At 28.8% G+C, this 288,358-nt stretch overlaps 8 protein-coding genes across 8 annotated transcripts in view; 4 read left to right on the top strand and 4 right to left on the bottom strand.

Annotated features, from left to right (window-relative positions):
* The window catches only part of LOC123300518, an 88,786-nt gene extending 10,676 nt beyond the window's left edge, over positions 1-78,110 (bottom strand). The window contains exons 1-5 of the mRNA XM_044883102.1: positions 77,987-78,110; positions 75,668-76,103; positions 74,644-74,890; positions 1,512-1,740; positions 1,323-1,451 (exon numbers count right to left, since the gene is read on the bottom strand). Coding sequence (XP_044739037.1) covers positions 1,323-1,451; positions 1,512-1,740; positions 74,644-74,890; positions 75,668-75,877 — 815 coding nt within the window. The 5' untranslated portion in view covers positions 75,878-76,103; positions 77,987-78,110. The remainder of the gene's footprint in view (positions 1-1,322; positions 1,452-1,511; positions 1,741-74,643; positions 74,891-75,667; positions 76,104-77,986) is intronic.
* On the top strand, positions 46,666-73,922 carry LOC123299849 (cuticle collagen sqt-1-like). The gene is made up of 5 exons (XM_044882241.1): positions 46,666-46,868; positions 71,638-71,812; positions 72,217-72,592; positions 72,677-73,004; positions 73,069-73,922. The coding sequence occupies exons 1-5, from the start codon at positions 46,853-46,855 to the stop codon at positions 73,218-73,220; spliced, it is 1,047 nt and encodes a 348-aa protein (XP_044738176.1). The 5' UTR covers positions 46,666-46,852; the 3' UTR covers positions 73,221-73,922.
* Positions 78,111-79,793: 1,683 nt separating the features above from the next.
* Positions 79,794-82,933, top strand: LOC123299787 (vacuolar protein sorting-associated protein 53 homolog). The gene is made up of 5 exons (XM_044882141.1): positions 79,794-80,010; positions 80,070-81,507; positions 81,593-81,851; positions 81,920-81,998; positions 82,125-82,933. Exons 1-5 carry the CDS (start codon positions 79,909-79,911, stop codon positions 82,761-82,763), a joined length of 2,517 nt encoding a protein of 838 aa, XP_044738076.1. The 5' UTR covers positions 79,794-79,908; the 3' UTR covers positions 82,764-82,933.
* Positions 82,934-83,676: 743 nt separating this feature from the next.
* LOC123300390 (probable ATP-dependent RNA helicase kurz) lies at positions 83,677-87,839 on the bottom strand. Its single transcript, XM_044882960.1, has 4 exons — positions 87,626-87,839; positions 87,383-87,562; positions 84,118-87,313; positions 83,677-83,776 (listed from the first exon to the last, which is right to left on the bottom strand). Exons 1-4 carry the CDS (start codon positions 87,698-87,700, stop codon positions 83,697-83,699), a joined length of 3,531 nt encoding a protein of 1,176 aa, XP_044738895.1. The 5' UTR covers positions 87,701-87,839; the 3' UTR covers positions 83,677-83,696.
* Positions 87,840-88,803: 964 nt separating this feature from the next.
* On the bottom strand, positions 88,804-91,697 carry LOC123300517 (cell cycle checkpoint control protein RAD9A-like). Its single transcript, XM_044883101.1, has 4 exons — positions 91,546-91,697; positions 91,073-91,326; positions 89,816-90,261; positions 88,804-89,230 (listed from the first exon to the last, which is right to left on the bottom strand). Exons 1-4 carry the CDS (start codon positions 91,577-91,579, stop codon positions 88,804-88,806), a joined length of 1,161 nt encoding a protein of 386 aa, XP_044739036.1. The 5' UTR covers positions 91,580-91,697.
* LOC123299863 (vacuolar protein sorting-associated protein 29) lies at positions 91,694-93,155 on the top strand. The gene is made up of 4 exons (XM_044882259.1): positions 91,694-91,831; positions 91,909-92,100; positions 92,165-92,400; positions 92,893-93,155. Exons 1-4 carry the CDS (start codon positions 91,829-91,831, stop codon positions 93,008-93,010), a joined length of 549 nt encoding a protein of 182 aa, XP_044738194.1. The 5' UTR covers positions 91,694-91,828; the 3' UTR covers positions 93,011-93,155.
* A 7,913-nt stretch (positions 93,156-101,068) lies between these two features.
* On the top strand, positions 101,069-104,216 carry LOC123300739 (sarcoplasmic calcium-binding protein). Its single transcript, XM_044883380.1, has 3 exons — positions 101,069-101,282; positions 102,924-103,487; positions 103,935-104,216. Exons 1-3 carry the CDS (start codon positions 101,202-101,204, stop codon positions 104,163-104,165), a joined length of 876 nt encoding a protein of 291 aa, XP_044739315.1. The 5' UTR covers positions 101,069-101,201; the 3' UTR covers positions 104,166-104,216.
* A 682-nt stretch (positions 104,217-104,898) lies between these two features.
* Positions 104,899-267,173, bottom strand: LOC123300516 (nuclear pore complex protein Nup88). The gene is made up of 11 exons (XM_044883100.1): positions 266,913-267,173; positions 160,537-160,706; positions 107,586-107,711; positions 107,236-107,508; positions 106,993-107,173; positions 106,561-106,795; positions 106,249-106,502; positions 105,627-105,967; positions 105,410-105,569; positions 105,258-105,346; positions 104,899-104,965 (listed from the first exon to the last, which is right to left on the bottom strand). The coding sequence occupies exons 1-11, from the start codon at positions 267,120-267,122 to the stop codon at positions 104,899-104,901; spliced, it is 2,106 nt and encodes a 701-aa protein (XP_044739035.1). The 5' UTR covers positions 267,123-267,173.
* Between the last annotated feature and the right edge of the window lie 21,185 nt (positions 267,174-288,358).

Genomic DNA, 288,358 nt, shown 5'->3' with positions numbered 1-288,358 from the left:
AAATGTTGGTGATTGTAAACCTACAGTATTGTAAAAAAGTTTTGGTTTATTGCACGGTACATATTTATAAACCAAGTATAATATAGATATTGTTCTTCAATCATCAAATGATGGATCTTCGATGTACTGAATGAATTAAATTAAAATTTTGTTTTTTAATCATTGACAACCTTATATTTTTATGGTATTTTTATAAACTACAAGATTGTATAAATATTTTAGATAGTTTTTGTATCACACTCTCTAGATTTTTCATTTAGAAATTTCCAATTGAAAAGGATAACCTATATGATTCATGATTTTTCCGGCAACTTTGTACGATAAAATAATAATAAAAATTCCGATGACCTAGGAATGTTTTGTGATTTTTGGAAAATTTGTTAATCAAAAAATGTATTTATAAAGTTTTATTGAAATTCCTAGTAGTATTATTCAATCCTTGCATATCTCATTAAGCACACAAAATTTTACGCTTTTCGAAATTCTATTTTTCTACTGTAGAATATTTCTAAAAATTATATCTAGTGTGTCAAATATATTTTAACAATAGTAATATAGAAATTTTTCAGAAAAATAAAAAAGAGAAAAAATACTAGCGAACTTCAGGAGAACTATCTGATTTTTGTCAAATATTTCCAAGAATTTGCGTTAAATTGAGAGATAATACAAAATTCAAACTTTTAGTGGAAATAGTTCAGGTTTTTGTCTCATTCTGTAATAGAATAAATATCATTCGCCAACTATTTGTCGGCATCCTATACTGCGGTTATTTAGACGTTTATTTAACGTTTATTCAGTATATTATAAAATTATGTTTGGTTTATTAAAGCTATGCTAAATTTTATTGATAGTTATTCTTTGTGCATTATGTTCTAGCTCAATTAAATGTTACTGTAGCATGTCAGTCATATTTGTTATTAATTTCAAAGTGATTGATTGTAATTAGTTAAATAAATTCAGTTGTGATGAATTGAGAAATCTAAATCGAATAAATTTGTTCTATCGAATGCTCATTCATTATAATATAAATTAAATTCTAAAATATAACTTGATATTTCTAAAAAAAAAAAAAAAAAACAGTACGTAAAAAAGATCCAGTAGTGTCGTAGGACACTCGGTAGGAACTATATTTATTTTCGTTCCTTGGTACATTATAAATGTATAAATGTAGCGCTTTTAAAACTAGGTATGCTTAGACTTTTAAGATAGCAACATTGAGTTAAAGAATCTTATGCTAGTTGGAAAGGTTCTTTTCGGGTGGGTATTGATCCATTATGACACTGCCCAAAACTATTTCAATTTACGATTTTATAGTACAATACCTGCATTCCGTATCAGAATATGATGACTTATTATCAGAATATAATCCACTATCAGCCGATCGTTGAGAAATTCTTGCTGAACGACGAATGGACGCATTTTTACCCCTTGCTGCATTGTACGAAGCACTTCTAAACAAACAAACAAAACCTCAAAATCTAACAACCAGCACATCAAAATTATTTATTTACCTGGACATACGCACTGAACTACGGCCTGATCGTAAACCACGTCTTGAATGACGTTTTGGCTTTTTTGTGCAAACATAACAACATACCCGCCAGTATAAAAATCGAAATGATGTTGCCATTATATCACCGATATTTGATAGACATAAGAGCATTAGCGGTATACCTAAGATGGCATAAAATATGGTGACCACTTTACCCCAATGTGTTTTGGGTGCAATATGTCCATAACCTGAAATAAACATAAATAAATTAATAATTAACTCAATTTCTACTCCTCCAGAAATTTGAATACAGTAACAAGGAATGACTGAACTCTTTACGAGAATTGAAACAAAGCATTAACAGACCATAAATCTTTGGTCCCAGTTTGGTAACTGCTCTGTTTCACTGGAAACCCCGATGTCTAAAGTAAAGTAAAAATAAGAGACCCCACCAGAACGTAAACGATAAGAAATTTTTTGTGGATATCACTATGTCTGTATCGGTGTGAATGCCATATTGATTTGATCATAAAAGGAGTAGAAACATAAGCAATAGTTATGGCAAACGAGTCAAAGCAGTATGGTGGTCAGGATCATACTGGTTGGCAATATCCACAATACTTCTGATGGATAGCTCTATTCAATACTGTAATATTAATTATACTATCATGTCTCTATACCATACCAACATTGTATTAAACGCCATATATTTCTGTTAGCTGCACATATTTATCATGAGTATAAGATACCGTATATTTCTCGGACTTCAAAAGAAGTAAAAAATTTGTTGACATAGGGTTCAGCTAGACTAGCAGCTCAAAGGCGCCCACTCATAGTTAAAAATTTGTACATTTTTGCTTCTGACGATATAAAGTCTCCAATAAAATTTTAGGCGATTAGCTATTATGAGATGGGTATAAGAGCTATAAACATTCTTCCAAGTAAAAGTCTTCCAAGTATACAATTTCCGAACTTGCTACTCCCTAAAGCTGCTATTGACAATTTAACGGAACCAATATTTTATAAAAATAGTTTAAATTTTCACACACAATTGAGCCTTAATGCTTACGTACGCCATTTTGAAAGCCACAATTAATTATTAATTAAAATTATAAATATATTTCCTGCTAATTTAAATTAGTTTAAATAAAATATTTCAATATGTGCATTTATTCTAGTTAAAACATTCTAGTTTGTATTTCTGTGAATCATTTGAATAAACAAAGTTGGTAATTCATTTAATACACGTTACTCTGGTTGGTTATTTCATTTAATATAGGTAGAGGTACGTTATATGTGTTTATTTATAGAATTAAAATATAACTCTCAAAATTAATAATAATCAATCATTCATTATCGAATAATACCAATTTATTGCATAATATATGTGTATAGGTACAAATTACCTAGAATTATATGTTGAAATAATATTTCGATATATTTATCAACTTAATATTGTATATGTTACTGATAAAGTATATAATTCTATAAAATTCGTGGTCAATTAAAACAATATTGTATTCCTTTAGATTTAGAGTATAATATAATTGTTAGCGAATTGTCGAAGAGAAAATGGAGCTATTGCTTTTGTACTGATGATGGAATTTTGAAAAAGTTTTTCAATCCTACCTAACTTTAATTTTTTGGTGGCGAACTATTTTTTTGGAAAATTCGCTGACATTGTAACTTTCTATAGGCCTAATTATTTCTATTAATCCGATTTTGATACTTTTTGGGTCAAAATTACCCTATAAACCAAGTTTTATCAAAATCCAAAATAAAATTTTTTTTTTATTTTCTCGATTTTTTCGAAGGGGTACCCCTTAAAAAAATTGCAAAATTTCGAAAAATTTTTTTTATCTCCAATTTCGATAAAACTCAGTATATAAGGTAATTTTGACCCAAAAAGTACAAAAATTGGGTGCATTTGATGACTGAGTGTTTAGTTTTTGAGATACGGACAAAAATCGATCCAAATATTGCATATCTCAGAAACTCTGCATCCAATCATTAAATTAACACGATTTTGATACTTTTTGGGTCAAAATTACCCTATAAACCAAGTTTTATCAAAATCCAAAACAAAAAATTTTTTTGCAAATTTCTCGATTTTTTCGAAGGGGTACCCCTTAAAAAAATTGCAAAATATCGAAAAAAAAAATTTTTCTCCAATTTCGATTAAACTCAGTATATTAGGTAATTTTGACCCAAAAATTACAAAAATCGGGTGCATTTGATGACTGGTCGAATAGTTTTTGAGATAAGGACTAAAATCGGACCAAACATTTTTTTGGAATAGCTCTTCCATTATAATCTATGAAATACATACGATATCATATACATATATTTCCAGTTACATATATACGAATTAAGTTAACATATGAAGTACTATTGTAATCTAGTTATTTCATATTTGCGGTTTATTCATAATTAAATATCCTGGATAATGTCATTAAAACATGATTCATTCATTATGTGAGAACTTATCGAGTTCAGATTTTTTGAGTTTTGTTCCTAACCAGATAGCTTTCCTAACCAGAGAAAATATGCAAAAATTAGGGAAATTCAAAGCTTTCCTAGGTCTAGGTGTTGTCCCATTTCGTTTTGACAACGACTATAAGAGTCTTAAATTTGCAGCAAGTATGCACGACAAGAAGACGAATAACTCAATATCAAGCCAACCAATTTCCATTTTTCTTTTTTTTGTGAAAAATTAGTTAGTGTACTTCAAATTCACTAAAAATCACAAAAAAAAAAAACTTTTAACAAAAAGAAAACCGACTTCAAAAGAAAAACTTTTCCAAAACAAATTAAAGTTAGTTAGTTAAAATTATTGTTATTTTTGGAGTCGGTGTCAGCCAAGCTAATGTAGCAAACTGTTCTGTCAGAGTTGTTTCCTTGGCTGACACACACTCCAAAAAAAACAATAATTTTAATTACATTATATTATCGTTATTTTTTTACTTTTTAGTGCATATTAATTTGTTTTGGAAAAGTTCTTCTTTTGAAGTCGGTTTTCTTTTTGTTAAAAGTTTTTTTTTTTAAATTATAAATTTTTTTTTATTAATAAACCTGTACCATAACTTTTATGTATATTTATTATTTAATTAATTATTTATAATTTAACACTAATGACAAAATAGTGACTAGAAACATGTTTTTAATAATATAACACATACGTTACTTGTAATTTGTAGTTTGTTTTTTCTGTTTTTATTTATTTATTTATTTTTTGTTTTTTGGAAAATTTAAACATGTCACATAATTTATTAAATACATCAACAAAATTAATATATTTTCAACATTATAACTGGGCTTATATAAAAAAATATATATATTTAGAGTTTGTAAGCTTTTGATCGCATCTGGATTAATGAATTAGCAACTTCTTGAGCACTGAAACTTCATTAATCTGTTTCAAAAATTATACATCAAGTTAAATAAACTGATGCAGTCTCTTGAATATTTTAATGTCTAAATTCACCTAGAATATTGTAAAAAGTACAGTAGAAAGTTACTTGGAACAATTACGTTTTGAGTCGTAAGGTTAAAAAATTAATTGTACCTGAATTCGTAGATTTTTTGTTTTGAATTTCATCATTCTCATTTTATTGTCATTTAGTGTCATAATTATTTTTTCTTATAGATTTCTTCTTAATTTTTGATTGGAATGGGGGACACTTGTGAAGGTTTTTATTCTGTGTAACTATCATATCTAAATATTTGATTCGTTCTTTCGAAAAAAACTACGTTTTTGTCGGGTTTCCTATGTTGACTTTACTTTAGACATCAGGATTCTATTCAAGCATGGCAATTTGGAGGATCATCGCCAATTTTTAGTTTTTTTCGGGTACGTAACCCTAAATTCGCACATGACAGCTTAAAACACTCTCCATTAAATTACCTTTCAAACAAAACCAAAAAAGTCAAAATCGGTTAATCCGTTTAGGCACTACGATACCACAGACAGACAGACACACACACACATAGCGGCCAAACTCATAACACCCCTTTTTTTTTAGTTCGGGGGTTAAAAATTAGCGAAAGACATGTTCATAATAATGTATCAAAAACTCCTTGTACAAAAATAACAAAATATAAATATATTATAAAACATCACATTATCCAGAATGTCTGCTGTTGTTTGAATACATCTATAGTGCTATAAATTTTAATGAATACCGTAAAAAAAGGCAGCATAACAAATAAAACAACAACAAATAAATCAACAATTTTTATACATTCATCCCAAAAAAAAAAATTCGAACACGAAAAAAAAATTTTAATATTCTATTGTTTTTTCGATATACATGAAAATGTCAAGGAATCATTTAAAAAATAATTTATTATCAAATATTTCCTTAACTGACAAAATATATTATTAATTTATTAGAAATTAATCATTAAATTATTTTTTGTATGGGAGAAACATCGTTTTTTAATCGGTTATTATACGTCTAATGAAAAAACCAAAATATATATTTAATTTTGTAGTTTATTCGATGTTCAAGATACAGTGTCTCAAATCCCTAAAACTAGAATGAAAATTTATTTTAATATGACAAATGAAGTATTTTCTATTTTAATCAAATATAATAATCTGGATGCCAGTGTGGCTAAAAATTTATTCTAGTTAAAAATTTCCTTTGGGAAAAAATGATATCTCTGATCAATTTGTCAGACAGGATTAAACATACTAAACACACATATACACTCAAAATTGTGCAAACTTGTAACACCAAAAGGATTATTCAAGAATTGATTAAAATAAGGGAGAATTTTCAAGTAAAAACGGTGGTTGCCCGACTTCGAATTTGCCATATTACGCATAATAATGTAGAACTGGATACCATGACAAAATTTGATGAAATCAAAACTCATTAAAAAATGAAAAGAATATATATTTACTTTCATACAAACTACTGTCAAAAAGTTCTAAATTGAGCAAAATTACTAAATTTCCTTACAAAATCAGGTCCTTATTTTATCCTCTTTGGCTTTTGAAAACGTGCTAAATATTTTCATTCAGAGAGGCTATATTCATTCAGTTAAGGGAGCTGAAACGACAAAAATAGTTAGGTTTATCAAAAAATGACAAGTTAATTTTTCCATTTCCAAAGAAGAAAAGAGAATATGAACCTCTTATGATTTTATAGTCCATCAAAATTTGGATAAAGCAATACCATTAATTTTTTAACTGGATATCCGTATCGTAATACTACAGCATCCCTACATCCTTTTTCATAGATTGAACGAACCACATTATTGTTATTGTTATCAGCATAAACTGTTGATAATTTTTTGGACGAAGATACTATGAAAAAGAATTCAAGGATAATACATAAATTGAATACTTATTAATGATTTTTTTCTTTTCTTTTTTAAAGGGATCTAATTTTTTTTTATAAGATTGATGTTTAGTTTATGGATTGTGAAAATTATTAATTATTTTAAGCGAATAATAGAGTAATGCTAAAAAATTACTTTCAAATTTAATGAAATTTTCGATAAATTATTTAAAATAACAGTCCATTCAAAAAACCTTAATGTGGACATCAAGTGACTCAAGCCAGGGATAATCAAAGTAGATATTTCTATTAAAATAGAAAAAATTGCAATATTGATTGTATGCTGTTCAATATTATTATCATTTTTTTGTACAAGAAAATAAAAATAGATAACTTAATAGCTCAAAAAGTGTGAATTTGTCAGTATTTCGAATTTCGATGTTTAAGTTTATCTTACAAACTTATTTTGAATTGAATTAACTCAAAAGCAATATTTTCAACTTATTAAATTTTATATTAACATTTTTCTACAAAATATGAATCATATATTAGAAGAATGTGAGTACAAATTCATATTTGTTCCATGTGATTGGTTAATGATGAGTTTCCTTCACAATAATGTAACAAAATTAGGTATGAACCTCAAGGTACTTCCATATATAGAGTGTTTTTTTAACATGGCATGTAAAGAGAATAAAAACATGTATGACAGAAATTTAACAAAATTCTAAATGATTTTGTTTTTAAATAAGAAACACTTCATACAATCTAAGAATTTTCTTAAAAAACAATACTGCTCGCATAAGAAATCAGTTAAAATATCTGATATTTGTTGCCTCGATCACAAGCAAAATACAATTTTTTTTTTTAATAAAATAATTTTTTTCAAATAAAAGCTTTCTTTTCCTAAAAATATAGGATTTTATTTTAAAAATGAAGTTATCATTTTAACTAGATCCTACTCGCCTAAAAAAAAAACATGCATTTGGATTTGTTCGAGACTTTCAAATAATCAAACTTTTGTTAGAACCATTTTTTTGTATTTGATTTTTTTAGTAATGTCATATACTGAATTAATAATATACTGAAAAAAGGGCCTACTGCTTTTAGGTTTTGTTTATTTAAACAATAACGTCAAATTAATATTTAATTTTTGGATCAAATATTACCCAACCAAGGTAAATTTAAAAGCCAAGCCTTTTCCAGGATGAAAATTATTTTAGATGTAGTCGACAAAAAAGAGTATCCGTCATTCGACAAACTAATAATTGAAACTAGGATATCCGACAGCAAATATTTTCTTACTTTGAATTTTGAACAAATTGATTTTTACATTTAACTTGAAAGATTCAATGAAGTTTCGTCACCATTATCTTAAATAAACCATTTTGTATGGAGGTAAAAAATTAAAACAACTTCAAACATATTCGAACAAACGATCATCATATTTTCAATGGTTGCAATGCAGTGACGAGAACACCGAGCAGCTACATGAATGAAATGAATGGTGGAAAGATTTGTACATATTCAAAAAGAAAATTCCACCTCGAGACATGTAATATTAAACTTTAGTTGTGCATAGACAGACGTTCTTGGTGTTACTATGTATAATTATGTATGTAGAAGTTGCAACCAAACTATCAAAGCCAATATTTCGTCGAGAGTCTGAAAAAGCCGTAAGATCATAAAGCCGTAAAACTTGATTGATTAGTAGTTTCGTATTTAACACTAATCTTGCCTTGTGTTTAGCTTGGTTTGCCATTTCCTAATGAAATGACTCACGCCAGAGCAATGCTTGCAAGTTGTTAAAATTTTTATATCCAAATGATGGTTCTGTTCGGCAAAATGGCCGAGATTATATTCAATCATGAATGGCATAAAATTTTATCATTCCATTAAAGCTGTTACATTAAAGTTGCATTGATATTAAAATATGTTTCGTTGTTTTAATTTAAATTTAAGTTGTTAACATCTAAAAAAAACACCCAATTAGGCAGTGTCCCTAAGTCATTATTTTCGATAACTTAATTCTCAATCTCCAAGATTATTTCTTAATACAAAATACTTGAAAAGTTTTCTGAGAAATTTTATCAATCGCAAATAATACGTCTTTGCATAATTTTGCTAGAATTATCATAATAATACCGTTTTAACCAAATATCGACGTCCAAGCACTATATGGACTAACACTATACTGATTATTATTACCTAACTACTTGAAAACATTACTACTACTCTGTACACGGGAATGATGGTTGGTATTCGAGTTGAAGTTTTTTATGTTTAAGAGAAATTTTCATATACGTATTAGGTTTTGACTGACGCGACTATTACTCTAGCATCATGGTGCTACTCTCATAACACAAATTCAATGTATGAGATTTATACCCGAATATGATGTGAGTTTTCGTGCAAGCAAGTATATATTATGTAATGCCTTTCTGTTCACTGTGGTATGTTCTATGGTAATTGTCTGGGGTACAAGGTAATTGATTAGTAATTTTGATGATATTGTTACGAGTCTGATGTCATGAGTGGCTGTGATGGTCGTTTCTATAAGAATACAATTAAGTTTAATGTCTAAACACGGTTATGTTCACTGCAGGGCTCTCTACCCTTAAACCAGCGGATGATCAAGAAGCTTCCAATGATACCTCAATTGTCAAATTATGATAAGTAGCTTAGAAGTAATGAGAGGACAGATGACCATACATACAACATTTTATTAATGTGAAGCTTCATGTATAATCTGTATATGTGTAAATACGATGTATAAGTATTATGTATAGTTACACGTCTTTCGCCAGAAATAGTGTTCGTAAACATGAAAATGGTTTTAAAACTTTTAAAAACATTTAAAACTTGACTATAATGGATATTCTAACTTAAAGAGAAAGGGGCAATAGCGAATAAATATGATTTAGTTTGAGTAACAAAAATGAGATGAGTCAGCGAATTAAATTAAACAAATTTCCTTAAAAAAGTGGGTGTTTTTCTAATAACATGTTGTATAAAGTTCTTAATTTATTATGTATTAGCAATTATTCACGTTTACATTGTACTGAATTATTAATAGTGAGCTTTGAACATGCTGCCATAAAAGTTAAACGTATACGTCAGCTTGAGTAAGAGTGTGAGCTTGAAAAGCATTTTTCATGAAATGCGATGATTCATTCATTTATAATAAATATTGTTTATCTATAGGGTAAGACCAATGCTGATAATAAAGGTGTGATGATATTAAACAGAAGGTAAAAAACTGAAATTCACGAATGGATTTCGACATCTGATGATTTGTCAGATGATATTTAAGGTAGTTGATCCGTGATTTTAATATATTAAGAAATTTACCAACCTTGGAAAATAAATAATTAAATATAGGTATAATCACACCTTGATAAAATTTGAAGGTGATTTACCACACCGACACGCACAGAATGAGAGAAGTGTTAGAAAATGTAGGGAAGTGTATAAACATCTTTCTTAAGAATATTAAAAAATAGAAAGTTATTCGCCAAATAGTTTCATTGAACAATAAGGGATAATCGTGATGTCGAATTGGTCATATTATCCATGAAAATGTAAAACTAGAATTGTTTCCATGACAAAATTTGAAAGTTAAATGAAAATTGATTTCATTCAGAGGTTGCCCATCTTCTTGTAGCAAAACAAAGTTTTATTTGTAATCTCTATGGCGATACCCATGTATGACATCACTAGTGGGTATCTTCGTTTTTGTTTAATTAGGAACGTTCATATCTTGCATACCAGTAAAGATTTTTAAAAACCAACTTCATTTTTCTGCACGTCCAGTGAGGATTCTTCACCTGAAGTGATAAAAAAATCACACATTTACAGGACAACTATAGTAGAAGTATTGTGTCTAAGACTGTCATTGTTATATGAAAATAATAATCATCTATAATGTATAGATTTTTTTTTCTCCTTTTCTTTCGTGCAACCAGACCTTACACATTAACATTTTTAATTTTCTTGTACTTTATACTACATCACACACAATAAAATGAATAAAATAGTGCTATCGTTTTACATTTTTAATTTAATATTAAAAATAATATAATCTTATTATTTCATTTGCTCTTAAATAAATATCTAGTTTTTTCACTTTTATACAAAAATTTGCATTCTTACATGGATTTGAAAGAATAAATTTTCATATGATATTTTTTAATTAAAAATATTTAAGTTATTTACGGATTGTTTTAAAACTTTAACACTCAGTTAAAGCTGCTTTTTCACTTTAAAATTCTTCGATATTTTCCTGGTCATATGAAACTGTTCTCGTATTCAAAGTTGAAAAGTATGCGAGCCTTGTTTCATATAAAAATTGCTCATGAAATATAGTGAAAAATAACGAAATTTTGTTTTTAAAAGTGTGTGGAAATTGGACATCCAAAAAATTATCTTTCCAATAAAGCCAGTTTTAGATATTTAAAATATTTTTCTTTGTTTTATTTCAATTTAAAATTACGAACTTCTAAAATTCCAACGCTTATAATATTATTTATTGTGTTGAGATTTACTTTTGTGGAATTCCATATTCAAATTAAAATAACAAATGTTATATTTTTATTATTTTTATTTATTTTTGTAGTACATGTAATTCCATCTATTTGATCATCTTCAAAACATAAAATTAACATTAAAAATTTTACAAGTTTATACACTGTTTGCTTATTATGTAATTACAGCTAATAAAAAAACAAGTTAACAACTTGTTCAATATTTTGTTACAAAAACATATTATTTTACTAAAATTATTTCTATTTACATTCAAGGTCAAGTGGATAAAAATTATTCTAAATATTTAATAAATTTTTTTTTTTTTTTTCAAAAATTTGTAAATATATAATTTTATAATTTTATTAGGCATATAGATAATTTCTGATTTTATTTTTTGAACATTTTTTGACTAACTCTGGGAAACCATAAGCATTTAAATATAATTATATATTAATTTATTGATATAATCAACAATCAATATTAGTAAAATATTCAATATTAGTCAACAAATAGCTAAATTATATTCTCTTCAACCCTAAAACATTGTTATACAAATGTAATATTTACCAAAATTTACACAAATTTAAACAAATTTCTATTTCTCTTTAAACCTATAACATTCGTTTAAAATTACTATTTATTATTACGGAATTCACATTCTCAGCAATTATGTAAGTCGTATACCTCCTTATAGGATAAGCCCCATTAAGGATGTACGAGCTCCAGGGAAATTTTGGACAAAACGCTTGATTTTTTTTTATATGAAGTTGGACTAAGTCTCAATCAATTCTGAAAATTTTAGATGGGGTTGCCCGATTATTTAATTAAATAAGTGACTTCAAAATCAGACATATTTAACATTGGTCTTATGGGAAAACGGTAGATGGGTGATATGTTTTCATAGATTACTTGACGTAATTACTTGACAATATAAGACGAAAAGTTAGAATAAAATTTTTCGATTTCTGGAGTAATTTTCACAATACCGAAAATTGAAAACTTTGTTTAATTATTTAGCTTTCGATATTTCGTAAACCGAGGCATATAACGAAAATTTTATTCATATTTTTCGTCTACATTCATGAAGTTATAACAAAATTCATAATCAAAGTTGAAAATAAGATACAAATAATTTCAACCATAAGTCTTAACTCGCCTTGGCGCTCGTAATACCCTAAGTAATCCTTTGAATTTAAGATATTCTGGCATAGTAAGAAATAATGCGACATTTAAAAATGAGAGAAAATATATTTCTCTAAATAGTAGTTGTATTAGGGCAGTAAATCTGGTAGCACTACAACGCACACTACTAAAAAAATGGGTGTTATAAGTTTGACCTATATGTGTGTGTGTCTGCCTGTCTGTGGCATCGTAGCGCCTAAACGAATGAATCGAGTACGAAATTAGGGTTCTGACTCGAATCGGTGAATAAAGGCGAGTATTCTTAGATATGTTTCAAATGCGAGTTAAGAATTCCATAGCCGAAAAGTTTGTCGGGGGTTTGTTTAATTTTGTAAATTTCACTTGTCTTTATATAATATGTTTAATTAGGAATCTCATTGTACCATTGTATGTAACAAATACATTAATGTGTAAATATTAAATACGACAAATAATAATATAATAATAATAATATGAAGTGTGGTATGTAGCAATAATATTTATAAAATATATTTTATTTATTGTTTTATTAATTATATTATAATTAATATATAATATTAACGTAAACACATCATCATCATCAACAGTACCTAATATTCAATTTTCATATTTATTTATTTGAATATTAATTATAATTTAATAAATAAAATGTATAATATTATTCATAATATGACAACAATTTATATATCCATATTATACACATATTTTATAAATTCATAATAATATAAACAACAATATTTTGTATTCGGCAAATAATAACACGTTAAAAAACCCAAACAATAGCAACACGTTAATTTCCTAACTTTGGATTATTTTGGGTATTAAGGCGCAAATAAATATGAGCAAAAAATAAATAAAATTCGCTAAATCACTTCGAACTAAAGGCTATTCTTACATTATTGGAATGATATTTTGCAAAACTACTTCTGCAATCGTTAAATGAACCTTTTTTTCACCTTGAGAAACGAACCTTACCAAAATTCAACATTTTTTTAGCTCTGATTCGTGTAAGAATCATTTAACGATCGGGTGTTTACTTTCTAACATATAGCCGGAAATTGTAAACAGAGGTGATATCTCGAAGCTTATTTCATCCGTTTGTACATTTGTTACTTGTCTTCCAATCTTAAAATCAACCAAATTTTCCTGTTTTTCGATAATTCCAGATAATTTAGACCCAAACAGCAAAAAACCTCCCTCTAGTAGAATCTACCCCTTGTAATCCGAATCGAACTGAATCGTTTCGAAATTATAACTTTTCTCATATAATTTTGGGCTGTATTTCAAAAACAATTCCCTCAAACGTCAAATGAACATGATTTTTGCATTTTTTGGGTCAAAATTACCCTTTAAACCAAGTTTTACCAAATTCCGAAACAGAAAATACTTTGCAATTTTCTCTATTTTTTCTAAGGGGTAGCCCCTTAGGAAAATTGTAAAAAAAAATCGAGAAAATTTTTTGAATCCTATGTGGGTAAAAATCTTTGTTTAGAGTTATTTTGACCCATTCAACACATAAATCGAGTCCATTAGATGACTGGACGTTATCTTTCTAAGATATAAAAGGAAATTGTTTACGAAAAACGAAAAGCCGGAGCAATTTTGGTAAGGATAAAATTAATTAAAAACTGACTTTCTCCTTATGACAAGAGCCAGAGGGCAAAGAACATTCAACCTTTATCATAAATATTTGTTATTACAATAATCAAAATTTTAATATATAATTTAAAAGCTTCCAAATATTAATCATATTTTGAAAATACGGATATGAAAATCACAGCTTTGACATTTGATGATATGATGATGAAATTAATTAACATAATATCTATTATTATCATTTTCCAATTTTTACTAACTTTGCATAATGGTGTAAAAGAGTGCGAAAATTTTATACCAAATCTTTTTGGGGAAGTCAATACAGAAATTGTTTTTTTGTTCCTATAGATAGACTGATCACAATATTTGTCGACGTTGATTATCCTCTTGACACTCAAAAAGACACTTTTTCGTGATAAATATTTCAAAATCTTGAGCTTGCACCTTTAGTATGCTACGGAACCGTTACGATTTTCTTGAGTGAATGTAGAAAAAGTAAACTAAATAAATTATATTTCTTAGAAACAAAGTAAGACAATATTTAAAGTTGAAACGTTATTTTTCCGATCGTTTCCAATGATTATGAATTTCTATCGAATTCAGACAATATAAAATAAAATTTATATTTAATTCATATGCATTATGTTTTATAAATAAAATAATATATACAATTTTTCTAATACTGTTGTGTTTATCTCGAATACACTCGAATTATTATTATACTAACAAGCGAAGACGAAAACGATCATAATATAATTATATGCTACGTTTAAGAACAGCACAAGATAAAAAAAATATACACGATGTTCAATGTGGATAAAAATCTCTCCGTAGCTCTAACGAGTTATTTGGATGATTGTACGTGTAGTTTTTAAGATATCGAATACGCGAGTTGATGTCTCGAACAAATTTTTTAGTAACTTATTCTCTCTCTCAAAGTCATTCTTCGGTAACTTATTGATCAATCGCAAAGTCAACAAGATTTATATATCTATGTACTATTTACAGTAATTAGGAAAAAACTTAAAAATTGTATTCCATTGTCGACTGGGCAAATAGGTTTTGGGACATCGACGTAACTCGTGTAAGAGATGCTATATCCCGGAGTTATTTTTTTGGTTAATATCTCAGAAATTAATCGTTTAATCAACCATATTCGGTATTCAAATGAATTCGGGGCAGCACAAAAAGAATATTATATTTGATGCTGTAATAGCATAGATAAATATTCATCTTTCATTCAATTTCAAAGAAACAATGTTTCGCTTTCATGGCTCACAAAATTTGAAGCTAATTAAACCCAAACCTCGAACCCAAACATCGATGAAATCGAACACCGTGTATACATTATTAGATCTATTTATTCCAATTCATTTCTTATCTAACAAATTGAATTTAAATTCAATACCAATTTCATTTCGTTACAGTTTTTTTTTTTTTTTTTTTTCGTTCGCAAATACTTTGTATTCTCGATACGTTATGTTTTCCATTTATTAAAATGGGTATTTATAATGGTATATACACACAAAGAAGGCAGAAAAAAATTTTATTTAATTTATTTATAAGAGTCGTATTTTTATATACAACTTGAGACAGATTCGAAAACTGACTTTATGAATGTAAGTACCGAGTCATTTAAACTGGCTTCAGAAAAAAAAGAAAACTAGGTTTAATGCGATACACCGGACTCAAGCACACCTACGAAGAAACTCAGATCATTATTATTGGTTATATAATCTACCAGGGCTCTCTCCAAATGGGCATGTTTACTAAATTTTTGGTGAATAATTTTCACCTGAATTTGCACGGGCAGAAAAGTGAAGTTGGTTATTGAGTTATTAAAGTTAAGGTAGTACCAGCATGAAATCACTTTTCGACAGATTTGGCCGAATTTTTTTTCTCGGGTTTATAATAGCTTTATTTATGAATTCCTAAAATTTCATAATTTTTGACCGTTTAGATCGCGAGATATTTAAAGACAAAGTTCGCGATTTTGAGGGTCATGTCCCATTTAAAGCATGTAAAATTTCCGGTCTCTCCAACTATTTTTTATGATATTATTATATATTGAAGAAAAAGTAGAAAAAAATGTTTATACAATACAATTCTAAAAAAAAAAATTTAGAAATTAATTTTCACTTTCGAGATATTAATTTTGACGTAAATTGATCGAAATTGGGACGTTGGCATAATTATTTCCCATTTTAAACGGTCAAAATTTCTGAAACTTTGGGAATTAATAGTAAGCATTATTAAATTCTTAAATTTAATTTTTCGTTAAATTCTGTCGAAAAAAAAATTGTACCATTGCTTTAACATAGAAACTGCAAATACCATGCTGGAACATCCTTAAGTACGAAAAAATGAACGTTTGAAATTCCTAATTAAGCAAAAAGGAAGATATAGATTAGTAACGTCATTGACCAATATCATCAAAGATATACAAATAAAAAAACTTTGTTTTGCTGAAAGGAGATGGATAAACAATCTTTGAATGCTTTATAACTTCTTCGTTTTTTAATCAATTTTAATTTCACTTTCAAATTTTATCATGATATCAAGTCAAGTTTTACATCAAGTTTTATGCGTAATATCGGAAATTCGACATCGGACAACTACCGCATTATACTTCTTCCAGCCAGCTACCTCCACCATAATTATTTTTATTTATTTTGTATAGTGCTTTCGATTTCTTTTGTTATATCGGGGGTAGATGGTTTTATACTTCTTTCTTATCATGTTAGTTACAAACTAAAGTTAATGAGTAGTTCATAGATTGCAATTTTCAGCAACTTTCATTATCGAACACCGGACACTCTAATTTATCAGGATTTTGAGATTCAAAAAAATGCTTTTCTCAAATAATATTCTTCCTATAAAAGTAAAAAAAATGCGCAATCAAAAATGGATTATATAAAATGAAAAAAGAACGCCTTTCCTACGAGAAGCAAAAATTTTCATAAAGTGTTCAGTCACATAAGCACTCGTAAAGCTCGTAAAGCAGAGTATTGAAAATCTGTACGAAAATTTAAGAATTACAGCATCACCTTTATAAAATTTGACAAAGAAAAAGTTTTTTTACTATGAATAACCCTGTAATTTTGAATCAAATTCAACTATAGTTTCAAAATAGATTCAACTAAGCATAGAGCTTTGAAAATTTTCTCATTTTAATAATATATAGATATGAGGCAATTTAAAATTATTGTTAGTATCAACTTTACACGATATGTTTACCCATTATATTTTATATACAAAATAAATACTTTTGTTTTAATAATCAGTATGTTTACTTTAGCCACCCAGCCAGTCAACCAAGCCACAATCACCTTGATCAAGGACTTTATTGTTTGATTGTGTCTGCGTATCTGATTAAGACAAATTATATTATACTCAAATAATATTATAACGATTACTTTGTGTCGTATCAATGGTTATCGATTTGTACACAAATATTTACTATTTATGTGTTATATTTAATTCTAGCTGTGTTTGATTTGGAATTTCACTCAACCCCCCCACCCAACCTGACTCTCTTTGTTTAGGTGACTGATTTGTTGACGATTGAGTGGGATGAATCTACTCAACCTTCCAGTTGAACCTACAAAAAATCTTAGTGCGTGGACACATGAGGTAATTTCGCAATTGCATATATAGATATCGAAACAGAATAAATTCTTCCTTCCATATTCAATAGGTATAATTTACTCTCCTTACAGAAAATTTTCTTATTATCGCAGAATGTTTAGTGTTGCTAAAGCAATACCAATATAGCCGCCTGTATATGTTAAACATATAAAAAATCCTGGAAAGAGCTTTACAACTTTATCCTCTACGAAAGTTTACGTGATTTAAAGGGTGTTGAGTAATGTGTCCTAATTAAATAATAAATGGTTCCATCATTGCTAATGTCTCGATATCAAAATCGTTCTCGAATCGGTAGAGAATGAATCATAGGAAATAATTCTTGGGCTATAGAAATATTTACCACTCCCATCATGTGCTGACAGACGTCGAATATACTTCAAATAAAAGCTATTATTGCGATAAAAAGATTAGCTATAATAAAAAGTATATTTAATACTTAAAATCCTATTTACATAATATACCACTCCTGAAATCGAATATGAATGGCTGTTTTGTTTATTTTCAAGCCTAAATAAACTGTTTAAAATAATAACAATTGTAAATATTCAATATTTTACAAACAAACTATGTCTGTATAATATTATAATAATATTTAATACATTGCCATTTAGTGAGTCCAACATAACTAAACAAAATATAAACACCCCTTATTATATACCGTATGTCAATCATAATATTTTTTATCAGGAACAGTTTTCTTCTTTAGAGTGTTCTTCTCTTTCTTATCAATGACAAGCTCGGGTTGTCGTGTAGATGACTCTGAAGGTCAACATCCAATTCAGGGTGTATAAAACATTATTTTACCTCCCCTTTTAGTTAAAAATTTTCCTGTTTTTTAGCTACTATATATTATATATAAGATGTTTCAACTTATCCACTAAAATGGCCCTTATATGGTGATTTAAATGGGATGAAGTGAATAAACTACATCAAAATATATTTCTAACGATATAAAATACACTGTACATATTTACAGACTATTATGGCAGCTTACCTACTCTCATGATAGCATTAATTTCATTAAACAATATTTTAATTTTATATTTTGTATGTATAGGATAATAAAATACAATTAATCTCACGTTATTGTTTGCATTGTGGTGATCATTTTACAGAGTGTTTAATAAATATTTGATAATTTTAATAAAACATTACTTTTAATTAGTTTATTTTTATAGGGTGGACGTATTTTATTAGGGTATCGCAAGCAATTCCATTAACTTTATATTTCACGAATAAAATAGGTATACGTTTGTGAATTTTGAGTTATCGCATGTATTTTTCGGAACATTTGTGTCACATACGTAATGGAACATATCTCTGGAATGAAGTTTTATATTAATCTGAAAAAGGTACTGCATGACCTGAAAATCCATTTTACTCACACTGATCGTGGAAAAGTGCCATTATTCAAATCGATTTATCTAAAAATAATGATTGACTTGTGGGAACTGACTATACCCAATGTTGTTGCTTAACTTCAGTGATCGGTCTAGAGCCGGTTTTTTTGAACATAGTATGTAAGTCACTTGGTATGCATGCCGTTCTTGAGTTGACGACCAAACCATGATAACCACCAAACTAAAATTTTTACCCCATTCTAAAAAATTATTATAATAAAATCGCTCAACGTGGCTAAAGAAGTTTTAACTTCAAAAATTAAAAAGCAATAGTATTTTGTAGTACTTTAAACTTGAGATATCTCAAATTATTTTTTTCAATTACAAGTTTGGTTTAACAGCGAAGAATTACATTTGTCGGTTCTATTAACCAAATTACTATATCGTAAGTACATTAGAAACTTTTCGACTAGACTGAAATCCTTTACGTTCTTGAAGTCAAAGTTCACATAAACATAAATAGTTTTTGCTTTTCTAACATTTAACACAAATAGTTTGTATAAATATTAAAGTTATAATATTTAGTTTTCTACAGAAACCTGAAACATTGTTATGTATAATAAGCAGTGTTGGATTTAGGTTTCCCGATGTTCTAGTCTACTCTTTTGAAGATTCAGAAGAAATCCCATTTTCTGAAATTCAATTTGAAATATGTCATTTCTTCTTCGTTCTGGCAACGTTTTCGAGATTTTATTTAAAGACAAATGAATTTCAGTTATTTCCAAGCGTTGGAATACATCTCGCACCTGAAAGGGTTTAACTGACGCTGAATGCACGCCAATAATGCAACCGAATTTCTGCCTGTCTTAAAATTATTCCTCATTAAAACTCCTCCTCAGCTTCATTGAAAACTCCTCCCAAATTCCATGTAGCCTATCGTAGCCTTTACTGCACCTATCGTACTTTTTCTATCCTCCTTCCTTCAGTTGGAAAGTACTTTTTTTATTACCAAGTCCTAAAAATGTAAAATTAGACTTGATACCATGATAACATTTGAAAATGGTCTTAAAATTAATTCAAAATCAGCAATTTTTACAGCTTTTTCGTAAATGCTTTACGGGTAAACCCAGTTAGCGTAACCTTTTTCAGGTGCTAGATATACTTCATCCGTACCCTTTTTCAATGAGACATATCCAAAATTTTGATAATTTAAAACAATAGTTTACTTTGACTATCATCAAATCCGGCACTGATCACGATATAGAAAAGTTATTAAACATATTAACTTATAATAAAACCGTGTAAATGGGAATGGGTGTTGGTTCTTTTGTTGCATAATTTTATTGTTGGAAAACAATTTTTGGTTACGGTTATATATTTACATAAGTGATATTAATTAACCAATATGAATAATTTCATATATGAAAGGGTTTAACAATATGTATATATGTTCGTATTCAATGTGATACATAGGTAATAACCTGTTTAATTAACTGTTTACATTATGTAAAATAGCTTATGGATACATTAAAGATATGTATACATATGTAGTAGGTATCAGGATATCAAGTGACGGACATAGATGGTCATCAATTCAGGGGCCTTCACTTCAGGTACCTTTATTAATAAACAAGTTTATTAATAACCAATCTTATATTTTATTCCTCTAACCTGTTTTTTCCTGTGTACGCGATATCTTCCTCATTCCTTTATTTCATTAATTATCAATCATTTTAAAGCTTTTCGTGCTGGCAAGTAGACGTACGATCTACAAATGTAACCGATTAGGAAACAAAATGCTACGGAAATTATATTCAGGTTTAATGTTGATAATTATGTAATTTGTATATCATATCTGTAATAAAACTGCTTATAAATAAAAAGCAAGTAAATTACTATTGATATTTTATGTCACTTATATATTATCTCAACCTTTTTTTATCCTCAAGTATCGCACTATGGAATCTCCCACGGATCGGGCTAGTATTTTCTTTATAGGTATATTTGATATCTAGGCTTTGGTCAATAATTCAATATATCTCTGTAAGTAGAACGTTGTAAAAAATTTAAACTAGCTGCTTATGTGAGTTCAACCCTTATGATCCATACATCAACTTCCTAGGTGTGGAAAAAACCTTTCTACTACATAAAATACTTCTTGGGATAGAGCTGTGAGGCTTGGAGGTGGAGTTGTGTGGCTTCCTATAAAAGAGGTACTGAAATCAAAACCAGGCAATTGGTGAAAATTTTTAAAAATTCGTCTGTCTATTTTTTGTGTTTGGAAAAACTAACCGAGGAATATAATAACTGTTGAAGTGATTTACTACAACTTTACTTTCATTTTTTACTCAAAATTTCGAGTTTCTTAATATATATTTGCCAGCAGCCTGTATTAGTGAAATGGAATCAACATAGTAACTGTTGTTAATGTTTAGTTGTTTGGAGTTCATGTTTGAATGCATGTCAAAGTGGTAATTCAAGCCTGTGAAGTTTTCTGCTTGCGATATAAGAATAGGAGACAACACCTTTTGTTATTAAGGTCGAACAATTTGTACAATCATGAAATCTAAGCAAAATATCGAGCCATAAAAGTGGTCAGCACCGCGCTAAGGTCGTGAAGCCTACAATTATAAATTTTGTCGAAATTTGGGAAACATTTCTTAATGTAAAATAACCATAATACCAAATTCATTTTAAGAATACACTTGGCGTCACGATTATCATAGATTCGACTTTGATTCCCACCAGTTGGTATTGTTATTCCTATTAACATTTATTCCTTAAAAATAAACTTTCTCACTTGTAATAAAAATAGTAAAGACTTCTTTAAGGAATTCAGATAAATCACGAATAAAGTAATTTCATTTTTTTGAAGACTATTAAATAAATATTTCATGCTAATAAAATCATATTTTTATGTTCAATGATATAAATCTATCATAATAAAAACGTAAGTATATACTAAAAAGAGTGCTTTCGGTTCGTTCATTCAGGAAAATCATGTTATATAACTCAACACTCATTAGTATAATAATAATAATATTTGTATGTCATTAAACAGTTTTTTATTTTTATTTTTTTTTGAGAAAGTGACTCTAGGTAAATATGAAATAATATAAAGGGCTTGTCATTTAAAATGATAGAACCCTAAGCTTATATATAAGAGATCATATAATTTTGTTTAATGAAATGAAAACTTCTTTATCTGCGTTGAGCAATTTTATCATAATATTTTTTAGAAGGGGGTAAAAATTCTAGTTTGATGGTAACCATAGTTGAGAAACTCTTGAACTTATGTATAAGAGAGATCATACAATTTTTTTAATGAAATGAGAACTACTTTAAAAGCGTTGAGCGATTTTATTAAAGTATTCTTTGAAGGAGGTAAGAATTCTAGTTTGATGGCTACCATGGTTAGAACCGTCACCTCGAAAGCGACATTCATACCATGTTGAAAATAACATCATAATTTTTATTATCTGTATAATTTTTTTAATTTATTTTGAATAAAGTTTATTTTAAAATTAAGGTGCACGATTGATCACTGAAAAAAGCAACATAGGGCACAGTCAGTAGGTACTTGGGTGTGTAACTTCATGAAATCATTGTGTGCTATTGCCTTTTTATTGTTTATAATAGTTTTTTATACCCTTTTGATATGTTAAATATAAAAAATTTTAATTTATAACAACCCTCGTTGTTTTCGGGGGTTAAAAAAAGAAATAAATATTATAAAAACTTAATAATCATATTTATATGCAAAGAACTACGTCGAAAAAAATAGAACCTACCACATTTATAGTTTAGTCTATGGTAATGCTGAATTGAAGTTAATAATATGAAATGTATGAAACGGAACGATTCATATATATAACTCAAACCATTTGTATATATGGAAAACCATCAATAGAATTTTATTATACCACTCAACTTCCTCTTTTTTTTTATACAATCTAACAGACATAGATGTTCTACGGCCAGTGTAATTTCTATTCCTCGAAAACTTTCAAAGCCGAAGGCTTCATTTTCAGAGAGCAAGGAAAATCCGGTCAAAATTATCTTATATACTGAGTTTTAATGAAATTGGAGATTAAAAAATTTATAAAATTTTTGCAATTTTTTTAAGGGGTACCCTTTGAAAAAATCGAGAAAATTGCAAAAAAAAATTTTGTTTTGGATTTTGATAAAACTTGGTTTATAGGGTAATTTTGACCCAAAAAGTATCAAAATCGGGTTAATTTAATGATTGGATGCAGAGTTTCTGAGATATCGCAATATTTGGATCGATTTTAGCTCGTATCTCAAAAACTATTCGACCAGTCAGCAAATACACCCGATTTTTGTACTTTTTGGGTCAAAATTACCTTATATACTGAGTTTTATCGAAATTGGAGATAACAAAAAATTCTCGAATTTTTGCAATTTTTTTAAGGGGTACCCCTTTGAAAAAATCGAGAAAATTGCAAAAAAAATTTTTGTTTTGGATTTTGATAAAACTTGGTTTATAGGGTAATTTTGACCCAAAAAGTATCAAAATCGGGTTAATTTAATGATTGGATGCAGAGTTTCTGAGATATCGCAATATTTGGTTCGATTTTAGCTCGTATCTCAAAAACTATTCGGCCAGTCAGCAAATACACCCGATTTTTGTACTTTTTGGGTCAAAATTACCTTATATACTGAGTTTTATCGAAATTGGAGATAAAAATTTTTTTTCGATATTTTGAAATTTTTTTAAGGGAAAAAATATGAAAAAATCGAGAAAATTGCAAAAAAATTTTTTGTCTTGAAATTTGATGAAACTCGGTGGATGGGATAATTTTGATCCAAAAAGTATAAATAACAGGTTAATTTAATGATTGGACGTATAGAAAGCTACAATGTCGCTAAAAATTACAATTTCCAAGGTACCAAATGCAAAACACCCAGCCTGTTTTGTTGAATCGAAGAAAATTATATTCAATCACCTTATTTGAATAATTTTCTATCCCTCAACAAAGAGAGACCTTGAGACCTACAAGTCTTTAAATTTACAGCCATTCTGAAATATTGCTTGTCAAATACTACACCTGGCCTTAGCCCTATGCTTACAATTCAACTGACTGTAACTTCACGCCAGTATAAAGTGACGGACTCTCATTGGCGTGAATATATGAATTTGTATATACATTGTACAATGGTAGTATACAGAATGTTTGATTTACATCTAGGCATATAAATATCACGAGTAAGGTAGAAAACATGCGTTAAGCAATGAAGTGAGAGTGTGGAAGCTTCGATATGCATTGAGATAGTTGTGAGACGCTTGAAAAGTGGTACTTTCTTAGTTGAATAGATGAACTACAGCAGATAAGCCACGATACAAGTAACTTTTGCAATTTCATATAACACCTATAATATCTTTTACTTAGATGCATGGCTTAACATATGTACTCTATCATACTCGTGATATTTATATGCCTAGATGTAAATCGAACATTCTGTATATGTGTATGTTTCTACTTTTTACGTATACCTACCTACTATAGATAATAAATTGTTTTTTCTTCGTGTATATTTAATTAAACGTCAACTTCAATTTTGAAATTTTTCTTTGTTGTATACTTTTTCTGTTATTCTAGAACATATTATTTAATGTATAATTAAAATCAACTACCTATTACACTAGCAGAAAATTAAAATTATATAATATAATTAATATTGGCCATCTATTATGTTATTATACTAGCGACCCGCCCCCGCTTCGCACGGGTGCAATGCTGATACTAAATACACTACAGAAAAACTGTGAGCGTTGTATATAAAAACATAGCGGCCCGCTCTGGCTTCGCACGGGTATAAATTTGGAGTAAAACAATCCCCCTTTCCCTTCACCATGAAGATTTTCTGCTATCTTTGGAATATCTAAATACATACACTACATTTTTACTTATTTACTTTTTACATTTTTAACTATTAACCTCAAAAATAGCAGTACTTCTCCACTATTTAATGGATCTTATTATACATATAAACTTTCCTCTTGAATCACTCTATCTATTAAAAAAAACCGCATCAAAATCCGTTACGTAGTTTCAAAGATTTAAGCATACAAAGAACATAGGGACATAGGGACAGAGAAAGCGACTTTGTTTTATACTATGTAGTGATGCCACGGGACTAGTTTTGCCTCATTAAATAGTTTATCCGTTTAGGCGCTACCATGCCACAGACCAACACACACACACGCAGACACGCACACTTAGCGGTCAAGCTTATAACATCCCCTTTTTTTTAGTTCGAGGGTTAAAAATGACACACTTTAGATTCTTTGGAGCTCGCTTTGATTTCGACGTAATATGAAGATTGGTATCTCCTGATCCTCAAAAGTATAAAGCCTCCAAATATTATAACTAAGAAAATAATGAGTTTTCCCAGATTAAGTGTCTCTAAGATTATTTTCAAACGGAATTGGTTGATGGTCTGATAAGAAGAAAAAATTTATAATATTAGTATGAAGGCAGGAGGAGTCTATATATAAAAGTAATAAGTAATTATTTTTATTTGATTTGTTATTATAAATTTTAACAAATGTTTTTTAATGACTTAACACAATTTTCAAGTGTAATAAATTTTCCAGATAGAAAACACTAGTAAAATGTAAATATAATGATGGATATGATCCTTTATAAGTAATAAAATTTTCTAAATGAATCCTATATTACTATACTTGTTAGATACTAGTAACCTATATATTTACAGAGTGAGCCATTTTAATTTATACATCTAAATATATCGTTTTGTAGCTAACCAATTAAAAAATAACAAACAAAAATTGAACATGAAATCTTTGACATTATGTTCTGATATCAGATTGGCCCTAGTTCTTCGAGTTTCTTTAATAGCCAAGATCATTAGATCCTAAATGATAAAAGAAAGAATAGTTGATCCTCATAAAAAACTTACAATTTTTGTTGAAACCTTTTTTTCACAAGGAGTTAGCTTTCGGAGGAAATGCGACTTAAAAGTATCTCTTTCTTGTATTTAATCGAAAGAAAACACCCTAACTACGAAAAAATGCTTTTACCAAAATTTTTCAAGAGCAATAAAGTGCATTCGGTTGTGTCCATGACTTTAACCTACAATTATCGATAAACTTTAAGCGTATTTTTAGGGTGCATTTCTTCCAAAAGCTAACGTTTTTCGAAAGAATGTTTAACTTTCAACTTTCTATTTAAAAATTTTATTCTATCTCTTACCGTCCAGTATCTAAATTCGCTATTAAAGAAATCCAAAGAACTAGGTCCAATCTGATGTCGGAACATGATGTACCCATCACATTCTGCAACTTTTCTTTAACTTATTATTAGATTGGTTAGCAATTAAACGAGGTACTTTAGGTGTATAGATTAAAATGACCCATCCTGTATATATGTATACTAGTAACCTATTCAACCATCCGAGATCCATTCATTCAAATATTCATATTAAGGAATATTGTGTATCTGTGGTTTTGTATAATATATACCACATACAATTTATAACATAATGGATACGAGATTGTACAGACCGTTTCGAAAAATCTTTGCTGAATTCCTGATCTTATATCAGATATCTGCCATAGAAAAGTGTACAGTAAAGGCAATATGCTACCCGCACGACTTTTTGATGACTTTAAGTCAAAAAGAATGTTAGAGCCAGTTCTGCGCTAGGTCTTTACGCAGAAGTTTACGCTCTACTATTAAGTCTCTCATTCGCTGAACCAAAGTAGTTTTTCTCTTGAGAAAATAAAAAGAGTAAAATATATTACCTTGGCGTGGGTGTCAGGACACTGCCATGTCTAGTAACATAACGAATTAATCTTGTTCATGAAGAAGTCGTACTCGTTTTTCATTAGGCGTCACCATTTCTGGGTGCTACTACTTTCACTCTTAAATATTTAAATTTAATAGGTAACGTCAAGAAACTGAAAAATAACCTATCATTTAAGATCTGGCGCATATATCTCTCGAGCGTGGGGAAAATGAAATCTGCCAAGATTGTGACGGAGAGACCGATACAATTATTCACCCTCCGGCAGAATGTTCTTGCAAAGTTAGAATGACATACATAGCCTTCGACCCGAAATGGTGAAGCTTGAATTGAAATAAATGTGGCTTGTTAAAAGAACAGCTGGTTCGTCAGGGAGTGTAGGGCTAGAGATAACGACACAAACTTGAAAGTGAGGAAAGGAGGTTGAAATGACCAATTACTGCTACTTACCTCTTCCCCATTACTACCACTTACATGTGTCTCACTCAGATCGACATCATTTTTTATGTTTCAATTCTTTGTTCTCATAGTTCATTACGATAAGTGCATTATGAAATGCTTGACTATTAGCTTCGAAGTTTTCGTACACTGTCCCCATACTTTCTTGATCAACGATTAAAGCATATTGGCGTGAATTACACATACCTTTACCACCTTCACATAATTTGAAACTCTCAATTCGTATTAGAACAGATACTCAGAAAATAATTCATGCATAACTTCATAACATTTACAATTCAAATAATAATATATAGTTTATAGACATCACAGATTGAGAGTTGAGTCAAGTGTAGTCAGTTATTTGGTTCAACTACAAAATACTGGTCCAATTAAATATCACTTAAAATATTGGTGGTAGAGATAGATAGATGTATTATAGTAAATAATAATTTCAATTTGATTTTCAAGTTCATAAATTATCTTACACTAATTATAATTATAAGATTAATTATATTATTTTACATAAAATATTTTGATTGATTTGATTTTATTAGAGATCAAATAATTTACTATGTTTGTGTATTTGGTTTTTGGGTTGATATAATTATTAAGATTGTTTGTCTATCATTTAATTGTATTAATTGTGGTGTCTTAATATAATAATTATTGTATTGTCTGATATTTTGCTGATTAATTAATGGTCTCGTAGATACAAAGGATTTATTGAGCATATATGGTCATTAATTTTCAATACAATACACACCCAAGTAAAATTTGAAGGAGATCTACCCTACCGTTTCTGAGATAATTACGATTAAAATTAACCTGTTTTAGTGAAGCGTGGGAAAATACATATAACTAAGCAGTGTAATAGAAATATCACCATTTTTATGAAAAACTGATATCTTTTAGAATTATATGTTTAAAACAAGTCTACAATGATTGAAAATTATTGGCAACATAGTTTCAATGAAAAATTTAAAATAATCACACATTTAGAGGTGGTTTTTAGTGGAGGAGATACGGAAATAATTATGTGGACAAGATTGTGATTGTGGCTGTAACAGAAACAGTTAAAGAAGAACAACTGATCACACACTGAGTATTGTGTGTGTCAAGCCTTCGTTGGTACAGTATCAGACAAAAATTGTACTTTGTTTTACTACGCGATCATATTCCCTTACCGTGCATATAATCCAAAACTTTTGACAATATTGTAGGGAAGGAACACCCTTAATTATACTTAGCCTAAATTTTTTTTCCTACGAAAGTTTCTGCAAGAAGGGTGTTCTCTAGTAATAGTGCATCTTCAGAAGGCAGGGAAGTATGCAAAATATCAGAAAATGGAAAGTATGAAAAATATCACCAATGTTACCCAATTTTTGCATAATCTGTGTCATTCAAATGTTGCCAAATCATTTAACTATCAATTATAATAATCAAATATAATATCGTTATTACATCGTTTTCGAGGTATTCCAACTCATAGTTAGATCAAACGCATGTCCAACTCCTGTCATTGTCCAAGACAATGATTGGTAGTAAAGATCTTAAGATAATATCAAATATCCTTTTCTTGGAAATTTAAGACAAAACGTTTTGTAGTCTTTTCTTTAAGTAGATGAGGAAGGTATATCCAATTATATTAACAATATAAATTTATATGAATATTTGAATTCTTAGAATCAATTACTGCAACAACAATACAAAAACATTAAAAAGCTTGAAGAAAAACACAACAATGCATTAATCAAAATAGTATTAACTAAAAAAATTTAAAAAACTCGACACGTAAAATCAAGTTTGATTGATTCGTTATGCCCACGTAGCTCCTATACGGATGAACCGTTTTTTATTTTTTTGAACACAACAAACATTTGAAATGAAGAAAAAACAGCAGGAAGAAAAAAATTATAGGAAATTCAAACCATCATGTTCAATTTTCTATATTTTATCATCAAGTAAACGGTATAAAACAATTTATTCTCATCTGATTTTTATAATGTATGCATTTCTGACGTAGCAAATCCCAATCGTGTTGATTTGTTTATTAAATTATCATAATCAGCAATAAATAGTAAATAAATTATATTCCCACATTTTCTTAGTTGTTCAATTTTTTATATTTCTGGAAAAAAATCTGTAATACATTATTTAAAGGTACTCTCACATGATACATTATAAATTTCCGCACTAGAGCAAAATATTGTTGTCCAATGAGTGCACAAAACTGCGAAAAGTATACTAAAAACAATACTAACCCCGTATTCTGGGTATTAAAGCGGGAACAAGCATATCCCTACTGGCTCGAATGAAATTCTATCTTATATATTATATCTCTAGGATCGCGAGATAATTCTAATTATTTTATCAAATTCCCTTTTTAAACCTTACCTTTGTTCAGTTTGCAATTTGTACATCATATATGTAATAAAATTGCCTATACACAACAAAATACCATTGATGTTTTGTATAACTTATAATTCAAACCTGTTTTTAGCCACGGGTACCGTACTGGAAAATTCCGTCGACTAGTTATTTCCACAATGGCTTTTATGTTTTAGTCTTATAATAATATTATGCTATTTTAACATAACCATGTTTCTAACAGTATTTCATTGATTAATATCAGTTGAGATGTTTGAGTCGCAGAGTGAACATTTTGCTAATTTTTTAGGTTGAGTTGGTAAACTAAAGTTGTATATTTTCAGAATCTCTGTGAAAAGAGCTTGATATATAAAATGTTAAGACTGTCAAACAAGTTTATTTTCGGAACTTTTGGTTTTGGCGGCTAACGTATTGGTTATTTTGTATTAACAAGTATTCATTATCTCCTGGACTGTCATTAATGATACCATGGTTCTTCAAATCAATTGAAGCTATTATACTGTGAAAAACTAAAAGGCCATCTTTTGAAACACATAATATTCTCCGTTGCATAAAAACTGCCAATACTGTGTTCAAAACCGTAAACAGTCAGTTTCGAGCAAGCAATCGCAATGATCTTACCACGGATACCAAACTTTGTTTGGCTGTAGAGAATAAAATACTACTTGTGTGGTCAAACCCTTACCATATAATATAGGCATTAAATTTTCTTTTCTGGGAAAGTAAGTAATATATTTACAGTAATCGGATAAAAACAACGACTCTAGGTACATAGAACGGATTTTATAAATGAAATGTTATAGAGTAATATACAGAAGTAAAAGAACATATCCGGCATTTTCTTTTACTTCCGATATGAAACGTCATTTTAAATTATATGTTATAGCATATACTATAACTATATTATTATATTGTATTTATCCCATTTCTTCTTATAGCAACATAATTTTATAATATATTTTTTATATTCATAATATTCTAATCCGTCTATATTCGTATTGTACATAAATGATCGCATATTATGCCTATGTAGGGGTGTTTACTAGGCAAAACGATTTAATAAAAGTGACGGTTGATTTAACAAATTAAGAGTTAATTCCTTGGAAAGAACCTAGGCTTTTTCCGATGTTTTAAAAAAAAAAGTTGACGCATCTCTATAACTACTCCAAATATAGCTAAAGGCATATGTGTAGGTTCTGTATGTATCAACAACCTAGGCTTTTTCCGGTGTTTAAAAAAAAAGATTTTCTCATCCCTATAACTCCTCCAAATTTAGCTAAATGTTTATATTTAGGTTCTGTATCTATCAAAAAAGGTGGCTTTTTGGACTATAAACTTATCACCACGCCTGCTCAAGCTATACTTCAAGTGCGAGTTTATGATTCCGTACCCGAAAAATTGAAAAAAAAGGCGATGATCTTCAATATCGGTTCAGTTTTGAGAAGGCTCTAAGAAAAACGGTAATTTAATGGAAAGTGTTCCTAAATAGGTGTCGGGGGTTTTTAAATTTTGTTAATTTTACTTGTAAGCGATACTTGTAATGTACATACTATTAAGAGAGGAATTTCATAAATATAAAAATTAAGCTACAAATAATATATTTCTGTATGTAAATTATCATAAAAATTATATAATATACTAAGTAGCTATTTTATTTATTTTATAACTTCATTTTGCAAATATTTTCAATTTATTTTAAATTATTACAACTGTTATGGTTTATTTTTATGTTTTAGAAAGTAAACATAGGTATTAATAAACTATTTGCATCTTATCCAAAAAAAAAAAAAAAAACTTTAACAGTAAAAATTGAGGGTCCATGGTTACAACATAAAAAACTATAAATTAGAAATGATTACAAATATGAAAATAGGTCGAAATACTGTCCGAACTCCAAACCAGATACAGATCGAGCTATATAGCCAAAATTTTAAAATTTTCTGCGTACATTTTGACAGGTTTTTAGAAGTTCATACTTTCGCTTTGATTGGTTACACTCTCCGTATTTTCGATAAAGCTAATGTAGTAAGATGAATATATTAATATACTCTTGTGCAAGTCATTTATAGAATTTTTATCATTTTATTAATTTTATTTTAACGTTATAAAATATTATAATTTAATTTATAAATATAAAAAATAGATCGAAGATAATGTGATTTATACATTTAAATGCACTTAATTCACAGAAAAAATGTTTTTTTTTTTTTTTGCTAAAGAATATTAACAAGAAAGAGAAGATTTTTTCTTGAGACAAGAAATAAAATTTCTTACGCCAAGAGATACGTTATGTTGTGTTCTTCAACCGTGAAATGATATAAGCAAGAATAACTGTTCGAATATGTACAAAATTGTACCTTTTTGGAGCTATGTATACCTTATCACCCATCAATGAGGTCATGGTATTGTGATTAAGATAAAAAATCACAAAATTTTTTTTTTGCTTAAAACTGATTAATTTTCAAAATTCATCATTACAAAAGCAATAGTTCCATTTCCATCGGAAATTCGCTAACTTTCCAACAATCCCAGTATCCTGGCAATTATTTTTATGGATTCAATTTTAGTTAAAATATAAAGTTAATGATAACAATTTATTTAATTAGTTTCTATAAAATAAAATATATAATAAAAAATAAATAATAAAATACGTTTTGAATTGTTTGCTGTTGTTAACAAATGACAAGCTATCTGTCAACATACATTTCAACACAAAATTACAGCAACATGACGCGACGCGACGTTGCATTCGCGCGTGATGACAAACGAATTGCTAGAGGACCGTGGAGTAGATGAAACGTTATATTATGCATAGAGTAAAACATAATTTGTTAAAAAAACATATATATAAAAAAAAATACTGTGGATGCCGAACAACCTCCATGCATAGCTATATCATTCATAGAACCAGTATTCCTTAGATATCGCAATATTTGGATCGATTTTAGTCCGTATCTGAATTAATATTCGACCAGTCAGCAAATACACTCGATTTTTGTATTTTTTGGGTCAAATTTACCTTATATACAGAGTTTTATCGAAATTGGAGGAAACAAAAATTTCTCGATTTTTTTAAGGGGGTAAATCGAGAAAATCGCAAAAAAATTTTTATTTTGGAATTTGATGAAACTTGATGGATGGAGTAATTTTGATCCAAAAAGTATAAAAATTAGGTTCATTTACTGATCATTTATATGGAGGTAAAAAAAAATACAAAAATAAAAAACTCAGCGCACGTATACCTTAAGTGAGTTGAATATATATATTATTCATTTCTATAATTTTTATGAAAAATTAATTAAACAAGAGTATATCAAATATGTGTTTACGTATAAATACGTATTGCAGATCAAAGTCTATTTTTTGTTGGTCTAAATTTGGAAAATGCGAAAAATAAGTGTATTATTTTGATCACATTCTTTAGCAGTGAATTTTTCTATATTTTTATTTTTCAAATCACGTTCGAACAGTAATGAACTTTAAAAACGAGGTTTCTGTTTAATGAAAAACCTTTCTTCGAAATATACCTTATAATAATTTAAAATTTAAACAATTTAAAACAAAAATTTCTCGGAAATAAGGTATTCAACAGATTCAACAGTAAAAGTACCTAGATAAAGACACCCAATTGTATATTTACCGAAAAATTTATAAATAACAACAAAAAAAAACCTTAAACACACTTTTGTATTATTATAAAAGCCGCAAATAAAACTGTAATGTTTGTTTGGTGAAAATGAATGCTGTTACATTTCTCTGTTGGAAAATTATGTTTATTATGCACACAAAATAATATATACACCTGAGATTAATATAAAAATTTTATTATAAATTATATTTAATAATATCTCTGTGGTCTATGAATGCGAAATTGGTTCATACAGCGAAATCGAAAATACTTACACGATTTTTAACTTATTCATCTAAGTATTGCTAAGTGTATTACTATTTTCAATCAAATTCAATCTTCAAGGGGGTGAAAGTTTATACAAAACTCTGTAATTTTTGTGGTAAAAAGGTGATGATAGTTTGTATGAAAATTCGTCATTTTTGAATTAACTACTTCACAGATTTTAAAAATTATTTCACCTGTAAAAAGTTACAATGCAGAGTTTCTGAGATATCGCAATATTTGGATCGATTTTATTCCGCAACTCAAGAACTATTCGGTCAGTCATCAAATTCACCCGATTTTTGTACTTTTTGGGTCAAAATTACCTTATATACTAAGTTTTATCGAAATTGGAGATTAAAAAAATTTCTCAATTTTTTTAAGGGGTGAAAAAATCGAGGAAAACGCAAAAAAAATTTTTTGGTTGAAATTTGATGAAACTCAGTGGATGGGGTAATTTTGATCCAAAAAGTATAAAAATCAGTTTAATTTAATGATTGGATGCAGAGTTTCTGAGATATCGCCATATTTGGATCGATTTTAGTGCGTATCTCAAAAACTATTCGACCATTCATTAAATGCACCCGATTATTGTATTTTTTGGGTCAAAATGATCTTATATACTGGGTTTTATCGAAATTGGAGATTACAAAAATTTCTGATAGTAGATAGTTTGTACAGTTTTATTGCAGATAATTTATTAAAAATGAAAATATCCATCAGTAAAAAAAAGGATAATTCCTCACTCGTACCGAATCGAGTAGAAGCTTTAAACATATTTTTACTCAAAAATATGTACAACTTTCTTTTACATTACATTTTAAACTTATAAATTGTTCACAATATAATAATAACACACTCACACAAAAAAATATTTTATTATTATTTATATTAATTAAAAGTTAAGAGTAAAATAATTTTACTAATTAAAAAACTTTTTAAAATGATGAGATAATTTTTGTATGGGCAATAATAAATATACATTCACATAACATTACAAAGAAGTCTATACTATATAGTACATATAAAGTTATATAATAATATACTTCACCTACTATTTAGTACTTCTGAGTAACACCAGAGTAAAAAAAAAAATATAATATAAACTTTTTTCATACAATATGTTCAGATTACGATGTGTGCCAAGAACTATCAGGGGTAAGAAATTCCTGGGATGAAATGTCTGATAGTAAAAACATACTCTGGATGAAGATATACCCGCCAGAGTTAGTCATTTGATCACTGTCGAATACCTGCATTATTTACAAAAGGCAGAATAAAGAAAGATCTCCCAGAGCTGCTTTGCCTCGAGTGCTATGACACCATGGCTTTGCGTCGACATCCTGGCAGAAAAAAAGGGTGTATCATCCACTACTGTACAATCTAGATCAGGCAAAGGCAAATGAGACTTACAAAAGTCCCTCAAACTTAACTATACGAGTAAGTTCTAACTTAAAATACGAGTAAGACAATGACAACCTAACCAGCGACAACTTAAAATACGAGTAAGACAAAGAAACAGCATTTTTTTCTGCCTATCTCATTACAATTAGAGAAACTGAGATAAGTAGAAGAGTCTTATACCCGTCTCGCTCCCTCCTCCATGAGCAATACGGACTTGGATAAAGAGACACACAATAAAGTTTATGACACACAATAAAGTTATAACAGTGGTGACTTCGACTTAAAATAACTCCACTAGAAAGCCTTTTACCTTTACTTGTGGTATGTCTTTCTGATTTTGCTGATGAGCCCATAGTAAATCTTGCTGTATTGTACTCAGCTGTTATTTATTTAGCCTTCCTTCAGCTTACTCTAAGTTACTTCTTGAATATTTTTAGTAATTCCCAACTATGCCAACTTCTATTATTCATAAAAATTGATACATTATTAGTCAGATTGATTCTCTTTTGATGTCACAAAAGCTTCAACAACGCCTTTGATCACTCTGTATAGACAATACATTTCATGATTAATTACAGAAATTATTTTTTTGTTTGTTTTTATTTATTAATGGAAAAAAATGTAAATTCTTGAATGACACCCAAACAAATTTTTAACGATAAAACAACGTAAAACCAGGAAGGAAGTATTTTCTTGTTATAATTATATGGAGATTATTATAGCCATATAGTCGGATTTTATTTGGTTGGCTTAACATCATCAAATAAGTCCTCCATATCGCTGTATGTGTGTGTTATTATTATAAAACTTCCTTGTACGAGGTTATGAAACTATTGCAATCTCCAAAAAAATCGGGTTTTCTAACCCGAAAATAAGTTTTCGGAAGTATATTCAATTTTACCAAACCTACAAGCATTTTGATTAGTTTTGACTTCGAATAGATCAAAACTTCTGTTCCACAGAATGTTGAAATTTTGGAATTAATATCGTTATGTTAATTTTCTTGAGTACTGCCCTGTACATAACGATATCGAAAATTTCGCTGTATCTAGTACAACTTCAAATCCATAAGCCATTCAAAGATGAAATTTTTTGATTTAGAGCTGTTGAATGCATCTAGTTTCGCACCCCCTCCCTTTGTGACTCCTTCTACCTTATTCATACAGAATATTTTCAATTTTCTGACTTCATAATAAATATTCATGAATCTTTTTTTAACCCCCGACTAACAAAAGAAGATTTTAAACTTAAACGTGTACATGTATCTATGTGTCTGTCTGTGGCATCGTAGCTTCTAAACAGATAAACCCATTTTGATTTTATTATTTTTGTTGAAGATAATTTTATCGAGTGTTCTAGGCTATGTTTCAAGTTTTTAAGAGTTCTGTGCCCCATAACAACTAGAAAAGAGGTGTCACCCTCGATCAAATAACTTTTCAAAAAAAAAATCAGCATCAGGTCATCCGTTTAGCAGCTACGATGCCACAAACGAATCAATCAGACCTGATTTTGTGCCGGAAATTTCTTTAAATTTTTAATTTCATATTATTATTAGATTAAAATCGTACAAGGAAGTGATATGGCATCCTTATCAGATTTTTATCTTTTTGTTTTAAATAATTTTAAAACAATGAGTTAGAAGAATTAAAAAATATGCAACACGCAAGGCTATCAATTATTCATTGTACAAAATTTCAAGTATAAAAATTATATTAACAAACAAAAAATTTTTGTTTAAAATAAAGGAAATTCTTTAAATTGTTTTATATAAAATTTATAGGTTGATATTAATTCATGCGAATTAATTATTAAATTTTACATATTTGATTGTATTTTTTGTTACCTTGTGTTTAATAAATGTTTGGGTTTTTTGGATTTGTTGTATATTTAACAACTTTCAATTTTGGTCCATTTTATCAAGTTCCGTTTTATAATGTCTAGACAAAACTATCATCCTTATTCTGGAACACATTGTAAATAATGATAAAAAAGTCAAGATAACAACCGAAGTTAATTATTTAAATACTCTGCATATTTTTGAGCATATACTTTCAATATTTCACTACATAAAGTGCATCCAAAGAAACTACAGACTTATGAACAGATTTCAAAGATGTGAGCATTTTTCGCGAGCTGCAGATTCCCTCGATCGTAACTCATAATAACATCCATGCACATCTAGGGTTAAAGTTTAAACTTCAATTTTCTTATTTTATGCAACTTACCTAGTTTTTCAAGTTTTCAAAAGGCAGGTAAAAAGAATCATAGCATATTTCACTTTATTGGATATTGATTGGCTCAAAGTTCAATAGTCTGATAAGGGAATACAAAACATTATTCATTAATAAATCAAAAAAAATGAAGTATTTGATTATATAAAATTATGGAGGAGAAAACTGCTTTTTATAGAAAATGACTGTCAAAAAAAAAAACCACAATAATGTTAAGTAATCAACAAATTAATTGAAAAATCATTCATTAAACAAATACAATATCCAAATGTATTTAAATTAACAATATTTATTTAAACAACAGAATGTAAACAATACCCATAAAATATTTACAAAAAAAAAAAAACAACAACAACAATATTAATAATAGATTCGTACAATTGAATAGTTGAAAAAAAAAATTGTACCTACTTAATCGAAACAAAAAACAAAATTACAATTGAATTAACCGCCATAATATAAAATGGATACATATGTAATTATGTTACAGTCAAATGTCTATGACAGACCAGAGATCAGACCAGATCAGATTAGGCAACGAGATCTTTCCTGAAAAATCAACCGTAACGGCTTTCAAAGTAAGCTGAGGTTTCCGGCAGCCTTACGATTATCATTCCAATTGCTAGATCATTACAGTGGTGTATATCAAACACCGTAAACTAACAAAGTATCGGAATAGTTAAAATTATCCAACATGCAAAAATATTGCTGTCTGGTATGACAGCCAAGTAACGACAAAATTCTTCGGGCCTGTCTTCAATGGCACAGAAGTGCAAACGTTGTCTGAATGAGTTTTGGATACGATACAATTTAAACCTGATATTAATGCCTATCCACAGGCACATTCTGTCCTTAAAATGCTCAAAAAATTTCATTAGCGAACTGAATAAAACCTTCTTAAGAAAGACGAAGACAAAATGGAGAAATTGCCTTGTGATAGGTACTTCAAGACCTATAAGCTCAAACGGGAATCAATTCCGCTCAGAATTCAGAATTCTTTCTATAATTGTTTTTATATTCGATTATACTCAATTAAATTTGGCGAATTGATTAGCGATGGTTTGTCGGTCAAAAAAACTAGAAGTCAGTTGCATAAACGAACAAGTCGCCGAATAAAAAATAAATTCAGATCTGGGTTTTGAATCTTCAGCGGACTTCTAGTAACACAAGTGTTGATGTTTGAATCGAGTTAGTATATGCCAGATTAGTCACGTCGAGATTGGAGTTGGAATTTAGACCATGTATAAAGATGAACGAAGCAATAAACCCTTCGCGAAGAGGTTCCGCTGTACATGATTAATATGGTTGTTTGATCAAAAATAATGATATATAAACATGAATTTATTATGTGTGTTGTGTATTTTTTGTACAAAATTATGATAAAAATCAAGAATTGAATGACAACTCAGTTGAACATTGTTAATGTTATGCCAACAACAAGATATCGTTTTTGTGGACAGTTGATTGGTTTGATTGTTATTGTCTATTATTATTACACAGGAATATTATAATTTTATAATTATGGAATATTGTTTAACAAAAATACACTTTCGTAATATCTAGATGTTTTGTTATAAATCGGTGACACTACTTTCATTGAAAAAATAATAATTGAACGGAAGTAACTATTTGTAAACTATTAACTAATCTTATATAATAATCTAATGAAAAATACACGAAGAAAATTGAATATTAAACGTTGAAAGTAAATATATCTCCAACACGCACCAATTCAGATCCAAATTGAATCTGGATGGGGAAAAATCAGGACTCTGATCTACACACGATTCATATCAATGGTCAGGATTTCTTGAAATAAAGTTCTAAAACTCTAGCCTACTTTAATAATTATTTTCTTTTAAATCTACTTCGAAAATTTTTTTTTCGTTATTTATTAGCGATTTTGTTGAAAGTTTATCGTTTTTCACTATAAAGTCGGATTTGACAAAAAACTCGAACTCGATGGGTTTTAGACCGAGTGATAAACGCGTAAGCTCAATTCACGTATGTCGAGTTATATGCGTTCTATACACCGTTGTATAAGAAAACAGGAATACTTAAAAATCGTTTAAAAATCGTAAAAATTTTCTTAAATCGGCGTAAGTAGATGTATTTAATGTTATAGAAAAGAGCATTAAACAGAGTTTTATTTAATCGATGCTCAGAAAATTGCAATTTGCAAGGTGAGAACATGTGATAAACTTTTTTGTCGAAATCTTACCATATTAATTCTTAAATTTTATAAAAAGTAGTAGTTCATGAAACTTATGCTATTCTTTCTTTAATCAAAGTCGTATCACTGTAGTAAACATGTTATTAAAAGTTTTTATTAAAGCACAAAACTACAGTAAAAAGGAAACACTTTTTTACTTTCATTATGTGTGAGATGAAAATAATGTAATTGAAGAAATTTTAACAAAACTGTTTTATGAAAAGTATTCAGGTTGATCGGACAATAAACTACAATTTTATAGTACAATTCAAATTTATTTTTAACAGAAATTTAGATAACCAGCATCACTAGTAATCGAATTTATGCAATTATTTACTTTAGTCCATTTTCGGTTGTCCGTCCGCCTGTCTGTGAACACGATAACTCAAAACGAAAAAAGTTATCAAGCTGAAATTTACAGCGTACTCAGGACGTAAAAAGTGAGGTCTAGTTCGTAAATGAGCAACATAGGTCAATTGAGTCTTGGGTCCGTAGGACCCATCTTGTAAACCGTTAGAGATAGAACAAAAGTTTAAATGTAAAAAATGTTTCTTATAAAAAATAAACAACTTTTTCGTAAACATCACTGTTTACCTGTGGAGGCGCAAATTGAATAGTGTATATTATATGGTTTTTCGACAATTAACTCAGTCAATTGTTTGTTTTCACTTGTTTTATATATACAATGACTTAATGTCCAATCAGCCTTACAACAAAACTTATGAAAAATTTTTATTTAAAAAAAAAAAACTATTATAACAATCAAAAAACACTTTCTACTGGTGTCTTTATTTTGAAAATTAGTTTAATAACAAGTCCCAAATGATATTATTTTGTGCTGCTGTTGTCATTTAGATTATTATTAAAAGTAATTTGTAACATTTACAAAAGAATTTCGGTATTATCTGTTCGTTCTTGGTGAAATTATAAACATTAGAAACATATGATACCACAGTAAGAAATACAATATAAATAGAATAGTAGAGAAAAAAATTGGTTTTGTTCTAGAAATAAACAAGGTGCTTTCTGTTGTATCACGTAATTCTAATGAAAAACCATGGACGTACCGTGGAGCAGGAAATATCAACTGTTTTCTCGACCGAGATTTGGCTAAATAAGTGTTTGTACAAAAATACTATTAGTATATAAAATTTTTAAGTGAAAGATTTATGGTTTTCAATAAGGCAAAAAGATCCTATTTTGACCGTCTTTATACTTAAATCTAGGTACATCTAAGTACAAAGTAATCCTTTTTAGGGCTAAATAGACTATCTGAAAATACCGTTACACTATACCATAACAAAAGCACACCCTTTTTTGGCTTTTGAATGGCTCCCTTGACTTTTTTTTATCCAAAAACCTTGCTGCCATGCTGAAATTGTTCCTCGATTTGTATTGTAATCTTTCGTATACGATTTGAGTAGATATCTTACAAACTACTCGCCCAAACATCAGGGACACGCGATTTATGTATTTTTTGGGTCAAAGTTACTCTAGAAAATGATTTTTACCGTAATTGGAAACAAAAAAAATTTTTCCGATATTTTTGGAATTTTAAAGGGTATATCCCTTTTAAAAATCGAGAAAATCACCAAAAAAAAAGTTTTTTCGGAAATTAATGAAACTTGATATTTAGGGTAATTTTGGCCCAAATATATCTGAATTCGTCAGACTATTAAGTGACTTGTTTTAATTGCCTAAGCGATTCTAGACATATCTTGAAAAATTTTCTCAAATGAACTAGATTTTGTTAATTTTTTAGTTCTTTCGCATCTTAAATAATCTTAAGATACCAAAATCTTGTTGATTATGTGGTTGATTGACAAACAGTCCTTTTAATCGTCAAAGTATTTTTCAGTTATTTCTACGATAAATTTCTTATTGTTCCTTTTGAGCCAAATGGGAGACAAAAAATTTCTCCGAATTCTTACTTCTCAGAATTCTTCCCAGCAAGTTATTGACAAAATACGATTGCAATTGCTGCGCAAATTGAACATATCTGAAATCATATTTGAACATGAATGAAATAAAATTGTTTTTAAAATAAAATCAGTTATATTGATATTAACATTTTTTTTCTTTGTTTTATTTTAATTAAAAGTTGCGAACCTCTAAAAAACACCCGTTTTTCCACACCCGTTACATAATTACTTATAATGATTCATTTTTCATTAGGATAGAACATTTTTCTATGAAACAAAGTGTATTATTATTACATTCTCTTTTATATTATGAAAGATGAAAGTTGATTTAACTTTTTGATAAAAAAAAAAAGGCTGTTAGTCAGGATAATGAATATTATAAATTATTTTAATGTTTTTGTACAACAAAAGAATATTTTTTGTTGTATTATTTTGGTAGACATTAGTGAAAATAGTACTACTCATTCATATACTCATCTCAACTCAACTCACATGTGAGTAGAAAACAGACAAAAAAAATTAAATTAAGAGTTGAACAAATTAAAATTACATATTAGTAGTATTTTTGAAGTAAGGTTGTTGTTAGATAATAACCTGCTTAAAACCTTTGTGTTTGTATGGTTTTTTTTATTTTATTTTATTTATTTATATAAAAATGTGTAGAGATGAAACAAGGACCTACAATTTTAAATTGGAAAAATTACTAATGTCATCTACCAGTCTATATAGGAGGCTTCAATCTTACAAAAGGAAGCTATCTCACTAAAAGAGAGGGCTATTTTTGAAGTGAAAGCTTCTTTTCCACGTTGACTACTTTTGGGTAAACTGGCGTCACCGACACTAACGCTCACCTAACACTTCAATATACATACCACATTGAAAACTACGGCTCTCGCTCTATCACATTTATAATAGTTTTTTCATGCCTTCATAATTTCAATATATAAATTATGAAAATTTAATTATTTATACTATAACTTATAGTTATTCCAAAGTCTTAAGTTTTCACTTCCGTCACAGTCCCCACGACAGTTTCCATCTTTTTAATTAGACATTTCATTCATAAATTTGAACTGTATTATTGTAAACTACTATAGTTTCTTAATATGTTATTTCATCTATTTATTCAACAAAGGAGAATTTGCCAAAAGTTTCGTAGCATTCCAAGGTAATGACGTCGCATTTTTTTACCGATTCACTCTCTGTATTTCTTTTTTGACTTATGCGCGTAAAGAAGTATAACTTCATAAATATTTTCCGAGCTCCCTGTGAGAGAATTCCCACAATGTTTTTCCTTGTTAAAATGAGTTCAAACCCGAGCCTTGTCTGAACAAACTTTATATTATATCGTTAAATTTCAGTAAAAGCTACAGACTCTCTTTTAAAAGTGGTTTTCGCACTTCATGTTTTAAGTACAGTTTTTCCTCTACACCATAGGTATATCATATGGGTGTGATATGTATGTGAGCTCAGTTCATATGTTAAATGAAACAAAAAAAAGGGTTCATTTACTTGATTAAATGGCACTAGGTATATTCTGTTTGTGAGTGTTTTTCTCTATAAATACGTACCATATCGTCTGCTAATGCTTTTGTATTAAAATACGAGACATAATATCTATTGTGTGTTATTTCTCATCGTGTCCCTTTAATATGCATTTTAGAAGACAAAGTGAGTGTGGGCATTGATTACATAGCTATAAGAACAAAAATTTTATAATGTAAAAGTGCCTCTGGGACCAGTGTGTTTCTGGCTTGATAAAATAAATCACCAAATTATTCACCCAAATGTATTCAGTGTCGTTTTGAAAATAGTCTATTAAAAGAGATGCACTCTCTCGAACATAAAAACCAATACTTTTTACAAAAGCGAATCCAGCTTTTGATCCAAGGGAACTAAAACCGGAATTGTAGGTCTAGAGTGGGGAAAATTCGAAATTTTTTCCCGAAAAATTTCATAGATTCTACAGTATTTTCGGAATAAATACATACTAAAACCAACTAAATCAATTTTGTATACTAAGGGGAGAGAGCTGCCTTGACCTATCCTCCCCTTGGTAGTTCCTTTACTCCTTGCGCTGGAAATGTGAAAATTAACCAGCTGGTCTTCGAATTATAGAGGCATTATAATTTTGACTTATAAACAGATCATTGTATCTAAACTTATATTCAAGATAAATTGATTCGCGTATTTCTGTTGAATTAATCTATAATTATCTGTCACTAAACGTGAATTTCATTTTATAGATATTCAATCCTCCAGTGTCATATGAAAACAAAATTATAAAATTACATTTGAACCCAGGAATACCTTTTTCCAATAATATTATAATTTTTCATTAATTCAATGTTTTTTAGTAAATAATAAATAATTACACTAATTCTAGCTAACAAACCAATAAATTATTTATTATAATATTTTGTTTGTTTCAAAAATATATTTATTAGTAATTTTGTTTATAAATCATTTGGGAATTTTTATTTTTTGATCAAACATACACACACACAAAAAACATATAAATAATAATAACGACCTTATGGGAAATACCATACAATCAATTAAATTATTATTATTATCAAGGCTTATTAATAAAGTAAATATATATATTTATAACATGTACCAAGTGTAGTAGAGCTGTAACTAGATCCAAAAAAATTTGGAGTAAATACCAGAAGAGAATTATTAATGATTCTCGAGATATAATAGAAATAAAAACAGGAAAGGTCATATCTTGAAGTACACAAACAATTCGCTCAAATAAATTCAACTTTCGGAAGTTTTGGATTAAATTTACATTAAAAAAATGGTATTCATTAAAATTAAAAACAAAAATTCATTAATTGTTTTTACAATTTTTAATTATCATGTCCTCAGCGCTCACGAAAACTTCTTACTTCCTCTTCAGAAAAATGATTCTTAAGAAATCAGTTTTTCTAGCAACCTTATCCAACTAGTGGATCAAAACTTAAAAGTTTTTTAATAAAAACTACTTTTGATTGTACTAAAACGTGCAAAATAATTTTCCCTATGAGTCAATCATACTTGGCTATTTGTAAAAGGTGAAAGCGCTCAATTTAAAATACCAAGGAAGATTCGTGGTCCTTATATTTTTAGCGTTGCTCCTATTCGGAAAAACGGTTCTCGCGGTACTAGAAATTTTAAAAAATGGCGCATCAATTCTATGTCATCCTGTTTGCCTATTTTAGTAATAGTAATGATAATTACCAATAATAAGTAATTATTAAAATAAAACATCCAAATATATTATTGAAAAATAATTAGTTAATTAAAACAAATTATATTAATTTTATGTAATTAAATTAATTTTCAAAATGGGAGTAAATTTTATTAAAAACTCACTGAATAATGTTTTTTTAAACAAATGTAATCATATGGAAAATCAGCGGCAATGTATGAAAAATTGAAAAACAAACAAACACATTCAGTTTTGACAAACCCATGCAGCTCATGATAATTTAAAAATATGATGTGAATACCGCATTAAGCTGTAAGCATGCAGCAAAACTAGTCAACATGGATTTAGAGAAATTCACGCTCGAAATCGTTGCCAACGTTCGTACCATTAAATAATTTTTTTTAAACTTTTTGTCCCAAACCACCTTAGTATAAAAATCCTTTTAAAATAATTCAAAGTGCATAATAATTAAAAACAATTAATTAATGTATCTAGATACATAATCTACAAACAAAACAAAGTTCATATGAACTTGAAAAATTAACAGTATCTGACAGTAGCTACTAATATGTTATGCATACTAAACTGATTTTAATAAAGAATCATAAAATATGTGCAAAAATTTATATTTACTCATAATATTTATTAATATACACATGTTTAGTGGGTCAAATTTAGGTCAATGTCGTTATGGTACAACAATAATAGCCAATCACTTGCACTTTCATTAGTTGGCTGGCTAGCTAGCTATTTAATATATTATAATACCCCCCAAAATTATTTTACATGCATGGTTTGTAATAGGTATTACCAACAATGGTATTGGTATCAATACAACAGGTATATTTTAATTAATATATTTGTTTTATTTTTTAAAGCAGTACTAAAACAATGGGTACTTTATATTTTCTGCTGGGCTCCAGTTTCTCCTTCAATAACCTCCATTTGCCACTGTTTCTAAGCTTTCTCAACCATGAACCACTAACACACCTTAAAAGCTCATTCTAATCGGATCAGTTTTTTTTCTTCGACGAAGTTGACGCTGTCGCCAAAAAGTAGCCCACTCTATTGTAGTTCTAGACATTTCATAAACCATTTCTGTTTTATTTTATGATTGACTGCCATTGCTTATGACTGCAATTTTTCGATTTTCACAATACTCGTCAAACGTAATTTTTTCAGTTTTGGCTAAAAGAGTACCATATTTTCATCGTGGGTTGAACATCAGCATATCCGGATTTTCACCATAAGTTTCAGATTCTCACGAAGAGGAGAGTGTCTTCGGTATAAACTTCCCAAAGGTGTTTCATTATACCTTTCATCTCTATAATAAAGTAATGAGAAGTGAGAATAAATTTTAAAAATCCATTGCATATAGGTGAATAGATTTCGAGCTGACAACCTTCAACATGAAGAGTGGGCAACGTAATCACAACACCACGACCTTGTTGAGAATACTATTAATATTTCAAAAAGTGTCGGTATCGAACATTTTTTTCGTCTACTCCCATCCGCCGAATAATGAACATGGTCTCACGAATATAGAAACAGAATAAATATAAAAAAGAGTTTTTAGATTTGGGTAGGTACACAACGTAGAAAAGGTTAGTATGTTTGACAGCGTAGAAAAATAGCTATCTTTATAAACCACTTTAATCTAGAAATCCCTTTGTTCAAAATTATGGGAAAATTATGTATAGCACCGACGTGAAGTTTATAGCGAAACTCAGGTTGTATATCCTTTTGTTTCAAATAATTGTTTCAAGAGCTTGAAAATATCGTTATACGGGTCATAGAAAATATCCAAATTTCCATGGGTTAATGTTTTTATGAATATATAATTCTGATGTAAAATCAGCGACGATCAATCAAATTTTAAAAAAAATATTTAACACCACTGATTTATTAAAACAATAAAAATATTTTAAGCGCCTCCTATTTTTCATTAAAAATATGTATATTTAAAAAATCAGTTGATATTTTTTTATAATTAATAAAATTAATAAGATCAATTGATAATCTTAAATCGTACTACGATTATATCATTAAAATAAAGTGAGTCATGGAGGCGGCGATTTATATTCAAAAGTAAAATAATTTATATAAGAAGGCATACAAAAAATCATTTTTTTCAATTCACTTGCTGCAAGTAATACTGTTCACTTTCATTTTTCAAATATCTCGCATATAATAATACAGTGTTCAATTTAATGCGGTAATAATAAGTACGTTACACCTGTGCAATAAGAAATTTAAAAAAAAACGTGTTTATTTAATTTGTTTAAATTTGTGAGATAAATGTGGTTTTTTGGATTAATTTAAAACGATGAAGATTCAAAAAGGTAATGTGTGTATTGTGGCTTCAATAAATAAATTCTTTTACAAATTTTATTTTTAAGGCTGTTTGTACAAATTTTAAACATTGATTGGCGCGAAACTTTATAATTTTTTCTAAGAATTCTCTTAAATATTCATTGGTGAAAAAACAATTTATAAAGAAAAGTAGTTTTCCAGATTAGAATAGTTATTTACAATTAAATTTCTAGCACAGCAGCGATTATACCCTTTACTCTGTCGATTTGAAATACTATATTATTTTTCTAAAATGGTGGTCATTTACCCAACTTTCATTTTATCCAATTTTAAATTATTTCTTTCATCTTCTTTTAATGGGAGGGTACCTGGGTGTGAAAATGAAAATTGGAAAAATTAACAGGAAGGAGAATAAACACCCAGGGTAGGTAGAATATGAATACTCGTAACATATCCAAATTTCAAATCGATAGAATTGAAATTCAACTGTAACTTTAATCATTCTTATCTGGAAAACTGCTTTTCTTTATAAATTTTTTTTTCCACCTATGAATCATTCTTAAAAAAATGATAAAGTTTCACGACAATCAAAAAGAATGTTTCACACCAATCAAAGATGAAAGGTCCTGTTGGGGAAAAAATAATTCAATATATGGTTCTCTAAATATCGTCTCCAAAAATAATAATTCTCTTAATTGTCTAAATATCATAGCCCAAAGTCCAAAACCCAACGCACTGATGACCTGATACTTTCTGATGATGGTCATAGATTGTATTGTCCGAATGTCCGAATTGCCACACACAAAGATACTTAAATGGCATGATTTTCGATATAATGAAAGTTATAATCGAAAAAGGTAAAAAAACTAATATATTCGCGAAAAACTGTTGATTCTTAAAATTTATATTCAAAAAACATTTTATTTGAAAAACTTAAAGGAAAAACAAATTAATGCAATTTGAATTCGATTTACAGAAAACAAGCAACAAGATGGTTATTTTTTTACAAGAAATAAAAAAACTTTTTCCTTTTTTTCCACAAAAGGGAAAAGAAAATAATATATATTGTTATACAATGCCTTTAGTAGTAGTTAAATATATGTTATATATAACATTTTCCGGTGATAATTTGCATTTGACACCAAAGGGAACTTCTTTTTGACATTAAAGTCAAGGGAATAGTTTGAATTGTATGTTTGAGTGTTTGAGTGTGTTATACCACCGAAAAGTTTAAGGAAATTGTATTTAATATAATATTATAAAAACACAAGTGTGTGGTTGTTGTATTTAATATAAGTAACTAGGTTCCTTCCGTTATAATTACAGATTTAAGCAGAATGAAATTTTAAAAATATGCACTTTTTCTTGTTTTTGTCGAAATATAAACAAAAAATAATAATAACTTTTACATGAATGCCTAAAAACTTGAGGGAAATATATGAAGCTTTTTTTTCAATATTCGATTCGTCTTGCGTAAAGAATTTTGGGTTCTGCCTGAACTAAAATTTCTATCAGTTTTTACTAAAACGGATATCAGTTTCTAGGTTTCCGCGTGGAGAAAATATTAAGAAATTCGTCTTTTATTTTTCGAAAAGGATTTGTTCGTTTCTATTATGCTTACTGAATGAATTCTATTTGACCAGACTTTAGTGTCAATTATAAAAGATAAAAAGTTAAAAATTTGCAGCTTCAACTAATGGTTTTGTAAATGATTTCAAAAATTCAAGCCGCAAACAATTGCCGTCATAATTGTGTTGATTTTTTAAACTTTTCTAATTTACAACAAATAATGAAAGCACTGACCTTCAACACTTTCGTTGTATTTCAACAACTAACTCAGTCAATTGTTTGTTTTCACTTGTTATTCTATAAAATGTGTCTTACAAACTTTGAACCTTGAAATTAAAACACCTTTGCAAATACAAAATATAAAAATAAAAATATTATTATTTGCTATCACTAAGTCGAAGTGGTTTTTTTAATGAAAAAGTTTTTCTAAATGAAAAATAATAATTTTAAAATAATTTGTTCTGTTATACATCCAACCAGACAAAACATCATACCTTAGTTAGTTTATCATTAGTTTGTTAGCTTAGTTCTAATGATAATGAGATACTTGTATATTTATTTTAAAAATAATTATATAAATAAAAACTTATATTATTAGTTAGTTATTAAATATACTTTAAAATTTAAATAATATATGAAACCCATTTCAAAACAAGAGCAAGTAACAAGATAGTTTTAAAAAAAATTAAAAAAACTCGCTCTATTCCACTAAAAAGTGGATTATAATTCTAATTGTTGTGTAAAATTTAAAGCGTGGAGTGTTCGATATCTGTCAAATCTGCTATTGTAAAGAATAAATGTAGAGAGCACGCTTTAAAGTACATATTAAAATTTTTTTTATCTAAAATTTATGCTATACTATAAATCTAGAATCAGTAAATAGAATTAATTTAGATTTATCTACATAATATAATCATATCTCAAACTTGATAATGATTAACTGTATAGAGATGTGCTAAAAATATTGAGTGTCTCAAAATTTATATCAATATTTTATTTTTATTTACTAAAGCTCTCATACTGACATTTCATTTCACGTTTTCACTACACGTATTTTTGCGAGTTTGAGTTCAGTATTTATGAAAAACCACTAAACGTCTTCAACCGTGTATAACGGAAATATTCTGTAAAACAACACGACAGTAAGAAATGCATGATGTTTACTACAATGCTGATATGGTATAAAGACAGATACATATAGTATCTAAAGTAATATTACAGTATTGACAAGGGCTATTCACCAGAAGTATTGTGGGATTCGCCAATCAGTATGGGCCTGACGCTGATACTGCATTAAACCGCTGGAACTATAATTGCTAATGTTACGATTCCCTCAATACAGTGTACAGTATGGCGTACACGTTGATATTGGCATAGTGATATCCACAAATAATTTTTCCCGTGTAATAGTTTTGCAAAACAGCTGATTCGGCAATCCATCTGCGACATATACAGGAGCTTATTCTGTAGGCCCACGATCTGCAGTTAATAACAGAACGCTCTGTACATACATATATAAAGATTAAGGATAAACTATAATTTTTATACACCCGATGCATAGGTATATGATGACTACAGTAAGTTGGTTAGCAATGAGATTCACTTTACGCAGTGATGCTTATATTCAATAGTTTATTAGTTTATTATTATTCAATACTAAATACTAAATATGTGATATAAATAACTTCTGCATACCACATTCATACATGTTTCATACACAGCATGAGTCAGGACATTACAAAAAATATTCTTTAGATCAAAAATAAGAGGATTGTAGTCCAGCCTACAAGCCAGCCACTGGCAACAAATAACGTGTCTAGAATTATTATGGTACTGACAACGTTTTTACAAAAAAAAATTCTTTAAATGATTAGTAATTCTGAAAGGGACAGTTATCCTATACATTTACACAAAATATGGGATAATTCTGATGTCGAATTGGTCTTTTACATTCTTATTGTCCATAAAAATGTAAAACTAGACTTCATACCATGACAAAGTTAGAAAGTGAAATTAAATTAATGAAAACAAACAATTAACTGAGTTAATTGTTTAAATACCATGTATAGAGAGTGTTGATTACTCTGTCACATTACACACACATACATGTCACACATATATAATTGATATAGCCATAACATATATACTATACAATTTGCGCATATTGCGCTCTCATGGGTAACCAGTGATGTTTACGAAAAAATGTTTCAAACAAAAGTTGTTTATTTTTTTCAGACGACAGACGACAGACAGACAACCGAAAATGGACTAATTAGGTGATTTTATGACCACCTATACCAAAATTTTGTTCATGGTATCAATATTTTTAAGCGTTACAAACTTGGGACTAAACTTAATATACCTTCGTATATTTCATATACATGGTATAAAATGATTAAAAAACGAAGAAGTTATAAGCAATCAAAGATTGCATTCAAAGGATGTCCATGTCTTTTTAGCAAAACAAAGTTTTATATGTAATCTTTATGGCAATAGCCACGTATGACATCACTAGTGGGTATCTTCCTCTTTGTTTAGTTAGGAATTTTAAACGTTCATATCTTGCATGCTAGTATAGATTTTTAAAAATCAATTTCAATTTTCTATTCGTGAAGTGAGAATTCTTCATCTGAAGTGATAAAAACAATTTTGTCCGGTCCCCTATTTTATTTCATTCTGTAAAAAATTGTCTTTACGGACATTTTAGTACATTTCTTCCTACAGACTTTGTAAAGGTATATAGGTCTGGTATATAGAGTTACTTGTCGGATATGATATTAGTACCTACATACTCTAACATGCATTACATTGTCTATTAATTGTGTATATTGATGAAAAGTGGATGTAATCTAGTTAGATGGATGGGTAGATACAGTAGAATCTCGATAACTTAAACCTCGGTAACATAAAAACCTCTGTTACTTCAAAAAATACTATGTTCCCTTCCCATCAGAGCCCGAAACCTCTATAACTTAAAATACGCAACCTCTATAACTTAAATAAATAATCTCTGTATAGGCCCTCAGTAACTACATAGAAACATGTACATACCTCTATATTAACTAGGGTACATAGAAACATGTACATACCTCTATATTAACCTTTACCTAACATAGACCCTTGATAACTTAAAACCTCTATAACTTAAAATATTTTGTGTTTCCCTTGGACTTTAACTTATCGAGGTTCTACTGTATTTGAAATTATTAGGTACAATACAATATGAATAGGTTTTATTTAATGAGCTATTTTAATTATTTAATATTACTAATAAAGTAAAGTCACACTACATACTACTAGATATCAATTCAATTAATTTGTATGGAGTATTGAATAGCTGTATATAATCAATTAAAACTTATTAATGTAAATTTATAACACCTACATACTTATATTAATTATAATATTTATAATTGTATTAAGGTATTTCGATACCACAAAAAACCAATTTTATTTCTAATTGTCTTTTGTGAAAAATTCATATCGATTCTCTGAACGGTTTACGAGAAATTAACTATCAGAGTCAGTTATTTTACCAAAAAAAGGGCACATTACTCATAAATCGTATAGGGAATCGATATGAATTTTCAGAAAATTTAAAAAAAAAACTGTATGTGATGGTGAGGTTATCAACATCAGACAGTCGCTTAAACGGCTTTCGTCAATTGTTCTTCAATACAGCTGTTCAATCTGGCCACAGAATGATCTGATGCGGGTTATTCTTAGCGTACTTGTACTACCGTCGAGACGAATCGGAACTGTGCCATCAGTGCCCTTAGTAATGCGTTCCTCAGATAACCACTTCCAGATCAACGTTGTGTATTGATTGAACAATTGAAAGTGACCGACTTGCATGAGCTTTGATCCCTAAATCTATGGATTAGAAGTCCAATGCTCTACCAAGCGTGCCACAACCACCGTTGGAAATGACAACAAAAAAATATAATGTAAATTTGATTAATGGTTTATCTTATTTTTAAATAAGATAAATCATTGGGATAAATCGGAAACATAAGTTTTTAATTATGGTTTTGATGAAAATCAAATAACACTTTAATTTCAAGAATTCTTTTTATTTACTTTTTCCGCTTATGACATTTGTAACATGTCGTGACATGTTTCGAGCTCCAAATCCATTTTAAAACTGTGACGGATACTAAAATTTTTGTTTCGCATATATAATAAATTTAATTCAGACAGAAATTTTGGTTCTTATCAATTATATTAAAAAATAATTATGTAATGTGTATTATTGTAAGTAGGGATTTTTTGATTTCAAGGGTGGAATGAATCACAAGAGGTAGTGTCTAAAATAGTGGGTTTGCGAAAAATATTATACTAAAGTTTATGGTTATTTCGAGTTAGTTTTAAATTCAAGAAAATAAAGATATATTAATAAAATCAGTTTTTAATTGCTTAAATAATCTCTCTCTAAAAAAGCTTCCATGTTAACATGTGTCGGAAACATTTTTAAAACAGGTTCGTCACATTTTCAAAATGTGACATCATCACATGGTTGATTTGAAATGAACTATAAATGAAATGAATGATTTTGTTTTATCCATAACATATTAATTAAAACGAAGGTAATAAAATAATTTATACACCAAAATTCAATTTTAAATCACATAATTATTAATAAATTTTATTATTTAATGTGTAATTCGACCTCAAATTTGTGTCAATATTTTCCACTTCTGTTTTTGATTTAATAATTTTAATTTGTGGGTGGATAAATAATTAATATATATAATGCGCATCTTTTAAAAAGATATACCACTAATTACCAATTACTAATTTATGGAAAATTGTATTTTAAAGTCGAAATTACATCAATTAACATGAAAGATTGCCTTGAAAAGACTTTTTTTGCTTTAATTTTTTGAAACAAAAATCAATTCAAGTTTGACAACATTTTTTTTTAAATTCCTTATCTTCAGATCAGGAACAATTTTGTTTTTCTTAAATTTTGAGTTGAATATTGTAGCATCCGATAGTTTGAAAGTTAAAAAATAAAGTTAATTTAATCGTTTTTCAAAACTTCCCGTACATGGCACATAAAATATCATTGTTTGTGATTTTTCGTCATTTAAAATAAAAGATGAATGTCCCATATTTGGGACAAAAGTTATCAAGTGATGTAAAAAATGATCTAAGTGGCTGGTTATCATGAGGTTAAGATACTTTTAATTATGATATTTAAATGATTTGGAGAATGAAATATTTCAATATCGGAATGTTAATAAACATTTAATCTTAGAAGTACCAAATATTTTCTATTCAATGGAAATGATCCATGGATAATCTAGATTACGTACTCTTATTTTTATCGTCCGAGCTACACGTTCAAAAAATAAACATGCGTTTATGAAACTGAAAATTATATATGATGTTCATTTATTTTAACTGTCATATATTAATCACTATATCGTGTGCGTACGAATTTTAAAGACACACTTTAATTGTAGTCGCTTAATACGTTTTTGTATTGCCTTCAAACTAAATAACCCGTAGGCTAAATTTTGTATATGGAACGAGAAATCTATATAGAAAAATAAAAACAGTAAATTTAGATTTTAAAGTTGTATTTGATAAGCAACTTACGAAATATCGATCTAATTAGGATAATACCATTCAAAATTTATTAATTTAAAGAAAACCCTGACATGAAATCAGGTCTTATTAATTCGTTTGTGTGGCATTGTGGCTCTTAAGAGGGTGAATCTTTTTAAGTAGATTGATCGAGAATGTTGTTTGAGGAAAATCTACTTATTCGTTAGAGGATCATCACCAGTTTTCATGAGCCCTAAACTCGCACTTGAAACATACCTTCGACCACTCTCAATCAAATGATCTTTCAAATAAACCAAAAATCGGTTCGTCCTTTTAGGATCTACGATGCCACAGAGAGATATACAGATACACAGAAAAGTTTTACTTACAACACCCTTCTTGTTAGTCAGGGGTTAATAAATGGAATTAGTTGGAAATCAAAAACTAGGTTTACGTTAACACGACACTTTGGTCTTGTGTAAAACCTCAAATTCCTTAACTAAAAACTTTTAAGGTTAATGAATAATCCAAATTGCAAGTAAAAAGAATGGTATAGAGTTTTTATTTATTACAAAGGAGAAAGTATATGTTTCGAAAATGTAGAATTTTTATTTTTTTTATTTTTATTTATAGATGTATGCACGCGTTATTCGAGTAATTGATAAATTATACGATGAAAATTAAAAAACGAATAAATTTTGTATTTATACATATATACTGTTTTGATTATATGTATTTTCATGAAATTAATCATAATATTTTTTTTATTTATATTTTAAACATTTTACTTGAATTTTAATCATTCATTCTCACATTATATACAGTGAGAGTTGAAAATAATGTCTTGGAAGGAAAAACTTCGATAGATCTGAACACGTTCAAGTCGACCTGGGCAAGTCGATTATTTCCTCGATTTTATTTTGAGGTGGGAGGAGATGAAAAGTATTCCAGTTTTGACAAAACTGAGGAAAAAACAGCTACAATTTTCTTAACTCTGCCTTGTTGAATAAATTCTAATCATCATAAAATGGCAAGTGTAAGTGATCGGTTTGAAATAAGCACGCTTGGAAAATATTCCGAGATAGAAACATGACAATACTGTGCATTTTCCAAGTCTCTGACATCGAACCTATTAAAATAGATATCGCGAGGCATACAAAACATAGTTATACTTGCCAAGTCAGAATAAGAACCAGAAAAATAAGAAACAAGTTTTCAATATACTCTATAACAAGTGTTTACAAAATTTAAAAAAAAACCCCGGCAAATTTTTCGGGTACAGAACGCTAATCTCGCACCTGAAACATATCAAAGAACACTATTCATTAAATAACCTTTTTGCTTAAAGTCTTTTCCAAGCTGAGCCGATTCTGAAGATCATCGCCAAATTTTTAGCTTTTTCGGGTACGGAACCCTAAGCTCGTACTGGAATCATAGTTAAGAACACTCTTCATTAAATTATCTTTCAAACGAAACCAAAGAAATAAAAATCGGTTCATCCGTTTAGGCGCTAACATGCCACAGACAGATAGACACACACATATAGCGGTCAAACTTATAACACCCCGTTTTTTTTAGGCCGGGGTTAAAAATACACAACATTTTCAGGCACATAACTTTGATATTATTGGTCCTTTTAAGCCTTCTCTAACAAGACTCATTTTAAGGGTAAAAAAGTGAGCTTGGAGACACGTCACTTGAATACTGTTAGTTTCAAAAATTTTGCTATGGCAATCGAAAATTCAAGACTATTTGAGACAAAAGAAGTTCAATGTTTAGCTTGAATATATTTTTATTTCCCTTCAGATCGGAAATAACTGTACACAGCTTTGTACAAACGTGAATAACCTGGGAGTGAAAGATCAACAACAGTGGGATCAAGAAAAGATTGATTAGCATTATCAGGTTGACTTAACTGAAAATATGACTCTCACTATATAGATTAAAATATACCAAACAGTCAAAATAAATGTTTATGTTTGCTGAAAAATAGCTCTAATTTTTTTGTTTGTTTTTTTTCGTTAAATAATGATAACTTCACCCCTTTTTTATTATGTAACGAGAGTAACACACTTGGTACTGCTGTTACAACTGTGAATACAACAAACATTACATATAGAACAAACAACAACCAACAACAACCATGATTGAATCAAACAAAACGATTTGTCACACATTTGCATAAATAATATTGCAAAAACAAAATACTATACGGAAAAAATAAAAATAAATATCTGATAGGGACACCACATCATTTCCTTGTATACTCGTAAACTATCAATTCTAGGACCAGGTGCAAAGTTGGATCCATCATTCACATTCTCGCGGATTATCACCGCGAAACACCGAAATGAAACACCTACTACCACGATTTTGTCTTACTTTGCAAGTATTTAATTGCTATGGATGACATCGAAGTGGCAACAGCTGTTTTGGTAGCTCTTTCTGCGGATAGCTAATACAATTATCTTCTTATCTAGTACAGTAAAAAACTTTAATTTTTTTCGTAAAATTAATGGCAACAATTATTTTGTTTGTTGAAAAGCATGTAAACCTTTTAAGCCTAGGGCAAGACAATGCGAGAACAGGTGGTACACCAGAATTATCACCTCCACATTCTCATTTCTTGTCCGATTTTTGCTTCTTCGCGAGAATGTGCACGGTAATAAATTTTTTGTAGACATCACTATGGCAGTACCATGGTGAACATCATACTAATTTGACTATTGGAATAGTAGTTTTAATAATATGGCGGACGAGTCAGTGTAGTGTGGACGTACGGCTCATACTGGTTTGCAATATCATAATATCCTGGTGGATATTCTTATACAATTCTGTCTCTATACCATACAAGCAATATAGTAAACGTCATACGTTTCTTACCGTGAAAAGAAGGCTTGAAAATCATTCCGAAACGGCTGGAAATGTGAGAAAGTAGTTGTGTTTGTCTAAAAATGTTTACCTTTACCAAGATTTACATAGCCAAGATCTTCTCTTTCAAGGGGTCTGGAAAATTTATAATTCCATGGAAATCTTAAAAATAATAAATGTACCTGTTAATTTGCTGCTAAGATCGTGCGATCTAACCCCATTAGATTATTTTCTTTGAGTATATAAAGTCTACGCTGAAAGACCAGAGACATTTTAACACTTGGAATACAACATTTTGACGAGTTACTGTCGAAATTCTACCACAATTTCCGCGAAATTGTGTGGAAATTGGACACCTAGATTGCGCCATATATGCTCCAGCCGGAGTGACCATATGATCGAAATCATATTTAAAATTAATGGTATAAAATTGTCCTTCCAAAAAAAGGGGAGTTATAAAATTGTTCTTCCAAAAAAAGGGCTGTTTGAAAGCTATATGTGTGAGTGTGTGTCTGTCTATCTGCCTGTCTGTCTATGGCATCGTAGGTACAATACTTCCTTTAATTAGTACAAGGAAGTTAACAACACAGTTATGACTGAAAAAATAATGAATATTATCTAGAAAATTTTTTTGGATATGAATGTATAGATTATAGATTTATGTATGCATGTTTTTTTGTGGCATAAATTATTAACTGATATATTTTATTTATCAGTGTGAATATTTTAAATACAAAATACATAACGCGATTAACTTGTTTCAAAACATATTTTACGCATATCAGTTTTTAAAATAAAAATTATTGATACACAAATATAGTAGTTGAAGGTTCATTTTGGTGCGAATTATTTAAATTATTTTAGTCATGTGAAAAGCGTAGGTACTCTATCGTGCGATAAAAAGCTAATTGTCTATTGAGTGCGCAAATTTTTAATGATTAATTTACACCCAAATTTTTTTACCATGTATATATGAAATATACATAGTTTAGTCCCAAGTTTGTAACGCTTAAAAATATTGATGCTATGAACAATATTTTGGTATAAGTGTTTGGTATAGGTACCTAATTAGTTCATTTCCGGTTGTCTATCTGTCGTCTGTCGTCTGTCCATCTGTCATCACGATTACTCAAAAAGGCGTAAAAGGTGAGGTCAAGTTCGTAAATGAGCAACATAGTTCGATTGAGTCTTGGGTCTGTAGGACCCATCTTGTAAACCGTTAGAGATAGAACAAAAGTTTAAACGTAAAGAATGTTGCTTATAAAAAAATAAACAACTTTTGTTTGAAATATTTTTTCGTAAGCATCACTGTTTACCCGTAAGAGCTCATATTATGCGCAAATTGTAGTATTATATGAGTATATCAGTTATATGTGTGTGACATGTATGTATGTGTAATGTGATAGAGTAATCAATACTGTCTATACATGGTATTTCAACAATTAACTCAGTCAATTGTTTGTTTTCACTTGTTTTTCAAAAAATTACTTTATACGTATGAGTTAGCAATTAATAACAAGTTCAAATTTCAAATTTTTCTCTATTCATTGCCTCAATGTCCGATCAACCATAAGAAAATTAAAATAATCTCTCAAAAAATCATGATATATCTCTTTTAGATTAAATTTTCGATAACACCACAAATTTTTCAGTCACCAATTCTTTCTTCCCTTCTCGAATTTCTATTCTAAACTCATGGCATGATTATCTACCTTTTGTCTTTATATATAAAACAACGAATATAATTAAAAACAAATATTTGTGAAAAATTTATTGTTTATATAAATTTTATTAATGTCAAAAATTCATTTTTTTTTTCATTCTGCTGCTGCTGTTGTTGTTTTTGTTGTTGTTTATGTTGTGAAAATGTGAAAAATTGAAAAAGAAAATATAGAAACATCAAGGGAAATTTAAAAATGTATATAAATTGTATATATACGGAATGGTTCAAGTTTTAACAGCAGTAGTTCATCTATTCCTGGGCAACAATAAAATAATGATAATTTTTCAAAGCATTTACTTTTACAAAACATTTTGCAAAAAAAAAGAATATTCTTGTAAACTTTACCAAAACGTTTGCGTGAAAAATCGGAAATTTGACCGTTTGAGATAACGATCCTTGATAATTTAAATCTTATAGTGATAAATTACAGAAAACAACAGCCCAAGAGATATAGGTGTGCCATCAGCCCGTCTCGAGAAAAATATTTTTTCAAAATCTCCAATGTCACCATTTTGAAAATATTTACAATACCATCCTTTTTTCTAAAATTTCAACAGCATGTATGAACTTGCAGTTCCTATGCTAAAACTATGGTACCACTTTTTGTTAGAATTTAACGATTTTTTTTTCACGGACTAAGTATAGGCCTTACTATTAAATTCCAAAGTTTCCGAAATTTTGACCGTTTAAATCACGAGATAATTAATGCCCAAATTCCTAATTTTGGCTAATTTACGTCAAAATTAATATCTCGGAAACAAAACGACGTTGTGCAATTTTTTGTTATTTTAAAAACATTTCTTCATACTAATTTTTTCAATTCTACCGCGATAATTTTTTAATATCATAAAAAATAGCTGAGAAAACAGTGAGTTTTACATGATTTAACCCTCGAAATCGCGAATTTTGCATCTGATTATTTTCGATCTAAATGATCAAAAGTTTGAAACTTGAGATCTCACAGCTAACTGTGTAAAAATAGGCCAAATCTGTCGACTAATGCTTCATGCTGAATATACCTCAAGAAGTGGTCATGATTTGAATGTTATCTACCATTTTTAATGAAGTCCTACTGTTATCACTTGAAACAGCCTGTATATAATCTAGTAATTTTTATATTGCTTTGAAAAATGAAAGGAAGTTTTCATATATTTTTGTTTGGTTTTGTTGTTTTTTTTTTTTGAAAAATGTATCATAAATTAAATTTTTTAAATAAAATAATAAAAATGTCTATGAAATTGAATAAAAATTTTCATTTGTTTGTTGTATCGTTCGTATCATCAGTTTTTTTTTCTCTCAACATGATATACTTTTTGATTTATCAAAATTTTGGCACACTTGCATATTTCTTTATAATTTAATTTTCAAATTTTAATTATTTTATTTAAATTGGAAAACATAGTTCAATCAATTTAAAGTTTGTATTAGTGTTTTAGCGGGTGATTTTTTTGTAGAGGTTGACACCTCTTTGATGAACATCATATTATTTGATAATCAACACACATCTTTCTTTATTTGTATATATTGGTCAAGGTTGTTTTAAACATAGATCATAGACCACTACAATAACTAGGACAGATCAGACGAGACCACAAAAAAACAATACTATACCACCTGTATGGAGACTATTATGTAGTATTATATCTTGTGAATATAAAATAACTAGTCCCGGTGCACGCCAGTATATACATTGTCATTGATAAAACACCTTTAGAAATGAGACGTGAGACTTAAGGATGTATGAGCATGGTAGTGGGGGCACAAATTTAAAAATAGATATTTTCAATTTTGATGATAAATTTCTATTATTACTTGACGATATAAAACGAAAAGTAAGAATAAAATTTTTCGATATCTGGCTTAATTTTCAAAATATCGAAAATTTTGTTTAATTATTTAGCTTTCGATATTTCGAAAACCAAGACACATATCGAAAAATTTTATTCTTATTTTTCGTCTACATTCATGAAGTTATAACAAAATTCATCATCAAAGTTGAAAATAAGATAAAAATAATTTCAACCCTTAATCTACCCTGCTTTTACATCCCTTATATGGACGGTGACACTTAGTTTTTTTCTTTTCTAATTCTTTGCTAATATGTTTACTTTCTATTAAAAAGTTTTTTTTTTATTTGTTTTCATTCATTCCAAATGAAAATTATCAAAAACTTCCAAAATATGTCGTTTTTTGAGATTCCTCCATAAGAGCCAATGTATTTTATATCGATTTTTAATGACTTTTTTCTGAAAAATTTGCACGGTTACCTAAGCTGAAATTTTAACCACATATTCTTTGAGTAAAAGACTACCTACAAACAAATTTTGAGCCTTTAAATCAAACATTGTTGTCATGCTCATACATCCTTAAAATACTAAACCCTACAACTTTTTCAACTATAAAATTTATATTAAATGAGGAATTCTCTTTCACGTGTCTCGGAAAGTCTCCGTTTGCCACCGCAGGTTCAATTTGGCGAACACCTGTTGGTTTCTTTTAGAAAGATGGGCCCCCAGACTAAAGTTGATTAAGATTTATAAAGTGTAGGACGGATATATGACAAACCTTACATACAAATACCTTTAGTATTAATATAATTAACATATACTTACTATTAGTTATATTTATTATTATGTAATAAAATAACTTTCTTAAAGTGGATATTTTTATATTATTGAGAGATAATTATTTATGTATATCATACAAGACATATGTTTTGCATTTATTTTAATTTAATTTTATTGATAATTAAATTATTATGGTAATTTTTATATTTCAAAGATGCATACAAATATGATTCATTATTTTTTTTAATTCCTAAATAAATATTGTGTATAAATATTACCCAAAAATTACTGGAATGCGGTTTTTTAATTTCTTTGTAATTACGCAAAAAGTTACTGAGATCATCCTGTCTTTTTTATCAGCAATCTCGGAAACGGCTCCAACGACTCATGAAAATAAGTATGCAGGGGATTTTTCGGGCGGAAAATCGATCTAGTTAGGTTTCATTTTTAGAATGTTTCGTTTAATGCGTGTTTTCAGAGAAAACTGAAACAAACTGCACAATACGATTCTTCCTGACATCTCCAACGACTCATGAAAATAAGTATGCAGGGGATTTTTAGGGCGGAAAATCGATCTAGCTAGGTTTCATTTTTAGAATGTCTCGTTTAATCCGTGTTTTCAGAGAAAACTGAAACAAACTGCACAATACGATTCTTCCTGACATCTGTTGGTGTTTATTGTAGTTAACGAAATAAAATACATTACCGGTACATTCAAATTGGTATTTGTGTGGAGACATTTGAAACGGTTATTATTTTAGTGTTAAAATTTGTATCTTTTTAACTCAAAAATTATCGAGCAAAGATATGGCTTTATGAGCAAAGCTCGGTCATCCAGGTACTATTAAAATCAATCCCGATGGACCATCGGTAAAAAAACGTACTGTAAATATACAATTGCATATACATACTCTACAGATATACAATATCAAGATACATATATATATAATAATTTATATAACCCATATTAACAACATATAATACATTCATATACAAAACATATTATATTAATAAATTAATTATATTCATTGAACTGTATTTGATGTTATAATATAGGTATTATATATTATATTACATTCATATATATATATGACCAAATGAATGAATACTGAATTGAACTGAAATACTATAATATAATAACAAATATAATAAGAAATATTATGACATTTGTATGTATAGTATATTAACTATATATATAGTGAAATAGGTCACTATTATTTTATTACTATTACTATACCTATCTCTATTATATTATATTCAAATTGAATATAATGTAGTTCTATATTATATTAAGGTAGTTGTCGTGCTATGGGCATAGTGTAAGAAAATTGTCAGTGTTTGTATACTTATTAAGGATATAATAATACAATCACCATCAAAATTTGACCTCGATTAACCGTCTCTAACTAAAAAGAGCATTAGAGATCAACTTAATTAAGAAGAGCATTGTAGAGGTTGTATTTTTAAATTCTGAAAAGAAATTTCCAGAAGATATTTCGCTTATGTAACTAGCTGAACTAAAAGGTAGAAGGTAGAAATTTAGTATAAATATGGTGGGAGCGCAAATAAATCTATATATGTCCAGATATAGAAATTGTGAATCCTGACCAGGATAATCATATAAACTTATTAAATTATTGTATTGCCATCGGTCCTTGATAACTATGCCAAATTTCGAGTTAATTCGACGTTTTAAACGGGGTCTAATTCATGTTCAAAGATTTCGTTACATAATAACATACTAACATACGCACAAAGCTAATAAAAGCGTGTTAAAAACTAAATGCGAAATTTATGTAAAAACATACAAACCAAGTTTAACAGAAGTTAAGTTTTCTGTGTTCAACAGAAACAGTTTTGTATTATGTGTATGAAGCCACCGCGGCTACAGCCTTAGCCTATACAGACTTTATCAAAAACTTTTTGAAAATATTGTTGCACGACAACTACCTTAATTGTATTTGTATGGTAATTGATCTTGACAATTTACTAATTACAATTTCCTAGGAGTCAGTTAAAAAACACCCTATTATGTTGAAAATCGCAATGAAAAATTTTCCGAGCCGCATGAAAAAACGTCCTACTATTGAGAACAATTTATGATAAGATGATGACCGCAAGGACATAAAAAACACTTATACAAAGTGGTATCAACAGTTTTTGATTTTCAGCTTTCAATAGACATATCTTTTTGTACAATCCCAAAACCTATTTTTCCTAGGTTATGAAAGCACATGGAACTCACGTAGTATCCACGGTACATTTTTGTATTATGTAAATTCCCATTTTAATTCAAAAAAAAATGTATTAATTAATGAACAAATAACGAAATCTTGCCTTTAATTTTATTTTCAAACAAAAAGAAATTAACTTTTTTATGTACTTTTTTTCACCTCAATAATAAATTTCATTGTTCGTACCGAAAAAAAAAAAAAAATTAAAACATTTCTTTTTTTCTTCTTCTATCACGTAATCCACGTCTCACAATATTCCACCAATCCAATACAATGAAATAATAGCGTAAAGCACCATCACACATTGTATAAAAAAAGATAAATAGATTGTTCATTTCAACTTGTTTCAAATACATTGTTAATACTAATAACAGTTATATCCAAATACAATGTGATATCATTCGAAATTATCCAGACAAATACCTAGTGAATACAGAAGGTGCAAAAAATATTGAGAGAGGAGACTTAATTTTCAGCTCAAGTAGCTACACCATCTCTGAATCTCCTTCGACTATTTTAAGCTGATTAGAATTAGAAGTACCAGGCCTTATTTACCACTATTTTTAGATTTATTGTCTACATTTCTCTAGGAAGTGATCCTTATGTGTCTAGAGCCTCCGAAAGGTTTAAAACGGCCCTGGGAGTGAGATTATAATATTAATAAATTTCAAAACCTGGCAGAAATCAATCAAAAAGTTGCAGAAATGATACAAAAAATGACAATAGCAGCCACTACCAATAAGCTTCTTTATTTAGAAGGAAACTAAAAGTCTTAAGATGACTTCTTACATTAACACAGAATCAAAATTCGTGATTGATAGCTTCAAAGCATCCAGGCCGAGTGCAAAGTTGGCTTCAAAGTTTGTTTTGAACTGCCATTCTCCCGATTCAGCGTTGTGATAAACTTCACCTATGAACTTCTTACATTAACACAGAATCAAAACTTTTGATTGATAGCTTCAAAGCATCCAGACCGAGTACAAAGTTGGCTTCAAAGTTTGTTTTGAACTTCCATTCTTCCGATTCAGCCTTGTGATAAACTTCACCTATGCACGGTATCTAACACTGTTTGGATCTGAAATTAACTTGAGACTTGATAAAAAATCATCTATACTTTTTAAGGGTCGCCGGTACTTTTGGAATAGTTGCAAGTAAATTCAATCTTCTCAGGTCAATGTCAAGTTGAAAGTTTCGAAAATAAACATTGGACGTTCCAAATTGCTTGCGGAGTCATCGAGAAACATTTCTGCCTCGCAGAAATTTGAAATCTTAAAAAATCATGAACTAATGCCCCGCTGGAAAGATTTCGGCAGAATAAATTGAAACTTTTGATTGCAAGATACGTGCTCGAGGAAGTATCTACCATGAATATTCAGCAAACTTTTTTCACCACCATTGCAGGTATCAAGTAGAATTGGTTTTCGAACTATCTACTAAAGTATATAATGTTCTTTTACATATATACAGATATATATTTTTTTGTTTTAAAAACTTCACTCTTGTGATTTTTCCATTCACAATAATAATATAATTTAAAAAGATTACCCATTATTGTGATTTTCTTCTTCAATTCTTTATACTATTCACTATACATCCATACTTATATACTTTTATACTTTATACTTGTTTCTAAATAATTTATAGATTGTAATTCTCTCTTTTCTCATGTCATTGATTCGAATTTATAGTTTTTTACTGTTATTGACATATCCTATAGCATAATACCATACATGCAGGACAGTTAGAAATGGGAAGAATGTTTAAGAATAGTGACAAAAACAAAATTGCGAAAAAAAGTCAGTTAAACTGTATAGGATTCTTTATTTCGTTCAATGAATATAATTTTAAAATCATAATATCTGGTATCGGTAGAAGACGGGACCTTAGCCGCTACATCTTCTTCAAAAACGTTTGTATGTATCGCCGATCGAATTGAATTCATTTTGATAACCATAATCGAAAATAACCAAAGAATTTAAAAACAAAATTACTGGTTTTTTCCCCGAAGTTAACATTTAAACCATTTATTTCAATAATATTCTAAAAAATTGAAAAAAGAATTTCAGAAATCCAGAGTACATTTTTGCATAAGTCAAAAATTTTTGTAGAAGTAATCCTAAGATTACCGGACAACACTGACAAGGACATTATTGAGAAAGATGCGTTTTATAAACATAGAACTCGGCAAGTTCACCACCACCTTATATAATTGACTACCATCCATCTTTTATGCTGTTCTAAGCAGAAAGTAAATCAAAATCAAGTGCCCAAATTAATTTAGCTGACACACAACAAAACAGTTCGTAGCCAGGCTCTTAGAAAATGGCAATGGGATGTCAGATATCGAACACATCTCGACGTTTTCTGAGTAACTGAGGATTTTTTTTAGTTTATCTTCTTATTATAATAACAATCAACACAGACAATTTTAAAACACAATAACATATTCGACAATTTTAAGCTAACAGGACTGCTTAATAAAGTGTTCAAATCCTGCATTTCATAAACACTGCTTCCGCAATAGCAAGATTCTGAAGAATTCTACAAAAAGACGATTGAGACTTAACTCCTCTCTATATCGGCCTTGTCTCTTTGTCCAATATTACAACCAAACACGTTATGTAATTGAGCATATTTTCAAACAAGATTTCACTATGCATTCATAATACTTACCACGATGAAAAAAAAGAAATCTGAAATAATTCTAAAAAAAATGTAATCTAAAATGTCAGAAAGAAACTTGAAAATTGTCTGGTTTCGGTTTTAAAATAACTTACCTACATTAAAATTTTTAATAATTTGAAAATTAATTAAATTATTTCATTTTGTTGTTAATTAATGACGATATATTTATTTTTATTGCAATTATATTAAAATTTTTTTAAATGTTTTTTGTTTTAATTTAATAAAATTATTTTGTGAAAAACAATAAAAAATAAAAAAACTAATTGTGAAATAATAAATTTTATTTCATTTTAATAAAATACCAAAAAGTTTCCCAACAATGATAAATAATGTACATATATATATATATATTCTATTCATTTTATATAGTATTTTATTTTATACATTATATATTATTTATATTTTGTTTTTATAGAACAATATAATAGAAACTCATTGAAAAATACACACTACAAGCCTGTTCTTCTGTCTTAGATACTATTAAGAGAAGAAATTGTTGGGAAATTAATGCTTTTCAAAAAAATATATCTCTTAATTTTTCATTATGTTGACTGCAAATTCATAACACACCAAGTGTTTCCGTCCATAAAAGGGTTAGATTTACGGTTGAAATTATTTTTATCATATTTTTAACTTTGATGATGATGAATTTTGTTATAACTTCTTCATAAATATAGACAAAAAATAAAAATAAATTTTTTCGATATCTACTTTGGTTTTCGATATATAAAAAGTTGAATATTTAACAAATTTTTCAATTTTCATTACACTCGCGCGCTAACTTCCAGATTTTAAAAGATTTCGAAAAACACATAATATTTAATACATTTCATTACGTACCTACTCAATATTAACGAAATGATGACGAAACAATTATAGCTCTTTGCTAAACGATTGAGACTTAATTTCACTTTGAATAAAATTCCTCGTGCGCTAAGCAGAAACGCACGTTGAAACGGTGAGTGCTCATACAACTTATATCAGATACGAGTAAAAACGCCAGACATGTGAAATATACTGGGCCACACGAAAGAATCGAAGATTGCTGAGAGTATCCAGGATATGACAAAATTCGACGGCTGGCAGGCGCCAACTGCTTTTTTTGTTTACAACATTTCATAAAGTATAAAATGAATACCGCATTTTAGAAGTTTTTGACAGTTAAAAGTATGAAACTAAAACGGCAAAAACACAAAAAATATTGGCTAAATGTTTTCGAGCGACCAAGTACGATTAGGAGACTGAAAAAACATGTTTTCAAGTTATCCATAAAGTATACTCTAATATAATTTCCATTCATTATTGTCAACAATAAAATTCAACTTCTTCCGAAGCAGGCGTGAGAAAAAGTAACATCTACGTAAACGTAAACATCGTACATACACGATATATGTATTCGTTATAGAAAATGTTTTAACTATTTTCGAGAGATAATATTAATTGTTATAATAAATTAACAAATTGAAATATTCACTTGTGAATTTTATTTCAAATGATAAAATACTCTCTCTCTGTAACACTGTACAATTGTAATTGTAATAACCAAATATTGTATTATTTTGTTGTGAAACTATATACAGGGTGTGCCAGGTATAATTGTTTCCTAAGAGTGAATTTAGGCAGTTTGTTGTCTTATATTAAATATATTATATACTTTCAACGACATAGAAGCGAGGAAATCTTCATCTTCATCAACAAATTTAGATCTGTTCAGGGCTGTCTTTAACCTTCTGGAGGCGCTGGGGCTCCTTTTTTTTTAAAAACTCATTTGACAGCTAGATTGGGAACGATCTGTCCTATCGGGAACGACGTTTGCTAATTATTCAATGTCATTGAATGTACTTTGATAGTTGGAAAATCGAATTTTGTTCAGTGTTTTAATTAAACCTAAATAACTTCATAAATTTGGGACTAGAAACTTTGATATTGGATTGCAAATCAAATTATTATTTTGTCATTAAATCATGTACTCAATGCATAGACTGGAACAATGGTATTTTTGAGACCAAGCCGATGTTAACGTCGATTGTGGGGCCCTGGATACTTGCTCAGAGTGCACAGTGGAAAAACGGTCCTGGATTAGTCAATGCATATGATTTTTCTTCAGTTTTTCATTAGTACATTCTGTACTTACAGGAAATATAAACACATTTTGCCTTAATATTTTATGGTAAAAGTGGTTAGTTATTATTTTAATAAAAGTATAACAATTACTAGTTAAGTAATATTAAAATAATATTATTAAAAATTAATGAATAACTAGTGAATGTTTATTTTCACTAAAAACAATGTACATTTACTAAAACTAACATAACACACTAAAGCTCTTACATTCATCACCCAGAATAAAATATAAATACATAGGTATATATAAGGCCTGGTTAGAGTTAGAAGCTGGTGGAAGGTAGTGCTTTATCCCTAGACAATCAACTCTTAACCCGATGAACGATGCTCGTTGTAGAAATATAGAAACAAGTAGAAATAGCTCACTACTCAAATGAACTAACTGGGTATACATTTATTGCATATATGAGGTCTTACAGAATGTGTCATATAAAATAATCCAAGAACTAAGAACGTCATGGAAAAGTTGATTCCAAGCGGGTGCGCTTAAAACATTTATTAGTTTGAATTTTCGAAAAAAACTGCGGAAATCAACTATTTTTTAAATCATGTTTCATATTCCTTAAAGTGTTTCGATACCAAAACGAAAATGTTACCAAAAAACTGAAATTTTGTGTGTCAATTAATGAGTATTTGATACACCTTCTGTATAAATTTCAAGTCGATTATGTGTACGGTTTACGATAAATTAATTATGAAAAACAGCCCTTTTTACATGGTGGTATATGAAGAAGTCGTATTTAATGTTGGTTTTTTAGCCAATATGTGATTTTAAAAGTTTTACTATTACATAAAAAAACTTTTATCAATATTCCTCAAGTTTTAAGCTTTAAAAATGAAAAACTTTTTTCGGTACAAACACTGACTTTGATAGTTAATTTCTCCTAAACCGTACAAAAAATCGATATGAATTTATCCCAAAAGACGAATAAAAGAATTAAAAATTGATAAATATAATTTTTTGGATCATTCTCATTGATTTTTTGAGTTAAGGATCCCGTCGATTACGAGACCCTAGGCATTTGCTGAAAGTTCCCAGTGGAAAAACGAACCTGACTGAAACTGACATTGTTAAGAATTACTATCTTGTTCTTTAGTTTTTCCTTAAATAGAAAGCTTTCTTAGCTTTTTAAAAGTGAGAAAAGGAGAAAGTTAATTTACCACATTTAACTGAAAACATACAATACCTCCAGACATAGCTAGAGCTGCTACATATGAGATATAAAATTGCTTGTTCGTTAAAATGTAGTTTCTATATTGTACGCTCGCTTTTTAGTATCTCATATATACTCATAGATATGTAGTAAGCAATTATTATAGTTACTTGCATGAAATGTAGGTGTTTTCCAAGAGACAAATTGCATTAAACTACCATACATTATTTATTATTGTATGAATGTTTGAATCTGCTACACGAATTTAGTTTTATATATATGTGCACATATAAAACTGTTTACTAGTTCACAGAAGGGCTTTTTTAAAGATGGTAGAAGTTGAATAAGACGGGATTTTTAACTTTCTAGAGTGAAGTTTTTATAATAGTGGATCGGACTAAATTTTTTTAACACTTCAGATGAAGAATTCTCACTTCACGAATAGAAAATTGAAGTTAGTTTATAAAAATCTTTACTAAACGTTTAAAATTTTTAATTAAACAAAGAGGAAGATACCCACTAGTGACGACATACGTGGGTATCGCCATAGAGATTACATATAAAACTTTGTTTTTCTAAAAGGGACCTTTGAATGCAAAATTTGATTGCTTATAACTTCTTCATTTTTTAATCAATTTTAATTTCACTTTCAAATTTTGTCATGGTATCAAGTCTAGTTTTACATTTTTATAAGTAATATCGCCAATTCGATATCGGGATTATCCCCTATCGGTACAGCAATCCAAATGGAATTTTCAACATATCGCTACGTTTCGTAGCCAAGACCATTCACAGATTGTTCAAAATGCATCGACAAGGAACCGATATGTATGAAAACTTTTCAAACTTGTTATGAGCTACTAGCATTCAAATTTTGAATTACTCGTTTTAAGTTACGGGGCCGGAAAATTTTTAATTGCTCTTTCATATGCCACTTTTAAAAATAGTAAAAAAACATTTTCAAAAAACAGCAAATCGAAAAAGTAATTATAAAAAATTACACTTTTTATTTGAATAATTTCAATATCCATCATTTTAATAAAAATGAAATAAAATTTTTCGTTTAAAAATGATGATAATAATAGGTTTTTTGTAAATTAAAGAAAAATTAATATACCTAATAATAAAAAAATAATAAAATTTCAAACAACATATAAACATTTTAATTATTATTATACTCTTCGATAAAAATTGCTAACATTTAATATTCCCTTTTTCTATAAATAGTAACAAAAAAAAAAAGAAAAATAAATTCCCAAAATAAAACAACCAATCATAAATTATTTAATATATAATAAGACGTTGTTTAGGGATAACAAATATTTCCTGTTACCGTTCAGGTATCTGGATAGTTAAGTCCCAACACAATTTATTTTTGAATCAAACTCAAATGAATATTTGAACTTTAACGCACACATAAGACCTGAGTTTCTTAGAAAATTGCCTTATTTTTTTGATTCTGCCTCCTAGGGAGCTGAAAGTTATTTTAAATGTTGGCTTAAAGTCATTTTCTATTTTTAAGTCCTTGATTTTTTGCAAATCTTGGATTAATATTTTTTCGGCAAATGGAAAACTTCAATTAGTTATATTTCACAAATTAATCAAGACCGATTTACTGGTACAATACGTCATTTTATTCTTTCGATAGTCGAAAATAGTTTACTAGTATTAATTTTTTTTTCACAGTTTCACAGTGGCGATTTTTGAACAAAATGATAAACTATATTATATATTCTCACAAATTGTTGCCATTTTGGTCGAAATATGACTTCATGTAGATTTGTATGATTACAATTTCAAAAAAGTTTCAATTCTAAATACGATGCTTTTTAACGCTTAGTTCATTTTATCTCTGTTTTTGCTTGTTTTACTTAATTTTCTTAATATAAATATATTATCGAAGATAATAAATGAGAACTCTAAGATATGTCGAAATAAATTTCGATTTTTGCCCCAATTTCCTAGATCAGTTTTTTGTATTTTTAAAATACGTATTTTCGACTACCAAGTAGTCATCATCAGTAAGAATTAGCTAGTGAATGTTACTCTTTGCTAATTTGGTGGCGGACTGCGGTGTGAAATTTATTTCTTAATTTTCTTGATTAAATTCTGGGATTGACGATAAATACAAAAACTAATAATATTCTCTAGGAGAACCAGGTGATAACTTTTCATATTTCCGATTTTTTAAACTATAATGTATATATATACTTTGTAATTCGTTTGATGTTTTTTATTTTCCTTGTAGAACAAAAAAATAATAATAAAAGCTATTGCTAATTTAATTTAATTTACCATTTTCGTTTTTTCTTTTACAGATTTTTATTACAATTATTATTATCTTGTAAATTTATTTGTAATAATATTTACAATCGTAACAATTGGAAATTGTGAAGAAAAATGGAAATGGCAATCAAATTCACGACGGTCTGGAGGAAGTGCAGCAGAATTACGTCAACCTGGATTCAAGCCACAATATGATTATTTACAACAGTAATACCTAAAGATTATATAAACCAATAATTAATCAATAAAATATAAAAATCCCACGCAACCAAAACACTGATAACAATTCGTTCGATAAGTTAATGATTAAATTTGCCATTTGTTGTTAATTTTATAAAAATCGCAAACGGCATATTCTTGTAAGAAATCAAATGTTTTGAACTGAATGTGCTATTTTCGATCTCGTAGAGTACGTGGGTCCTACTAGAAACTAAAGCTGTGTCCTACGATTAATTAAGGAAAGCATTTTTATCAAAGTGACAAATATTCAACCCTTTTACAATCTCAATCTCCGTAAAATGCTTTTCCGGTCGTATATTTTAAATATCATTTCTACTTCTAATTATTCTAATATTTTTAAGCGTTATATATAATTTTCTTTTTCTAACTAGCCGTCCAGGAGGTCGTCCACATTATGAAGTATCTGAAATTCAAGATGGTTTACCATCTCGCCCATTCTTAAAACCTCAAGATTTTCGTCCACCAGCAGATTATAGGCCGGACTACGAAGAACAACGTCCACCCTACAATGAATATCCACCATTGAATAACAGACCTAATAGACCGTACAGACCAAATAGACCACCTGCACGTCCTAATCCAGCATTCACAGGTGATGAATATCCACCAAATAATGGTGGTGGAACACAAGATGTTCTTACTGGACCCGTTCCGTCATGGGATCAAAATAAAGAACCAGTTATCAAGAATTACGACCGTTGCAAGTGTGCCGCCAAATTTAATTGCAATACACCTGGAATTTCATTCGTAAGTGCTTGAATAGCGAAGTTGGATAAGTGACAGTTTGAAGGAGGCTTTTTCTCAAATATATATCTCTGGAATAATTTTCAGGGTCATTGTGATGTTGGAAAACAATACTGCTGTTATAACAGTAAAGGCGATGCTCTCGATGGAATAGATATTCCAAATCGCCCAAATCATCGTCCTCAAAACAACAACGATCGTGATCCCGGTATATTAGTTGGGCCAGGCGGGCCAACGGGTATAATTGGACGACCTCCACAAAATAACGGACCAAATGGTATTATTGGACGACCTCCTCAAAATAATAACCATCACAACGACTATCGTCCACCACATCAAAATGAAGATAATCCGGGTATCTTAGTTGGACCTGGAGGTCCGACTGGTATTATTGGACGTCCACCAAAACATCAACGTAAAATATTTTATTTTAAATTGGATAAAATGGTACATTTTATATGATTTCGATTTATTTCTAGGTCCATTACCATATCCTGGTGGTCCAAATACACCATTACATTCAGCGGAAAATGGTATTTTAGTGGGTCCAGGTGGACCTTTTGATCATCACGAACAACAGAATAATGGTCCATATCAACAACGACCGTATAGAGAAACAAAAACGAATTAGTTTTAAATTCTTAAGTCTAATATTTTTTATTACTAGTCCAATAAAACGATCCTTTAATTCGTAGTATGATCTAAGCGACTGAATTTTTGATTCAAGTTATCAGTTTTCTACCCTTTGCAAGTAAAATTAAAAACCAGTAGTTTCTTCAAACCAGAAAATTCAAAGTTTCTTTTAGAATTGCTCGAAAACAGTAACAGTTGGAAAAGGTTTCAAAAAATAGTTTTAAAAAAACCTAATATAAAACTTTTCATACATATTCAAAAATTTGCAAAAAACCTTTTAGTCTATTTTAATTCTAAATCATGCCGAAGGTAAAATAATTGTTCAGGATTACACAAAATGTCGATTTTATTTCAATAGCTTTATTTTATTGGACTATTATTTAATGTTTTTGCTATTAATTTTAAGTCATAATCTAAACGTAATTTACTCCAGTGGCGGGTAAATAGAAAAATTTTAATTTATTATTTGTAAAATACTTTATTAAAGCTAGAGGTGACACAGGCGTGATAAAGAATTTTATTCGACTACGAAGATTTTTCTACAGTGGCTGCCATTATATAAAATCTTTTGAAAATTAAATTCTACGACTTTGTTGAAATTATACAGACTAGAAAGGTTCAATTGTTGTGAAAAAGTTCATTCATGGAGACGTTTATTGAAGAATGCAAAACCAATATAAGTTCAACATTGACCAAGGACTGTCAAAGACTGGAAGAATATAAATCTTTAAATAAATCCTTCATGTGTAATCCACCACTGACTAGACTTAAGGGATAAAAAATTTAATAAAACATGAAACACATATTGTTTTAAAATGTACAGTTGAATAATTTAGATCAAAAACAATATAATACCTAAATATATTTTCGGGAAAACTTTGTTATTATAAAATGGATTATTAAAAGTTATGACTAATATTTAGTCAAAAATTTATAAAAAATTTTGTTTTAAATGGTTGAATAATAAATGATTTTTTATTCGCAAAAAATAATAATGAATATTTAAAAAATTTTAATAAGGATTTTTATTTATTTTAGGATAATTTAGTTTTTAAATAGTAAAGATTGAATTTGGAGCAAGGAGATTTAAATTTTGTGAATTTGATGCTGTATTTAGTGACATGAAAATTATTCAGTTCGGAACTGTGTAGCCTACGGGTGATAGATATCTTAAATATTTATTAAATGATCAATAGTGTCCGACAAATTCCTTGCTGTGGTTTTTCAGGCCGATAACTTTAAGTAGAACTCAAAAGGAAGCCACTCACGAAATTTCAAGTATTTATTAATCATTCAACAAAAAGAGAGTGTCTCGCGATCTACTTGAAATTATACCGGAATTATTTTCATGCCTACAAGAAAATACTGTGACAAGGCTTAGAAAAGGCTCTTATAGATTGTAATAAAATAGTATCACTTACCAATAGTTGTAATCACAATAATAGAATAAAATAATGCTCCAGAAAATGTCCATTGTATGGCATTCTCATCTTCATTACCATCCCAACCGTCTTTTTTTATCGCTTTTAAAATATCCTTTTCAAAAATGGATAAGCGTTTAATGACAAAGTCTGTCCAATTTTCCATTCTTAAAAAATCTCCATTAATTGTCATGTTCCAAATATCCTCCGTAACATTGTTACGTATTTTTGAGATACTTCTCTTCACCTGAAAGAAATAGAAATAGTTGACATTTCTTTTCTTTTATCATTAAAATTAAAAAAATAGACAGAGATAAACGCAACAACAGACAAAATACTCCCCGAGAGCCTTTAGTCAGAGCTTTTAGCCAACAAATCGATCGAAATCAAGAAAACAAACTTCTAATTGGATGTGTCCACGCGAGATCCTTTATCAAATTCCATGATATACCCCTCATTTTCAAGCTTATCGGGCTGCCTACTGACGAAAAATAGACTCGCGATCTAAAAATTCACCGCCTAGGAAAAAACAGGCTAGGAAAATAATATTAAGGTTCAATTTTGTTCATTCTGTAATTTGTATACCATATTTGTAAAAAAATTGCCTATAAATAAAAACAAAGTAAATTTTTGTATCAGTTATATTATTTTCCTGGGTTGTTTTTAGCCACGGATACCGGACTGCAAAATTCTTCACGGGTCGAGCTAGTTTAAAATAATATAACTAATGATATTTTAGAGACACAAGAGGTTTTGGAGAATTCTCAGACTTCCTTTAAAAAACAGGTTCTCAACCTCCTTTTCTCGCTTGTATTTTCATATAGAATAAGTAGACATACACCAGCTAATTAAAATTCGCACGATCAAAATTTAGCAAGTCTAGTTTTTAATTAAAATTAAAAAAACATTTTAAAAAACACAAAACAATTTGTCCATAATAGTTGTGTAATAATTAAGTCCTTTTAAACGATAAATTGTTAATAATAAAACATGCATTAAAAAAAACATAAAAATGCAAATTTACTTTTTTCTCATTATCAGCTTCCAATCGACCAAATGTATATGCACCAAAAATACAATAAGCCACAACCATTGAAATAAGTAACGTATGTGAAAATATACACGTGGTTAATTTCCATGTATAATATAAAAATCTAGAACAACGACTCGGTTGTTGTATAATATCCTCTGCACCATACATTCCTAATTCCAGTTGACGTGATCGATTCGACATTTTCACAAATAATTAAATGATTAACAAACACAGCACCATTCATTTATTATTATTTTATGTATTATTTAAGCACATGTTTCAATCATGTTCTTCTTTCGTTGTATGTTTCTTTTGTTTCATTCTTTTTGTTTCAATTTATTTCTTGTTTTTATGTAATTTGTTCATAATTCATTACTTAACTGTTATACAAGTTGTCTAACCCTATACACAAAATAAAGTGCTTTTTCTCATATTGATAAAAAAAAAGGTTTGTTAAAATATTTAAAGAAATTACTTGACTTTCAAGAGAAGAAAATGTTTTTTTTACGATTCTATGTACAGAAAATGGAGGAATGAGTTTAAGGCGTGAGAAAATCTGCTTTCCGCTATGCTACAAAATTTTATCTGAATGTTAATATTCAACATCAAATTCTTTTTGGATGTGGCCACTAAAAAAAATCTAATGAAAAGTGAAACACACGCAATTTATGCGAAAAGTGTGTGAAAATTGGATATCTAGTTTGCATCAGATTCCAATAAAGAAAAGTTTTGGTAACATGTCGATGAGAAAGATGTTAGATAACTAAAATTTTTTTGTTATATTTTTCCCAAATGTTTTCTACTGAAAATTTTTATTATTAAATATTAATTAAATTGTTTAATTATTGAACCATAATTAATAATTTATGTTCAAATAATAATTTAATTACAGATTTGTATATAAAATAATTTTAATTCTCGGACGACACATCAAATCAAAATTCATAAACACTAATGAATATGACGAAATCACCAAAATATAGGTAGGTAGAAAGAGAACTAGAACAAAGATAATTAAAAAGCAGGAAATAATAAATTATATGGAGCAATAGAGCGCATACAACAACAATGTATAACAATCATCGTCATTGTTTAATTAACGTAATATAAATCGAATTGGTGAACTTGATTAGTTCAACAACTGTTTTAAGCGTGACACAATCAAAATATCTGTACCTATATGCGCTAACCATTATTACATATTGTTAGTATTGTAGAGGTTGCACTTAAATTTGGATACTAACTTGAAAAAAATTATTTGAACTAGTAATGGGCAAATAATCTAGTTTCAACTTCAGATTCTTTTTTATCTGTTTGATGCATAGCGGATTTCACACTCTAGTACAGTAAAAGATGTTAATGAAACCGCTCAATTTTTTGCTAAAACCTGTTGGAATACATAAGTTTCAAATATCATTCGTAAACTGTGAGTTAGTTACACAAATGTTTCTATTTGTTAATAAACAATAGCATATTATAAAACGATGATTTAAAAAATTAATATTTAGGCAACTTGTATTGCGTATGCATCATACATGTATAATATACGAAATACAAGTTGCCTATTTGTTAATTTTTTAAGCCATCTTTGTATGGAAAATTTATTGTTTATTACACAAATAGGGCCATTTGCGCAACTAACTCTTGATTTATTTCATTTTCCTTAATCTGTTACATCTTCGACTGTACTACATTCTGATATTATAGAATAATTTCATTTGAAAGACTTTGATTGTTCATGAAGATAAATTTTAGTATAGACGGCCTAGGGAACGTCATTGTCTTAAGAAAGATATTGTAGATCTTTTTTACAGAACATTTACGATTGTACAACTAGACATTTTTTTTTTTGCCTTTAGAAGGATTGATAATAATAAGTTTATTTACAAAAAAATTGAGATTTAAATCGTGGTTCAAGAGTGGAATTAATCGAAAACGAATTTATCCTATTTCCTATTCTATGCCATTTTTGGTCTTCTTTAGGCCTGTAAGCTGGATCAAGCGATAAGAAATAGTCCATAAAAGAGTGGAGATGACAGATTTACATGGTTGTTCAATAAGATGTTACCATGTAAATGGGATAGACTGAGAGAGACAAGATATTAAGTTCTTAAAATACACGTCTCACCCATTTAACTGATAAGACTATAATAAATAAAATGTCTTCTATTTACATGTTAACATCGTGTTGAACAACCCTGTATCGTTAGATCCACATCAACAACTGCTAATAAAAAACTGCAACTCGAATAACTTGGAAACATGTAGATTTTTAAATGTGCCATGTTTGGAACTTCATAAAATACCTACTTCTCCTTACAATCACCCTTCCGCAAAATCCTTTCACTACCTAACACTGGGAATTTTTTTTGCAAAAGGTATCCAAATTTCGTATATGATCGCTCAAACATTACACTGCAATTTAAATTTACAATAAAATAATAGCATTTGTATAAAAATATTTCTTTATATGTTTGGAAAATTATTATGGTAAATTTTTTTAATGTGTTATTCACAAATGTTCACGATTTTTTACATAGATTTTTTTTATATAAAAAAAAAACATTCACGAACACAAAAAAACTGAATATTTAAATTGTTGCAAATAACAATCATATACACAAACACAGCAGTGATGGAATTTAAAAAATATTAAAGTTTTTTTATTATTTTTATCAAAAACATTTTTATTGTTATATGTAGAAATCAACAAACACTCTAGAGATTAGTATTTTGAACTATTGGTGAATTCAGAAAACTGTTATAACTATAAGTTTTTATAAGTTCTAAGAATGTGAATAATAAGTTTTATTTCGAGACTGTCTTTTTAATAAGGTGTCTTGAAAATGGTTTAAATGAAAAAAAATAACATAATTCTATCAAAACTTGATGTTTTTTTCCTTGGAAAGTTTGTACAAAAATTTTTCAAACTTAATCGAATTCATAGCTGCAGAAATATTTCTTACAAATTTCTATATTGCTTCATTATATTATTATTTATTTAATTTTCACGCAATGTTTGTGTCATTCATGTAATGTAATTGTCTGTATTTTTAAATAATTGTTTTATTTATTTATAGATATAGGCAATATTATTACATAAGTTTTGAAATCATTGTATGAAAATTATAATTAACAAGTGAACAAGTAATGGAGTGAGTAAATTGTTGAAATGCTTTTGACAATTTACTCACTCAATTACTTGAAACTCTTCTCAAAGAAGTGACTGACTTAATATTTACAAGACCTCATTGACCTATGTTACTCATTTAAGAAGTCAAACTCACTTTTTACGTCCTGATCACGCAATAAAAATTTCAACTTGATATCTCTTTTCGTTTTTGATATCTGTTATCGTGTTGACGGACGGACAAACGGACAAACGGATGGGCAAAAGAAAATGAGCTAATTAAGTGATTTTATGAACACCTTTACCAAAAGTTTGTTCGTATCATTAAAATTTTTAGCCGTGTGAAAATAAGGAAATATTTGTTTCGTTTTATGATAATTTGAACCTAGTAAAACCGATGCCACTAGCTAAACCATTCCGAATAAATAATAATGATTCTAAATATACGAGTTTCCCAGATCTCAGATTTATGTTTTTTGTCACGAAGTTTATGTACAAGTTAGAAACAGTTTTTTCATTTAATATTCCAGAAAATGAAAAAGAAGCGTTTCTTATTGACTCATCCTATAAAATAATATGTATAAATTCTCTGTTCTTAATAAAAAGTTATTATGTTATACGTCAAGTCGTTTCCAAAATAACTTGATTTAAATATAGCACATTAAAAACGCCCGCAATCGCTTTGAATATATATTATTTCGGTAAGAAATAATAAATATGTTAAATAAACTAAACAGAAATAACTATACATATCACGTGTGTAAATAAATATGTTTCGAATCAATAAATTGTTAACCTTTTATTCATTTATTATCATTCTGGTATTACATTATTATTTTCTCTCAATAGTATTCTCCTAATTAAACAATTGTTTAGAGAATATATTAAAAGTATTTATTTTAAAATATCATTTGAATTTAACGCTGTTTTTTTTTTTTGTTGAATAAAAAAAAGATAGATGGCAATCAGAGCTAGATGTAACTGCTGCTATCTATTGACAAGTTTGAGAAACTATAAGATCTCCCTAGTTACCGACAAAATATGACACATAGTGCAAGTGTCAACAACTTGACAAGTGTAAACGTCAAAACTATTTTCATCAATGGATATATCCACCATGGATGATGAGGAATACTTAGAAGAAGATGATGGCCCAGAATTACTTATAAATTTTCCTCCCGAAGTACAAGCAGCAATTGAACAAGTAAGTTAAAATATTTCTAATTTCTAACCTCAATGTCTAAATTCATGAAATCTTTACAGGTGTTACCATCAAATGATCCACTTGATCAACCAAATTTTAACGCTGTAGATTATATAAATACATTATTTCCCACAGAACAGTCTTTATCAAACATTGATGATGTAATTTCGAAAATGGAATTAAAAATTCGTTCGATTGATGATGAAATTAGTACAGTAGTCCGTGGTCAAACAACGTCTCATCAAGATGGTAGATTAGCGTTAGAGCAAGCACAACGAGTTATACGTCAATTATTTGTACAAGTTAAAGATATTAAAACCAAAGCTGAAAAGTCTGAAGAAATGGTTCGTGAAATCACACGAGATATTAAGCAATTAGATTGTGCTAAACGAAATTTAACTGCAGCTATTACAACCCTGAATCATTTACATATGCTTGTAGGTGGTTTGGATAGCTTGAAATCGTTAACACAAAAACGATTATATGGGGAAATTGTTCTTCCTTTACAAGCTATTAGTGAAGTTATGGCTCATTTTCAAAATTATAATGACATTCCTCAAATACAAGACTTATCACAGCAAGTTGCAAAAATTCATGTAGAATTAGCTGAACAAATTACGAAAGATTTCCATGAAGCATTTGCTGGACCAAATGCTAAAAGTTTTGTTCCTAATAAACAATTAGCCGAAGCTTGTAATATTGTCTCGATACTTGATCCAAAAGTGAAACGAGATTTATTAAAATGGTTTATCAATCTACAACTACAAGAGTATATCCATTTGTTCCAAGAAAATCAAGATACCGCTTGGCTAGATAAAATCGATAAACGTTATGCTTGGATAAAACGACATTTACTGGAATTCGAAGATAAATTTGGTGCAATGTTTCCCGTAAATTGGGAAGTATCTGAACGAATAACAGTCGAATTTTGTCGAATAACACGAGATGAATTATCAAAAATCATGCAGAAACGAAAAACTGAGATTGATATTAAATTATTATTATACGCAATACAACGAACGAGTAATTTTGAAAATTTACTAGGTCGACGATTTACCGGTGTAACTTTGGAAGAAAGCTCGGATAAAGTTCGAAAGACTTCACAGATTCAAGAATCTGCAGCATCTAACGTGCCTAACGATAATAAAATTATTTCACCTTTTGATGGTTTAATTGGACAATGTTTTGAGCCATATTTGTATATTTATGTAGAAAGTATTAATAGAAATTTAGCGGATTTAATTGATCGATTCGTTCAAGATGCAAAACAAGTTCCACCTGGACAAATTGAATCGAGTGATGGTAGTTCGATGGTGTTACCATCTTGTGCTGATCTTTTTGTATTTTATAAGAAATGTATGGTGCAATGTACGCAATTGAGTTGTGGACAATCAATGTTAGATTTAGCAGCGATTTTTCAGAAATATTTAAAAGAATACGCAATTAAATTACTTCAAAATAATTTACCTAAAATTGGAAACAATTCTCAAACTATAGGTGAGAATCAAATGGATATAATTGTAAAAAAGTCGTGAATTAGTAAATAATTTGAGATAATTAAATCTTGGTATGTTTTTTGTAGGAAGTAGTGTTTCGTCTATAACCAGAGACTTACAAAATTTATCAACATCAGGTCTAATACAAAATTTTAGTAGTTTATTAAAAGAAGGTGATATTACACGATTTACGAAAGAGGAGCAAACTCGAATATGTTGTATTTTACAAACAGCGGAATATTGTTTGGAAACTACACAACAATTAGAAGAAAAATTAAAAGAAAAAATTGATTCTGCTTACAAAGATCAAATTAATTTATCACAAGAGCAAGATATTTTTCATACGTATGTCCATATTCATTTTTATAACTTTTTATCTTATATTTGGTCTTATATTTTGTAAATATTTTCAGAGTTATATCAAATTGTATACAAATATTAGTGCAAGATTTGGAATCAGCATGTGAGCCAGCATTAATTGCCATGATTAAGGTATTTTATTGTTTGCTGATTAAATCGTAAATGACTTAGTATAGATAAATTGTACAAATCAAACAAATTTTATCTTATTATCTCAATTTTAACCAAATCAATAAAGACCTTCTTATTATTTGACAGATTCAGTGGCAAAACATCGAATGTGTTGGTGATCAAAGTACTTACGTGAATGCAATTACATCACATCTCAAACAAACGATACCAATTCTACGCGATAATTTATCATCATCACGAAAATATTTCACACAATTTTGTATCAAATTTGCAAGTTCATTTATACCAAAATTTACACAAAACATTTACAAATGTAAGCCAATAAATACGGTGGGCGCTGAACAATTATTATTGGATACACATATGTTAAAAACTGTACTTATCGATTTACCATCAATTGGATCACAAGTGGATCGCAAAGCGCCACCACCCTACACAAAAGTTGTCATAAAAGGGATGACCAAAGCTGAAATGATTTTAAAAGTTGTGATGTCACCAACAGATCCAATTGATTCGTTTGTCAATCAATATCTAAAATTATTACCAGAATCTCAATTAAGTGAATTTCAGAAGATTTTAGATATGAAAGGATTGAAGAAAAGTGAACAAATCATTTTAATCGAAACTTATAAATCCAAACATCCGGGTAATTCCTTATCGGATAATCATACGAATAATATTGATCTATCATTCCAAAGTCCTGAACATGAGGCAGGACGTATTAGAAAATTAGAGAAGTTAATTAAAAAACGTTTACCGAATTAAAATTAAAGTCCCAAAAAGTAGTTTTTATATTTATTTCATATTGGTCTAATTTGTAGGCCGTTTTAGGAAATATATTTCTATCTCCTATTTCCTTGTTGTTGTCCTATTTTCTTTGCCATATCAGCAACATAATTTAGATTTTTTTGAAAGTTTAGAAAATTTAATTTCAAAATTCCATACCAGTTTTTTTAATCACAATACCTTAAAACAGTACTTTTTAAATTAAATTTGTCTATTTCGAAAAGACAAAATAGATTTATATTTATCGCATGATTTTTATCTGATTTCTTGAAAACAAATTTTAAAATATAAGAAAAATATTAGCTATAAAAGTAAGCGAAAAAACTTTACAAGAGAAAACCTTCAACAAGCATTTTTTGATTAAAAATTTATTGTTATATAATATTTTATCTTAAAAACCTTTCTAATTTCTTGTTTAAGGATTTTTCGTGCTACAGTATTGTTAAAAAGTTTTGGATTATATGCTATATATGATCCGAATTTAATTAATTTTAACTCGAGTTAGAGGCGGTAAATCAACTTCATTTTTTAATGGTAATTTTATTGTTAATTTCCTTGATAAACATTTAAAAAAATGTATAATTTTCTGATACTATGTCCATAGCAAGACAACAACTTTAAACTTTTAGAGTTTATACAAATTCAAATTCGGTACGAAATAGTTTTCTAATATATCAGAAAAATTAAAATCAGTTTCAACAAATTCAGATAAAAATTTTGTATTTTACTTATTTTAGTCATTCATAATTTATGAATTGTATTATATTGAAGAAAAAAGAATATTATTTTATCGTTAACACCTTTTTACAGAAACATGAAAGACACAATAATATTGTATTAAACGTATTTTTATTTTATTTATTAAATTTATTAATAAAAAATTACAATATGTACAGCTATTTACAAACAAATCTAATCTAGTGGAGGCCATATTAATGCAATTTCATTATGAGCAGATTCTGGCAACCATTTTTGATACGCATCCAATAAAACTGAAAACAAAATATACAAATCTTATTAATAATAATAATAATGCATAAGAGAGGTGCCGCAAACGAGTGGGCGGCTTCATCATACTCCATATACGCCTTACAAGTGGGCGTCTTCAAAAATCTACATGTTATGAAAGTGGTAGTTCAATCGACAGTCAAAAGTCTTATCCTTCTCAATCGGACTCTAGTGAGTTTCAGGCAAGCACAGTCGAATGGCTTGCTATGGTTAAACACTTACACAGTTTGACCTGTTACATACCCTGCACAAATTTGCAGTAATCAAGATGGGTAGGATAACCAACATATAAATGAAAAGAATAAAATATAATTTTCTAACTTACAATCAGGTTCAGTTTTCCAAATTGCTTTTAACTGCTCTCTGGAACCTGCTTTCCTTGACATTAATGTTTTCAAAAGAACATTAGTACGCGGTTGTAAATTTGCCCATGTTTTCACCATTGTACTAGGAGCATTCAATAATGATTTCTTAAACCGTTCTAATTTCTTGAACACTTGACCCTCGAGTATACATTTTGCAAACCACTTATATTTTGCATAACTTTCAGGAAATGGTATTTCCACTTGTGGTAATAACCAATTTTGGTTACCAAAACTACCAGTAACAGAGCAATACATTTTACCATTTTTGGGTTCATATCTGGGTTCAGGATCTTTTAAAGGTTCACCTAAGTTACAAACAGCCGAAGCGTATGTTGGCAACCATTCAGGTTCGATGGCGGTAACTCCTCGCATAAACATTTTATTATTTTCATAAATTTCTTGATAGACAACCCATTCGGGGGCAGTTTTTCGTAAGACTGAACTAGAATGCATAAAAATAGGTTCTTCTAATTCAGGAGCTTGATAAGCGTATTTGAACTTCGCTTTATCGACAATCTCTTTCACTTCAGTTACATCTAACTTCTTAGCCACTTGATCCGACATTCCACTTAATAAAATTTGGCGTAATAATTTGGCTTGAATATCTGTTGGAGGTGCCATTTTTGGATCAACTATTAAATCTAATTCCGGCATATTAGCTTTAATTTCATTAGTTAATTGTACTCGTAATTTTCGAATTTCAACAACAGCTTTATGTCGTAGACCATTATCATTACAAAATTTCTCCAAGGAACCTTGTGAATTTGCATATTCTGCAGCCCCAACAGCTCGTAACAAAACCATTGGATCTCCTAATAATAACGAATTGCCTACACCAGCCCATGCTCGTCTAGTTTGTTGCCATTTTTGTCGGATATTTTTTGCAGACATTTCATCAGTGTGGAATATTGGTACCTCTAATAGTACTTCGGGTACTGAAAGTGCAGCTACCATACATATTGTAAAAGGCAATAAATTCTGTTGATGACTTAAAGCCAACATTTTTCCAAAACGAGGTAATACAGGAAACTTACTAATGGCTCGTCCTAATGGCGTTACAGTCGAAGGTTTGTTGGTATCTTGTTCATTTGGTTGCAATGCTCCAATCTGTATCAATCGTTTTTCCGCTGACTTTAATTGAATCAAATCAGGAGCTGACGGGAATGGAAAATTGACAATTTTATCTATGTTCATACATTTCATTTGTAAATACAAATCGTCAACTGGTTTTTGTTGAATTTCTGGTTCAGAAAATTCTTTGAAGGTGTCATTAAACACTGCACTTGAATATAATCTGTAACAATGACCTGGTGCCGTACGTCCAGCACGTCCAGCTCGTTGGTTTGCAGCTGCTTGACTTGCCCATGTGACCTGATGTGTACTCACTCCTGTTAATTTATCATATAATCTAACTTTCGCTTTCCCTGTATCAATAACGTATTTGATGTTCGGAATTGTTAAAGATGTTTCTGCTACATTCGTTGAAACTACACATAATCGAGTACCTTCCGGTGGAGCCTCAAACACCTTGGCCTGTTTATACGATGGTAATAACGAATACAATGGTAGTGCCCATAATGGTTGTGAAGTGTTTTTCGTCACAATTTCGTCTTCCAATTCATCTTCACTTTCAATATCAGTTCCATCAGCAGAATCAACATCTTCGGTATCCGCAGGTAAACTATAATCATCTAAATTGATTTCTGGAAGTTTAATTTGTTTTTTCGTACGTTTTTTCTTCAACTTTCTCGAACAAAAATCATCATCCGAATCATTATCTGACACTTCTTCTTTTTCTTGATCGTTTTCGGATTCTTTCGATTTTTTCAATCTATAAGGGAAAGTTTTGCGTAATTTTCTAACTAACCAATTTACTTCTCTTTGTCCAGTAAGGAAAATTAAAATACCTCCTGCTGGTAATTGATTATGGATTTTAACAGCTTTTTTATAAGCTTCAAGTAAATAATTTTCATTTGTACGTTTATTAAAATGAATTGTAACAGGAAACTGACGAGAATCTATCTTTAAAACTGGTGGAGTTTGCTTGAATAACCTTGGATTTTCCGTAAAGTCTTCAATTCGTAATGTAGCAGACATAACTATTAACTTTAAGGGGTTTCCACGTTTATATCGTAAGGGGACAATTCTCGATAGTAAACCAATTAATATGTCAGTGTAAACACTTCTCTCGTGAGCTTCGTCTAAAATAATGACTGAATATTTACTTAAAATAAAATCACTTTCAATTTCTTTTAATAAAACACCATCGGTCATAAATTTAATTTTTGTTTTTGGTGTAACATTACCCTCAAATCGAATTAAATATGAAACTTCTTCTGATGTTAAATTCATTTCTTCGCAAACACGTTTCGACATGGAAATGGCTGCAACACGTCTTGGTTCTGTTATACCAATCATTTTTTCTTTAGCATAACCGGCTTCATACAAAAATTGTGGAACTTGAGTTGTTTTTCCACTACCGGTTTCTCCAGCTATAATAATGATTTGATTTTCATTGATTTTTTCCATAACAACTTGTTCTTCAGCTAAAATAGGTAACTTTAATCGGGCGGCTTGAATTTCTGGTTTTCTATTAACACTCACAAATGTAGCAGGTTTAGATTCAATTTTAATTTTAGGACTTGGGTTTTCTTTTGAATTTTCTTGCAGTTTCCCTTCTTCTGAAGTTTTATGAGTGATTTGTTCTTTAGACCTTTTTTCATTTTTCTGTGGTATTTCTGATACCTTAGAATTTTTATCTTCATTGTCATCTTCCTCAGACTTAATTTCGGGTTCAGGTACTGATACTTCAGCTTTGTCATTGTCTATTTCACTTAATTCACCATCTGAATCGCTAGAATCTTCACTGTTTTCTGATTCGGAGTCAAAACCTACAACATTTAGGTCACTAATTTTCTTCTTTTTATTAGTTTCATCAACTTCCGATTGCAATTTCCGTTTAAAACTTCCTTTAATTCCATTTAATTTAACTTCTTTAACAGGTTCATCATCAAATTTATTAAAATTACTTTGTAAGTTCAATTGCTGTTTAAAATTTCGAAGTCCTTTTGTCTGGATTGCAGCGATTGGTGTAAATTGTTTTAATTCCTCTTCACTAACTTGAACTTGCTTTAAGGCTTCTAGTAAAGACCCACGCTAATAAAAAAATAATAATAATTTCAATAAGTAAACAAAGCTCATTGAGGATATGCGAAAAAAACGAACCTTTTCCTTTTTCTTCTTACGTTCTACAATCTTCTCTAATACTTTTCGTTTTGATTTCGACAATAATTTAGTTTGAATAACTGCTTGTTGTTTTATTTTAGTTTTACGCTTCTTCGAGGGCAAAACTAAAGTATTACATGAATCATAACTGCTATTCTTGAACGAATCGTCTAATTGAATCTAAAAATTTCAAAATTATGGTTTATAGAAAATGGTTTTTATGAAAACAATTCCCAATATTACTTGTTTTGTTTTTGTATTATCGATGATAGTATCAACCACTTGTCGAGATTTCCAATTAAAGCCCTTTTTTCCCATTTTATTTTATTTTAAATTGTTTTCAAAACATAAAATATCAACACCACAGCAAAACGAATTCGCATTTAAGGTTATGTTTTTGTGTCAAATTTTTTAAGCACATGGTTTTGTAGCGCATATTTGAGAACTTTTTGAGAATAATGCAGTGGACCAGCACTACCAGCAGTGTGGAACAGCGCTACGAGATTGTAATTGTAAATAAGTAAGAAATTTTATGAAGTTAGCGTGGGATATTAATAAAATTTATGAAATCATAAATCAAAAAATTGCTCTCTAAATGCTCCTTCGGATTCCACAATTGCTCCAATTATTAAATAATTATTTAATTAAAAATTTCAATTCCAAATACAAAATTTGTATTTCTAATATCTCAGTAAATTGATAGTTTTTTCAAACGATTTTGCTATCAATAAATTGCTCCCGTTAAGTTTTTTCGGGATTTAACGATATCGATTTATAAATATTAAGTTATAATTTTTTGCTGAAAATCACTCCAATCACCGAGTTTCATCAAAACCAAAACAAAATTTTTTTTCGATTATCTCTATTTTATACCACTAATAAGTGGTACTTAGTACCATCTATGAATAATCACTCAAACTAACCATAATTCATTAAGTGACCTAGAGTGCCATCTATGACTACCCACTCAAACTAATAATATTTCATTAAGTGGTACATAGTGCCATCTATGAATTTTCACTCAAACTAATAGCATTTCATTAAGTGGTATATAGTGCCATCTATAAGTATCCACTCAAACTAATAATATTTCATTTAGTGTTAGTTCAAGTGATTATTCATAGATGGCACTATATGCAATTTGGTAAAATTTTAATAGTTTGGATGGATATTCATAGATGGCAACATACGACACTTAATAAAATCATAAGAGTTCGAGCGGATTTTCATAGATGGCACTACATACCACTTAAGAATTCAGGATTTTCATTCAAATTGGATACGAATTTTTTTTCTAAATGGCAATCGGACAAACAAATTAAATAATAAATATTTAAAAATCAAATTAGATAAAATTTATTTATAAAAAAATATCTAATTTCAATTAATTAACATAATAAATATAAATAAAATAAATAATATCAGCTCTCTTCATCAGAATCTTCTGCCAAAACATCTTGACTTAATTCCGTAGGGCACAGAGTCATTTCAAAGCATCGTTTAAATACAGTATGTACAATTTCAGGATCAGATTCTTTTACACCGTTCTCTACAGACTTTCTTCGTTTAGCATCATTTTCTATTACTTCTGGAAAATCTTCATCATTTAATAGCATATTTGTTATTTCTAACATATTTTCTTCGGTGTCAATTTGTGTTTCATTGTTGTTTGTGGGAGTAGGTATTTTACGTTTTACGGATTCTCTTGAACTTGATGTTCGTATTTTTATTTGTTTTGAAGTATTTTTATCTGAGACAGTTGATTGCGTTTCATCGTCAAGTCTCAATGTTGAAAGTACAAATGCTGCCTCAAAAGTTTGGTCATTTTTAGTTGAAACGATAAGTGGTCTGAAAAATTACAAAAATTAATTTTTAAGTTATAAAAATCAAAAAAAAAATTATTGTCTTAGTTTTTTAACTTTCATGAGTAGTTAGGAGCAAAAAAACTATGAAAATCTAGTTAATTTAGTTAGTAGACAAATAATTTCCAAGGGCTTGTTTGAAATCAATCCGAGAAATTGCCCTGAGTATGGGATTTTTGTCAATATCTCAGAAACTATTTTTTCGGAATTTGATAAAAATAGGATTATAGGATAATTTTGATCAAAATTGCAAAAATCGGATTCATTTGGTGATTGATCGAATATTTTCAATCGTATAATTCGAAAACACATGTAAAACAATATGGGATTTTAAATATAAAGCCTAGATCTTGAATGACTAAGAGGTACCTTGAAATTCACTAGCATTAACTATGCCACCGACTTAAATCTATTTGGAATAATGTTTCTAGAAATACCAGCTTCAAAGGATTCAAATTTGCCAACGCCATTTCTTGAAATATAGTTTCAAATAAATAAAATTTTACCGGCATGGCGGAGAAAAATTTCTTAACTCCCCTTTTCTGTATGAAAAAAATATATATATACTTACTTTCCACTTGTATCAAAATTAACTGAAACATTCAAATGAAAAGTTTCTGCAAATCCAATAGCAGCTCGAAACAACTTCAATGAAAATCGTATATCCGTTTCAGCTCCAATATCACATTTACTAAAATCCGTACTATGTATCGTAATTTGCGATCGTAGCATTTTAATACACATATCATTTTGCATATAATTACGTAACGTAATTTTATTTTTAAAAACATCAAATGAGATCTCATTATCTGTTGTTTGAAAATTTTGTAAGGCATGTTGAAATATCGAACTAGGTGTTGCAATCATATTTGAGTATTTATCAGCAAGATTTAGTTCCTCTAAAGTTTCACCATCTAATAAGTAAATTATGTGTGTTTTAATAATTTCATGTTTAAATCGAAATTTTAATGTTAGACTTTCACTATCCACAGAGTATTTCATTTTACACGTTAAAACCTAAAAATGAATTTGAAAATTTGTTAAAAAATTTTAATTTTGAATAAAGGTCTGCACCCAGGGGTAATATTTGACAGTCATTTCAAAACGGCTGGAAATTGAGCAGTTTTTGTCAGTGTCATGTCTAACCACTTCTGTTTCAAGGTGCCTGGAAATTTTTGGTTCACAATCTGAGGATAATAGATGTTAGGATGACTAAAGTAATTTTCTGATTTTTTTGTCGGTCATTTTAAATAGATCAATGAGAAATAAGAATCACCAGGCCAAAAAAAATTCTATGATAGAGCTTAACATCCGAAAAAAATGGATCTTAGGCTTGCAAGTTCTCACCAACTCACATTTCATTTAGACCTTAAAATTCTGGGAGAGGTTATTCGGACAATATCGTATGTTTAGCTTGAGTATCATGTTAAGATAATTGGGAGTAAATGATTAGCGTGAACAGAATATTATTTAAGTTTTTTGAGCTTTTCTCAAACCTTGTTAGGATCAGTGAATGAACACAATCACTGGGCTAACCAAAAAAGCCCAAAAAACCCGTAGACCCGTGCCAATTTGATTCATTAAAGGCACGGCCAAACCGTTAATCAGTGAATAAACGTAATTACAGGAAAGCCTATTAGTTTTCACTAGCTCCGATAACGAATTTGTAATCTACGTAAAAAAAGCTATAATTTGGTTTCTACCTAACGGTGTAGGAGCTTTTTTAAGACAATTCGCTAAGGATTGCGTTGACGTTATATAGCCCTTTAGATACAAGATAATATCCGAATATCCTTGTCGTAAAATAAAATTATAATGAAATAATTACATTTTTTTCTAAATTTGAGGTATTTTTAAAAGCATTCAACATTGCTTTCATCGGTAATTTACATTTCAAACAATCCGTTTGTTCCTCTTCAACATCTTGTACTTCATAAAACTGAAAAAATGCTGGCGTAAAATCGACCACAGCATATGCAGTTTTGGTCATATTTACAGTTCTAATTGATAATTTACTTTCCGATGGTTCTATATGAAGTGCATCTCCGAATCGGCATAGAGCGTGCAATGATTTTCCAAAAACTAAAATCAAAAATGTATTTTATATAAATTTGGGGGAGCCATAAATTGATTTGTCATGTTTAGCGTAAAATATTTGTGAGAAAATAAATTTTATAAAACTTAAGTTGGAATATACTATGGAAGAAAATGTGCCTCCTTGGCATGTTTCGTGGATTATTCTTGGGAAGGATAAGGTTTATAGAATGAAAACATGGAAATTTTATGTAAAAAAATTCGTACTTTTTAGATTACCACCAGGTATAACACAATTCATGATGAAAATATCTTCAATTATCCTAAATGAAATTAAAATTCACGATTATTTCTTAAAACCATTTTGAAAATCAGCACTTCTTTGCTGTCAACTCCATGCGCAATCATTGAGCGCAGTACTTTGACGGATTGATTATTAACATATTTTTATAATTAAAAAAAGTGTAAATTTATCCTACAAAAAGGATTCAGAAGTCTTTATAAACGTTTTTAAATATTTTAATTATACTAAGAATTAATCGTTTTAAAAATGGTAAGCATACTTTTTTAGTTTTCGTAAAGTTTTCGTAAAATTACAAATAAAAATTGTATTTTAACCTCCCACTTTAGTTAGTTTTAGTTTTGGGAGATTTACATATACCACATCGATGTAGCAGTTTACCGGCAAAGTTTAAGAAATTACTTGTTCCTGGAAGGATACAACATATATTATGTACAGGAAATCTATGTACCAAAGAATCCTATGATTATTTAAAGACATTAGCAAGCGATGTTCATGTTGTTAGAGGAGATTTCGATGAGGTAGTTTTTATAAAAATTCTTCCTTTTACAATTAACTTATTGTATCTTATGTTTATGTTTTTAGAATTTAAATTATCCTGAACAGAAAGTGGTTACTGTTGGCCAATTTCGGATAGGTTTAACACATGGACATCAAGTTGTACCTTGGGGTGATCCAGACGCGTTAGCACTTGTACAAAGACAATTAGATGTTGATATTTTAATATCTGGCCATACACATAAGTTTGAAGCGTATGAACATGAAAATAAATTTTATATTAATCCAGGATCAGCTACTGGTGCTTATAATCCTTTAGATACGTAAGTATTTTTGTACAATCTAATGCTTTTAGATGTAAAATAGATGACTCAAGCCCGTGTACAGGAAGCTTTTGTTCATAAAAACAAGAAAGTCTTTTTTTTGAGTAAGAGAACATTTTATTATGTCAAAATGTTCAAAATTAACTCTGCGAGGTACAGAAAAACACTTTTCCAAAACTCATTGCGTGTCCATCTCCATATCGCGATGTATATTGAGCGAGACTAAACCGTTTAGTCAATTTTAGACATAATCGATCTAGGGTATGTTTTGAGACGACCGTTTCAGCGTTTGAATTCTTTATCTGCTTGAAAAGCTAACTATTCAGTGGAAATGCGTTTCATAAATGGGTGCATTTATAGGAATATATTGTTCCCTCCCTCAATGGGAAGATTCAACCTTTTCCCTCCCCGCACACGGTCCTAAAATAACCAAATAATAATTGAATAATATTGTAAGCAAATATTAAATTTATATTCAATTTTCTTTTCCAGAACAATCATTCCATCTTTCGTTTTAATGGATATCCAAAGTACAACAGTCGTAACGTACGTGTACCAATTGGTCGGTGACGAAGTGAAAGTAGAACGAATTGAATATAAAAAAAGTTAGACAGAAATAGTTTTATTTAATATATCGCTTATTTCTTCAGTTGAGATTTTTTTAAACGATTAAAGTTTTTTTTTAATCGGACCAGAAACGACGAATGATTACGGTTAATGTAAAAAAAAAATTATACATATATATAAAATTTATTGAATATAATTCTCGTTTATTATATTATTTATACTAAAAAAATATATTTTATGATACTTATTTCGAAGAATCTTAAATTCTCTCATTTTTCTAAGTTGGAAAACTGATCGGGACGAAAATTTCTATCACTTAATATTCTGTAAACAAATTCACTTCAAAACCTTTACCATTGTTAATGGCTGTATATCTCTATATTGTGAAAAATATTGTTCTCTAAAACTATCGGTGGGCAAGTTTGTAAACTCGATGATTTTCTTTTGAGTAAAACAGAATCTCCATAAAGTTTCTTGATTATATAGGGTGTCCCCGGATAGAGGTAACTATGGTTAGAGGTTTCGATGGTCATTTCCATTTTAAATCTTGTCTCCATTTTTTCTTTGTAGCTTTTACTTGAAACATAGCTAAGAACACTCTGTTTATTTTTTTTATACATTCATCCATTTTTTAAATAGAGGGATACCTTTATAGAATTTTTTTTATAGAAGGGAAAAATCCTTTTTTGATTTTACCCTCATTATTGCAGTAGTAGAAAATTTTCTAAGCCTAATTTTTTAATTTCAATAATACAAATGATGATACAATTTATGATAAGTTTACAATTCTTACATTTAGTTGAACGGAATTTTTTTTTTTAAGAAAAAAATTTGTAAATAAATGTTATAATTTTATTATTAAAAAATAAATAAATAGTAGAATTTATATGAAATTGTAAAATAAATTCATAAATAAATATATGAAATTTATTTGCTAATTAAATTGTTTTATTCAAAATAAATATTTTAGACTTGTCATCTATAGGGAACCATTATTTTAGTAATTAATACCTTTTTAATTACTTAAAATTAATTAATATAAGTAGTAGACAATTCATGCCAGATGAGTTCTTTATTAATCCTTTTCCGTACAATGACAAATAAGTAAGAAATTCTCTACTTGCCCATTGAGTGTGGAAAATTAAACAAATTTTGCTCAACCAATGTGCAATTCAACTAGCGATTTATCTTCCGGGAAGAATATTTTTCGTACAAAGCTGCACTATATTAGTTTCATTTGTTTTTTCAAACTTTTTGAAGTTAGTGTATTTTTAAGACAGACATTATTTCCGGTATCCGGTAACACTAGCTAATCGGGTGTTGCATATATGATACAACATTTGAACGTTTTTTAATTGAATCATTTTTATAAATAAAAGTTTAGCAAGATGTTGTTGCGAAATTCTCACATAACTTTCATATGATAGACATAAAAGCTTATAAAAACTAAATTATTCAATTTACATATGAATAATATGTATTTACATATGAATAATATGTAATAAGGTAGTTTTTGGCTTCCGTCTGTATTTAAGTTTATAATTGGACAGCATGGCGCCGGTTAAAATATTAATTTGGATATTAATGTTTTTTTTTCCGATTTAGGTGTAAAACAGTAATAAAAATCTTTGTTAATCATTTATTTATAAATGCAATGTGCGACTATGATTTCACTAAACACGGAGAATGAATTTTTTACAGATATTTTCGAAAGAGGTTCTAATTGGCACGGCATTTCTCAGATAATACTAGTTGAAATTTTAAAAGTCTGTTTTTATTCGCTAGTTCTTAGCAGCTCAAAGATTCATCTTTTTTGTTTTATGATCAAAAATTGTGTTTGTACGGCAGACAAAAAAACGTCTTATCTTTCTGTGAGTTTTCCATTTTAATCCATTATCTATCTCTTATTAACTACAGAAAAAATATATAACGAGTGCCAAATAACCGGAATACGAGGACGCTTTTTTGTCTGCTGTACAAACTCAATCTTGGGTCATAAAACTAAAAAGTTCAACCTTTTAAAATTACATCTAGTACCAATATCTGAGAAATAGCAAAATCTCGTTCGATATCTATAAAAAGTTCGTCTCCGTTTCGAAGAAAACAAATCCATCGCAGTTACTTTTTATTAATTATATTTATCAATAATTTAAAATAGAACTGTTGAAAAAAAATCGATACTGAAAAATAAACCAATTATTGATAATTTGCTTATCAATTCCAAAAATTAATGTAATCTCTACCAAGTTTTCTTAATACAAGAAATAATGAAAAAACATTTTTTTTATGATTTACATGTCGCGTTTCACGTTCAGTGTCCTTGATTTTAGGACAATAAACTGAAGTAGCTTTATAAATACAATATTCATACTTAGATGTACATATTAAGACATGGCTGGAATAAGTCAAAAGTTTTCTTGCTTCCTACTTATCTCTGAGGTATAAGCAAGTTTGTGATAATTGCTAGTATCATTAAAGAATGCATACGACACTTTCGAAGCGTATTGCATTCTTTATATTTACCTTACACCCACAGGACGCCCAAAATTGAGAAGGTGATAATATTTGAAGAAACATAATTCGAAACAGTGGAGTAGATAGACCTCTCAAAATTTCTACCGTCGTTTTTGCTGCGACAGTTCGGCGGCTTATTTGAAAGATCTTCAATTAAAATAACTTAGCGAATATCCTAAGCTAAACTAACTCTGAAGAGTTAAGTTATAGACCCCGTGTAAATTTTTGATCATATCGATTATGAGTTTAATAAGCTATGTACGCGTTCCTTAATAATATTTTTGTTTATGCAATTATGCATACAATAGTGTGCATATGTAATCATCAACAGCCATTCAGCCAGCAAGCTATAGTAATTTGGCCCCCTACAAAATTTTTTTTGTGTTAATTAATTATATATCTTTTTTAATCCATTTTTAGTCGTTTGTTCTTCATTGTTTGATCATAAATTTATTTGTTCGATCGTTGTTAATTTCTTATTTATTAAACAATTATTTGTTATTAAGTTAGCTCCCCATACCTACTATTGATTTCCACTTTTTACTTCCTTAGCCAATGTATTTTAAGGACAATTATTGTTTGTTCGTTTATTATTAGCAATTGTATTATGAAAATATACAAAATGATTTTTCATGAAAATTTAAAACATATTTGTTCGTATGTTGTAAATAAATAAAAATCGTTACATATTTTAAATTTTGTTTTATTTTTTAAATTCCTATCCTATTTTTTTTTTTCAGAACAAAATTATCAATTAATTAATTATTTAGTGAAGGTAAGGATCAATATAATTATATGATTATACATAACCCAGGTAGCTGTGTGGATATAGCATTTGCCTTTGAAACTAAGGTACGTTGGTACGTATCCTGTTGTGGGTAATATTTTTACTTTTAAATAAAAGAATTTTTCCTGTTGTTTAATTAAAGTTTCCACTCTTTTTACAGTTAAATTATCTATATAACCCACCCTCCTGCGTAAAGGTAAGTATTAAGATAATTATCTAATTATACATATCCCATGTAGCTGTGTGGATATAGCACTTGCCTATGAAAATAAGATACGCTGGTTCGTATTCTGTTGTGGGTAATATTTTTACTTTTAAATAAAAGAATTTTTCCTGTTGTTTAATTAAATTATCCACTCTTTTTACAGTTAACTTATCTATATAACCCGCCCTCCTGCGTAAAGGTAAGTATTATTTCAGTTAAAAATAGGTAAGTATTTCGAACTTCACGATAGGTAAGTATTTCAAACTTCGTTTGCCATTTTTTTTGTAATAATACTACTCAAAATTTTCCGAAAATGAGTTTTACTTTTTGTTATAATTTAAGAAAGACGAAAATATGAATATAATTATTTATTAATACGAATAACAGAGCCCTAATGGTATAATGGTTAGCGTATCTGACTTCGAATAAATAGTCCCTTGGTTCGAAACTAGGTAAGGACATATATTAAAAAAAAGTTCATTAAATCTTTTAAGCAAAATCTGATTTTTATTTTCATTTTTTTTCAAATTTCCACCACAGCATGTTTGCCTAGTAAATGATGAAAAAATTAGTTTTTTTTGTTCAAAAACTTCAATTTTTTTCACATTTCTACTAGGAGAACATCATAGACGGACGGAATAAGTAGTACCTGATAGCAAGGTAATTGTTGTCACCTCGTAAGTCAGAAAGTTAGTGGTCTGCACACCCGTGTTTGGTGAGTGTGACCTCTAGTGGGCAGACCAATAACTTTCTGCCAAAATAAAATTTTAGACTTTCGGGGTGAAAACACTTACTCATATTTCTCCTTATCAGGAACTACTAATTCCCACTTATGTTCTCCTAGTACAAATGTTGAAAAAATTGAAAATTTTTTCGAAATTATATTATTTTTTGAATATAAAAAATTAAACTGACCAATTATTTATATTAGCTGACCAATTATCAGCGAATGCTTCCCGATCGCGCATAGGTGGAGTTTTTTCAATCTTTAATAAAAAATTTTCTGATGCTGACCAATTAATGAGACCAACTGACCTTTTATGACCAATTTCTGACCTTTCAGATGGTATAATTGGTCAATCGAAATTCCGCACATGAGGTGCTAAGATCGCGGAGCTTTTGCTTACTTTTTTGTTGTACACACTAAAATTTATTCTTGTTAAAGAAATTCTATAAGATTTTGTAATAGAAGAACATGTTATTTCACAAGAAAATTAATTATGTTAATCCCACTTTCCTACTTATGCCATAAATCACTCTTCTGCCAGGAAGTGGGATATGATTTAAAGATTGAGATATGTTTATGATTATTTAAGTTAACACCCCCTGACAGAATAGTGATTTATGACATATGTATAATTGACATTATTTATGGCAGGAGGGCGGGTTATAAAGATAATTTTAACTGTAAAAAGAGTGGAAAATTTAATTAAGCAATAGGAAAAATTCTTTTATTTAAAAGTAAAAATATTACCCACAACAGGATACGAACCAGCGTACCTTGGTTTCAAAGCCAAGTGCTATATCCACACAGCTACATGGGCTATATATAATAACTTACCTTTACTAAATAATTAATTAATTGATAATTTTGTTCTGAAAAAAATAGGATAGGAAATTTAAAAAATAAAACTAAATTTAAAATATATAACGATTTTTATTTATTTATAACAATATAATAATGATAATAATAATAATAATAAAAATAATAATAAAGGGTGTCCCAAGATTTACGTCTGATTCGAACTTCTTGCGTTAATTTTGGAACACTTCTATATAAAACACAATATATACTTTCTTATAAATACTATTAATTATATATTTACCTTAATACTTACCTTTACTAAATAATTAATTAATTGATAATTTTGTTCTGAAAAAAAATAGGATAGGAAATTTAAAAAATAAAACAAAATTTAAAATAAATAACGATTTTTATTTATTTATAACAATATAATAATGATAATAATAATAAAGGGTGTCCCAAGATTTACGTCTGATTCGAACTTCTTGCGTTAATTTTGGAACACTTCTTTATTGAGATATGAAGATAGCGAATACTAGCCTGTAAGTGGATGCGATATGCGAAGCAAGGGAGAAGACCTCCAGTAAGTTCTCCCGTGTCCTTGTATAATAACATATACTTATATAATTATGAAAGGACACAGGGGAACTCGCTGACAGTCTTCTCTCTCATTCATCATATCGCATCCAGTTAAAGACTATCAGATCCATCGCGTTCTCTAAGTATAATTAATATTCTATGAACTAAATAGGTAAGGCAGAAGAGGTTAATTATTATTTATTATGATGTTACAAGTTATTTTTGGCTTTCTTTCTTTGATATTATATTTTTAAAACATTTTTAATTATTTGTTATTAAGTTAGCCCCCCATAATATTGATTTCTCCTTTATTCAATATATTTTAAGGAGTTGTTAATTGTTCGTTTATTATTAGTAATTGTTGGATTATATATGGAGAGCTAACTTAATGACAAATAATTGTTTAATAAATAACAAATAATCAACGATCGAACAAATTATTTTAATGATCAAAGAATGAAGAACAAACGACAGACAATGGATTAAAAAAGATTTATAATTAATGAACTCGAAAAAAATTTTGTGGGGGGCTAAATTACCTTAGCTCAGCCAACAACTAGGTACAAAGTATATGATTGCGATACCACGCTTTGTTTCTATTTTTTATATGTATTCTTTCCTACCAATAATATTTTTAATAATCATTCAACTGTTATACTCGAGGTCATTGATAAAATGGTAAACATTTATTAACTGGAGCTAAAAAATGTAAATTGTTAATCACGATAAGCGAATTCAGCTCGTGTCTAATTGTTTGATCCATGACGCGTTGCAAATACTTTTTAAATGTTGAATGAAAATCATTGCCTAAATTAATTTCAACCCAAAATTCTCAACCCGTTTTAACATAAGATCGTGTAAATTTGTAGAGAATTTTATACGTATAGGCAAAGATTAGCAAGAAATTATCAAAAACTTATAATGCGTTGTGGGTAAAATAAGACAATTTTTTCTGTATTCGTTCATTGCGAATAACATGTGCATCCTAGCATTTATTCTGTACGCACATTGTTTAGAATTGTTTAAAACACAGTTAGTTAATATCTATGATCGGCATTTTGTTTTTATTAATATTATTAAAATGGGAACGAACCACCTTTTCAATCTTAATAAAGTTGTTACAATTTTTATAATCTATGACTCGCAGCTTGATACACGTTATACACAAACAGGTACACAGCCATAGTAATTCTGGCCATGAAACCTAGAATATTTAACGCAAAATAACGATAATTTATCAAAATTGTAGCTGGTTTACTGAGAGCCCCAATTGATAGGTCCTAACTCCGGTTTTTTTGACATTGAAAAATGTAATTACAACTTTTCCTAATAATTACCCCCCATCCAAGGAAGTACTTATTAAATTTATACTTCAGAGTTTCCTTTTTCCGAACTTGGAGATAGAGGGGAGTATGAAGTGAAAAATTCGTCTTTAGGCATGGGTTTCTTAAGTTTCAAAATGTTTCAAAGTGGGTGGCAAAAATGTTAATAACACAATTTTCTAAAAAAATGTAGAGCCTACCCGGACAACGCCAGACAATACGGTAAATTCTGTGTATTTAAAACAATTTAATTCGATCAAAAATGATTTAAAAGAAATGCATATGGTTATTGCAAATTTAAGTAAAGAAGATTAAATTAACAACAAAACAGGCTAAAGGCTATCCCATAAACCAATTGACCTTAATAAATAAATCACCAAATCATTTAATTTTAATTTTGTGATATAAATTAATGGTTTAATAATTAAAAAATATATTGCATATTATTCAATATTAACAATATTAAATAATAAATTTATTAATAGAAGAGGAACAAAATTATATTTCCTTAAAAATGTCTACGTGCATCCTTCCAAATAATATTTGTTTACAAAAATTAAGGTCAGGGCGAATTAAAAGTTATATTTATAAAAAAAAAATAAAAACATAGTGGTGTCTACGTGCCACAATTGACATCACCTATAAATATGCTTTCCATAGTACAAGTTGGACCCTCCAAATTAAAACCAATTAAGGATTGTTAAAACTATTTATAGCATTATCAATTTTACATATATTTATTTATAACAAATATTATTAAATAATATTTTGAAAATTATTACTTTTATTTACAGAAAAAGATGCCCTAATTGATAATTACTTTTTTTGTATATTTTATAAGAAATTCTTACCATCAAGAAGTCTGTTGTTTGTTTGTACAGTCGAGTACAAAAAATATGATAACAAGTTGACTGAACCATTGTTTCATAAGTAGTATTTCAAATTTTATAAGGATCCGAATAAAAAAAGAAGAGTACAATACAAAATACAAAGTGCGTAAAGGATAAACAGTATACTTAAGTCTGGGCGATAGACCTGTTTGTTGCATTTGTTGGCGTCTCCCACCACTTGCATATAAAGAACAAAACTTATTGTACTTGTTTATAAACATTTCTGTTTCCAAAAATTTATTGTTGATTTTCTCCGGTTAACGATAGGAACAAACAAAAAAATATTCTATTGTTGCTGCGAAGAAAAATTTTTTCTTTTGATTTCCCAAAGAAAAAGTGTGTGATTTTTAATTGCATTTAAATAGTGAGAATTATAAAGTGATATATATTTTTGTGATATTTTTTTTCAAAAATGGCTTTTTCATTATTAAGGCGATTTAGTTGCCGATTATATTCTGCTAGTGAATTTAATTTAAATCATATTCGAAATAAGGTAATTTAAAAAAATAATAATTAATTAATTTTTTTTCTAGATAAAAAACCATAAAAATTCATTAAAATTATCAAAAAATATTTTTAATAAAATTTTTTAAAGATTTTATTTCGGCCTTGACCGAATTACAAATTTTGGTTTACGCATTATATCAAAAAAGTGCGTGTGTTATAAAAATTAATATACTCAACGCACTTATCTAAAATGTGAAAGTCCGTTTCAATCTATAATTTACACGTCGTCAATTATTCTCTAATAAATTAAAAATTTAGTACAGATAAATCTAAGTTCCATATTTTGAAAAGAAAAATTCGAGGTGGAAGATAAGATTGTTTTTGTTAATAATTATTCATAAATCAACCCCCACTGTAAATTTATTTTTAGAAGTATTTCCACTTTCACTGATGGAGGCAATAATTTAAATAAAATAATAAAACCATTGACCTCAAGTATTTGTTAAAACATTTTATAAATTGAACTAGGTTTTATGTTTTTTCCATAATGCGTTTAAACAACGCCCTAAATAGCCAAATGTTAAATGTAAAAATAACAGTTATCTGCCAGCGTCTCTGCAATTTCAACTTCAAAAACAAAGGATACCATATTACAATCTTTACTTTCCACTTATCTCCCCTTTTGTTCAAAATTTTTATTTGGTGATAAATATATCATTCTATAGATGAAAGAATTTTGAAAATCGCTTAAGTGCCTTTTTTACCACCTAAGAAGTTAAATTTCAAAAAATCCGTTCTTAATGAGCGTCTACATCGCGAAATGAGTAACTGTGATAAATTTCAAGACAATCGGGTGTTTAGTTTTAGAGATCTCATGATTAGCCAGTCAGTGATATTGCGCTTATAAAAATTTTACTCGGAACAGTTGTCGTGAGTAACAAACACATTGAATTGGACAATAATGAATAAACACAAAAAAATATAAATCTTAAATCAACCCTCACTTAAAATCTGATAAAAAACCATACATCTACATTCTACCTTAAACATTTGTAAACACGAGCAGGTAGATTAGGATAGATCAGGTATGAAACCGACCAAGTTGTCTTAAATTAAGTTACTTTGAACAACTTAGGTTGACTACGAAAGAATCATAAAAACACGAGAAAGGGAATAATTTTCTTTTTGAATCTAAATGAGCAGATTAAAAACTATTAATAAGTAATCAAAAATGAATATCCTGTGGAAATGACGTATTTCTACAGTAAACGTAAAATATGGAACGGTTAAAAATAAAATTGGAGCTTCCACTTTTTGGGAAATAGTGTGTCAATTTTTTTACAAAAAATTTTTGCTACTTTAACGTTTACGCCAAAATTTATGAAAATTTTTATCCTTTGATTCATGAATGACGTTAAATAATTATACCCATTTAAGCATATTTAGGTGTAATACGCAGGTCAGTCTTTCTTTGTATGAATTCGTAGACTTTTTTGAATTACCAAATATTTTCCCCATAGGATCATTTTCATTTCCGGGTAATTTTTCACAGAAAAATTATTATTTTTACTGTATTATTATTTATATAAATCGATAGATCATTGCCCTTTATGACCTGATTTACTGTTCTTTGATAAAATGCTTGCATAAAAACAATTGATTAATAGTACGAACAATTTAATTACAGCAAACATGGAACTTCAATTTAAAATGCGAAGGAAAATATTGTAAAATTGAATGGTATAATCAAAGATCAAAAATACCAGTAAAATTCGAACAAAAACCGTTAGCAATTATGTATGTAAATATGTTGTCGTTACGAGAATATGGAACAAAACGTGATAGACCAGAGAAAAAAATCGACTATAATTCCGATAGTGATTCAGACGATGAAAGTCATCACCATCACCATAAACGACACCACCACCATCATCATAAAAGAGGTGAATCTAGCTTTTGGCGACGAAAAATGCGTACAATTCATCGAATTTTGGATGTAAATAAAGATGGTGTGATTTCATACGATGATTTTAAATTAATGGCTGATCGTTTTGTTGAACTTGGCCATCTGTCACCAGAATGTGAAGTTGAATTTTATAAAACAATTCAAGCATTGTGGGAAGAACAATGGGGTGAAATAAATCCTTATAATTTAGTTACTGTCGAACAATATTTAGAAGATATGTATCATGTGGTGAATGATGAAGATAGGCGAAATAGAGTTCATTTGTTTTTGCCATACTTGTTTAAGGTAAGTTCATAGTTTTAAGAGATCCCTGGTGGAAATATTTATTTCTGAAAAAGTCTTCAAAGCTCTAAATAAGACTTTCCAAAAGTCTCTTTTTCATACATATCTTTATTGAAAGGAGCACAGAAAAATTGAGATAAAATTATGTTGAAGTCTTTTGTATATTATATCATTGAATTTGTCCATTCTTTACTTTGGTGTCTTTTGAATAAATATGTCTTCAAAAATTTATCTACTTTATTTTCATGAACTTCTCCACTCAGTTTTCGTGCTATGACATTCTTAAGTTCAGCCCTTTGAAGAGACGTGTGAAGTATTTAACACGTCAAAGTATTTACTTTTAATTCGGCTGTAAAAATAAATAATTTGAATTTCCATTCTTGAGAAAATGACTATTTTGATTTGAGAACTATTATAAAATAAATATTAAAATTATTTTATTTGTTCTAGGCTGTGGATAAAGATCAATCAGGAAAAATTTCCGTTGAAGAATTTAAATTATTTTTCCAATGTTTAGGATTAAGTCCCGAATCAGCAGTTGCAACATTTTCAATAATTGATAAGAATACTGATGGTTTTCTAAGTCTTGATGAATTTGTTTTACTTGGTCGTGAATTTTTAATAAGTGAAGATGAAACTAAAGTCAGTCAAATGTTTTGGGGACCATTAATTGAAAAATAATATTTTTTATGATCTCCATTCCGTTATTATTAAAAATAAACGATTTTCCAAATGACAAATTCATATTACAAACAATACTTAGTCTATATTAGACTTCATTTTATTAATAATAATAAATTTTAATCATATATTTTTTTATACAATATTACTCAGATAACGTGTTATTGTTTATATTTTATAAATTCCAAATAACGACGATATGTATTCATCTTGTACAGTAAACAATAATAATAAAAAAAGATATTTTCAAGAACAAAGTGTATTTTTATTTATTAGGAACGGTTAATTTGTAAACTTGTTTCTCATTTCTGATTGGATGCATTCTAAATATATATCGCCCAATACTCCATAGGAAGATCAATTTATCGAATCGATTTCTGGCATCAGCCTTGAAACTATTTGTATTCTTGGCCCAATTCATTTAGGATGATCCTAAAAATACAAGAAAACAATTGATTTGATGAATAAATGAGTGGTTCTAGATATATGGCTACAAATATCTCCAAATTTTAGGGATTTATACATGTTTTTTAATGATACCATTGAAAATATTCGCTTATTCGCCAGTTGAGTTTGATTTTTGTATACGATATACTTACTTCAATTAACTCTTCCATTTTAATACAATGACAAAACTTTATTGAATAATAATAAAAAATTACAAAGTTATTTAAAAAAATTATTACATAATGATAACATTATAAAAATACAATATGTTAAATTAATTAAGTAATTAATGTAATCCAAGATCTTGTTTACAAATTAATATATCCTTGGTCATTTCAGCAATTTGTTTCGTCCTAAAACATCAATTCAAATTGAATTACAGATATTCAAAATTATTTTTAAGGAATTTCTATCGGAGCTATTTCTCTGAATAGCAGTTGTATACGCGCAGAGTAAATCTAGCAACGCACACTCTCACATATTGAGACAATTAATGCTTCTACAATTTTTCTTATCACTTTATGTCGTTAAAAACTACCTTTTTGCAATATTTCGTTCAAAATTACTTTTCTAATGTCGTTAGAAATACCTTAAGATTTACACTTAAATGTATTCTTATTAAAAATTATCCTTAATCATGCTTACGTCATTTCTAAAGTTGATTTAATGGTATTTGTTTGAATTTTTCCTAAATGTTTTGAATTAGTAGATTGTTGATTTCGCCATTCTCGAATCTAAAAGGTACGGAAAAAATTTTATTTTGGATAAAAAACAATGAACCTATATTTAAAAATTACCTTCTCAGCTTGATATTTTTGTTTATTACGAATTTGATCGAACATTTTCATAAAGAATTTCAATTTTTCCAAATCTTGTTTTAATTGTTTTGCTAATTCTTTTTCAGCTTTCGTTTGTATGGGTTGTTTTTGATTAACTAATCGTAACAAATCTTCAGAACTACAGAAAAAATTCAAATAAGTGATTTGTTATTAATGCCAAAAACAAAAAATTTACCGTTTCGTTAATAATTCTTGTTTATCCTTAATATCTTCATATTTCTCAGCTAATTTTTCAGCAAATGCTTGTGTTTTTTCTTTCTCCTGTTCCAAACGACTTAATTCACCTTCTTGATACTTGCGTAACATTTGTAAAGCTTTAACACGTTTTTCAATTTCTTCTCGTACACGTTCCAATTTTTTAAAATGCTCTTCGCGAAATGTTTGTGTTGCACGAACTAAAAGTTCTAAATTTTCTTTCGGTTCAGAAATACTTTTTTCAGCTAATTTCAAAATTGGTTGAGTTAAAGTTGGTTTCAAAAATGTTTTAATGTATTCATCAAATGGTTGTTTTAAAATCTAAAAATTAAATTTTTTAATTAATTTTGGCTTATAACTTTGATTTATTAGAATTGAAAAAGATTTGTCTTTTTATTTTACCACTTTCCGTATAAAGTGGAAAGTCTAATAAGGCTTTGCGACTAATTTTAAATCTTAATTTGCTTTCTCTGTTAAATGTCAATTTTGAAATCACTCTTGGAAATCTCTCCCAATGCTACTTGCTAGACCTTCCAAAGGTCGTGAATTTTTCAGTTTTTAAAGATTCTGACAAAGACTAAGTTCTTAAAATATAGGCATACCTTTTTAGTTGGTGAAATAATTGTATCACCATTAACATTAGTATCCTCCGACTGCACCAATGGTAAAAGTACACTCACGAGCGGTAATGATAAAAATTGACCCGAACCAAGGAGGGCAATCAATGTTCCTGGATTGTACAACATTGCAATACCCAAAACGGGATTAATATCTGTGGCGCCAACTGTATGCGTGCAAAGGATATATTCGGCTGTACTTGATTCTAACATTGATGGCATATCGTTATCAAAATTATCTGCAAAGAAAGAATATTTAGTTAAAAAATGTCTGAAAAATTCTTATTACGTAATTACCATTTGGTACGTTGCATAATTGATCTAATTCTCCAATTAGAGGTACGGTAATTGTATGAATTCCAGTATCATGTGTACAAAAATATCGCATTTTATTGACTTCATCGTGATGGAAAAATATTGGACATGTATGACCCAAATCGACATCGTTTAATGATAAACCCAATTCTAATTCGATACATTCAAATACATACAAAGATTTATCCGGTAAACGGGATTCTTCTGATTTCCATTCCTGCAAAAATTTTTAATTAAAATATGAAAAAAATAGATAAATTTAGTATTTGACTGAAGAAATATTATTTGTAGAATTTATTTGAGTTAGTTAACCCAAGACCTGAATTTGTAAAGACGTACAACCACTTATACTACGGAACACTAATTGTGTTTACTAAAATCATTTTTGTACCAAAAAAACTTCATAGCTCTTACCGTTACAATATCATCATTTTCAGTCAAAATAACCGCATGGTAAATAGTTCCGGTGCATGTGGATATTGCAAGAATTGGTGGATTCGATTGTAAACAAATGATCGCACATGCATCTACGCCATAATTATCATCGGCAGCTGGATGCATACGTAATGGTCCACATAAGATCGTATCATCAAGTCTGAAATAAATACACGGTATTAGTGTTCAGTCATATTAGATTCCTTCACAAGAAATAGTTACCTATCGTTGGAAAATTCCGTGGTAATTGTATAAATATCTCCATTACCACGTAAAATATAAATTGGCCATTCCAAATATCCAACTGTTTTATTTGGCAACGTGTATTTTGTATTGTTTTTTGGTATTTTTGGTGGACCAAAATCAAAATCAACACCTGTTTCACCTAATGCCACTAATATTGGTACTTTTGATGTACCCATAGTTCCAGCGGGTTTTTTACCAACAGTCCAAACACGTTCATTTACTGGACCATTATTTTCCATTTTGTAAGTTCTGAATCAGAAAAAAATAATGTGTAAAAAAATCTTATTTTATTGGAAAATTCAAATGATATATTAAAGTTTGTGTACCTTATTAGGTTTTCTGAAGTAAGTACCAATAAATGGTTGTCGGATGGTGATCCGGGATGCCATTTAACTTGTTTACATTCCACGAATTTCGAGCAAGAAAACAAACGTTCATCCAAAAAATAGTTTCTGTAACAAATTAGAAACAAATTAAATATGAAAGTTAATAATAGCAGCCAAGTAATAGTTAAAAAGTTGTTAGGAATAAAACCAATAGTATTTTCGAAATTTTATTTTTGTATCATAATTGAAATAAAATTTATACTCTTCGCTAAAGATAATGAATAATGCAAGATTGGTGGATCCCAATTTGGGGCCTAGTTCTTGAAGAAAGAGTATGACTATTTCTAATAAATTCTTGGAAAAAAATTAATGTAGGTGATTTTAATATATCTAGTTAAATGAATTAGAATCCTGTGAAGTTGATATCTCGAGGACCATAATTCAAAACAAATTTTAGCAAGGGGCATACGACGCCCGTTTCAACATATTTTTTAATAGGAAATAAGAACAAAACTGCTGTACAATTTCCAAACATAAAAAATGCATTTAACGCTAGTATCAAACAGCAATGAATTTTGATCATAAATTTAATGACGCAATCAAATACTTTTTTTAAAATAATATCCATGTAATCAAAGAAAGAGGTTTTTAATTAATGTGTGGGAAAATGGGTGAATGGGAAATGGAGGCAAATATTCAAACAAACATTAATTTTCAAAAATTTATCTATATAGGTGCTATATTTTGTTTTAATGATGAGTGTAATTTTATGATGCTATACCCATAAACAAAAAAAAATCATTTATATGCGTAAATAGTACACTTCAATTAGATTTATAACCACTCACATTATATGATTTGGTCGCAAATAATTTATTTGTTAATATGTATTCAAAAAGATTGAATCAATTTCTAATTATATTTGTGGCTAAAAGTTCCAATATTTTCTCCATAAACGTTTTAAGTTAAACAATTTATCATACAAGAGGTGCGTAGACTTGACGAGTTTCTTAGATGAAGTAGTTTTTTCTGAAGTTTATACTCTAGCAATTCAATATTTTGAATATCGACTTGGATTATCTCAAAGAAGTGAATAAGAACTTCGTGATTCGTTTGTACATCATTTATTCACATTTGCCTATCCAAAATTATGTTGTCAAACGAATGACATCTGCGTTTTATGAAAATTTGAAACTAGGGGGCTCATAATTTTTAATTATATCCCTAAACATAGGAAAAGTCCGACTTTAGAAGAGGGTCTTCTACTCAGAAGGAACCAATATGCCTGCTTTTGATTGGCTGACACGTTGTAATTACACATTCGTATAATACATTTGTATAATATTCTCTCACTCTCTGGGACTCTTACAAAAATAAGGTGCCTGCTTTTGATTGGCTGACATGTTGTTATTATATATTTGTATAATACACTCTCACTCTCGGGTACCCCTGGTGAAATGATGCCCTGCTTCTCGCCCCTGAGTGAGACTCATTCCGCGCGGTTACACTTCGTTCCTTCTTTTTCTTTGTCCATGATTAAACCATAACTTTCAATTAGACAGATTCAATTTTTATAAAAATTAACTTTTAGGGGTGCTATTTTCACGGGTCCTGAGACTGCAAAGAGTTTTAAAAGAATATGCACATTGAGAAATACTTTATTTCAATTTTGTATTCGAATAAGATCGAATTTTTTTTAACAAGAGTGTAAAATTAACCAATGTTTTAGAACCCAGTTTCATAATATTGATATATGTTAAGGGTTGAAGGAGTGCGTTTATTATCAGCTCTCAAAATTGATATGTGGGTGAATTTGTTATGTGTGGTTGATTTGTTAATATTAGCAAACAAACACATAAAAAAAAAACTGTTATATATTGCAATTTTATAATGTGTCCTCGTTTTGATGTTTGCCGGATTCTGTATGTATTTTTAGTGTAAATGAAAAAAAAAAATTGTATATATTTTTTTTCGGGGGGTGAAAAATGGCCACCCCCCTACTCTCTACCTATTCGATATCAACAACAAACAAACAGTTACCCCCTTCTACACTCTCTGATGTTGATAACCACCAAAGTATTAATATTTATTATTTAATGTAAACAGATCATTTTTTTTGCAATGTATCACCATTAAATATCAGAGTTTGGTTTGTGCTTTTTGTGTGTATAATATTTTGTCATCATCAACTGAAATGGACTCTTGGGGTCATCACCTCTATTGGGGTTCGAATATTATTTCCATATATAGTTTGATTTTAAAATTTATTAATTCGTTAAATTTTTTGAGACTAAGAGACGGTATAAGGTCTATCTGATAACCAGATTGGATATAGTTTTTATGAAATTTTATTGATTTTTAAACACTTCTATCATAGTTTGTCTATCGAAAAGTGTTCATGCCTATTTTTAATTAAATTAATTTTAATCAATTTTTTCCATGGACGGTTTTATTTTCAGGCAAGAAATAATTAAATTACCTTTCTCCTGATACCAATTCGATTGGTTAGTTTCGATTGATCGGTGTAGATCTACTCATATCATATGAACAGGTAAGTCAATATAGGTAAGAACATCGATCTTCTTTACCACTTCTCTATCTTATACTCTTTGGTTCAAACCAACTTTAAAGGAAGCTTTCATGAAAAGTTGATGAAAAAAGTCTCCTACTCAACTGCTCGTACAATAGCATGTGTGTTAATTTGTTCCTCCTTATAAAAATGAAATATAAGGATTAACGAATCGTCCTGTTTATAAATTCCATATTTTAAATAGGTAATAACGATACACCCATCATATAATGTATTATTTGTAAATAACCAGTCAGTATTTTGTTCCCATAACTAAAATTCATGAAATATTCGACACAATTTTTTTTGCGGTTTATACATTTTTTCCTCTATGTGTATATAGGTAAGCGGTGTGTATTAGACCGTCAGATGATGACTCATCAAGATTTCCTATTATTCTGATTCTTCCTCAGATGTGTATCCAAAACCTCGGAGATGTTCTACATTTTTCGAAACAATCACGATTTGGCAACAACCACGAGGGTGACAATGAAGTCAAGCTACGTAATTTTCTTGATATATTTTTTTTGGTAGAATGAAAATAATTTGCAGTTTAAGTCGCGGTCTATGGATAATTATTTTCAATCACTGAGTACTTTTATATTGTATGAACGTCATATTCTTACAATGCCCCAGTGTATCAGAAAATACAAAATGTCTTTTAGACTTGATAATAAATAAAACTACGCTCCATCCCAGGGAGAGGTCATAGTAAAGGCTACGACAGGCGACATGGAGGGATGGAGGGGTTCTAAAGAGGTTGAAATTGACCCACTTAGTTTAAGGACGTTCCCTCATTGAATGCATTCTCAAATAGAATCATACCGTGCAATATTCTTTGCTTTAGTCACTATTGAATTTAGTCACTTTGCTTTAGCCACTTTTTTATCCTCTTCGAGGTAGAATTAAGAAAATGAAGCACCTACTTGTATCACTATTTTACGGTCTACACATACACACGTTAGCCTAAAAATAATAATGACCATACATAATATTTGTTTTATATGATGTGATCATGATCTGATGATGTGTTTTTTGCCTTTTTGATAATAAATTTGTGATGTTTGGAGTTTGATACATACCAACATTTTTTTTTCGGTGAAAAACAATTTTTATTATGAAATATTGAATATATTATTTTTATGTCAACATAGCATTAATTTAAATTCATTTTATTAATTACTACATATTTTTATATTAAAACCAGTGAAAAAAAAACAACTAACAAGATTAAATTTTAATATCCTGCATATACCGAGTTAATGGATTGATTAGAACTGCAGTATTTGGGGTGTTAGGCTAAAGATACGTTGTTTTCTCGAGCATAAGACAAAGAAGAAGTAAAGAATGTCCAGAATATAAAGCTCTCGTGGTGTGTATACTCTTATTCCACTCAATGGAGACGGAAAATGGTAATTTCGTTTAGCATAGGGGGACGAAAGTTGACCCTTTTCACTCGGAGGGAAACTTTTCATGAAGTTTCAGCTGGCGAATGGTTAAAATTTTTTAGTGCTCTGTTCTTCAAAAGCATGATTTACGTTTTTGCTCAGACTTTGTTATCGCAATATCTAAGGACTATATTTGCATAAAGTTTTGACTTATTACAAATAATTTCCAATAAAACACGCTGTCTTTATACTTACAATAGCACTTATGCAGGAAATTTGAACTAAAAATGGAGACCGTTGACTTTTCAGTTACATCTCGTTTACAAATAAATTGTGTATTATAATTAGTTAAAATAATTTGTAAAATATAATATACACACGTTTACTATACATTTGTTCTTAAATTAAAATAATTAAATTAAAATTTTCTATTCAGAATACTAAAAAAAATTAATTTTCATGAAATATATTACATATACACAGATATACAAGCGAACCGGATAAAAATGATTACTTATACAAATGTAAAACTAGAGAAATTATATAAAAAAAAATTATGGATCAAGTGTGGATCAAACAATACACAAATGATATGAGAGTTTGTTTTTCTTGGACGGAGAATGGAAGATTTTACAATTTGAAGTTCAAGTGACGAAAATGATTTAATGTAACTTTTCACCTAGTATTTCATTTCTGTGTCAGTTTCTGCTTTTATGTTTTATAATTTTCAATAAATTTTCATATAAATAAGTGATTAGTACAAAAATTACTCTTTTGCAATATTTAATAACAATAAACAATACCTGTCAACCTCTTAAAGAGTCCTGGAAATCTTGGCATGATGATTTTGTAATTTTTTCCATTATTATAAACAAATATGACCATGATAAGATTAGTTTAATTAACCCCCGAAACAAAACAAGGCGTGTTATAAGTTGTGTGTGTCTGTCTGTGAGTAGCATCGTAGCGTCTAAACGGATGAACCGATTTTAATTTTTTTGGTTTCTTTTGAAAGGTGAATTCTTAGCTATGTTTCAAGAGCAAATGTTTAGGGTGACGTACCAAAAAAACTAGAGGAAAGCTTTAAGGAAAAATGTATTTTGATGGAGAGTGTTCTTATATATATGTTTCAAGTGCGAGTTTAGGGTTCCGTATCCGAAAAATTTGCCGGGAGTTTTTTAAATTTTGTAAATTTCACTTGTTTTTGGTATAAAACCCTAAATGAAAGTAGTATTATATACAATAAAAATTGTAAAAATAAAACTAATGACACTTTGATACCTTGAAAATAATATAGCATTTTCTTTTTATACATATTAATATAAAGCGAAATTAAAAATTCTAGTCAGAAATATATATACATATATTACATATAAATTGTATATACATTGTTAGTATATACTACATAATACCTACCTACCATAAGTATAAGAGAAAGACAAGTAATACTACTGGCCGTAATGGATTTAATCTTTACGGGTTAGACATACAACTTCCTGATAGACTAAATATTGCATTAGATCCGAAATCATTGTGGAATTTATCATAGTTAGGAAGAATTTGATCACAAATTTGAAAAATATGACCCAATTTTGGTATAATTCCATACTTGGTTTATCTAAATTGGATATAATTTAGATGTGATAGAGTAAAATAAATTTTTTTGGATTTTTATGACGTCATTAAGTACAAAAATTATGTTTTTTGATAATTTTGATAATAAATTTTTGAGTCAAACTTTTTAGTTTTGATGTAAGTTTTTCGCTATCGTTTACCTTTGAACCTAAATGTCGGGACCACGACCCGACAATTATGGAATCTATCATAGTTAGAAAGAATTTGACCACAAATTTGAAAAGAATTACTCAAATTTAGTAGAATTCCATACTTGGTTTATCAAAATTGGATACAATTTAGATGTGATAGAGCAAAATTAAATTTTGGGGACTTTTATGACGTCATTAAGTACAAAAAAAAACATGTTTTTTTTTATAATTTGACACAATTTTACCCCATTGGGTGCCACTTTTCTGGAGTTTAAATTTTTTTGAAACCCAATAATTTTGATCCTAAGGTTATTAATATATCATAGAATTATTTATTTTATTTTCGGGGTGAAACCAATCACTTTCTATTAGAAAGTGAATAATATATAGAGCTATATATAAATGAATTTTCTACTCTTAATTATAAAAAAGTATAACAAATGACCAATACTTGTCACTGCTTTGTAGAGATGATGGTAGAATAAATGGTTTTACTTGTAACAAAAATTCTCTTTAGTTGAAACAATCTGCTTCAACACTACTAATCAAGCCAGATGGGGACACACTTTTTTTTCAAATATTTTTATAACGTTTTTCTACTAATAATACATATTTTATGTATGAGAGCATAATGCTAGTTACTAGTCAGTACTTACTACTTACTAGTGGTGTTACTTTCTAATTACTACTCATTTTTTTGTTATTTTTCTTTTTGAGTGAATATTTTTATTATATAGTTTATTTTATTTAGTAAAGACATTATATTTAATATAAAACAGTGATTGTCAAAATAGTATTTACACAACATCTTTAAACACTAAGATTAATGTCTTTTGACCAAACTTTAAGGACGCCACCTTTGTGCCTATTAAAAAAAACTATATTTATACCACGAACGAAACTTGCCAAGAATTGATCGTGGATTAATGTCATTTTTTCGATTTAAGAAGTTCGATTTATTCAAGCACTCTTTTATAACTTTTTCTATAACTTGTAGAAAAAATTTCTGGACATACTATTACAAAAAGCAGTCAAGATGCCGAAGTATAATTTTCAAAGAAATTTCGATTATATTTCGCCAAAAACTTGTCGAATGTTGTATTACTACGCCGAAAGTGTTCAACCCTCTCTGGTTTATCGGCATTGATGAGTGACTTTACATATCTCCAAAGAAAATGGGGTTGGATCGCACGGTTTTAGAAGCCAATTAATAGATCCATTACGTGAAATAATAATTAAAAAATTCGTAAATCTATTTATAATAAAATGACAAATAAAATATAAAATTAACTGTCAAATCGGTTATTAAGCGAAAGAGTGATTCCAACTCAAAGATTAATTAACAACGAATATTTTTTTGCATAATTTATTTCATCGAGAAAAAACATCTTAGCACAAGTTTTCTCGCTTTAAGTAATTTTTTTTCTTACTGTAAAAATTTTCTGGTAGCAAAAACTTCTTTTTTCTTCTTTGTATTTGAGTCATTTGAGAAAACATATGAGAAAATTAAATTAATTTTAAGCTAACTAGAACAATAAAGAAATAGTTAGAAAAATAATAGCAGGCGAAATAAACTAAACATCCTTTGACATTTTGTTACTACAAAATAAAACTTCAAAACAGAATGATCTTTTTAATTAAAATAATCCCGAAGCAATATTATGTTTCTATATCTAGCAAAATGACTTCAAATCTACAAAAAATAGACAACAAAAAATTTTCAAATTTTTCCTTTTTATAAAATACTGTGATTTCGAAAACAGACGTGAATAGGTGGTAGTTTTTAAATCACAATAATGTAAATATATATAATGAAAGTATTCAAAGTGTAACCAGGTGACAAGGAGGCAAAAAATACTAGAAAATAAAGAGTTCTGTATAGGGTTAATCAAGAAAAATTTATATTTTACCTTTTTGTTTTTAAAATTATATTATTTAGTTTTGTGTTTGTTTGTTGAAATAAATAAGAAAGGGTTGAACTTTATGTGACATCATAATTTTAGGGTTTGTTTTTGCTATCGAAATAGTTTGTCCAATCAAAATTATCTGTACAGAAATATATCGAACTGTTAGTATGGCGTCAAAAAAAAATTTTTTAAAATCTTTAAACAATTGACTATTGAAATTTTTTGAAAATCCTCTTCTAAAATTAGAATTAGCGGGTCAGGGTTGTTTAGTTAAGTTAAAGGGCTCGTAATTTATGCTGTGTGTGTGCTAACACACACGGATTTCACGGAGTTCGGAGTTTCGAGGCCCATTGTGTTGTTCTATATTTAAAACTCATTAACCTATTTTAAACATTCATTTTGAAGTATTTTTAGCCTTTTTAAATATGCCCGTTCACCTTGCCTCTTCCAGATAATTTAGAAACTCTTGCTACTAGATTTAAGGACAGTGTGATTTTCTAGTATCAGACATCGATGAAGCTGATATTCCATCCTTTCATCTTCCTGATCGCATTTCCTACAACAGTTTTCATTCGTGATCTCCCATTTTTTGAGAGCGCATCAAAAGAATAAGAAATTATTTGAGGATTCAGATTAAGCAAAATTCGACGCCAATCAATATATTGTTAATTTTTAGCTAGAATTGATGGATCATTTTCTCTGGAGCTAAACTTAAGTAATTATTTCAATTCAAATCTGGTTTAATGCAAAGAGAACGGTAGAGAAGATAATTATCCGATCCTTTAATTTAAAAATATGGATTCTATTTCTAAATTAAAATCAAAACATCTAAAAACAAATTTGATTAGTTTGAAAAGACAAAACAAATTTATCTCAACTCTATTTCTGTTTTTGTTTTGTATATATTTTTTACCTAAACCACTCTTCCCTTCCATTTCTCATTCTCCCAATATTTTTATTCTATTTTGCTATACATACACTTTTATATCAAACAGAAATCTCATTCTTCCTTAATGAATATATATTTTTTACAAACCGACACATTTCATGATAGCCTTACCTCGCCAGCAGCCATGGTTTGTTGTTATATATATCTACTTGCTGCATATTAATAAGTTTAAAACTGTCACATTACTGTCGTCTAATTTTTATAATGAAAGGCACTAACTAAATACAATTAAGAAAATTTGTTGTATTTCATTATTAAACCTTTTTTATGAAAAGGTAGAAAAATATTTATCACATTATCATATAAATCTTTTATTTTATTTTATAAAATTATACTCGATATGAATATTGTTAAGAATTTCGTTAAAAATTTTGAAATTTCCACAAATACTTCTCAGAATTCGAGCACTTTCTTTATAAAAAATAAAAGTGCTTGTGTATTTATCACTGTCTTGAGATCTTAAAGTGCAATATATTCTTTATTTCAAACTTACACACTTAATTCCGTCATTTGTAAGACTATAAGCAATTGAAGTAAGTAAATCAGGATTAGCGGTTCTTGAATTATATCCTCCTGGAATTAAAAGACAGCTAGAAATAGCTAGAAACTCATACGATCAAGTTTTATATAGAATCTGAAATTCATAGATCTTCAAAACACTGAATTACCGAAAGATAGATTTGATAATTTAACTTTTACTCCCAAACTGTTTAGAAAATTATTGCTTTTAAGTGTTTTAAAAAGTTATATATTGGCTTTTAAAAAATTGTTTACCAGTTTTACCTTCTTTCCTTTGTTAGTTATTTTACAAATGAAATGCTAAATTGTAATTTTAAAGAATGCAGTAAATAAATGGTGGAAACGCAGATAAGTTAGGGAGTATATAATAGTTATTTATATAATTTACATTTATTTGCTCTTCCACCAAATTTTATTAAATTGACTTGTTTAAAAAAATTCAATTTTGAAATTAATTGAAAGTTTGGCAAAGTATTTTGAACTATTACCTTTCGTGAATATGGAAAATTACATGAAAACCCTTCGACAGATTTTTTTCAAAAAATTATTTTATACCCTTCTTTTTTTTTTTCAATTTTTTTCACCTTCTTAAGTAAAAACTAAAAGATTAAGAACCCAAATATGTCACGGTCTATTAACAAATCATTGTATTTCAATTGAGTTACTTGGGAAAGTAAAAAATAATCAGTTGTATTAAACTTTATCGCGATACAATTTAATTTTTCCTGGTCGATAAAACAATTTTCCTTATATACAACTGTAGTTTGTAATTAATAACATAAAAAAACAAATTTCTATCTGTAAATTGCATTAATTCCCGATCAAGTTTAATGAGAAATAGGTTTTTAATAACACCTTTTTGGTTATTAATTTTAACAATCAATTATGAACTTTTCTACTTTTATTCGATAATAGTAATAATGATGAAGTATTTTATTTAAATATAGAATAGAATAATAAAAACGTTTCTGTTTTTCATTGTTTAATACATTCATGAAATTATTCTTATTGTAGTATACAAGCGATAGATGAATAACATAAAGTCTAAATTTCTATCTTATCATACATTACTTATCTAAATGGTTTATACCTTGGAGAATATTGACTGAAAGGTAAAAACAGTATAGTTTAGTTGTCTTGTATGTACATGATGTGATGACAGGTGAAGAAAGTCAATTCTATTTCATTATTTTGATGAAATACATACAAACATATATTGTGTATTATTCACATTGATACTGAGTGTACTAAATCTAAGTGGCAGATACGTCTAATGCCGGGTTTTCACCTTTGCCTAGAAGTCCTTGGCCTAGGGTACCCAGAGGCGGAACTTTTATATAGCTCAAAAGCTTGGCTTGTCTTATCAAAAAGTTTCATAGGAAATACTAACTTAAAAGTCTTGAAACGATATTATTCGAGCTTTTTAAAAGTTGACAGTACTTTTGGACTTGTCAACCATAATGTCAATCATATAAAGGCCATCCACTTGAACGCAGGTAGATAATTATGTCATAAGAAACAGATAGGATACGGTCGATAACTCCGTTCACACGTGCGGGTTCTAACCTGGCTTGCACCTAGTACACATATCTTTCTGTCTGATGTATGAACTCGTTATATTGATCTTGTATGAATACGCGGAATATGTGCATTATAAATTATGTGCTTGGATGCATTTAATTCGCTAAAGTTTCAAAATGCCTTCGAGATGACGGGGGGCCAAATATCAAGTGCCTACTAGCCCTAAGTCTCTAGGTAAAAGCCTGAGCACGTCTAAAATAGAGACGTCAAAGCAGATTAAGATATTGCCAAGAGAGTTGAGTGTGCAAAATATGTTTTTGATTGATTCCTATTCTTGTCACTATCATGAAACTAAAAATTTACGTTTTCAGAGCTTATAAGGATTATAATCATTCGATACCAAAGTTAGAACAAGCAAGTAAAAAATCGTTACAAAATTAGCCAAGCTCTTGCTATACGACACATTTAGTGGAAAAGAAGCAGCTATAAGTTGGAAAGCTCTTACAGTAAATTATACTTTAAGCATATCAAAAAATTGTTTATTTACGATTATCGTTTGTTTACTTGATATGATAGTGACTCAACGTAACGTATTTTATAAAGCCAAAGTACGTTTATGTTGTACATATCAATTTATAAATAAGTAATAGCTATTCTATTCTATTCTATTCTAGAAAATAGGAAAAAACACATCATCTTCTTGTGTATTTCACTCAACAAATATTTTTCCTTATAGAAGTATATAGTTCCTGCGCATGAGGAAAGCGGCTAGTTAAGCTCCTTTCATATTTTTAATTTTATTTTCTGAATTCACACTTTAAAGGACGAAGATTAAAAACTAAAAATAATTTTTCGAAATTTTGCAAGGAATTTAATGATTTGAAAAATTTGTGTCGATTCTTTGGCTAACTTCCAGCAAAGAAAATGCGCTACAACTTTTAGTTTTCGCGCAATGCAAATTTGAAAAATGTTACTTTTTTTCGTTAGAAAAATGTTACTTTTGACCTAATAAAGTCAATGTCATAATTTTCTCGATGTCCCCCGGTCTTTCCTTCTCGCCTTCTCCGCAGAAGTTGTCATTTGTCTTCATCAATGATTCAATAAACCCTCTACACAACTGGAATAAATCTTCAGCTACAAACTTCTAACTAAACTTTGGGTTGTTTGTAATTTTATCAATAGTATCTTTTGATAGAGATTGATGATCACGCAACCTCAAGACATTTCGAACCCCAAGCCTTGAAAATCTGTCTCTTTTCATGGTTCCAATCACATTGCTGTGGTTGAGAACCCAACATAAATAGACTTTGCCGTTTTGCATTCAATACAGAAGCTCTCGACAACGTTATTTTCTAACTTGTCACCTTAAATGCAATACACTTAACTTCAGATTGGATTCCTAGGTATATTATGACATCCCTGAAGAGTCTGTTAATGTTACTACAGCGCTGGAAGTCCGTAAAAGGCATTAAAAACCTGAGTGGAGCAATAGATAAAATTTCTTTTTCTCGTATCAATAATTGGAATCCCTCTAGCGCTCGAACTAATATAAGGTAAAATAGCAAACAGTCAGTCACCAACATCTATATTTTACTATAATAATAGTTGATGTATTATTATAGTTAGATGTGGAACAGAACTAGTATACAGACATATTGTGTTTTACGATCCAATTACATCAATTTAGATTCAAAGACATTTTGACATGACATCTCAACATATATATAACATCAATGGTATTTCATCTAACATCGAATATTATAAAAATGTCACGTATCTTTTAAGAATAAGAAGAAAAAAATATTCTTTTTTTTTTGTTATCAAGCAAGCACTAACAACAAATTATTTATATACAGTATTATTCAAAAATTGATGAACCACTTTTATATATTAGTTTTGATCGTTGGGTGAATCTTTAAGGGGATATTTCAGACGAGAAATCGACGTTTTTTTAAAAAAATTTAAAACGAATTATAATAATAATGCATTGAATTTATAACACCTGGTCATCAAATTAAGTTAATTTTACAATAAAATTAATTTGTAAAATTCGTTTTATATTAATTCAAAATTAATTATCTCTAAACAATTCATTTTATTTCAAAAATAGAATCCCTCAAGTACGATTGAAGAACTAATTATATTAAGCACATATTCAAATGATTAACATTAAATTAAATGAATAAAAATTCGTATATTTCTTATGGGTGCAATTATTGAAAATTTTATTAATCTTATTTTTTTTTTCGAGGTTGGTTCGAGCAACTAAGTAATATTATTATTATTAATAGCAATGGCCTTATACACAAATGTACAATTATATATAAAAAAATTATAATTATTATTTCAAATGTATATATTTTTTTCTTCATAGCTTGTACTCCTGGTGCCCGTAACATTGTCATTGGTGAATCGATTTTTGGAAATTTGTGCGTGCTTTAATTATGCTCAATCAAAATTTCCCTATGTAAAAATGTTTGTAAATGGGTTCGATTCTCTTATATGATGTTGATGACAAATTGTTGATTACGCAAAGAAGTTTAAAATCAATGGATATCCGGTTTATTGTTATTCTTACAGGATAATCATCCAATAAGTGGAAAAATGATTTTATCCAACGCTTGACAAAGTAAAAATGTCCGTTGTCTGAAAGTATAAAAGTCAGACTTATCGTTTCATCAAGCGTCTTACAAAATAATTTATCCACGAGTAAGGGGCAAAAATCGATATAGGTTCATCAATTTTAAGCTTGCTCTCACAGTAAAAAATTTGTCACGCTCCGCAAAAGAGAACTACACTTTCAAGAATTTTCTTAGAGAATTTATGGGACTCAGCATAAACACACGAGAATTTCGATAGGTGTATTTATCAATGGGTATGCAATTGTTTCTCATTAAAATTAACTTATGACAAAACGGGGTTCCGTTGCCCGAAAGTTAAAAATTGTAGAAAATATTATTCTTAACGCCCTTTACTTGTGATAATTTTCGTAGAAGAGTTGTTATCCACATAATAATTTTTATAGGTGTATTTATCAATGGAAATTTTCGTATCTCATTATTTTTATGCTTTTATAAATCAAGAATGACAAAGCATGTTGCCGGGCAACCAGACCAACGAAAAACAATTGCTGTTATGACGTATGGTATCCTCACTTCAACCATTATTATTTGTATTTAAATAAATAAATATAATATTTTTTTTAGAATGTACGTGTGAGTGTCCAAACCGGGCCGTTACCAGTTACCATCCAGAATATAATTATTATTATTGTATTAGTACTAAACATTAACCTTAATAAAAATGGGAATCAGTTGAATTATATTTAAAATGGTACCTTATAGAATAATATGTAATTCGTTTCTTTTTTTATGAAAAAAATTATATATTTTTGTTAAATATTTTTATTATTGTTCAGAAAGGCTTACGAGTAATTACACGTCATTGGATAGTTTTTTTTTTTATGAATGCATTGTTTTCTTGGTGAAGTTTAAAATATTAATAGAAGTTCGATATAAGATGGATTTTCATTTATCTGATAACTAGATGGGAGAATAAAATTTTATAGATTTTTGAACTCTCCTATCATCGTTTTCCTATCAAAAAAGGTTCATGGCTATTTTTAAATAAATTAATTGTAATCCATTTTTTCCATGAACGGTTTTCTTCAAGTCTAAATCACTATTTTTGGTAATTAAATTATCTTTCTTTTGAAATTTCGATTGGTTAACGGATCGGTGTAGGTCTGTTCTTACCATGTGAACAGGTAAAATAGGAAACTACACCGATCTGCTATCCAAACGAAATTGGTATTATAAGAAAGATATATAATTACGAAAATAAAGGTACAAGCTTGCCTAAAAAAACCGTTCACGGAAAATATTCATGAAAACTTTTCGACAGAAAAAACTATGATAAGATTCTCTAAAATTCAATAAAATTGCATAAAATATATGTTTCTTCTGGTAACCAGATAGGTGAAAATCGAAATATATCGTCTCTTAGACCATATGCTCTAATGAGAGGATTAAAAATACAATTTGGAAAAGATAGAATTTTATTTGAAATGGTGCTCTTAAAAAAATAGTAGAATCAAAAGATAAACATCAAAAAATGTCAAAAATTAGATTGCCTCATGAAACAAATCGATATTTTTGAACTTGATGAGATCAAACTTAGTTGCTTCAAAAGAAATTGATTTTTTGTACATAGTGACGTCATCCAAATCCTAAATAATCAATTTTACTGTACTAAACGTAAATTTTATCCAATTTTAATAAACCTGGTATGTAATTTCACTATTTTTGGGTCATATTTGTTGAATTTTTTGTTAGATTTTGAGTAGCTAATCAAATTTGGCAACTACATTCAACGTTACATTTGGCTACTACATTTCAGTTTCGAGTAAGTACACAATATAATTCTTGATAATAATAATAATAACAAAACTATATAACGAAACATAATTTATAAATAAATTTTGGTTGAGAATATACAATATTTTGAGAGTTGCTTATATATTTTTTATGTATTTTTCTATCCAAAACATTCATACAAACGTATTAAAAAATTATGCGAACAGAGTAGTTAGAATTATATTTAAAAAACGTATATTTTTTTTTAGAATTTATTATATCAAAATGTTTTGTATGTTGTTTGTACAATAAAATTTTGTATGCAAGTCATATAAGATATACTTATCATATGTGTGATATGTAATTATTCACAACCCTTTTGTTTTACACATAAAAATATTATTATATTCGAATTCGGGAGATAGATGAATGAATAGAATAATTTATATTATATGCGAATGCATAATAAATAATATGTGATGTTTTTTTATTTTTTTTGGTAGAATAAAATTATACAAATTTTTAATATATTTAATTTTTTTTTATTATGTTATACAGTCGAATCAAATTAAATTGTTCGTTACTAATTATGTTATCTTAATTTTAACCGGAAGAGTATTTTAAATTGCGGGGAATTAGGGGCTGAAGGTCAAAACGAAAGTATTAATACCTACAAACTGAAATTTTATGTATAAATTAATGAGTATTTAATACAACTTCTGTATAAATTTCAAGTCGATTCTCTGTACGGTTTACGATGAATTAATGATTAAAAACAGCCCTTTTTACATGGTCGTAATAAATATTGTTTTTTTAATCAGTAAGTGCTCTTAAAAATATTTCCATTTGCGTAAAAAATTTTTACTAATAAAATTCCGCAAGTTTTAAGCTTTAAACTCATATCAAAATTTAGATCTGTGCATAAAAATGAAAAACTTTTTTCGGTAAAAACACTTACTTTGATAGTTAATTTCTCCTAAACTATACAGAGAATCGATATGAATTTTTCACAAAAGACGTATAAAAGGATGATTAATTGATAAATAAAATCTTTGGTATTATTATTTTCAATATTACGGGATCGAAATACTTTAAGAAGTTGAAATGAAATTATCACCTTTCATTCTATCATCCTTTATCACGGAAAGATGTGCGTTACAAGGTCTTTTGTAACGATTAGATAAAATTTATAACGATTTCCTGCACGGTTTATGAGAAATGTACCTTTCTTGATAAAAACCGCGACTTTAACAAAAAAAAAGATAATTTTTTAAATTTTTTGGATCATTTTCATTTTTTCGTTATTGAAATACCGTAAATAAAAATTTCTGTTTAAAATATTGTACTAATTAAGCTATTGTAAGCCCTTCTTCCTGATTTTATTTCTGTTTTTAAGCTTTTTAGTATTTTTGGTTTTGTAATTTTTCTTAATTTTGTCTTATAATTCTTGGAGTGTATTCTGAACACATTAAATAATGCAAAAAAGTCAATTTCTATCTACTATTGTAAACTTTTTGATGGAAGTGTAACAAACCACAAATTTTAAGTATAGTAATTTAACTAAAAAGAATAGCATACATATTATCCGGAAATATTATAAAAATTAATATTTAATTTGCCATTTTCATTTCGTTTTGTATGCTTTGCGTATTCTCATATGTGAATATATTTTTGTATTTTTAAATTTATATCATTTTTTATTATCATTTTTATGTGTCATAACTTTTAAAAATCAAACATCTGTTTTAAGATCTTACAGAAGAACAATTTTTCTGCATATTATACATATAGATATCGAATATACATAATTTTCAGAAATCTTATTCTTGTGATTAATACCTGGGGAAATATCTAAGAAGATTGTATACAAATTCAAAAAACCGATAGGTTATGCCGTTTCGGAGAAATCTTGCCCACCGATTTTGAAAATGTTGTTTCGAGAAAAACTTGTTTAAAGTTTCAAAAGACGTTTACACTCAATTAAAATTTTTTATTTTTGATGCGTTTATCTTCGTGAAAATTTATGGAATCAACTTGACATTTTCAAAGAATATACTTAAATATATTAAATATAGAAACTGATAAGGGATGATATTCCAAACTACTGCGTTTTAATGTACTTCTAATTTTCAAACCAGCAGATACCATTATTTTTTAAAATATTTTTACTAACTTTATTCATAAAAATAAAATCATTTAAACTTATCTCAACAATATGTGTGACTCAAACTTTAATGACAATTTAAAATAGAATTAAAAAAATATTCGCTTGTGAAAGAAAGCGTATAATAATTTTCTATTAGCATACGCCAGCCAAGAAAGTGTCTGTACAAAGTTTTTGTACAAAAGATTACCTTTAGCTAAGGCTCGTAAGTCGTAACAAGTACACACATCCAACACATATATTACACATAAATAAAACCAAGAATAATAATAATAATAATATTAAAATTAAGATGAATATTGTAATTTGTATATAATTTTAAGTTTTAAGTGCAATTTCATAAAATTTATGTTAAAATATAATGTAAAGTTTTGTACGACTAAGGTATGACTTAGGATAGCTAGCATATACAACAGCATTATGTAATAACAGCCTGTTGGTATTATAAGTCAAACTAAATGACATTTATATGAGGTAGAAAAGATGATATTAATTATTGGTACATATTACAAGATGTTTCAGAAAAAAATGTGCATAAATATTCACATAAATAAATGTAAAAGATAGATAAATGTATAAAGATAGAATGGAGGTTGAGAAATCCAGCCTTGATATGCCAGTTACTTCTCCAAGCTCGGTTAAAGGTAATAAATCTTCTGACTTCTCGAGAAATCAGAAGAAGAAACTTTTCGTGAAAATTAACTTAAATTTTAATTGATTCTCATTGATTTCAATTAAAAATTGTAATACATTCCAATGGAAATAAATTTGAAACGAAAAACATTTGTTTCGATGAAAAAAGGAATCTACGATTTGTAATTGCTCTCAAAGTTAGTGATGAATGAGACCAAAAGATCAAAACCAAGACTGTATTTGACTACCTTTGTTTAATGAATTTAGTGTGATGGGTTTAGCATCTTTATCTTCTTCTCCAATCTTTATCTTTGACAGCTTCTGTTAGACAGAAGCAATTAATTATAAAATGACCAAAACTAATGGGTAATACACAGAGTAAAGTTCAAACCTAAATGTGTAATATAAAGACAGTCAAATTAGTCTTCTTTGGTCTTGATGCTCATAATTACTCCAAATCAAGTTAAAAGAAAATCAATTGGAATTTTTGCAAAACTGAAAATTATTTAATATTAACTACAATGATGAAAATGTGATCTAAATTGATCAGACCATCAAAAATATGATTCTGTAACTTAATATAAAATAACTTTTGACTAACCGGCTTCCAACTCTAAGTACATTGTGAATGGATGAAATATATCTGGAAATATTTCGGAAAGTACACATCATATCGAAATTTGGTAAAGACTTTTTCGTTTGTCTTAATGAGCTTTATCTCGTAGAATAGTTTTCCAGTATCAATTAAAGAACACCCTGTATAGATTAATCTATGTTCGTCTAAAGCAAATGAATTTTTTGGTGCTTGATTCTTGAAACATTCTGTATTGCACGTGTTTGGATAGAATAAATTTAGAATATGATTATAATAAGTCAGCTAGATGGTTGTTTATATATTTGTATCATCCTGTATTTTAAATAATTTATATTTTAACACACAATAATAATATAACTATCTTACTTTTAAATATATGGTTTTATTTATTAAATGTATAATAATGTAAGGTATAACAAAATTAATTAGAATTTATTATCAAGCTAACAACTAATGTACAAAAATTTCTTTTATTTTAAAAAACAAAAAGGGGTTATTTTATTTTTTTAATTTTCTTTCTGAACATGGGATAATTCTAAATTAGAATATCGGGTGTACTTTTAGAGAAAAAGTCATTTCATATAAGTAAGATAAGAGTATGTACTAATATGGGTCTGAGCGCTGTTAAACAAAACTTATTGATTTCTTTAAAGTATGGTAGTTAAGTTTTATCAGAGTGTATAAAACTGGAGAGAGTTCTTAGCTGTTTGTTTCAAGTGACAATTTAGGGTTCCGTATCCGAAAAAACTAAAAATTGGCGATGATCTTCCCAATCGACTCAGTTTGGAAAAGGCATTAAGGAAAAAGGCAATTTAATGGAGAGTGTTCTTATTTAGCTTTAACTGTACAAAATTATGCGCAATTTCAGTAATTTTAATCTATTGGTGAGGTCAGTATCAGTGTGAACGCGTGTATAATGATTTCACAAGTGAAAGAATAATATTAGCAATAGTTCTGACGGACGAGTCAATGCACTATTGGCATCAGGCCCATACTGTTTGGTGATATCATAATACTTCTACCCGTGAATAGCCCTATTCAATCCTGTAATATTACAGGATTTTTTGTTTGATATTTTAGAATTTGGACTCATTCCAGAAATTGTAATTCATAATTGCATAAGCAAACATTCTCATGGAAATCCACGGTAAATAAGTCAACGAATAACTGCTAATTTATTAATAAAATATAAATAATTGAGAAACTTTTGAAAAACATTTAAAACAATTTATGTAAAATAAGGTATATACCATTTTCGTAATTAAATTAAATTTCTAATAAAATATATCATATCTATTGTAATAATATACATATGTTTTATTATAATAATTCTTATTGCTAACATACACATAATAAATATGTATAGATACGTAGAACGCATACAGTATGACTACTTTACGTTTTACACCTAAAATAAATAATGTAAACACCTACTTTTATCTAACCCTTAATATCATATATTATTTGTATAAAATACAGTAATAACTAATTACAAATACAGTGCAACCTGGTTTCAGTAAGACATCAACGGATCTGCAAATTTGTCTCACTTATACAGGTATTCCACTTACCCAGTGTCTTAGATATCCAGGTAGAAGTAAATATCTGTCTCATTTACAGAGGGTTCCATTAATAGAGGTCTGAATACAGATTATTTCAGATATAGAGGTGCAATTATTAAATAAAATAACGTATTATCGAATCACGCCTACTTACCGGAAAGTTTTTGTAACGAAGTTGCTTGACCCATGTTAGCAAACACTGTTCAAGTTCAGGATATTCTGATAAACCTACACGTTGTAGTTTTCCTGGTCATTCAGAAAATTGTGATTGAATTCATCTATATTCTGAATTATTATACAAAGAGTAGATTTTGGCCATTAAATTCGATACATCCCGTGTCTTCCCACTTTCATAACCGAATATTAACTATGAGCATTCGTTTCGAAAGTTTTCAAATAAACATCCGTATGCTAGTAAAACAAAACTAAAAGTGACCGTCATTGCGGCTCAAAATTAGTTAAGTGCGGAATTTGAGAGTAGAATTAGAATAAGTAAGTACAGAGGTTAATGCATGTAAAATTCACTCGCTGTCTCAGTTATAGAGGTAGCTACGACCATAAAATCGAAAGTCGAATCCCAGATATATAAGTTTGCTTCGCCCTAATAATAGAAGTAATTCATTGCCAAAGTGTTGGGACTTCATCATGAGTTCCAGTTATGGAGATTTCTAACTTATCCAGGTCCGACTTAACCAAGTTCCACTGTATAAGATAAAATTATGTGAGAAAGAAAATGGAATATATGATTTGTACTGAGTAAAATAAGGATAATGTTATGTATGATGCATGTTTGTTTACTAATTATACAAGATTCTAAGGTACTTCAGAACACCTGGATAGGTATATATTTATGCGTTCGAAATTTCCGAAGAAAAATTTGAAGCATCGTTATTTGAATCGTTGTTTTTGAAGCAAACTGAGGAGATACAAGGTAAACAGGAAATCAAAAAGTGAGGTGTGTAAGTGCTACAAAACATCCTACAGCATTCGATATTTTGAACAAGGATTTAAAAAAGGCCTTGGGGAAATATTTCAGACAAAAGACGTAGTCTTACTAATACAAAAGAAGAATTTTTAAGAAAACTTTTTAAACCTTTCGTTATTTTCACAAGGTAGGCATTTATTTGCCAAGCGAACTACTATATCGTCTTAATTTTCGAATATATTTTAACTTGTAATTTTTCCATAAATCATTTTTGAAGGAAAATCATACCGTTTCAGTAAGGGATGAGATAATATAACATGTATTCAAATTTCATAGACAATAATTATGATGAATTTCGATGCCAATTAAAATTTGAATAAAAATTGAACATAAATAAAATATATGTGCTTACATGCGGTAAAAAGTAATTAAAATCCTCTTCAGGTTGATACAAAAACTACAATCTCACATACCCAATTAATGTAGATATTCTCTATTCTCCGCTAGATAATAGTCATGAATAGAATATGATTTTCTCTTTATATTGTATAAGTGATGTTTATTGAAAAACTCTTCCAAAATAGGTAAAATTTAATTCTAAAGGAATCTTAAAATGAATTTGTCGAATTTTTATATTAGTTTTAGTTTTGCGACGGCTTATTTTTTATCATCTTAAATACATAAAACTCAAATTCTGAATATATTTGCTTAAATTTTCTGTACAGGTCTGAATTTACCTGAACTACCTGTATATTTTATAAGTTGTAATTGGTGATTCTGACGTTTTAAAATGCGTCTGTATTATCGTATTTGTTGAAATTCGATATATTTTATAATTTTTGAACACAAGTAAAAAAGCTTAGCCATTAATTGAAATTTTAGGGATTTCGGGTGCGCTATAGACACAACAGTTTAGTGACCAATAAATATTTACCACGCTAGAATTATTTTGATTTATAAGTATAAATTAAAATTTTTCCCGAAACATCCATAATGAAGCCATACTCAAAATTTCTATCCGGATTCTAGACACTTTAAAAACTTTCTAGATGTGGTTTTCATGGCAACGATTTTGAGTGAAATTTAAGAGTAAAGAGACCCCACTTAATGCTTTTATATGTCTTTTGGAAGTTTTATAAATACGAATTGTTCGGGGCTATGACTTTCTTTAAAATCTCTTTAAAACAAATCTATTCACAATACTACTTGCGATAATGTTGGAAATAACGGATTCGTTGAGTATTAAAGTATAGTCGTTGAGTATGATTTTTTAGTACCTATTTTCAATATTTTAAAGAAATATATTCCATATTTGAAAAATCATAAAACGGAAAAAATAATTAATTCAAAAATATTCATGAAAAATAAAAAAAATTGCTTTATATATAAAATATATAAAACAAATGAATATAATTGAAAATTTAGTTCAACTGTTAATGATTTATTTTTCTTTTGTGCATTCATAAAATAAAAAAAAAAACAAAAAAAAGCGTGTGTATGTAGAGGAAAAGAGAGTAATACCAACAGAAAACAAAGATAAAAAATAATTATACACACATATAATAAGTATAGGAGGTGTATAGATGATAAAACTGCATTTATATTACATATGCAATAAAACAAAACAAAAAACTTGTGGCCAAACCGCTTTATGCAACATTTTCCGATTCGAAAAAGCTGAGAGAAATATTATGTACAGTTTCAAGGAAAATTGTTGTATCGACCAGGGAAAGTTAAATTGTTTGGGAAACAATCATCGGATTGAAGTTTAATAAAAATGATATTTTTTACTTTTCCAAGTAATTGAATCGAAATGCAATGTTCTGGTAATAGACTGTAACATATTTGGGTTCCCACCTTTTTTGTTTTGGACTGGGTTAGGGTGAAAAATATCGATTAAAATGAAAGATATATAATAAATTTTTGAAAAAATTTGACGAAGGGTTTTTATGTAATTAATCATTAAAAATTGGAATCTTAACATTTTATAAATAGCGAATGTAAAATGTACGCATATATTTTCGATAGTGTTGCTCCGCTGGTTGCCTTTTATAGATTAAAAAGTAAAATACTTCTACTTTCATAAATTAAATTTCAAAAAAAATGAAAATGATGATGATGCAATGAACTTGAAATTTTATTTATCAATTAAGCATCCTTTTATAAATTCATATTCACTCGGTTCACTGAAAGGTTTAGGAGAAACAAGCTGTCAAAGTCATTTATTTAATCAAAAAAGGACACATTTCTCATAAACCGTACAGAGAATCGATATGAATTTTCCAAAAGACCTAATAAACGGGTGAATAATTGATAAATAAAATTTTAAATTTTTGTTATCATTTTCATTTACACTTTTTAAGGTATTTAAATTGAAAACGATACCAAACATTTGAAATTTTATTTATCAATTAATTATCATTTTATACGACTTTTGTGAAAAATTCATATCGATTCTCTGTGCGGTTTAGGAGAAATTAATTATCAAAGTCACTGTTTTTACCTAAAAAAGTTTTTCATTTTTATGAACAGTACTCAATTTTGGGGTGATTTTGAAGCTTAAAACCTGAGGAATATCGATAAAAGTTGTTTATGGAAATGGTAAAAATTTTTTAAAAGCACTTACTTTAAAAGCACGCAGAAAATCGACTTGAAATTTATACAGAAGGAGTATTAAATAATCATTAATTGATACTCTTATTCGAATGCTTATAATGAAAATATGTTCCTTATAAATCCACTACAGAGTTTCGATTTAAATTTTTTAACATAAATCCTCAACGTTTTTGAATGTGAGTGTGCTACGAATTACAAAAAAAAAAAAAAAAAAACCTTAATAAAAAACGCCTGTAACGAAAGAAGAAACGTTTGCTTTATGTTACACACACCATTTACTCTTTGTATAAAAATGTATAATATATTTGTAATTACTTTTCGACATATTCCTTTTTGATTTTTTTTAGTCAAGTAATATATACAATTTTTTTTTTCGCGCTATATAAATTTTTATAAATATATAAACCAACCCAGCAATGAATGCATGTAAACACAGGATGGTATGCTAAAAATTAAACAAATGAAATTATTATAGAAGCTTTGAAAAAGAGAATTCAAAAGTTTATATTGTAAGATTGCAAAATTTTAAAAATCGATCGAAGAATTAAACATTAGTATACAAAATCTTTGTTACCAGAAGTGTAGTGCTTTTGTTAGAGGTTCATAACCTTAAAAGAAAAATATTTTTGATAGCAATGAAACTGGCTTTTATTGGAAGGATAATTTTACGCCATTAATGTTTGAATACGATTTCGATCATGTTGTCATCGTGGCTTGCAATTTGGATGTCCAATTTTTATAGACATTTCGCAATAATTTCTGGTTTATCGCCGTAGACAAGCAACTTTACATATCCCCAAAGAAAATAATATAAGGAGGTTAGATCGCATGATTTTGGAGGTCAATTAACAGGTCTAGTAAGTGGAATAAACAAAGAGTTGCATTATGAAATGGGAAACCAAACTAAATACAAAGCAACTGTCTGATGTCAAATCGATAATTAAACAAAAAGGTTGTCAACTCAAATATGTTAACCTCTAAAAAGACACAGTTAATTTGAAAATTGAAAGACTTGAAAATTGAAAGAGTTCAATTTTTTCATTTTGTAATGTAAATATGATAAACTCAGAAGTTGTACTGGAATGAAATTTCAAAGTTTGTTCTGCTAAGAACGGACTAGTGAAGTTTTTACCTATGGATTGAAATTTCTTAAAATTGGGTCTTGATAATATTCGCAAAAATTGCTAAAGTGCCACCCACCAAAGAGTTCTTTGGATTTCTTAATTGGAATAGATTACGTATACAAATCCTTAGGCTAAACAGCTGAAGTTCCCCCTGTCTGTGGTGAGAGTAAATTTCATGCCAATTTGGTAACAGGGATTTTCCTTAAGCATCTCAGATATGCGAAAGAGTATCTTAACACCCTTGAAGTTAAAAAGAAAAGTTGGTAGTCCACCCTACCTATTGTATATTATATTACACAATTTTCTTATATTACTAATGGAAAATTACCGTGGAAATAAAAATATATATCACTGAAAATGATGTATAATTTTTTCATTGAACGTAATAATCCTTTGTGATATAAAAAGTTTTCAATTACGTATTTCATACGATGGATGAAAATAGAATTTTATTTTTATTTGTAAAATGAAATATTTTATATACTTGAATTTATATGAAACTGGTTTTAATAAAAGAGTTTATGAAACTGAAATCTTCTGAAAGTTCGACTTAGATACAAATACTGGAAGATTAGTTTATGAAAAACAAAAGCTTTGGTTTAAGCTTGCATAAATTCACTAATTTGCAAAACTGGATGTAACAAATAAGGATAAATGTAAAGAGATTCTAAATCTGTGAGAACTTCCGAAAAAATTTATGGTAATTACAGTAACTTTAAAGATAAAGTGTGACCATTAAAGATTAAAAATGTGACCATATACTACAAAATATCCTTAAGATATAAGAAAGTTAAAGAAAGACAAAGTTCAACTAGATTAATCAAGGAACTAGAAATTTAGGAACAATTTTTTTATCAATACTAGGACCGTTGCGCAATTTTTGATTTTCAATTTTAAAACGTACAATACGAACTATAAACAAGAAACAGTAAAATTTATATAAATAAAACTCCCAACTATTATTATGATAATATGTAGATGGGGGTTACTTTCTACCTAGATGCTAGATAAAAATATTATTGTGTCTGGATTTTTTAATTTATACATGAATGTTTTTTAAATATTTAATATTGTATTTATGCAAAAAAATATAAATAAATTTCTAGGTTACATTTTCCAGTTATTCTGAGGTTTTTTGAATTAAAATATGAATGCTTGGACTAGCACACTATTCTTAATGATATTAAATGATTTTTATTCATTTATATTTTACAAAAAACAAATTCATAAGATATAAAATTATTATATGTGTTCAGTTAAAATAAAAACAATAGTCCAGTTTAAATAATTTATGAAGCAACCTTATATGATTGATAGTGATAGTTATCAAAGAAAAACCAGTTTTTATAAACTGTATGTCATCACAAGTAAAACCCGAAGCTCGCATTTAAAACAGAACACTCTCCATTAAGTTGCCTTTTTCCTTAAAACATTTCCAAACTGAGCTAATTTGGAAGATCATTGCCAATTTTTAGTTTTTTTCCGGTTACGGAACCCTAAAATCGCACTTGAAATAGCTAAGAACACTCTCCATTAAATTATATTTCAAACAAAAACAAAAAAATCAAAATTGGTTCATCCGTTTAGGCGCTAAGATGCCACAGACAGACGCACACACACATAGCAGTCAAATTTATCACACCCCTTTTTTTAGTTCGGGGGTTTAAAACCAAAATAAAGTTTATATTTTTGATATTTTGCTCTATCGCCCACAAATATTATCTAAGCATAAAAAGAAAGTAAAAAGAAAAATGAACACCATGCTCTTGCTCTGTCGGAGCTGCTTTCTCTATGAATGAATTAAGTTATTTTAAACTTCTAACTGAAAAAAAAAATTCTAGGATATGGTAAGTAGTTAAATATCTATTCAATAAAATTATCCTGAATCATCCTGTCCTTGTATTTGTCCTGTTTATGTCCATATAATAATATTATATAACTTAAAAATAAAATAATATAAATAAATATAAATATATACAAAAACATACACATATCTATATTTTTGTTATTATTACAATATTTTCTTTTATTTTCCTATTGTTTTCCACTGAATGAATATATATAATAATCATCTACATACATACATACATACGTACCTACCTACCTATCTACATACATATGTGTAAAAAACTATGTATACAATTTTCCAGTATATACTATTACATATACTTGGTGATGGTCGGTAAGTGGGTAGGTACCTCTAGTATAGTTGTAGGTATATACCTACTATATAAGTAATACAAACCAACAAACCATGTTACTTCCACTGATAATGTCAGTTTGTGTAAAGAATTATTAAAATTTACTATGAACCTTTTAACCTCATCTCTATAAATATATTGTGTCTCCTCTATGTTTTCTATATGGATATGTTACACTATACATTATTCAAAAATACCAGGAATAAATCTCAAGAAAACTATGACAAACACATTGACATTTTTTTTACGGTAATTCGCGCTTCCAAGAAACTATGAGTGGCGCTAATAGCGATTGAAGAGGGTATAAACATTTATTTCCATGGTATAAACAAGAAAAATTTATCATAATTTAAAGAAAATAGAGATAATTTGAAGTAAGTTCAAGAAAATTTTATGTAATGTGATAATAAATATCCTGATCTAATCAAAAATAATATAAGCACATATTAGGTTGACTACTAAATCAGAAGTATGTCTTTTTTAAACTAATATTAAAATTAATTCGTACAGTAAAAAGTAAAAGTAACAAGAAAATGAAATTCTTTAAAGAATAAATCAAGTATTTAATTTCTAAAATTAAGACCATGAATTTTCAGCAAAATATCTTGTAAATAAAATAGGGAGCGCTACATTTATAATGTACGAAGGTACGAAAGGAACATACTTCCTACCGGACACCCATGACACCCCTCGTTCTTTTTTCTTCTAATTTTTGAACTATATAATTTAAACAATTATCCATCAATAATTCGAATGGTTGAAAAATTTAATTGTAGATTATTCTAAAGCAACTATATGGTATGGTATTCTGTATATAGTAATGTATCGAACAAACTGAATGTTAAGGCAGAGGAAAAAGGATGTTGCCGAGTTCTTTTTCTCTTACTTGTAGTTACTCTAACATATATACAAAATAGATATTATAATAAACACACAAATCTAAAACCTCTTTTTAAACTCTATATCTCGCATTGTATATGCATTCACCGTGTCGTTTGCTGTTTTGTTTGTATGGTGGAGTACAGCGTGTGAATAAAAGTGAGTGCTTGTAATATCCAAGCAAAAGATACGCGGTCCCTGTCTAATCCGAATCCCCTTGTATTCCGACATGCCTGTAATAGGAAATACAATACAGATTTATTATAAATAATCTTCAGCATGTTTCAACAGGTTTAAAAATCACTTTGATACGTAATATGTCAGGCAACAAGGGTTCTGTGGCAGTATTATACAGTCCGATCTACGACACCACCTTGAAAAACGATTGCCGGAGCGTCGATTACCAGTGGCTCATTCTAGACTTTTATTAATCATTTTCAATATTGACCAAATTTGCTGTTTTTCAAAGAAGAAAATCTGGAGGCACATTCAGACATTTCCCTAGAGAACGGAAAATAATTTTAAATCCTTGTCCACCTCGCAATATATTCTAATCAGCCATTCGCAGTGTAATGTGTTCCCTTTTTTCTAATTGGACACACATTTCTTGGAGCACTCAGTCTAGTAGTAGTAGTCTGTAATATGTTATAGATAGACGATACCTATACAACATACCCATATAACCTACAACCTAGAGAAGTAAATAGTAGTAACCAAAGCATAAAAGTTACAAGTAAAGTAGGTGTAGAATAAATTTTGTTATGAGTAAGAGTGTATTACGATTACGATGTTGTTTAGATGTATCCATAGACTATGAACTTTAAATATAGATGTTAAGAATGATATTTGAGTGGATACTCTTCACAAAATGTTTCTTAGTTTATTTCTTTAATTTTAGATTATAGGAAGCAGACACGTTGAACATTTGGGCCTACCAGAGCTTCACGACAATTTCAGGAGCTGTCACAGTGTGGAAAAGGAGAAAACGATTCCCCATCTTCTCTGGCACTGTCCATTTCTTGGCATGAGAAGAATGACTCACTCGAGCTAGCTTTTATTTTGACGACCTCTCAGATTTGATCCGAGGACATAAAAGCATCCCAGGACAGCCATTCTAACTTAGCCATACCTAGATCAATCTCCATTTACTTGATTTTTGTGTTTGCGCTCTTGGTGACAGTTTTGAAATAATAAGTTGTTTTTTTGACAAACTCAGCTAATGCAGATGTAAGTGATCAAAATGACAGATAGTCTGTCTTATAGACATGCTGCTTGTCGAAGTTTTAAAAAGTTTTCTATACTTAAATTAATGTATCTATGATCACTTACGAGATAATACATGATATGGTGGTTGATACTAAGTATCACATCTCTTGTTTGTATGCCGTCATATTTATACTTATTTTCAACGTTTATAGTGTCTTCCAACTAGGAAAATGTTCAAATAAGACACTTAATTAAAGTCAAATTGGAAACTTATTTTATGATTATCTTCGAAAGTGATTATTATTTTCTTTGTGAAGTGCCTTTGAAAAAAAGTTTTTATTATCTTGTTTGAGCCAATCATTAGAAAAAAGCACAAAAATGCTCTTTGATTTATGAATTGAGATTATTTAAGCAAACTTATCAAGTTTTTATTCTACTAAATTTTTTTTTTTCAATAAAAGCTTGTGCCTTTTATTCATTAAAAAAAAAATGTTTCACAGAATACTACATTCCCCTTGAGTATACTTTCTTAACTTTCACCTATTCACGAAATGTGTGATAAACCACGGAATAAAAAAAGAGTCTCAATTTTTTTTTCGATTTTAAACTAGTATTGGCATTCTAAAAATAAAGTTTATATCCAAATATAAAATAATGTTAAAATTTACAAACCCCACTTTAAAAAAGTTTATTGATACAGAAGAATCACGTTAATTTAAGGTGATACGCCATTTTTCCTCTGATATTATTAATATTACTAAATAAAACTAGAATGATAGCCACTGTAATATTAAATAGTATTTACGTTACACACAGAATAAGTTGTAAGTATTACAGTTACGTTTTTAATAGATAGGTATAGTAATATATGTATATTTTCTACATACATAAATATTACAACAATTTTACATTGTATTTTAATACAAAAACCAACTAGAACCCCCATCTTTAAATCTGTTATCATCATATTTATATAAAATGCTAATACAATTTTACCTTAATATTTTTTGGTGATATTTATATCAGTATTTTATATGGAGAGAGATATTATACAGAAACAGATATTTAGGAGTTTAGGAGTAAATAATAATAAAATATATAATCTACTACCCTTTAATTTTTGTACAATTGAACAGAAACAATGAATGAAAATATTATAACCATTTTATTTTCACCGATTCGTTTTTTGTATAAAATTATCTGGTTCAAATCATAATGGACAGTCAAATCTGTACGATTTTACATTGTAAAGACACAAAAATAAATATAACTTATCCCGAATTATTAGATTATCAAGGTATTTAAACTATGAAGATAGTTAGATTTAATCCTCCTAAAAATATTTTTGAAGGTTCCGCACCAAAAAATTAAAATCCATAAAATAAATGGTGGAAACGCATATAAATAATTATAATTCACTACATCTTACTATTCAAATGCATTTATTTGCGCTCCCACCATATTTTTATAAAATTTTGAATAGCTATTTGAATAGTATTGAGGCAATATTTATTATTATTCAGGTATTGTGAATAGGTTTTTATTAGAGCTATATTCGAGCGCAGTGGGCTTTACTGTCGAAGACTCCAATCAGGCCAAAGGCCAGTTATTCCAAAGTTTAAAGATTTTTACTTCCGTTGACAGTCCCCATGACTGTCTTTTTTTCTGTGTACATTGCTGTTGAAGGCAAATATTTGACGCCAACTATAGATAGCAAATAATGCGATGAATTTTTCTAATTTATACTTCTTATTTAATTGTTTTATTTGATTTTTAAACAAAATTAGTTTTTTACAAACCATAAAATTTAAATAAATCCTAATTTAGAAAAATAGTCGCTATTTTCTTAATGTTAAGTAAATCCACGAAACTTTTGAATCAAATTGTGTGTTCACAAAACTTCGAAACAATGTGTTCCCGCGTCCTCTTTTAAACAGTAAAATGAAACGAAATAGAATTGTTTAAGATCAAACTGTATGAAAAATAAAATATAAAAAGTGATTTCTTAATTAACAGTAAAAATATAAATTACAATTATCATTTAAACCTCTGACATAAATCTTTTTCTAGATTTAACAGAATGACAAGTAAGCAGCAGAAAGAAAAGTCACATAATTTATTTCAGTAACAGAAAAAAATATAAAACAATTCATTCATTAATTAAAACCGAACTTTAAATTAATATAACCCCGTTGTTGGTCGTCAACGTATAAATATATATTAATATATAGGGTGGAATTACATTAAATGTATGTATGTCTTAGATTTCTTTAGACAATTACTTCGAAAATTTTAGTATAAAAAAAAGACATACTTCTGATTTAGTAGTCAACCTAATATATGAGTACATTACCCATAACTTAATTGATCAGGATATTTAATATGACATAACATAAAATTTCCTTGTATTTAGATTAAAATATCTCGATTATGTTTAACTTCTGATAAATCACGATCCATTTTGAATGAAGGATAAAACATTAATTTTTGGACAAAAACTTGAAAAAGATTTTTAAATCAGCAATGAATCTGAATCGATTAAAAAAGTTTCAGTTTTCTAGCCAACCTACATGTTGGATTTTGGGATCTGTTGGACTTTTTGTGCTTTTACCTCCCAACCAGCAATCAAATCATAACATGCGATAAGGAATATAGTTGTATATAACATAAGTGAACTATCGCCCTGTATTTAATGTACACTTATATATGAATTTTATTAAAAATATATATGACATTTAAAATACAAAACACATTTATTCATTCAAACAAACACAAACATTCAGAAAACCTTTTTAAATAAGTAAGTTTTTTGGTGAGTTGAGTTGGTTTTCATCACCAACAACTCTCAGGTAGGTTTTGTTGTAAGGTTTATATTCATGAGAAATAGTAATAATAATAATAACTTAAATTTATTACAATTTACTTTTGATAATCTAATTAAAACAAATGACTGTGTTTTAAAAAACCGTGTGGTTTTCTATGTTTCTATGTTAATATTATTATTACTCATATAGTGGTTTTTCGAGAAAAGCGTAAAAGGATAATGTTATTTATTTTAAACTCGTGTGTGTATTTACTGTATAAACAAATACATGTTGGTAAAATGTAGGTAAGCGTCGTTACAGCAAGCACACAGCGTAGCCCCTAATTAAGAACAAAAATTATAAAATATAGTTTTCGTTGGTGGTAATAAGTAATATTATGCGCGCGGGTAACATACAAAAAGTAGTCCCTTGTCCTCAGAAACGTATACCACCCTCACATACAAGGCATCTACGACGACAGAAAACTCTTTTAATACAAATAATAGAGTAACCACGTACAGAAATGATGATGAACGTGTCCTGTGAGCAATTTGAATCAATAAAATTGAACCAAGTTGAGTTTAAAATAATAAAAACATTTAATGTTTGAAAAGTAAGCAACACAGTTCAATTATTTTTGAATGACCATTTCCGTAGATCAGTAGATACCTTCCCCTTCCTTGCTCTCACTTCCATAACACTCGAAATAGGGATAGGAATTCTATCTATCATTCAAACCAAGAAAAACGATAGAAACATTGTTCCTACCGAGTATTCCACGACAGCTCTTATTTTTTTCAATTGTTCAAAATGATACTGATAGATTGCGCAGTGAAATGTATGAGCTATATTATTTTAGAATTTCAATAGTTTTTCATGTAGTTTTTTCAAGTCCATTCAGTGAAAGCGTCACAAACAAACAAACAACCTTACTTTCACATTTATAATATACAGGGAAGGGATGATAGTGAGTGCTGCACTTCACGTTTTTAGGACTTCTCATATGGTGAGCAACTTATGACTTGTGTGGCCATCTCATATGGTGAGCAATTTATGACGTAATCGTCTTAAGATTTTTTATTACTCGAAAGAAAACATATATCAAATGAGTACAAATGTTTTGACTCCTAATCAAAATATGTTTTTAGCTTGATCATTTTCACTGATTCCTTGCATGAAGTATATGTGTTTACTTATACTTTTTAGAGGTGTTACGTTGTCTTTTACAGTGAGAGTCATCATCAACACCAACCTCACTACACCAACGTTACCTTACACCATCACTGAGGAGAGAATATTAAATATGAAATAATAATCATAATAATTATATAAATATTATACATTTGAGGGAACTTCAATAATCATAATATGACAACCCTTTTAAGCAAAACAACCCTTTCGTTTTAACACATTTACCACACACATCTTCTACTCTTGGAATCAGTATAGTATTCCTTGGATAGATTCTCGAATATGATGGTCGTAGAATGTGCTTCGAGATAGATATATGAATGTTCATTTCTATATGATGATGGTATTGAGAGATGTGGTTGATGGTTTTTGATGCATTTTAATAATTTTCAATAATAATTTCATTTAATAGATACAGAAAATTCCAAAAGTTGTTTAAATTGAAATTGGTTAAATTAAAAAGTTTTTTAAATAAGTTGCTTTTATTTAAAATTATTTTGATTCTTTTTAAGCTGCTTTTATTGGGTTCGCATAAAGTCGATTGATTCTAAACATCGTAAAAACTTACTGTTAATTATTTTTTTGTAAAATTTAAAAGAATTGTTGAGAAAAATGAGAATCTTTTAGATAACTAATAATAGATACAACTCGATGTTATTGATATGTGAACTACAAGGTAGAAAACATGTAAAACCGACTACAAAGTAAAAGTGAAATGACAGTAGCAGACCTTTATGCAGTGAAAGGTCTTGTGACACATTTTGTCACACTGAAAAAAGTAATAATATAAAAAGATTACAATTACACAATCAAAATAATATTAAAATATCAGAGTCTATAATTTCTTTTTGATATTTTTCTTCATGGAAAACCTTTTATTACTAACTCTTGCAATGGAAAAAAGTTCGGATTTTAATTTGTTTCTATTGAGAGTAAATCCAAATCATCCGTTTAGGCGCTACGATGACACAGACAGACACATATAGCGGTCAAACTTATTGTACCTCTTTTTTTTGTTTCGGGGGTTAAAAATAATATTGTAATTAAAACTTTTGAATAAACCTGTATGGTTTTCTACAAAGCTTCTTCAGTATATATATTCTTTAAATATAATTATATTTATATTATATAATATATAGGTATATATCATTATATAATCATCATACAAGAATATATTCGACAATACCATTATATTATTATTATATTATCCATGTCTAATTTTATATATACAATCATTATCACATAACCAAAGTTTCTAATTTGTTGACAGTTTATCAGTGGCGTAACAAACATACCGCTACACATCTTTATACAAACCAATATTAATATTATATTATTATTAAGTATATAATGCCTAATAATATAAGGTATAGGGATTGGTATCCATTTTATGATAACTATTATTGGTATAATTAAATATTATATGTGCGTATTATATTATTATTATTATTTGCTTGCTGTTATATAACATATATTTCTTATCAAAATTTCAAATCTTATGTTTATTGTTATTTTTAGTTTTTCATGAGAAGTAATGAATATTCTTCGTTTACTTAAATATAATCGTTATTTTATAGTTTGTATAAGCTGAACCTCAATATATGGACTTCTTTATTGTCAAAGTATTCGCATACAGTCGTTAAGAGGAGAAAAACTGGTAAAGTATGACGCATCCATGGTTACCAATAGTTCGAAAGTCAATGGTCAATCATCGTTCTGTTATTGGCTTTTCAAATGATTTAAAGTAATGGGACTTTCATATAAGCCAATGCTCGCCATGAATCGTCCACACTAGGCGTAAACTTTGACAAATATTGATTGTGGAAAAAAAAGGAAAAAGAGAACTTCCCGGGTTGATATTTCGATGAAAATTTGTGAGAAAATCACATGGTATAAATTTTTATACTATGCGGGAAGCGAGTCCCGCTGTCTGCCTGTCTCAATGTTTGCTTAGATCTTTAAAACTACGCAACGAATTTTGATGCGGTTTTTAAATAGAGTCAGTCACGAGGATGGTTTGAATACCATGAATAATATGAAAATTGATAATTTAAGAGGTATCTAACGTGATGTCGTAAATAAACACATTCCGTATTATATTTAGTAGCAGCGTTGCAACCGTGCGAAGCCGGGTCGGTAGTAAAATATTTTAAAAATATTGGTCTTTTTCATAGCCGTAGGGCAGATATCTCGAAAACGATAAATCTAATCGTATTTTAACAGACGGGATTGTTTTCGCAGGGTTAAAATTAGCTTAAAAACAGGTTTTTATCCAAATTGAAGACAAATAATTTTTTTCCATTTTTTTCGATTTTTTTAAGGGGTACCCCTTTGTAAAAATTCGAAAAAATCGAAAATTTTGATCGTTTCGGATTTGAGTGAAAATCATCTTCTAAGGTCATTTTGACCCAAAATTAACGAAAATCGTATTTATTTTATCATCTGACAAATGGTTTGCAAAATATTGGTCTTTTTTATGGCCGTGGGGTAGATATCTCGAAAACGATAAATCTAATCGTATTTTAACAGACGGGATTGTTTTCGCAGGGTTAAAATTAGCTTAAAAACAGGTTTTTATCCAAATCGAAGACAAATAATTTTTTTCGATTTTTTACGATTTTTTTAAGGGGTACCCCTTTTTTTTTAAAATTCGAAAAAATCGAAAATTTTGATCGTTTCGGATTTGAGTGAAAATCATCTTCTAAGATCATTTTGACCCAAAATTAACGAAAATCGAAAATTAATTTATTTTATCATCTGACAAATGGTTTGCAAAATATTGGTCGTTTTCATAGCCGTTGAAGTTTTGGATAATAAATAACTTATTTCTTAAGGCTCGTTTTTTGGGAAACTAATGAGTGCTTAAACTATCGCTAGTATCCAAACTTGACCCCAACTCTTCAAAAATTCGATTATCTCCTTGATAAAAATAAAAGTTGCATTTGTTTTATTGGTGCACTCTATATTAAAAATAACCATGAAGAAATATGTTGAAGATTAATTTTAGTAGTTTTAATTACAATGTGTTATATCGTAAGGCGCTCTGCTATAGGGGTGGTAAATTATTAAGATATGGGTGCTTACTCTAATAATTTAGCATAATAATACTTTTCAAAAATCTATTCTCCCGTGGGAATATATAAACATAAACATATACAACAACAGTTAAAACAATAAAAAACAACTTTAAATTTTATGGAAATATAAAATCTATTCCCACACAAACGAGTATTTCGGAAACTTCCGGGAAATTATGATGCGTAAGAGAGGTTTCTATTAAAATTATATTAGTCCTATCAGGATCACTGATAAATACACATATTTAGAAATTATTGAGTAAATCAATTATGTTTATTAAGCCTCAAAAAAGCTATTTCCTTCGACATATGTTATTATTGAAAAATTCATAATACACAGGACATAAAATTACTGCATGGAAGTAACCGTGTTTTCTTGGCTGCTGAGGTTCTTCTTGCAAGTAAATATTCCTTGAGCCAATAAAATAAGTTTTTTGACTGCTTCCTATCATTTTAAGATCATATTTTCATGAAACAAGTACATATATTTATTTTTCTTAAAGTGTAATAATACTTAGTTTACCAACTTTTTTCTTTCAGAACATGAAAAAAACATTGTGTTAGTTATCCAAGAAAACAGAATGCTCGGCGTCCAATGTTTTTACAGATTCGGTCGTCACAAAAAATTTTTGTCGATTACACATCCAGGAAGAATTAATTAGATCGAAATTTGTATAAGTCCTTAATTACTGATCCCAATTGAAATATATAATATTCCTTTATAAACAATTTTCCCATACCTTCGTTTATGTAGAATAAAACTCAACATTTCATGTAATATGTTTGTTGTATATAAATTTATAGACACGTCAAATCGGTTGATATAAATAAATGGAAAACAGCGGTCTCTTTGGCGAAATAGCGAGAGTAGAAAGGGCGTAAAATAATTCTAATCAAATATTTAAAGACAAAGAAGGCCAATAATATATACATATACATACACATATTTATTTATTCTGAATATATATCCTTCTTTTAATGTACAAGATGAGTCGAAAGGATTGTATCTGATTAAATGCGAGTTTATATAACACTAGCCGTTAGTTTTCAGACCAATTTCTCCTTCTTAACGCCTCTTTGGATTACCCTTAGTTCCACTTCTTAACAATATCCATACCCTCCAGGAAAACAAAGAAAGCTTCATTTTTGGGCATCAAAGTTTGCAATATTTATTGATACCAATGAAGAATATGCACAAACAACGTATTATGTATAAAATATGTTTTATTTTGGCAATCTACTTCAAATTTTGATGGTAATTGAATTACAATATTCATAAAAAACAAACAAAAATCATCCTATCGCTTGATGTGCTCCTGATTCACCCAATACTCTCAATATATAGTACTATACCAATGCTCTTTATATATACAAATAACCAAAATCTGTTGTATTACTCAAGTTCATTCATTATTCAGTAATTAATTTCCTTTAGGAATCCTTAGAGAGATCTCTTGACTTACCTTATAGCTTATAGGTTACGTTTTATACATTTCTATCTATATATTATATAATCAGGAGTAAATGAATGGGTATCATACTATCATACTTCTCATTGCAACAACGTAGTTACTTCCATGTTATTTTTGTTTTTTTACAAATTATCAAATCAATAGAACGGTAAATTTTTCTATAATTCATATGATTGGTTCATATTAGATTTTAATAGACTTCAAGAGAAACAGAAGCGAATATGTTTTTTTTCGAAATACCAAATTTCGACTAAAGACTTTTAAAATTCGTATAAATCGATAAATAAAATAAAAAAAAACATATCGCACACGTGAGTGCGGATAAATTTATACTGAAACAAGCAAGAAAAACCATGAATAAAATTCGAAAACTCGGTGCTCGCGGATGAAAATTCTTCGATTCTGATATTACAATACAAATATCAACGTCCGATTTTTTATCATTTCGACTGATTCAAGAACTTCTGTATAAACCAAATTAGTTCATCCGCGTAGAAGCTACGATGCCACCTGCCACAGAGAGACACATAGTCACACAGACACGTTATACATATAATAAATCTACTTTTCAGCCGGAGTTTAAAAACAAATTTGTTGCCTTAGGTATTTAAGTTCTCTTAAAGTTCTCTTGGCGCACCTTGGTATAAAAGTTTTTATCGTATTTTGCCAAAAGACTCAGAGAATGAGATAATATTATAAACTCGTCAGCACTCGTGTCAACTATTCGGTAATCTTTCGTCGCGTAATGAGAGATAGCTCACGCGTTGTAAGCGTACTTCAAATATTTCGCACGTTAAATATTTTTTTAACTTTGTAAATGATATCATCATCTCTATATACATTGATTACGTGATTATTGAATGATTTACTCTCGTGATGAGAGAAATTCTCACAATTCCTCAAGGACGATAAAAGTTATTTATGTTTTAAATCGATCGTGAGCAAAATACTTATAACGCGAGTGCTGATGGGTTAAGTCAAAGAAAACAAATTATCCAAATCAACAAAAATTTATGAAAAGTTTTGAAACGAAATAAAAAAGATTATTTCTTACAGTTAGCCATTCTTATTTAAATATTACTGTTGTTATTTTTCGCTAAGCACATATAATAAATAAATAGGTGGTAAAAAGTATATATATATATATAAGTAAAGTAAGTAAGTTGGTATAAGATAGGATAGGATAGGAACTCATCAGCTATTAACCATAATTTTATTTCAAAAGTTTTATAATAGCTTTACATTATTGTTATAAATACTTTGACAAATTGTATATATTATAAAATATTGTAAGAAAGTAATAACAATATTGTACAGATAACAAGTGCAATAAAGATGTCTTCATCGTCTCATCGTTATAATATGTTGATTCACTGATATATTGTATATGTGTATTGTATATTATTGTCTATAGAGAGACAATACCTATGTATGTATAACATTAGTGATGGTATGTAATATGTTACTATTATATTCATAGAAATTCTAGAAAAATCTAGAATAAAAAAACTGGTCTTCGTTTTTGATACAGACAGGGTGGCCGTAAATTTAAGTTTTTCCTGATTTTTCATACATAAAACCACGCTTGAGTTTAACGTCATAAGAAGGTAGAATTAAGAGCCAAGTGGTCAAACTAGAAAACATTTTAATAAATAATAAAATAATTTCTTGCATTGAGTTAATTTGATGAAATCGGTCCGAGAAATTGCAGTTTGTACAGGATTTGGACGACATTTCTGAAACTACGCATCCAATCACAAATGAAATCAAATTTAAAATTTGTTGGGTGAAAATTACTTTCTAGTGAGTTTTATTTTTTCTCAAGAATTGGATAAATCTCTTGGATTGGATAAGTATTCTTTACCCAAAAAATTCAAAAATCGGGTTTATTTTATGATCGAACAAATAAATCCGAGAATATCGCCCGAAATCCTACATCGATTCGAGGAATCGTTTTCTGCAACAGGACTTTAGTCGTTATTTCAGAAACTACGAACTCAAGAATGAAATAAACCCGATTTTTGTTCTTCCTGGGTCAAAATAACCTTATGTTTTAAGTTTTATCAGAATTATAGACGGGAAATTTTTCTCGATTTTTTGCAATTTTCTTAAGGGGTACCCCTTAGAAAAAACCGAAAAAATTACAAAATATTTTTTGTTTCAGAATTTGATAAAACTCTGTTTAATAAGTAATTTTTACCCAAAAAATTCAAAAATCGGGTTTATTTTACGACTGATCAACTAGTTTCGACGATATCACCCGAAACCCCATGCCAATTTGATAAATTATACTCTGTTATTGACCCTTGATCGATATTTCACAAACTATGCATGCAAGCAACAAATGAACTTGATTTTTGTACTTTTTGGGTTAATTTTACTTGATTCACTGAGTTTTATCGAAAATGGAGAGCGCTATTTTTGTGACCTCAATAAATGACACACAAATTTTTGTTCCAGAATTGAATAAAATTGGTCTTTACACAGTAATTTTGAGCCAAAAAATACAATATCGAAATATTTTTTTAGACAATTCGTCGAATATTTTCTTATCGACAGAAAGAAATCCTTCGAAACTTTTAAAATTCATCGTTCTAGATTATGTGAAACAATTCAAAAATAGATCCAAACACATTAAATGCTATTATTTAGCATGGTAGTAAATTGTTGTTTCGTTAAGTTTGTAAGGAATTGGTGAAACATGTACCAACCAACATGAATAGAACCAACCGTATACTACTTTCATATAGACATGCTTGAAAATTTCATACGAGCCGTGGTGAATTTGATCTTAAAGAACAAAACTAATTTCTGATTTAAACAAATTATTTTATTGATTTACAGAAGCAAATTTTTAAAAACGGTAGGCAATAGTGTTGCAAGACAAAAAAAGTGTTAATATTGGTAGACCAGAACTTGTAAGGAAAATAAGTCTTTTCTCACGTTTTAGAAATTTCTGCCAATCAAAGTATGAAAATAGATATCGTGCCAGGCGGATAAATAGTAGTGACCAAAGTTCTGAAAATGATGAAGAAAACGACCAAATATATATATTTTTCCATATTTCTTCCTATTCCTGTTTCAACACTGAACCTTAGCTACTCCTGTCAACATCTAAAATGTTAGGAATTCTGATCAAGAAAGTTGAAAAAAAATTTTGTATTCTTGAAATTTCAATAAACATCATATGACAAAATGGCTACAAAAATGTTTTTTATTTCTTTTTTCTGTATGTTCAAAAAATGCTTAAAATTTAGGCTTTTAGACCAGAAAACGGACTTAAAAGGTTTTAAACAAGGAAAGAAAAATAAAGTTTTTCTTTTCGATTTTCGAGTAGATAACAATAACTTTCAATTAGAAAGTTAATAATATATGGATGAATAGATGTGTTGTACTTCTAAGGTAGTTAAATTACTTGTACCAAAGTAACATTAATGCACCATACATACACAGAAGAAGACAGGATAGAAGAAGTCAAAAACAATATTGGAATGAGTTAGTGAAGTAGATACGAGTGGATGCTGTTGTTTATGTTTTAAAGTCAACACACTGCTCACTATTTCTTTCATAACATACATATATATAACGCGATGCGGATGATATAACTAAAGCGACGACATTGAGGACAACCCAACGCGAACATCTCAAGAAGGTAACACAACAGAAACTTTAGTGTTTGGGATAATATATGTTAAAAGTTTGGCCATCACGACGGGGCTATAATGGCTTAAGATATGATACACCTAATCAGTATGTTAAAAAGCTCATAAAATACATACGGTGCACATATTTTAAGATGGAATATACCTCGCCACCCACTTATCTTTTCTATATGTAAAATAAGTTAGAAATAAGTTGGATGGAGAAGTTGAATGGCGATATATTAGTTGTAACCCATGTTTTATTATATTTTATTTATTATAATAAATATTAAGTCAACACTGAACAAACATAAATAAATTTTTGTTTTCTATTTAAATATGTAATTTTGTAATTAATTTAATTATAAATTTTAATAATTATTAAAATTTGAAATAAATAGCTGGCATAAAAAAGTTAGAACAGCAATGTTGTCACGGTAAGAGTATACGATCTTGTAGTGAATTGAGGTATAATTAATGTATAATTATATTCTCTCCATAATAGCTCCATTTCTTTCGGCAATTCGCTTATTAAGTAGTGTGAAAAAGGACTGTAGAGTGTATTGTAGGAATTCATTCCGAAAGGATTAAAAGAACCTCTAGAAAAAATAGTGTGAATGAAATAGTTTTTATACCATGTATATATGAAATATACATAGTATATAAAGTTTAGTCTCAAGTTTGTAACGCTTAAAAATAATGATGCTAGGAAAAAAATTTTGTCATAGGTGTTCATAAAATCACCTAATTAGCCATTTCCGGGTGTCCGTCCGTCCGTCCGCCCGTCTATGGACACGATAACTCAAAAACGAAAAAAATATCGAGCTGAAATTTTTACAGCGTACTCAGGACGTAAAAAGTGAGGTCAAGTTCGTAAATGAGCATCATAGGTCAATTGGGTCTTGGGTCCGTAGGACCCATCTTGTAAACCGTTAGAGATGAACAAAAGTTTAAGAGTAAAAAATGTACCTTATCAAAAATTAAACAACTTTTGTTTGAAACATTTTTTCGTAAACATCACTGTTTACCCGTGAGGGCGCCAATTAGGTGGAAATCTTATAATATGTACTATACTTGATTATCAATTATGTATGTGTCACATGTTTGTATGTGTAATGTGATAAAGAAATCAACACTGACTATGCATGGTATTTCAACAATTAACTCAGTCAATTGTTTGTTTTCACTTGTTTAGTTTTTAATTTTAATCAAAATTATTTCATCTTGAGAACCAAATTAATTTAAGTCAGTGGAAACGTTGTCACAAGGCTCGGAATTTTGTTGCCTCTTACATAATGACTTTATCTTTCCTCAAAATAAACAGATGCTGATTTGCATTAAAACAAAGTATCTCGAAGAGAAATTTTTATACTTCTCATAATAAACATCTTCAATATTTTATATTTAATCTTAGCCAATACATAAATGGTATAAATTAAATTAAAAAAATATATTAATTTTTACAAAACATATAGCGCAACCCGAAAGTACAATATAATTCCGTATAAAGTGTGTAGGTATGGTATATAATTTAGGTACTATATAAAACGTTTCGTTATTTATCTAATATGAAATTTTGAACCTCGTATAAAAACAATAAAATCTAAAGGTATTGTGTATTACCTTCATTCAATGTCTTTACCTATAAATTTTTATATATAGGTTGTGATTTTCATCGAAATTAAAAAGAAAAAAAATTTAAAAATAGTTCCAAATATCTTGTTTCTTAAAGTAATTAATAATCCAAAAGTCACGAAAATCTAGTTTATTTGATTATCACACAAACTTTTTCTAAAATCTATTTGAGAAATCGTACTTCGTATGAGTTTCTCGACGATCTCAGGAAACTATGCAAAATCCGGGAACACAAAATTACAATCAATTTTTTTGTAGATTTGTTAAACGATATCCTGTTGAACGGTTTCTAGTGTGCAATTTAACAAAATTCGGTAAATTTAAGGTAATAATTTAATAAAGTAATTTTAAGCTAAAATACAATAAAAAAATTGAATTAATTTAACGATTGGTCAGCTATTTTTTACGGTAAAGCTAAAGAAATTCTATATGAAGTCCTGGATGCCTAAGAGGCTAAGATGGTATGCAGAGAATCAGTCATCTGGTTGTCAGTTGAGCTGAATTGGAACCCAAGGTTGACGAAAATACATTAGAGTTAAGACAAAATTAGACAAAATTTTTTCGAATTAATAGATTTTTCTAATAGATTACTAGATAAGAAGAATATATTAGATTTTGTTATAGACAAATCCATTAGTAATATTCAGTATATCTTAATTTGACGATTGGGTGAATATTTTCCATGATATCACCAGAAGTTCTATTTAAAACTTATAATTTGGCGAGAATTTCGGTGACATTGATAAATTGATCTTAATTGGAGCAAAAGAACTCCTTAATTTGAGTACCCGAATAATGGTAACTCAAAAATACTACTTGGACAAATTTCGCAAAAATTTAGTTGAATAATATTTCGTTATTTCTTCGATTTACAAAATGTACACCAACATATTAAACATATTACCTGTACAAATCACAATAAAGACTTAAATATGATCTCATAAAAAAAAATTGAACACCCTATAAAGAAATCTATTAGAATACCATCCTAAAAAACATCCCACCTGTGTAGCGAGCGTATTCTTCCACAAAACAATAACAACACGTGGAATTGCCATCTTTACTATATAAACAAAATTAAGAAAATAAAAAAATACACACACACACAGGAATGAGTGATGGTTTTTCATATATATTAGGGAGACGAAACGGGATCGGAGTATGAGAAACGTAGAAGATGTTATATTTTCTTCAATTTGATGGTGTAAAAAGAACCACCAACAACATTGTGTGTCGTAAAAACAACGAACCGGCCTAATGAAAAATTTGACAGGCAATAGCTTCAATGTGTTTGTGTGTATAGAGATATTTCTTATAGTCTATATTCATACATCCATCCATCCTCTCTATACATACAATAAACAAGAGCCGATGCAAGTATTAAAATACCTCTAAACTCCACCATGGGTTTTAGCATGTAGTTATAACAGTCCAATGTTATTTATATGGAAGCATCAATGATCTTTGGAAATATTATGTATAGAATGGGTAGATGGTTGACTCTGACAATCGTTGCAGACCTAAGGCTAACATTTTGGCTCCGAGGACACTATAGTGCAGGGGTGTCGAACCTTTATGTATCAACGTACCATTTTTTCTAAAGAAATGCTAAATAAGGCAATAGACGTGACGTCAAATGTTTTGTATTCCGTGAATATTGAAATTCTTAATTCTTCCTCAATGACGTTTCCTACGCAATATCGAGCAGAAACAGCTAAATGTGCATATTTTGTGACGTCCGTGCATATCAGTCCTAGATAGAGGCGTCAGTTCTAGATAGAGGCGTATCTTTGATGCGCTTAATTATCTTAGCTTTATTAAAGAAATGATAAAAAAATGAGGCCACGCATTCTAACAATTCTTCCTTCAAAACTCTTCATTTTGAAAAGGTACTATGCCCAGGAATGACATTTGCAGCTGAGCAGCTTACTTGTAGATATTATGCCTTTTCAAAAAGCTTTCATAAAGAATATCGCTTCATTTATTACGGGGCATTGAAAAGGAAGCAACACGCTCCTTTTGGGCCATCTATTTTATCGTAACTGGGTCAGACATTTTTTAACCACCAATTCAGTCCGTTTACATTACAGCATTCTAAATAGTTATAAATATATTTTTTGGTCTGGTTTCTTAAAATGCTCTTTGGGGTTTCTGAAAATATACAATGGAAATGACTTCAAAATTAACTTACATTCGGATATTTTAATAGCTAAAAAATCTTGCAATTGAAGAAGTGATCTTATTAGTAAGAATCCCCCTTTTATGAAAGTTATATTTACCTCAGAATGTAATGAAACCATTCTACACATAAAATTTTAACATCATTGAAATATTTTCACCTATATTAAGGTACAGCCACAAGTTTTTATTGAGAATTTTTTACGAGTGAAAACTTAAGATTGAAGTTCATTAGATTTACCAGGCATTATTTTTTATTTAAAAAATATGTTGATGAAAAATTTTTTCGTAATATATTTTTTCAAAAAGTGTTTTTTTATTAAGGGGGTATAATATATATTCCTTCTACCATACACAGTAAATGCGGCCGACAAACAATTTTTTTCCTGAAAAATAAAAATCTAATTTTTGTTTCCAAGATTGAAGTGAACATGAAAAAAAACATGAAAATAAGAAATGTATAATTATTTATTCAATCAAGAAAAGAAAAAATGAGTAATACTTTCTGTGTGTCGAATATAAATGAAATAAAATTTAAATAATCCAATTGTATCATGGTAGAGGTTGGATGGAGTAAATCCATTAAATCAATATAATAAACTAGTGATTTTCTAAAGAAAATTATAAATACGTGGTTGTATTAAATACAGCGACTTAATTTTGAACAATGAATGAATGAATTATCAAATTTATAAAACTCATACCCAGACAATATAGTCTACGTATATCATACCAAACTCATACTACTCCAGCTATGTAGCTCCAACTCGCAGTGTATTTAAAGAGCTAATATTACTTATAATACTTACTTATTCAACAATACAAATGTATGAGTATTTTGTACGCTTGTGTTTAGACTATAGATTGGTTTTAATTAGGATTAGTAAATGAGTATAATCGTTTAGTTCTTCTTATATTTTAACAAATAATATTCGCTTGTGTTTCTTTCTCATTGGTTGGGGGTTAATGATGCTAATATTTTAGTACAAGATGAGGTTTTGGTAAAAATGTTGATGCAAGACTTTCGGGACACAAAATACAAATTTTGTGAACTAAAGAAGATTATAAATAAATTTTTTTTTTCAGAACATAGTTTTTCATAGTATTCCTGTTCGGAGGCGCGCCTCTCAACGCAACACAATAATTGTATATACTTCTTTACGTGAGTTAAATTTGAAGAGAAGACTAATTTTTCTTGCAATGATGTTCTCCAGTCTAAACTTTATTGAAAAGGTACGGTTAAGTAAATGGGCTCATCTATCCTCAATATGAGCCGTTTGGAGATATTCAAGATTGATTTGACGCTAAGGAATTACGTAGTAGAGATTGTCAAAGAATAACTAGTCTAAGACTATCCTATCTTTGTCGGGAGTTCATTAAATTTTGTAAATTTAACTTGTAATTGAGAAACTTTTCTCGAATCAAAAATTAAAAAGCAGTATTTCGCTTCACTGCTTTACTGAACTAACTTTTAGTATCCGTGCCCGGTATAGCTAATATAAAATTGTATGCATAATATAAGTATTAAGTATTGTCTATCATTCTTCCGCGTGTCAGATTATCTCATCCACATTCTTATTATATTTATATGAATACTGTAATCATTTGAACTATTAACCAATTACAATTTGATACACATTTTGATATTTAGCCAAAAACTAACAATCATTATTGTAAATTAAAAAAGATTATCATCCAAATATTATATTCTTCTTGCTTGCTACACAAATATTAATATACTTGAATCAATAATTTCTATATTCAACTTTTTGTTTCTATATCAAACTAATTTCCAATGGTGTCGAGTTTAGGATTTTACTTCGTATCGATTTTGCTCGGTCTGTAAAAAAAAATCTTAGACGCGTACGTAAAAATAAATAAAATTCAAGAGACTATCGTTTAAGATCGATTGTTCTTCAGTATGGAATAAGATTAAGATGATATGAGATCAATCTTAAATAGAATGAGATGATATTGAGACGAAATTATCGAAATCCTTCGAAATGTTTTAAAATAAATTTCGTCTCTTTTCATGTCGTTCTGGCTTAATTAGAAAACGATGGAAATGCAGTTAAATCTAGTTAAACGAAAGTTTAAGGGACATTTATTTTTTATCGATTACGAAAATTTTCCCAGGACAGTTTCAAACTAATAAAGTAAAAAATACTTGTTAGATCGTGAGACAGAAACGGTGTTTAGTAAAGTAATTAATACACACTTCAAAATTTCGTGAGTGGCTTCCTTTTGGCAATATTACCTAACCTCTCGAGCACGATGACTTATGACGATATTAAAGATATCGATTTGAAAAAAGCAGCAGGATATTTGCCGGATACTGTGGCCACTTAATTACATTAATAATTATTAAACAAATATTTTGTCCGACAAAAATACTGTATCGATGAGTTTGTCTACGACCTCGAACATGCCGTACTTAAGTATTTCTGCCTTTTAATACATACATAAGCGGTCATAGTGTCCGACAAATTCCCTGCAGCGTTATTTCAGACCGATAGCTTAAATATGACATCATCGTGTTCATTTGCGAACACAGCGCTTTCACCAAAAGAAAACCACTCGCCAAAAGAAAGCCATTCACGAAATTTCAAGTACCTAATGTCTTCATAATTTTATAAAGCGCTCTTTCTGTCTCACGGTCTATTTTAAATTCGATGCAATGTTCCTTTTCTTGCAACCGTCTATAGTTTATTGTCCGAAAATGTTCACCAGCTTATCAATAATGAATTCCTTCTTTTAATAAATTATATTTCGTATACGTTCTATATCAGGTACATGCAATTTTTCAAAAATTTGGGAAAAATTTGTATTGCACTAGGTACCGATGATTTTTTCAGATAAAGTAATTTAATCCTATTTGATTACAAAATTTTCAAGTATCATGTTAGAAAATTAAATTTCTTATCAAAGTAATTTAACGATAGCGATGTATCAACGTTACATCATTGTATCATGTACATATTTATTAAACAGTGGTTTGAGGTGAAACTTCTTCCATTCTTAACATTTACAACATTCGACATATAAAATCTACCAAAAAATTAAGATACAAAATATACTACACAAAATATTATGATGACTGAAAGGGTTTCATGTTTTCATGTAATGTTGTTAAATAATGTATTTCGTTTGTTTTGCACAAAACTTCACACCGGTGAGCATAATAATAATAATAATAACGATACACGGATGGGTATTGTGTGGAATGAGTAGAAAAGAGCGAAGCGGTAAACGGAACAACGATATAAAACAGCCACGAAACAAACGACAACATAGAATGTTGTGTATAGTTGACGTCGGCAGAGTAAGCGAATGGGTTGCTGATGAGATGGGTGTAGGTGTGTTAGATGGATTGGTTGGTGGGTGGGAGGTAGGTATAACTAAGATTTGGCACATTTGCATAAAAAAGCAATAAAATTATTTCAGGATTTGTATATTTATTATATAAATATTATATAACAAACATATTAAAATATATATATATATATATGTATATATAATTCTGTTAGTTTTGATAATCTTTTTAATATATATTAATATGGAAATCAGTTTTGTTACTCTCAAAAGGCTTTTTCTTATATGGTATAAAATATATTTATATAAATATATGTATACGAATTCATTTGCTTGCGTTCGTTTATAAAGCTGTTTGTTTATTTTAAAATAATATTATATATATTTATTCATAAAATTATTCAAAAATAATTATTTTGTTAAATTTTCTCAATTTTATTTTTCATACCTGAAAAATATTCTCCAGAAGAAAACAGAAAACTATTTGACAATTGTATTGAAAAAACAAGGTAGTGAATGGGTGTTTTTTAAGGGGTTCATGAGTTTAAATTATAATATAACAAATGTTTTTAACATCAACTTAAAATGGCTTAATTGGAAAAATAATTTTATGCCATTAATGTATGAATATGATATCGGCCATGGGCGCAACATGTATGTACAAGTTTCTCACACTTTTCGCAGAAAATGCGATTCTAAAGAAAATAATTACATATTCCCAAAGAAAAAATTATTCTGGGAGTATGTCTCCTGTCTAAAAGAACAGGACAAAAAGGAACTAAGACGTTCCCGGGTGTATATTGCAAGAATTGTTTAATGTGCATTTTTCCGAAAAAAATAAATAAAAATATGCACTATTTCTCCAAATTTGTTGCAATAATTTTTTCAATAGAATGAAAATGAAAACAATATTCGTACAGAGGGATGAAATGTGAAAAAAGCCAAGTAAAATGAATATATCTTATTTTTAACCAAATAAAATTTTTCAGCATAGCATTTAAAAGGAAAACTTTACTTTTTTTTGTCTGAAGCAGTGCCAATCTCTGCCCCAGAAAAGAGATACAGGCACAAAGCAAAAAATAGAAATTTCGGCTTTTTTTCAAACGTTCGTTAAAAAATTTTCATTTTAAATTTAAAAAAATACGAATCCCATGAATAATTTGACTCTCTACAAAAAGTTTTATATTAAATTCATCGAAATTTTTCTTTATTTACGAGATATTTGGAAAAAACCAGAATGGGCGCTTTTTCACCCCTATCTTCTATTTCCACCCTCTTTTTTCTTCTTTAATAACCTTTTGAACGATTCTTGTAATAAGAACCCGTGACCGTCTTTGTTTCTTTCTATCTGATACAATCAATAGCCTAATAATTTCATAATTTTTTGAAATATATGTTTATGGGTGAAAATGTGGTAAAAAACTAATTTCTAAAGCAATACACCTTCATAAAAAATGGAATATCAAACAATAAAACAAAATAGATAATCTTTTAATAAATTAATGATATTTAAAGCTAATAATAGTACTTTTCCTGGATAAAACACACTCAAATGAAAGTAAATCGTAAAGAAAGTTATAATAGATGGATTTGTTTCTGTTTGGTATTTGGTGTATCTCTCATCGGTAAGTAGGTATTTCTACAAACCTACACACAAAGTTTCTCTTATAGCCACAACCGGAGAGTTTTAAAAGTAAAGTCAATGAAGAAGAACAAGACGAAGGTATTTGTTGTTTACTGATTATTATAATGATTGTTGTTTTATATTATAAAATAATACAGGAATACTACACAGGATACACAGGAATACATATACATACACCACTATGAGATTATGTTAACAAAGCAATTATTGGGATTATAATATTGTTTTAATGTGTTTTCTGGGAGTCATTAAAAGAATACAACAATCTCCATACTTCTTTATATTATTATAATATCATCCAAATACTATCACAGAAACCATAGTATTTACACCAACCATATATTTTGTTGGATATCTTTCACAGAAAACACATATACTGATACCGAAAGTAACCCGTTTATAATCTACATATCTATAATTTAAACATAGATGGTTATTTTATGGGTCCTTAAATGAAGTAGATCAAATGGTATTACGGTATAAAAAAAAGTTGACAAAAGATCGATTGTCACTACTAGGCAGTTCATTTAAAAATCGGCTTTAATTTTTGTGTACAAGGTATTTCTAATGACATGAGACTAGTAGTTTTACACGAAATTGTACAAAGAGGTAGTTTTAAACGTTATTCAACTGTCAAAAAATTGTAGAAGCATTGAGCGTCCCAGCAAGCTGCTGTAAGTTTCAAAATTTGTCGATATTTAACACGTAAAGGGTAAGAATTTATCCTGTTTAAAAGACAATTTTGCGTATAAAAACGTATTTCAATTTTATGGTTTTTAGTATACTTTTGTGGTAATAATAGTAGTCTTCTGAAAAAAATCCCAAAAAACTGAAGAAATTAGATAATTTCGCAGATTTTTAAACTTTTGTTTTATTTCATAAAACTTAAAAAAGAGCTATAAATAGCTACAAGGTATTATTACGTTATATTTCAAAATCTTTTGAAATACTGAAAATTTCACTTTAATATATTATCACCGAATAGGGGATGGGACAAAATTTTATTTTAGCACTTCAGATGAATAATTCTCACTTCAAGAATAGAAAAGTGAAGTTGTTTTTTTTAAAAATCTTTACTAGTATGCAAGATATGAACGTTTAAAATTTCTAATTAAACAAAGAGGAAGATACCCACTAGGGACGTCATACGTGGGTATCGCCATAGAGATTACAAATTAAACTTTGTTTTGCAAAAAGAGCCTTTGAATGCAATTTTGTCATGATATCAAGTTCCCATGTGACGGTAGTTCCTTCATGAGGATGTAAGTCTTATATTTTAAAAAGTTACTAATTCAAAATATTTCTCAGAAGATTCGATTGTATGCAAAATTTTTGATATTTACAGTAAATCTATTCTACATTTTTTTTCACATCGCATCTATTGTAAAAATATCAAAATATAGGCGTTGTGTAAAACATACCATATAAACATTTTATTCGCATAGATACATTCATACAAACAAAACAAGTGAAAACAAACAATTGACTGAGTTAAATGTTGAAATACCATGTATAGACAGTGTTGATTACCCTATCACATTAAACATACATACATGTCACACATATATAATTAATATACTCATATAATACTACAATTTGCGCATAATATGAGCTCTTACGGGTAAACAGTGATGTTTACGAAAAAATGTTTCAAACAAAAGTTTTTTATTTTTTTATAAACATTTTTTACATTTAAACTTTTGTTCTATCTCTAACAGTTTACAAGATGAGTCCTACCAAGACCAAATGGACCTATGTTGCTTATTTACGAACTCGACCTCACTTTTTACGTCTTCAGCACGTTATAAAAATTTCAGCTTAATATTTCTTTTAATTTTGAGTAATCGTGATGACAGACGGACAGACAGACAGACAATCGGAAATGAACTAATTAGGTGATTTTATGAAACCCTATACCAATTTTGTTCATAGCATCAATTTTTTTATGCGTTACAAACTTAGGACTAAACTTAGTATACCTTGGTATATTTCATATACATGGTATTATATAACAAGTAAGCGTATTTAAGGGTAGGATTTCTTTTGAATTGTAATTAGGACTTTTGTCATATTAATATTTTAGTTTGGTAGGTGGTATTTACTTACAGTTACCACTTTACCAGTTTAATTACCACACAGTTACATTACACATACAAATAAAACAGTGTTATGCTTTTTTTTATTTTTTAAATATTTTTGTTTAAGAATAAAATTATACTTAAAAATAAATAAATATTCACTTCATGGTTTTATGAAATAAAAATGTTTTTTTATAATTTTTATCTGTTTGTTATGTTGTTCGCATTTAAAATATTAATATAGATATTAAAAAATATTATTGTACTTAAATATTATATTGAAACCAGTTGAAATATTAGGGTTAAATTAATAAAAAGCAAGTGAAAAAAACAATTGACTGAGTTAATTGTTGAAATACCATGTATAGACAGTGTTGATGATGCAATGTTTGTTTTTTGACGTTACGTAAATAAAAAACGATATCCACTTTTAAATAGCCACACACACATAACTGATATTCCTATATTTATACATACTATAAAATTTGAACCTAATATGGGTCTTTTTCATAGTTTTTTAATGCGTTTTGTCGATTTGTTAGTGCCAAAAATTATAAAAAGTCTAGTTTTACCTATTCAACTGAACAAGTTCGGAGTTGGAAATGATATTTCGGGATCAAAACAATGATTTGGTAAAAATTTGAAAATATAATTTCGCCGCGATTTCACACGATCATCAGTGGCAATGCTATACAGAATTTAAAAGACGAATTTCTTGGTCGAACTATTAGTATTTTTGCAAAAGGTTTAATTCGGTATGCTGTGATCGTACAGGGTACAGCGAATATTCATATTATTCGTTTGTTAAGATAAAATGTTTAATGCTCTTGAATAAATACTTTTTGGAACTAGACAAAGTGGAATTAGGTTGTTATCTTTTTATCTAATCCCTTCTGGTAAAAATTATTATTAAAAAAAAAAAAATAGCTATACGAAAATCAATTAATTCATTTTAAACTTCATAAATTTCGCAATTATCTAGACCAATATCTGTCTTTCGAAAGAACATTATGTCTATTGATAAAACTTGACTACTCACCGACAATACACGATGTCTTTCCCATTTCCAAAGGCTGCATAAATCCCACCTCGTCGCGGTAACTCCAAAACACAGACACCACTTGGTCCAGCTAAAGCTGCATACGACACAACGGTATTTACACGAATTAACTCAACTTCAAATGAAATTGGTTGAGTAGGAAGTAATGTCTGAAAGAAATGAGGAAAAAAAATCTATTAATATTTAAAATAACAGATTAAATAAATCAATTTTAAATACATATTAAGAAAATAATTTCACGACGTAAAGGTACCATTAACTGTGTAGTCTTATATATCGTTATGTAAAAACCAATTACAAGCGAAACGAAGGAAAAACATCGACCTAAGTAATTGGTTTTATAATAAAATATACATAAAAAAGTAATATTAAAAAATAAATTTTTTATATTATTAATTTTTTTTTTAGAATATAAATATCTGTTTACCAATATATAAAAGATGCCTACACTTAAGACATCTTTTCATTATTGAAATGTTGCAATTTAGAATACCATAAAATTGCTATGAAAAATTTCGAGAATCTTGAAAGACCTGGCTATACTTTTTCAAGTAAAAATAAAACTTTGCTCGGCAAATCTCAAAAAAAAAAAGATGCTTGATTGCATTAAAAAGTGGATAATAATTTTTATTGTAATGTAAAATTTAAACCGTGGGATAGTTAATATTTGTCAAATTAGCTTCAAGAATGCATGTAGAGAAAACCCTTTGGATTTAACATGGAAATCAAAATTACTAACCACTTTAAAGGACATTAAAGTTTGTTGTTTTTGTTTTGTGATTTCGAAATTCTCGATAGTGTAATCAATTTTATAAAATTAAGTTAACGAAAAAACAATATCATAATGCGTTCATCTCCTAAACTAAAAAATTCAAGTAAAAAAAATGCCATAAAACAAAAATATTCCGGATAATTACCCTTACATGAGTCCCAAGCTATATAAATTACCTTGATATGTATATTATATATTATCTATAAGGTAAAAACGCTAGTAATAACGGAAAATTCTTAAAAATTGCATCTCAAAGATAATCCCTGTTATTGCGTAATTTAAATTGAACGAATAGCTGTTTATATGAGTAAAAAAAATATAAATATATTTAAAAAAAAAAACAGTTCTTCATTTACTACCTCTCATTTATATTGAGAAAATAGTATACGTACCAAGGTGTATAATTTTACTGTACAACCGTTTCAGAATGGAAGAAATAGAAATATAGATGCTTTCATACGTATTACTAGTCGCAATGTCCTGAATTGTTCGGGCAATGAAGAATGTGGAGGCCTGGTTCCGGAATTAAGCACATAAGTGATAACTAGCGAAAAACTGACATCAACGCTGAAAAGATTGACCCAAAATTAGTGGGTTTCAAAAAAAAATCCAATAAAATCGGATCAAAATTGCCTGTGTTATTAAAAAAATTGAATTTAAGTATGTAATTCTACTAAATTTGGGCCATACTTTTCAAATTTGTGGTCAAAATTAACCTAGCACTAATAGGTTTCAAGAATGTGGAGGTCTGGTTTCGAAATTAAGCACATAAGTGATAACTAGCGAAAAACTGACATCACAGCTGAAAAGAATGACCCAAAATTAGTGGGTTTCAAAAAAAATTCCAATAAGATCGGATCAAAATTGCCTGTGTTATTTAAATAAATCAAATTTTTGAACTTGATGACGTCATCAAAATTCAAAATATTTAATTTTGCTCTATTACATCGAAATTTTATCCAATTTTGACAAACTAAGTATGTAATTCTACTAAATTTGGGCCATACTTTTCAAATTTGGGGTCAAAGTTAACATAGCACTAATAGGTTTCAAGAATGTGGAGGTCTGGTTTCGGAATTAAGCAAATAAGTGATAACTAGCGAAAAACTGACATCACAGCTGAAAAGAATGACCCAAAATTAGTGGGTTTCAAAAAAAATTCCAATGAGATTCGATCAAATTTGCTTGTGTTACCAAAAAAATCGAATTTATATACCGAAATTATATATTTTTTAACTTTATAATTTTAGGGTAGTTGTCATTTTCACATGATTTGATTTTATGATTAAAGAATGCAATTTTAATTCACATGCAGAAATTTGATTGCTTTATTAGCGCGCATCTATGAATAGTTCACGTTATTCCTCTCAGCTTTAACATTCCATTTTCCCTACCTATGGAAATAAAAATTTGTTTTATAATAAATTATCGAAAATAACTATACCTTCAATCATAGAAAAGGCGTAACTTGCTAAAAGTTACTCTACTGTCATGTCAGTAAATTTAAGATTAAACGACATAATTCACGAATACTGCAATTGTAAAACAAAGTCAATAAACGAAGATTGTAATTTAAAGAGAAAAAAAAAGAAAGAGTAGATACGTTAATTTTGGTCTTTAAATTACCGGTGCTGCTATATTCACATACAATTTAATGTTTAAAAAAAATATAATGATTTTCCTTTGGCGCGCAAGTAGTTATAAATTATTGAAATTATTATATTAAAAAATCCATCTTATAAGTCAAAGAAGCTATTATCTATCTATGTGTAGAATATAGAAAGCCGAAGAAACCGAGCAGCACAATTGCCTTCAAGCAATGTTGTATATATATAGTTAAAAGATATAACCATTACGATTAAAGCTTTTTTTTTTTATAAAACGATGAAGAAGCGATATGGTTTCAGACAGATAGATATTATATAAATGATACCTTCTCTCCTATAATATCTACTGGTGCTAAGAAAAAATATATAAAAAAAAATAATACACCATCTCTTCTATCGGTCGGTATCCATCGTGTAACGACTTTCGCTGAACACATACACGGCGAGAATAAATGTGTCTATATGTGCAACGTATAGCAATTATCTATAGTCATTTTATGGCTTTTTTTTTCTTACTTTTATTTTTAGCACGGGGTTATTGAACAATTATTCATTACCATAAATATTATAAACAGTGTTTTTAAAAAGTTGCAGGAAAGAACGGGTCAAGGGATGGATTTTCATTGATAGTACAATAAAACTTTCATGCTAACAATAATTATATAAAGTTTTGACTTTTGTTTTATCTATGAACTTCTATGTAATATAATTGATAAATAAGAACACTGTATTTGAAAACTGGTAGGATTCAATGAGGGTGTCATAATTATAAGATTATCACAATTAAAATATCAATATTTTTTCAATCAATTCCGTCTAAAAGCATGGTTAAGGTTTAAGACAAAGAAAAAACGCAATATTTTCTGACAGCTCCACGATAGCTAGACGACAGCCGACAATTCTGACTCAATTTGGGGATTTGCCCCAAAACAAAACAGTATATGACTTTTTACTTTTTTATTTTCTTTTCATTTAACTAATTTTCACATTACTCGCGACTTATACCATCCAAAACTGATTAGTGGAGAATAAAAATTGGTAGATGAACCAAGGAAGCGGTGACTTTTTGAATATCTAGTATCGAAGAACATATTTTTCGTACTTTTATTTTTTGGAAAAGTAAACTTTTAATGTATGTATGATTTGGTAATATATCATATTAACTGCTAAATATTATTTTTATTAGGGTGATTTGTTACTTAAATATTTTATTATTATTATAATATTGTAATAATAATAAAAATTTTGTAATAAAAATAATGTTCAATTTTGAATTAAAACTTAGAAGATAAAATATGTGCTAGAAAAACGAACACTATCTAATAATAATTGCTAATATTTTATTTAAATGGGATATTTTAAAATTTCTATGTGCGGTAATAAATTTTCGATTTAAAGTTATTTCTTATATCGATAATATCTCATGATTCTAATTTAATTGAATATTCTGATTTAATATACACAAAAATGTATATATCGCTTCCCTTCTTCCATGGATAAACCAATAATTTGTTAGTACTTTATTTTTTCAAGTACTTTACTCTAAAAAAATCGATATATCAAACCAAATTTTGAAACCACTAGAAATAACTAGAAATCGTATACGTAGGAGTCGCATTCCGGACACTTTCTCAAACCGTCAATGAATCTCAATGCATGTGTTTACTATTATATTCATATCGAAAGCTTTTCATATATGCAAGTTAAATTTCGAATTTGATTAAAATAATATCAATGGACTGAAGACAACGCTAAAATTTAGGGTACTCCCTTCCAAAACTACTGAGATTATAAAAATGTGAAAATGCGAAAAAAAAACAGAGATAGTAAATAAAAAAAACATTTTCATTTAACATAATTTCACACGATGCTTATTTCACATCAGTACCTAGAATTTTTTTTTATTGAAACATTATTCAATTACAGTAGAATCTCGATAAGTTAAAGTCCAAGGGAAACAAAAAATATTTTAAGTTATAGAGGTTTTTAGTTATCAAGGGTCTATGTTATTGAATGCATCAGAAGGATGGGATGTTCTAAATTAGGGAATTCGGCATTTTTTTGTCTTTTACATTGAAGATTTCCTCCTGATTCTTGTTTCTTCAAGATTTCAGCTTCTTTTTTAATGATGAGAGACAATGTACTCTCATGTATTCCAAATTGAGCCGCAACTTCTTTCCTTTTCAATCCATTTTTCACTGCTTCTATAGCTTTTAATTTATCAGCGTAGGTGAGGGTTGTTAGTTTTCTTTTTGTACTCATTTTAAGACAGTTTTATCACACAGTAAGTAAAGCGATGTTTCCAGAACAACAATCAAAAAACTTATGATGCAAGTAAGTCGTTGTCACAAAGCTAACCACCGCAAAGCTTTGAAGAATTTAGATAAAGCAAACAATAGGTAATGTTATTGTTTACGTTAACAAGTAAAAACGTGCAAGCAATAAATATCGAAACCATTTGTTTTGACACTCTTTCAAAATGACTCATTCACACAATTTTATGTTATAGAGGTTGTGGAAACATTTCTTTTAGTTACTGAGGGCCTAACAGAAATTATTTATTTAAGTTATAGAGGTTGCGTATTTTAAGCTATAGAGGTTTTGGGCTCTGATGGGAAGGGAACGTAGTATTTTTTGAAGTAACTAAGGTTTTTATTTTACCGAGGTTTAACTTATCGAGATTCTACTGTATTATTAAAAAAGTTTTTCTCGTCTATATTATAAAATTGAAAATTAAAATTATTATTATTTTTTTTTATGAAAATAACGACGTTTATATGAACGATCCACGATTTAAATTGTATAAAAAAAAAGGAAAAAGAAAACTTCAATGAATTTTTAATAGACATTTTCTTACACAAGCGTTCGTTCGCTGCCGTGGTTGATGATGGGAAATATTTTATAATTTTTTCTTCCTCCTCCAGAGTATATACATAAATATAGATTTAAATAATCAGTTATTAAGTTTTTCTTGATTGTATTTTTTATTTTCTCGAACAAAGTTTTCATTTTTTCAAAAATTAATTTCCCTTTTTTTTTGTTTTGCTCGAATAACAATGTTCAGTGTAATGATTGATAATTTAATTTAAAATACCTTATAAAAAACTTATTTTTCTTTTATAGATGATGAAAAATCTATGATTAAACGGTTTTAATGGAAAAAATTGTTATTCAAATTAATATATATTCTATATTCACAATGATAAGTTTATATTTCTATCCCAGGTTTCAAAATGTACTGATTAGGTACTAACTCATATTAAACTAACGAAAGTTAGTTTAAACAGGCACAAACAGGCTCGAAAATTGAACCGAAATTAATATTTTTTTTCTTACATCTTAACTCTCGTGATGAGAGAAATTCTCACAATTTCTGAAGACCTTATAGAAGAAACATATTTTAGAAAACTGTATGAAAAGATTTTCATTACGTTCATTGAATTGTCCAAGTAATTCAGAATTTTAAAAACTTTAAATAACTGTAGAACAAAAAAATATCGCTATTAATTTAAAAACTACTTATAATTGCAAAATATTGATGGTAAAAATCTACTAGAAAAATATATCTGGTAGAAAACTCTCTTAGTTGCAATATTTTTGTATTTTATTCATAAAGGTAAGCAAAATGCACCTATTCTGAGGGTTGTAAGCGTAGATAGGTAAAAAAATATTGTAACGTTTGTTTGTTTCATTCATTCAATGCCTTGATTTTAATTATAATTAGGTAAAAAACTTTTATTAGCTTTCTGATCGAAAGTTGTCGCATTTGTTTCGAAATTTTTAAAAAATTTTATGATTATTTTAATCGGCTTTTTGGAATATCCATAAAGGTAAGTTTGGTAATAAAAAAATTCAGGTTTAATCAAGTTAAAAAGGTACACTGCAAAAAAAAGTTTTTAATATCAACCGATATGAGGTTGTCTCAACCACATCGCGAAAGCAAATATGGCAAATGGAGCCACGAATGTGATACAATTACCGTACGGTGTTGAGTAGTGAAGTTGATACAACCGCATGAGTTGTTTGTATGACAGTAATATACTGTCAAACAAATTTCAAACATTGCTGTTTTGAAATGCAACATAGTATTAAACAATCGTTCTTTAATTGGTTCTGCTACTTATAAATATATAACAAAAAAGTGATGTGATTGACACAATCGCATGATCAGACCGGATAAATTTAGGTTATGTTTCTATTCTAAGAATAGGTTTATTAAAAACAAAATTGCTTCGAGTCTGACTTGAATCAGCGACCTATGGATTACTATTGATTTTAGTGTCAAATCGCTTGATTTCAAAACTAAATTTGGCATTCGATCCACAATTAAAACCTCAAATTAACCTTTACCTTCAATCCTCCAATAAAAAGATAAAATGAATCATATAGAATTTCCACTTTATTATAGGCTCTTCGTTTGAATTTTAAGGTCTTGTATTGAGAAAGTAATTGATCTGACTTCTAAACTACGTATTCATAGCTTGTTTTTTTAGTTTATAAACAAATTTTGTAACAGTTACAATATACAATTACGATTTTTATATATTTTTTTATTTGTGTACATACCTAGTAGTAGGTAGTGGTAGTTATAGTATGTACAAATGCAAATAAAAAATTTATATACTACTAAAATATTATATAGAATTACTAATTACTTTTAGTTTTTTCTGATATATATTTTATAATTAATTAAAAAAAAAATAAAAAAAATTCTTAGCTACTATAAACACCATTAAAAGTTTTTAATAAAATAGAAACAGTAAATACTATGCACTGTTTTTTAATTTGCATTATAGATTCATAAAAAATGCTTCAAAATCATTTTTTGCTTTAAGGATGTTCCAGCATGGTATTTGCAGTTTCTATGTTAAAGCAATGGTACAATTTTTTTTTCGACAGAATTTAACGAAAAATTAAATTTAAGAATTTAATAATGCTTACTATTAATTCCCAAAGTTTCAGAAATTTTGACCGTTTAAAATGGGAAATAATTATGCCAACGTCCCAATTTCGATCAATTTACGTCAAAATTAATATCTCGAAAGTGAAAATTAATTTCTAAATTTTTTTTTTTAGAATTGTATTGTATAAACATTTTTTTCTACTTTTTCTTCAATATATAATAATATCATAAAAAATAGTTGGAGAGACCGGACATTTTACATGCTTTAAATGGGACATGAACCTCAAAATCGCGAGCTTTGTCTTTAAATATCTCGCGATCTAAACGGTCAAAAATTATGAAATTTTAGGAATTCATAAATAAAGCTATTATAAACCCGAGAAAAAAAATTAGGCCAAATCTGTCGAAAAGTGATTTCATGCTGGTACTACCTTAATAACGTTTCTCAACTTTTTAGTGATAAATAATAATCTTAATGATTAATAAGTAAATTAATTTGTGGAAGAATCTGGAATTATAAGGTAGCTTTGTAAATTAAAAAATTTCTAGAAAAATAGTTTTAATGCACAACTGAAAATATACTGAAATATTTTTTATCTATTTTTGTAATAAGTAAGGATTGCGTTCACAATAATGATTTGTGGGATAAAACAATGAAATGCTTATGATGACTCGCCAATATCAAAGAATCCGTAGCTCATTTTTATTTGTGGATTTCTAGACCTAAAAATCTACTTTTATCTCTTTCACTCATATTAAAGGAATGTAACTTCAATACGAATTTATTAAAAATCTTATTTTGGTGAACGAACCACCCACCATTAACCCACCCATAAAGGGTAGACGTTTATTTATTAGTGTGGGCGTGTTTTTAAGTTCCAAATAAAACAATAAAACGAAATCTTTCCTGAAGATAATTTAATTCCATTTATTAATTAACATTTCTAACATTCAAATGACAGTGACCGTTGGAAAAATTATTAAAATATCTTTTTAAAGTTTATATACGAAAAACAGAATGTATAGAATAAGATGTGAAATTTCTCAAAGAATTGAAGGCCTAATAATCAACTTTTAACGTGAAAGTTGGGTTGTATATTAAGTATAAATACAAGTGAAATTTACAAAATTTCCGTCCAATTTTTCAGGTACAGAGCCTTAAACTCGCACTTGAAACATAACTAAGAACATTCTTTATTACATTACCTCTTTCCTTAGAGCCATCTCCAAACTAAACCAATTTTGAGAATCAGAGCCTACTTTTTAAATTGATCCGATTACGGAATTCTAAGCTCGCACTCGAAACATAGCTAAGTGCACTCACCATTAAATTATCTTTCAAACGAAACAAAAAATCCAAATCGGTTAATTCGTTTAGACACTACGATGCCACAGACAGACAGACACACATATCGTTCAAACTTATAACACTCCTTTTTTTGGTTCGGGGCTAAAAAAAAGAATAGTTTTATTCTTCAATTTCGACAAATGGCTACTGATATCCAAGGAAGCGTACATCTTAGTCAAGTCGCAATATTAACTCTCACATGAAGAACTCTAATTTCATATTACATTCAATTTAGATCTAAATGATCTTTATTTTCTTTCCAGAATTGTGTTTTGTTACTAGCTTGTGTTAGATTTGTAAAAGAAATAAGATGATAAGACAAATGACTTTATTATTATCATTTTACAAACAAATGTAGGTAGATAAATATGTAATGTTGGTATAAACTTATTATTATTATTATTATTATTATTTGTGAAGTTATGTTGGTACTGGTAGTACAATACCTACAGGTAGAGGTAGCTAATGGAATATATTATATGATAGAAAAACTGTAAAAGAAAATAAATAAATGAAAATGGAATTGAAAATACAATAAAACATTTTATACACTATTTCAACAACGATGTCCCATAATTCTATAGAATCTATAAGTGAAATTTACAAAACTTAAAAAACGCCCGACAGATTTTTCGGCTACGGAACCCTAAATTCGCACTTGAAACATAGCTAAGAATACTCTCCATTAAATTGCCATACAAACAAAGCCAAAAAAATTCAAAATCGGTTCATCCGTTTAGGCGCTACGATGCCACAGACACACACACACACAGCGGTCAACCTTTTTGTAAGTTCGAGGGTTAAATAGTATTTTTCTTCGAAAACTTTTCACATTTTCATATTCTTCACTTCAATTAATATCATATTTTCAAATTCATTGTGAGGCCTAATAAATTGTATTAAAACTATCAATTATCAATCAATTATAACTATTGTTATTAAAAATTTTCAATTAACTGAATTCAAATCGGGGTACTATTTGCTGGGTGGTTTTTAGCGCAATGAGAAAATATCTTTATTAATGATTTTTTAATGAAATAAAATTCTCTGCATTTCTATAAAGATATGTCGCTAGACCCCCGTTAGTCAATGAACCAAGGGTAAAAAATGATGTGATGTTCAAAGTTCAAGGTTTGCTTAATTTTTCAAATAGCTTATGCTAAGTCAGATTTCTGGGTAAGTCACAATGTAGACTTGATACAGGTAAAATGTGATCATTCCAAAGAATTGCTTATCAATAAATTTCTAGAAAAAGAACAATATTTTCGGATATAAGCGTAATTAAGAATTCATTTGCGAACTATAAGCCGCTCTTGAGAGAAATAAGACTAGGAAAGGATAAGATTAGGTGCGGACAGAAACGTGGTAAAACAGTAAATGCTCTCTCTTACAAGCGTCAACGGCAGGTCAGACAAGAATGCTGAACTCTTGGATAAAATAGTGCATCCATAACTATTAGAGGAACTAGCAAAGTGAGGATGGACGCTTTTCGTTACCTGGTCCTCTCAATAAACAGACTGGTATAATTGGATCAGCAACTCTTTGACCATTCCCTCGAAGTCTTGAACTTTTGTTAGCAACGACGAACATATAATTGAAAATGAACTATACAAGTACATTATTATTACAATAAACATGATTTTGTTGGCAATTATGATTTAAATAGTCTTTTATTTTATGCTAAATACTGATATTAAATATTAAAAATGATTCGTCTCCGGTTAATTTCACGGACTAAAAGATACGCTTTCATAATAATAACAAAAACGGTATATTATATAATAATGTATATATATTATATAGTGTATAATAATATATAGCTTTGGTAGTTATATAACCATATATATACAATAATATAATATATATTAGATAATAATTTCAATCAGCGTCATCATCACACAAAGTGACTTTATTTTCTCTTAGAAGTGAAATCTGCTTTATGAGTTGAGATAGAATAATAAACATTTACCTCTCTCTACTTATACATTATATAATTTTAATATAATGATTATTTTTTTATAAAAATAATAACGTATTTAAATTATTTTTAATATTCTATTATTTTAAATGTTTTCATCTTTTTAGGTAAAAGTTAATTGTTTCTTAATAATATGTTTCATTTTTACAAATATTATTTAGTTTAAGTTATCAAGACGTTAAATTCGTACAAAAGAAAATTTAAGATAAATTGATGCTTAATAAACTACGCGGTTCAGTACCAGCCTCTTTGGAACCTCCCCCACCTTTCATGTGCCTACTGGAGCACCTCCCCCCCACTCGGATGGAAAGTAGTTTTATATTATTTTTATGACCAATGTCTTTGAATAAGAGTTATTTAATGCTTCAAATTTATGTATGTTTCCATTTCTCAATATAAAGTAGGCTAAAAATTCAGATCATCATCTGCCTCCAGAATAATATCGCTACGAAATATACAACATAAAAAAAACAAGAACTATAGTATCGAATATTTTAAAAGAGAACAACTTGAAAAATAAAGTAAATTTATATATTTTGGAGTGTTTTTAAATACGTTGTAACAATTAAAGCTAGAAAAATGACACACGATACACAAACAAACAAAAACTTCATAATGAAACGAAGAACTTTATCGAATGGTATTACAAGACAAAACACACAAAAAAAAATATTCTTACATTATTTAAAAATAATATTAATAAGTCGGATTACAGTCCCTTTCATTATAGAGAATAAGAAAATATCTATTTATATTATTTATACTTTTTTATTTGTGTGTGGTTGGTATTAAGAACCTGTGTAAAACAACAACAATACCCACCCAATCCACTTTTACCCATTTTCCTCTATAAACAACATTGAATGGTTCACACAAAGTCGTCTAATGTTATCAATAAAATATATTTCTGTGTTTTTACTTCCTTGTTCAAAGTTAACGAAATATTGTTATCGCGAACAAAATTCGAAGGTGAGTTTTCAAAAAAAAGTATCAATTTTGAGCATCTCTGAGTTCATATCGATTAGTTTTGGAATGACATATGTATTCAAGTGTGTACGTATTTGGCATAGCTCCCAAATCCATGGCGGAATGTCGCATGGCGAACACTGGTGGATATGTTTAAATATCACAGGATATTCATGTAATTGGAAAATTCTGACTTCTTACACTTATGCATTTCTGACTTCTTATACTTATGCAATAACAGATAGCGTTAGTTATCGACTTTGTTCACTTTTACTAACAGATGGTGTTTGAGCATGTGACTCTCTTTAGGAAGTATTACAAACGAAATCATAGACGTATTCATGTCGAAACGGCTTATATTGCGCTTGCGTTTAGAATCCGTTAAACAACATACGTACTGTAATTGTCAAATAGGCTTTAGCCGAGGAAAGTTGAAGTTCTTGATCTATAAACGTTATACTTTTGTACTTCTTTGTGTGTAGAGACATCAAAAAATTTACATTGTCAGATTACAAAAGAAATATTCTTTTTGGCTATAACTGGATCAATTTCGTCTAATTTCAAAGCGAACAAGGAAGTCATATGGTGTCTATATCAGGTTTTTTTCTGAGTGTTGTTTTCTTGTTTGGTGTTCGTTCACCATTCAATGATTTGTTGTATTATTTATGATTAAACTCAAACAATGAACATAAAAAAAAAAAAAAAAACAGAAAAAAAAAAACAACAAAGTAGAAAACTTGAAATGGTAACAAGCATTATTTCTCTCCTCTCTCTGCTACTGCTACTACTGAATGAAAAGTAGAAAATCCCAGATGAAAAATACAAATAATAAAAACCTAAGTCTTATAATATAATACAAATGCAAATCATTTTATTAAGTATGTTTATTCTAATTCATTAAGAATAAATAGTACAGGAGTTTTCCTTGTCGATTTCGAAAGTTTGATAGATAATTTTGGAACAAAAATTATGGAAATAGTATTTATAAACGTATTACTTGTATATTTTAAGATCAGTTCCATGAATTTTATAAATGAACTCTATGAAGCTGATGTCCCGAAAACTATAATTTAGCTTGGAATTTAGATGTTGGCGTTGTTTTTGCGAAGTCCAAATTAAGTTGAAATTATGCTTCCATGAATATTGGACCTTAACTTGGATAAAATTTAAGTGGTTAAATGTAAAAATTGCTTTGTAATTTAATTAAATGCAATGCCATTTAAAAGGATTTAAAATTTGAGCTCCGAAAATCTCGGATCAAATTTTAGACTGTGCCATAACTTTCGTCAGGTAAAATAAAGAATTTTAAATCACGAAACCTCTTGAAAACTCAGAAAACTAAGAAAAACAATTTTGCAAGAATAATTTTAAGGTTTAAAAAAAACCCATGATACCGCTCGATATTCGATCCGAATTACGTTTCTCCTTATCTCTAGAATCAGGACCATAATCTTTTCTAGGTTCAAATTAGTCTTAAGCCAAATTTCGGAATACAGCAAGTGAAAGAGAAAAATTTTGGAAAATAATTTCCTATTGTAAGCAGATTTATTTTAATTTTTTTTCTTTTTAGAAAATTATTAAGATTCAGGTTTTAATATTTGCATATTTCGTGAAACACAATATAAAATAATATAATGGAATAAATAAATACTTAGACAGACAAGAAAAATGTTATAGAATTAATTCAAGCCCTATTTATTATTCTCTAAGGTAGAAGTACATATTAACTATACGAACTCTATACGATCAAATCTTCCTAAATCTTACTCATTCCACTTAGACTCAGTTTTTTTTCCATAGATATCGTGTCTCTTTTAATATTAAAGTGGCAGTTGAGAGGGGGGAGTATATTTTAGTAATACCTATTCATATTCATACACATATTATACAACAAGTTTTCCGGTCACCCATTAGCTATAAACACAGTATAATATGCATATCAAGTAAATATTGCATACATAAATATTCATTTAACAGTATGATCAGGAAAACCTGTCATTTCGCAAGAAGAAAATGTCTTCGTATTCCAAAACTACCCGAAATATTAAAAAAAAAACGGACTAAGGCTTTTAAGTCAAGTTTTAGTTTGCATATTTTTGCCTTGCCAAAATTTTGTAAATCATTTCTTAGTTTAGCGAGGCTTTGCAGAAATCTTAACCAGTTCTAATGAATCAAATTTATTTCCCATTTATATCTGGTTGCTGTTACTTCGGTAGAAAAACAGTGGATTTCTCTCTTTTGCCGAGAGAGAAAAGGTGTCTTACTTATAAAAATATATAGATTGAGAATCCCTGTTTATTAATTACTAGCTGCGAATTACCCACTTCGCAGGGTAACAACAATTTTAAATAATCTTTCACTTCATTTTGTCACTTACCCTCCTTTTGTTCACAATTTCGTCAACATCACATTAACCTCTAAAATGATCAATGTTTCTCTTCTATATTATGTATGTATTATACATAAAAAAAACTTTCTCTTGGATCACTCTATCCATTAGAAAGAACCGCATCCAAATCCGTTGCGTAGTTTTAAAGATCTAAGCATACATAAGGGCATCGGAGAGAGCAGGAAGCGACTTTGTTTTGTATATTTATGTACTATTTCTCCAATTGAAGATATGACGTTAGTCATTTCTTTGGATTTTGAAATTGAGCCTTGTAAAGCTGATATTCCGAGAACCCTAATTTGGATCTGATTTTAACTAATATAGCCGTTTTTCTTGTTTCAAATTAGTCCGATACTACCCTTCTTATAAAGCCTATTTTTCACATTAACGGTTAACTCCACAAATTTTTCAGAAATATATTTTAAGATTGGATTTTGTACTTCATGTTTCGTTAAAAAATGTAAAGAAAATAAAAAATCACATTCTATAAAAAAATATTTCGAATATTAAATGAATATACTTTCTAAATATTAGGCAAGTGTTCGACTGCCGATGCCATTGAAATGCCCTAGGGATCACAAAATAATTACGGGACTTTAAAAAAAAAAGAAGAAAACTTCTGTCAGGAACGCCATAACATTCGTTACATGTTGATGACTCCTCGTTAAGTAAGGTGATATATATATTCAATGAATGTTGTAAGGGTCGGATCGGGGCGGGAAGGAGGAAGGTAGAAGTTTGATGATGTTTTTTCATTCTTGAAAAATACCTTTCTACCTACATGTTATGTTGTGGCCCTTAGCGTAATCAATTTACTCATACCAAGGTAACAACAAAAAATTCCTTTTTTGTAATAATTTTGATGATTTCATTCATATATACCAAGCCTATGTTGCGTTCGTTATTGTCGTCATATTTAAGAGTATAATCCTGTTTTATGTGTCGATTTTTCTTTTAGTTCTTAGCTTCCTTGTAACAAGTTCTGATTTTCATCCCGAAAATCTATATCTAGTCAATTATAACTAATTTTTAAAGTTTACTCAATTTTGAATAAAAAACGGACTGTTTTAAGCAATGCTAGAAATTGTCGGTGTAATTGGATGGTCATTGGTCGAGTATTTTATACGGTATCGTTATAAAACCTTGTTGGAACCCAAGTTTTTGGAGGCTCCAGAACTAAGTCATCAAATAAAGCATTACAGTGTTAGTAATGTTTTATTTTCCCTATATATTCCAAAAAGAAAGCCAACAAAAATTTTTGAAGTTTTTGGGATATTTAAAGCGTATCGATAATAACGAAAACAAAAATTTGATATCAGAAATACGGAAAATATCATAAAAAGTCTCTTCGGGATTTAGATAAAAATTTGCTTTCATTAATAAAACCCTAAAATATAAAAATCCATTGTATTGTTGAAAAGAAGAGGACGCCAACCTAGTCAGAAAACTATTGATGCAGTTCCTTAAGTTCAAATTCTTTACGACATGCTTTTTGATGTATACATAGATGTATGTATTCCAGAGTCAATATACATTAATTTTTATAGTATACACATTTCTACGCTTGCACACAAATATGATTAAAAACAAACTTTAAGCACAAGAAAAATAACTTGTAATAAACGTAATATTTTATCCATGTTTATTTAGGATTGGGTAGTGTTTTGTGGTTTTTTGACTTTTTATGTATCTACGAATATGATTTTCTTGTTTTTATATATTTATTTCTATATTTTACATTCAGAAATTCACAAAATTAAATTATTAATACGAAAGAAAAATTATTTCATTTTAAACTGAACAGTTTTGATTTATGTAGCTTAATCAAAATATCTGCAACATATTTTGGTCCCAATATGATTTCTTGAGGCACTTCTATTATAACAGCTTTCCCACCGGTTTTATGTGATACCTCAAACTGGACAAATGCAGCATGCTAGTAAAATGCTAAGGAAACATGAAAAACGAGTTGAAAAAAAATGTTTTTAAAAAGTACCATTTTTGGGAATGCACATTAGTAAACGGAACCGCTATCAAAATACAGCCATCTTAAAGTCAATATTCCGTGACGTCGCTAGTTCATATCTAAGCTTCGAGAATAATATTTTCAAAATATAAAATAGAAATTACAACAAAAAACAAGTAAAAATTTACTTCATAAACAATTTCAGGGTTAAACATTTTTATAAATATTTTAAAAATAATAAAAAATTTATTTTTATAAAAGTCTTCGACAACAAGAACAAAATACAATGTCGTAAAATGAACAAAAACCATGAAAATTTTTTATTCAATATTCTCATCTCATTTTCATACTTCTTATAAAATTTATATTTGAAGTTAATTAACCGTTTTAAAATGAATAAATAAATAAAACAACAGATTTTAAAAAATAAGTAAAAAAAAAATAGGTACTTTTTTTCATTTACAAAGTATTATCAAACATTTTAATTTCGCAATAAAAATAAATTGGAAAAGTGTTGACCAAGATCATGGATTTAGAGATTCGATAGTTAATAAATTGAGTTACTATGAGGTTCAATACCTGTTCGAAGAAATTAATTTTTTGTGTCCATTTAGGACTGGAGAAAGGTTTCACAGACAAAAGGGTTTAACGCAAGAAAATTGCTCTTCAACCAAGAATATTTTTGCATTTTAAAGAAAGATATTTATGGAGTAAGAAGAAATTTACTAGAAACCCGAAAATTTTCTTTGAAAGAAAATTTTTGCCTTCCTTTAAATAAGAAAAAAAATATTATTGAGCCAAGAAAACCATTTCTTCTGTACATCAAACTCGAAGATTGAAGCTTGCAAATTTTTAAAAGTCAAATCATCAAGAATGAAAATTTAAACAACCGAAAAAATACTGTAATATACGAAAAAGCATCGTTTATTTCGACTATCGATCAATGAATTTGTTTTACAGCAAAATTAGATTGGAATAGAAGTGGTAATATAAAAGTTTCAAAGAAAACGGTTTAAAAGTCCCTGAAAATCACTTCTTAGAAAACATTTACAAAAAACTCATAAGGGATAAGTTACCTCGTGACAATTTTACGATTTTTAATCAATCGGAAATGAAAACATACTCCTTTCAACACATTTATTAAGTTTTATTCCTAAAGAGAACAGAAAAAATATCAAGATCGTAAATTTATGGATGAAAACATAATTTTTTTTGCGTTGTTTTTATTTGCTTGAATTAATCTCTTACTAAAAAAATAATAAAACGTGAAAAAAAAACTTATTTTTTATTATTTAACACCATCATATGACCAAAATAAATTTGGGATGAGTGTGTTGATGGGCAAGAAGATATTATTCAAAGGCAAAGAGGACATGGATGGTATAGTTTAAGAGGTCTCATCAATCCACCACACCAAAGAGTGAAGTGATATAAAGTACCCTTTTAAAAAATTGGGTATCCGTTTACACGCTAGCGGTAAAATTCTGAATATCAACCGATCTGAGGTTGTCTGAACCTTATCGCGAGATCAAATACGGAAAATGGAGCGACGAATGTACTACAACTAACGTACGGGGTTCAGTGGTGTAGTTGACACAAACGGATGAGTTGTTTGTATGAAAGTAATATACTGTCTAACAAATTTCAAATATTGTTGCTTTGGAATGCAACATTGTTTTAAACAATCTTTTTTTTGATTGGTTCTGCCACTTACTAATAAATATTATAACAAAATACAGATGTGATTGTCACAACCACATGAGCAGGTTTATTAGGTTTATTTAAAAAAAATTAGATTTCTTCGAGTCGGATTTGAACCAGCTACATATGGATTGTCATTGATTTTAGTGTCTTAAGTCCACTGCGGTATCGATTGCGCTTCTGATGGTTGAATATTTTTACTCGAAAATTTTTCACATTTTTAAGAAGTAGTTTTTATCTTGATATCGTGTGACTAACCGAGACGTTTCAAGTAATACCACCACATTTTAACAAGAACATACATATATAGGTATTATTACCTCATACTCAATTCATTAGCTGTTAGGGTGGCTATTTAAAAAAAAAAAACAGACATCAAATTTTCGTCGCCTTATTAAGCCGCTGGGAATTATTTATATATATTTTCGCGTATTCTTTTTTTTTTTACTTCTCTAAGAAATAAAAAATTTAGACTTGAAAAAAGCATAATGTTTCTCAAGTGAACACACACACACACACACAAGCAAGAAAAATGTTTTAATGATTTTTTATAGGGTATGATTCGTAAATTTATTTGTTTAATTAATTCACACTTTGAACAATTAAAAAAATAAAATGGGATATAACTCTTTTTTTTTTTATGAATCTATTCGTTAAATTAAATTTGTGTCGTTTAAATAACTTTGTTCGATGTCGTTAATACAACCCTTCTTTTTCGTAAATTTATGTTTATTGATGACGATAAAATAAGTTCTTTTCTAAATGATAATTAAATAAGATCAAGCTGTTGATCTTAAATTAATTAATCCTTAAATTAAAATGATGAGGGAGACATTGGGATAATAGACTGGGTGCTTGTCAGAATATATTTTCGATAAACAAACTTTTTCTAGGGAATTTTTTTTCTCAAGAAAATTGACCGGAAATGTAAAAAGCGTTGTGTCCAACAAAAAATTAGTCAAAGACCCTGTTTGAGTGCACCAAATTTTGTAGGTTGTATTCAAAATTACTTTGGAATTTACTAATCCCTATATATTATAAATGTGAAAGTAAGATTGTTTGTCTGTTAATTACGCTTTCACGCAAAAACTACTAAATGGATTTAAATGAAACTGTACAATAATATAGCTTATTCATCAGATTGACACATGAGCTATCACTTATAAAGATATACTTATTGTAACCAGAGTGAACCATAAAAGTAGAAAATCGTATAGGACTGCCAGGAAAAGTGGGTTACCATTGATATACTGCTGTGCCACTACCCATTACAACAAAACCACAGTATTTAATAGTATATAGAGCGTATTCTAAAATACTTAGAGGAAACAACGGACTTAAATGATCACGTACTTTACACAGCTTAAGTAAGCTTTAAATGCTTAAGGGTTAGAAAAAAAAATGCTATGAATTTATAAAAATTAGGAAAATTGAATCAAATGAAAAGTAAACTTAGTCTTCTCTAGAGCTATAAAAGTTTTTCAAATACTTTGAGAATTATGATACTTATTACCCTTTCAACTTTTATTTTAAATTTTGATTTTATCGGCATTTTATACATAAAATATAATCATTCGTATAAGAAATAAATTTGAGTTAAAACATCTTTGGTTTATTTTATTTCAGTGTTATGTAATTTTGTTCTGTATGGATGACATAGTACGCGTGGCATAGCGTGTTTAAATGACGACACCACTTACTGTTTGTTTAATATAACAAACCGGTAATTCAAGAGTGGGGTAAGTAGGGAGATTGATGGGTGAAAATTGGACATTCAAGAAGGGAGTCAGCCTCTTTTTTTTCGAATACATTAATTGAACGACATAACATTTTTCTTCTTTTTTTTTGTGCTACTCTACTCAAAGATATAAAACAACAGTTTTTAACTTCGCATGAATTAGTTAAAAGATGTCAAGATGAAGAGAGATGGGTGGCAGAATAGGGAATGATGGGTGATATAATGGAGTAAATATGTATGATTGGCATTAGCGATGCCGCTATAAAAAGGATATTACGTCAACGAGAGACGAGACGACTATAAGGACCCTGATTGTCGATATTTACTCGATAGACAGACAACAAATCGAGATTGATTTTAAATCATTGAAAATGATTTAATCAGTAACCGAAAAATTATGCCAACTATAAAGACGAAACGACATGCAACTCTTGTCTCGTCTCGCGGCAACACTATAGAAAGGCGGGAGAGGTAGTAGATACATTTTGTTAAATACAACACTTAACTAATACTACAATTTTTTTTTCATTATTAATCTTCACTCAATTCAACATACAAAATATGTTTTATAAAGATGAGAAGACAAAAAAAAATTGTTTGAATTTTTAATTTTTATGTTTATTTCATTTTTATTTATGTTCCAATTATTAAAAATATGCTTAAAAATTTTGCTAACAACGGGTATCGAAGAAACTTCCTTGAATGTCTCAGAATGTCTCCATGAAACTTCATCGCTAGTGTATGGTAGATTTGGAAGGTAAAATGGAGAAAAAGAAATATTTCTTTAAGACGTTTTTTTTTTGAAAACTGCTTTAGATGAAAAATAACTATCGTTAGAACTGCACATTCAATTTCTTGTCAATTTGGTGTCAATAATAACTTTCCCCATTAATTAACTTTCCCAATTTCTTGTCAATAATAACTTTCCCTATTAAAAGTAATTATTTATCAGGCTCGTATTTTGCGAAAATTTGAATATATAAACAAAAAAGGTTTCTGGAATGCGCATACGTTAAGTAAGTGGATATATAAAATTCATATTTATAATTCAGTCCCAATATTTATAGCACCCATAATGAGTAATTCGAGTATTATATTATATTTTGAAAGTAAATTAAAGTCCTTTTCACACACAATTCATTATATAAATAATTATATATAAATAAACATTATATATTATCATTACATTATATGGGTTCAATGTGTTTTTACTGGGAAATATAAACTATGTATGATAAAAATCATTTGTAGCGATATTATTTCTGAGAAGAGCTTGCTTGGATGAAGGCTAGGAATTCGTAAGAAATCTGTCTATTGAAAGTGATTTGTCTAGAATTCAAAGAAAAGGAACTACATAGTGACTTTGATCCTAGAAATTGCATTTTATTATTATAAATTTCTAAAACTTGTCTCATTTCTTCAAAAAACAGGATCTTCATTCGACCATTTTTCTACTCACAACTTCTTAGATTATCGTTTTCAATGCTAGGTCTTTTTTTAGTCCGTATCTCAAAAACTATTCGACCAGTCATCAAATGCTCCCGATTTTTTTACTTTTTGCGTCAAAATTACCTTATATATTAAGTTTTATCAAAATTGGAGATAAAAAAACATTTTCCATTTTTTGAAATTTTTAAAAATCGTATACCGGTTATGTTGCTTTCGAAGCCTTGAACAACTTTCAGTTTCGTTATAAACAATTTTCACTATTTTAATTAAAAACTCGGATATTTTGGAGTAAATAAAGAGGAATATATTTCGACTATACGACACACGACACAATCTCATAATATTCACAAGGCAATATTAGAGAATACCAAAAATATCATCAGTGTATTTGCCATGTATGTTGTATGTACGTCGCGATGATCATTTATATACATGCTTGTATGCATGATATTGTAAAGAGTGTTGCTTGTTGGCTGTTGCTATATTAAACATTAGCTTTTCACCAAAACGAAAGCTCCGGTATTTCTACTTGAATTTATGGACTACCATATTAACAAACGAAAGGGTATTATATATAGACACAATATTACTATTAATGTTCATTTATTCGAACTTATATGTACAGAGAGTTTGAACTATATTAAAAACGCTTCTTATGTAATGAAATATGGATAGCGTTAATACTTGAACTTGTCCACGTAAAAACTTCTAGTCTATGGAAAGATTTATTATTGGGAAATTATCCATTTAAAGCTTTATTGTGTCAAAAAATGAATTACAGGAAACTGTAGATTTTAAATAGTTTAATAACGTTTTCGAGAGTGAAGACCAAGACCACTGAATTTCGGACATTTGTTTCTTTATTGAAACTAGGCTAGAAACTAGTAAAGCAACTGTATTTCTACCTGACAATAATAAAATTAAAGCCATACTAAAATGATCTGAAAACGTTTTTTATATTGCAGCAATAGCATGAAAAATGACTTTAAAATCAGCAGTTTTCGGAGCTTTCTCGGTTATATGAACAAGTCAACGCAGTAAACGTAACCACTTTCAGGTGTCAGGCATACTTTATTCCAAACTAATTTCAATAAAAAAAGAAATAACAACAAGATAAACAATTGGCTGAGTTAATTGTTGAAATACCATGTATAGACAGTGGCTTTTACACAAAAAGTAAAAAGAATATCTTTCTTCACATTTAATCAGTGGAAATATTATTGAATGAAATACCTGCATACATAAATTAAATGTATACTTGATACAATACAATACATGTATAATGCTCTAACCTAACACATTACAAGGAACATTTTTTATATTTAAACTTTTGTTCTATCTCTAACGCTTGACAACATGAGTCTAACGGACTCTGGACCCAATTGACCTTCATTGCTCATTTACGAACTTATGTCTTGAGTACGCTATAAAAATTTCAGCTTGAAATCTCTTTTCGTTTTTGACTCATTGCGTTGAGAAAGAGGCAAAAGTACAACCGAAAATGGATTTTAAGAACACCTATATCAAAATTTTGTTCGTAGCATCAATATTTTTATTTACAAACTTGGGACTAAACTTAGTATACCTAGGCATATTTCATATATACCTGGTATAAGTCCAGTATATATATTTGAACTTTTTTAGAGAAATCAAAACTTCTCCAGGCAATGTAGCGAACATTTCTTTGTTTATGGTAAGTGCGGGAGAGAGTAATAAGCCCCACATTAGATTTTTTATTCGTTTATATGGAAAGCCGTTAACTGATTGAATCTTGATTCACATTGTATATTACCATATTATACTGACAATACACTTTATAAACAAAGATAAAATGATCAAAACTCCGTATATGATCATTAATTAGTGAAAGAAAGATAATAATAATAATAATAATAATGTACATTACATTATTATTGTGTATATATTAGGAACTCTAGAAACAAACGATAGAATGTGCGAACATAAATTAGGGATGTGTAAATTTTGTGCAAATACACACACACACACACACACACAACAACCAAATAATAAAGCCTATAATATATATTTTTAGAAGTGGGAGTAAGGTGAATTGTGTTTAACATATGTATGGTCCTTTTATAAATAAAATATAGTTTATGTTTCATAAATTGGAACTTTTCTGGTTTGACTTCGATTTACTTTATCCTATTTTAATAAACAAAGTATGCAATCCGACTAACTTTGGGTCATACTTTTCAAATTTTTGGTCAAATGGAACGTTACTGCAATATTTTTCCAAATTTAACCATCATGGTTTCCACATTTGGCTCAAGGAGTGATATAAGCGACTTACTAACACGAAAAATGAAAATATAACCCAAAGTTAGTAGTTAGAAATATATATATAATAGATGTTATATCGCTTTATATTTATGACTTTGTATGAAATATAATACTTATTGAGATTCTACTTTCTTAAACATGATTTCCTGACACAAATGTGCAAAAGTAAAGTGAACTGTACTTGTTCCAATCAGATTGTATAAATTAACTTAGCACTGAGTCTAAAAAAAACATTTTATTTTGATAAAAGTACCAATTTAATCGAAACCAACATTAAAACAATACAACTCATTAACTTTGGCAATACTTTAATGGTGTGAATAATAGAAAGGAATGGAGTTTACCGAAAAAATAAACGCACATTAGGTGGCGGTGGATGGTATTTAAACTGTCCTAATACAGTGTAATAGTCCATCGTTTGTCGTACAAACAAACACTCTACTACACTCATTGATATTCTCTTGTATATAGTGAGGTTAATGTCAGTACGATCAATATAAGAGGATGGGGTGTCTACCCTACAAAACTACACCAAATGAAAGGGATGAATGAATGAATGGTCATTGAATATTTATAACCATGAAAAAATGTGATAACAACTTTTAGTGTCACACATGCTTGTATACAATAAATTTTTACATTTGGTTTTTTTTTGGTGAACTTTCGTAAATTTATTATTATTGATAAAATATATTTATTTATTGATACATGTAAGCGTTCGTTGTGTAGTTAAATTATTTTTTTTTCGAGGGAAATACTACAAGTTTGATAAATTTATTGTTTTTATTTTTGAAATATACAATTTGTGTACAGATAATAAACATTGGTTTTACAATTTTTTATTATTTAACAAAAAAAATTGTATATTCGAGAAAAAATGTAAACAAATACATATATTATTGTTTTTAACACAAATTTCACATTTTGTTATATATTTTTGACAGTCAAATTGATTCATAATGTGTGGTTATGAAAAAGAATACACGACCTGATTTCAAAGGAATTTTTCAGTTTTACAATAATTGTGTTGCATAACACCCTTCCATTGAAATTATTTCTATTTTCCTACCACATATAAAATATGAAAAATTTTTGAATTTTCCAACGTAATGTGAAAATTTTCACCAGTGGCAGAAACATAAAATTTCAGCAATATTTTTAAAAACAATATTAAAGTTATATTTAGCGATTTATTTGCAAAAAGTCAGTTTTCTGCTCAGTAAGGATGTACGAGTGCCAGGGCCATTTTGAATAAGTGGCTTGTTTTTTTACTTTTAATTTAAAGTTGGACTAAGTCTAAACCAATTTACGAGGGGGAGGGGTTGCACGATTGCTTAAATGAATGAATAACTTCAAAAGTCATATTTAACATTGCTCTTATGGGAAAACGGTAGATGGTTGATATTTTTTCACAGATTTCTAGATTTCTAAACTTTCCTTGATGCTCGTACTACCTTAAGTCTACGACCAATCATGATTTATAAGTTAAATATCATGGAAAAATTCATGAGAAGAATTGCCAGGTTGAGAGTTGTAGTAAGTTAAAGACTAGATAAAGAGGGATAGTCTAGCTAATGTATCTAACATTGGCCGTAAATATTTCTACCTAGAACCATCATTACTTGAGAGATATATGTGCTGTATATTTTGTACCCTCAACTTTTGCCAGAGATATTTAAAATTAAATTAAAAGAATCAGTGTTTTTAAAAACAATAAATGAAAAGTGTATGTAACTCATTTAGTTTTACATAATTTAAATAGATAAATACATAATATTAATCGAATTTCGATTTAATTAAGATAAGAATTTGTTTCCACTTAAATACACCAAAAATTTTATATCCAAACATATCCAATCCCCCTAATAAAATAAAAATATATATTTTAAAATAATAAAATAATACAAAATATATGTCGAGTATATGGAGTTTTCATTGTACATGCTGCGTGTATGAAAATTTGAGATAAAAATTATTTTTCACAATGTCAGCATTCAAACATCACATTTCGTTCAGCACTTTTTTCACAGTTATTTTTTGAAATGGGTATTTAATATTCGACATTGTAATAGCCTAGTAGAGTACAAAACCTAACAATCTACCTCTGATGTGACGATCTCTAAACACGACATTACCAAAAACGTTTAACCAAATTAACACACACTGGACATTCAGAGACAATGTGTAGAGGGAGAATTTTTTCTACGGATGTTTTTATTGCAATTTCTTCTTTGGTTTGCCTTCTTCTTCTTTGGTTTCCCATAAAAATAGTTTTTGCGTTCAGTTTCGGAACGATACTGTGTTCACTAGTGCGAATTCCCGAAAAAAGGTAGAAAATTGCTGATTTTCAAATTACTAGAAGTTAATTTTTTGAAATCATTTTTCATGCCTTCTTATCAATATAAATTATCATTGCCAGACAGTTTTGTCGTTGGCAGCACCGCGCCAGATTTTATTCCAATGATTAAAAAGAGAGGTGTCGTGGGCCACCCGGTAGGAACTATGCTCCTTTCGTACAAATAACTGTATTAGTAATGAATTATAAATATTACTTTTGTGGTACGCTACCTTGCAGGTTTAGTGTCAAATACTTGTCTTATTGTTTAAATAATTAAATATTATAGCTACTTTAATTCATTACGTTTGAATTTATTGTATTATTATTTTAAAAAAGACATATTTAGTAGTCAACCTAATATGTGCGTACATTACCCATAATTTGTTTGATCAGGATATTAAATATGACAACATAAAATTTCTTACTTTAAATTATCTCTATTATGTTTAACTTCCGATTATTCACAATTCATTTTTTTGAATGAGAAAACATAAATTATGAACAAAAAATACAAATTCACAGATTCTAAAATATTTTTGCATACTCTCAAAATTCATGGCAAGTTGAATCGATTAAAAAGTTTTAGTTTCCTAGGTAATCTACATGTCGAATTTGTGGTCGTTTTTATTTGTTGCACTTTTTTTGGTTTTACCTCCCAACCAGCAAACAAATCAAAACGTCCGATAGGTAACATAGTTCCAAAAAGAGTTTACATCATTTTAGTGCGGTGGAATTTTATTTAAAAAATCTAATTTTAATTTGGCAGACAGAAATTTGTTAACTTCATTATCGTGCATCCAGAGACCAGGCGTACTTTATAGTACCCGAGTTTAATTTCGAAAATCAATCATCTTTAAATAAGCTCTGGAATACGTTGCCAGCTTTCGAATTATTAACTTCCGAAAAAATTCGCCGTGTAGATGATGATACTTGGTGAGTCTGTTGTCACTCGACAAACACAATTAAAATCATCGTTGGTCGTTACTACTATTAGAGAGCCACCAATGGTCGTTTAAATGTTTCGAACAACTTGTGCAATGCGATGTAGGTATGTCCACTATAATGACCATCGTACAGAATTTATTTTTTATTTTATGTATTTGAAAATGATTTAATGACACTTTTTTAATATTGTTTGGTTTTTTTGAGATATTTAAATATTTTTAAATACAAAGTTTATAATTTTTAACAACTTTGCATTTATAATATTTTTAATGGTTTTTCCTTTGGACTAGACATTGGACTAAATTTTTTATCACTTCAAATAAAGAATTCTTACTTCACAAATAGAAAAGTGAAGCTGCTTTTTAAAAAGCGATACTAGTATGCAAGATATGAATGTTTAAAATTTCTAATTAAGCAAAGAGGAAGATAACCACTAGTGACGTCATACGTGGGTAACACCATAGAGATTACATATAAAACTTTATTTTGCTAAAAGGAGATGGGCAACCTTTGAATGAATCTTTGATTGCTTATAACTCCTAAGTTTTTTAATCAATTTAAATTTCACTTTCAAATTTTGTTATGGTATCTAGTTTTACATTTTTATGGGTAATATGGCCAATTCGACATCTGGATTATCTCATATTGCCATGCATTTTAAATTTAGTATTAGTAAAATTTGGTAATGATTTACAAATTCATTAAAATACAAATATTTCTGATTAAACTCGAAATGATAATAGTCTGTAATAACAAATAGGTAAACGCAATTACAAAACTCAAGAGAAAACAATTAAAAATATTTTAAAACATTATTGTCATTTGAATATTTCTTGTTAGCTTGTAGACACGTAGCTATACACGTAGTTCGTAGGTAGGTACGCATTGTCATTCGTAGTCATCATTATAGGTAATAATAATAACACTAAAAGTCTAAAGTGCGAACGAGTATTTAAAATTAGTACTAAAAGAATACGTATATAACACATACATATATGTTATATATACTTATATAATATTCAGTCAGTTCTTTACCGAAACATTATAAGAAAATACGTCGTTACTTACTTATTGGAGTAGTACTATAACACTTTTCTTTAAGATAAATTTACTGAATGTCACAAAATAACTATCATTTTATGAAATGAACAATATTCAACAGTTTTTTTTTACTTGATATATTCCTAGCAAACCCGTAGCTCTTACAACCATAGAAAAAATAAACACAAAAACTAAAAAAATTCAATATACACCCGGCAGGAACTATATTCCTTTCGTACCTTGGTACATTATAAATGTAACGCTTACTTTTTTGATTTACAGGTTATTTTCCTGAAAATTTGAGGTATTAAATTTTGAAGTAAAATACTTGCATGATTCTTTAAATGATTTAATTTTAAAGCTACCTTTACTTTTGATTGTATGAAAATTGCAAAATTAGTTTAAAAAAGACATACTTCTGATTTAGTAGTCAACCCAATATACGAGTTCGTAACGTTTGGTTTTATTAGGATATTTATTATGACATAACATAAAAATGCATTGTACTTACTTTAAATTATCTCTGTTATCTTTAACTTCTGATAACTTTCACAACTAAATTTTTTTTAAAATGATAAAACATAAGGTTTTGAAAAAAAAAATTGACTAATTATAAAAATATCTTTGTATTTTCTCAAAATTCATGGCAAGCTGAGTTGATTGAAAAAGTTTTAGTTTCCTAGTTTCCTAGTCCGTTTTTGGCATCGTTTTTTTGTTGCACTTTTTGGTTTTGAAACCCAAACGGGCGATAAAGAACACAGTTCCAAAAATCGATTTTTTGTACGATTTTGTAAGATTTAATAAAATTGTTTATCCTCTTTTAAACGCAAACTGAATCCAATAAACCTTGAACGTTATTCCACTAAATATTGATCATAAACAAAATTTGTCTACATGATTAATAAATACAGACCAAAAAGAGCTTTAAACTATCTCTTTGGTATGGGTGTTTAAAATTGAAGTATTAATCAATTTTCTGCCCAAAAATATTGTAACATCTTGTAACAAAAATAATATAAAATGTAACAAAAACTTGTTATAATTGTGTGTGGATAATATTACTTTAGTTTTAAAGCTATAGTCTTCATCGTCTCATCACAACATACATACAAACAAACAAACACATTCAGATATGGTGTAGCAATAATAATGATGCTTTATACTTTTACTTCTATATAGATATAAGTAATAATGAAAAAGGTAACTGGTTTTAAGTACAATCTACACAATATATTCACATATTTTATTAAATAGTACGTATATCTCCTTATACTTTTGTTTGTAATAAAACTTCTAATTTACTTTAATAAATAAATCAGTTTTATTTTGTTTTAATTTGAACAAGTTAAAGACATCACTACTACCTGCTTAAGTATCATCTCACACAATATTCTTATTTCTTATTAGTGAATTTATACATAAACGAAAATGAGCTACTGGTTTTGGATCTAAAAGAATCAACTGGATTTAATTAATACTTACTTCAAACAAAATTATTAGATTGAAGAAAATATCCTTGATTTAAGAAGAATGTAAACTCACTTCAAGTATTTTTTTTTTTTGGTTTTTCTATACCTTATCTTGATTTGAATTGATAGATTTCAACAAAATATTCAGTTAAAGTATGCATAAAATAGATAGTATCTTTCAGACAAATGTCTCATATTTAAACGACCATAATTTTTTTCTATACCAGAATAAAAGTTGATACTTCGATATATGAAAAACAAGTGTAATTTACAAAATTAAAAAAACCCCCGACAAATTTTACGCCTATGGAACCAAAAACTCGCATTTGAAACATATCTAAGAACACTCTCCAAAAAATTGCCTTTTTCCTTAAAAACGTTTTAAAACTGAGCCGATTCGGAAGATCATAGCCAAGTTTAAGTTCTTTTGGGTACGGAATCATAAATTCACACTTGAAATATAGGTAAGATCACTATCCATTAAATTACCATTCAAACAAAACCAAAAAATCAAAATCGGTTCATCCATTTAGATGCTACGATACCACAGACAGACAGACACACACACATAGCGGTCCAACTTATAACACCCCCTTTTTTAGTTCGGGGGTTAAAAATGACGAGCCAAATGGGATACTATACATATAAATAAATAAATTTTTCAATAGTTTGTCATCTGACCATTGTTTTGAACATTGTCTTGAATGTCTCAAGAACTAATAAAATTATTTTTAATTAATTCTAAGAAGAAATTTGTTTAGTTTACGAAGCTTCTCCGTGACGAATTTATATAGAATATCAGTCGTTAGGTGTTCGTTCATTGATGTTAAAGAAGTATGTAAGAATTACTTACTAAATATACTATTTTACTGCGTATATAACAATGAATTAAATTAAAATTTATAAAGTTTTTGTGAAGATATGGGAACAATTTCATACGATAATAATCGTTATTTTTTTTTTTAATTTCATGAAATATTTGTGTAGTCTGTCTTTAACAAGGTATTTGACACGTTTTATTTGGTGGAAAAAAATTCATTAGTTGAAAGAAGCGAATTTTTTTTCGTTATTTCAAGGTTGTAAAACTTATTCATTAATGAAATCACTCAAACTGTGTCAAAATATGGTTAAAAAACACAATTAAACTCTAATTTTTGCCACAAAGGGTTTGTCCAAAGTAATTTGACGTTTTACAAGACTCTTAGACTGTGGGGCCAATTAAAAACAAATTTTATACCATCTATATATGTAATATATATCAAGGTATACTAAGTTTAGTCCCAAGTTTGCAACGCTTAAAAATATTGATGCTACGAACAAAATTTTGCTATCGGTGTTTATAAATTCACTTCATTAGTCCATTTTCGGTTGAGCGTCTGTCTATCGTCTGTCCGTCTGTCATCACGATAATTCAAAAACGAAAAAAGGCATCAAGTAATTTTTATAGCGTGCTTAGGACGTAAAAAGTGAGGTCTAGTTCAACACAGAGCAACATAGGTCAATTTGAGCAACATAGGTCAATTGGGTCTTGTAAACCGTCAAAGATAGAACAGAAGTTTAAATGTAAAAATGCTCCTTATAAAAAATAAACAACTTTTGTTTGAAACAGTTTATCATAAACATCACTATTTACCCGTGATGAGGGCGCAAATTGTATAGTATGTATTATATAAGAATATCAGTTATGGATATGTGACATGTATGTATGTGTAATATTACAGTGTAATCAACACTGTCTATACGTGGTATTTCAACAATTAACTCAGTCAATTGTTTGTTTTTACTTGTTATATTTAAGCTCGATTATAAGTGGTATAAATTATGCTTGCTTTAAACCAATTTTTAGAATTTTAAATTCATTCCCATGTTATACGATTTTGTAAAATTACATAACTCATTAATTTTTGCCCAATTGTTTCCTTATGTCCTGTTATCCGTTATTTCAAAACATCATATTATGACAATTTGTATAATTATAACAAAAGAATAAATAAGCTTTCTATAGGTAATGCCATATTGTCTGTCGTAAGAGTCATTTGTGTTCAAAAGTATTGTCATAACCCTCACGAAATTCAAACATAACAATAAATAATATCATTCCAAAATTTATTTTATATATATTTTGTTACAATATCTTGCTAATATGTTTTAGTATGTCCGTTGTAAATAAATTTTATACAAACCAGTCTGTCTGTCTGTCTGCCTGCCTGTCCTCTCATCATTCATAAAGTAAATAACTGGTAAACAACAATTCATTTGTAAAACATTTTTTGATAATAATAAAACTTTGAAATGGTGGCTGAATCAAAAGATGACAAATATCATTTTAGTTTTGAAAAGGTAGAAAGAGGGTATTTGTGGATTTATTTATGTATATTGAGGAACATTACATGAAGGATCTAATTTTTGAATATTGTTGAGTTTCCTTGTGGAATGGGTTATACATGATGGTTGGAACAATTTTATAAATTGTATCTAAAAAACTGTACCTTCATATCTTTAATATTTGAACAAAATTTAATTTTGGATAATCTAAGCAAATTTTCATTAAAAAAAATGGAAAATTTTGTGGTATCGTTGATGTTTTCGTTTACGATTTCAAACTATCTGATATATATTATAATCGTGAAAGTTTGGATGGATGGATGTTTGTTACTCTTTTACGAAAAACCACCGAATGGATTTGGATGAAAATTGGATAGATTACAGTCTGGAATGATATAGTGGGATAGATTTGTTTAAATTTTTCATAGTGCAAAGGATCGATAAGATTTGTTGTATAATTTGTGGTAGTTTAGGGGTCAGAAAATGACATATTTATTTCTAAAGCATTTTTCTCAAGAAGGTATGATTAAAAAATAAATTAAACATCAAATTGAAAATGTATCTTAAACAGGGGATCGATATATGTTGGAAACGCAATGAAATTATACGACAAGCATTTACATTTATTTATTTGCCTTTTTACAATGCCTGACTCGTTTAGAGAAAGCACATAGTATATTATTTGTATATTTTAAGCCATCATATTCTATAATAAATCTTTGACTGTTAATAAATTTATAACGCTTGCTTTGCGAAGCACAAAATGATACGTAGACTTTCGATTTTATAATAAACATATAAAGACTCTATGCTTAACTTTTTCAGCACCACAGGGTATCTTGATACATCTTCGAAATGATATAAGACAATATATCAGTTGAATGAAATTAAAACGAGATAGACATAAATATATTGAATATAGAATTTTCTACGTAGAAAAGGATGGTCACATAGAAAACAGAACATCGAACCATAGATATATCTACTATACAAACATTTATCTCACATAGTTTTTGATGTTTATAGAAAATGATCATGATTTGTCATCTATTGTTAACCATACCATAGCCATATACAAACGCTATTATAAACGCTTATTGGTGACACTTTGATGACGTCACCTGGTATACAAATAACATTTTGTTATATAATAATATGTTGTTGAACGCGAATGGACACAAATAATCAGTAAAATAAATGGTTATATAACATGCAATATGTAATTTTATTATTATTATTTATTATTGTTAATTGTAATTTTGTTACTATTGTGATATGGATTTTAAGTACCGGTTTTTTTTTAATGCTATGAATTCTGATTCTATTTTTTTTAGGAAATAATGTGTAAAAGCTGAAAATGGATGAATTTTAATATGTACAATAAATTATTCACTTGGTATCAGCGATATACTACTTTCTACCAAAGGCTAGAAAAGTGAATCGACGATTTAGTTCCTATAACAACTATATGTTGTATTTTAGGATTCTGTACACGAAGGGTAACCAACGGAACCCTATTGATAATACTCGACTGCCCGTCTATTAGCGGGATCACATCAACTGCAAACTGTAAAACACTTTTTTTCTTTTACATAAAAAGTATATAGTGTTGTATCTTCTACGATGGTACGAAACATTTCATATGAGTATCCGTCTCATACTTGTCCGTCTTTTTATGAACAACTAGTGCCTTTTTGTGAATTTTTCAAAATAACGTTACCGAATAAATTATTAAACATTTTCTTGGATTAAGACATCAAAATTATTAAATATCTGCATAAATATTATAAAATTTCTTTGTTTTTTGTTTTGATCGCATGTATCTGTACAACTACTGGATCGATTTTGATGAATGAGAGTAACATTGAATTCGTCTTAGTATCAAGAGTAAGATAGGCTATACAGCGACCCAGAAATAATAAAATGACAGCCACTAAAGATACCAAAAGAAAGAATACGAATTCTTTAGCTATGCGACAGGATTAAAATAGAACTACGATAATAAGCTTAAACTAGGTTTCAGTAGGAATGGGAAAAATAGAATTATAAGCTGAATATGGATATGGATATTAAGAAACCATACCAATTTACAACAATACTGTTTAAATGTATCAATGGAAAATCAGTATTCATAGCCCACTTTTATAATGGATTAGTTATTCTATAGGTCATTTTCAAGTTTTAATCCTTTTTTCGACTGCGTATTAACAATTTATAATTTTTCCGTCAATAGTAATTTTCCCAATTCTATATGAACGAGCTCATGGACTGAAAGCAGAACCGTAACCTAGGTGCTTTCAGGGGTAAAAAGCGATTCAACAAGGTATGTCAAGAGAATTGACAAGTCTTTCAGGTCGAACGCCAACTAGTAAGAATAGTTTTGTTTTTTTTTTATTGCATTCTTATTTTTCTATATATTAACAAATTAATTATTATTTTTTTTAAATTCTAAAATTTCCTATTTTAATCGCTAACTTTTTAATATCATCAAATAAGTATCATTCATCTACAAATACCTCTAAATCCCTTTTTTCTACACCCACCTAGCAAATAACCCCTAACAACACATCGACATCATACAGTACAAATACACACATATTAATAACACAAATTCATAATAATAATAATAATATCAAAAATGTTTTTATACAACAAACAAACATATTATGATTGTTATTACGTAACGTATTACAACAATTCATTTGTTAACAAAACTTAACGATGTCTCATTATAACGGTCGTTATCTTATATAACAAATATACAAATATGTCATCATATGTATATGTTCATATCCATATCCATACCATTTAAATATATTTGTACACCCATGTATTATAAATATATATTAATATATCGTCCATCCACACCATTCATTTGTTTAGTTCAGTGTTGTTGTTGTTGTTGTTGTAAATCAAACAAACACTTTAAAAGCTGCCGTTTAATCGTATGTTTGGATAAAGGTGGGTTTTATCAAAGTTGGTTTAATTATTTAACTATGGATTATATCTATATATGTATATATATAAGAATGGAAGCTGACTGATCGATCAACCCTGGGTCTACAAGCCTGGAATTTTGTACACACGTTCCTTAAATAACATAAGAGAGAACTAAGAAGGAATTTTTGGAAATTCATCATCTACGGGGCTCCACAAGCGATGTGAATTTTGTATGATGTTACCAGCATGATTGGATGCAAAGTTTCTGAGTTATCGCAATATTTGGATCGATTTTAGCACGTATTTCAAAAAACTATTCGACCAGCCATCAAATGCACCAGATGTTTGTACTTTTTGGGTCAAAATTACTTTATATACTGAGTTTTATTGAAATTGGAGATAAAAAATATTTTTCGATTTTTTGCAATTTTTTTAAGGGGTACCCCTTTGAAAAAATCGAAAAAATCACAAAAAAAAATTTTTCTTTGGAATTTGATGAAACTCGGTGTATGGGGTAATTTTGACCCAAAAAGTATCAAAATCGTGTTAATTTAATGATTGGATGCAGAGTTTCTGAGATATCGCAATATTTGGATCGATTTTAGTCCGTATCTCAAAAACTATTCGACCAGTGATCAAATGTACCCGATTTTTGAATTTTTTGGGTCAAAATTACCTTATATACTGAGTTTTATTGAAATTGGAGATACAAATTTTTTTTCGATTTTTTGCAATTTTTTTAAGGGGTACCCCTTTGAAAAAATCGAAAAAATCACAAAAAAAATTTTTTCTTTGGAATTTGATGAAACTCGGTGTATGGGGTAATTTTGATCCAAAAAATATATAAATCAGGTTAATTTAATGATTGGATGCAGAGTTTCTGAGTTATCGCAATATTTGGATCAATTTTAGTCCGTATCTCAAAAACTATTCGACCAGTGATCAAATGTACTCGATTTTTGTACTTTTGGGTCAAAATTACCTTATATACAAAGTTTTATCGAAATCGAAGGTCTCAAAAATTTTTCGATTTTTTGCAATTTTTTTTAAGGGGTACCCCTTTGAAAAAAATCGAGAAAATCGCAAACAAAAATTTTTTTTTTGGAATTTGTTGAAACTCGGCGGATGGGGTAATTTTGATCCAGAAAATATAAAAATTAGGTTAATTTAATGATTGGACCTATAGAAAGTTACAATGTCAGAGAGTATCATGGGTAAAACTTTTTCAAAAAAGTTAGAGTTCCCCACCAAAAAATTAAAATCTATGTCATTACTCTCTATGTACTTTTACTATCACCGAGGCGAAGGATTCATCCCCAACCGTATAAACCAAGACTTTTCTAAGCCAACGATTCAAAACAGAAAAAATAAAAAAGAATTATTCAGACGCGCAAAAAGTATTTCTCGTTGCTTGTGTATGGTTAAATATCAAAGACATTTTTCCATAACGTCAGTTGATATAACCGGACCTAACTCATATAAAGACTATTTTATATTTATAATAATATTAATAACTAACATTAATATATTGGTTAGATGTTGTTAACAGTTATAAGAGGGTGTTATATATATGATAAATATTCCTGGTACCAACCTAAAGAAGGGATGGTTGTTGGATGGCAATGCTTCCTACATGTGGATGGTTTCTAAATGTGGAATGTTTAACTAAAATATTTAAATATGTTCAAATTTATAATAGTTATTATAAATAATGTTTATTTTATTATTATTTGTTGCTTGTTATTACAAATATGTGTAATAATTATAATATGTATCATGTATGTATGTTTGTATGTTTGTATGTTTGATTATTAAATAGTGTAGGATCCATATTTGTATGGTAGTATTATTAATTTATTAACATTTGTTACTTCTAAAGAAAGGTGGCTAAATGTTATGGCATGTAAATAGATTATGATGCTTATTATAAATGTTATATCATTAGTGATTTTATTAATATTTTGAGAAACCTGAAAATGGTTCAATCAAATTTTACTACTAAGAAAATAATACTTCTCAAGGTACAAGTTTTATTGTACTTGTACCAGTATTGTCATTCCTATGATTTTCAATCCACTTTCCATTCGGAAAGTAATTTCAAATTTAAGATTTAAACCGGAAAGTTAGGCAGGAAGATAGACAACGCAAGTAAAAAACAGATTGAACAAATTTGAAAGTTGTTATATTTTAAGACGGTGATCTATGAACAATCCAGGTTACTCACATCGAGCGCCAAACAGAACACTCTGGTGGCGAAAATCCAAAAAATTAAGAGCATCTATACTTTTGATTAATGCAAAGTAAACTAAACAATATAGGATTAAATAGTTTCCCAAGTTCAAATTTAAAAAATTTATTACTTTTGAAAATTAAATTTTTCCCTCTTGATACAACAATTAAACCTAGAAGGCCTTTCACGTAGGTGCTTATTAAAATGTGGTTGTACTATCTATTATAAAATAGGGCTATAAGGTCGTTTACTGAACTAATTTTATATACTACTTTACCGCTTCTAATTCAAACTGTTCTGACATTAAAACTTCGCTCAAGATATGAATTCACAAGCTTAAAAAAACAATGAATTTTGAGATTATTATTGACTCGGAGATTTCGGAAACTATTTTGATTTACAGAGACGATATAATTTCAAATTGTAGCAATCCAAATACAGAGAACACATTCTTGATAATAGTTACTTGTATAGATATCTATAATCACTAGCTGTTAATGATTAAAGACGCTTCTTCAAAGACCACTTCATTATTCACTTAAAAAATGATTACCTTTTGTTTCGAATAGTTTGTTAAAAAACTAAAGTGGTAAGATGGATAACATATATCTTGGTTTTTTTTTACTGTCTGCCCGAAACAATAATGAATCGTAATTGAAATGAGAAGGTCTATTCACCTAGAAATATGTGCAAACCTGCAAAAAATTAGAAATATCGAATCTGATACATGATTGTATCCTCATTTTCAACAAACTTACTGGATTATATCTAGCAAATATTAAAATTTTACTCCAAATTTTAACAGCTTTCATTATGTTTATGCCTAAAACTTAAAGTATTGCCATACAAGACACACATTTATTGAAAAATGTAAATATGGTTTTTACTATATTTATACATCCATAAACATCTTACATGGTTAATGACGGAAAAACTTAATAACATTTACAATAAATAACACATATCCTTGTATACTCTATCCACATATATTTAAAAAAAATTGTAAAGTATAATAATAATCTTCCACTGATATAATAAATTACATTTTTAAAAACTTGAAAACGGAAGAAAATATTTTAATGCTTGAATATCGATTTTTATAATACATTGCTTTTTATATTGTGAAATATATACCCATACACTACTCATTCATCCCGAATATGAGGCACACGAGGGCCCCGCGATCATAAAAATATATATACATGTATAAAAATGAAGAAAAAAAAACTTTTTTTTCTTTCTCCCATCTGCTTTGTTTCCCAAAAACATTAGAATGAAAATAATTTATCGACATCAATAAATAATAATACTTTGCGTTCAAAATTGATTACATAATCATTATTTTCTGCATCATTCCGTTTTTAAGGGAATCATTTTTATGTGTATCAGTATGTTGTTACACCAAATGGTTCCATAAAACTTTCACAATCTCAAATTTTATATATTTTCGCAGAAATTTCAGTCGAATTTCGCCAATGAATATCAGAATGTTTGGTTCTAAATGTTCAACTGTTCAACTTCAAACACTTCTGAGTAGAGCGGAAATTAAATTATCCTTGTCGGCAGCTGTTGTGGTGACGTGGCACCGCGCCAATCTTCTGTACCGTACGATCCGTAGGCAAGTAACTTTGCAATTTACAGGTCCATGAACAATTTGCAAGCGTTGCCCTGACGTATGTCTATTCATTATGAAATGATAAACCAAACTAAGTCCAAAAAATTGATTTTTTTAATTAAAATTTTTTCGTTCCAATAACAAAGTTTCGCTAATTCTTTTTTTGTTGTGTTAACTATTGCCAGGAGAAGGTTCTTATGAAAGAAAAAATTTAGGAAGTTGTGCGGAACATGAGATAATTTAAGGCAAAAAAAATATTCAAGACAATAAATTGGTGGAAACGCAAATAATTAATGTATTATATCACCTTTCTGTGTACTTATGTATTTATTTGCGCTCCCACCATATTTATCGAAAATTGTGAACAGGTATTTGTATATTATTGAGGTATTATTTAAATATATTCAGGTATTATGAATAATTATTTCTTAGAGCTATAAACGAGCGCAGTGAGCTCCACTACCAAAATATTTCTAACCAACGCATGCCCTATAAGAATGAGGGTTGTGATTTTAAACAGGGATTCATACTTCAATATTAAAACATATATGTTAAGGTGGATATTTTAGTGAACCATAATGTTTAATAATAAGAAAAACATTAAATAGCTCCTTCATTTATTCATTCATTCACAGAGTAATGGTTCTTCTTCGGTTTATGCCGCATTATATCGAATATATTATATTATATATGTACGTCTGTCTATGTACGGCACTTATACAATATCGTATAGTTATAATGATCGAATACAATAAATACAGGATAAGAACAAACGCGAATAGGTAAGGATACAAGGGAGAGAAATAAAGATATATTTATAAAAAAAAAGAAGTCTGTTAAGTGTGAATCAGGAAACAAGATGATGTAGTAGTCACAATAAACGCTGTGTTTGGGACCATGCAATAATATAAGAAGGGGGCGTGATATTGGATAGCGAAACGAAATGTGACAAGAGGTGAAGGAGTGTGTAAGAAAGCTGTTCATTATATGTGGCCATTATGACTCTATAATGTTAGAGGGTGTGCAGAAAATGTGGGTCACGAAAAAGAAGCGAGAGTTTCCAAAAGGCAGTCATTATAAGATCACTAGGACGGGAATGAATCACTGATTTACGGGTATGCAAGATAATATGAAAAAATTTGTTCAAATCTTCATTATCTGATAACTCCTTGACTTGAAGAAATATACCTAATATTGACGGAAATAGAATTTTAACCTGTTTCCAATTTTATCTATTTTTGATTATGAATTTTCCACCTACCTACAGTTTTTAAAGTAATTTTTTTTGCAAGTCGTTCAGAAATTGTAAGAATTGCTGAAATCAAGAGAGTAAAGGCGTAAGAAAAACCATGATAACTTTCGTTAATTTGGTGAAAATTAAGTCTCTGCTTTAATAATGCCATTCTCAAACATCCTTTAATAACCACGTAATCAAGCTATTTTTAATTAGCTAGTGCATTAAAAAATAAATTTATATTAGATTATGCAGGGGTTATGATTTACAAAGTTAAAGAATACTTAACGCGTGAGTAAATCTCTAATCCAGCGACGAAGATTACTAAACGGTTGGCAGAAGTACTGACGGATAAAGCAAAAAAAATTACGTAATATCATATGACGATAATTTCTCCACAACATTGAAAAGGTTCTTGTTTTTTACCTTAACTACATTCATAAAACTACAAACATTATAAAATAATATCTTTTGCTTATAATATATGCGGTTGGAAGTGATGCAGTCAAATTGAAAATAGCAAAAAAAAATTTGAATAGTGATATATTAGTTCCGATATTTAAATTTACTACATATACGAACACGTTTTGCACGCCTTTATTGTAACACACTATAAAATATTTAGTGTAAAGACAGCCATAAGTATTCAAATACCTTATCATCAATTTTAAATTGAAAAATACTAGATAAGACGAAAAAATACATTTTCATTAGTTTAAGTATATAAACGAAGAAATTAATTGTTAGTCATCAATATTCATACTATCAGTGTTTAATATAGTCGTTTAAAACACGACGAGCTTTATAATTTTTACATAAAGGAGGTAATAGGTTAGTAGATAAGACTACTGTTTAATGATTTAACACGGAATTTACAATAGACTACGAATTAAAGTAGCATTTTATATTATTAGTCTATTATTTTGTTCACTAGGAAGTCATGCATATAATAGCTTTATTCTATAAAAGCTTAATTAGAATGTATGGCACTCAAAACAAAAGTCTTTTTTTCTTTTTGTCCCATTAGATTTTCTACTAATTTGAATTCAAAAGCCTCGAAAATTCAGTACATTTGACTGTAATATTAATTCATTCTAAGATATCGCTTAAATTGCTCCGGGAAATATATGGATTCGCAACAATTTGACGATAATTCAGAAACTTTGCATCCGATTATCACCCAATTTTGGTATTTTTAGGATCATGTTTTATTACGGTATCACTCGAAAGTCTATAGAATTGAAATGAATTTTGAATTGAATTTCAGCGGTACCTCGAAAACTGGCGGCCTTAACTTTTATACTGTTAGAATTTCATAAATTATTCGAATCAAATAGCAGAAAAATCTAGTTTACTGGACTATTAAACAAAAATATTTTTATAAATGACCTGAAATCGATCCGAAAAGCCCTTCGAACGTGATTCTGAACTATATCTCTCCAGTCATAAAAATATCCATCCAGTCATAAAATTAACCTGATTTTTGTACTTTTTAGGGCCATAAAATTGCATTGGAGACTAACATTCTTGATTTTTCGTAACTTTTTTAAAGGATTTTTTTTTGAAAAAATCACAACCAAATTTCTATTTTGGAATTTGATGAAAATAGGTTGATAGGGTTTGCGAATTTTGACTCGAAAAGTACGAAAAATAGGTTCATTAAACGATTGAAGGCATAGTTTTGGAAAGTATTGTTCTATCGCTTCTATTCATAATCAATTAAACCTATTTTAATACCAAAAATCATTGGTTCGAGTCCAACCGAGTGTTTAGAATAACAAGTAGTGACCTTTATTTATCTCTCTTGAACCTCTATTTATCGCTGTACAAATCAAATCGATCCGTTTTTCATACTCTGTAGTCTCTTCTGTCAAAAAGTATTGTTTCTTTGCTAAGAAATATTGTTCCGGTGCTAAGAATTATTGTTTGCCTTGTAATATAAACCAACAAACATAATTGAAACAATAACAAAAGTAAATCACAACAATACATTTAAATTATTAAAAAAGTAATTTTTCAAAAAGGGAAAAAATAAAGAAATAAAAATAAGGAACACACACAAAAAAATAGGAAGAAAACGCCTATATTTTACAAATATATGATATCGTTTATATCGTTGTAATGCGTTGTAAAATAACAAAAACAAAAAAAAAATGTACAAGAAACATTGAAATTTAATTTATTAGTTTTTTATTTAGGTGTTGGTATTATATGCATTGTATGTGGTATGTTGTTTTTTATGTTGGTATCAAGTTATAATAAAAAATCAGCCAAAATATGCCTTAAAGTCATAAAACTCATATTGCATACTCCCTCTGAAAACGCTACCATCGTGGCAACATTTCTTTACTTAAATAATAACGTGTTTTAATAAACAATAATTAAGATATTTCTAACGACATGAGAGTAAAAGTAGTTTTGCACAAAATATTGCATCTGCTATAAATTTTCAAAGTTGTCGATATTTAACACGTAAAGGATAGAAATTCGTGCTATTGAGAAGACATTTTTGAATATTTTTAGTTTTAGCGATTTTTCTATAGAAGTAACTTTGCAATAACATTTTTGTCGAATATTTAATCTATTTCAAAAGTGAATTGTACAAGTGCCCTAATACAACTAATATATAGACAAAGCTATCTTTTTCCTCTTTCTAAGGTATCATATGTTCTCTCTTGCTGCAATAGAAGCACCTTAAAGTTTTCTGTTTAAACAATATATATAATCAAAAAACTATATAGACTAGCGGGGGACTTGTTACTGAAATAAACAATACAATACAACATGGAATCGTATCAAACTTACCAAATTACACAGTAGAGGTAAACGAATTTGAATAAAATTATGGAAAGTCGAAACTCACCTGCAAAAAAGAATACAACAAATTAGGTATGCAAATTCAAGAGAAATTAACAAAATTTGACAAAAACTAGACAAAAAATCACTTATAGAAGAAAATCATCTTTCTCAATTTCGATGAATCAAAAAACGTAAAGATGAAACGTAAAAACTAAAACGAATTCGGCGATCGAGGAAATTTTAACATTTCTTCGATATCTATTTAAACAATTCATTCATTATAAAAAACGTTAAGTTAGTATACTTTTATTTATATTCTTTTTACACAGACGGTGTAATAATGTTTTGTATATCCATACTTTATTCCAATATAAAGTTGTCACTTGCAGATTGTGATCCGATAAATCACTTTACTAAATATATAATCATAATAATAACACCCTAATAATATGGTGATGTGGAGACGGAGAGACGGGTAAACGACGAGTGAAAGAACATTGGAAATATTGTATCTATGTTGTATAGAGACTTCTCAATGCTGTGTTTATAGATTTAGACCGTATGATAGTGATAGATTGGAGTGCCTCTTTTTCTAGCTTTATCTCGAAAGTGAATATAAAATACCCGTCCGCTTAGCTAGGATTAAAAGTAAAGACTGGTAAAGACCACCGTGTTATAGCGTTCATCTCCCTTCTTCTCACTTATCTCCCTTCCATAACACTCGAAATAGGGAGAGACACTGTTTTACACAGGTAAAATATGTACAGTTTTCAATTTTTTTATGAAATGTAAAAAAGTTATTCATGGAGTATATCAGAACAGATGGCTATGAATTGTATTTTTACTATTTATTCATTTTTACAGAAATCTTTACTTTATGATTCAAAATGATGCTCATAGATGGCACAATGAAATATCAGACTAAATTTAGTAAATTAATTTATTTTTTTAACTATAACTTTATGAACTAAGCTCATGTGTTAGTTTGATGAGGGCTATATAATTGTAGTTTCAATCAAATCCATTCAGAAACGGGAAAGCGCCACAAACAAACAAACAAACAATCTTACTTTTACATTTATAATATATAGGGATTTCGGGGTTAATAATGATGGTACGAGAGCTGGCAATATTTAGGAGAGTTCATTTTAAAACGGTATGAAGCAAGCCTTAAGATAGGTTGCGTACTAAAGCAATCGAATTTGTGTTTGGTAAGTTAAAATGACATTAATTAATTATAAAATCAAAATTAAATCATATTAAAATTACTGCCACACATGAAATTGATTTCAAAACGTTTCTTTAAATTATTAGAAATATATATAAAAAACAGAAGACATATTCATACTCCAACCGACTTGACGTTGAGTTCTTATCCTATAAACATGGTAGGGCAGACAAAATCGTAGCTGTTTCGCAAAAATGAAAAACAAATTACTTTAAATGTCACAAACGCGAAAACCAAGAAGATTACGTTTAGTAGCGCAAAAAACTAGGGCACCTTGACTTGCCAACATCTTTCGGGCTATGTGTTTATAGAACAGTGAGCCCACTTAGAAAAGTAAGTATTGTGAGGTACTTTGTTATCTCCACATTTTGCTTGTTGTATTTAAAATACACTTAAATATTTCTATTATATCCTATCTATAAAATACCTATAATAATTGGTGTTGTCTTTGTTACACTCGCTTCTATTTTCAATTTTCTGTCTATAATATTGTTATTATGATTATTATTATGTAACCAGTGTGTAACGATTATCAAAAACCAACAATGAATGAACGTTAAGGTATTAAAGGGAATGGAATGGTATCAGACTATGTATCCAATAAATACTGAGTGGCTTTAATCAATTTCGAAAGTATTTCCAAGCAATGAAATTATTAAAACTGTGTTGTCATATCCATGCTTGATACTAGGCAATTGAGGATTATGTATAGTCTGGTAGTTTTGAATTTGAATCGCTTTTGATAAAGTAACCACTTATATTTTTCAATATTTTCTTCGCGAACTGCTAATGAATGATGTCTATCCTAAGCTGAATATTGCCGCATAGCCTAATATAGTGTAAATTATGATGGTTCTACGCTTAGAAACGTACCTAAGAAAACTCTCCATTAAATTGCCTATTTTTTTATTGCGAGGAAGGGGAAATTTATTGTCTTATTTTCGCGGCTTTGGACATTTGGGAAATGTCTAAGACGTTGGCAGATCAATGTTGTTTAATAAAACGAAACGTCATTAACTCGTTTTTAACCGAGACTTATATAACAGTATACTTGAGTTGATGATAAGTGTGATATTCAAAGTTTATACAATAACTCCAAAACACTTTACCCAAGAAATTCTAACTCCAATAGTCACCTGGAATCTCGTGCTAAATCCTTTAAGAACCTTTAGCATAGAAAATTGAATACTCCAACAAATCGATGTGTTGCCAACCAGTAATAATATTTGATGGTAAATCTACTTACGAAAATAACTGAGTGAATTGATGTAGAAAACTTGACTGCACTCCGACTCTTTAAAATCTGTTCTTAATAGCTTAATTGAATTTCGATTATCAATGTATAGAGAAGTAACTAGTAACTAAACATTGTCTATATATATATATTGTCATCTTACTCCGTTCAATACTTGGTTGGTATGCATTCAGTTTCTCCTTTTTCTTTTCTGCTACAATGAATAATAGCTCTATCAGAGTGTATACATTATATAATACCTATATAGTAAATAAATGATTATAAATTTATATAGAGGTGTTTAATGTAAAATAAACCTATCACACATATTTAAACATATTAGAGGATGAAGACATGAGTTAAAGATGTTAATTAGTAAAAATAATAGTCCAAGAGTCGATAGTCAAAATCTTAGTATGCAATTTACAAAATTTAAAAAAAAATTAGGTACGGAATCCTAAATTCGCACTTGAAACATATCTAAGAACACTTTCAATTACATCCCCTTTCTCCTAAGAGCATTCTCCAAACTGAATCGATTTTAAGGATCATCACCTATTTTTAATTGTCCTGAGTACGGAAGTCTAACCTAGCATTTGAAACATAGCTAAGAACACTTCCCATTAAGTTATTTTTCAAAAGAAACAAACCGATTCATTCATTTAGGCGCTACGATGCCACAGACAGACACATAGGCATACAGGCGACAGACAGAAGAACAGATATAATCCTATAAGAAGAGCGACTTATCGGAGCATTTCTGTACTATTTCTAAGGAAATATTCGCCAGATAGGCGAAAGAGCTCGATTTTCATAGCTTGTACGTCCTTACTATTCTAGATAATATGACTTAAACGAAGTGAATTTGGGTATTCTTTTCCCCAGACATTCTAAAAACAGACTCAGCAATATTTTTAATCTTTTGGTATCTCTTTAAACTACATACCTTTTACAAGTTCATGGTATCGATGAACTTGTAAAAGTCATGAAAATATTTGTTAATTAAGTAAAATCATCAAGTCATTTCTTCACGTCAGAGTTCCATACTCGAAAACTTTTCTCGGGGGTTTTTTAAATTTTGTAAATTTCACTTGTATTATTTCATAGTGTAAGAAGAATAAAGAGCGCAGGGACTATCACATTCTTCTTCCACTGATTACTTTCAATATAAACTTTGATATAGTCATCACTATTTATAAGTAATAAGAATCTTTTGTTGTCTCATTTCCTACATCGCTGTGGGTATATACAACTATTAGAAAATTTATAATATAATATTTTAGAGGAGTTAATTATTTTAGAAGTTATTATAGTGTAGTGATGTTTACCGATAATTAAAATAAATGCAACTATTATTATTTTATGAATTTATTAAAGTGAAAAATAAATTAAATTATGAGGTTTTATTAATGTATGCATTATAATGCACATTAAAATCTTTTGTTATGAACATTGTTTATCAAACAGGCTTTTTACGTACTTTTATGAGAATAACAAAGGAAATTTGTTGGTAGTGATTTTCGAAATTAATTACTGTAAATATATAAATTACTAGTTATGATGAAAAGTTCATTGCCTTCGAACATTTCTCTTTCAAATTTTACTGATCAAATCAGTATTTAACAATTTTTACGAGTCTTAAAGTTAAGATTTAATTAATTTTGTCATCAATCAGGCTATTGAGCACTGCGAAGCCGATATTTCGAAAACTTTCAATCTGGCGACATCTATTTCATTTGAATCATATTACCCAAAAACAAAGCTTCCGTGAAAATTGGAGAAACCATTTTTAATCGAGAACAAAAGTTTTGAAGCATTCCTATTGAAATTAGTTTCAAAATTTTGAGCCGAAATGAATAGGACCTAAATTTGAATAAATTCCACACTTTTTCAATAGGAGATCGGACTAAATTTTGTCACTTCATATGAAGAAAATTCTCACTTCACGAAAAGAAAATTGAAGTTTGTTTTAAAAATGAACGTTTAATATTCCTAATTAAACAGAGAGGAAGATATTCACTAGTGACGTCATACGTGGGTATCGCCATAGAGCTTACATATAAAACATTGTTTTGCTAAAATGAGATGGACAACCTTTGAATGTAATCTTTGATTGCTTATATCTTCTTTTTGAGAGTTTCAAGAGGAATGAATAAAAAATGTGCAATTGATCTGTATCCATTTCAAAAAGATATACTCTGAAACTTTTTTACAGCAGTGGTAGATACACTTAATTTTTATAGAAATTATTCCTACCTGAGCCGTCATTCCTTGAATCCGCTAACTTGTCTGTGCGAACAGGTGAATTTTGAGTCTGAGCTAAGCGAATAGCGGATAAACAGGTCAATAATAGTTTATCAAAACACTAATAAGTTTCAAAAGAATTGTACTTCTTATAAACCATACTGTATAAATTCATACATGGCTTACTTTTGAAACTTTTTTTTTCTCAGTAAATATCGTTTTTCTTTGGCACGGATATTAACTGTTATTTTAATATATAATATATATATATTTTATTATAAATGAGAAATTAATTATCTTAGGAAAAGAAATTTTCCATCTCTGCTTTAAACATATTTTCAACGTATTATAGAATAAATCGAAGAATATATTGTACATAAAAAACCATTAAAATAATACAATCAATATCAGCTTTTAAGTTTTTTTTAGGTAAAACCAAGAACGAACAATGTCTCAATGTATATCATTATCCACAAACAACGTACGCATAAGAATTCTTCTTGAGAAAATTTATTATTTCAATATCAAAATTTAATTATTCAAATATTTTATTATTATGGGTTATAGAATTTAAAGACGTTGATTAATGATCTGATAATTTGTTACTCTGTTTTTTACTCGAATATTTGTGTTGTTTGATATTTAAAAAAAAATTATGTAGAATATCTAGGAGAAACAAAAAACGAACGATACCTTATATCGAATGAAATTTATTGCAATTAATTTTAAAACTTATCAAATGTATATAACAAGTTTTCTTACTAAGATAATAAATCAATTTTGGAATAAGAAAAAAAGCAGAGAAGAAATATATTCTGAAAATCGGAAATTATGTAGCATATTTCCGGTGTATGTTGGTACCGACGTTCCGGTACAAATGTTATCTATCTGCGACACAGTAACCATATTTAGAAAAGTTCACTTACCAAACCAAACGCTAAAGTAATTGTCCAGGTCATTTTATTTTCGAGTCAAAGTATTTACACGTTGGTAACGAAAGTAATTGCTTATTGGTGGATAATTTGTTGACACATTTAAATTTTATACCTAAAATAAAATATTGAGGAGGTAAAGTTTGGAAAGTCGCACCGCCATGTACCTCGAATCAAAATAACGTCCTGTACCAATGATGAACTAAATGGTAAATGTTTCAATTATTTGTTGTTTTTTTTTTTGTTATAGGCTAAAGCATGCCGCGTATTAGAAAAAAAGGCGTAGTAACCTATTGACGAAAAAAGCAGTTGCGGGTGTTACAGGAATTTTCGAGGAACTTGGAAGGATTTCGATGATTCAAAGGTTTACATGTTGAAGAGAGCGCCTCGCGATGCAATAAATGGATACTCCAGGTACCAGGATGACCTAGAGTACAACTTATGGTCCAGGATAAGACAGTCTCTAATATGAATTTGTATACGTATACGTGTACAGAAAGCAAAATTTTATATGGGTGGCACATCGAGTTATGTGAAGGTTTATTTCCGCTCATAAATAATTAAAATATCAATGTTTAATTTAACCAAATATATATTAGACATCAATTAAATTAAATAAATTTACGTGATTAAAAAATATTTATTATAATATTCGATAAATAATTAAATATTAAACTAATAGGTTTTTTGTAAAATGTCAATTTACTATACACGCAAATTATTCGAAAGCATTGCTAGCAGGATCGCATCGCATCGGTTATGATGGTGGCACACCTTTCATTAGGTATTGATAAAACTTTAAAACCATTAAAAACCTAACCTAACAAATAAAATGACAAGTCATCATATCCATTGTCGTTTATTTGTATCTACATATATAATTATGATTTTATTATTTTAATATATTGCTCTCCCCCTCCTAATATCATTATTTTATATGTGTATTTTTATAATCACTCACAGTTCAATTTGAAAACGAGTTAATGTGGAGATTGGAAGGTTATACCCAATTATATCGCATAAAATTCGCTTTGGCAAAGTAACTAAAAAACGTAGAATCCATTGAAGAGTGCACACATGAAATCAGGAATCCAAACATTAAAATAACACTGATTTTTTCCAATATTTCGCGAAATTTTTCAACAAATACTAATGAATTTCTTCTAGACAAATGTTTTCTATGAAATAGCTTAAAATCCATTCGAAAAATCGCTCTTTAAGTGAAAAATTTGGACGAAATCTTATAAACTATGCACCCAATCATCAAATAACTCGATTTTTGTTATTTTTGGGTCAAACTTACCTTATGTACTGAGTTTTATTGAAATTGGAAACTAAAATTATTTTATTAACAATTTTCTTAAGGGGTATCCCTTTGATAAAATCGAAGAAATCACAACCAACTTTTTGTTTCAGAATTTGATAAAACTTAGTTTACAGAGTTATTTTGACCCAAAAAATACAAAAAACGAGTTCATTTGATGATAAGTCGAGTATTTTCTATGGTTTCATCCGAAATTTTATATGAAATTCGGTACTTGAAGACATTTTGGGCGTTTTGTTTAAAACTAGTTATATAGACGTCAAATGAATTGGATGCCCGAAAAAAACTTATGATCCGATAAAGTAATTCAAAAAAAGCTAAGCATGTATCCAGACACGTCGCTTCTGCGTAAAATAGTCATTCAGGGTTAATTTAATTTACTAGAAAAAATTATTATTATTATTATTATTATACAGTTGGGAAAAAATATAATTAATCAATAAATCTATTTTACTTATCACGAACGTATTCCATTATAGAATATGATAAAACATAAATTACGATTAAGGTGGGAATTGAAAAAAAAAAAAAAAAAAAAACTGAACAATATTCAAATTAGTATTGGGATCATAAACACATAAAAACAATACACTGACTGTAAACGAATATATTAATGACCATATCGTTACATACGGAGACAAACAGACAAATATATTAGGTACAGACACATCATGGAAACTCACCTCAATAGTTTTTAGAAAAAAAAAAGCTCTCAAAATGCCTGACACAAGGATTTATTATCGATTTAATTTTGGCGACTTTGAACTCATGAATTTTATTGTCAACAGTTTTTAAGCTATAGTAAACAATTTGTTATGTTTTGTAAGGTAGAGGGTTAGTAATTATTTGAAGATTCGAATTTGAAAATAATTTGGACTAAAATTGAAAAATAAAAAAAATTTTTTTAACAATATTTTTCTATTTTATTACTAATTTTCAAGAAAACTCCATTTAAGGCTCAATCTGAACCTGACTAAACATTTGGCACTGGCTTAAAAACGTTTCGAATTATGGTCCCAAAATAGATGGGTTGTAAAATTGAAGTCATTTTGACCGCTATGTGTGTGTGTCTGTCGGTCTGTGGCATCATAACGCCTAAATGGATGAACCGATTTTGATTTTTTTGGTTTGAAAGGTTATTTAATGGAGAGTGTTCTTAGATATGTTTCAAACACTAGTTTAGGATTCCGTAAAAGAAAAATGTATCAGGGGTTTTTTAAATTTTGAAAATTTCACTTGTTTATATAAAAAAATACAGGATACTTTTCTTCTTAAAAAAAGCCTTTTCATGAATGAACCTACTTTAAAAGAAACTTTTTCCTGAATTAAGTACAACAGTTTATTAGGAAATATTTTAATAATAATGGATAATAAATAAAATTACTAATTAATTAAAAAATAATCAACCCATGTTTTTCTGTAATAACTATCAGGTAAAGGTAATACAGGGTGTGTCATATTACATTTTTTATAAAGGTAGATACATGATTCAAGAGAGTTGACACCGATGATTAATCCAATAATAACATCAACCTTACCCTTAATAATAAATATAATAATATAATATTATGGTCTCTTTAATTGTTTTATTTTGTGGTATCATGATAGACCGTCAGATGATAACAGAACGAAATATCGCTTCAGGAGCGAAGAGGCTGCTAGTATTTGAGGTTTTTGAACTAAGGATTTGTCAGCTGTGCCATGTATGCCGATTGGATTCCATAATCGAATCTAGAACCGCAAACGATAGACAAAATGATTGAAATAACCATTATCTGCTTCTGCAAATTTTAGTAGGCCGACAAATTCAACTTTTAAGGCTCAAGGAATCTTTGTAAGGATCTAAGTACAGTCTCTTGTCTTGTCTCTTTACTCACATTATTTTCCATTTGAGTTTCTCTTCATACGAAGAGTAGGAAGGCTAAATAAGGCTACCAATTCTGTCATTATTATACGGTCTAATACATGTATGGAAAATTGATGGTGAAAAGTGCATATTAAAAACAATACACGTATGTGTGTATTGGTTTAATAATAAATTGTTGCATGTTAATACTCTGAAATGCAGTCAACAATTTTAATGTTTGATAAAATGTAAATATTTTTTTTAATGTGGTAATTTTATACAGAGATTAATAACCATTTTGTTTGAAAATATGGAGAAAAAAAAAGTGTTTGTGTTTCAATTAAGAAATTTTTAATTTAGAATGATGAAGCATATTGTAGGAATGCCGTTGGCAAGCGATAAAATAATAAAAATTTTAATTTCGGAAATACATGTATTATAAGAATTAACAAAGTAAAGTGATTTTGAATAGTTTGTCCTCGATATATTCTAATCATTAATCAATGATCCGGAAATAAATGAAAATATTTAAGTATCTCTGCATTAAGTTTCCAGAAAAAAATTTTAAGATTCGTTAAAGCATCTAGTTATATATCTGCCTTTGTGGAATTTACTTTCGTATGCAACCATATTTAAAATTCTCGATATCCAATTTTTTTTTGACAAGTTTAAAAGCCTACCACGAGGTCATATGATGTAATCATCAAATTTTTACTTATACCTTTGTGCTTAAGTTCGAAAAAATGCTCAGATCATGAATGATTTTCACATAAAATAGAGGTCATTCGTTGTGCGACTTACAATTGTAGAATCAATATCTCTTACATAATTTGGCATAAAATCGATAACAAAGATCTTAAATCCGCAAATACAAAATTGTAAAATGGTCTGTTTCATGTTCTCCGGTTGACAATTTTTTGGAAAATATTTCAAAGAATCAGGTGAAATATAAAGTCAATCACTACAATCTATAAAAATAATTTTCACATAAAATAGAGGTCATTCGTTGTGCGACTTACAATTGTAGAATCAATATCTCTTACATAATTTGGCATAAAATCGATAACAAAGATCTTAAATCCGCAAATACAAAATTGTAAAATGGTCTGTTTCATGTTCTCCGGTTGACAATTTTTTGGAAAATATTTCAAAGAATCAGGTGAAATATAAAGTCAATCACTACAATCTATAAAATATACATAAAATTTTAAACATTAAATCTAACATTTGAAATAAATTTACAAAACCAAAAGATACACACTCAATTAAAATATAATATCATAATAAAATAAAGTTGCAATAATTAAACTCTGAACGTAAAGAGCAATGAGTGGTATTATAGGGTATTATAACTTAATTGATTTCTAATACACTGACTGTTCAACAGAGTTCAAGTTATTATATTATATAATCGAATATATATACATATAGGAAACGAGAGTCGGGGTAGAAGCAAACGGATAGGAGACATTCAATAATATGGATATTTTATTACATAATATTAGTGGCAGCACACGAATTTGGAAAACTTAGAATGCCTTTTTTGAATTTTCAACAGGAATGCCAGTTTTGTGCATCTCTAAATCCTATATGACTAATTTTAGTACAGTCGACTACACTATTACTTCTATTACTTTGTATTAGTTAATAAAAACATTATTTTACTGTAAAAGAGTAATTAAGGATGTATGAGCATGGTAGTGGGGGCACAAATTTAAAAATAGATATTTTCAATTTTGATGATAAATTTATATTATTAGTTGACGATATAAGACGAAAAGTAAGAATAAAATTTTTCGATATCTGGCTTAATTTTCAAAATATCGAAAATTGAAAATTTTGTTTAATTATTTAGCTTTCGATATTTCGAAAACCAAGACACATATCGACAAATTTTATTCTTATTTTTCGTCTACATTCATGAAGTTATAACAAAATTCATCATCAAAGTTGAAAATAAGATAAAAATAATTTCAACCCTTAATCTACCCTGCTCTTACATCCCTTATATGGACGGTGACACTTAGTTTTTTTCTTTTCTAATTCATTGCCCATATGTTTACTTTCTATTAAAAAGTTTTTTTTTTAATTTGTTTTCATTCATTCCAAATGAAAATTATCAAAAACTTCCAAAATATGTCGTTTTTTGAGATTCCTCCATAAAAGCCAATGTATTTTATATCGATTTTTAATGACTTTTTTTCTTAAAAATTTGCACGGTTACCTAAGCTGAAATTTTAACCACATATTCTTTGAGTAAAAGACTTCCTACAAACAAATTTTGAGCCTTTAAATCAAACATTGTTGTCATGCTCATACATCCTTAATAATTCAGAAAATCGAGTTTTAAGCCTGCTTATGTACGTATCTCCAGTAAAATTCTGCATTTGATGCAAAACTTTGACCTCATTCTAATGAAACTGACTACTATTCACCTATCTTCGTGGCAGAAACGTGAAGGTACTACTTTTGTACATTTCTCACGAGAAGTATCTCAATTCGAGTATCGATGCTAGCTAGCATAATACAAACCATTGCACCGATTGTGTTGAACTGTGTCGACACACAACATATAATACCAATAGGTAGGTCGTAGAGTGTTGAACATGAGTATCGGAGGTAGGTATTGGAATAGAGGTGTTATTCATTTATAGAAGTGTGTATACATATACAGTCTATACCTCTCAATTGAATCCCTATCATGTATCTATAGATATATATTGTATCCGCGTTTCCCTATACATTCAACAGGTGTGTTTGAATCAGTTGTGGTGGTGGGTGTATGATCGTATTCCTTCCTTCCTGAATTATTTCCTATAATGGAGAATAAATATATAGAATCTGTGTATAGACAGTTTATATGTTGTATTTTATGGTAATGGTAAGCTGTTATTATTGTATGGTTTGTATTGAAAATTTATGGTAATCGTTTAGTCTTTGTTCGTATGGCATTAATTCTCTTAGAACAAAGAATAAACGAAAGATAGCTAATTCAGCAGCCGTTCCAGGGAAATTTATCCCACTGCCATTCATTACTAGTCAACTCATCCTCCTGTGAAACCCATGCTTATTCAACCCAACAAATTGAGTGATCAAATGATCAGGATTGAATCGCTCTTTAATTTCAGTAATAGGTTCCCAAATCTTTGCAAGAGCACGATGCAAAAATTTTGTTCTCATCTGAATTTTTTCAGGTTCAGGAATTTAGGATGCGTGAAGGGGGTATGGCGTGGTTTGATACGTGATGCAAGCAGACATTAGAGGCGGTAGGCGGGAACACTGAGATTGGAACACCACGGTTCTTTTGAAATGATGAATGCATACTTGAAATTTGGTGAGTGACTTCCCTTTGACGAGTCTATCAAAATTTCCTCTACGTTTTTTTCAAAGCGCTGCGTTTTCAAATGAGATTTCTTCTTTAACAAATCGTAGAGGAAAGATTGGACGACTCGTCAATAGGAAGCCATTGAAGCCAAAGATTACAAATTCAAGCACAAGGTACCAAAAATGAGATTCACGACAGAAATAATAAGTGGATCTCCAAATGATTTCGTTTCTGAAAGTTTTCTTGGAGTTTTGGGCACTAATTTAGAGTTTTTGTAAATTAATCGGGGCCTTATTCGAGTTTTATTTTTCTAGAGAATATTTATTCAACAGACAACAAATTCATTTATTTTTATTATCAAAATTATTTACCTTTATTTCTTTTTACAGGAAGGGATATATAAATAAAAATTTTAAACAATAAATTATTAAATACAAAAAAAAAAGTTAAATTATTCTTAATTAATTATCACAAACAAGACTATACAATATTTATAATGAGAACGACAACCTATTTCCCAAAAAATAATAATAATAATAATAATAAAATCCACTAGTAATGGTTCGAATATATGTAATATTGCATGTATAATTACAATTGACTAAAACAAAAAAACACACAAAAAATACCAAAAATATATAAACAAATGAAATTAATTAAGTAATTTGATTATTAAGAAGCACTCCCAAATGATTCGTTTCTAGACCAGTGCGGTGTGTGTAGTGTTACCTTTTTTTACCTACAAGGTATGCATTATTATATAAAATAAAATGAACATTATTCACAGATTTATTAGTGTTATATGAAAATATTTAAAAAAATTTTATCTTTTCACATATAGAAGAATTGTTGGTAAAAAAATTATTTTGAAATGGGTTGGTTTCTATGTCTTCTTATACAGAATGGTTCTTAAAAACGTTACACTTTCTACCACATGCAAATACGATAAACATTGAGCAACAAATCAAAAAAATTGATTTTGTTCTACCAGACGCAAAGTTTATTCAATTTTGATCAATCAAGAATGTAATCCCACTAATTTTAGGTCAAACTTTTCAAAAATTTGCTCAAAATTTACGTAGATTCAATATCTTTCGAAAATGCAGTATCGTTTTTTCCACAATAGGTGTAAGGGCTAATATAAACGAATAACTACTAGGAAAAATAAAAAATATGACTCAAAATTAATGGGTTTCAAAAAAAAATTCATTAAAATTAGGTAAAAATTGGCCAAAATATAAAAAAAAAAATTAATTTTTTGAACTTTATGACGTCATAAAATCCAAAAATTTAATTTTTCTCTTCCGCACGCAAATTTTATCCCAATTTTAATCAATCAAGTATGTAATTCCACTAATTTTGGGTCATACTTTTCAAAAATTTGCTCAAAATTTACGTACCTTCAATATATTTCGAAAATGCCGTATCGTGGTTTCCACAATTGGTGTAAGGATTAATATAAACGAATAACTACTACGAAAAATAAAAAATATGATTCAAAATCAGTGGGTTTCAAAAAAAAATGCATTCAAATACGGAAAAAATTGGTCAAAATATCGAGATAATTGATTGTTTGAACTTTATGACGTCATAAAAATAAAAAAATTTGCTCATATTTGACGTGCCTGCAATAAATGGCAGCCTACTTTTTCTATTTATACATATAAAACGAAAAATTTCATAAAAACGTACATTTATTCTATACCAATTAGTTTATTGTACAATTTTAAATATGGACACTTTTGGAGAGAGGGGTACATCAAAAAACGAGAACAAATAATACAAAAGGGGGTGACAAATAATTTGTGCGTAAAACTATTATTTAGTTGAGTCCTCAATGGTAGTTAATGTCACATTTAAATTTTATAAAAATGTATTTTAATATTATAAAATAATATATGAATTTATATTAATAAAAGTTTTAAATCACCTAATGTCGTGTTGTCATGTCAAAAATTGAGATTTAATTAACAATTACTTATATGGGCGTGTTATTACGATTATTTATCAAGTTTCACACTGTTTTTATATTACTCATATTATATGTAGTTTTGTATGCGGGTTATATATGTGAGCTTTTATAATTATAACTTACTCATAAAAGTTTAATGGTTATTCAAGTGGTTTCATTCATTGTTTTGTAAAGAAGTTTCAAATTTTATTTTTTTATCAATTTACATATAATTAGTTACAGTTATTTACTTTTTTGATTCAAGATCCAAGTTAATAGGAAGGTTGGTAATCGAGGGTGTTTTTTAGAGACTTACATCATTGAGTTGGCCATATTTTGTTGCCGATTTTACAGAATTTGATTTCTCATATGATAAAGAATAAACTTACGTCAGCAACGTTTGCAAATTGCAGAAATTTTTTGACTTTTATAAAAAATTTAAGAAGATCTGTAAGGATTGAATACAAGGGATTTCAATAAAACTTTATAGATACATATTTTGATTAACAAAGTTTCCAAAAATTTCTAGGTAATCGGGCTTTTTATTATTATTTTATCGTTCAAAGTTGCCTGAAGAAATGATGAATCATATAGGTTATCCTTTTCAATTGGATATTTCTATATCAAAAAATCTAAAAAGTGTGATAAAAACTATCTAAAATATTTAGACAATTTTGTAGTTTATAATAATACCATAAAAATATAAAGTTGCCGATGGTTTAAAAACAAAATTTTAATTTAATTATGAGTTCATCGAAGATCCATCATTTGATGAACAAAGACGACTATAGTTAAAGTATTGATGATTGAAGAGCGATACCTATTTTATCAAATTTATCAGCAGCACTTGCGGAACCCTTAACGCGCACTTGAACATATGTAAGAACACTCTCCATTAAATTACCTGTCAAACCAAACCAAAAAAATCAAAATCGGTTCCTCTGTTCCTCCGAGCTACGATACTACAGATAGAGAGACAGGCAGACACACACACACATAGCGGTCAAACTTATAACAACCCCTTTTTCAGTTCGGGTGTTAAAAACTGTTACATTCGAAACATATTTGTCAAGAAAAATTTTATTATTTCAACAAATTAATGAAATTTTTTTGCATTTTTAGATAGCGAGTCTATTATTTGCTAGAAGCCAACGTCATAAGCTTGGAAATGAGGAATGAATTATAAAATTTGAAGGAATAAGAAAGATAAGGTTTGGACAGGAAAAAACATGTCGGAAAAATAATATGTAAGGACATCCACAACATATTTATTTTCCATCATTTCCCAACCTATGATAAAAATACAAAATTCACTAACAATGCAGTACTGTAAGCATTTTTTTATTTTTTACCTGCTTAGCAGATATTATATTTCAAGTAACCCTAAGAAAATGCATTTTTCTAGGGATGACCTTAATATGTAACTATAAGGAAACTGTATTTCATCAAAAATACGGTTAGATTCGGATGCATTTAAATATATAGTTTGAAGTTTTTTCCGTCAAAATTTTTTCAAGTACAACATATTTTTTTGAATAGTTTTCCCTACCAAATACCTACACTAAAGGAAACATAAAATAAAATTCCATAGTTGTGAAAATGAACACGTGATATTGTTGTTATTTTGTTGAGAGTGAAAAAACTGAAGATATCATTTAAAAATAAAAAATGATTTGAATTGTTTTTTAATGATACTTGGTGATATTTTTCAAAACAATAACTCTTATAAAATATGTATTTTAACTTTATAGGTATACAGTCTCAACATATATTTTTATACAGTGTGCTTAAGAATATTTTAGAAAATTTTTTTGGTAATTCTGGAGCATAGCATACGTCGAGCAAGGTCTGTTAAGCTAAGCGCTCCATCTTCTGCGCCTTCTATTTCAAAAACGGTTCGACGTACAAAAAAAAATTTTCAGAAGAAATTTGTAGAGAATTTTAACCTCACAACAACTTTTATAATAAGAGGTAGATACGATTGAAAACAAACGAAACGAGATATTCTCAAAAGCTAATAGAGAGCTAACACAGTAGCTATTGCCATTTCGATGCCAGTCATAGTAATACTTACTTCGCAAGTAGTAAAACGTTAGTGTGGTAGTGAATGCTTCGTTTCGGTTAACTTTGGGGAATATACTCGGCGATGCTAATCTTCGAGAGTGTGGATCAGGGGTTCGAAGAAGGTGCTATTATTCATCGAACTCGGTACTAAGTGATTTGCTTTTTAGTCACCCTATATATAGTGAATAAGAGGCATGACAAAATCACATTATACATAGGTATACATATTATTTTCAGTGTAATATAATTCAACTTATGTCCGTGTAGATGTAGTCCGTGTAAGTAGTCAGTCATACCTTCATACATACATGTTTCATTTGTCCTTACATAATCATTTTATATGTTCATATAATAAAGGGTAGTATGAATTCAATATTGTCCTTTCGTCTAGTAAACATTCACAATCATATATTATATAAAATACTACTGACTATAAGCAGCCAGCAAGCAGTAAGCACTAGTCATTTTCACAGCAGTGTACTTTAGTAAATTTGGTGTTACGAGTTTAATCATTGCCATACATCATTTTACTAGGATTTCTTTATCTTTTGCCATAGTTAGCGAAAACTACGAAGTTACTTTTTAAAGCCATGGTTAGGATAGGATAGAATGGCTGTCCTGGAGTGGGACGCACTTAGAAAATAAAAATAAATTGAGGAAAATTGAATGAAATGAAAAATATTAAGATTTTTATTATCTGACTCGATCTATAAATTGAGATATCGGTTTTCGATTAACAGAAATTGCAGTAATCGTATGCTTATGTTATTGAATTATCTATCACACTACAGATTCTTTATCTGCACCAAAGATGAGAAAAAATAAAAAATTACGTTAAATATATTAAAAACATTTGATTTTTATGGTTATACTTGCAACTGATTTTTTTAACGTTAAGCTAAAAACATGGAACAAAACCTACAAACAAGGTTTGTCTCAGTTTTTGTATTTTCGAACTATTACACGAATTTTCTAAGAAATACCCGAAATGGATTCGAAATATGGCTTTACGTTTGTGATTTTGGACAATATTTAAGAAATAGTGCATCCAATTATGAAATGAATCCGTTTTTCCAACTTTTTGGTTCAAAATTGTCTTATGTACTAAGCTTTTTCGAAATTGGATTTTAAGTAATCTTCACACTATATACAATCCAAAAAATTTTGAAATACTTGACAATTTTATAAAGAATATCGTAAAAGTAGCTAAAATCGAGATATCAAATGTTTCTTTCTGACTTCCATAAAGACCATTGTCTAATTGGTATTTAAAGCACAAAAAACTTTTAATTTTGGGTCATTTCGAAGATATTTTGAGACGCCTTACTTTTCTCTGATTTCCATAATAATTCCCGTCGACTCATATTCTCCGATAATTTCTCGGTGTGTGTTATTTTTTTACTGAAAAACGTTTCAACCCGACCCTGTAAAATAATTATCATAAAGAGTGATTGTCACGTTACACCGTTATTATGTGATTCAGTTATATACCAAGTACAAGGATCTCTCATTAAATAATGTCCTTATGATTATAGGTAGGTTATCCTGCGTGTATACATACATATGTACAAATATACAAACAAACTGTATACAAGTCCTTCTTATATTCATTCCATTCTCCACTGGTTAGAGAAATTATTTACAAGGAAGAAAACTTCAAAAATAATAATATATAATAAGGAATATACTAAAACTCCTGTAGGAGAGCACACACAATACAACACATTTGTTTTATGGTGTTTATAAGGTTAGATATAGTTTCATCCTTTTCCATTTTGAAAATCTGCATTGAACAAAAGGTTTTGTTCTTGTTTTGTTACATATAGACGTTTTTTTTTTTCATATTGTTTGATTATTTTCACAAGTGGTAATTATAATTGTTAAGTGTTAATTATTTGAAAGGCAATTGAAGTTTTGTTTATTTCACATTGGCATTTGTAACAATTGTGCAATAAGTTGTAACACAATTGTGCAGTAAAAAAAATGAGATAATTATGTATTATAAATAATGAAATGATAATCAAAGGACAAATAATTATATGAATAATTACTCGAAAAAAATTTATTTATAAGTGTAATTGAAAATTCTTTTTTTATATATTATTGTCACCAAGTACCTAGTTAAGAATATTGTTCGAGTATAAATGAGATTTTCTGTTTATTGGGATGAAAGATTCTTGAATTGAGTTTTAAATTATTACTAACAAGGGGGCAATGTAATGATGTATGAATGTTTTCCAAGAAATAACCTAAAATTGATTCATATTTTCCTTCGTGTGGGATGATTTTGGACAATATGTCAGAAACTACGCTTGCTATCATCAAATGAACTAGATTTTTGGAAAAATGGACATTAATTTTTTGTTTTCTGAGTTTGATAAAATTTGGTTTAAAGGTAATTTTTAAGTCAATAAATACAAAAATTGAGTAACGTATGACGATTGGTTGAGTAATTTTTAGGGTATCACCAGAAATCGTATCATTCATTCATAAAATAAGGATACTGTAATATAAAATAGTATAAGGGCACTACCTCTTTTTTCGAATTTTTCCAAAGAATTTGGATAAAAACATGTTTTTAACCTAATATGAACTCTGCGAAAACGATCCCGTCTGTTAATATACGATAAGATTTACCGTTTTCTAGATATCAGCCCCCACGGCTATGAAATTCAAAATTACAAAAATTGAAAGACCAATATTTTGGAAACCATTTGTCAGACGATAAAATAAATACGATTTTCGTTAATTTTGGGTCAAAATGACCTTAGAAGATTATTTTCACTCAAATCAGAAACAATCAAAATTTTCGATTTTTTCGAAATTTTACAAAGGGGTACCCCTTAAAAAAATCGTAAAAAATCGAAAAAAATTATTTGTCTCCTATTTGAATAAAAATATGTTTTTAAGCTAATTTTAACCTTGCGAAAACAATCCCGTCTGTTAAAATACGATTAGATTTATCGTTTTCGAGATATCTGCCCCACGGCTATGAAAAAGACCAATATTTTGGAAACCATTTGTCAGATGATAAAATAAATACGATTTTCGTTAATTTTGGGTCAAAATGACCTTAGAAGATGATTTTCACTCAAATCAGAAACAATCAAAATTTTCGGTTTTTTCGAAATTTTACAAAGGGTTCCCAATAACAAAATCGTAAAATATCGAAAAAAATTATTTGCATTATATTTGGATAAAAACATGTTTTTGCGAAAACATGCGAAAAAGATCCTGTCTGTTAAAATACGATCAGATTTATCGTTTTCAAGATAGCAGCCTCCAATGAATATCAAAAATAAAGAATTTCGCAAAAAGATATCATAAGTTTTAAAATTGATCTGTCGAACGATTACTTCAAAAGCAAATCAAAAGTTTATAGTGTTGTTTTACAACCCACAAAATATGAAAGTAAAACGATAAATGTTATTTTACGATATTTTCATTAAATGTCACAATATATTGATCTGGCGTGAAAAGCTTCTAATGAAAATGTATATATACACGATATTTACTGATTCCTAAATATTTTTTATTATATGATTTGTGGTTTATAAAAATAAAATAATGATATTGAGAGGGTTGTATTTGTTGTGTGTTTGGTTATTGGGGTTGATAATATATTTATGGTGTAAAAAAAAAACAACATGTATTCATGTTGGCAGAAAAAAAAAGTACGATACGATAGCGTATTTAAAACAGCGTGAAAGGTTATCCTTGTAAAGGTTGTGCCCGCTATTATCAACACGAGTAGTCAATGATATAAAAAATATCATTCATGTATTATGATATATTTATTACTGTTACTCGTTCCAGTATTTTGTGAGGTTTGTATGGATATTAGACGACGTTGATTTGAATGATATCGTAATTTGTCAAAATTTGTATTGGGTCGAGTGAAAAATTGTTTTGGGTTAATGTTCGATGGTTTTGTTTTTTTAAATATGAAGTATTACCACATCGTGAAAGTCGAAATACAATCTACTTTGCGTTTAAACTTGTGGTTGAAATTATTCGTACCTTATTTTCAACTTTCATGATGAATTTTGTTATAACTTCATGAAAGTAGACGAAAAAAAAAAAAAAAAAAAAAAAAAATTGTTCGATATATGCCTTGGTTTTCGAAAATTTTTATTCTTACTTTTCGCCTTAGATTGTCAAGTGATAAACATAATTCACCATCAAATTTGAAAAAAAGACATTATTTAATTTGTGTCCCCACTACCGTGCTCCTACATTATTAATTAGTCGAGCCCAACGGTTTTTTTAAATAATTTATTAAGGTTTTAACTATAATTTAAATAGTTTTTTTTTTTTTTTTTAATTTCCACCGACTAGTTTTGGAAAATCATCCAGTTATCGTTTTTCGATAAGACCGATGTTAAACGTGTCTACTTTTGAAGTCATTTATTCATTTAAATAACCAGGCCATCCCCGCGGCCCTGAAATATTCAGAATTGATTCAGACTTAGTCCAACATCATATAAAAATTCAAGTATTTTATCCAAAATTGTTCCGTTCTAGTGTTAACACTAATACACTTGTACCAACCCCGCCCTCATCTTTTTTACAGGTGGTAACATTTGTGAAACTCCCTAGCTCTGGTGGGACGTCACATATTTTTCAATTTTATATTTTGAAAAAATTTTAATTAAAACAGCAGTTTCAAAAATGTATTTCCATTCAAAATCATCAAAATTTATATTAAGTCGTATTTTCGCGTTTTAATATTGTAGATTTTGACATGTGACGTCACAAGCTTTTGTCCGCTTCTGGTGCCCACAAAACGTTTGACTTAATTTATAGCCCCTACGCTTTCATCTAAAAAAATATCTAATGTTGATTCATATTATAATTATTATTTCCTATTATTGATTATAATTATAAAATTCCTTTATAAAAGTACAATTTTTCATTTTCTTTAACACAAATGAAAAATTTCTCTCAAGATAAACTTCCATTCCATATAATTTATAATTTAATACAATGATTATTATTATTTTATTATAATCAATTTCTTCAATTAATTTTATTTGTGTAAGTAATTTGTCCTTATAATACTTAGAAACAAAACAAAACAATAATAGAAGAACAAATTAATGAATATGTCGTCGACCAAACAAACCATTTTCTTCTTCATTATTTGATGTTTAAGAATGATGGGAATGTGATCCTTGTTTGAATATGTACAGCCAAGTTCTAATTAAATTAACCTACCATTCATGAGAAAACTTTCACTTTTAAAATATTAGTACTATTTCGTTTTTTTTAAAGACTGCTGCTATATGGTCCCGGGTGACAAGTTGGGATGCATAAATCCATATATCACACAAGAAAATTGAAAAAAGAACGTAGTTTTCTCAAAATGTGCGGTTTATCAAAATTACTAATTTTGAACCAATGAAAATATATGATAAGAGTATTTAATTCTCAGTATCGTCATGCGAGTTTTAGAAAAAGAGTAGACATGACACCCCAAGATCTCTAAGCTTTTGAAAAGTCAAGGCCAACTAAGATCAATACCGTCATGGAAGTTTTAGACAGAGAAAAAACACACTATCTTAAGAACCATAAACATTTGAGAAGGTCCACTAAGATGAATATAGGGGTTCTTAGAAAGAGAGAAGACCCAACATCAGAATAGCTATAAAATTTGAAATGAAAAAATTTATCCAAGTAACTTGATAGAAAATAAATTTTACAACGATTTATCATCTTGTTTGGTTTGTTTAATTGATTTTACTTTCTTGAAATCTAAAGGTTTGGATTCTGAAGCAGAAAGTCCTATCTTAAGAGTTTTTTAGGTATCGAATCTGTAGTTGTGGCTTCTGGATAATAGATTGTGACTATTGACAAGTGAAATTTACAAAATTTAAAAACTTTTTCGGCTACAGAACCCTAAACTCACGTTAATACATATATAAGAACACTCTGTATTAAATTGCCTTTTCCTTAAAGCCTTTTCCAAACTGAGAAGATTAGGAAGATAATCGCCAATTTTTAGTTTTTTCGGGTATGGCACCCTTCGAACTTGAAACATAGCTAAGAACACTCTTCATTAAGTTACCTTTCAAACCATGCCAAAAAAATCAAAATCGGTTCATCCGTTTAGGCGCTACGATGCCACAACAGGCAGACAGACACACACACATAGCGGTCAAACTAATTACACCCATATTTTAGGTCGGGAATTAATAAATGATTTAATTCATTTGAAGGAACAAGGCTAGTGTTAGAATTTTCACGAAGAACTACCATCCGCCATTCTCCTGCACGGAGAACAACCATTCAGGGCTTCAGAACTAGTTCATTTATTCTTGAGTGACTGAGTGATTCAAGGACATTAACACAACCCGGATATGAGATCGTTTTTTTGTCTATTGAAGTGTACAATGTTATTCATTCTTTATTAATTTGTTAAAGAAAAACAAACAAATAAATAAATGAATGGTTTTTGTTTCTTTTCATTTTAGCCTTTGTTTTTTCCTTCACCCATACGAATATTAGTTATAGAAAATGTACCACCATCCGAGTGAATGACAAAGCAACAACCAACCACAAACCAAAGCAATAAACTTACAATCACATCCATCCATCCAACAACTCCACACACCGAAGCAACGCGACCAACAATTGTACAACAAATATAATAATCATATTCTCTCCTTTCCTCTGAACATTTGTTAGAAGTGAAAAACAAACGAAATCACGTAAGAAATTAAAATGTCCTGCTGTGAGAAAACAATCTTCGAACAAGATTCCAATCTTAAAACAATTATTTCCATAAATATATTTTATATGTAGTTGTGAATGTATGTATATGTTTTGTGATTAAAATGAAACATTTAATATTTGTATGTTATCTTTGGTTAATGTCTATACTTATCGTTGGTAGTTGGGTTCGTTCTTCAGTTCGAAACATGGTACAAATAAGGAGTTGAGTTTTCTCCTCTTTGGTTCTCTTATTTAATAATAATAATCTGTTGTTGGATGTCATTGTAAGTATTGTTTTAATTTTCAGTGACGGATATTTAGTTTCGAATACTTTTGATAGACAAATGTTCTAAAAATGCTCCTTGATAAAACATCAATCACCATTCAGACTTGTTAACCATCTTACTACATGCCTGGAGTAGGATGATCCGCAAAAGAACAAAACCTACGGAACTAAATCGTTCATGTCAGTTGTATAGAAAAGTCATCGCAATATAAACAAGTGGAATTTACAAAATTAAAAAATTCCCGACAAATTAGTCGGGTATGGAACCCTAAACTCGCACATGAAACACAGCTAACACTCCATTATTAACCTTTCAAACTACAAACACACATATATAGCGCTCAAACACTCCTTTTTTTGGTTTGGGGGTTAAAAAAACGCATTTTGCCAGATTGAAAAGTAGTATATTTTATGCGTACACTTTTTTTTCCTGGAAGGTTTTTTTTGATAAAATAGAGTTAATTTCAACCCAAGCTATAAGAAATCTGACATAGGCACCTCATGACAAAATAAACGCAATGCGATGATGAATTATGGCAAAAATTATTTTCTGGAAAATTGCTTACCACAAGCTTTCAAATATAATCATATTTATTTCAATGTTTTAACCTGAAATCTCCTATTTTTGTTCTAAATTCCAGATTCTAACATTCAAATGATTTTTCAGTTACACGAGATACATCCGTACATGCTGAACGTCATCGAACCTAGTCAAAATGGATTTAGGAACGATATAATAGATATTTTTTCAAAATCTCGAAGCCGAAACTTTTTACGATTACAATGACTTTTGAATTTGAAATAAGAAACAATTTCTTCTGTAGTGTTTTTCGAAAAAAAGAAATTTCGAGTTATCGTAGCTGAATATATGATTGTTTGAGAAGAAAAACAATTTTTGAAGATTACAGTGATGTAAGATGAACAAATAGAAATTGTCTCGAGGCCCCAAGGATGGAATTTCCCAAAATATGCATCATAACGAAGCTAAATGTTAAGTTTCATGGTTATTAAGAAAAACTATCACTAAATACGTACCGAGAAGTAAAAGAAGTAATTAAATTTTCTAACTCAATTAATAAAGATTTTTGATTAAAACATAATAAGTAGCCTGCAATACTATTTAAGATAATGAATGACATTAAAAAAAGAATTAAACGCCACTGTTGTTATAATTGAAGTTATTGTTAATAATAATAACAATAATAATTACAAATCACATGCACTATACTACACTATGTGCTTTACTTTCTTTTCATTTCCGCTGTTTAATTAAAAGCATGCTTTTAATTTACTGTTGTTGTGTGTTGATTGTTGAATACTATTATTATTATTTTATTTTATTTATATATATTTGTATTTGATTTGATTTGGTATAGAATGAATGTAATGTCGTCTTTCTGAATTAGACATGTGTCTAAATTGTCAACCAGTTCACAAATCTAATATTTCTTATATAATATGTCATTCACCATTATTTTTGTTTAAATATTTTAATTTAATTTATTTTTTAGTAATTTGCAATGATTAATTAGTGATAACAAAATAATTCAAAGGAAATAAAATGATATTATATTATTATTTGACGTGAAGTTATTCATAAAATCAAAGTCATCAAAATCCAAAACTAAATTTTACTATGTCTCATTATTATCTTAGTCGATTATGATAAACCAAAAATGTAGCTCCACAAACTTTTGGTTAAAACTATCACGATGTCCATCTTTGGAATTGCGAAAATCACTTTTTCATGCGACAACTGGTGGCATAAAATATAATTTCGACAACAGGTTTAAACCTGACAAAGTTTTAACTGAAGTTGATCATATAATTTCAATTTTAGATTCATTTTCATGGAAACTTATTCAAAATTAATAATCGAAGTCAAAGAGAATCAATCAAAGTTAAATTTGAAAATCTTTAAGAATTTTTTTACTAGGTCTTGTAAATAATGATTGAAAATTGAATCTTTAAAATCAATTTTAAATTTTCTATGCAATCTATTAATTATTTAAAAAATTTTTAATGAAATTTTCGAATAAGAAAAAGAAACACATTATTACTTTGAGCTTTTAAAGCATTCATTTAATTTATATAGCAAACGTTGTTAAAAAAAATTCGAATCTTTTTTTTTGTATGAACAAACACACCATTAAAACGGAAAATATTTTTACAGGAAAAAAAAATTGTACTAGAAAGAAGAATCAAGCTTTTTAAAAAAAAAAAAAAAAAAAATGAACATCGAATAAATAATATAGGGAATATATTTTATATTATACAGGCGAGTTAATACAAAAGTAATTAGTGCAAATATATCCACTGTGTGTTAATGTTCTCTATAATTTCTTCTTGTGTAAATGCTCGCCGCTCGTCCCATAATTCCAGAAGCTTTTGCTATATATGATCATCATTATCATCATCATAATATATAAATCCTGGTCTATTCGTGTGTAACATTTATATAAAATATATAGACCATTCCGAATAATAAATAACCTATATATGTGTGTGTGCTGAAAATTAAACATCCCAACTTTACCGACATGCATTTTATAAAAATTAATTTTAATTTGAAAAAAAGAAAAAAGGAGTTGACCTAAGGTCATAACTGTGATTTACACATTTTAAAATATATTCTAAATACAGAATTTCTTTGCTGATTATAAGTATACATTAGACACTTTTAGTGTATCAATTTTTGAAGTTACTAGACTGTGGGACACGACGGTTTAAAAAAAATGATGAATACATACTTGAAACTTCGTAAATCCTTTCAATGAAGCAAAAGTGAACAATTTATGTATTTAAGAGCTAAAATACATAAGTACGGCATGTTCGAGGTGATGAAAACGCAACCTTTTCAAAAAAAACCGTAGAGGAAAGTTTGGTAGACTCGACAAAAGAAAGCAACTCACGAAGTTTCAAATTTTTTTCATTTAAAAAAACTGCCCCACGGTCTATACTTCTTAAAAGTTTAAGTGTGTGTTAAAATTGAAAAATTGGGAAGTGTTAAATTTCAAGGCTTCTGCATGTTTTATTTCTCAAAGTCTGAGTCTTTTCAAATGAAATTCATTTTGAATGTTTTAAACAGTCAATCATTTTAAAAACTAAAGACAGACTTTCATTTAAGTCCAACTCTCATTTAGAATGACAACAAAATGAATCCTTTGGATTCATTTTAGTCTATTATGAGAAGCTAGAGAGAATAGCCCCAAGAAGCTAGAGAAAATACTTCAAAATTAACAGTGTTAACAAATGAAAACTCCATTTTCGTGAGTTTTCGTTCAATTAACCTTGATTTCAACTAACACGAGTATAAAACTGTCATCGACTTTTTGCGTACTTACTGGCATAAAAACAAACTTTGCAAGTTAAATAATATATTCCATGTAGTTAAATTTCAGATTCCATTACAATATTTTTTCCCAATAATCTGTTAGACATTTTCTGATCGAGAAAGATAATCTTACCAGAATCAAAACGCTTGAATACTTTAGCAAAACGAAACCACTTTTTAATATAAATCTGAATTATGTTTTTCTTGATTCTTGTTACCATAAAGTGAATGACAGAGCTTCTATGTGGCATTCAACATGTTTTTGGTACTGAACCATACAAAAACATAGTCTAAGTACATAAAAATAACAGGCACATTACAAAAAAACGAAAATTTACTGATGTATGTAATGTAATTCATATAAAAACAAAACAAAAAAATTATAATATAACGATATTGTTTGACGCAATATCGTTTAAAATTAAAACAGTTATCGGACGTGCGTCTCAATTGCCCCTTTTCCCTTGTAGACACCCATCATTTGTTTATTTGTAATTTTTTTGTATGAATGTACTTCGATGTAAAATAAACATTAATCGTTAACGCCCGTTTGGATTACATGAAAACTTCGTATACAAAAAAAAAGAAGCTAAAAATGAGTTTTATAAGAAGAAAACATCGACGACCATTTCCCCTTATTTCTTATCTTGATAGTAATGATAATAAGGAGATGAGTTAAGATCATCTCTTGTTGGTACATATGCTATGTGTAGTAACAATGTTAAATGTTGCATGTTTTATGGATTGTCGTTAGTGCGTCGTTTCATTTACACCAATTTATTTAACGATATTGTGAGTTAGTTGAAGATGCTTTATAAAAATGCATTATTTTTAGGATTCAGTAGCGTATAATATTTCGGGCATTCACTTCAATCGCCCTACTTAATAAGTAGTTTTTAGAAAGAAGTTTAGAAATGAAATGATGAACGTCGAACGTGCATAGTTAATACATACGCATACAATAAATTTTCAATAAAGTCATATTTTACAAAATAAAACTTTAAAACTGTGGATGAGTGTACCAGAAAAATTAATACCGACTCTTCAAAATATTTTGTTTCGTGTTTATTAGTTTAAAATTATCATATAAAAATTATAAAGTTATAATGTACTTTCCCAATAAAATTTAACGATCAATTCTTCTTTTTTAACGTTTTGATTTTCCTTTTTGATTTATTTTAATTGAGCTCTCAAGATGTAACAATTACATTTTTTATCCCCCTTAATAGCTCATCTACTGAAATTCAAGACATTATTATGTATTTTTGATCGGGTCCGAAAAAAAAGTTTAATGAGTAAAAACCATATGAATCTGTTGGATTAAAAGGGGGAAGGGATTAATTCAGGCATGTTTATTATGTTTGGCATTCGAAATAGACCAATAAACTTGAAAAATTTTGAGTTTGATATTTTAAAGATAAATATGTAAATTGAATTCTACTAGAGAAGACTGCTATATTCATTTAAATTTTCCTGTACAATATGAATGCATGTCGAACACTCATATAACTTTACTGGCTGGCTTGAATATTATAATATTATTGGGGGAGTACCTACTATATTGAATTCTACCATAGTGAATGGCAGACTTATTGACCATCATCAACATACTGAGTATTTATTTTCACCCCTTGTTTATTGAAATACTGAAGGTATTACGGTATATCCTCCTACAACATAGGCAAATAACATTATTGTATCCAGGGATGATGTTGAAGAGTATATAAAATAAAGTTTGACCTTGAATGAGCTTAAACCACATTGAAAATGAGAAACCTATTGGCCTACTTTTTATTTATGTTAAATCAATATTTTAAATTTATTTGTGAAAGTAATAGACTAATATTTGGTGTTTTTTCTTCAGAAGGTAGTTTTGTGATTTTTTAAACATTTTCCTTCCTTGATTTCCTTGACTTCCTTGCCTATATGAGCTGGGGTTGTAAAAATGAACAGTTTTGGAGGTATTGGAATTTTCAACATTTAGAAAACTTTCTGCTATTTTCTAATAAATCAATTTTATTGGATATCACTATGTCAGTATTATGGACGTCAGGCCCATGCTGGTTAGTGATATCCACCATACTTCTGGTGGATAGCCCTGCATTTCTTACCGTGTATAGAAGCTATCAAGTTTTGTAAAATATTCAGTCGGTAAGTCCTAATTTTAACCCTGCGAAAACAATCCCGCCTGTTAAAATACGATTAGATTTATCGTTTTCGAGATATCTGCCCCACGGCTATGAAAAAGACCAATATTTTGCAAACCATTTGTCAGATGATAAAATAAATACGATTTTCGTTAATTTTGGGTCAAAATGACCTTAGAAGATGATTTTCACTCAAATCAGAAACGATCAAAATTTTCGATTTTTTCGAAATTTTACAAAGGGGTACTACCCCTTAAAAAAATCGTAAAAAATCGAAAAAAATTATTTGTCTCCAATTTGGATAAAAACCTGTTTTTAAGCTAATTTCAGCCCTGCGAAAACAATCCCGCCTGTTAAAATACGATTAGATTTATCGTTTTCGAGATATCTGCCCAACGGCTATGAAAAAGACCAATATTTTGCAAACCATTTGTCAGATGATAAAATAAATACGATTTTCGTTAATTTTGGGTCAAAATGACCCTAGAAGATGATTTTCACTCAAATCGTAAACGATCAAAATTTTCGATTTTTTCGAATTTTTACAAAGGGGTACCCCTTAAAAAAATCGTAAAAAATCGAAAAAAATTATTTGTCTCCAATTTGTATAAAAACCTGTTTAAAAGCTAATTTTAACACTGCGAAAACAATCCCGTCTGTTAAAATACGATTAGATTTATCGTTTTCGAGATATACGCCCCACGGCTATGAAAAAGACCAATATTTTGCAAACCATTTGTCAGATGATAAAATAAATACGATTTTCGTTAATTTTGGGTCAAAATGACCCTAGAAGATGATTTTCACTCAAATCGTAAACGATCAAAATTTTCGATCGAATTTTTACAAAGGGGTACCCCTTAAAAAAATCGTAAAAAATCGAAAAAAATTATTTGTCTCCAATTTGGATAAAAACCTGTTTTTAAGCTAATTTCAGCCCTGCGAAAACAATCCCGCCTGTTAAAATACGATTAGATTTATCGTTTTCGAGATATCTGCCCCATGACTATGAAAAAGACCAATATTTTGCAAACCATTTGTCAGATGATAAAATAAATACGATTTTCGTTAATTTTGGGTCAAAATGACCCTAGAAGATGATTTTCACTCAAATCGTAAACGATCAAAATTTTCGATTTTTTCGAATTTTTACAAAGGGGTAAAAATACTTTCTAAAACATAATTCACATCGAAATTTGCAAACGCTCTGAATGAAAATGCTTAGTTATCGAGAATTTTAAATCTCAAAAGAAAAATATATCACGGTTGTTACAAGAAAATCCTATGCGAAATAAGAAATGTATGGTAATCAATAAACACTATCAATAATAAGATCAATATTTCTAGTTTTGATTCTTGCTTGACAAAGTGCATTAGATTGAAATTAGAATAAATATGAACTAATGATTAATAAAATGCAATATGATATTATAAACTCGTATATCATATTAAAATGCGAAAAACAAAAAAAGAAAATATACTTTTGTATAGAGCACAGCAATAAAACAAAAAACCGTATATAAATCAAAATATTATATTCTATAAAATACATATATCTAACAGTAATGTATTTTTGATAACCTTACCAAAAAACATAAATATTCTGATCCAATGACAGAATACACAACAAAAAAAAAAAGGTATACCACACTATTATTATATAATACTTACAATAAATACAGAGTGAAACTTAATAAAGCAATTTTTCTATGAATTCATTTTTCGATAGACATCTTTTAACTTTTATTTGTGACGAAGAAAATAGAAACACAAAAAGATGTCATTATTTTTTGAATAAATTTGATAAGTGTCAAAAAACAACTAATTACAATTATAAATATTATCTCACTGATGACACGTTTTATTTTCAACGCTTTAAATACCATAGTACGTAAAAAATTGCTAATCAATAACGTAAAATTGTTGATGTAGTGGTGGACTTAAGACACTAAAATCAATAGTAATCCATATGTCGCTGGTTCAAATCCGACTCGAAGTCTAAAAGTCTAATTTTTTTTAATAAACTTATTAAACCTACTCATGTGGTTGTGACAATCACATCAATAGTTTGTTATAATATTTATAAGTGGTAGAACCAATGAAAAAAAGATTGTTTAAAACTATGTTGCATTTCAAAACAAGAATATTTGAAATTTGTTAGACAGGATATTACTTTTAAACAAACAACCCATGCGTTTGTTTCAAGTTTACCACTCAACCCCGTATTATAGTTGTATGACATTCGTGGCCCCATTCGCCATATTTGATCTCGCGAAGAGGATCCGATAACCTGATATCGGTTGATGTTAAGAATTTTATGTCAGTGTAAAAATTCAAATAGATAAATGATTCGAAGGTTCACCTTATATCAGAAATAAAACAAACCATTTGGTTTTGATATATAAGTATGTTCGAATTGTATATAATATTCGCTACACGTTATATGTATCGAATAAATCAAATAATGTTGAAAAATCTAAATATAAAAGGGCATTACAACTGTCATATATAAATAATCCAATTAATCAATTGGATAAATAAAGATAGAGTTATAATATTCATATATATATATATAACAACATTCCTATATTATATTATATGTGTTTGCTTTCCTATGTATGTTATTTGTTGTTCACATCTGGAATTGACATCTCAATAAATCTGTATAAACCACAAATCACTTCTCTATATAATGTGTATATGAATCCTTCTTACTTCTTTACCTCTGAAGTGGATGCAGAGGTAATATGGAAATATAAGGAAAAGAAGATATTATGTATTATGTATGTATGATATGTTTGAAGTCGAATGGACTATTAGGAATATGTGACATGATTTTTTGATTTTTCTAAGTTGGGAAATGATAAAAGATTTATGGATATATCAAATGGAGTAATCTCTTACTATTTGTAATCACATTATATTCAAGAAAAAAAAAGTTACTTAAACGACTAAGCAAAAAAATCATTTCGTAATTGAAATTGCTCTTACTTCTTAACTCTTCTTAAGAATTTATGAAATTTTTACAAATTGAAAAGAAATATCTTACTCACTCGTCTATTTTACGAATTATTCTTAATATCTTGCATTGAACATACCTGAAAATATTAAAATTATTATTAGAAAAGAGAATAGAAATATGACTTTAAAAGTTCTTCGTTTTTCATTGAAATTAAAGTAATAATAAGCAAGTGAAAACAAACAATTAACTGAGTTAATTGTTGAAATACCATGTATAGACAGTGTTGATGACGCAATCGTTTATTTTGTTAAGTCATGTAAGTAAAGATGATAACGACTCTTAAGCCACACATACATACATGGCACAATCATAACTGATATTCACATATAATGTATACTATATGATTTGAGCCCACAAGTGCAATCAGTGATTTTTAAGAAAAAATGTCTGAAACAAAAGTGGTTTGTTTTTTAAATGTCACTTCTTTTTTAGTCTTTTCGCTGGTATGATTAAAAATGAAGAACTTTACGCGACTAGTGATCTTATGCAGCGAACCATTTTTAGGATTAAAAAACTTTGGGTAATATTGATCTTTAAAATCTCCTAAAACGTAAAGTTCAGTTTCGTAGGGAAATTTCTCTTAGATCTTGTGCAATCAGCTTAACTGATCCAAAAATTTGTAAAAATTTGGAAATTTATGGTAATAATTAAAGAACAGAAGTCCAAAAACGTTTTAATTCAATGTTATTGAAACATATTAACAGATAACATATTAACTTATATAGGATACAAAGGTATGTATTAAGTAACTTACTATAATAAAATTGATGGCAGTCAAACAGTAATAAAACAAAAATACACACATCTATATGGTAGGTATAAGAAAATGAATGGTTTAAGATGGATGGATATTTGGGTAGTATAGTGATAGTCTTCTAAAAGATGTATAGTAATGTTAAACGTAACTCGGTCACAAACTAATAAACTAAAACCCCAATAAGAGCTTAGTGACCAGTAAAATAATATAACAATTTCACTAGTATGGCCAGTCAGTCGTCTATATATACAGGGTGTCTCGTTACTCGATGGTCATCTTTTGAGAGCATATTCTTTGGACAATTTTAAGTCGAAGAAGCCTTATATACTTTTGTCCAGAACACAATAGTTAAGGAGATATGGGCACTATTGAATTTAACCAATAAAAACGTTGTTAAGTAAAGTAGTTAAATGTTTTATTAATTAAAACTTTCTTCGTACACTACTAGACACACTATTTTCGATTATGTTAAGAATAGCTTCTTAATCGGAATGTTCTTGATGTACGGGACATTCTACATTAGCTTTAAGAAAATAACCTTTTTCTGCCAGATGACGTTGTACATTTAAGAGCACTTGTTCATTAGGAATTTTTCCATCAGAAAACCGCCGCTGATATCCCGTCGCTTCTGAATTTTCGTTAACAATGTGGCAAAACTATTACGTGGCCTACCAGATTAATTTTCAATTAATTTTACTCCTATTGAAAATTATCTTAGAGGACATAATAGTGAACATAACTCCTATTATTGGGTTTTGGGCAAAAGTATGTACTTTTGACTTAAAATTGTCCAAAGAATAGGCTCTTAAGCTATGTCTATCGAGTCAGGACAGCCTATACCTATCTACATATATATACAAAATATATATATTAACTATATGTATTGTTGTATATAGAGGGGTTGAAATGAGATCAACAAGGGTACTTTATTCTATTGTTTACCACTTGGATAACTGGATGATAGTAGTCGCTTTTACCTCGTCGTTTTACTATTATACTATTAATTCTATAAACTTATAAAATATAAATAGATAGAATTGGCACTAAGTCGGCATCTTACGAAATGTTTAGTGAAACAAGCGGGGAAATGCAACAAAAAAAACTACTAAAATTTTAGATAGATTAAACAGGAGAATTCAAAAATTTTTTTATTTTTGTTTTATCCATGAAAGCGATGGGAAATAATACATTTTCAAATTATCAAAACAGAAACTGTGTAGAAAAATTAATCCATTCATTTACGGGATAGAAGATAGTTTACACAGGCAAGAAGCTGTAAGACTTAATCCCAGTGTCTTTCTGAGTACTTAGAAAGATATCGGAAAAAACTTATAATGGGTGGTTTTTATAACTTAATATGAATTCTAAAAAAGTTCAAGTCGTTTCAATTCTGCTTTCTTCAATAACTATATGTTTCGAAAAAGGATAAGAATTTCTTAAGAAGCTTATAACATTTCTTATTTATAAAGTTTGAAAGAAAATACATTCACGATTTTCATACTTTCTTAAGAAGTCAGAAAACGATGTCTATAAAGAACTTAGACTTTGTACTCTTAAAAACTAGTCAAAATGGATTAGGATATGGTCAAACTAAAAAGAGTATTTCTATTTCAATTTGAAAAGCGAAAACGACAGTTAGAAAAAACAGATACCTACTTCGGTTGAAATTCTTATGTAGTTATAAGACAAAATTCAAGAAAAAAAGAGCAGAATTCTCGATCTATTTCTAATTTTAGTAATTCGATGAAAACTATTATTATAGGATAAATATATTTAAAACAATATTCTTTCGGGTTACTATACACATATCTATCTACACGGGCATAGAAAATGGGTTCTTTTTTTTTAGACACAGATAAATGTAATTCAAGTGTAATATAAGACATATTGTTGTAGTGACTGGTCGACATCACGTGTTCATCACCTGCTCCCAATAGACAGAAAAAACATTCATCTCTTCGTTTGTGAAATAAAACTCTCTGACAGACTGACTTGAATCTGACCACCAAATTTTTTCCTATACATTTAACTATTTATTTTTAAAGGAAATAATATTGTTTTTATTTTATTGATATGTGTCTGAGTTTAGTTGTGGGGAAAATTCAATCAATTTGTCAACAAATGTACGATATACACATATAAAACTAGATCGAAAAATTCTTTTGTAGATAAATATAAATGTCAGTTATAAATAATTGTTCGAAAGGATCAGAATTTTTAAGTTTTTCCTAAAATATGATTGTTCTTTTAGAAAAAATGAACCCAAAATATTCTTAGAAGCAAACATTTTATGATTTCATATAAATGACAAGTTACAAAAAAAAACAACAAAATTATAAAAATCTTTAATAAATAGTTAATATTTATTTATTGCTAATCCCACAGTTGACAGAACATAAAAACGAATCAAGATGATGATGGTGATGAAAACAGATATAAAAATCCAACCGATGCGATGTGCGACATTTAAAGGGGTCAAAAAATCATTAACCATTTTGTGGTGACATTATACAACAAATATATATTAAAGACAAAAAAATAACACCAAGAGTTCATCTTCACCAAACATCACATCATTGTCTTTTCACTATTTTCTTCTATATCAAAAACTTTTTAGAAGAAATAAATACAACTAACATCAAGTTAAACGAAATGGTTACGTTTATTTATTACAAAAAATTCAATAGAGAATTCAAGTATCGCCGTAAATTTTGGATTTATGGGAAAAACAAGTGAGAAGAATGAATTGACTGAGTTAATTGTTGAAATGCCATATATAGACAGTTGTTGATCATGAAACCGTTTTTTTTTTTTTTACGTCATGTAAGCAAAGGCAGATAACCACACATACATACATGTCACACAAACCTAACTGATATACGAATATAATTCTGTCACGCAGTGATTTCTGCTTTTTTCGTTTTTCGCCAAAGATTTAGGAATTATTGCTGAAATTCTATAAAACACGACTTGACTATCACTCAAATTGGGTTTCACTGTGGCTAAAGACCCATCTCCGTAAAAAATTGCAACAAATACGCTTGGTACTAATGTGTGTTTTTTTATAGGTTCACAACTTTTTTTAACATCCAGATTGCACCATTGGCAATAGAACGCGTATCTGGATGCCAAAATTGCTCACACACTTCGCAGAAATTGCGGTTGTATTTCACGAAAAGCTTGGCGACTGTTGTATTTCAAGTATTGTAGACAAGTGACTTTACATATTCCCAAAGAAAATAATTAATCCAATGCATAAAGTGAAATTATTAAAAAATGTTCATAAAATAAAAAACAATTTGTAAGCGTTGCTCTTGCGTGAGTATGTCTATTCATTATGAAATGGCAAACCAAACTAAACACAAAGCAAGTGTCTGCTGTCGATTATCGAACAAAAGAGCCAACTCAAAGATGTCTCTAAAAATGCAGCCTTTACTTTTTGAACATTTTTTTTAAATGAAGGTTGAAATAAACTCTTTGATGAAACTTTGAATTTTTTATTTTAATTTCATCCATTTTTGAACTCGATCAAAATGACCATATTAAATATCGCTCGGGAGTTTAGTTTTAGCTAAACTGATGTACAGTGCTTGGTTGGTTGGGTGGTTGATTCTTGTGGTGGACACATCATCAACAACACGATACGATGGTCACAATTTTTATTATAACTAAAGTAAATTACCACTCATCCATAACCTAAGTATAAACAATATAATATATACCAATCCATTGCCATTGTTCAGATTAAAGTTAATCCAAATGTGTTTTGTTGCTGGTGGTGTTACGGAGGATACTTTAAACAAAGTGAATACCATATGTAATCTATACATGTGTGATAAAGACCACTATATTTAGACAATATAGTAGAAGTATACTTGGAAAGTTAATGTTAGTAAAATGTTTTTAGTAGATAGAAAAATATGAAGAAAAATCGGTTTTGAAGAATTTCATACTATTTTCTATATATATTTACTATATAAAAATGACTGTTTCGAAATCCAGGATGGTATTTCTGATAATTTTATTGCAGTATTCTTCTAGTTCTATTCCTGACGGAAGCGTTCTTAGAAGTGAAAACCACGATGTTTTTACGAATAATGCTACAACAATCTGTAAAATATAGGGGGCTCATAAAGAAAAATTCTTGACGGAAAAGCAAGTCCTCTGCGATATAGCCTCCACCCACCTTGCTCTCACTTATCCCCCTTTCATAACACTGAAATAAGGGTAGGGATTGTTTTACATAGGTAAAATATATGTACAGATTTGTTATATAGTAGTTGATTCATTGAGTGTATCAGAACAGGTGGCCATGAATTGTTCACCATTTTTAAAGAAATCTTTATGATTCAAAATGATGCTCATAGATTTGTGAAATGTCATGGAATACAATGATTTGGAAAAATATGTATACGCAAGGCAAGGTGTATTTTTGGTCGATTTTCGAAAAATTTGTATGAAAAATGCATTTCTAGCCAGATAGGAATCAAATGCATATCCATAGCCTCTGGAATTCTAGGTTCAACCATTTACGATTCCAGATGGTTTAAAAGTACATTTCCGTATCATAATCTTCACCTGAAATTTAAATGGATAACAAGCAAAACAAAAGTAAGTCACACGAAGATGCCATTTCTCAGGAATAAACTTAATAATAACATTCAAACTTAATACACCTCTGTAATATTACAGTTCAATATGAAAGTTGTCGGAGCTCAATTCAGATTAAGTGCTACTCATTTATTATTGTAAATCTCACAACACAACAGCCAACAGAACACCAACACAAAACAGCCGCCAACCACCCAGAGAAGTTTGAACATACATAGAAAATCCGTCATTCCTTTAGTGTACAATATTCTATATGTGTATAAACACCTAGGTATGTGATAAAACCAAACCAAGGAGTTTATATGTCTGTGAAAGCTGCCTATAATGCACACATACATACCTCCGAATCCTAACACTCATACCTCGAACCTTCACTCCGATATAGATGAAATTGCAGTTAGAAGACAGTGTAGTGTTTTTTTTTCAGATTCTGATAGAAAGTTATTGCTTTTACAAGAAAAATCGAAGTTAATAATCGAAATAAGTTTTGAGCGTTCTATAACCCAAATATAAAAATAGGGTCGTCGCACCACAAAGCTTTACTAAAGTTTATATCAATAAACGAAGGATTTTTGGCAAAATAAATTTGATTTTTTAATTTTTTTTTAATGAATTTCCTTTTTTTTTTAGAAATATTTGTGATTTTCTAAAGTAAGTTAAGGAAGAAGTTACTGAAGAAATTTAAGTTCACTTGAGTATAAGATAATTATTTCCTAAGAAGTTTCCTGAAATCGACCCGATAAATCATGCTTCAAAAGTGGCTTCAGAGAAAGAGATATCAGAGAAATTATGCATCCGAATCCGATTTTTGTAATATTTTGGATCAAAATGACCTTATACACACACTCGGATGTATCGTCCAAATCATCATTAATGGATCGAATTCATACCATTTCTTCTTACGAAATTACGTGTCCAATAGGCCTATGAGTTAGATTTTCGTGATTCTTGAGTCCTTGAAAATATATCTTACGGAGGAACCAAGTTAATGTGCATAAAAGGGAGTTCGCAGGGATTCATAATCAGAATAAAAGTCTGGCCTCTAAAGTTCTTACCCACCGTTTATTTTCCTCAGTTTTATTCTTCAATTGTGTTAAAAAAAAATAAGAAAAATCACTTTTGTACCAATAACACTTTTTCTTACTTAAAAAATATTTCGAAATGGATGATGGAAAGTGAATTGTTTTAACGAAATAAAGGTACAAATATTACATTATTTTATTTTATATGTGTATATGTTTCTAAGAAACAATGATATATTAAATTCATTTCTAGAATATAGAATTATATCGATATAAATCTTAATTTCGTGTTTTATTCTATGATTTAGGGTAAGAAAAATTTAATATATTTGATTAGTCAATACTTTGAATTCTTATTTATCTGAGAGTGAAACTGTTTTTTTATCGAAGGATCGAATATATTCACATTATAAAAAGAAAATACTCTAAGCTACATAAACAATCAGCCAATCAAGTTTTCTCCTGCCAAACTCCTAGCCCAAAGGGTGTAAGTATAGCTCACATCACAAAGAAGAGTTTCTAGTAAAATGAGATTACGTTTACTTTCTTCACTACTTAAGAAGATATGCAAGGATTGAAAAGTTTCTAAAAATCACAAAAAATTGTTAAGCCACCGGGCTTTTTATTATTATTTTATCGTTCAAAGTTGGTTGAAAAAATGATGAATCTTTTCAATTGGATATTTCTATATCAAACAAATTTAGAGTGTGATAAAAAACTATCTAAAATATTTAGACAATCTTGTAATTTATAATAATACCATAAAAATACAAGGTTGCCGATGGTATAACAACAAAATGTTAATTAAATTATGGGTTCATCATTTGATGAACAGAAAGGACTATTGTTAGAGTATTGATGATTGAAGAGCGATATCTATATTATCAAATTTATAAGCCTCACTTGCACACAAGCGATATTGCGGGGTATTGTAAAGCCAAATATAACTCATCACTTGACTACAAAGCATGGACTTGGTTTAAATGTATGTACCGTGCAATAAACCAAAACTATTATTTTACAATACTGTAGGTTTACTAACAGCTTAAACGCGACTTAACTTGAATATCATCTGTTTCAATATCGAGTTTCTATCCAACGATCAATAATAATGGAACTATATTTAATTTTCAGAGACAAGATAGTTTAAGGACATTTTCAGATTTTCCATATTGTTGTTAAACTTTGAATATAAATTGAGTTCAAATTTGGAACATATTTTTATTCTTGTTTTATAATACTTAATAATAGGAGTATACAACAGTAACAAAAGTAAAAAAAAAAATTGAAATATGATTTATACCAATGTTATGATTATGATTTCATGATGCAAATATTGCCGGTGTAAATATGAACACAATTTATATTTGCATTATACAAACAGAAATATATACGATTTTTCCTTGTAAATAGATACATGCAACAATATAGGTGTATCAAATAATATAAAAATGAAATCAGTAAATCATTTTTGTAATTTAGTTTCTGTAGTAAGAGAAAATATACCATTCATTACTCAAAACTTCAATTCGATATTCTAATTTTGTATTATGTGTATTGTGTTTTTATACAGAATGCTTCATGGATGGATAGAAAGTTCCATTTGATTGATTTTCTCGAATTAAGACTTAATGCCCGCTTTGGTGATAGCTTAAAAAGTGGTACAAGAAATTAAGCCATAGACTGTCATTGTTCTTATCAAGTAAGGTTTATCGGACGAGTAAAGTTTTTTGAAGTGTTACGCTAATTAAGGAATTTGGTAATGAAATATTATCTCGTTGTGATACAAACACGGGACTGAATTCACATAACAACATACACCCACTGTTTACACGGATATAAAATGTAGTAAATTATTTTCAATTTTGAAAGGAAACAAATTCTGCAGTTAATAAAAACAATAATTAAAATTATAACAATAAAATTTTACAACATAATATACTAAACATGGAAAAGTAGGTGGGAGATATAAATTTAAAAGAGAGTGGAGTAAAGTAAAATAAATTTTTCCTATTCATATTCAAAAAATAAAGAAAATCACCATTATCTCACATAATAATATTTAATAAATTCATTCAGTTTTAACTAAAATAATAAATTCAAAGTTAGCAACGACTGAAGCGGGAGGACACACATTAAAGACAGCACACAATGACTTCATCCGGAAATAGTAATTCATATTCAAAACTAACTGTTCATTTTCACAAATATACATACATACATACATACCAACATACATACATCACCTATAAATATATCAGCATCTCCGTCCGTTGTGTTTGAACAGAGGCATTTATAAGATGAAAATCGGAACTAAGGCTTGTGCGATGGTGTAGCATCTACCTCGCGTAATTGTAAATTTACTGACATAAAATTCAATTTATATGAATGTAGCTACTGAAAATTATATATGGTAAATATTTTTTAAGGTGGAAAGAAGAACAAGAGGAGAGGGGTGTTGGTTTTATAGTATTTTACAATAATTGTAATAATTGTTACGATATAACTTCCTTACAAGACATCCTGGATTTTATTTAAAACCACAACTTTTAATGTATATAAGCTTTCATCAAAATTTATATAATATTCATAAGCAAGTCTGTTTAAACTTCTTGACCCTACGCTATTTAGTTTTCACTACAATACAGTATGCCTATGTGGTGGATTCGTTAAACAGCTCAGTCAGTGTCTCAAATCTTGTTCGATAACTGGAAACTGTATGAAAGGCTTCTTTTAATTAGAGACTCATTAACATCTCTTTTTCTAGAAGATAAGACAAGTCGCATATTACGGAGTCAAAATTTAAAAAATGAATGTTAACAATATTTTTGTTAATCCATGTCTGAATTTTTTCAGAACTTGAAGCAAAGATTTTACTATTTTATGTCTTTTTAAGAGACGGCTATCACTACTACGTTCAAGGTTTCGTGAAGTTATTGTGAATAAGAAGTGACTAATCGTAGACAAAAACTGTACCCGACTTTTTTACCAACGCTGTATTGGAAATTAAAATAACGAGTTAAAAAGAGTTTTGCATAAAGTTCGTATCATATGAAATTTTTTTTATATTTTCGAAATAATAAGTTTTTTCACCGGTTTCCGAAATGTTCCATTTCAAAATACAATAGATATTAACACCCATCATAAATAATATACACCTAACCTCTTTAATAAAGTACAACATACCCACCTTACAAGAACTATAGTCACATGGACTGTCTTAACTTTCTCATACCCCACATCATGCCCACAAAGCTTGTAGAGAAACATTCCAAACAGAAATACTATACATTCCATATTACGACAATTGTTGTATAATAGCGGTTTCCTCGATTATATAAACTTTAAATATATGAATCTAAAATCCACGTTAACTCCCTCTATCACTCATGCTTCTCACACATATATTATGCCACGCGAGTGTGCAATTTGTTCAAACTCGAAGACGACGACAGATTTATGCACATTTATGTTCCTGTTTGACTGAAACCGGTAATATCACCAAACCAGTTAAAAGTTTCATAGAGGGTGATGATCTTATAAGAAGTATAGTTGCTAATATTATATTATATTCAAATAACATATAAATACCATCAAAGATCCATTGTATTGTTAGAACATCAGCAGGAGTCGTATACTAAAGGAGACGATGTCCAAAGAAACTCTATTATTTGTGTATTATTTAAGATGAAGAACCGGACATGAAGATGGCAAATTATAACTTGTGAATAGAAACACACTACTTAACGACTTGGTGATGATATCAGAAGGTGGTTTTATAGAAATCGTGGTGGATTCGTGACCGCTATTGACAATAATAATAACTTTCTGATTAAGTAAATCATTGTATTCGTGGAAAAAGTATAGTTAAAATTATTTTCTACAAATTATGAAAAATATTCTTATTTCAATTCCAGGATATGGGACGTAAAAAAATTCATGAACACTAACTTTCTGCCGCGTCGTAAATAAGGTCCTGAGCCGATGTGGAGCATTTTCTCTCATACAACATATATATGACTAAACGCCCAAAAAGTCGATTCTAACCGCCTGGAAGCAACGGTAAGACAGAACATCACTTTTTATAAACCGGGAAGAATAGTGGCAGTCAAAACTTTATAGTGGTTTCGGAGGACGTGTGGTTTGAAGTAAACCGAAAAAGTGGACTATAACCGCATAAACTTAAGTGCGATTTCTTGTTACCACATGTACTTTTATGGCAAAATGGTGACAGACACCGAAGACTGGCAGTATAACTAATTGGTAATTTGAATTCAAGCGTGGGAGAAGTTCCGAAAACTGCTGTAGAACAAAGTAAGTAAAAACTGAATAAAATTTTTGCCGCTTGGCAAACAACTTCCATAACGACCGTACAAACCTTACAAATACTGGCAGACATTTCAAATTTGTATACAAAAGTTCAGTACACAAACAAAAATAATAAATACAATTTTTTTTATTTGGATTTTCAGGATGAAAACAATAAATTTCTACTGGAATGTTAATAAAAGCATTACCAGAGTAAGTATTGTCGTTTTAACAATCATGTTTTCCTCTTTTGTGAGAGTAGGGTGGTAAGATGATAGGGCATTAACGAGTTTATTATAATAAGTGTGATTTATCTAAGTTTTTCTTTTGAAAAGAACAAGTTTTTGGATAAATAATGTTTCAACCGCACATCGAAACATTGGGAAAACCTTTTCTTCTAGTAAAAAATATTAAAGTTTTTTCTTTAGAAAACTTTTTACAACAATGAATTGTTAATGAAATAAGTGATACAAGGTGTAATTAATATAGCAAAAAAATTGTTTTTTGAAAAAATGGAACCAACTTAATTATTCAAATCAACTATTTCTTTTTGAGCAATAACATTTTGAAGTCGACACAAATGTATGTTTATCTGGCTAAAACATAGTTGCCGTTGACTTCAAAACGTAAAGAAAAGACGGATTAACGCAAAGTCTAAATTACTGATCGTAGAGAGCTGAAAGTTGAAGGATGTGTTCTTTGTATAACGTAGGCATCCGATAAGAAAGGATTCTTCAAAGTTATACCCCTAAGAGGGTGAAAAATGGGAGCAAAGTTTGTATGGGACAACGAGATTTCTTGACCCAATGCGAAGCGAGTGAATAACTGCTGGTTTTATTATAATATCCTTAAATATACAAAAAATGAAAAATTTTTAAACACCATCCCCATAGCGAGATAAGAGCCTTAATTTACACTTGTAAAGTGACATTTTAACCTCCTTGATTTTTTCGTCGGTTAAAAAGGTAATTCAAAATAATGAAAAATTGATTTGACAAAAAAAATATATGTATCTACATAAAAATGTATGTAGAATACGTATAGTTATCCCATCTATTGAAGGTGGCGGTGGTTAAAAGGACTGTGATCGGAGGCGGTAACTACGGCGATTTTAAGACCGCCTCTTATATGCCCGTGTATATATCTAAAAGTAGTTTTCCATCTCATTTACTTCACATTACTGTTACACAGAAAAAAATGTATGTGCTTTTATTAACGATATTCAATAGAATTTTCACGTGTTAGTTCAAAACAAATGGAAAAACTTTACAGGATGTCCACAATAATACACTTTTCGCATTTTCCAGAAAATTTATCATGCTTACTTTGGGTAATGCTTACTTTAAACAAATCGAAAAAAAATTTGAGTATTTTCACAATTTTCTTCGCTTCGAAAAAATAACAAACACTTTTATGTTTCGGATTTTGATAAAATTCGTTATTTAAGGACCTAAAAAATACAAAAATTGGGTCAATTTCGCGATTGGATGAGTATTTTTCTTGATATCGTCCAATCAAGCACTATATTAGGGAGAAATTTTAAGCGATATCTGGACTAGTTTTCAAAGAAACTGTTTTTATTATTTATTTTTTTTTTTTAATCTTTTTTACCCTATATATTCCTAAATTATTTAATTTTTTGGTATATTTTGACTGATCAAACTCTAAAGATTGTTTTTCTCAAAAGACAAAAATAAAATCGCAAAAGGTAACGTTGATTTTTTAAAGGTTTTATCGTCGAATATTCGAATAAAAACGCATTAAAACAAAAACTCATTGAAAATATATTTCAAAATATTAATAAAACATAAAAATTGCATTTCAAAACTAATTAATATGACGTTAATAAATAAGTATAAATTCATTAAACTTGTTATAAACAGTTTGGAAAAAAGTATTTTAATCAAATATCAGACATTTTTAAATGAAGTCACTTGTCTGTCAAAATAAACGTAAGGCTTTTAAAAGTTACAATTTATTTCGGTAAGAGGGAAAAAAGGGTATGATATAAACTACAAAATATATAATACATTCGAATCAGTTATTTGTTAATTATTTATTACAGAATTAAGTAGGTATTTATCGTGAAAAATACGGAAAATTTTCTAAGTGGTGTTTAAGTTATACAACTTCCTACTCTCTTTCGTGTTGGCTTTTCAATTATTCAAACGTCAAATAAATTGGTAGTGTTTATTCGACAATTTATTAAGATTGTTACAATAGGGTATTATCATTCGTCGAAAATAAATTTTGAAATTTGAAAAAAGTTAAAATTTATGTAAAAATATACTTAAATATTTTGATTTCGAGTCATAAAAGCACATTTTTCTTTTAAAATATTAAAATTAAAAATCGTAATTTTTAAGCTGTATATCACGTGACTTAAAACGCGGGCAAGCCTTGCTGTGATGTCATATCGGTATGAGCCATAGAAATCAATTAGTTCAGTGTAGACAGCTGGGTATAGTAAATCCATTGATAATAATTATTTATATTTATTATAATCAGATGCCTATGAATATATCTGTCAAAGTTATTTGTGTTATTTCGTGTAATGATACCGATATTACGTCATTAAATTGGATGCCCGCATTTTTGACAGTTTAAAAAAGGTTTAAAACTTAATTTTAGTTTTTGGCAAGAAAGCGTGTGTATTTTTCCGAAATAAATTTTTGGTGGCTTTTTATAACCAAAATCAAAATTTTGAAGTACTTTTTCAAAAATAGTAGAATACCCTATTGAATATAAAGGATGTTTTTTAAGAGATACACCATATCTGAAAGTTGGCAACACTATTTTGTTTGGTAACCGATTTGACAGCAGACAGATGCTTTGTGTTTAGTTTGCTATGCCATTTTATAATGAATAGACTCACGCCAGAGCAACGCTTGCGAATTGTAAAAAGGGCTCCGCGAAATTAGAAAGGAAAAGGGGTTTCTGTGAAACTTTTTCAAACCGCCCCAAAAATGTTCTACAGATAATTCTGATCAAAAACTTTCACGATCACATCAACTTAGCTTGTTTGTAACGTTTAAGAGGTTTATTGAATAAACTGTTTAGAATGGCTGTGGTAATTATATAAAATAGAGTAGGTAGGAGATATATTATAATATTTGTTTATGTAATACGAACAAGTGGCGTGACGCGACTCCTATGCATAATATAATGCGATTCGTGTTTGTTTTATTTAATTTTGTAACAATACCAACTTACTTTTGCGTTAAAAACATATCATCAACATATCATTTGCTTTCAGTTTTTATTTAGTGATGGGCAATACTGAATAATACTCCTATGCCATAAATGTGAAAGTGATTATGTTTGTTTGTTTGCTACGCTTTAACACAAAAACTACTGAATGGATTTACATGACATTCTACAGTAATATAGCTCAACACATTAGACTAACACATGAGCTATAATTTATAAAAATATATTTAAAAAAAAATTAAATTTAATCGGACATTAATCATAAATTAAAGATTTCTGAATTACAATTCCATCTTGTCCGATATACTCAATGAATTATGACTATTTTACATTAAAAGAACTTGAAAACTTTATTCATATATTTTACCTGTGTAAAACAATCCCTACCCCTATTTCGTTATGGAAGGAGCATAAGAAATAGTAAAAGAGGTTAAGGCTATAACGCGGTGGTCTTTCACAGTCTTTACACTTCAATTCAGCGAAGTGGGTGGATTTCAGCTTGTAATAACATAATTTACAAAGAAACAACTTCCAAATCATGGTGAGAAAAGGCAGAATCAAGAGAGAATCCGATGTTGGGTGGCAATACTCCGTTCTTACTTTGAACTCTTGCCAATCATTAAATCGAAGTAAAAAGAAATTTTAATAATAGATCTCCATAAAAATTATCGTCTTGAATTTCATTAACAAATAATTATCTCCGAAAATGCATTTCGATTACATGGATCACCCATTTATTGCCCATGTCTAGATAAGTTGTTAATAAGTGATAGATAATATTTCTAAATGACTATAATTGTAAAAGCAAAGAATTGTTACTTTATTACATGTGACAACAAACAGGGCAGGGTACCTGCATTATTTTACAAATAATTGTTTTTATAATACAATATAAATATTTTAATTGTTTAGTGTTAATAGATGCAAATGAAAAATTCGTTCGTTGAAAGCGTTTTAATTTCATAGCCCGAGTCTATATTTTCAAAAGCTCGATTTTTAGTGTGCTTGTAGTCTGAGTTTAAAGTTCAAATTTCTGTAAAGTATCTTAAAAATGTGACCCAGTATGATTTTTCCAAATTTCAAATCGATATTCCTATAATTAAGGAACATATGGGGTGTGTTTATCTTAAATGTACACACTGTAGAAGATTTGTTAAAGAAAAGGAAATCTAGTACTAATATTTACAATCAAATTCCCATTCAGCATATGGGCTTTCGATTTCTACCCCGCATGTACACAAAGCGAAAACAGTTTTATATTTTGTATCATTCTTCTCTCTAGCATACAAAGTTTCATTATAAAATAAACTTCTTATTTGTACATATTTCTTATTTTTGGGAGTAACTGCCCATAAGCCTTTATTACCCTCCTTGGGCTCATCACTAGTAAATACAATACGATCGTTAAGATTCTCTTCATCGAATGTCGTAAATAAATATTCTTGAAATCTATAATTTTGTATTAAAAAAACATCCCCTTGATTATGAGGTAAAAACACCCACTCAGCTTCTTCTTTCAGATTCTTAGATACATAAACATGACGATTAATATCTTTTGTCACATCGGCGAATAAATATTCGTCGAATTTGCGATTCTTTAATTTACATTTTTTATACCAAAAAAGTTTTACAACCCAAACAGGCAGCTTCATTTTTATTCGTTTAATACCCTTTGAATCGTCTTTTTCCATGAACTTCTTAATATTGTATGCAAATTTTATCATCATTTGAGTATTTTCAAGTTTTTGCGTTTTTAATTCGTCAAGTAAAATTTCGTATGCCTTGACTGATTGATCTTTTTCTGATAGATTATTTATAAATTTGATAATAATATCGTATTTATGAGTTAAAGCTGTTTCTTCTTTAAGAACCTTTCCAAAAATTTCTTCTAAATTATCACTAAAATAACTAAAATAATTTTCATAAAAATTAGGTACTTTTTTGATTGTACCACAATCTTCATTTCCGACAATTATATCAACCCACAAATTTTTTATCCTATCTAACGATTTATTTTGAATCGTTGAATAAATTATATCAAGATCATCCTTTATAGGAGAATTACGTATACCGTATTCTAATATTATAATTATTAAAGAATTTAAACAATCATCGGTGGATTTATATTCCATTTTTTGAACACAAGAAAACAAAGATTCGAAAGCGATTTTTTGATCAGACATACCTGGTAAACGATTAATAAAATTTATAATATTTTCAATTTTTGTAAACTCATTATCAGTTTGATATTTACAAGACTCTTCAATGATTACAGTTATCGAATCATTTAACGCTTGAAAACGTTCCAGAGCTGATTGAAATTTTCCATTCAATATTTCTGAAATGCATAATTTTTTTAACATACTTTGTAATCGCTTTAAAATAGTTTCTTTATCTTCGTATAAATTTTTCATCTTTTCGATATCTTCGCTACATTGTCTATCTTTATCTTCCTGTTGTTTTGCTAAGTCATTTTGTTTTTTTGATGATTCTTTCAAATTTTCGGTACAAGTAAAAACAGTCTGTTCGAGATCTTCGTAATATATAGTTAGATTCGCACTTTCCGCTCGACACTTAAATAACTTACGGCAATCACAAGCATTATAATACTTGTATAAATTATTATTTAAGTCAGTTTGACACCTTCTGAAGTCGGTCTCACAATAAGGACAATAAAGGCCACTATGATGATTTAGTGAGTTCTTCACAGGTCGTAACATACGGTTTTTAGATGATAAATGTACCGTTTCTGATGGTCTTAGGTTCTTATCAATTTTATCGAGATTAAGATGTGAAATTGAACCATTAGTCATATTTATTTGTACTAATATTATTTGAATAATAAAGATAGAAATTATTATTTCTTGAACATGACTGCTGATGAGTCTTGTCTTTTGCACCTCCATTTTTTGACAATATCTAAACAATTCAAACATTTCCTTTTAGTAATTTAATCTACATAGAAACGGGATGGGTGAAATCAGAATGTTTTCATCCAAAAAGAGAGCCTTGGTATAGTAGACCGTGGTCTATATGACTCTTTTTGTCTGCTTTGTGGAAAATTGAGAAAGGTAAGTTTGGTAAACTTGAAAAAAAACTTTAAATCTAAGTCGAAAAGGTTGAAGAATGTTTTTATTTTCGCAAAAAATTGATTGTTAATGATTTTCTATTAGCATTTATGATAGGCAAGAATAAAATCATCGAAACTAGAAAATTTAAACATGAAAATCGAAAAGCCTGATTTCTATCAATTCGACAATCGAACCAAAGTTAAAATTTCATTTTCCTTTTTGGCAAATTTGCCACTAACAATTCCTCAAATAATTTACAAACAGAATCGTAGAAATTTCCCTCGCTGTCGGTGGATTTAATTTGATTTGTTTTATTCTTAAGAAAGCATCGAAGTTTAAGCAAGTATAACATTTATTTTAAAGATATTACTTTAATTTTAAATAATTATAGGTCTGAAAAAAAAGCTGCATGGAAATTGCCAGACACTATAACCACTTGATAAAATTAATAATGAAAAAAAAGTCGTTGAGAGAAGTTTGGTAGACTCGCCAAAAGGAAGCCACTCACAAAGATTCAAGTATGCATTAACCATTTAACAAAGCTCCCTTTCTGTCCCACGCGTCTATAAATTTACACTTTTTTCCAAAAGATTTGGATTCTTTAAAAATTGGATTCTTTAAAAATTGCTATCGATTTGGATTTGTTGTCTTCAAGTGCTTCACTTAATTATTTCAATAATCCTAACTCATTAACGGTATCGTTTAAATATCACTCTCGAAATTCCCACAACCAATTTTTATAGAATTATCAAAGATCAGCTTTCTAATCAAGTGCTAAACGCACATTACGAACTTTAGAGGCTTTTTTATGATGTAAAATATTTAAACTCAACAATCAAATTCCCATTCTGCTTGTGGGAAGTTCATTTTTACGCCACATGCACACATAGCGTAAACATTGTTAAATTTTTTATCAGTCTTATTTCGAGCAAGCAAAGTATTATTGGAAAACACACTTCGTATTTGTACACGATTCTCATCAATGGGAATAACTGACCATAATGAGTCTTTACCTTTCGTCTTGACACTTGTAAATACATTGTAATCGTCCTTACGTTTACCTAGATTAATCAATCGTTCATCTGTTTTAATAGATAAATATTCTTTCAATTCATAATTTTTAATCAGAAAAGAATCCCCTTGATTGGTAGTTATAAATTGCCAATCGGCTTCCCCTTTCAGAAACTTAGATATATAAACATCATGAGGATCGATAACATTTTTACTTGCATCAGCGAATAAGTATTCATCAAATACGCGGTTCTTTAAGTTACATGTTTTATTCCAAACAAGTTTCTGAGTCCATGAAGGCAGCTTCTTTTTTATTTTCTTAAGATCCATTGACTGAGATTCGTAATTATCCATGAAGGCCTTAATATGATAAGTATATTTTATCATTATTTGAGTATTTAACTTTTTTTGTGTTTTCAATTCATCAAATAAAATTTCGTATGCCTTGACTGATTGATCTTTTTCCGATAGATTATTTATAAATTTGATAATATTATCGTATTTATGAGTTAAAGCTGTTTCTTTTTTAAAAACCTTTTCAAAAATTTCTTCTAAATTATCACTAAAATAACTAAAATAAAATTTATAAAAATTTGGTATTTTTTTGACTGTACCACAATCTTCATTGTCGAGAATTATATCTACCCAAAAATTTGTGATCTTATCTAATAATTTACTTTGAATTTTTGAATAAACTATATCAAGATCATCCTTTACAGAAGAATTTCGAATAGCGTATTCTAAAATGGTAATTATTAAAGAATTCAAACAACCATCGGTGGATTTATATTCCAATTCTTGAACACAAGAAAATAACGATTCGAAAGCGAGTTTTTGATTAGACATTTCTGGCAAACGTTTAATAAAATTTATAATATTTTCAATTTTTTGAAATTCATCATTACTTTGAGATTTACAAGACTCTTCAATGATTACAGTTATCGAATCATTTAACGCTTTAAAATGTTCAACATCTGATTGAAAGTTTCCATTTAGTATATCTAAAATGCATACTTGTTTTAAAATATCATGCACTTGATTTAACACAACTCTTTTATCGTCATTAATTTTTTCCATTTTTTCGATTTCTTCGCTACATTTTACATTTTTATCATCAAGTTCTTTTCCTAAGCGCTTTTCTTCAATTAATGATTTGTTTAAGTTTTTGCTACATTTAAAAGCATGTTGGTTGAGATTTTCGTAAGATGTAGTTTGATTTATAAAATCATTTTGACACTTCTCTGATATTCTACAACTACAATAAAAATTTTCACGAATTTTTAATTCAGCTTTACATTTTTTGACTTCAGATTGGCAATAACCGCAATGGTTTTTTAGATAATTATTTTTTGATTTACACAAAGGACGTGATATATAGTTCTTAAATCGTAAACCAAATACTGTTTCTGATGTTTTTAACTTCTTATCATTTTTAACGAAATTTGGAGAGTTATATTTCATCAAATTATTTTCTTGGCAAATTGATGGAAAAGCTTGCGTTAATTTTTTTGGAAAAGTAGTATTGGGAAGCTTTAATAAGGCGTCCGAATTTACGTCTTGAAGTAAAATTGAACCATTAACAAAAAATATTGTTGCTAATATTAATATATAAATAATAAGTGAAGAAGTTAATATTTCTTGAACATATTTGCTGGCAAATTTTGTTTTATGGACGCCCATCTTTTGACAATATCTAAACAATCCAAATGTTTCCGTTTAATAATTTGAATAAACTAACAAATGGGGTGGATAAAATCAGGCTGTTTTTCACCAAACAATAAAATCTTGATATTAGACCATACATAAACCATACGTAAATTTTGAATTTTTCTTTTATTAGTCTTTTTACTTTGGTGCTCGTAGTCGGGAGTTCTATCTCCGTAGAATCTAATCCCAACTCCTTTAAACCGACAAGTGGATAAGTAGATACATTTCAATTTTGCAAAAGATAGGCCTTCCTCTCCAAGTTTACACTCAAAACCAATTCAAAGTAAAATGAAACATGACAGCAATTTAAGAAAGAAGTTTACATAACTATAGGACAGTCCGATAGCCCAAGTAGAAGCAAGTAGCCCCGGAAGCTTCAGTAGTAGTGGGTTCGATCCTCGCACGATTCAATTGCATTCATATCTTGGGTAAAATGTAATTTTTAGTTTCAAAAACTCACCACTTTTATTATTCCAATCAAGTTAAAACTTTGGTGAATTATTTTTTAAATATCATTTAATTTGAAAACAATTTTGAATATCGTTATTTATTTCATCATAAAACCTTGTATGGGTTAAACGGCCAAGACGTATCAATTTAAAATTTTATTTTCATTTGACTAATTACTGATAGTATTTCTATTTACTTAATTACAACAATATTTAGTAAAAAATAACAATTTGTTATTTCATAACATAATTTCGCAACTTCTTTGTTTTGAAAAAATTGATTAAAAATTTTTCTTTTGTATTTTGGACTTGAATACAAGAGTCACATTTTCTTGGTATCTTAACCAAGCTTTTTGAATAAACAGTTACAATTTGGAAGTGATAAGTCACGCAAATATTATCAGGGTTCATTTTTTATCATTTGGCCACAGAGGTCTTCACTCTATAGCTATATATTCATTTGCGGAATATTTTAAACCCAACATTACTTAAAAAGCCAATTGTGAGAGTAGTTTTATTTAGTCTATCCCCAAAAAAAAAAGCATTTGACAAATAATATACACAAAACAGTAATAATAAAATAAGTAAAAGTTGGTAATATTGTTAGAGATACAGACATAATGCATACATACATACTAACATTTCTACAATATAAAAGGGTTTCCCATTAAGAGTGATACGAACTTTAAACAATTTGTAATTAAGTTTTCAAAAAAATCTATACTGCAAGGCATGTTTACAAACAAATTCGATTCAAAATCATCGGTGGCATTGTTAGTGCTTACTTTCTTTCTTCTTCTTGTAAGTAGCTCGAACTGAGCACAAATTTGAATGAAAAAAAGTTGGATACTCAACCAAACCTCACATTTTGACGTTTTAATAGCGAACATATTATCCAACCTGCGGTTTGCTACTAAGGCTCGATATCGTGACCCCCATCAGGGAGAAGATATATGCACATAAAATAACTCTGGGGGAGACTTTTTCGACATGGGTATATCTCAAAATATGGACAGAGAAGTAACGTTGAATATGACTGTCAGTTTACATCAACTTCGTCGACCTTCTTTTATGAAGTTTGTTATTTTTACCAAACCTTGGAGTCGTATATCTCCCTTTTAAATGAAGGTACATAGATGAAACTTTGTAAAATTGGGTTCGTTATCTATCGGTTTATCGTTATCAAACTGCTCATGCTTACGTGGAAGTTGTAGTTAGGACGATATCTTTGTCTGGAATTATTGACAGAGTAATTTTGGACGGATTTTTCTTTTATTTTCAGTCTTAATGGAAAACTCTTTGCAACTATACATACATAATAATAATATACATTGTAGATGGCATTGGCGTGTCATAATATTTTAATTTAAGAGTAATACCAACATTAGAAACGCTAATTCACATTTTAAATTGTAGTATATATCTACATACACTATATACACATATAGTTACAGTTATAGATATACGTATTAGGTATGTACATATAATAAAATAAAGAACGAGGCATCATGTCATCATGAGTTATAATTGTTATTTATATGAATAACTTTTGTTGTTTTGAAATCCAAAAAGCTAGTAATAATGTTTTGTATATGTTTTATTTTAATCATGGGGATGAATGGCTGTTTACATGTTGAAGCTAACATATTTCTTCTCAAATTATGAGAAAAAACCACGTCTTAAGAACCATTGGAAGACATTTATCTGAACACTTAAATTTAGTAGAATTGTTCATAATGGGTCTCGATCCTACAATTTTTTATTTCCTCAATCGGCGTTCATTACCGAGCCAAAACATCATGTGAAATCAATTTTTGGATAACATAAAAATCACGAAAATATGAAGGATTTATAAATATAAATGGAAAGAGAGGAAAATAACACATAGTGACGTCAAACTTGTTTGACGTGCTGACGTCAAAAGTTGTTTTGCAAGAAAAAGATAGAAAAAACTATATAATTGCTTATATCTTTCATGATTTATCAATCGATTTCAGATCTTGTAATCTATTCTAGCACATTTCCAAGTTTTAACAAAAGATGCATTGAAATCAATATTATCACAAAGGCCTATTGTTTTCCCTCGCCATTTTCTATACTCTTTGGCAAAGTCAAAGCTCAGTATAAACAGGAATTTGGACCGAAAAAATAGAAAAGCGTTTTTTCTACGGTATCACCAGAACTGTTAAGCGAAGCTCAACCTCGGTTTGGGAGATATTTTCTTTCAAAAATCGCATCTAGTCGTAAAATGAACACTTTTTACTGGACCAGTAATAATATCTAAAATCAATCAATGAAAACATCGAACATGATCAAAATGTAATCGTTACGTCAACTTGTTGCAATTCTTAAAAACACAACAGATCGTTAAGTTTGCTTCTTTTCTTGATAACTTTGGAAGGTATAAATAAAAGAAACTTACGATTAACGAACAATCGCAAATATACCTTCCAATTAAAAACCTAAATAGCGTGTGACCGACCAGCCGCGACGCACAAAGGAGGTTAGAGTACTACAGTTAGTACACATAATTCCTAACCTAACATCCTCTAATGTTTAATATTTAAAAGATAGTGTTGTGATGAAAGGTAAGGTGAAAAAAGGTTTTTATTGTAACATAAAGCTATCATTTATTACCATTATTTCAAGACCATTCTCCTACAGATTTTTTACTTTTTGTTAATGAGTAAATATTCAAAAAAATTAAATTAACAATTACTTTGTGATATTTAATGGCATTACTTATACAAATATGAAAATTTTATAAACAAACTTTCGTAAGGTTTCAATAATTTGTCCCTTCTTTACAAGATTAGACAGAATATACCTACAGTTGCTGAAATGATTTAAACCTACGGTCAATGAAATCAGATTAAAAGATGATTTTATTCAAACGAAACTTTGTCTTTTTAACCCCCGACTAAAAACAAGGGTGTAATAATAACGTATCTATGTTTAACTTAGCTATGTTTCAAGTGCGAATTTATGGTTCCTTACCATCCGTTTCATAAGAACAACTCAAATATGACGTCATCATGCTTGAAAACGCAGCCTTTTCGAAAAAAATCGTTAGAGCAAAGTTTGATAGACTCGTCAAAAGGAAGCCACCCACGAAGTTTCAAGTATGTATTTATTATTTTATTTATCACGCAACTGCGATACTATTGTGTTTTTAGAATCATAACAATGAATCGTATTAGATGTATATACAAACAAACAATATCATTTTTTATTCCTTGGTAGTGAGTAATGTATAAAGTACAGGCGAGCAAAAAAAGTTACGATATCTGGAGTTTTTCAATTTTAGAATGTACCGATAATCAAGACTCTACTGTATTTAATTTATAGCAACAAAAAAATCCACCTTTTAATGTGTGTCTCGTAACATATAGCTTCTTGTATGTCGTAGCAGTAACTCGTAGCATGTATCTAGCAAGGTATACATGTTTTAGCATCTTCTATTATAGTTCTATATGTATTATATTTTATCCAACTTTCAAGTAGGAAATATAAATATTATTCATAATTAATATACTCACGGAACTCATAAAATTTATGTTTGCACTAAAATTTTATAAAATACTTTACTATCATAATGTTCAGATAGTCAGTAAGTAAGCAAGGAACCTGTATTATCCATGTTTTAACTATAGAAAGTATACCTTAGGTACATATACTTTAAAGATGATGAAATGTTTTAATGTATGGTACTTCTTATTTGTCCAAGGTGATATAGCAAAGTTGAAAAATGTGCAAAATATTTGTAGATGGAGAAAAATTGCGAAACACTCATTTTGTAATTCAAAATCAAGGGTCTGGTAACAATAGAAGCCAAACTATTGTTGGAAGGTGAAAAGAGTGGCCACAAGATTTAACTATCCTCGATAATAGAGTATATAATTTTCATGATATTTTCTCTGTAAAATATCCATACAGATTAATGCAACGCTGTAGTTGAACGTGAAAAGAATTTAAAAAAAAAACTAGATATACAACCAAAAAAATTGTTAAAAACAGATAAAATTAACGTTTTTTCGGATGAAATTTTGGACGATTTCACAGAAATTATGAATCTAATCTCCAAACATATTCGATTTTTTTACTTTTGGGGTAAAGATTATCCTATTTGATAAATTTTATCGAAATTGAACACAAAAAAAAGTTTTCGATTTCTTGAAATTTTCTTAAGGGGTATCCCTAAAAAATTTGAAAAAATCGCAACCACCTTTTTGTTTCGAAACAATCGAAAAATCCTATATTTAGAAAAGATTTTCAGCTTTATGCTAAGAACTTATCATCTAATCTTCAAATAAACTAAATTTTCATATTTTTAGGTGTGTTTTGGTATTGAGAACTCAAAGGTCACAAAAATTCCGATCATTTGACAAATAGTTTCTAAGAAATTGCCGAAAATCGATCCAATAAAGCGTTTTTCAGATGAACTTTTGGACGATATCTCAGAAACCACGAATCCAATCACTAAACAAATCCGATTTGTGTATTTTTAAGATAAAATAGATAAAATCATCGCTAGAAGTAATTAATACACCAAAATCACAAAAAGACATTTTATCGTTAGATAGTTTTTAAAATTACTTAAAATACATAGATCAACTTGTACATATTATGATTATATGGATGATAAAATATAACAAAAATATATACTTAAATTGTTACCAAGTTATTTTATACAATAAAATTTATTCATGTTAACAAGAAATTATTGTTATTGTTTAATAAATTACAATTAGTTTAACCAAATATTTTAATCAAATTTAGAAAAAAAGTTTCTATACGAATAAAAAATAATAAGTTCCTTATTTTTATATACCAAAACATTCGACCTTGGAAGTAACTCTTGTGTCCTCTAGCTTGGAGAATATTAAAGGTTTGAGAATAATAAATTCAACTTGATAAATTCCATTTATGAGTAATTTTACAAATTGGCGTCCTATATCCTAATCGTGATTCGCATGCCAAGTTCACTTTTAATTGTTATTATTTATGCCATTTTTCATTCCCCATGAGTTTCCGTGATCAATATAGTAGATCGCAAGTTGATCTTCGAATCACATTTTGGTTGTGGAAGATCAAAATAAACCGTAGAGCCAATGAAATAAATTCAAAATTTGACATACGAAAAATTTTTAATTTCCTTGACGATATACACATCAGAGGACAACTTTGTTAGCGAATAGTTCTGAAACAAACTTAACCAATATTTTTCGCTTTTAAACTACTTTGAAAAATATTTAATTCCATGTAGAAATACGATCCCTTATTGAAGGGGAAGAAATTTCGAACTGTTGCCATAATAAAAATATTTAAACAGTGAAAGTTCATAAACAAAACTATCTTTGCTGATATTCTGGGCCATAAATTACTAATAAGATTTAATGTAAAATTACATTATCAACTATAATCTAAGTAATAAGAGTTAAAGTAATAATCAAATATTAATACTAATAATGTTAGATAATTGAAATTATTATAATAAGAATTGTTGAACTAAGAGGTATTATAAATAGTGAAAATAGTCTATAACGACTTGGAAGGGGAAGAAATTTTCAACCAAGTGGCCGAGACAAATATTGAAGGTTCCTTCGTATGACTATTCGTTGTGTGCGTAGTCATGGTAGGGACAATAAAATCGATGCCAGCGCTTTAAGTGAAAAATTTTGGAGTCAAAGGGGGCTGTTATGACTAATTTGCAATTCTTTACATGTTAATGTAATAGAAATGTCAAATTAAAATTATTGAAAAACACGAATTAATTAAACTTAATGCATTAAAAATTGTGAAAATAAGAAATCAAATTGAACAAATATTATTTTTCAAATGTAAATTATCATAATTATTTATTTAAATTTGTGAGACAAGAATATTAAATTTTAAATGTAAGTCTTAAATGCAATCCTTACAATGTATATGCATCCATACAATTCTATAATTAAAGTAGTGTATCGTTACCATGGAAACGAAACTCACGCACGGAGCTAATACTATTCACGTAAATCGAATCACAATGTAAATGACATAAAAAATAATTCACTCGAATGAATAGTTTTCGAATAAGGCCTGTTCCTATAAAAGTTCCTAGATTTTTACGCCATGAATAGTGTAATGCCCGTACAAACGTTAAAAATCTCCCGAGAAATATTCCAGGTACGTAACCCTTAACTCGCACATAAAACGCATCAAAGAACACTCTCCAATAAATTATCTTTTTCCTTTAAGCTGTCTCCAAACTGAACAGATTTTGAGGATCATCGCCATTATTTTATAGTTGTTCCGGTAACGAAATTCTAAACTCGCACCTGAAGCATAGCTAAGAACACTCCCCAATAAATTACTTTTCAAACGAAACAAAAAACAATCTAAATCGGTTCATCCGTTCAAACGCTATGATGCCACAGAAAGTCAGACACACATACCGATCAAACTTATAACACCTCTTTTTTGGTTCGGGAGTTAAAGACAGCTTCTTTATCGAAAATGGCGCTGCAATCTGAATTGTAAAGTCAAATAACGACGATTTTCTTCAGCAATATCGTAACAAGTGAGTATTACTATACTTAGCAATTCAACTTAACTAACATTAACTACATTAATACCCATTTAATAATAACAATACCTCTAACATAATATAAAACTATATATTTTAACATCGTCAAACTTATCAACATCCCTTCTTCTAAGTAGAACTCCTCCGCGTTACAAGTAAGTAGATCGTATAGAGTCTAAGTGTAATGTGTGGATGTATCGTATCGTATAGTAATTGTAACAAAACTATACGCGGCAATACTTATTACTTCACATATCTAGCAAGAGCTTGGTTCTCTACAGTACTGCTATCTATACAACATATTATAATGGGTGATGTTTAAAATATCTCCGGCGGAAGTCTGAACAACTGAACAGGAAATACTACAACAGTATATTTTATATATATGTGTATAGTGATGTATGTATCTAGATACATTCTAATTGGAAAAATAATGACACATTCTTGATGAAATTGTAGGGAAAAAACAGTCTTGTTTTACTCAAATTAGCAACCTCTGAAAGTCGTACTCTGATACGTATATCAAAGCTTCCCCGAAACTTAAAAATCTATGTTGTCAGATTGAAAATTGTCACATTTACCTCTACCACTTTTTAAGGGAGTGGAGCAATATCCTTCGCCTAGTTGACCTTCTGATTTTTCGAAATCGAAAACATATACCCAAAAGGATTTCTGAAACCGATTTTTGCTGATTGCCAAATCTCTAAATCAATTAATTTCATTGCCATTTTTCAATAAAAATGGGTCATATTCCCGCGATTTTTCCAAATTCAGAATAGTGATCGAATTGACTAAATGAACTTCAGGCTTTCAAGTATGGGTACTGCCGAAAGATGCTTTAAGCTTAACATTTCCCTGAGTATTCAAAAAATCGCTGAAGAATCAGAACCATGGGAAAAACGGAAATGAGGTATTTGCTTCAGATTGTAATTATTTACTATTAAAAATTATTTACAAACGTAAATCTACTCAAAAAATTTGAGTTAAAAATGGACGCTGAATTTATAGATTCCGAGATATCGATAAAGAATCAGGCCCTTCAAGCTCAATCTCAAAGACACAGAAATTATATTAATCACTTTATAAGGAATTATCCTTTCCAGCATCTGAAATTTTTTGGCATTTCTCAATTTTTAAGGTTTTCGAAATTGATCACAGCCCAGAAATTTTCCCCTGGAGTCGTTAAAAGTTCATCGCTATTATTTTTGTGTTTCTCTTATCTATTGTCTTCAATAAATCATTTTGCCATGCGACAACACTTACATTAAAATAGAACTACTATAACAGTCTAAAACGGAGTTTTTCAACAGACGTTTTAATAAACAGATAGGTATTAAAAAACTATAGTAATTTATCACAGTACTGTTCAAATGTATGAATGAACTTAATTGTCATTCAAAGCCCATTCTTTTAATGGTCTAATTATTACATAGACCACTGCGGATTTTTTTAAAAAGATTTAAGCATGCTTATGGTTGCCATATTAAATACTTGACGTCCTTAGTGATTGTCCCAATAGTAAAGATTACACCGTTCAGGACACAAATTGTTCTGTACTGTTTCAATTTTTCTTGTTTATGAATGTACACAAGGTATTGTTGTATTTATTCTTACAAATAGTTTGTTAACACTATAATGTGAAACTCGAACGTTTTAGATACTTTCTGGAAATTGTGAATGGTTGCTGCACTAGTGACTGAATATTTTGTAGTAAATAATGAAAAAGCATAAGCTTTAAGTTTGCTATTAAAATTGTTAAAGGTAAAATGGATATTTTAGAAGATAATTGAATTCAGGATACAGGAAATACTTTTCAAGTTTTTGTTTTTATTTGTAGAAAAAAAAAGAAGAATTCTTTAGATATTTTCCTCTTTTTAATACTTTACGTAATTTAATGGCGATAAATGGTTTAAATACATTCTTAGCAAGGACAGTCCTAGCAAGTTATTATTATACTATCTCGCGCAATTTTTCGAACTGTTATTTCGGGACGATTTCATTAATTTTTTTAAATGTTGAAATATTCAAATCGGACCATTTTATTCCTAGAAATACTCTGAAATTATTTCCTCTTATCACTAAATCATAACCACTCGCCCCTTTTAAAATATTATAGAGAAAAAAAAACTATAGCTCTAATAAAAAATAATAAAATCTACATAAAATCACAAATAAACTTCTATTCTTCTCGTATTCTCCTCAATAACCTTATTTACAAATTTATAACAACAATAAAAAATATTTCTAAAAAATAAGAAAAAAAAAAAGCAATTTTAAAGTTCACTAAAAATTTGTTGTTGTATTGAACTTATGAAGCGTAAACAACGAACAAAGTCACATTACAGATGTAAAATATATGATGGGTAGTTGATGTAAACAAAAATAACGCGAATAGAAACCTCATTCGTTGTATGACTATTAGTCAAAGAGCTATAAAACCAAAAAGATACATTTCGATCAAAGAGTTTTAATATAATTTACTCGTGAAATAGCTTTTCTTAGAAATTCATCAAAAATGGAAAAATAAGAGTAGGTAAAAAGTATTCTGTATTTTATCTAAAAAAAAAAACAAGCAATTGACTCAGTTAATTGTTGAAATACCATGTATAAACAGTGTGGATTATGCATTCGTTGGTTTTTTTACGTCATGTAAATATAGAAAGATAAACAAACGCATACTTAATATTTGTAACGTATAAATTTAAAATATAAACAATTGGTACCTGTATCTACACACTATATAATTTTTCTAAGCAAATGGGTTCTACGGATCCAAGACCTTGACCTATGTTGGTCGTCATTCATGAATTTGACCTCTTTACGTCCTTAGCACGCTATAAAAATTTCAACTTGATATCTCTTTTCGTTTTTGAGTTATCGTGTCGACAGGCAGGCAGACAGACGGACAGACATCCGAAAATGGACTAATTAGGTGATTTTATGAACACATATACCAAAATTTTGTTCTTAGCATCAATATTTTTAAGCTTTACAAACTTGGAACTAAACTTAGTATACCTAGATATACTTCATATATACATGGCATAAAAATGTTACTCAGAAAGTTTTAAAAACATAATAATCAACTTTTTGCTTGTTAATTTGATAAACCTCGGTTTATAGAATAATTTGGACCCGAAAAAAACGGATCTATTTGACGATTGATTGAGTATTTTCCACAATATCATGCGAAATCCTCCCGAAATTTGAAAGAAGAATTCAACAGAATAAAGGGGATTGAGGCTATCAATGATTACATAATATTTTCGTCTACTAGCTGTTAGACTATTTGAGTGGTAGTTCACATATCACTTCTTTAACTGAATATTGGAGTATGTGTGTATTTCTTATATTCACTAATAAATAATGTATGTTAACAACTTGTACACAATTTCAACTAGAAGCAAACAGCAAAATATGTAACAGCAAAACGAAAAAAAATGTCTCCAGCGGGAACAACAATATATATTTGATTCTATTTGTCAGTTTCATATGCAAAATAGGAACGATGAACTTCATTTCAGTCAATTTTTTAAAATACAATAATATATAGTGAAATTCATTTATTGCGATATGATAATAAATACATTGCATACCATCAAGGTCGACATTTTTAGTCAAAATTACTTTCCACACATCCTTTATAAATAATTCATAAGTTTTGATGATACTAAAAGAAACACTGCCTACCATCAACAGTAGTAAGGCCGCCATTTTTAGTCAAAGTAACTTAAAACACAGCTTTCATAAATAATTCATACGTTTTGATGATATCGACGAAGAGATGGCCTAAATGAAACTCTGGACATTTTCTCTTTCATGTACAACAAAAACATTACAATGGCACAGTTCGAAAACTGTTAGTCCTATTCAAGAGTCGGCTGTATAAAATTAATCAATTACAGCTATCGACCGGTCACCCATCTTCGATAACAGGCTACAAATCAATTATATCCGAAATTATTGATTTTACGTGAAAAAAGACTTTCATCAAAACTGCCAATTATAGGTGAAAAAGTAGACATAAATAGTCTTGGCCGTAAAAACAAAGAATTCTTCCTCAAAGCTAACTGTCATTTTCAAAATAATCATTGAAATATTCGCAATATTAAAAAAAAGTTTCAAACAAAAGCTGTAGAATAGTGTTATGATTAATTTTTGAAATCCTATCACCGAAAATTCAAAATAGTGGACACCATCAGAGGAGTTTGGTGATTAGCAAGGAAACATTTCGAATATTTCTGATGTAAAAGATTTTTCTAAGTCCCATTCTTATTACAACATTGACGATGATGAAAAATTTAGTCGCATAACAATAATTCGACAATAGATAGAAAAAATATTTTTTAAATAAAGAAAAATGTCAAATAATAGTAACTTTTCATGTTGTCGAAGTGTAAGTGCAAATATATACCCCCAACCCTTCACTACATACTAGTTCAGTTCTTCAGTTCACAGTCATCGTTATTTGTTACAATATTACCCGTCTAGGGGACTATTTTAGAAAAACTTATAGCTAAATAATGTGAATTCTGAATATAACATCAAGAAAACATTTTACACCCAGAATACAGTAACAACTTAATTTTTTTGGTGTCACTGCATATATTTTCATATTTATTTATTTGAAAATAAAATAATTCACATATATGTGTATCGGGAAAATTCAAACAGGCGGAAGATGAAAAAAGAAAATCATATAGGGACTCCATTTAGGGAGAGGGTTGTGTGTAATATACTCCTTTCGAGATTAAAAAATAGTGATAGAAATTTATTGAGCTAGTTAATGTATTCAAAAGACATTTGTCAATAATAAAATTTCATCGACTAAAAAAGTTGGCAATGATTTTCTATATTTCATAACAGTTTGTAGGATGAAAAGCGTGTTAGAGGGTGAAAAAAGGGGGTTTACTTCCACCAATTTTGTTAAAAAATAAAATAAAATAATAAAACATAAAAAAGGCAAACAAATTTGTTTTTGCGATTAACAAAAGCTGAAAAAAATGACAATATAATTTGTTTCGGAATTTGGTTATACTCAATATGAGTAACTTTGGCGAAAAAATAAAAGAAACAGATTCATTTGACGATAGGCCGAGTATTTTAAATATTATCAGAAAAATTCCTATCTGGAACCCTAAATTTTGGAGCAACTATCAGAGATATTTCAAAAACTGCATATCTAGCCAAAAAAATAACTGAAGTTTTATGTATTTGGAACCTCAAGAAGTAATTCCAGCATAAATATCAAAAAAGTATTCCCATTTGATTATTAAACAAACATTTTCTTGCATAATGCCAGAAATGAATTCGAAAATCCGTTCTTCGTATGGATTTTGATCAATATCTCATAAATGAAGCATTCAATCATCAAACGAACTGGTAAAACTCTTTTCATAAAGTAATTTTTACCGAAAAAACACAATAATCGGGTTCATTTGACCATAGGCCGAGTATTTTAAATGTTATCGGACGAAATTACATCTGACATTCTAAATTCTAGAGCGATTATTGAAGATATCTCAAAAACTAATTATCTAATCAAAAATGAACTGGATTTTTGGGCATTTTGAATTTCATGAAGTAATAATTCAATCCAATATTGTGCGGCGACAAAAATTATAACGGCCATTTGAAGACAAATAAATCAACAAGATGCTTTAAGAATTGGTGGTAAACACAAATGCTGCTTTAGAGCCTAAAATATACGACCATAATTCTTCAGAAACAATTATTGAAAAGAAAATAACTGATTAATTAACTCATCAACAAATTTCAACTTTCAAATGATGTACTATAAAGTGATATAAAACAGACACTGCGCGAAATTATCGATTTTCACAACTTCACACAACATATAGGTTATGTCCATGTATTCCGCATGCAGTTTTTTTAACACATTTAGCCAAATTTATCACAATTTTGAAGAACCATACCTGATAATGAACTTCTTCAACTGATTTACTGCGTAACAATTTTAAATTTAACGTAAGTATACAACAATCTTCAGGATTCCATACAAATAATACATCATCTTGCACAGTTATCACATTTTTTGAGTTTTTAATACTTTTTGATAAACTATTTTTTATTGTTTTTGTTATTTTATGATCATTTAATCGTAAAATATCTGTACTTGATGCCATTTTAAGTAAATTTTTTTTAATTTTAAATAAATTTTTAAAACACAGATTTGAAATTGTATACAGTATTTGTTTTGACAGTTGTATGTGAAGCTAGCTACATGTTATACCAAGACCGGTACAGCTGTGATGTTTTACCAACATAAAAGAGTAACTACATGAAACATTACTATGTGGGTATTTTTTTTATAAGTTCCGCTTCCGAATTTTTCCCCAGTAAAAGAATTTTCCTATTTTCTCATAATCTTTTTTCTTAAATATAAATAAATTCGAATATATTTCGATTTGAAAAACATATAATATTAATTTTAACTAATCCAATACTGTACAGACTAAAATTTTAAGTCGAAATATTATTATGTCTGTCTGGGTTTTAATTTAATACGTATTATTATTACGTTTAAATAAGTTGAATGTTTAAAATCAACGTTACTGATTTTCTAATTTAATTAATTTCATTACCTTCTCTATCTCTTAAAATATATATAGTCAATTATAATAATAGCATTTAAAACAATAACTAGAATAATGAAAATGTATTTCTAATTCACTATATTTGAAATATACTAATATTTAATATTAATAATATTATCATTTATGCTATAATACAAATATATTTTAAGGACTATTCAAAAGTTCCTCACCATTTTATAATACTTAACGAATGCTTGAATTTCTGTGTTCAAATAAATCGGAAATAAACTGGAAGGAATCAAAAATTCATTCGTATTCAATTATAAAATACTTAAATAAGTGGTTTGAATGAGAATTAATCTAAAATTGAAATATTTTTCGCTTTATTCACATTTACTCAAAATTTTAAATGAATTTTCGAAAGTTTTATCTAGAATTTTTTTTTCGAGATTGTTTCAAAAGATCACTAGTTGAAACTGCAAATTTTCAACTCGCTATCTTTTAAAACTTTAGAGAAAATGGAATGCGCCCACAAGGGTAAACAGTTTTATCCCTAACGGCTTACAAAATGTTGCTCATTTACGAACTTAGCATCACTTTTTACGTTCTGAGCACGCTATAAAATTTCAGCTTGAAATCTCATTTCATTTTTGAGTTATCGTGACTGCAAACAGGCGGATGGACAACCGAAAATGGACTAATTAGGTGATGTTATAAACACCTATGCCAAAGTTTTTTCGTAGCATCAATATTTTTAAGCGTTACAAACTTGGGACGAAAATCAGTATACCTTGATGTATATTATGATAGTAAGTATTGGCATCTGGTAGTCGAAATCACAACTACTTAATTCTGGTCTTCTTCTGCTTTTAAATAGTACGAATTGTTATCGCCAGTTGACGAGTTGCAACTCCCAGTTATCAGGGTATACAAATTTTGAATAGGCTTCAACAAAATTAATTTGAAACTTTCCAAATTCGTTGCTGATTCAAAATTTTGACTGGGTTTCAAAATTATTGCATCGAAAAGTTCAATTTGCAATTAATTTCATTTGAACTGATACGCTTCGTATTTTAGTTTGATACTTACTTTTTTAAATGAAAAATAGTATCTTTCTGTACAGGTTTTTTTTTTGGGTTTATTTACAGGTCCATGTGTATGGTTTCCACTTACACGTTTAGTACCAAAAAGGTACTAAGGGAAGTTTGGAACCAAGATTGCTTTTTTGTTTGTTTGACTGTTTAGAAACTATTAGTTAACCCTGTGTTTTAAATTTATAGAAAATACTCTATTTCTAGTTTTCTATATAACATAAATAAGTATTGTTTATTATTATCAACGTAGCTACTATACATATATAGGTAGTATTGTTTACTAAACATTCTACTAGCAGCTATCAACATATGTTCTTCATGTAAAGTTTACTAGTAGTTTTAGTAGTTATATGTATTGCAAGGCTATACAGTATAAGTAGTTCTTCTATTTTAATGTAGTAAGTTGTTCATCTCATATGACTATGAGAGGAGTTGGTTGGGAGTCCTACTCTACTAATAGAGAACCTGTACTTTTACACTATATATGCATGTATGGAGTGGTAGACAGACACAATGACTATTTTAAGGAAGAAGAAAGCATTGGAATGTATTTAGATGACTCTTATCTCTATAAAGCACAAAACAACGAATACTTGTATAGATTTTCTATACATACTTTTCTATACACATACATATGTGTTGAAGATGAAGATGCATTTTACCGGGGCTGGTTACACGAAAGCACCATCAAAATTAAAATTTATTTAAGGACGCGTTCCCAAAAAAATTAGTGTATGAAAATGTTTGAGACTTATGTTTCAAATTTTGAGAGTAAATTCTGTTAAAACTCGGAAAAATTAGACGAAAATTAAGAGTAATATTTTTCGATATATGGCATAGATTATGCACTTATACAAAAAATTACACACAAATGCCATTCATTTTATCACTTTAAATGTATTTTATGGAAAAACGAGTGTCGCTTGTTATATTTTCTTTATAGAAAAAAATTTGTTATTGTTTTTAATAAATGAATATTAGTTTTCCAGATTAATCTTAAGAAAATTAGCCTTCTAACATAAGAAAACTACTTCAATATAGGATTTATATGTTAAAAACGCAAACTTTAACATCTCAAATCTAAAAATTTAACTCCGTAAGAGGTAATCAAAATTTTACCTGCTTATAAAGGGCATTAATGAGAATGCATATACACGATTTGAAGACGATGCTAAGAAAACATGATCTAGAAATAATAAATTTAATTTTTCAAAAGAGTGGAATCGATTCCAAACAGATTTTAAGTTTTGCAGGGAACCTCCAGACACTTACCTATAGTTTAGGGTAGAACCAAAGAAATGTAAATGAATTCAGAATGAGAATAATGAATTTTTTTTCGTTTGGTAAGAAATTTTAAACAAACTGTTTTGTTTCAGTAAATAACCAAATAACACGCGAACGATGTTGAAATCTAAGGTTTGACCCCTTAAAGGTAACCACAAACAATGACATCGAAATGGGCGTACTCAACATTTGGTCCAGGAGAGGAAAAATCAGAAAGTTTTGGTCCAAAAAGAACATAACTTCAATGATATTTTTGCATAAACACATACTTAGCCAATAAAATCGATGGTAAGTCCGATTCATTCATAATTGAATTTGAAAGTTCGGAAAAGAGATATAAAATACTTGAAAAAATGAGCATTTTCAAGACGCTAGAGTGTGATTTGTCATTTCCGATGTTTTTACTATTAAATAAAGATAGACATAATAAATAAGTCTATGTATTTTGTATTTATGGGAATATGAATAAGAAAATTGCATAGAACATCCTAGAGAAACTAGATTTTACAATTAGATTTTAAATACTATTTATTTCTCATTTTATTTTATATGTAATGTATTTTATTTGTATTAAATTTTCTGTATATGTATGAATGTATTTTTTTCTCTTATTTGTTATGATTTAAGTTTTTATAGGAATTTATAGAACATGAGTTAAAAAACTGTTTATATTTTAAAAGTTACGTTTAGAAAGTTTTATGTAGTTATACATTTAAAAAATTATAGATCAGAGATATAAAATCGCTAATTAAATGATTTATTTAGCTTAATTTATGTCAAATCAGTTAATTTAAAGAATGAATGTAGTGAGCATCCCACGCTTTGAAATTTACATTACAATTAAAATTATTATCCACTTTTTAGTGCAACCAAGCGTGTGCATAATAAGAATGATATTACCCAAATTGCGATTCTTTATTTGTAATATAATCTGTGAAAATAATTATTATCAACATCGTCTCATTCAGAATTTATTATTTTCGAAGAGAAAAAAATTCGTTAACCTTCTTGACACAATTTCTCATATATTAACGTTACTTTGACGAGATCCTATCGTTGTATAGAATGTTAACGAGCATAGAATTTCTTAAATCTAATAAATTTTACACATAATACTAAAGTATTCCACCACACTGTAAAGTGAAACACACACCTACTATCTACCATTTCACCGGTGGTGTGTTGAAGAAACACACATCACATGTATCAGGGGGTCATTGTAAACTGATGAGGCACGTAAATAACAACAACATACCCCCATATTCTCTCATTTAACTATAAGAAAGGTATAGACCCTCAAACCAAACCAAACTAACTATTAAACCACACAATACAACAATTCATTGGGTAACATCTTCAAGATGTTATATGGTGTATACCTTCTTCGTTTTATTCGATATGTTTGTGGTATGTTTAGAGATGTATTTCGTTCGAATTTTCTAAATACACTGTACTCAATCTTATTGGTTTTGATTTAAAGTTATGTGGTGCTGGAGTTTGTTAAAGATTTATTTAATTGATCTATTTTGAATCTGAAACAAGTTTTCCGATTGAGGATGCGATGTTGGCAACAAGATCTGATATTTATTTTCTTGACCAAAATAGTTTGTCTAAATCTTTAATACGTTTCAAGAATGTAGGTTCTTGGTCCCGATAATTAGCCCAACGGTGAATGGTAGCAAAAAAAATAAAATCAAAGATGAAAAGTTTGATCCAAAATTAGTGGGATTCAAAAAAAAATTCCAATCAAATTGGATAATATTTGGCTGTAATATGGAAAATATCAATTTTTTAAACTTGATGACGTCATTAAAATCCATAAAATTTAATTTTGCTCTATCACATCCAAATTATGGCCAATTTTGATAAACCAAGTTTGCAATTCTACTAAATTTGGGTCATTCTTTTCGAATTTGTGGTCAAATTTAACCTATATATAATAGGTTTCAAGAATGTGGAGTCCTGGTCCCGATAAGTAGCCCAACGGTGCATGGTAGCAAAAAAATAACATCAAAAATGAAAAGTTTGAACCAAAATTAGTGGGATTCAAAAAAAATTCCAATCAAATCGGATAATATTTGACTGTAATGTCGAAAATATCAATTTTTTCAACTTGATGACGTCATTAAATTCCAAAAAATTTCTTTTTGCTGTATCAAATCCAAATTATGGCCAATTTTGATAAGCCAAGTATGTAATTCTACTAAATTTGGGTCATTCTTTTTGAATTTGTGGTCAAATTTAATCTATATATAATAGATTTCAAGAATGTGGAGTCCTGGTCCCGATATTTAGCCCAACGATGAATGGTAGCAAAAAAATAACATCAAGGATGAAAAGTATGACCCAAAATTAGTGGGATTCAAAAAAAAATCCAATCAAATCGGATAATATTTGGCTATAATATCGAAAATATCAATTTTTTGACCTTGATGACGTCAAGAAAATCCAAAAAATTTCTTTTTGCTGTATCAAATCCAAATTATGGCCAATTTTGATAAAGCAAGTATGCAATTCTACTACATTTGGGTCATTCTTTTCGAATTTGTGGTCAAATTTAACCTATGTATAATAGATTTCAAGAGTGTGGAGTCCTGGTCCCGATCTTTAGCCCAACGGTGAATGTTAGCGAAAAAATAACATCATATATGAAAAGGTCTTCGTGGATAATACATGACGAGGAATACTACTTTCCTTTTGTAACATAAAATATATATTAGAAAGATTTAAAACTGGCTCAAAAAAACTTCCTACAGCCTAACAAAATCGATGCGTCCTAAAATATGAACAAAACAATTCCAATGATACAGTTCATTGAATTTCGCACATAAAAGGGTTTTAAAGGAAGTGTTTTATACAGGAGTGAATTAGATATAATGTAGGGTGGTGGGCTAATGGTAAGGCTGATCAAAGTAGAAATGAGTATGTCTTATAAAACTACCCTTATATTGTTGGTTAGCAATACATATTACACTTCTTATACTACAAAATATGGGGGTAGATAAATATAATGGTATGTATAAGAATGGACCAAAAGGGTTGTATATATGTATATGATGGTGGGTATGTTATATTATAGATATGGTAACACAACACACAACAAGATACATGGATAAGGAATTTGATCTTTCGCGCGCAATGTTTAATTAAAATTTGCTCTTCTTCGTTCGAGTTCGAACAGGGTGTATAATAATATGTATATATGTGTGTATGTGATTTATAACGTCTTCTTAACATCAACAACATATACATATCTTTAAGAAAAGAGCAACCTAACATATCGTTCACAGTGTGGTTCGAAAAAAATCTAACATTTGAATTTATAGTGAAATCAGAAACAAATTCAATTGTACAAGCTGAAATTTTACAATAATACTTTCTTTAGATAAACGCTGAGAGCGCTTTCAAATATATTCATAACGTAACATAGAATCAATTATGTTTTTCCTTTTTCCTCCCGGGCGATTCAATTAGAATTGGGAAAAAATTTATACGCATTTAAAGATGCATTTCTTTCAAATAAAAAGCAATTTATATGCCATTATTCTTTGAAGGGTTTTATTTTACCCTGTGATATTTACTTTCGTCGGAAAAATTAGAAATAATAAATACATAATTACAGTCACAAGAGAAGTCAAATTGCCATTTCAAGTCCAATTCGTCTAGGTTACACGGCAAAAATATTTTGTTGTGACTGTAATTATGTACCATATGCATTTGTTGAGACAAAACTAAATAAAGCGGGGAAAAATAAATCCTTTCAAATAACAATTCCAGTAAACTTGTTTTTTTATTTAGAAGATCTGCCTCATTAAATGCAAATAAATTTCCCAGATCTCACGATTCTTCTGAAGTGTCTTTTCAATGTACCGAATCGTTAAAAGGCAATGATAAAGCAGCAAAAGTTCTTGGGCTTTGAAATATTTCACCTAGTGAAGGCAAATATATTATTGTGTGTTTCTCAATTTCTAGTTAAAATATATTAAAAACTAAGAGCTTTTGAGCCTTTGTGGTCTTGTGGACTTCTGTTTTTCTTTTCATGAATTAACATGTCTCAAATATAGGAGATTCTGTTTCACTTCCTCTTAGCGTGTAAAGCCGGTTTTCCACTAAAGGAAAAAAAAAGGAAAACAGAAACTCGAGTAGGAAAAACAAAACTGCAACATTTTACAAACTTTTTGGAGACTGGCAATGTAATAGAAATGGCTTTTACGTATTCAGTTTTGTTTTAGTTTTTGTTTTTGTTGCAGCTTTATTTTTGTTTTTCCGTTTAGTGGAATACTGGCATAAGAATGTTGCCTCGTAATGTGAACCACTTTGTATAAGTATGTACCATATAATTTAATACATACACAGTACACACACATTATGTAATGAATATTATAAAGTCGAATTACTAGAGTCCATCATTATTAATAATATTAAGGGTAATAATTTATTGTCTTATAAATTTATTTATGTTATATAAACATATAAATAAATATCATATTTGAAAGAAAATGATGATAATAATGAACAAACTTAACACATATGCCGTATAACGTACATTGTATATGTACAGTATGAAACATAAACGGATATACAGTTATAAAAAGTATTAATTTCGTTGATATAAGTGATAGCTTTGTCATATGTCTTGCGTCTGCGCTATCTGCATATAATTCTATGGATTTCTAAGTTGATTATACTTATAAAACGAATTTATAAATAAAATTAGCTTGTACTGTTTGTAGAAATAGTTTATATCTGTGTATTTGTGTATGTTTGCGTTGATCTTTCTTGCATTAACTTAGTTTAGGTTAGAGTGGCTGTCCTGAGGTGGGATATACTTACACCATAGGGTCCGTTGTGATACAGAAAAAGGATTGGCCCATCCCTGGCCACTACTCCCTGAACCATTTGGAGCTGTTTATTAACAACAGAAATGCTTTGACGTCAACGGACTTTAGGCCGGAGAGATCGTCAAAGATAGGCTGGCTCAAGTGAGCCCACCTCCTCGTGGATTAGATGGGCAGTGACCGAGAAGATGAGACATCGTTTCTTCTTCTTAATAAGTATTGATTTATGAGTCTGACAAGCAAAAAAATTAACAACATATTAACTGTATATCCACTTACACTCCACGCTTTATGTATTAGAAAAAGGGTATATTCATAAGAACCTAACCCGAACACGGCATAGAGGTATGATGGTTATGTATCATATACACATATATTATACTCCTTAAGTTAACACAACTTCAAATTTTCTTATTTAAACTTTTAAGATTATTATTATATATTTACTTTACAGCTTTAATATTATTAATACAGTTTATTATTATAAATTATTTGTTGATTTTTAGGCCTTTTCACTATTCAATTTCACTCATGAAATGTGTATAGAGTGGGATATCGGATATTAAATTTTTAAACTGTTATTGCTCAGAGTGTGTCCCTTATTTTCATTGAGTGTAAAGACTTTATGGAAGGAAAATGACAATTTTTACGGAAGAAAATTGAATATACTTACATTCGTTTGTTTCATAGAATTGGCTTTGGGACGTAAATTACGGGTAGGTATGTTTTTTTCGGTTGTCAGAAGCGGTTGTTGCAGGAAATAAACCTTTTCCTTGAGAGAAGTACGGCCAAATAATAACTAGAAGGTTGTAATTCATAAATATTTATTAATCCATTTAAAGTGATTGCTTACTGTGTCTTGATTAGAGGTTATTGCTAATTCCTTGCTTAATAAAAACAACATATGTTAGAGCCCTAAAGTACTAAATATTTTCATTTGAAATCGATCTAAAATAGAAATGTAATAGATCTGCTCAATTTTCTTGAGATTTTCAATTTGGTTTATGAATTAAATGAGTTGTCATGGTTATTAAAGGAATTGTCTGTTGGAACCGACAAGTATTATTAGCACCCAAAAAGGTACACTTTCTTGTGAATGGTTAATTTTATAAATGTTTGGAAATGAGGAATACTTGCGACATAAATATAATCAGCACTATTTCGATTAGTTAAAGAAAGCTGAATCATGATCTGGATTTAAGAAAAATATATTTATTTAATAAAGAATTAACGTAAACTTTTACATTTATTTTCCAAGCTTTCCGAAAGTGATGTAGAAAGACCACGCTTCGTAGTGATTTGAATTTTCATTATAACAATCTAACTTTTAATTTAAAAGAAAAATTAATTTTTCCTATTAAAATTTTTTTTTATTAAATGACATAATTGTGTGACAAAAATCACATATCTAAATTAGAATGACTTAGTGGAAATAAAATGAAAAATATATGACTATTTCAATTAATTTATATAAAAATGTAATAATATTATTATAAATGTATGAATATACCTATGTATAAAAACCACTCCTTATTATATAATTTACTTTAACTAAATGATTTATTAATTAATGTGATAATCACGTGAGTTTTATAAATATATTCATCATAATACTTACAAATTATTTTAATATAATATATGTGTACATAAAAATTGTTTTATAACCATAAATTTTTCTAGATTTTTTCACTTATTTTAATTAACGAGAAAATGAAAATAAAAATTATTAATATAGATACGCATATATAAAGTGTAACACGTGTGAATGGGCATAAAATGGTTACAGAATGTTCAAAAAAATTTATTTATTGAGACTTGGCTATTATTACTCGGATGACAAATATTTATTTTTGTGTAATTTTAAGGAGTAATATAGTTTTTAGAATGTACTGAAGAAGCATTTCATCTGGTCTCATTGATCAAATGATATTTCTTCTGAGCAGATTAACAAAAAATAATATAAATTTATGACCGATTGATTGCTGGGATATAATAATGCAAAGATAAATCATTTTATTTTTGAACAGAAATGACTATAGTAGCAAAATTTTAAAGACTTAATCGTACACAATATGTAGCAGTTGTGTGGTAAAGTATTGGACAAAAATTATACCTTATTTCATTAGAAGCTTATATACTTTAACGGAGCGTATAATCCAAAACTTTTTGATATTATTGTAGCAAGACAACAGTCTTAATCTATCTTTTACAAATGGTTTACTTTGCTAGTCCGAAAAACTGTAATTGCCAAAAAAAAGAGCTACAAACATCCGATAACAATCAAATAAATAAGTAGATACGTATATAAAATTTAGCATAGTACCATGGACGATGCGATGGTGCGACGATACGATACAATACGATAAATGTATTGTGGGCATGAAATAAAATTCATAGTCTCATATTGCGTATAAATTCTAAAAACAAACCAAGAAATATAACAACAAAACATAGAAAACAAACAAACAGAAAACTATAATAATTATCGTCTATATATGTACGACATATACAGGATGGTCAGATCAAAGAGGCTATTCTCTTTGCTTATGACCGATAACTGAATTGACTAACATTTATAGACTGATTCAGGTAAAAAAATCTTTAAAAATCTTATGACAAAAGGCTAAACATAAAAAAATGTTTTGATTTTCCTCAGTGTAGTACTTAGGATACCCGTTCTTCATGCGGAAGGTGATCTGGTCTGAAATCCAGCTACGTTAAAAGATGTTTTTAAGTTTTTCTTTGTTTCGCAAAGAGTACACAATCGATAACTCAGCGAGACTAAAAATTAAGAAAATATACGGTTTATTGCACTAAAAAGTTGATAATTATTTAAATCGTGGGATGGTTGATATCTATCAAATCAAATAATTTCGAGAAAGAGTATCAAGAGCACCCCACACTTTAAATTTTACATTAAACTATGAGTGAAATCTTCGACTCTGCATATTTTCGTAGAGAAGAGTACTCCACGTGGTCCTTGATCTAATAAAACTATGTACTCTGTTCAGAATATACCTCCCTGTAAAATATACAGTTATATTTTCTAAGACTATTGTTGGTCACCAGTGTATTATCTTTAAATAAAGTCTATAATAGACTACTTCTTAACACATATATATGTGTGTAATGCTTTAAAGCATCCAAGGAAAGCTGTTGTTAAAGAAGAAACTTTACTATTGTTAAGATAAAGGATAGTATATTATAAGACGAATACAATTACTATAACTATACTTTGCTACCAAGGAAGAAGAAGGACTTCTCTCACAACAATGTGTGATGTTTTAACATGGTTTATTATATGGTACCACTAGTATGTATGTATGTATCGTGGGGTGACTAGTAAGTGGGGATGGTATGAGGTGTATATGTGTTTAATTATACCAAACGACAAGGGTACCAAATTTATTGGTCAACATCTTATATACGAATGAACAAACTTCGAGGATGTCTTCCGTATACAATATACCATAGTATTTCTTATAGTTGTGAATATAATATTAGTAGTGTACCCACCACTATCGCACATCTTCTTCAACGTGTTTGAGGTTCTCTACCTCATATCGTATTTTGGGTAGTGATCCCATCATGTTACCTACCTACCCACATGTATTGAATCCATATATACTTGTATATGTTTAGTGTATGTGGTATGTTAAATATAAAATAGTAAATGTAGATTCTCTGAAATGTTGCGTGTGTACAGGCTGATTTGATATGGGAGCGTCCATAAGCTTCGTAGCTCAATTCCAGCCATTTTGGCACCCTCCATCCATGTAGCCTACCATAGCCATTACTATGACTTCTCGTCGGATAGAACGCGGTTTTTTTGTTATCAAATCGGATTATTTCGTATTTTCGCAAGTTATTTTGTATTTTCTCTTAATAAACTAATTATCTTGTTAAGTAACTAGTTTGAACGTTCTAAATCTATAGAAGTTGTACCTACAAGTCCATATATCACAACTCTTACTACAAGTTATTTTCATTACATGAAAGAAAATCAATAAAATTACCTGACCTCATTACCGCTTCTCCTCTCACTTAGCTCAGAGTAACTTTTTAACTAATCCCCTTCCCTCTAGAATGGGTCATGTGGACTATGGATACCCTCATTTATTAATCAAGAACTATTGAACCTCTTGAACTATTTTTTAATACTTCTTTAGCTTTTCTCGATTAATAACAATAATCTCTCTGAGGCAGAAGCAAGAAAATGGAGCACCTGAATCTATATCTATCTTACAATCTTATTGAATAAACTTTCTCCATCAAACTCGATCTATGGCTAGGATTTTTGGTACAAAACAGAGTGTATATTATTCAATCAGTTTTTATTGGAAAATTCATTTTCCCATGCGGCAATCGGTATATTAGAATGTAACTACATAAAAAGCCTCAAACTTGGTTTTAGCAACTGTGAATAAATAGATGAATATTAAGAAATTATAGTAATTTTCAACAATCCTGTTCAACTGTAAAAATGGACTATCTAATAAAAATAATCCACTCTTTTAATGGTTTAATCATTTTATGGATCACTGCTGATTTTTTAAGATTTAGGCATCTATACGACTGCCATACTGACCACTAGGTGTGATCATTGATGGTCCCAATACTAATAGGGAAATTTCATGATATTATATTCATAAATATGTACCAACATTTAGACCGTAACTGATATGTATACTTTAAAACAAGTTATTTTAATTCAGTGTAACAATGATGGTAATCTTCTGGTCAAAGATGGCAACAAATTCTGATTCATCCTGTTAAACAAATATCTAATTTTCATCCATATTCCAAATAATTGTAAATCGTCGGTACTGTTGTACTGGTTGCTCTCTTCTCTATTCACTATACTTGTTAAATTTATTTCACTTTCCCATTCAGTTTATGGTGTAGTGTATGTGTTAAAATAATAATATGAATATAAACAATAGATATCATTTTGGTTCTATATACAAATAATAGTAATAATAATAATAGTTCATATGCCCAACACCAATGTCAGTAGTGTGGGAAAGTTATCTAGGCTGGTACTAGAAGCAAAACCTATTTTCCTCCGAATAGCCTTGGCAATACAAGCGTTTGTTAATCAATGGAATTGGAAATAACTTTGAAATTCGTATACATGAGCAAAAAACACTGACTTTTATAACTATAATAAGCATTGTGAATAGAAAATGTGGTTCATCTTTAAAAATGTACAAAAGGGGCCAACGAAACCCCATAACGACAATGCCGATTGTCCAGAAGGTTGGAAAATTTTTGTAGTCAAAGTTGGACCATTCGTTGTTGATCGTACATAACGTAAATTAAGTGAAATTAAACTAAAAAAATAACAAGTGAAATTTACAAAATTTAAGAAACACCAGACAAATTTTTCGGGCACGGAACCCTAAGCTTGCACTTGAAACGAAGCTCCATTAAATTTACTTTTAAACGAAACAAAAAAGCGTCAAAAGCGGTTCATCCGTTTAGGCGCTACGATGCAGACGAACAGACAGACTGACACACACTATAACATCCCTTTTTTTGGTTCGGGGATTAAAACATGCGTTGGAAAAGTAATTATGGTCTTTTTGATTTTTTAAAGCGGATGATTCCGAATATATATATATTCCAAATTGCTCGAGCCACCACGAATCTGGTGTATATTTTATGGTTCAACGAAAAAGTAGGAATTTTACGAGAAGAAAGATAATAATTACTTGCCCCTTTCTGCAACACATTTGGCTGATATTGATAACCTTCCCATATTAAGTAGTATCCTCTCCTTACATCTTAAGCAAATCTACATCCAGTATTTTACACATAAACACATAACAAAACATGTTTTGATCAAATGTATTACAACGTAGTGGTAAGCAGCACTGCTAAGAATAAGGATAAATTCAATGATTATTATTATGATTATTATGATTACTATATGCTTGTGTTTTTACTTCTTAACAACAATTTCTTATCTAGTTTATTGAGTATTAAATTTTGAATACATATAGACTTGCGCATTGCAGGAATAATTATTACCAGTATATTTGTGACTGGAATAATTGTCTTATAGAATTATTCTTTTTTGTATAAGAGAAAGGTTTTTGTGTTCGAACTACTGACCATATTTGCTGAAATCGTAAATTAGATGTTGGGCTTGAATTGGGATATGAAGGTTAAAATGTTCAAAATAGTTATATAAGAAACTATTCGTTATCAGCCTGCTTCGCTCGATATTATTTACTTTAAAAACAAATACTCTTCACATAACATGTGTGGCTTCACCTATTGGACAATAATAAATTATTGTTATTAATCCGACTCCCGTCAACATACCACAAGTTTCAGAGCTCGTTTCGAGTACAATAGAAAACTAACCTACCGCCAGATAATATCCTCCACCTGTGGCTTTGGCTTATTCTTTCTTAATTCCCGACTTCCTAACACTAGCCTTACTTTCATCGGTTGGGAAAGAAATTTATCATTTTTACATCACTTTTTACGTCAATAAGACTCCACTTTTAAATATAAATTAGCAGAACTTGATTTATTCAGTTATTCTATTTCAAAATATTAATCAATCCTTTCCAAAATTTCCAAAAGAAACATTTCTTCAAGTTTCCACACAATTTCTGTATTTATTTGACAATACTATTTTCTATCATAACTCCGCCTTTTATCAAAGTTATTAATAAATTTATTATGTAAATAAATTTAACGATGAATTCCTATAACATATAAACTCTTCTACGAACCAATGAATGATAGAAAAAAATTTTTATAGGCGTTGACTTAATAAACACACAGCTGGATGGTTTTAATTACTATTAATTAATACAAAGTTAAAACTATTTCCACTTAAACGAAACCATTTTTCAAAAATATTTTTAAATTGTATGAAATATTAAGCCTAATTCGTCGAATGAGCTTTTAATAACAAACAACTAACTGTCGTAACAATTTGCTAAAAACATCAATTCTGTCTACATTATAGGGAAATGATAGATAATATTTATCTAATGAATTGAGACGATCGGAATCATGCCATTGTTTATTATATTTGTTATGGAATGCCCTTTAATTCTTTTTATAAATAAAAGAAAACTAACGTAATTAAATTAACCCACTAACTACAAGCTCCCAAATTACTCAAAATTTTGAATAATTAATCATGAAAATTTTACGAATGGTTTCCAATATTGCCATAGAATAATCTACTGCATACCAGACAGGTATCAAATATGAAAAGATATCCAGCTATTCTTTTCGTGATTGACACATGGTTGACACATCCGATTGGTGTAGCTAATTTAGAATGTATATTTACAATACGTAAAAATAAGTCATCCATTGCTATTTTCCAAATTTTTCCATACATGTTACACAGTCAATCGAATTTTTCTACATTATTCTACATATCGAATAGTTTCTTGTACTTAATGACGCCATAAAAAGATTTTCTCTAGCACATTCAAAGCTTAAGCATTTTGGATACACCAAGTATGAAATTCTATTCAATTTGAATGGTATTTTCCAAACTTTTGGATGCATTTAACATACCTTCAATCAAATTTTAATGGTTTAATAAAGATTTTTCAACTAAGATAAAAAAAAGATTTTTCAACTAAGTAATTTGATTAAATCTAGCTCAAAATTTTCAAATTTGCGTATAAATTTTACACAGTGTATCAAATTTGGCTTAATGGAGATGATCATGGAAATCCAAAAAAAAAATTTACTTCCTAGCAGATCCAAATTTTAACCCATTGGAATAAATCAATAATGTAACTCCACTAAATATGTCTTTATTTCAAATTTCCGTTCTTTAATTTCGGTTACATAGATTATTAACAAACCTACTTTGTTAGTATTTCAAAGTTATGGTATTTTTGTAAATAGAGGGTTTAAAAATATGAAAGACTAGATAACATAAAATGAAAGTTAAGAGTAAAATGTCATATGAAATATTTATTGAATTTACTATTTGATGATTTAATAAGTTATTTTGACATGACGAATGAATTTAGATAAAATAACACACACTAGTATAAAGAGATAGATTTATATTTCATCTAATATTTAATGCAAAACATGTATTATTTTTGAGCTTTGACTAAAGACCACTGGTTAGAAACATTTGTTTGCTTTGTTGTGTTTGGACATATTACAAAATATTATTATATATGTATAGAAGTTTTATAGAATATATAGAAAATATTTTAGAATATACCAATAAATATAAGTGACACGGCTTTCAATAATTTATGAAAATTTGTATTGGATTAAAATAGATTATTTGCAATGATGAGGGTTGGGTAGATCAGGCCTCAAGATATTCTAAATGACAATTTTTACATGCTTTCCAAGTGTGATTTTGTCTCAAAATTATGAAAATTGCATTCATTTGAAAGTATTGTCGATTTCTTTCAAGCTATATAGTTGTTTTGATTATAAATTTAAATAACTTTTGGTGTTAATTAGATAGGCTCGAATGAGCCTTAAACAAACCTTTCATTAAAATTAAATTAAAAAAGATTATACTGAAATCTTTTAGGAGCTTTTCCATAACAGTTCATACTTGTTTCTATCCAAATATATCTATATATAGTGCCATTTTATTCAACTTTCTAAAAATACTGTTTTTCTAATGATACAATTTGTATTTCACATTCTGATGATTTCAATTTCGATAATCCTTAATAATTAAAACAAATATTTTTAGAATGACCAAAACATATTATATTTATCCTTTTCTAAAAGCCTTAAGTTATATTTAACTACATGAAAATAAATAATATTATCTATAACTTATATAAAATATAATTCCTATATTTGACAATATAAATAAATTCAATATGACATTTCCTAGAGGGACCTTTAGCTGGAATACTAGTCATTGTTATTATTGTACAAGGTAGGAATTACAAGGCTACTAGACCTACAACTACCCATCGATGATGGTCAAACAAGAAATAATATTTAATGACAGAGAGTATCCTGTTAGTAGGTACGTGGAATGAGAGCAGGCATGCGAGTGATCATCTAAACCCAACTTCAATCATACAATGAAGGGAATGAAGAGAATAAGAACTAACTATCCATGGTGGGTATGGTCTTTAGATGAGAGATCAATAACTTTTCGATTAAGTTAATAATCATAATCATTGATTTATTATCTGAAAATTAGTTCCTGTTTTAATTTTGCACATCAGAAGAATGGGTTAGGGTTTCTCATTTACGACCTTTTTAATTTCCCGAGGTATGAGAATTCTCGAGCCGTATTTCTCGACTGAAGGCAAATTTCTCGAGATTTTTCGAGGCGAGAACTCTCGAGTACAAACCCTAGAAGGAGCAAGCAGACTAGTGTCAAGTGTTAGTTTACTCGTGAATGTCAGAATTTACTACGATATTCAGACTCCAAAGAAATTAACACGCTTCGGTAAAGACTCTGCTTACAGAATCTACATCACTGTGTCAAAAATAGAAATAAGGAGGTGGACAGTCTGGCAAGGATAGTAAGTGATAAAAGAATCTTATCTTTAAAATCACAGGAGACTGTATTATGGGGATTAGATTAAAAAATAGGGGATCATTGGGATAGGATGTCGGAATTGATATCGAGAAAATCATTATAGACTAGATATGTTTCAAATCGAAGGCTCAATAGAAGACAGAATGACAGAACCCACGTCATAGACTATACGACAGCTTGATGGATCCTACCAATATAATTTTCTAGCTTTACCATTCCTACGATAAATATTTTCACTTTATTTATGATATGATCAGATAACTAAGAAATTCTGAGGTTAATAAATCCAGTCATGGTTCACCTTCCTTTTCCCAAGTCTCTTCCAAGGTTAGTAAGCCAAACATTTAGTTATTATAAGCTTATAGGTTAGGAAACTAAGACTTGATTTATTATCCTTTGCCAATGCTTCAGCAAGAGTTGGCTTACCAAGGCAGGGTATACAGATACGGGCCCTTTCGGGATTCCACATCAAGCTTCGATTAATGGGAGGGTTACAAAACCTTTCTCTCCGAAATTAACTAGAAGCACTGGCTGGATAGCTCGCTGATGATGATGATGATGAAGGAAAACTGTTATAAATGACAATGTCACACAATTCTATGATATATTGATACTATAGTGGCATTTCCCAATAGACAGCCAATGTGAGTGTGTGTGTTGTACCTGACCAGTATATCAATAAAATAAACAAAAGTGTTGCTTTGTTTTATATAGATGTGGGCATAGTAGGTAGGTATCTGTTTGTATTCTAGGTAGAAGGTATTATCTATCAACGTAACTAATACAAATAACATGTTATTTAAGGTTCATTTAATATAACATTTTACTGTTTTATTATTATTTATTTGCTGTTATTTCTTTCTATCCATCTGTTGGTATGTGTTTAGTTGTATTGTGTTATTTTATTTATTTTCATTTGTTTGATTGTAAGTATTAGGTTATTTTGTTAGTTAATTGTTATTTGTATTGTTACTTGTATTACATATATAAAAACTATTATTGCCTTTTGTAGGTAGATATAGAAGTTTTGTAATTAATCATTTTTTTGCGATAAGTGAAAATAAAACCAACAAAGATAAGAATAAGTTTAGAGAAATAACCGTAATTGATTCGCTGTGCCCTTCCTGAGTGCTAACCGACAACAAAAGTTTGAGTATTTCCCTGTTAACGTTCCTGTAGCTGCCCTATCAAGACGGCTCCCAGAATGAGAATTCTTTTTCTTCAACTGTTTCATAGTTAGCTCCAATCACCAATTATGCACAATTTTGCCTGTAGCATGCACTTCATAAAACTCCAATAATCAAGATGGGCTTATCGTGGCTACTGGCTTTACAGAGGAATTATAGCTCTAGGTATAATGGAGTTTTGGTACTACCCCTACCAGTGATGTTGCTACGTCATTCCCAGCCAAGTCAAAGTAGTCCAGTGGCCACACCCGTTTTCAATCGGTTCAGTTCAGTTCATAGGATATTCACAGGCAATATTCAATCAAAATTTTGAAGCATCAAGAGCCCGAAATATGGCTTGATTGTCATAGAAAATGATTTTTGGATTATAGAAAATTCTCTTCTTATTAGAATAAAAAAAAGTTTAGTCGTAGAACGAGTAACTTAATCGTTGATAATCACAGTTGAACCAAAATACTAATTAGAGGACAGGTTTGAGCTATTGAGATTGCGTTGCAGATGGACATGTGTACAAAAATCAGTAAAATTTTAATTGCCTGATTTAGAAGCTACTTGCAGCTTCCGCCAGTTGATAAATATTGTATTCAATTTCAATGTATTTGACAAGAGGAATGGAAAAGATAAAACTAAAATTGAAACTTTGATGAAGTCAATTACAACAACAGTATTCGAATTATAATTTTATCAATAATATATACTTAATTTCCCGAAGTAATAAATTATATTTTCCCAAATAAATAAAAGAGCACAAGTCTTCTTCTCGATGATTCATCATCATTGTATAAGAAAATAATAAAATATTGTTTTTTTTTGTTTAATAAATAATTTTCGCTTTCGCTATAATCATAATAATAACATAAGGAAGAAAGTCGCCCATTAATAGATCAAGTTGTTTTGGACATTGAAAGATGTGCACTTATCACAATATATCTTTTGTCTATGTAAGATGTATAAGAAAAAGTACCTTACACTACGTGAGTTACACTTACAATGTATTATAGATTTCATATAGAGAGGGTACTCTGTTCTTATCATATATCAGAGGAAAAAAGGTTGATTTAGTTCATTCGATAAAAATGTTTGGCAACTATGATCTACAACGTCAAACAGAAATAAAATCGCATTCATCTATGAATCATGTAGTTCTGCACCACAAACGTCTTGCTTCTCGGAAAGGGGGAATGTAGAGAGTTGATAAGAGAGTTGGGCTAGGAGTCAGGAGACCACGACTGTAACAGATTTTACAGTAAGGAGGGCAAGAAAACGATGAAACACTTACCCGTATTATTACACCCTTGCAATGAAAACACTGGCATACTTGAGAACTACCTCCCTGACTTGTAATCCTACGAAGTCAAATAATTTATGCTGTTATTAAACAGCTCTTAATGGTAGTGATCTCTTGAAAGACGTTTCAAACTCCAGGTATTCTACAATTTAAGTTTGTCACATCCGACAGCCACTGCTACGGGAAACATGTTAAACCTGATATTGTATCTAAGTTTATTATTTTCCCAACCTAAGATTAATACTTTCCAAAATAAGTTGATTAAAATATCATTTTCAGGCTTTTTTACGGAGCTATAAAATATGCTGTTATTACAGCTCTTTATGGTTTAAATGGTAGTGGCTTTTCCAGGGATGATTCTTGCTCCAGATACCTTAATGGATCCTGTATGACTTAAAGTCACACCTGGTATTGTTTCTAAAATGAAATAAAATCTTGTATTGTTTCTTAGTAAACTGTTCAAAGTTTTTCCTAGTAAGGCTTACACTTTCCAAAATAAAATGGTAAAAAGTCATTTTTCCAGTTTTACGAAGTTTTAATAACTTTGAGTTGAGTAAAATATATCGATCATTCGATATTATTGTACAAAAATATAGTACAAAAAGGCGTTACGTTGTTATCAAATATGTGATAAAGATAGGTAGGATGAATGGTTGAGGTGGTTAGATTCACATTCTTCTTGTATCATGTATTTGGCAGACATATGGTTTCTCATCTTGATGATATTCTACGTATGCTGCAACTACTTACTATACACCTACTACATATATAGAGAGTACATTCTTGCTTTTCATCTTATTATTCGATTGATTTATATGCTATTTCGCGAAGCGGCACATATTTCATCTGTACGTATTATTATGATTGAGACATACATATATATTTATTTATGTGTGTACAATATGTATCAGGGAACGGATAAATCAATATAATATTTTAGAGAACACGTTTAAAAGAACACGACCTGAATAAAAATAAATAATACCTCAATGCTATTCCAATACTTGTTAAACAATTCTAGATCAATATGGTGGGAGCGCAAATAAATGTATAGTACATAGGAAGATGTAATATAATGCCTTAATTATATGCGTTTCCACCATTTATTGCGTTCAATATTTTTTAATTAAATTAGTCACAACGGCATCCTTTATCGTCATAATTTTTCACTGGTGGCGCTGGCATCGATTTTATTGGTCCTACCATGACTACGCACAACAACGAATAGATTTAATTCATATTAAAACTTCAGTCAATTATGATTGAAAAAAGATCCCTAAATGAAAATTTTTATGCATTTTGTAATATTCTTTATGGTTCTAAAATAATTTTTCATGTGTTTTTGCGTGTTTAATTTACAACTAAACGGTGTTATGTGTCAAATTTACATTTGACAAGCCCAAAACATTCTGTATCAATATTAAATATTGTATATTTTTTTCTTGTATGTTCTTGTATGATATGATATATAAGAGATATGTTGTCATTTGTCATCACAATTGATTGGTTGACATAAACATGTGAGGAAAATATTAAATTTCTATTGTTATCATTATTGTTGTGAATGTATTTCAGATATTTATTCTAGTTATATATTATTGTATTTCT

The sequence above is a fragment of the Chrysoperla carnea genome, chromosome 5 (assembly GCF_905475395.1).
Source record: "Chrysoperla carnea chromosome 5, inChrCarn1.1, whole genome shotgun sequence".
Classification (NCBI taxonomy): Eukaryota; Metazoa; Arthropoda; class Insecta; order Neuroptera; family Chrysopidae; genus Chrysoperla; species Chrysoperla carnea.
Note: the sequence above shows the minus strand (reverse complement) of the source record. Positions and strands in the feature narration are given on the sequence as shown.

Excerpts from the sequence above, each read along its gene's own strand:
- LOC123299849 (XM_044882241.1), top strand. Across the intron at positions 71,813-72,216 it reads CAATATGATTATTTACAACA|CCGTCCAGGAGGTCGTCCAC; the intron begins GTAATACCTAAA and ends TTTTCTAACTAG. Across the intron at positions 72,593-72,676 it reads ATACACCTGGAATTTCATTC|GGTCATTGTGATGTTGGAAA; the intron begins GTAAGTGCTTGA and ends AATAATTTTCAG.
- LOC123299787 (XM_044882141.1), top strand. The coding sequence starts at position 79,909 with ATGGATATATCCACCATGGATGATGAGGAATACTTAGAAGAAGATGAT. Across the intron at positions 81,508-81,592 it reads AAACAATTCTCAAACTATAG|GAAGTAGTGTTTCGTCTATA; the intron begins GTGAGAATCAAA and ends TGTTTTTTGTAG. Across the intron at positions 81,852-81,919 it reads GAGCAAGATATTTTTCATAC|AGTTATATCAAATTGTATAC; the intron begins GTATGTCCATAT and ends AAATATTTTCAG.
- LOC123300390 (XM_044882960.1), bottom strand. The coding sequence starts at position 87,700 with ATGGGAAAAAAGGGCTTTAATTGGAAATCTCGACAAGTGGTTGATACT. Across the intron at positions 87,314-87,382 it reads GTAAGAAGAAAAAGGAAAAG|CGTGGGTCTTTACTAGAAGC; the intron begins GTTCGTTTTTTT and ends TTTTTTTATTAG. Across the intron at positions 83,777-84,117 it reads TTGGAAAACTGAACCTGATT|TTTTATTGGATGCGTATCAA; the intron begins GTAAGTTAGAAA and ends TTTTGTTTTCAG.
- LOC123300517 (XM_044883101.1), bottom strand. The coding sequence starts at position 91,579 with ATGAATTGTGTTATACCTGGTGGTAATCTAAAAA. Across the intron at positions 91,327-91,545 it reads ACCTGGTGGTAATCTAAAAA|TTTTTGGAAAATCATTGCAC; the intron begins GTACGAATTTTT and ends TTTTGATTTTAG. Across the intron at positions 89,231-89,815 it reads AATTTTGATACAAGTGGAAA|ACCACTTATCGTTTCAACTA; the intron begins GTAAGTATATAT and ends GTAATTTTTCAG.
- LOC123299863 (XM_044882259.1), top strand. Across the intron at positions 92,101-92,164 it reads TTAGAGGAGATTTCGATGAG|AATTTAAATTATCCTGAACA; the intron begins GTAGTTTTTATA and ends TTATGTTTTTAG. Across the intron at positions 92,401-92,892 it reads GCTTATAATCCTTTAGATAC|AACAATCATTCCATCTTTCG; the intron begins GTAAGTATTTTT and ends TTTCTTTTCCAG.
- LOC123300739 (XM_044883380.1), top strand. The coding sequence starts at position 101,202 with ATGGCTTTTTCATTATTAAGGCGATTTAGTTGCCGATTATATTCTGCT. Across the intron at positions 101,283-102,923 it reads TAAATCATATTCGAAATAAG|CAAACATGGAACTTCAATTT; the intron begins GTAATTTAAAAA and ends ATTTAATTACAG. Across the intron at positions 103,488-103,934 it reads TTTTGCCATACTTGTTTAAG|GCTGTGGATAAAGATCAATC; the intron begins GTAAGTTCATAG and ends TATTTGTTCTAG.
- LOC123300516 (XM_044883100.1), bottom strand. The coding sequence starts at position 267,122 with ATGGCATCAAGTACAGATATTTTACGATTAAATGATCATAAAATAACA. Across the intron at positions 107,712-160,536 it reads AAAGACATCGTGTATTGTCG|AAACTATTTTTTGGATGAAC; the intron begins GTGAGTAGTCAA and ends AATTTGTTACAG. Across the intron at positions 107,174-107,235 it reads ACGGAATTTTCCAACGATAG|ACTTGATGATACGATCTTAT; the intron begins GTAACTATTTCT and ends TATTTATTTCAG.